Source organism: Pogona vitticeps, chromosome 1 (assembly GCF_051106095.1).
Source record: "Pogona vitticeps strain Pit_001003342236 chromosome 1, PviZW2.1, whole genome shotgun sequence".
Classification (NCBI taxonomy): domain Eukaryota; kingdom Metazoa; phylum Chordata; class Lepidosauria; order Squamata; family Agamidae; genus Pogona; species Pogona vitticeps.
This window is the reverse complement of record NC_135783.1, coordinates 303,745,007-304,033,364: the sequence shown is the minus strand read 5'-3', so window position 1 is coordinate 304,033,364 and position 288,358 is coordinate 303,745,007. Positions and strand designations below refer to the sequence as shown.

General features: G+C 41.8%; 5 protein-coding genes and 2 long non-coding RNA genes across 16 annotated transcripts in view; 4 read left to right on the top strand and 3 right to left on the bottom strand.

The window, feature by feature from the left end:
* Window positions 1-30,580: 30,580 nt before the first annotated feature.
* On the top strand, window positions 30,581-68,540 carry BUB1B (BUB1 mitotic checkpoint serine/threonine kinase B). 3 transcript variants are annotated; one of them, XM_020795778.3, is made up of 23 exons: window positions 30,581-31,223; window positions 31,625-31,803; window positions 33,223-33,282; window positions 33,378-33,522; window positions 36,841-37,037; window positions 38,002-38,180; window positions 38,264-38,463; window positions 41,377-41,471; window positions 43,371-43,597; window positions 44,622-44,734; window positions 44,908-45,038; window positions 45,557-45,606; window positions 46,913-46,997; window positions 47,319-47,421; window positions 48,449-48,723; window positions 51,853-52,010; window positions 52,330-52,464; window positions 54,463-54,572; window positions 56,189-56,350; window positions 58,936-59,078; window positions 61,114-61,285; window positions 61,755-61,861; window positions 68,000-68,540. In XM_020795778.3, exons 2-23 carry the CDS (start codon window positions 31,664-31,666, stop codon window positions 68,187-68,189), a joined length of 3,177 nt encoding a protein of 1,058 aa, XP_020651437.3. In that variant the 5' UTR covers window positions 30,581-31,223; window positions 31,625-31,663; the 3' UTR covers window positions 68,190-68,540. The 3 variants fall into 3 exon arrangements, with proteins under 3 accessions (XP_020651437.3, XP_020651439.3, XP_020651438.3); XM_020795780.3 differs by having other exon boundaries at window positions 30,747-30,834; XM_020795779.3 differs by having other exon boundaries at window positions 30,791-30,911.
* A 24,566-nt stretch (window positions 68,541-93,106) lies between these two features.
* PAK6 (p21 (RAC1) activated kinase 6) lies at window positions 93,107-163,262 on the top strand. 7 transcript variants are annotated; one of them, XM_078391664.1, is made up of 11 exons: window positions 93,359-93,409; window positions 109,729-109,821; window positions 111,610-111,676; window positions 131,738-131,946; window positions 137,294-137,920; window positions 151,556-152,041; window positions 153,812-153,945; window positions 155,243-155,369; window positions 156,352-156,477; window positions 158,315-158,449; window positions 161,217-163,262. In XM_078391664.1, exons 4-11 carry the CDS (start codon window positions 131,743-131,745, stop codon window positions 161,382-161,384), a joined length of 2,007 nt encoding a protein of 668 aa, XP_078247790.1. In that variant the 5' UTR covers window positions 93,359-93,409; window positions 109,729-109,821; window positions 111,610-111,676; window positions 131,738-131,742; the 3' UTR covers window positions 161,385-163,262. The 7 variants fall into 7 exon arrangements, with proteins under 7 accessions (XP_020651441.1, XP_078247790.1, XP_020651443.1 ...); XM_020795782.3 differs by lacking the exon at window positions 109,729-109,821 and having other exon boundaries at window positions 93,107-93,409; XM_020795784.3 differs by lacking the exons at window positions 93,359-93,409; window positions 109,729-109,821 and adding an exon at window positions 110,820-111,383.
* Window positions 163,263-170,373: 7,111 nt separating this feature from the next.
* ANKRD63 (ankyrin repeat domain 63) lies at window positions 170,374-171,379 on the bottom strand. The gene has a single exon (XM_078391648.1). It carries the CDS (start codon window positions 171,289-171,291, stop codon window positions 170,521-170,523), a length of 771 nt encoding a protein of 256 aa, XP_078247774.1. The 5' UTR covers window positions 171,292-171,379; the 3' UTR covers window positions 170,374-170,520.
* Window positions 171,380-177,096: 5,717 nt separating this feature from the next.
* Window positions 177,097-259,605, bottom strand: PLCB2 (phospholipase C beta 2). Of its 2 annotated transcripts, none has more exons than XM_020795775.3 (32): window positions 259,200-259,605; window positions 242,479-242,556; window positions 233,573-233,641; window positions 232,971-233,114; window positions 232,143-232,222; window positions 230,780-230,833; window positions 230,611-230,686; window positions 229,682-229,782; window positions 227,262-227,428; window positions 225,339-225,485; window positions 224,262-224,419; window positions 219,858-219,940; window positions 218,063-218,147; window positions 217,667-217,844; window positions 217,329-217,423; window positions 214,770-214,866; window positions 213,158-213,242; window positions 210,944-211,068; window positions 209,542-209,696; window positions 207,838-208,002; window positions 201,104-201,203; window positions 200,135-200,239; window positions 197,317-197,402; window positions 194,431-194,533; window positions 194,152-194,208; window positions 192,011-192,224; window positions 190,497-190,659; window positions 185,439-185,515; window positions 184,129-184,224; window positions 182,175-182,232; window positions 181,132-181,218; window positions 177,097-178,150 (listed from the first exon to the last, which is right to left on the bottom strand). In XM_020795775.3, the coding sequence occupies exons 1-32, from the start codon at window positions 259,281-259,283 to the stop codon at window positions 177,875-177,877; spliced, it is 3,648 nt and encodes a 1,215-aa protein (XP_020651434.3). In that variant the 5' UTR covers window positions 259,284-259,605; the 3' UTR covers window positions 177,097-177,874. The 2 variants fall into 2 exon arrangements, with proteins under 2 accessions (XP_020651434.3, XP_072842379.2); XM_072986278.2 differs by lacking the exon at window positions 177,097-178,150 and adding an exon at window positions 180,064-180,171.
* On the top strand, window positions 207,171-208,021 carry LOC140703190 (uncharacterized). The gene is made up of 2 exons (XR_012082563.2): window positions 207,171-207,298; window positions 207,873-208,021. It is a non-coding gene; the product is annotated as an uncharacterized LOC140703190 (long non-coding RNA).
* Window positions 259,606-282,857: 23,252 nt separating the features above from the next.
* On the bottom strand, window positions 282,858-285,741 carry LOC140703188 (uncharacterized). Its single transcript, XR_012082562.2, has 2 exons — window positions 284,576-285,741; window positions 282,858-283,629 (listed from the first exon to the last, which is right to left on the bottom strand). It is a non-coding gene; the product is annotated as an uncharacterized LOC140703188 (long non-coding RNA).
* An 8-nt stretch (window positions 285,742-285,749) lies between these two features.
* The window catches only part of INAFM2 (InaF motif containing 2), a gene marked incomplete at its 5' end in the record, with an annotated part of 3,834 nt that continues 1,225 nt past the window's right edge, over window positions 285,750-288,358 (top strand). The window contains one exon of the mRNA XM_072986277.2: window positions 285,750-288,358. This exon is cut by the window's right edge and continues 1,225 nt beyond it. Coding sequence (XP_072842378.2) covers window positions 285,750-286,742 — 993 coding nt within the window.

Sequence of the window (288,358 nt, the reverse complement as noted above, 5' to 3'; positions counted from 1 at the left end):
GTTGCTGATAAAATCAATCAACAAAACCACCACTGACTTTGTACTTTTTGCATACTGTAAATCATGGCCACATAGTGGCCTTACAGTAGGAACCCCGTATTTGTGGGGGACTGATTCAAAGCCCCCACCCACCCATGAAAAATGCAGATTATAACGAAAGCTATATGTATTCTATATAAAATGAATGCTATATAAAGGCCCCTTCGCTGGGCATCTTTAAAAATCAACTGAAAACTTGGATGTTTATGCAGGCCTTCCCTCCAGCTAATGCTTGGTTTCTTTTTTCTTTTTCTTCTTATATTTTTTCTTTTTCCCCTTTTTTCATCTTGAATAACTTGTCTATTGATGTTTAAAAATTTTGTTATACACTATTTTATATATGGTTATATAATGTTGGTAGCCGCCTAGAGTGGTCATTTGACTAGATAGGCGGGGTATAAATGCAATCAATCAATCAATCAATCAATCAATCAATCAATCAATCAATAGTATGGTCTCTGGCTTCCTCTAGTGGTCAGGTCTGGTAATTAAAACATGGAAATATATTTTGCTATAGTGACTGCCATACATAGCATGGTCTCTGGCTCCCACTAGTTGCCTGTTCTGGTAACATTAGCTATTCCAGCAGGGCTTTCGAACTGATTCATCAAGAGAACCCACAGAAACTATTAGCGATTAAAACTGATTACTTCCTTTTGAAATGTTTTATGTATTTTATAATGCTTTTAATCCGGTATTTTTATGTTTCTTTTGAAAGTTTAGTTATGTAGTAAATTACGTTCTATATTGATTGACTGTTGTTGTTTACATGTTGTAAACTGCCCAGAGAGGCCAGATGGGCAGCATAAAGAGTCAATCAATCAATCAACCAATCAATCAATCAATCAAGGATTTTTCTTTTAATATTTTTAATATTTTCAGACTGTGGACAAGTGAATCAGTGGATACAGATCCTGTGGATATGGGGGTCTTACTGCGCTGGGATATTTATATCCAAATACCCCCATCTCTAATAAAGAGTCATTCCAAACACGACCTGAAGATAGACTCACCTTGCTGATCTTAAGCAGAGCAAGCAGTGGTCAGATGGGAGATCATTTGCAAAAATGCAGAGATGGACTGACCAACCACCATGAACACCCTCACCTTCCTTCTTTCACCACTGTTGTCACAATTAACACTGTCTTCCTATTTCTTTGCCTACCTTGCAGAAAACACCTTCACTTTTCTTCAAGCTACACAACAGGTGGATTTTTAAGGCACACCAACAAGTCTCTGAAAAGACACACCAATGGCTGTGTGCAACAAAGATTACAGAGGAAACCTGGGTCTCTTTTCCATGTCAGTACAGGGACCATGTGAATCAACTAATAAGCAATGAATGGATGGTTTCAGAGTTATTGAAAGCCTTTTGTTTTTAAAGATGGCAATAGGTGGCCATTTGTTCCATATCCCTCAAAGTGAGATCTGATAACACCACACTTCAAGTTGGCCTTCCAGTTTGGGACTTAAGTAACTAAAGTTCCGCTAGATAAAACATCTAGCCAGATAAATATTGAACTCTTCTTCTTTTCCTCCCAGCTTGTAATGCCAAGCAGGAAAAATGCTTTTGAAGCACCTAAAAGTTCACTTTTGAAAATATTTCATTTCATTATTTATACCCCACCTTTCTCCTAAAGAAGACACAAGGCAACTTACAATATTAAAGCAAAAAAACATCAAACACTAAAAATACAATAAATTATGACCATATTAAAAAGCAGTTAAATGGGTTATGATATGAAAAACAGCTTAAACAATTCTAGAAACATATTAAAAAGATAAAGAAAAACATGCAAGCCTTGAGGCCGAAAATGATTTTATACAACCTTATTAAAATAAATATGGAAAGAGGAGGAAGAGACCGAACACTGTTTTATGCAGAAGATACAGGAGATAGGTGGACCCTAGGCAGGCAAGTAGTCATGGTGGCAGCGGCGATAGCAGCCAAAAAGCGAGGCATAAAGGGAGAGGGGAGAGGGTAAGCCATGGTGACATGGCCTCAATTCAGTCAGAACAGTGCAATCTGACACAGCTGATATCCCGGGTACCTGCGGCGGTTACTTCGCTCAGCATAATGATAGTGTCGGTTTTGAGAATATCGCCTTCAATTCCATCATCAAAGGAAGCTGCTGTTTTTATAATGGCCGAAGTCCTTTACTTTGTAGTAAATTGCACTAGAGTAGGCCCATTGACTCAGTGGGGCTTTGCTAAGTCGACTCCTCCATAAATTCTACTGATTCAATGGGCCTGTGATTTACTACATTCAGTTATAGTGTTTCAGTCAATACGTCAATGAAAATTTAGACATTTCCATCTTGTGGTCATTGGCTTCAGTGAGACTGCTCAGAGTGAGACACACCTCTCACACTAAGTAGTAAATATAGATTTCTGATTAGTGCAGTCATAAGCAATAAGGGATCTTCGCTTAGCAGTTTGTTTGTTTTCCAGAGAGACAAGGGAGGTTTTAATAAATGAACTCCGAGGGATTCCTGGAGGAAATTAGTCATTGTTAAGCAAAGGCTCTGGGTAAATAGAGCAAAACCAAGACAGAGACAGTATGTCTGGAGGAGAAAATTGTGAACTGAAGCAAGTTGGGTAGGAGTGATTTTGCTTCACTCTCCTAACAGTGCAGCCACAATAACAGAAGGAGACAAAGGGAAACAAACTACGACCAGGTGGTTTCCCTGCATGTGCAGGACCCATTTACGTGAATGGGGACGCCAAAAGAATACAGCTTTTGCACTGGCCCACTCATTCCTTTGGGATTAGCACAATAAACAAATGCATCTCTCTTTGCCATCACTCTACTGATAGTCACTGATCTTGGGGTGAGGGGTGTGTGGCAGGAGGGGATACATACGTAAGAGCCATGGAGGTGTATTCACAAAAGGAGAATACTGAGATCAATGTAGGATGCTTTAAAGAGATTCGTAGGGGCAAAAATTAACCAAATCTGATCCAGCTTCTAAGGCAGTTGTATTTCTTTGTCGTAGTTGATGGCCAGAATCCTATTGCCAGCAGTATAATTTTCAGCATCAAATTACTAAGAAGCCAGCATAGGCATTTCTTACGTCATCCAATTGGCGTGTTGATAAGAAATGCCTACACTGTCTTTTTAACTTGTAGCAATTCCCCATTGAGTTACACTACAGATACTTTGGTGGGCATAACTAGTAGGATTCCAGTCAATACCTTTGTGTGCCTCCTTTTCCATTGTGCAGTGTGCTCACAGCAGTTCACAAAAAAATAAATAAATACCGGATGTGTTATTTCAAGTAGAAATGTGAAATGTCTTTGGACAGATGTGTAAAAACAAACCAAATCAGGGCTGACTGTGAGCTTCTGCGACAGCACAGAGATGAGCAAAAAGCACAGGGTAACCCACAAGTCTGAGTAGCATCCCCACCAATTCTTCCTTTTAAATCTAGCATTCATGGGTTTAAGAAAAGAAAAAAAAGAGCTGTGAAGAAAAGGGAGTAGAAATTATTAATACTGTACCTTATAAGGAAGATGCCAAAGCAGTGGACAGGCAGCTTCACCTCCAAAAAAAAGCCCAAGACTTCTCCTGCACATGCTGACCTCTAAAGATCTCTCAGTAAAGTCACCTGCTCCAGTGGCCACCTCCACCCACTTTTAAAATCTGCAATTAAAATTTTGTGTGTGTATGTGTGTGTGCAGGTGCACATGTGCACTTGAATTCTCAATTATTTTCCCTTCCCCCCCCAAAAAAAAACCTTAATCATGCCATTTGAACCAAGTGTTGTGTGTGTGCAGATGAATGCCTGCTTTGATTTCTCTTTTCCTGTTGGCATGGTGGTGTCACTGCTAACGTTCATAGTAGTGGCTTCCTGCTTCTCTTTTATCCAGGCTAAAGATAGACAATAATTCTGCCAGAAATAATTCATCCTGCCCCCTACCCCCTTTCTACTGCCCTGTCACTTGCCTTGTCCTGCTGCCTCCTCCTCTGCTGGAAAGGAAACTAGGCTGCCAGAATGCCGGTGTCTGCTGTGTCAGCCTAGCTTCCATTCCATTGCAAATAAGCAGAGAGGAATAGACATAGGGATGAATATAAAAGGCTTATATTCATTGCTTTGTATTTGTTGGGGTTTCTCATGAATAAGAAGTGACAAATATCTGATGAATCAGCGATATTCGTTTAATATTGTGACTCATTTTTATGTTCATCCTCATATCTAATGCTTATGTATTTGGCTCTTTTTTTCCAGATAGTCTTCACATCATAGTGCATACCTATAGTATGGAATTTCATACAATGAAATATAGTGATGGTTTGCTACTGTACTTGAAAACGGACAAGACAAATGAAGAACGTGGCTAGTCAATGTAACACTTTCTCTTTCTCTTAAGCCCTGGTCACATGAGGAAAATCTTCTCTAGTTACTCCTTCAGTTAGATTGTTGCTTTTTCTTTCTGGTCACACGACTCACAGTCAAGATCGAAACACTTTCCCAGCCATGTTACATGGCTACATGGTGTAACTATGGTTTATTTTCCACTCCACTGGAGTGTTGTGTCATTTTGTACCTCTGCTGTATTGGTGCATTCCTTACCGGAATTGCCTGTGCGCACAACCTGCCCCACTTCTTTTCAGAATTGAAGTTAGGAAGGTGGTCACTGGAGATGAGGGTATTTGTATTCATCAATACATTGGTAAATTTTTTATTCATATACAAATACCCCCCACAGGTGGAAATAGTGAGGGTCCGGGCCCCTGGGCCCAGACCGTCCACTCACCGTTCCGTCACTGCCATGGGCTCCATGATCACTTCCTATTGCTCTAGAGTTTGTGGTGGATTAGCCACTCCTATCAGGAGGCGGGATGATGAGCCTGTCTGCCAGGTCAAAGAGTGGCTAATCTACCACAAGCTCCGGAGTGACAGGAAGGGATCGCAGAGCCCACAGCAGTGGCAGAACGGTGAGTCGACGGTTATCTCCACCTGTGGGGGGTATGCGTATTTGTTTATGAATATGAATACCCTCCTCTCTAGTGGTCACCATTATTGCGGAATGCATATTTATTTATTTTTCATGGCCAGTACATCAATATATTGGTAAAAGTATGTCACAGAGCAATTTGAGCTATTGCTGCAGTACGGGCATTTCAACATACCACTTTTCACCAGTCATTGTGAGGAGACAGCCATGGGGGGTTGCAGGGGTGGGAAGGAAAAGGCAAATTAAGCTGAAAGGCAAAAGAGATGGTGGGGGAAAGATGCACCAATGCAATTCTGCAGGAGCAGCCAGCACAACAGAGGACATATTCCCAAACAGAAACTCTTTCCTGATACAGAAAATAAACTGGTACCATGGTGTATCTGGCCTTAATGATTCAAACAGGAGGAAATAAATAATTACTGCTAAATGTTCTTGGGACAGTCACCCCAGTATATATACCACATGGCTGAGAATCAGAACAACAGAGGTATGGAAAGTATCGGAAGAACTAGAGAACATTTCCCTCATGTGGCATGACCTTACCTTCTGTAGCAGAGCTAGCATGACCCCTGAACAAGCTGCTAGAGAACACAGCCATGAATCTTATGTTTCCCTTTTGTCCTGATACAGGTTTTTCATTATGCTGAACTAAGTACTGAACTAAATGGGTATTGGGTCTGACCCTGCATAGGTCTTCTGATGTTTTAATACTCCAGAACAACTAGTCAGTCTACAATATTTTGGCTTACAATAAAGGAAGTTTACACAATCATAAATGAGTCCTATTAAAATGTGTATATGATTTTTCCCTAGTAAATGTAATTTGGTTTCACAGGACATAAATGTATTACTTACTATCAACTGCTCAATCAAGCAAAAGATGTGGGTGAAACTTCTGGAAAACAAGTTGCAAGAATTTGAAAGATACACAATGTAGTAGTAATGGGAGATTGCAATTATCCTGACATATGTTGGGAGGCAAATTCCACCAAATATGGACCTCCCAAGAAATTCCTGGCTTGTCGTGCTGATAATTTATTCCTACAAAAAGTGAAGTAAGAAACGAGTGGATTCATTATCCTTAACTTCATTCTAACCAATAAAGATGACTTGGTGGAAGAAGTGGCATGAAGGGTAACTCTGGGGAGGAAATGATCATGTTCTACTTCAGTTCTTGGTTTCAAAGGAAATCAAAGCAGAATGTATCTGCACATGTACATTAGATTCTAGAAAAGCCAATTTGAATAAACTCAGGACATTGATAAGCAAGGTCCAATGGCAGGTGATCTTAAAAGGAGTCCAAGATGCAATGGAGCTTGGTATTTTGAGTCTCCTTCCAATTCCACCCGGCATACTGATTTTCCCTAAATATTAGCTCAGTAACAGGGTGCATGCTTTACATTTTCCAAGCAGAACTGGAAAAAAAACCTGTGTCTGAAACCCTGAAGAGCCAGTTGCTGATTAATACAGTATAGGCAATCACTATAAAGCAGCTTACTATATTCTTGATAGATTATTTTTAATGGTCTTTGTTTTATTATGGCTTTTTTGTTGTTCTTCCCCCCCCCCCTTTTTCTTCTCTGGAAAATCTATTTTCACCTTTACAAATCCCTCCTCTTCTTTTTCTAATTCTCTCCCCACCCCATATATTTACATTTTTTTATATCTACAATCATTCCTTTCATGACTCCCACAGACTATTTCGTTCTGCTTACAGTTGTTGTTCTGCTGATTAGAATTGTACGACTTTGAAACTATTCTGGTTTGGGATGTGTAGTAATTTCTTTTTTGAAAATTACGTTATAGAAATGTGCTAACAATGGGTGTGACAGGAGGAACGGATTTATTTGCCTTCCTCCATATCACAGCAGATGCTGAATGAGCCAAGAAATATTCTAATTATTTTCTAGTGATTTTTCCAGGAAGCTGTGTCTTGCAGTAGTGTTAATATTAGCATGAAATACAGTATTTTTGCATTTGTACCAAACAGGCCACACTGGGGTTATAAATGATATAACAGCTAACAAGATTACTCCTCTAGCTGACCATAATATACCACAGTGCTTCCATTATCCATTTGGACAAGCAGTCATCTGATGCAGAATGTGTTGCTTATATTCTACCCCATAGTGATTAAAGCACTCTCTGGCTTTTACAATTTAATTGTGCAAGCTATATATTGCCCCCTGCCCTCAGTGAGCTGGATACTCAATCTACCGAACTCGGAAGGATGGAAGGTTGAGTCAATCTCGAACTGGCTACTGAGTTCATCAGGATCTAACTCAAGTTATGAGCAGAGTCTTAACTGCAATACTGCAGTTTAATCTTTGTACCACAAGCCTCCTATGAAGTTACTTTTACTGATTACAACACCCAGAATCACGGAGCCACCATGGCTAATTGAACTGCTGGCTGGGCATTCTAGGACTCATAGTCCAAAATATGAGGAAAGAAACAGCTAATTCAGGGGTTTTTGTTTTGTTTTGTTTTGTTTTGTTTTCAGTTCTGATCATGCTTCCAACCCACAAGCTATGTTGGGGAGGAGGGATAACATTTATTCTCTTTTTACACACACACACACACACACACACACACACACACACACACACACACACACACACACACACACACACACACACACACACACACACACACACACACACACACACACACACACACACACACACACACACACACACACACACACACACACTCCTAGTACTTTTATAGTTTGAAAACCCGGGGAAGGATCACTATCAGTAAGAATGGACTTAATGCCACATTATTATCATCATTAGTTTTTTTTAAAATTACTATTCTTATAAAGCTATCAGTACTGAAGACAATACTGACATCTTTATATAAGGGTATCACCTATTCTTGTATTTGTATCATAAGGATGCCTGTTCACTTGCAGCACATTCAGAATCAAAGCAATCAAAATGCTGCACACATGCACGGCACAATGTGCACAGATGCTATTTGGCTTATGAGCTGGTGCCTTTCCTTTGCCCTGGTGCAGATGGATAAATTAGATTCGTTCCATGTACCTGCTCTACAGACAATGCTATTAATGCACTGGCGTCCAATAGGCCCTATTCTGTACTTTTTTTAAAAAAAGGGGGGGTTAATTTGAAAGCAGAAGAGAGCTGTAGGTCTGCCCTCTCTGTTGCGGGAGTGGGGCGCTACTGTCTCTGAAATGGAAAACTTCTGCTGCAGGCAGACTCTCTCTCCCTTGCCCAAAAGGGAATCCAGAAAAATCTTGATACGTATATAATTATGTGGCAAGCCTCCACATTTAAAGGTTGTTTCCAGATGGCTGTGCTTCACAGGAAGAAAACAACACTTACAGGGCCATCCCCCATCTCGTTTGTAATGGAACCATGGCCGTCTAAAGTTTAGGCTGCTGTACTTGGATAACCTCTATATAGAGGCAACACTCGGAAAAAAAATCAAGGTTCTGCCCCATGTGAAGAGGTTGTCCAGGCACAGAAGCTTCCAGCTCTTTAAACTGTCTTGTTTCAGTCATTAAATTTACAGCAGAGCTCTCTGCAATGTGTGTGGTCTCTACACGCATTAAAGCATGTATGGATAAATTACTCTCGGATCACATTTTCAAATTAACTCTTTTAAAAAAACAGCTGAAGAGGGCTTATGAGCCTTTGAGTTGTGAAAGAAGGCTGAGAAATATAAAGAAAATAAAAGTAGTGGTGCTAGTAAACAGCAGAAAAACTGTTATGAGACCATAGGTATTTTATTGAGGGGAGCTGACACCCCAGTGAGCGCCCATTTGCATTGGATTAAGTGATCACATCAAGCAGAAAGTGGGGGGAAATGGTGTCAGCCGGACAGGAGCAAAATAAATCACTCCCTGCCAGCAGAACATCACTTGTTTTCAATCCAATTTCATCCATACTAAAACTGATGCAAACTAGGTAAATAGCCAATATGGTTGTCCCCTAAATTGGCTCATGGATGCAAATAGCTACACCCAATTCATAACATGTGTGGTGGCCCTATAGTCAGCAGATGGTGAAATTTATTTATTTATTTATTAGTTTTATTTTTATATACAACACATTTATTCCAATAAGGTCTAAGTGGTATGTAAGGCTCTGTTCTTCCCCTCTTTATTCCTTAAACAACCTAGTGAAGTAGATCAAATTGAGAGGAAGTGACCAGTTTAACAGCACTTTGGGTATCTGAACCTGAGTTTCTCAAGTCTCAGTCCAGAACTAAGCACTACATCACACTATCTTGTGCTACTGGCACAGCCACACATTGATCACTCTATCTTTTGAGAAAGCTCCAGTCTTTGCAATTCTGATCTCTTGTTTTTCATTAATGCACGCTGGTTTCATACTAACCTTCTACAACACAGTGGCTGATATCCTGTTGCTCAAAACAGTAAATTGCACTATAGTAGGCCCATTATTCAGTAGTATGGGCACCAAATGCTGATTTATGTTGGTTTGTCTTTTGGATGAACAGGTGTTCTGTGCTACCTAGTCCTGCCTTCTCTAGCAGGAGCCCACTCAGAGGCAGTGCACAGAGGAGGTGGGGCAGGGAAACTGGGGCACTGCCTCTGAGTGGACGCCTACCAGAGGAGGCAGAACTGGGAACCTTCGAACATCTGGAGGTTGTTCCCCTCCAAAGGACAAACTGGAGGTTCCTGTCAATTTCTAGAAGTGAGTTAACTCTTCTATAAGATCCATTAATTAAAATGGGCCTATTCTAGTTGCAATTTACTTTAGCATGGTAATGAGAATAGGCTCATTGTAATCAATGGAAGTTGTAGAGCAATTGACTAACCAAATCTCTACTAATTCAGTGGGCTTATTCTAACACAAATTACAACACTAAGCAACAGGATTTCAGCTAATATTCACAAGGTTTGTGTTTACCCATTTGCACCTATATGTCTACATAAAGCCTAATGGGAGTTTTTTCAGTATGTATCTAAGAAGCAGTGATATTCATAAGGGTACAAGAAGGATGGGGAGATCTTGGCTCTAATCCATTAGGCCTGGCCTTCTTAGAAGACCATTAAATTTGTATGATGTTTTTCCTCAGATGTCTCCTTGCTCTTTTGTTCAGCTCAAGCCATTACTGACCAAAGAGACTCCACGGCTAGTTGGAAAGGGACAAATGGGCTGTGGTAGGATTTCACCAGTCTTGCAATACCTAATGAGCTGTCAGTCAAAACCAGAGTGTAATTTGCTACAGCCAGAGCTGTACCATTGCACCGGCAACCCGTTCTGAAAACTAAGGCAAATGCATTTAAGCAGACTATGCCTTAAAACATCAAGACACAGTGGCATGTTTTTAAAGCAGATAATTCACTGTTTCCTAAGACTGTTCTCTTACCATATCTTTTCCAGCTTGATTTTTAGCCATGGTTTATTGTTGAATTTTCATTTTAAAATATAGGCTTTACCACAGATTGACATGACAAGCAACCTATACTTGTTGCCAATTGCTTTCTGGACTAAATTCAAGGTGTAGATTTTAACTTTTAAACTTCCAGATGGCTTGAGATCTGGCTATTTAAAGGACCAACTTTGGTTCACTGTGAACCTAGCTAGATCTCAGGAACCAGCCAATCGAGAAAGTAACGCCCACAGTGGCACTTGAAAGGGTTTTCTTAACTCTTTAATTTGCTGTAATTTGCTTTAACTTGGTTTTAATGATGTTTGTAAGCCACCCTGAGCTCTACTTTTCAGCAGAAATATAAACATATTTGGGTGTCTACTGTCATTGGACACATATGCCAAAATGGACCAGGTTGACTTCACGATGGAACAAAGAGTTGTTGACCCATGTATGTATGTGCTTATGTGCTTTGGTTGGCAGGGTCAAAATCAGCATATCTAGGTCTTCCTCTCAATTCTTCTCTTTTTCTTCTTTGTATAAGTGTAAATTTGACTGCTTGCTGGCACAATTACTAAGAGGGTGCCAGTTGGAAGAAGTAAAATCCTCCTGTCAACCACGTTTCCAAAATTGATGGTACTGTAGCTGTCAGCCCTATCCCAGAATTTGTGGAATGCAGTTCTTCATGGCGATCCAAAAACACACAAATACCACAATAAGCTGGACAAGGATCAAATTAAGAGTATCACTAAAAGGGCACGAAAGGGGTTGAACGCTATGTGTGTGCCCTTCCTTGGGCCCAGATCACGTCAAGAGGCATTGCAAACCCCTAAAATGTAATAAACAAAGTTCTTGATTCTCTGAAATCCCATGCCCTTCATCATGGATTAAGACCATTACATTTGACAGAATATATTTTTGCGTTCACAAGCACATGACCAAGCTTCTCAGCAGCTTTTGACATCATACGCTATTGGGTTTTATTAATGATGTTATGGTGTTCATAGAATAGCCTTGGAATAATTATTCTTTTCACTTCCAGGAAATGCTTAATTCTTGCTTTGTGTTTTAGTTACTTTCATCAAGTGCTTTATACTTAGGTTGTGCTTTCAGTGCTACAGTATTTATCTAAAGCTACTTTCATTTGTTGATTTCCCCAGTGTAGTCAAAAAAAGGTTCAGATTTTCCAAAATGAAGTTCTGGTTTGGAACTGAGCAGATGTGGATGCCTCAGAAGCTGAGGCAGGCTATCCATCCAAATGAAGTCTTCAGTTCTGTGCACACACCTCCTAAGAGATACATTTAGATACATTTGCATCTCTATTGTCTGTTCCCTAATATCTAGCAATCTTTGAATGAGGGACGGATGGGGGTCCCAAAATCTTAGGAGAAGGAAGACTTTTTTAAAATGAGTAACTCTTGCCAAAACTCTCTATCAGTTACAGGAAAGCACTGTAAACTGATTTTTAAGAGAGGCAGGAAACCAAAGCCTGCTCAGAATGACAACTGAGGATTGTTCTCTGTGTTTAGCACAGAGCATGTCTTATTTAAAAGAGATGCAAGAAAGAAAAGTGAGATAGAGACTATCTGAGTGAAAGATACTGAAGTACAATCCTAGTGTAAATAATTAAAGTGGAATCTGGAATGCACACCATGTTATCGGGGACTTCTGGAGACTACACATGATCAGAACAGACTGTTATCTGAGAGGTAATGGAGAAGCTGCTGGCCCAAGGCTTTGTAGTCTCAGCCTGTTTTAGAACAATGACACCAATGGGGGGGGGGAGTCACAGAGGGAATTCCTTGGAGGATAAGGCACCTTCATGCAGTACACAAAATGCAATGGATTTGAAAACCAGGCATCAGTCCAAAACCTAGAGGCAACCTCACCGAGCAATTGTTCAGGGATGCCAAGGGCGGCCAAGAGCTGGCTTCTGTGGAAAGGATGCCAGGATTTCGACAACAGAGATGATGAGAGACTCATGCATTCTCAGTTCCTTTTGCTATGAAGCATCCTTTCAACAGAAGTTGATCACAAGGCCTCTTGCACACATACAGCCTGTTAGACTACCGTTTGAAAGACAGTGCTGCTGTTACAATGCACTAATTATGATTCCCCCTCCTGTTATATTTAATAGATAAATTCCTCTAATTGTCTTAAGGCAGTAAACATGCCTTTTCCCCTCGTAGGTAGGTCAGGCTGAGAAAAAGACTGAGTCAAAGTTATCTAGCTTAACAGGGGTTTGATCCTTGGCTTCCAAAATCCCAATCCAACATTCTAACCACTACACAAGACTGAAGCTGTTAGTTACATATGTTATGTAATTAACCACAGAAGTGTCACAGGCACCTTAGATCCAGTTCATACCCAACCTAATTTTCAGATTATATATGTCATGAGAATGAGTTTTGAGCTCACAAGATACAGAACCTTTAAGGCAGCCAAAGGTGGCAGATGCTACTTTTTAGGACTACCGCTTCTAAAATCCCACACCCAGAATCCTGCAGTAGTCATGCTACCAGTTGGTTACTAGGAGGAGCAGTCCTAAAGAGGAGTGCCTGGCCTAACTTGCCAGTTTTGATACGTCATGATTTTTGTTGAAAATCAATGTTATTTGATTTGAAGAATTGATCTGTTATTGATTTCAAAAGTTGACCTGTGACAGTTAATAACCTACACTTGGATAGGCACATGAAATGGTCTTTAATCTTTGACAGCATTGTTACATAAGCGCACATCACATTTGTGCTCACTTTGATGTCACCATGGATCTGCATTGCATTTGCCACAAGAGACTATGTACAGTACACCACTCTGAGGTCCTCACAGAAATGTAATCAATGATTTTCATACCTAACATCTTTACTGTGATATCTATAACACACAGTTCGTGAATGAGCAAAGTAAACCCCGCCAGACGCAATTGGACTGCACCACCTTTCAGTCCTAGCCAAAATAGCCAATAGTAAGGAATGTTTAAAGTTGCAGTCTTAACATCTAGAGGACAGAGTCATTTGCAGTTGTCATGAAATATGTTGCATTAGTATTCAGCAGTACACCACAATCAGTTTGTGAAAGTTATGTGGCCTGATACTAACACTTTCATCTCTGGAACATGACAGTGTTACCTTGACTGACATGTCTATGCCAATTTCTTATTTCTAGCAGCAGCTTCTTAAATATAATTCATAATTTTAAAATGGCTACATATAGCAACCATTGCCTGGCTAATTGTCAAGCAACCATTTAAAATGTTTGATTCTCCATTAATATGAGTGATGCTGATGGCACGGTGTCATGTTGACCTAGGCCAGTGGTTCCCAACCTTATGTAACCGAGTTCCAGAAGCCTTCACCACTAACTGGCTGGGAATTGCAGTCCAAGAATATCTGGGCTGTCCAAGGTTGGGAATCACTGATAAAGGCAAAAGAAAAGTACAGACAGAAAGGACTGGTGTCAGGAGTGGGAATCAAAATTTTAGGGAGTGATGTTTTAGACATCAGCTCTCCAAATGCCAGATCATTGGCCATACTGGCTAAAGCTCCTGGGTACAGAAGTACAAATCATCTCAAGCATTCAGCAGTTGAGAACCACTGTATAATAGTTTCTAAACCTGGGGTGGACAGTGTTCAGCATTCCAGATGTTTTGCATTACAACTCCAACAAGCCCTTTCCATTGGCCATACAAAGTCAGCCTGATGGGATTTGTAAACCAAAACATCAGGAGAACTAGAGGTCCCCAACCCCTGACCTAAGCCATGGTCCTTCTACAAACTGCCACAAAAATGCTTCACTGCTTCGGTTAATTTATCATCAGTTGAACATCTTGACTCCACTGTATACTTTTGCATGAATGTGCCTCTTTGTACATTCACTCTGTACAGGCCTCCCCATTCAACTCTTTGCATGCTGAATTTTGCAAATTTTGGCATGGAGGGTCTTGATAAAAATAATGCTCACAAATAACATCCTGAGGCAGAACAGTTGCCTAGTAAACCAGTCTTGCATATCTCAATGTTCAAATCATTTCAGGGAGCAGCATAAAGGACAGTGTGGGCATATTCTTCCTCTCATAATGGTTACAAGAAAATTTGTTTAATGAGCATGGAACTAGAGAATTTATTTTATTACTCAAATGGTTGTGGGGACCCATGATATATAAAGAAGATGACAGCAAGTAGTGGGCCATTACCAGATCTTAAGAGAAAGGGATAACTGTAGCTAGAAATGTCAGTCAAAAGATGATAGCTGATATTTCAGCATCTGTAGTACACTGCTCTGTAAAGAGGAGATGGTTTATTCAGTGGCTTCTCAATGACAAATGCCAGTTGTAAACCTTTCTAAGGTGCACATCGTCCTCATATCTGAGCTCTGTTTCAGCTGTCTGGAAGCCAGTAACAGAAAACGGCCACTTGATCTTCGCTTTTAAAAAAAATCTAATCTCATCTCTCTTTCTCATGCTCTGCTGAGTGGTATGACCACCTTAACAGAAATTACACAAAGTCAACAACCTTCAGGCAAGAGGCTTTGTTTGTTAAAGTATTATTTACCTCACTGAATAATGTCGTCCTAATTAGAATTACAATAACTGCCCGTCTGCTTTGTTTGAAGAAAAGGAGATCCAGGGGGATATGTTTTGGTTCATCCTACACTTTCTTAGTGAATCACATAGAATCCAGCTCACCATGTAACATGAGTGTGTGCATGTCTCTATGTGGACCACGTTATGTCTACAGCACTAGTAATTTGTGACTGAGTAAATAAATGAGTATGGTTCTTACTGATACTAGTCAGCATGTGTTATCCACTTTGTAGGCATATCATTATTGTATTTAACTTCCCATTGATCACAGATATGTGCCCCATCTCCATGTTAAATGGAGAGCAAAGAGCTGGGCCTGCCTTGCATTTTAGGAAAGCTAAACATTAGCCTTGTGCTCTTTCTTTATGTGGAACATGCAGAAAGGAAATCCCCAGCAAGCAAGTAAATTTTAAAAAAATGAAATATAATCTCTGCCGAATGGGTTTGATGGGTAATAAAGATGGGAATGAATCACTGGTTTGGTGGCGGGGGACTTAGATATGTGGCTGTGGAGCCAAATGTTTCCCAGTAGGCCTGCTTGAGAGTGGCTGGACTCAGTGACCCATAGGGTCCCTTGTAGCTCTATACTTCTAAGATTAGTATTGTTTTATATATAACTGCAAGTGAAAAAAAGTAATCCTGAGGCAACATGGGAACCATGAACTGTGTGCAGCCCTCAGGAGCCCAGATGTAGCCCTGTAGTACTTTGCGGGTCTTCCAAAATGCCTTATCACACAAAAAAAATAACTGTTTGGCTTTAAAAGTCCCCTTGTGCCTTTTAGCGGTTTTAGGGGGAAATTTGCCATGTTTGCAAGGTCTCCAACCCCCTCTGAAGTTCCCACACCCAATATTTATTTTTATTTTTAAAAATGTTGGCCAATAAAAGGCTGCAAGGGGCTTTTCCAGCTAAAAATGACATTTGTACGCAAATGTTGGTGTCTGTGTGTCACGGGAGTGTCCTTCTGAAGTCCTAGGATGGACACATGCAGCCCCTAGACCAGCCATTCTCTGCAGGGGCCCCTGGCACATATGAAGGGCTCCCCAGATTGGAAACTGTCCACTTTATAAGGTCTGTTATGCAATTTATACAGTACTGATTCAGATTACTGTATATTTCTTTCATATTAGGTTTACAGCCATGGCAAAAAAAAAAAAGGGTTGAAAATGGCTGCCCTAGATCTTTGGAGATTTCACACTTTTGTTCTAAAATAAACCCTTTCCCCAAGCAAACTGCAACCCCCACCATATTTGCATAAAAGGCATTTTTAATGAGGTAAAGAAAACACATTAAAATAGATTTTTCAGAATATAATGTTAACCTAATATTTAATGCAATGGTTGTACTTGCATCACGGCAACGAGCTTCAAAATTCATGGCTTAATGTTTGTTGACAGTCCATTAACAGGCTCTGTGAAGTGGAGGTAAAAAAAGATAGGTTAAACTTGGGTTTTACTGGTGGAGTACAAGTTTTCCCTCAGGAAGGGAACTGTTGCCCCTTTCATCCCTCTTTCCAGTGGTGGCCCCCCCTTCCTCCTCCTCCTCCTCCTCAGCCATCCTCCCTAAGATGGTAGCAGCAGAGGCACAGTCAGAGGGCCCCAGGTGCCCAGGAGACACACAGCAGGGAATGAACTTGGCTTGAAGGGGGTATCAGCAAGGGGGGCCAGGGGCTTGAGGGTGAGTCAAAGGTCCCCCTCTTCCAAAAACCACAGCAACCCCCCTGAAAACACCTAGTGACACCCTTGGGAATCTAAAGCCTTAAACCAGGGGTCTCAAACATGCAGCCCGGGGGCCATTTGCAGCCCACTGGATGAGAGTTTGTGGCCCCCGCCTTGCCTGCCCCCCGAAGCGCCCATGCGTCCTCTGCTGTCAAGAGTGAAAAAAAAAGTCTCACCTTGCTGGCTGGCTCTCTCCCAAGACAGTGCCTCTTGCACCCTCCATCTGGTGCCGCCTGGCACGCTGCAGTTCCGGATGGAGGGTGCAAGAGGTGCTGTCTTGGGGAGAGCCAGCTAGCGAGGTGCGCTGCCAGCCCTTTTCCCTGAGTGCCCAAGCTGCCTCCAAGCAATGCCTGAGAGCAGAGCTCGCTCCTGGCCCGTCCTCGAAGAGCGCCTCCAACAGCACCGGCAACAGCAGCTGCCGCTGCCGCCTATTCCAGGGAAGCAGCTCTCTGGCTCTCTTTCTCTCTCGGCACACCGAGCACCAGCCCGGCCAGCAGCCACCTCAGCGCCCGGCAGTGCTTCCTCTTCCTCCTCCTCCTCCTCTTCGTCCTGCTTCAGCCGCCTCGGCTCTAGAGGCTGCCTGGGTTCACCTCACAAAGTTTGCTCCTCTGTCATGGTGGGGGTACTGCTGCTGCTGAGTGTGCCTTTTTTTGAGGGGGCCCCTCAGAGGAAGGTTGCCAGACCTCCGTGTGTGTGTGTTTGTGTGCGTGTGCACACACACCTGTGGGTGGCCCCACCCTGTTCTGTTTAATTTCGCGGGCACCAATGGGCGCTTTTCTCCTTTGGCAAGGCAAATTCTGTGAGGGGTTTTTAAAACTTTTTGTTGTGCCCTCCCCCCCGGCTAGGCGGTCACTGGCGTGCCCTCCCTTCTCCACTTCTTCATCCTGCTGCTGTTACTGGTAGTGGTAGTGAAGAAGCTGGAGAGGGTTGTGGCCGGCGATAAGGGCTCATGCGCCCCTCCTCCTCCTCCTCCTTGGAGCCCCAGCCGGGCTAAGGAAACTCCTGGGTGGCTTCCTCGGGCTCTTGCTCCGCTTGGCGGAAAAATCTGATGTGGCCCAGCCTCACCCAGACTCTGCCTCCAGTGGCCCCCAGGTAAATTGAGTTTGAGACCCCTGCCTTAAACAGTTGGAATCTAGGAGGCCTACAGACAATTAAACACCTACTTAGAAGTACATTCAATTAAATTCAATGAGATTTATGCCCAAAGAACTGTATGTATGTATGTATGTATGTATGTATGTATGTATGTATGTATGTATGTATGTATGTATGTATGTATGTATGTATGTATGTATGTATGTATGTATGTATTTATTTATTTATTTATTTATTTATTTATTTATTTATTTATTTATTTATTTATTTATTTATAAAATATTTTACCCCACCTTTCTCTTTAAAAGGACCTTGTTGCCTACAAGGACATTTTAACTTGCTACAGAGGCCCTGCTTCTGGTAATTTCTGCTCCTGCAGTTACAGGTATATGAATAACTATATACTTCTGAACTGTGGGCAATGAAGCAAGAGGGGAGAGGGCTGGAACGCAAGTGGAGGAAATCCTGCTGGGAGTCCGATCAAACACGGCTTAGAGCCCCTTATCGGGCCTTTTTCATGGCAAAACAGCTCGCAAAATGGCAACATTTCACCATACGTATTGCTTCCTCAGAATGTCGTCCAGCAGAGCTGTTTGGGGTGGTCCGGGGTCTTCTTCAACCTGGAAATCCGGTGGAGGTCCCGGACTGCTCATCAGCTCGCTGCGATGAGTTTGCTATTCATTTTGAGGGGGCAATCGCTCAGTTTCGCAGTGGGTTGGACTCCACCATTCCTGCAGAATCAGAGGATGTGTCCAGTATGCTGTGCTTAGGTCAAGTATTAATGGATGAGTTTCAATTGTTGAGACTTGAGGATGCGGACAGGATGATTGGATCTGTCCGTTCTACCACCATTCCACTTAACCCTTGGGGCTTTATCTTTTTATTATATTTTAATTGTTGTAAGCCACCCAGAGACCTTTGGGTAGAGTGGGTGGCATATAATTTAAATAAATAAATAAAAAAGTAGATATTGGGACTTTTCAGTTTTAGCAACCACAATGCAGCCTTCCCTTCCAGTACTTTCTTTAATGTGCTTGGGATGCCGCACAAAGTCTGTCATATTCTCTTGCTTAAAATCTTTCTTATTGCTTCCTGATAGTTGATGTATTTTACTGGCTTAACCAGCTGATTTTAGTTTATAATTAAAAGTATATTTTAATATTCGTAAATAACATTGAGGTTTGCTGTGAGAAGGTGAGAACTATATCTAATACATGACCAAATAGTACATTAACAAATTATAGTATTACAACCAAATTATAGATTTTGAGGCTTCTTCAGGTCATGGTTTGAAAAACTCTGATGTGAGGAAATAGACTTTGTGATGAGATGGGTTTTTGAGTTAAAATCTTTTAAAGGCATATGGGCTTTGTAATTATGAAATGAGCCAGAGAGGTTCCATTTTGTTTCTTTGTATATAGTATCTGTGCTATGCTGACAAGTTGTTTTCTAGGCGAGCAGAGAGAATGTTATTCTGAAGGCCTGAGAAAGGACTCTGTGTGATTAGATAGATGGGAATTGTTGTGACTCTTTGATAAACCACAGAAAACCCAAATAACATCTGGTGCGTATGGGAAGGAAGTCATGTGATGTAACAGGACTGTTTGCCTAGTAACGAACTCTGATTGGATGACATCGTGGGAAGGTGCGATGAGCCCTTGCCAGTTACTCTTGAAAAAGGAACTTTTTGCCTATGGACTTTGTCTTTCCAAGACCGACCTTTCAGTCATTCGTGACCTACTCTTCAGCCATTTGAGACTGGTGGCCTACCTACATGGACTAGTTCCTATGCTTTGCTGGATTACTTTTGGACTTATGGGATTTTTCCTAAGGACTGTGCATGGACTATTTTCTGTGGACTGTTCTATGGAATATTCTTTATGGACTTCTTTTCTTGGAATACTCCATATGGACTATGCTCTTGTAATGTTGTAAGGACTATGGTATATTCACTGGATTTTTCTTTTCTAAGGACTATGGGACATATAATGGATTTTTACTTTGGTTAAGGGATTTTTATTCTATAGTATCACTGAGGACTATAGCCTTGTTATGACCTACATGGATCATTTTGTTTTTACTAATGATTTCTTGTACTGGAACTGTTTTTATTCTTTTAATGGCTTTTTGGCTTTTTGAATACTTTTCTATTTTTCATGTTTTCTTTGCCTCACTACATCTGTGTAACTACATCTGTGTAACTAAACAGCACAATGCTAGATTATTTGTTTTGGTGTAATTCGGCTTTGATATTTAGTAACATGCTTTTTCTTTAATAAAATAAAGATTATAAAACTCATTTGGTTTCCTGAACAGTACACTTGTCATAGGGTCATTTGAGAGTGCTGCCTCGGCCTAGCTTACTTAGAGTCCTGTCAGTGGTGCAAGTTAAGTCTAAGGACTACAAAGCCCACTTGACCTTTTCACAATAATATCTGAGAGTACCAGGGTGTTCTTATGTGGGCAGACCTGCGAGAAGGAGTGTTGTATCATGGCTAGCTGAATTTGGACTCTTCAGCCCATTTTAGCATGTGCAAACTCCTGATTGCTCTCTGTCCAAGCTTACACGTGTGTTTTCGAACCCGTGTTTGCGACAGACTTCTTCTCAGTTTTTCTTCTGCAGAACCACCAAAGTTCAAACCACTAAAGCATTTTTTCTGCATTTGAGATACATTTGGTAACTAAAATTAAGTACAAGCTGGCTTATGGGAAAACTCAAAATATATTTACTGAGAAATATCCCAATGATTACTAGCCAATTAGCATATTCTAGTTGCCTAGAGAGGAGCCCACAGCTATATTATCTTGAGTCACACTATGCTTTCAGTGCCTGCAATTAACAGGGGATTGTATGCCTAACTCATATAAATAAATTAAATAGACAGAGAGTCGTCTTTCAGAAGCTTGCCACCTTTTAGGCACTCATGCATACTGTAAGTACACTGGGCCAACACAACAGTCTGGGAACAAAATGAGCAATTAATTAAACAAATGTATAGTGGGCAAGGTAACAGAATAACTATCTGCACAGGAATAAAGATTCCTGCAGCTGTACCACTTAACAGCTGATGGAGAAAGTTGTATTTCTGGACTACAGCTCTCAGAGTATGCTAGCCGGTATAGTTATTAGCCATGCCCATTGGGGTATTCTGGAAGTTACAGTTTAAAAAGATAATGTTTTCCATACTTGCACTTAGCTGGCTGCACTGCTGAAAAGAGAAAATGGGGACTGAGCATAATTATCCCCAGTGAGTTTAGACAAAGTTATAGTTGATGTGTTTCTATTATAAGACAGTTTTCGATTTCACTGGTGTCAACATCTGTAGGTACAGTTAGTAGGTCTCAGGGTGCCATCTGAATTGCTTTATTTCCACAGGTCTCTGGAAAGAAGACAAATATAAAAGGGAGCATTACTGGAAGAAAATGACGTTCAATATTTCTGTTTGAGGTAGCTGTCAAACTTAGGTGTCCATCCTACTTTGTTCCCAGCTGCCACCAGGGCCCACTGGCCAAAGGTATTTGCAATGTGTGTCACGACTGTGCCAAGTCAGTACATCACAAAGCCAGGAGTGAATAGAAGGGACTGGGGAGAGACAGTTGGTGACAGTATGTATGCTGGTTTTACTCAGATTTCTCCATATGCCTGTTCCTCAGTCAGTTAGCCCAGAGCAGTTCCAGCCTCCTCCCAGCCATTATTTGCCCCACTTCTGTAATATCACAAGAACTCAGCTTGTGTTTGTCACAAATACATGCTCCCTGGTCTCAGGTTTGACCCTGAAACATCATAAAATGGAGTGCTGCCAACTTTGCAACTCTATCTGCATATGTACTGGGCTTATTTGTAAGTATGTGCAAGTGATCTACATATAAAGCTTATCATGCCTGTCGGTTGTTATTTCCCCATCACTTAATATCTGCAGGTTATTATCATTTTCAGGTTATCAGAAAGGCTGTTTTATGCCACTACAGACTACACCTACTTCTTTTTCCAAATCTCTGCTTTGTACAATCATCTACTGCACTCGATAAGGGTCTATCACTTGTATAGGGACAGTCAAGTGAGATGAGATTTCAAGCCATCTAATGAATGACACAGTCAATTAATATAACAGCCTGTTTTAATCTGTGGGTTTTATGCTGTTGCAGCTTCTTGAGTTGCACCAATGTGAAATCCAAACTGGGGGAAGAGTGATTTCAGATAAGCTACAAGTATGTAAGTAGTACAATGCCAAAAACCCAATCAACTCTGAGCATAGATAGGTATTCTTCCAATATCTCCAGTTACTCCACATTTCCTTTAAGTAAAAGTCAGTGTCTGGGGTGACATTGTTCCTTGTTGTGATTACCAAATCTGCCATCTCTTTGGAAGAAATAAAAGCAAGAAAACTCTTGATAACTAAAAGGCTGCCTAAAAAGAAAACAAGGGCTCATCCTATGGGCCTACAAAATTCATTTTGCACAACTACATGGTTATGTGAAAAACAAAGTACGGCTCTTTGAAATCTATGATTTTGCATATCAGGATATAATAAACACCATCTGGTCCTTGGCAGGTCTGCAAATTAGTTAAATACAACTTCAGATTAACGACAACTTGATGAATTATACAGTATCATGATTTATTTAACAAAAATAAAGCCAAAATGGAGAACCATGTGTGAAAAACTAAGTACACCCTTACTGCTTCCATAAGAGGCTAAGTAGCAGCCAGATGCTGCTAACCCAAGGCCCTTGAGTAATTAATTGATCATCAGCAAATATTGGCACCTCTATAGAAGCCAAAGTTTTAGCAGTTCTCCGGACTCTTTGGCTGTGTTCTGAAGGTTGTTCTTCCTGATGTTTCGCCAGCCTCTGTGGCTGGCATCTTCAGAGGACTGGAGTAGGAACTCAGTCCATGCTCTGTTGCTGTTTGTTGGATAGTTGAGTATTTATAGCCTTCAAGAATACCTTTTAGCAGTTCGCTGGTCTGGAGCATTCAGGTGTGTGTTAATACAATGCCAAGGAATAAACACATCAGCAATGATCATAGAGAAGCAATTGTTGCTGCTCATCAATCTGGGAAGGGTTATAAGGCCATTTCCAAACAATTAAAACTCCATCATTCTACAGTGAGGAAGATTATTCATAAATGGGAAACATTAAAGATAGTTGCCAAACTTCCCAGGAGTGAACATCCAAGCAAATTTACCCCAGGGTCAGAATGTACAATGTTCAGAGAAATTGCAAGAGTTACATCTCAGACTCTACCGGCCTGGGTTAGCATATTATATGTTAAAGTCCATGAGAATTAGAAGAAGACTGAACATGTACAGTTTGTTTGAAAGGGTTGCCAGGAGAAAGCCTCTTCTGTCTAAAAAGAATATGGCAGCATGGCTTAGGTTTGCAAAGATGCATCTGAACAAACTCTCAGATGAGATCAAAGTGGTCATGTTTGACCATAATGCACAGTGTCATGTTTGGTGAAAACCAAACATAGCATATTAGCAAAAGCACCTCATACCAACTGTCAAGCATGGTGGTGGAGGGGTAATGATTTGGGCTTGTTTCCCACCCACAGAACCTGGGCATTTGCAGTTACTGTATTAACTGTGAACTCCTATGTATACCAAAGTATTCTAGCATCAAATGTGAGATCATCTTTCCAACAGATAAAGCTTGACCTAAATTGAGTCATGCAACTGGTCAATGATCCCAAGTATACCAGTAAATCTGCAACAGAATGACTGAAAAAAAGAAAAGAAAAGAAGGTGTAGCAATGGACCAGTCAAAGTCCCTAACCTCAACCTAATTGAAATACTGTGGCAGGACCTTAAGAGAGCTGTGCATAGACAAATGCCTGCAAACCTCAATGAACTGAACTAATGTTGTAAAGAAGAGTGGTCCAAAATTCCTCCACAACGATGTGAGAGACTGATAAAGTCATAAGAAAACAATTACAGTACTTCAAATTATTGTTGCTAAGGGTGGTTCTACAAGCTATTGACTCATAAGGTGTACTTACTTTTTCACACATGGATTCTCCATTTTGGCTTTATTTTTGCTAAACAAATCATGACATAGTGTAATACGTCATGTGTGAGGGCTGGTGAGGATAGGACCTTTTGGAGATTGTTCATTTATGGGGTCACCATAAATCAGAACCAACTTGACTGCACATAATAACAACAACAATCCCCAAGATACTTTTCAAATTTAGTGAAAGTCCATCTGGCCATTTAACCTTAGATAATCAACTTGACTCTGAAGTGATTTTTCTGTATGCTATATAGCCTGTTCTTTTTTTAAAGCCAGATGATCCCAACCCTAGGTAAAGGTAAAGGTAAAGGTTCCCCTTGACAATTTTTGTCCAGTCGTGTTCGACTCTAGGGAGCAGTGCTCATCCCCATTTCCAAGCCATAGAGCCAGCGTTTTTGTCCAAAGACAATCTTCCGTGGTCACATGGCCAGTGTGACTTAGACACGGAACGCTGTTACCTGCCCACCAAGGTGGTCCCTATTTATCTACTGTACTCGCATTTGCATGCTTTCAAACCGCTAGGTTGGCGGGAGCTGGGACAAGCGACGGGAGCTCACTCCGTTGTGTGGATTCGATCTTACAACTGCTTGGTCTTCTGACCCTGCAGCACAGGCTTCTGCAGTTTAGCCCACAGCGCCACCACGATCCCAACCCTACATTACTATAAATCTGATGTAAATCTGTCTACCCTTCTCTGTATGATGCAGTAACAAAGAGACAGAAACTTACTTTTAACTTATAGATTGGCTTCATTTGTACCCACAACTACCAGTTCATGTGAATACTGCAGGTCTGGCTCAAGACATTTTGCTGCTTGAAGTAGAGCAGGAACAGCCCCACCCCACTTAAAGGTAGAAGGTAGTTGCCTCCTGAAACAGAAATTCCCACAAATACTGTATTAGTTCTCAAATCTTGCCACTAAAAATATCATACCAGCAAGACATCATCTAGCACCTTAAAGATAAATGAGTGTCATTTAGTACTAACTGTAGCCTACTCTGCGGTTCTTGAAAGATTAAATGAAATAAAATCTGTTAGCATTTATGGTGCTACAGTACTTCTTGTTTTGGGGGGCAAGAAAAGTTTCTAAGGTGATTGCTTCAATCTGCCTAATGGTAAGGAGAATCCTGGAACATTATATAGTTTTCAAAAGAGCATTAAACCTTATACTGTATAGGAAAGGAAATCTGCAGCTTGGGGCAAAAGAAGGAGATATTAAAGCAGTAACTCTAGCCTCACAGCAGCACCTTGTGGCCAAAAAGAGAAACAACAAAAGGAAATGACACTTCCTCACTATGCCCACTGGCCAGATCAGCACATTGGTGCATTTCTCCTATGTGCTGTCAGTGAATAGGCATGGGGAAAAGGAAAAGATAATAATGTGTGCTTCATGTTTTTACTAATCAGCACTTTGTTATGTTAATATCTCATCCACTGGCCCAATTTGACTTGTAGCGCACATGACATTTTCAAAGAAAAGTTTGGAATGGTGGAGTGTGAATGAGTGGTGGGAAAAGTTAGTTCACCACCACCACCAATTTTGTTGGTCTACCACATTCATCCCCTTCACGGATTGCTGCCTTGTCGTGGTGAAGGGGCTTAAGTAACTCAGAGAAGCTATGGGCTATGCTGTGCAGAGACACCCAAGATGGACAGGTCATAGTGGAGAGTTCTGATTAAACACGATCCACCCCGAGCAGGAATTGGCAAGCCACTCCAGTATCTTTGCCAAGAAAACCCCATGAACAGAAACAAAAGGCTAAAAGATATGATGCTGGAAGATGAGCCCCTCAGGTCGGAAGGTGTCCAACATGCAACTGAGGAACAGTGGAGAAAAAGTACAAGTAGCTCCAGAGCTAATGAAGTGGTTGGGCCAAAGCCGAAAGGACGCTCAGCTGTAGACATGCCTGGAAGTGAAAGAAAAGTCTGATGCTGCAAAGAAAAATACTGCATAGGAACCTGGAGATCTATGAACCTTGGTAAGCTGGGTGTGGTCAAACAGAAGATGGGAAAAATAAATATTGACATCCTGGGCATCTGTGAACCAAAATGGATGGGAATGGGCGAATTCAATTCAGACGATTATCATATCTACTACTGTGGGCAAGAATCCCATAGAAGAATTGGAGTGGCCCTCATAGTCAACAAAGGAGTGTGAAAAGTTGTACTGGGGTACATTCTGAAAAATGATAGAATGATTTCAATATGAATCCAAGGCAGATCTTTCACCATCCCAGTAATCCAAGTTTATGCACCAACCACCCATGCTGAAGAGACTGAAATTGAACAATTTTATGAAGATTTACAACACCCTCTAGAACTGACACCAAAGAAATATGTTCTTCTCATTCTAGGGGACTGGAATGCTAAAGCAGGGAGTCAAGAGATAAAAGGAACAACAGGTAAGTTTGGCCTTGGAGTTCAAAACGAAGCAGGGCAAAGGTTAATAGAGTTTTGTCAAGAGAACAAGGTGGTCATCACAAACATTCTTTTCCAACAACACAAGATATGACTCTACACATGGACATCACCAGATGTTCTCTGCAGCCAAAGATGGAGAAGCTCTATACAGTCAGCAAAAACAAGACCTGGAGCTGATTGTGGCTCTGATCATCAGTGTCTTATAGCAAAACTCAAGCGTAAACTGAAGAAAGTAAAAAACACCACTGGGCTGTATAATCTAAACCAAATCCCTATGAATACACAGTGGAAGTGAAGAACAGATTTAAGGCACTAGATTTGGTGGACACGGTGCCTGAAAACCTATGGATGAAAGCTTGTAACATTGTACAGGAGGCAGCAATAAAAACCATCCCAAAGAAAAGGAAATGCAAGAAAGTAAAGTGGCTGTCCAACGAGGCCTTACAAACAGCAGAGAAGAGAAGGGAAACAAAATGCAAAGGAGAATGGGAAAGTTACAGAAAACTGAATGCAGACTTCCAAAGAATAGCAAGGAGAGACAAGAGGACCTTCTTAAATGAACAGTGCAAAGAAATAGAGGAAAAGAATAGAAAGGAAAAAACCAGAGATCTTTTCAAGAAAATTGGAGATATTAAAAGAACATTTTGTTGAAAGATGGACATGATAAAGGACAAAAATGGTAGGGACCTAACAGAAGCAGAAGGCATCAAGAAGATCAACAAGAATACACAGAGGAACTATATCAGAAAGATCTGGATGTCCCAGACAACCCAGAAACTGTGGTTGCTGATCTTGAGCCAGACATCCTGGAGAGTGAAGTCAAGTGGGCATTAGAAAGCATGGCTAACAACAAGGCCAGTGCAGGTGATGGCATTCCAGTTTAACTATTTAAAATCTTAAAAGATGACACTGTTAAGATGCTACACTCAATATGCCAGCAAGTTTGGAAAACTCAGCAGTGGCCAAAGGACTGATCAGTCTACATCTCAGTCCCAAGGAAGGGCAGTGCCAAAGAATTCTCCAACTACTGTACAATTGCACTCATTTCGCACGCTAGCAAGGTTATGCTCAAAATCCTCCAAGGTAGGCTTCAGCAGTATGTGGACCAAGAACTTCCAGAAGTACAAGCTGGATTCCGAAGGGGCAGAGGAACTAGAGACCAAATTGTTAACATGTACTGGATTATGGAGAAAGCCAGAGAGTTCCAAAAAACATATTCTGCTTCTTTGACTACGCAAAAGCCTTTGACTGTGTGGACCACAGCAAACTATGGCAAGTTCTTAAAGAAATGAGAGTACCTGATCACCTTATCTACCTCCTGAGAAATCTATATGTGGGACAGGAAGCAAGAGTTAGAATTGGATATGAAACTGATTGGTTCAAAATTGGGAAAGGAGTATAACAAAGCTGTATATTGTCCCCCGGCTTATTTAACTTATATGCAGAATACATCATGCGAAAGGCCGGATTGGAAGAATCCCAAACCAGAATTAAGATTGCTGGAAGAAATATCAGCAACCTCCAATATGCAGATGATACCACTCTGATGGCAGAAAGTGAGGAGGAATTAAGGAACCTCTTAATGAGGGTGAAAGAGGAGAGCACAAAAAATGATCTGAAGTTCAACATGAAAGAAACTAAGATCATGTCCACTGGTCCCATCACCTCCTGGCAAATAGAAGGGGAAGATATGGAGACAGGGACAGATTTTACTTTCTTGGGCTCCATGATCACTGCAGATGGTGACAGCAGCCACGAAATTAAAAGACGCCTGCTTTTTGGGAAGAAAGTGATCACAAACCTAGACAGCATCTTGAAAAGCAGACATCAGCTTGCCAACAAAGGTCCGCATAATCAAAGCTATGGTTTTTTCAGTAGTGATGTACGGAAGTGAGATCTGGACCATAAAGAAGGCTGCCCACTGTAGAATTGATGCTTTTGAATTGTGGTGCTCCACGAGAGTCTTGAGAGTCCCCTGGACTGCAAAGAGAACAAACGTATCCATTCTAAAGGAAATCAACCCTGTGTGCTCACTGGAAGGACAGATCCTGAAGCTGAGGCTCCAATACTTTGGCTATCTCGTGAGAAGAGAAGACCCCCCTGGAAAAGACCCTGGTGTTGGAAAAGTGTGACGGCAAGAGGAGAAGGGGACCACAGAGGACAAGATGGTTGGACAGGGTCATCGAAGCGACCAACATGAATTTGACCCAACTCCAGGAGGCAGTGGAAGACAGGAGGGCCTGGCGTGCTCTGGTCCATGGGGTCACTAAGAGTCAGACACGACTTAACAACTAAACAACAACAACCACATCCATGTTCCTAGGAGAGACCAGTGTGAGGGATGGTGGGAGAAGCCTCTATGCTGCAAGATCAGAAGACCTGCAGTCCTAAGATCTAATCCACGTAACAGAGAGAGCCCCTGTCTCTTGTCCCAGCTCCCGCCAACCTAGCAATTCAAAAGCATGCAAAATGCAAGTCCGTAGATAAATAGGTACCACCACAGTGGGAAGGTAAACGGTGTTCCGTGTCTAGTTGCGCTGGCCACGGAAGATTGTCTTCGTACAAACGCTAGGGTTGGAAACGGAGATGAGCACCGCCCCCTAGAGTCGGACACGACTGAACAAATTGTCAAGGGGAACTTTTACCTTTACTAAATATTCCCCATCTCTGGTCTAAGGCAGTGAAATGGCAGATCTGGCCCCTGACGGAGAAGAGACATCACAGCTCTGAAGGTTACATGTTAAAAGGAATTTATTGCATCGTTTATCACCAAATTCAATACCAAAAAACAATTATCAGAAAAGTTCAGAATTACATTCAAAGTGCCCCCCCCCCGGAATGTTTTGGATTGACAATAAAATACAGTGGGGTCTTGACTTGAGAACTTAATCCATATTGGAAGGCGGTTCTCAAGTCAAAAAGTCTGTAGGTCAAGTCTCCATTGACCTACAGTGTATTGAAAACCGATTAATCCCGTAACAGGCCATTTTTGTTCCATTTTGTTTTTTTTTCTGGTCTGTAAGTCAATTCTCAGGCTGCAAGTCAAACCTAAATTTTGCAGCCAGAGAAGTCTGTAACTCAAAAAGTCTGTAAGTCAAGCCGTCTGTAAGTCAAGGGTCCACTGTAACTGCATTAGGGTGAATGTTTAGGCTGTCACTGGGCTGCAGCGGTTTGGTAGCTGCTGCTATTGTAACATTGCTATTCCAGAAAGGAATAACATATCAATTAAAACTCAACGTTCTGGTTGAACTTATACTTCCAAAACAAAACAAAACAAAACAAATAAACTCTTCACTCAAAACATGGGCACACAGATGAGCCCCTTTTAGACCTTAATTTCCACCCCAAGTAAACACAAGAGGTGAGGTCCACTCTTTGATTGCCTAAAGAGAAGAAAGTTATGCTTACTTAATAAAGTAATGGCACCTGCCCCGATGTTGGGGCCTTTTGCTGAGTGGCTGGTGGTCTTCACTTTGCAACTGGAGATGCATGTTTGGGGTTTTTTGGTGTGTCTGCAGAAGTATACCCAAGGAACCTGACTATCTCTCTTTGAAATATGAAAATGTGGAGACATTAAATTGGAGGGCAAAGTCTGTTTTTATGGAGCCATTTTAGGCAAGTTTTAATCCATCTTATGGTTGTTTTAGGTTTTTTGGGCTGTTTGGCCACTAACCTTCAACACCCATCGGATCTGGGCTATGAAAGCCTTCGAGAACACATTAATCCATCTTATTTTTTGTTTTTCCTCCTTTCCTGCTGCTAACCATCACATTGTTGTTGTTTAGTCGTGCCCGACTCTTCGTGCCCCCATGGACCAGAGCATGCCAGACCCTCCTGTCTTCCACTGCTTCCCGGAGTTTGGTCAAATTCATGTTGATTGCTTCAATGACAAACCATCACAAAAATAATTCACTCTCAGAACACAACAGCCTTTCATTAAGCAGGCCCATCAATTTCAGGATTTTGTAGATGAAAAAAGCACTTAAAATGTGTTTGTGTTTTGCTGGAATTCAAATGGCTGTATTGGTGTATGAAGGGCTTAACATTCGCAGGTGATGATTTAACTAAGCATAGGGTTTTGGCGACTACATCTGAAAATAATACTGACAATACAAATAGGTTTGGTTGTTGTGGGTTTTTTGGGCTCTTTGGCCGTGTTCTGAAGGTTGTTTTTCCTAACATTTTGCCTGTCTCTGTGGCCGCCGGCATCTTCCTCCGAAGATAAGACTACAGTACTTCTGTGCATGTACAGAAAAGCTTCTTTCTGAGGGATAGGTACTTTTATTTCTCCAAATTCCTCTGCAAAAACCCCCTTTCCGTGAAGCATTTGGAAGAATCCCCTCATGACGAAATGTGAGTCCTATTGAGAGTCTGAGCACTCCTCGTCATATATTATCGTCCTGCCTATCCAACGCAACGGTAGCCCAGTATTTTTCTGCTCACGCCCTTCGAAACGCTGCAGCCAAGAAAACTACCGTTCCCATAATGCCCCGGAATCCAATCAGAGGCGGAAGAGCTAAAAGGAGTCCAATAAGGTGCAACGAGCCGTCGAGAGTTGGTGGCGGTTAAAATTTGAACATAGTGGCGGCGGAGGCTTAGCGGATGGACTGGGCTGAACTTCGGCTTCTCGCCGCATAGTGAGTAAACGAAAGGCTTTACGAGGACCCCTTCCTTCCACCCCCAGTTTTGTGCCCTCTGACGAGGTCTAAGAGAGGTGCGTGCGGATGATGGCGAGGTGTTCTTTTCGCAGTTGTGGTCCGTGCACAAGGCAGGGCAGCAAAATGCTGGGGACCCTCTAATTTCCACCTTTCAGTTTCTGGAAGGAGGTTTGGGCTCTTGGTCGCCTTTGTTCTGGAAACTCAGCGGTACCGGGTTCGTGAGGTTTGGACAAGAACATCGAACTCTCTACTGCCATAACTGCTATCCATTCACACGAACAAGCAGGCTGAAGGGAGTTCTTTTAAAAATAAGCATACACCTTTGCTCCTTCCAACTTTAATTCTTTCCAGTCGTGACGAGAAAATAGGTAATTGAAGCCAAAGAGGTTTTGTTGAATTGGAGTAATTGCGAATGTGTTGCTAATCTCTGTGCTGCTCAAGTGCGTGTGTTGATTGTTTACTTATTACTGTAGTTACATTCCTGCCCTTTGTCCAATGAGCTTGAAATGTTGTACTGTACAGGGCTTTTCTCGTTGTTTCCTTTTCACAACAACCCTGTGAGGTAGCCTAAGGTGTGAGAGAATGGCCCAGCATAACTCAGTGAATTTCATAGCACTGGGCGAACTGGTCTTCTAAATCCTAGTTTAGCAAGCTAATGGTTAGAACATGCTGTTACCTGTTCATTGATCCAACAAATTGGGTTATTCTAAATGTCTTCCTTGATTCCACACATATAACAGCAATTATCTTCATTTCTTCTCATCTCTAGGGTTTATAGACCTATCAAAAGTCTTAAATATAGACAATCATGTCCCTGGATGGGAATGAGTGGGAGCTGAGCAAAGAGAATGTGCAACCCCTTAGGCAAGGGAGGGTGATGGCTACCCTGCAAGAAGCTCTGGCCCAGCAGGATGTTTCCACCCACACAACCATCCAGCTGCAAAAGCGGTGAGTGTGTTGTTGTTTGTCTCTATGCAACCTGCTAAACTCTTGCTTTAGGAGAGCTACTATGCATGCCTTCCAGATGTTTTGGACTATAATTCCCATTAAACCCAGGCACCAAGCACAGATTCAGGAGGTTATGGTCCAAGGACTCTAGTTCTTTACAAGGAACACAGATAAATCTGTTTTATGCAAATACTAGATATTTCCTGCACCAAGGATGCAAGGCCCAAATGATGTACTTGTATCTTCAAACAGCTTTTAGCACATGAAAAGGTTAACTGGGCTAGTATACATCAGTCTTTGCACATGCATTTGAAAACATGTATGTTGTTAGACAAGGTTCGAACATTTTGCATTTCTAGCAATTTTATTTATCAAGGAGAGATGTTTTATGAAAACAGAGGTATATCAACTTCTTAAGAGGGACAAAATCAAATATAATTCTAGAGTAGGGCTACTTTAAAATGACTGTGCAGTTATGTTTGTATAAGTGAAACAAAAGCAAAGCATGCTGCTTATATACCACCCAATAGTGCTTAAATCAGTCTCTGGGCATTTTCAGTTTACCAGCCTCAGAAGGATGGGATGTTGAGACAACCTTGAGCCAGCTACCTGAGCCTGTCAGGATCAATCTTGGGTCATGAGCAGAGGCTTCACTGCACTGCTGCTATTTAACCACTGCACCATGAAGTTCTGTGGTCTTTAGTACCACCCCTTGGTCATTGGCTGCCTTATATTCAGTCAGTCAGAGAAGTGGTTAATTTAGTTTACTATTATTGTAACTAGTAGAGGCTTAACAAGATCTTGGACAAAGAAGTCCTGGCGAAGTCCTGGCAATTGACTTTGGATTCTCTTATATTCAAAGTGTTTGCCTTATCACTGAGCTGTGATCAGTCTTCCTTTTTTCCTGTTGGTAAAATGAGTGCACTTTTAAAATTCTGTATCAGTCAACCAAATATGCTTCCTTCTCATAGTTCCGTATTTTTCTGTCTATAAGATGCCCTATGTATAAGACCGCCATGTTTTTCTCCCCCCCCCCTTTCTAACCCCAAAATTAAGAAACCTTAACTTAGCTCTGAGTATTCAGCCTCTGGGCTCAGAATGCTCGGACATTACGAGTCCCTGTTGAATCTGAGCATTGCCTGTAGGTTCCACCTCCAATGAGGTGTGTTCCAATTGGTTTGTACAGCATCAGCTGACATCAGGTATATCAGGCTTGTGAGTGGAGAAAGCTAAATCTCCTGACTGTAGGAAGCTAAGCCTTGTGATTGGAGGCAGCCTGTTTGCAGAGGCAAGGTATGTGCTATTTTTTCTCTCCTCACCTCATTTCTGTGTATAATTTTAGACAAAATTTTAGACAAAATAACTAAACACATTTTTCAGATGTAGGTGCTTTACTTTGATGTTTGCCTCTAATTTCAGAGAGTTTGAATCTGAAATTCGCTTTTACAGTGGAGATGATCCTCTGGATGTCTGGGACAGGTGAGCTCTAATTTGATGAAATAAAATGTGAGTAGTTCTCAGTTTTAAATCTTGATGTCTCTTTCTTGTGTTCATAATTTTTTAAATATCTCTAGATATATCAAATGGACAGAGCAGACCTTTCCTCAAGGTGGTAAAGAGAGCAACCTCTCTGCTGTGTTGGAGAGAGCTGTTAAAGCACTGAATGAGCAGCAAAGATATTACCAAGACCCTCGCTACCTCAGCCTCTGGCTTAAATTTGTGAGTGTACTGCATGTGTTTTCTCACATATGCTATATTACAGTTTACTGAGTTATAAGCTGTTGTTCAGATAAGCTGTAACAGTTTGCTTAATGCTGTGAACACATTTTACAATAATTTGCCCACATCACACCTTACAAACACAAGTCAAATCAATAGACATTCACAGTTCCTGTTTCCCATATCTCAGTTTCTTGACAGCTGGCTAAAAACCTTTTAATTAACACAAAAGACCCAAAAAGAGATTATTTATCAGAGAGTGAAAATATTTCATTATGTGCAGAAAACATTTTCTTGATTAATGTGTATGTGTGTGTATGTATATATGTGTATATGTATATGTATATATATATATGTATAAAAAACAGCCAAGCAGTGATTCTTAACCTTTGTTACTCAGGTGTTTTTGAACTGCAACTCCCAAAAACCCCAGCCAGCAGAACTGATGGTGAAGGCTTCTGGGAGTTGCAGTCCAAAAACATCTGAGTAACAAAGGTTAAGAACCAGTGTCTTAAAGCAGTGGTCCCCAACCTTCGGCCTCCAGATGTTCTTGGGCTACAACTCCCAGAAACCTTCACCACCACCTCTGCTGGCCAGGATTTCTGGGAGTTGAAGTCCAAGAACATCTGGAGGCCCAAGGTTGGGGACCACTGTCTTAAAGCACAGTTCCCCAACCGGTGGCCCGGCGCCGGCCGCAGACATGAGTCTCCACCCACCCACCCGCGGGGCCTGTTGTGCTTGCGGGTGGGAAAGGCCGGGAGGAGCTGGCAGAGGCCCAAGAGAACCTGCAGAGGTGCCAAAGTAAATGTTTCTCTCCCCCCCCCCCACTTCCCACATGCTTTCTGCTAAGTAATTCCAGCTGGAGGGAGAGTCCCCTCCTGACTTTCTTATCAAGCAGGAGGAGGAGGGCAGGAAGGATGCCGCCCTCTCCTTTTGTGTCTCACCCCAAGTGGTGCATGCTTGTACGTGTGGAGAAAGAAGAGGGGAGTGAGAGGAATCAACCTCGTAAGTGACCTATGGTGCTATTTAGTGAGAAACCTAAACTTTGTGTCCTCTGGCACAACTTCATGACACGCCTCCCTCCGCAAGCATGACATGCCCACCTGTGAGGGTGACACACCCATACCTGAGCGCGGGGATGCCCCAGCTGTCCACACACAGAGCCCGTACCCCCCTCCCAAACAGTCCGTGGACTGAAAAAGGTTGGGGACTGCTGTCTTAAAACATTAATTAAATAATTTAGTTAATTGAGTAAAACTTGTACCGAGAACTGAATTCATGGTCTGTTTGATAATCTTTTTTTAAAAATGAATTCCATACAAGCATATGGACAAAATAACTCATTTGTTCATTTAATTTGGTCCTTATAATGATCCTTTATTTATTTGTATTGGACTGTTGCAGAATTTAAAATTATTTGTGCATATCAAATATAGGTACAGTTTAAAAACAAATGAAAATGTTATGATAATTAGACTAATTTTCACTAGAAGTAGGGTACTTCAATGGTATTATCCTGACCATTTGCTAGATCTTTTGTACACATTCGTGGGGCATATATTGCATGTACATACTGTATGTGCTGCGTTGGTTGAATTTCTTACAGGAAATTTGTCCTGTATCTAAGTTGCCACATTTTACTTGATTATTCTTTAATCTTTCTACTTCATTTTGAAGTCTATTAAGTGACTTCCATATGGTCCAGCAAGAATTTTGTCCTAGTGGGAGATACTCTTCAGCATTCACCCATTTGTCAAGGTGTGTCGTTCTGCCAACTCCTGCGACATTGCTGGAACCAGTTGTATTGGCTCTTGCCTTTCCATTGGACCATTTCAGCAATGTGGAGAGGGGGGGATCTGCTGCTTGGGTAACAGCCTATCCTCCATATTACCTTACCCGGGCTTCATGCTCTGGAGAGGACACTCCTCGATTCAGAGCATGTTACCATAGTCTCTCGAGACTGAAGGATGCCTTATGCTATGCTATTTCTGTTCCCCACAGACTTAGCCTGGCCTTCTCTGGTTTAGTATTTAGAGCTTGGGATATGTGCAGGAAGCATTTCCTTGATTGTAACCCACTGCAACGCGCTCTATGTGGGGCTGCCTTTGAGGTTGACGTGGAAACTTCAGATGGTGCAGAATGCAGTGGCCAGGCTCCTTACTGGAGTGAGAAAATTCCAGCACATTTCTCCTACCCTGGCCAGACCATTGGCTGCCCATTCGTTTCTGCATCAATTTCAAAGTTTTAATGCTTACTTATAAGGCCCTAAATGGTTTGGGATCTCGATACTTGGCGGAACGCCTGCTCCCACCAAGATCTACCTGGACCACCCGCGCGAGCCAGGAGGTGAGGCTGAGGAGCCTGACGCCGAGGCCTGGAGGGAAAAGACTCGAAACCAGGCCTTCTCGGCAGTGGCTCATCTTTGGAACAGTCTTCCTCCTGAGATTCGTGCGGCCCCTACGCTGGGTACAGTTAAAACCCAACTAAAAACATGGCTTTACATCCAGGCCTTCCCTCCTGCCAGCATTTAACTTCCTTTCTCTTGGCTATCTATCATTTATCATCTTTTGGAATGTTTTGTTACTATGATGTCAATGATTTATATTATTTAATTGTATATATGCTTGTTGTTAGCCGCCCAGAGTGGTAGAATATACTAGATGGGCGGGGTATAAATCAAATAAATAAATAAATAAACTGAGGGGTTTGTGTCCATGAAATGGATGTGATTGTTGCTCTGTTACCTTATTCACTAGTTGGTAGTAGCTCTCAACATACTTTTGGAAAGGCATTGCTAACCACATAATGGATTTTTCAATGGGGTTAGGTTTAGAGTAGCCGGTAATAATCCTATATGATTCTTTAAGAATTAGATCCACTTGTTTGATCCTGAGGGCTGAGAGAACTGGGATGGGAGTGGCAGAGGGATGCCTTACTTCAATTTATGTGCATAAAATCCTAGCCTTTCAAAGAAAAAAGGGGGGGGGGAAGGACCTTGAGCTAATTAATCAAACCTTAAGAACGGCTTATGTTTTAAGGAGGGAATGGCTTGGTTTGAGAGTGCAGATGATACTGTGTTTCACAAATCCTGTAGATACATGGTTTTCACTGACTGGATGGCTCACTGAACAATGTTTGAAATTACTTGAGCCCATAATGACTGGGAAACAAAAAGGAAGTGGAGATTCTTGTGGTTCTTTGTTTCAAAACAGCTATAGGGAGCTAGAAGCTGCTGAATTCTGTCTGATGTTGCTCCTTTAAAGAACATTTGCTTCTTTTTTTGGTATGAGAAAGCCTTCACTCCCTTATGTTCTTCAGGGGAACTGTTGCAGTGAACCTCTGGACCTGTATGGCTATCTTCACAGCCAAGGCATAGGCACATCACTGGCACAACTCTACATCACTTGGGCAGAGGAACTTGAGGCAAGAGGGAATTACAGGAAAGCAGACTTAATCTTCCAGGATGGGCTTCTGTGCAAAGCGGAGCCTATGGATAAACTACTCTGCCATCACAGGTAACCTGTCACAAGGACTGTAGGATTTGGACTTAAAGGATCTGCTTACAGGGTTTTGTTTTATTTTATTTTTTTTGCAGAGAGAGTGCCAACTGGAGCCTGGCAAGGAACAGAAGAATTCTGACCACATAAATTTGTTTTGAGTATCAAACTAATTTGAGTATCGTCACTGAAATTCGCTCACAACCTTTCATACACAAATCCATTCCATGATAACCCCATACTACTTCATTTAAGTGATACGATTTAGAGGGGAATGATTTTTACATTGCAATAAACAATAGGGAATCAGAAATATTTGCTAATCTGCTGCAAGCATCCAGAGACCTAACAGTCTTTTAAAACTATCTGTATCACTCCTGAAGCTGCATCTTGAGAGTGCTGTGTTCAGAAGCTAGTATTTTAGGATTAATCTGATTTTTTATTTCCTTTTTTTGCCTCAAAGTATTGCTTCTGGTTTAAGAGTGATATGCTAGTAGTATGTTGCCTTTTAACTTGTTCTTATATGAACACCCAAAGTGTGGATAGTTTACTTTTTGAACTATAGCCAGCATAGCCCTGGCCCATGCTGATTAGTGCATTAGTACTAGTTCTAAGGTGTAATCTCACCAAAAGATGCCAGTGAGAAAATGTCCAAATAACCCCCAAATGTGCATTCTAATATTTCAGAAGCAAGCAGTAAATATTACTTGTTATTCTGGAAAAGTAACGTTGCCAGTCATTTTGCTGTACTCCACACATGGTGGCCTTCTGTGCCTCTCCAAATATTGAGTAGACCCTCTGAAACAATGCGTGTGGGGGGGCGGTTTCTGCAGAGTGGGAAAATTTAACAAATTCAGCAAGGAATGTCTTGCAGAAGTAAAAGTGCTTTACCAATCATGCAGCATCTCTGCATCCAAGCCAGCCTATTAGTTCTGAAGCAGTAGTGTGTACACATCAAAGATTTTGCTGTTTCTGTGTTCAGACAGTTCCAGGCCCGTGTGTCTCGACAGGCTTTGGAAAACCTAGAGATAGACTGTGATGTGGAAGAGCCACTGGATAGTCTTCCTTCTGAACCTCAGAGAACCACATTGGCAGAACTTAAGGGAAGAGGAAAGAAAACAGTGAAAGCCCCAATCAGCCGAGTAGGAAATGCAGTGAAGTGTAAGTTGAGCCTGGCTAATTTTGTGCCATTATTAGTACGGCCTGAACTGTGGATGTTTAACTTCATAATCATGTTCTTCTAGTCCCAATCCAAGGACAAACACTTCAGATTCCATCATCTCAGCAAAGATCGAATTGTCCAGCCTTTGCTGTATTCGATGAAAACAGAGATGTGGCTTCTAGACCTGAGCTTCTACCACTTGTACCACAGTCATGGGTTGCACCTCCACCAGTAAAGTTTAAGGAGAATGAATTGCAGGCAGGACCATGGAACCTAGGCAGGGTAAGAAGAAATGGCAGACCTACTCATTTAAGTTGAGATATATGGGATGTTGCTATCTAAAAGCTCTTAATTCTTTCTGAAGTAAATGTTTCCCAAGATGATGGAGAATTAGATACTCTTCTGACATTGATGTTATTGAGGCTCATTCTGAATGGAATCTTCTCTCTTTACTATTCTTAAAGTGCAAAAGTTCAAACTGTTTGTTCTGAATGCTTATTGCTTTATTACTTGGTATTCAAATTGCTCTTGCACATGTCAACTGGCTAACATGTTGAACATTCAGATTAGAAGAAGTCTTCAGCAACATACTTCAGAATTGTGGAACCAGTACTGTTTCTTGCTATAATGAGAAGAAATAATTTTAGGCTGGAGTAGTTGTCAGAGAATTGGCTAATTAAATGAAATTGGTACTTTGTCTACACACTTAAAAAAAGCTAGACTTAGATTCGGGGATCTTGTTCTCACCAAATGTTTTTTTCAGTTCTGTCCATATTTTAGAATCTGGAGTACTCTCAACTCTTTTGAAACAGATTAAAGCGCAGGAGCTACCGTATTTTTTGCTCCATAAGACACACTTCTCCCCCCCAAAAAAAAAATGGAGGGAAAAGTGTGCGCATCTTATGGAGTGAATACTGTAAAAAATGGTGCAGACCCCCCAGAGCCCATGCCACTGTACTCCTCCTCTTTGGTCAACCCTCCGCTCCGGGTTTCTCTCATCTCTCTGCGTCTCCCTCACTAGGCCAGGACCTGAACATCAGAAGGGCATGTGCTGTTGCACCGCCATTACCAGGGGAATGCGATATAAGGGGAGACTCAATATGGGGGAGCACAATAAGTGTCTTCTCCTCCTCCCCCCTCCGTAGCTTTCCTCTCTTCTCATTTGTCTCAGCTTTCTTCTCACCCTTGCCTTGCTTTTCGCTCTGCCAGCCCTTTTGCTCACACAGTGGTGGTGGCTCCTCTTCACACTTTCCTCTTCCTTCCTCTCCCCTTCCCACCTCTCTCTCTTCTGTCTCTCAGGATGCCTGTCAGGGACTGGCTGAGGTGTCTCTTCTGCACTCCCCCAAAAATAAGGGTGTGTGTGGGGGAACCAGGTAACGATAAACGAGAGCAGGGAGCCCACGATTACTACTTGGGCTATGGTTCCCGCCACCGCCCAGACAGCCAGGCGTGACTGAAGTTTTTTTCCTGTTTTCCTCCCTCTAAAATTATGTGCATCTTATAGTCAGATGTGTCTTATGGAGCAAAAATTACGGTAATTGGAACCCAGGCTCTGTTTAAATTTTTCCATGGAATTAATTGGAACATTTCACATAGTAAATGGAGAGCCAGTCTGTTATGGTGGATAGAGTTATGGACTGTTCAACTGCCACTGAAAATCACTTGGAGGTGCAGGCGATGGGACTGAGAAAACCACTTCCTAAATGTCTTTTATTTAAAATATTTATTGTCTTTTTGCCTGCTAACAGATGTCGATGGTGGCTTACACTAAAAACATAAGTATTTAAAAATAAAAATAAGTCAGTGGTGGCTGGAAAATGTTTTGCACTTAATCTGTGGCACTCTTAAAGTTTGCACCCTGAGCTGCTCCAGTATGATTTTGCCCATGAGTGCAGCCTCTTTTCTTAGATGGTCAGAAGGAATGCTCCTCTAGCTTTCAACTCATCAAGCCTTAAATACAGAGAGCTCTCTTCCTGCTAAAATACTTGTCATTTGTTTTTTGTCAGTAAATATATTCTGAGCCTTATTTGTACAGTGGTGCCCTGCATGACGACAACCCCACAGAACGGCGAAATCACATGATGATGACTTTTTTTGTGATCGCTATAGCGATTGCAAAATGATGTTTCCTATGGGGGATTTTCATTTGACGATGATTAGGTCCTTGCTTCACAAACTATTTGTTTGCAAAACGACGATTTTTCTGGCTTCACAAAATGGCTGCCCTGTGTTTTCCGAACCCATGCTTTACAGGGCAGCCATTTTAACAGTTGATCGGCGCTCGGAAAATGGCTTCCCCTATGGCCGATCTTCGCTGGATGACAAGGTAATTTCCCCATTGGAATGCATTAAATGGGCTTCAATGCATTCCAATGGGGAATTGTTTTTCGCTGCAAGATGTTTTCGCTTAACAGCGATTTCAGGGGAACGGATTATCGTCGTGGTGCGGGGCACCACTGTATAGGGAAAATGTGGCATATTGTGGAAGGGAAAGCTGAGGTCTCTCTGGTGCTTAGGGTAGAATGGAGCAGAGTCCTAGTCTTTCTGTCTGTCCCATGCAACAGAGTGGCTCTCAATTTAACATTAGAGACTTTTCAGTTAATTCCATAGAACAATTTAAAAAGAGCTTTGGTTTTGTTTAGTTCCTTTTGTTTGGTCTCTTTCATTAGAGTTGAAAGAAAGCAGATTCTAAAATATGACCACAATAGAGATTTAAAAAAAAATACATTGTGAGTCTCAGTCTAGCTTTTCTTTTAAAAAAAGCAACTATACAAAATACCGAAGTGCAGTCTAAGAGAGGAAGTTGCCAGTTCTACACTGATCCTAAAAATGCTCTATTTCCTATACTTAACTTTGCTTTATCTTTCTGTAATTAATCAATCAAGAACAAAACTCTGGTAAAGTTGACAATTTTGTTAAAGAGCCTGAGGGTTACTAGCATTTATAGTGCAGTTTTTTGTGAGGCGGGATGGGCAATTTGTGATCCTCAGAAGGTGTTGAGTTGCAGCATCCCTAATCCCTATTCAGCATGACCAGTGCTGAAAACTAATGGGGGTTCTAATCCAGCAGTATCTGCAAGGGCACATGTTGGCACTCCTGATGTAAGGGACAGGATGATGCATGTTTTAAAAGGCCCTCAAAAGGCACACAGGTGTGATACGTCATGATACCAACAGTGGCTTTCTTTTCCTTCAGCGTCCCCGGAACAATATGGATTCTGCTAACGTAACTCCTGTTGTAGTCCCCAGTTTTACCCCATATGTTGAGGAGTCTGCACAGCAACAAGCCATGTAAGGTTTTTTTGCTTTCACTAATTAAACAGCAGCCAGAAGGATACGGGGGATGGGGTGTGAAGTTGCAAAACTCTGCTCTATGAGTGGGTATTGTAGTAAAACTGATATGTTTGGGGTTTCTTATGTATAAAACAATGCCCGTGAGGTCCCTTATTGTTTCTCTAGGAGTTTATTCAACAGTTTAAGACTAGAACAGTTGATAAAGAAAATTGCACTGCTCTGCTGGAACAAAAATCTTTTTTAAACTTTGTATAATAGCCTTATATTCCAAGGGACTGAGGTTTTAATAGCTCTTAGGCTAAGGAAGCAATTCCAGAGTGTTTTGTTTTTATATTACTAACAATCTGTAAAAGTGGCAGATAATCAAAGAACACAAACAAATGCTCAGATTTTGTTTCAGTTATAGAAACAGGAATCTTGCGTAAAATGCTATAGCCATACTTCAGTATAGTGGACCCTCGAATTACAAAGGTCCTTACTTGCGGAAATTTCAAGGTTTGAAAAGCTCCGGCCGCAAAATTTTAGTTTGACTTGTGGCCGGAGCTTCGACCTACAAAAGGCAGGTGGAAAGGGCATGAAATTCAAAGCTACCCCAGCTGCCCTCTTGTATCCTGTCCCCAGTGCCCTCTGCCTCCTGTCCATAGGAGGCAGAGGGCACTGGGGACAGGAGACAAGAGGGCAGCGGGTGCAGCTTTCATAGCCCCGAAAGCCGCCAGTGGGCGTGGAGTGGCTTTCGGCTTGCCAGGCTCCTGGCAAGCCAAAAACCACCCCAACCTCTGCACCTGCTGCCAGCTTTTGGCTTTTGGTGCTTCGAAAGCTGCACCCGCTGCCTTCTTGTCTCCTGTCCCCACGGGGACGGGAGGCAGAGGGCAGCAGGTGCAGCTTTAGAAGCCCGGGATTTTTTTTCCTTTGGTTGGAATGGATTCAATGGCTTTCAGTGCATTCCTATGGGAAATGGACCCTCGACTTACAGACTTTTCGACCTGCGGCCACTGCTTCAATACGGATTAATTCCGTAAGTCGAGGGTCCACTGTACATATTGAATATAGGTGGAACACTTTTCATATCTTTCTATGGTGCTCCTTAATTCTTGTAATTAGAGTCAGAGGCCTGTATGTTTTCAGAACAGAATATAGGTCTGGTAATAGAGCCATCACTTCTAAATACAAAAATCCAGACCCTGTTAAATACAAGGCTTGCAGCTGTAGCCTGTAAATTTATTTGTTTTATTTATTTATTGGATTTCTGTCCCGCCCATCTAGACCAAAGGTCTACTCTAAATATTCTCCTAAAAATAGAAGGGCTCATAATTTGTATTAAATGCAAAAGTCTGAATATATTGGGACATATTTGCTGCAGAGGATCTTGGTATACTTGCACAAAGCTCCATGGCTATTCATCTTCCATCCTTATAAGATGTTGTCAGCAGCAAAGACCTTCAATTTACTGTCCTCCTGTTATTTTGTGAGGCCAGAGTTTATGGCTGATTTCCTGTATGTTATTATATAACACAGTCCTTTTGGATAAATGAGTTTAACCACTTAAAAACCTGCCAGCTGAGGGGTAAGAAGGGACATCTCTATCTTGGGTGGTGTGAGCTGACAGGACTTTGGAAGTGGTAAATCTGCTACTTCATTCTCATCTTCCCTCAACCTTACTTGCTGTCATTTTTTTCTTATAACTTCTTACGTGATTTCTTTAACACGGATGTAGTCAAATTTACAAAGCCTGCAAAAATAGGTAGTCAAATTACATTTGTCTGTTGGACAAATTGCTCTTCTTTCCATGTCTCAAAATGATTTTTTAAAAAATCTTGTAGGAGGTGACTTCCTAATAATTTGATGAACAATTTATTGGTTTCTCTTTCCTTACGTCACCTGTTTGTTCTTCCCCAGGACTCCTTGTAAAATAGAGTCTAGCATGAATTGTGTGCTAAGTGTAAGAAAGCCTGGGAAAGACGAAGATCCACTACATCGCGTACAAAGCCATCAGCAAGATAGTCAGGAAAAAAAAGAACAACCAATGTATTGTAAAGATAAAGTATATGCTGGAGTGGAAGAGTTCTCCTTGGAAGAAATTAGGGCTGAAATCTACAGAAACAAAGCAAAGAAGAAAAGAGAAGGTAACTTCTGGAAATGGTTGGGAAAATTTTTTAAAAAACTCCATTACTTCTTAATGTCAGTCATTATTAGAAAAGTTTTAGGCAAGAAAGCATTCATAATTTACAAAGGTCACCATAGTCAATGTCATGTGATTTTTTTTAAAAAAAGCAGTTCAAAAGTACTTCTGGATTATATCTGTGAAGATTCTCAGTCATCTAGGTGAGGTTATCTGGAAGCTGAGTCATGACAACTGGACTTCTTTCTTATTAGGTTGAAATGTTTCTCTACTCATCCAAATACTGAAGAAGCTACTTGGATGAGTAGCGAAACATTTCAGCCTAATAAGAGCCCAGTTGCCAGGACTCAACTTCTGGATTATTCTGTAAACAATGCAGATTCCTTGCTTTCATCGTAAAGTAGCACATCTCTTCAAATAATTTTTTCCCTATAGAGGCTTTTTTTAGGCTGGGCAAGACATGTTGCAACTTACTTGCCAATAGGTACTTATGAATGTGTGAAATTTGCCTTCAGGTCTAAACAAGAACAAGACACAAAAAGTGAATAAACTGGGTTTTCAAGAAAAAGCATAGTGTGTAGTGTGAGATCCCACTCCCTTGCCTTTTAATCTAGATCCTAGGTTCCCAACCTTTGTTACTCGGATGTTTTTGAACTGCAACTTCCAGAAACCCCAGCCAGCACAGTTGGTGGTGAAGGCTTCTGGGAGTTGCAGTCCACAACTCCTGAGTAAGCCAAGGTTGAGAACTAGTGATCTAGATTATTCCTCTAGTGTACTTTGTAAGAGTTGGTTTAATGCAGCATCCCTGTGAATGTAGGAATTATTAGCTGATTCAACCATTTTCCATGATACCAATAACTATACAGGTGTAATATTCTTTTTCTGATGTTAGCATTATGTTTGTAATAAAATGTTATTCCTTCCTACTCCTGTCATCTAAAAGGTGACTTGGGTTTAGACTTGGTAATTCTAGTTACAGTTTCACTGAGAAGAATAAATGGTGCCTTTTTTACTTCTCGTTAATATAGAAGAGCTACAGAACATAGCTAAGAAAAAAGCTGAGCTACAGAAGAAGATTGAGGAGATAGAGAAAATGGTGAAAGAGCAGCAAGAAAATAATAAGCAGGGGCCATCTGCACAGGTAATATCCCATCATGACTTCAGAAAATGTATGTGCTTGTAGTAAATGCTGTATTTCCCATAGATTATAAGAGTTCCCATTCCAATATAGTAAGAAATTGCCTTTTTGATGCTCGTAGAATGAGATTTGGAACCTGCTTTGTGACCTCCCCCCCCCTTCTTCAATAATTGCAGCAAGCAGGAGAGCAGGAACCTGCAGCTATGTTAGAAGACATGGCAGAGGATCTGAAGCCTCCTGCAATCAAAAGACAGCAAGCCCTAACAGATTCTGAAGGATCTCTTTTGGATTGTTTTTCTTTGAAAAGGTAGTGTGGAAGTTAGTATGGGGAAAGGAAGATGACTTTTAAAATAATACTAATTTATTTGCTTAATAATAGAGTGGTTAAAATCTTGCTTTATAACTTACACCAACATAAAACTGTGAGATGGGAGTAGGAAATCTTCATTCACTAAAACTAACTGCAGGTGGAATGACTTCACTGGTGTGTCACTGAAGACTTCCTCCTCCCATCCTGTGGCTCCCACTGCTTCCTGAAAATGAAACAGATTATATGGGAGGCACGATTCTCAAGAGAGAAGTAAGAAATGTTTCATTTCCAAACAAATATCACACTTGCTGATATCATCAGCACCTTTTTACAGACATAAGCTATGGGCTATCATTTCAGCTGATATATGAACAAGAAAATATTTTAAGTGTTACATTGTTTCAGAAGACATTTAAGAATCAGAAGAAATGACTTCATATGTTGTTGGTTTTGGATTTGCTTCTCTGAGTTAGTAGAGTCCTCTTTAGAATAAATCCCTGCACTTCTGCTTGCAGCAATCTTGAGATTAATGAAAATGTTCAACACAAGAAGTCAAGTTCTAGCGGTAAGTTCTCTTCACACGCTCTTTAAATACCTTTCATGAAGCAGTGCATGCAAGGAGATAGTGATCAGACCCCCCCTCCCCCACTTAATTATAACACTGGAACCTGCAGTCATTCGGTGGTGAGACCCCCCCTCCCCCACTTAATTATAACACTGGAACCTGCAGTCATTCGGTGGTCTTGACATACAATAGATTATCATACCTGTCCTGAAATTACTATTTTGTGAAACACATACTTAAATTTGTTGAATTCTTCTCTTACATTATGTGGCAAGCCAGCCCTTTTGTGTTTCAAACAGCCCCCCGTTTGTGTAATAAATGTTCTTCTAGTAATTGCTATGAACAGAATAATTGAAAGAGAGCCTCTAAAACATAAATGACATATATGTGTACTCCCTTTCGTAAACACGTTTCATGTTTCTTTCATGATACTTTTTTCAGTGCACTCTCTCTCTCTTTGACAAATTGCCTGAAAAATGTTTTATCAAGTGATGTCATGAGTCAGCCAGCCAATCAGAATGTCCAAGTTTTGAATCTGTAAAAGGGTCTGGAACCTAGAGAACAGTGCTCTTTGCTCTCTGGTGTTTAAAAGATAAAACAAACAGCCATAGTTTTGTTCCTAGGTGCAAAAGCACCACGCTATAGAAACAGTGATAAAAGACAGTCCTACAGACAGATGGAGACTTTTGAGTCCAAATACAGGAACAGCCTATTATAAGAGACTTTAAAAAAAAAACTGGTCCATGATTTGGGCCTTTTGCTGCTTCACTCCAGAGCCTCACTCCTCAGGGAAGTGAGGCAAGAGAAAGTGAAAGCTCATCCAGAGTGCACTGAAGCTGTGTTGAATCCTGTTTGAACAGCCTATAATAGGCTGTTCAAAATATAGGAAAAACCTCCAGATAAGATTTTGTAGTAGACAAATTTAAATATGCAGTGGTCATAGGGGAAACAGAGACCCATGTCAAAGCAGTACCAGTTACCAAGTAATTCATAGTTTTCTGTGTTAGACATGCACTGAACACTGGTTTTACAGAAATTAGGTGCAAATTTGTTCTGAAACCATTCTAGATCAAGCTGCCGTCTTACTTGCCTTACAGCTTCTGTAATATGGATTCTTCAACATTCCCTACCTTTTCACTTCTTACAAAAAATTTTACGTAGCTAAAAATTTCCAGTGCAGCAGCATTAAGAGCTGTCCAACACCCACTGGTGTTCCACAGCAAATCTTTGTAATATGTTTAGTCACAAGCACTTTTGCTCCTTTTTTCCCCAAATGAGTATAACATTTATTGGCTTTCTCTTCCAGAGTCTGAGATTCTTCCTGCAGTGAATCCTTCTGTGCCTTTCTCTATTTTTGATGAGTCATCTGCTTTAGAAAGTGAGAGTGCCAGGTAAATATAGATGAAGCACCAGAGAGAGTGCGTTCAGTTTTATTTTCAAATATCTCATTATTGAGAATAATTTGCATTCAAACCAGTTTTTCAATCAAAAGCTGATGCCTAGTAACTCCAATTCTGGTAGCATTATTTCTTGTGTTTTTGATTTTTCCTTATGCACATACCACCTTTAATATGGATTAAAGTATTTCATAATTGCTGTAGGTGATATGTCCTCCAGTGTTGTTGGAGATGCAGAACCAAGCTGTGACATTCTTAAATGAAGTTAATTTGACATTAGAAATCAAAGTATGCATTTATTTATATTACATTTAGTCTTTCTACTGGCCCTTCCCTGGTACGTACCAGATGTCCTCTTGCTGATCGCAAACCTTCAGAAAGTATTGCTGCCAAGGAAAACATACCTCCTGAAAACTCTGTAAGTTTTTCACAGTGTTTTTGGAGACCTGTGCGTAGAATATTTATTTATTACATTAAAAAATGTACCTACCCTATCTTTCCACTAAAAATAGCATTCAGGCATATCCTTCTACCTTATGAATGGAGGCATAAGCATAAAAGCCAACTGTGTCCTCTTATCTCTAAAGACTGTGTTCACCAAAAAAGTATACACCGGGCATGTGTACACACCTTATTTCTGTAAATATGCACATTTTAATTTTTGTTGTGCAAAGAAGCTCTCAAGCTGAGGTGTAGCAAAAATCATTTGGAAAAGGAATGTTTCTAAAATTTGAGAAGGAATCAGTGCCTTTGGGACAAATTCTACATTTTAACATTAATGTTTCTGATTTGGATATGGTGCCCTGTTTAACCCCAAGATACTGCCTAATTGCTACATAATACCAATGTCTGAGTGGAAGCAAACTAGGTCCTTCTGCTGATGGAACTGCTTCTGTCAGTGGAATGGGAAGACAGCAGTTTCCTCTACCTGCTCTGGATTGAGGATCCCTCTAAAACAGACTTTTGAGGGGCTGTAGTATTGCTATCTGGACAATGGAGTGGCACCTGCTAATAAAATGAACACAGTATTTTATCTAGATTTATGGGTACTTTGGGGAAATCAAGAAGGGTCCCTCATTTTTGTACTATTTAGACTAATGTAGAATTTTGATGAACTTGGAAGCTTGCTGTTTTGTGATTGGTTGGTATAATAAAGCAATTGCCCACTTATGGATGTGATGTTTTCATTCTAACCTAATTTGTAGTTTATATGTGGAAGTAGACTTTTATCCTCCATAATAAAATGACCAAAACAAGTTATTTTCCTCCATGTTGTGAAACATAGCAGTAGTTTCATTTTCTTATGTGAGACAGAGAAATAGATATGCATGTGTATGTTTCTACCTACCTACCTCATGAATTTACTCAGAGGGAATTCCAAACAAGTTAAACTAAAAAAAATTTTTTTTGTGGTGGTTGTGCTAATCTTTGCTATGCTTCTCTAGGAAATTATCCATGAAATTGAACCTTTGAATGAAGATGCAATTCTCACAGGTTCATACAGGAACAAAGTCCTCTGTCCTAACCCTGAAGATACCTGTGACTTTGTTAGGGCTGCCCATCTGGCATCAACTCCATTTCACGGGGTGACAGAACAGAGAAATCAGCTTGATGAGAAGCCAAAGGGGAAGTGCTCAGAATCTAAGACTGCACAGCTGAATCAGCAAACAGTTGTTAGTGAAGATCCATATACTGAGGCCCTCTTTGTGAAAAAGCTAAGGTAACTTAAAAGATCAGAGTTCTGCAGACTTAAGTGTACAGTGGTGCCTCGCGCAACGGTCGCTCCGTAGAGCGACGAATCCGCGCAACGATGCCGTTTTTGCGATCTGCCGATCAGCTGTTCCGCGGCCGCTGGAACAGCCGAAAGGGCGGGGCACAGCGTTTTTGCGCCCTTGGTAAGCGAGGGGAGGGCGCGAAAACGCTGCCAGAACAGCCGAAAGGGCCGCGTGCAGCATTTTCGCGCCCTCCCCTCGCTTACCAAGGGCGCGAAAACGCTGCGCCCCGCCATTTCGGCTGTTCCGGCGGCCATTTTGGACCTGCCGGACAGCTGATTGCAGCGTTTTCGCGCCCTCGTTCAGCGAGGGGAGGGCGCGAAAATGGCTGCCGGCCATCCCGGAACATCGCACAACAGTGAGTATTCAGCCGAATTGGAACGCATTAAACCATGTTTAATGCGTTCCAATGGCTTTTTACTTTCCGTTGAGCGATGTTTCACACAGCGAGGGTTAATCCGGAACGGATTAACCTCGCTGTGCGAGGCACCACTGTATTTAATCTAGCAGAAAACATGCATCTGCCTTGCCTACATGAAGAGGATATTAAGTGGTGGTTTGGTGTTTTCGTGGTGTTCTCAAAACCTCTGCCACTATTCCTAGTAGCTTGAAACCTATGTGTCATGTTGACCAGTTTCCTGAAACTTGGCAGATTGAGAGGACACAGTACTCCCATCTCTCTGGTGATGGAATATATTGCCAAAATTTTGTTGGCCAGGGTCCACCTGCATAATGAATTGCTTCTGATTAAAGGCTTTCTTTTGTGATTTGGGGTGCATGCAAGTTCATCACATTGCATGCAAGCTATACATAGCCTAAAATCACAAAGGGAAGATCTAGACCAATCTCAGCCTGCTCTGCTAAGGACATCATCCCTGTTGTGTGCAAAATGATTTCAGCCCATGACTGAATGCTTTGTTCTGTTCATTGTGAAACAGTAATCTGACCAAATTGAGCACAATCAAGACAACACCCTGAAATGTAGAATTCAGTGGTGTGAGGTATCAGAGAGTCAAATAAGAACTGGGGGTTGTTAAATTAAAGTTTGCACTGTGCTGTGTAGTTCACTGGATGAGCTTGGGTCAGACATTGTGTTTGCTTTACATGGGAGTTGGGAGAGATTAAGTGAGGGCAAGAGTAAAAAATGTATTTAAAAATCAGAGCACGCAGCAGGTATATCATGTGATGCTATAGCAGTGTCAGAGATGGGGTTTTCTTTTTAAACTGCAACAGTTAGAATACTATAGTCAACGTGACTGGCAGGCTCCCTGACTGGGGTTTTCTTGGTGCTGTTCAAAAAGGTAACATTTTCTATTTCTGGCTGGTTTATAAGAACTTGGAATGAAAACTGAATCAAAGGATTTTTGGTTCCATTAGTCTACAGTAGTCTGATGCTTTACAGTCCAGTGCCATTCAAAATTAATTGTACTGTTGAACCAAATTCAGCTGTAGCAAGTGAGAGAGATCAGGCTGATTCTGTCTTAATCCTCAGGCAGTCCCTGGTTCTGGAATTCCACAAAGTTGTAGTTGCTTTGTTTGGCTCTCCTGACCCAGAAAGGCCAACAGAGTAAGATGGGGCCGGCCCATCCCTGCTGGTGGTTTGCAGGCGTTGACTGAAATATACAGTGGTGCCTCAAATTACAAATTTAGTTGGTTCCAGAATGATGGTCGTAACTCAAAATGGTTGTAAGTCGAAGCACCATTTCCCATAGAAATGCATTGAAATGCCATTAATCCATTCCGACTAAAGAAAAACATCACCAAAAAAACTTCACCAAACACTGTAAGACTCATCGGAAACACAATTAATCCACTCCAGCCGAAGGGGGGAAAAAGCCAGAAAAGCAAACAAACCCTGCAAGACCTACCAGAAACACAATTGATCTGTTTCGGCCAAAGGGAAAAAAACCCAAAAGCAAACAAACCCTGCAAGACCCATCGGAAATAGAAAAGAAAAGAAAACCAAAAGAGACTGCAAGACCCATTGGAGACGCAAAAAGAAAAACCCAAAAAATCAAGTGGAGACTGCAAGACCTATCGGAAATGCAAAAAGAAAAACCCAAAAAGCAAACAGAGACTGCAAGACCCATCGGAAATGCAAAGGGGGGGGCAGAGACTGCAAGACCCATCGAAAAAGCAAAAAGAAAAACCCAAAAAGCAAACAGAGACTGCAAGACCCTTCGGAAAAGCAAAAAAAAAAAAAAAAAAAAAAAAAAAATCACCAAAAAGCGAACAGAGACTGCAAGACCCATCGCAAATGGGGGTAGGGGAAACCAAAAAACAAATAAACCCTGCAAGACCCATCACAGCATAGAAACATAACCCCACCACCTAGCCCAAACCCATGCTGCAAAACCCACCCAGAACAGCCAGTTTTTAAAAAGTAGAAAGCAGCACCTTGCCAGGCAGTCTGAAGCCTCCTCCAAATGCATACTCTCTAACCGCTGGGGCGAAAGAGCTACAAAGAAGCAGCCTCTTCGCCACCAATGTTTAGCAATTTGTTTCCCCTGCCTTTTTTCTGGTTGTAACTCGAAGCTCAGCTCGCAAGTCAAAGCAAAATTTGCAGCCGGAGCTGGTCGTAGCTTGAAATGGTCGTAAGTCGAGGCACCACTGTAACAGGGACACGTTGCAGTACCAGCACACCACTTATTCTCCAGAAAGGCTGCAGTTCTAAGAGTATTATTAGTCCAAAGAAATTAGTGAAGGAAGTATTTGGGGTGTTACCAGAGTTTTGGATATTAAATTGTGATGAATTAGCTATCTCATTGTTACTTCGCTCTCAGACTTGTACATGCAGGGAGATAGAGAGCACAAGGCAAAAGTTTGAGGCCCCTTTTTTGTCTCCATGAGTAAAGATCCTGGGATGAATTTGTGTCTCAACAGATTCTAAATATAAGGATTTGGTGCTAATAATGTAACACTAGGTGTTCCATAAAAATATAATTTCTCTAACACAAAAAAGAAACTTCTCTGTTCACTAGAGAGATCTGATACAAAATAATTGACATGAATTTTCCAAAAATCTCTGAATAAATCTGTCATGTGCAAGTTAATCTGTCTTTCCCAACTATTTGTAGTCCAATCATGGAGGCAAGTCAAGAAGATACCAGGTCTTCTGCATCCTCAGCTTCACCAACACAAATTTCTACTATTAAGTTTCAACAAATCCCAGAGAAGCTAGTGTTGGCTCAAAGCTCCATTGATGAAATTGCCAGTGATGTTGAAAATGCCTCTGGTGAGTGTATAGCTGACAGCTTTACTTTTTTTTTTACTGATTATAAACCTGTCATTATCTTTCTGAAATGCAGTAAGGATTGCCAACAGCTGGTTCTGTTAGATTAGGTGAAGAGTAAGCCTTTTGCTTTCAAATGGAAGCAAAGGCTAGTTATCCTGGTAATGTAAAGAGAGAAGATGGCACAGTAGCAGTAATGTTAAATATTAAGGCAAGGTTTGCTATGTTGACACAAAACTGCTTGATTGTGGAAGGAATATCATGAAAACATTTTAACAATTATGAATTTTGCATCTGTCAGAATTGTTAATTTCTATTTTAGATTATTCTCCTGAAGGTGCTGAACAGCGCAAACAGCTCTTACAACCTCTTTCAGAGGTGTTGACAAAATCTCCAAACTTCGTTTTGGAGTCTCAGCCAATGCCTTGGATAGAAATAGAAAAAGAAGTGCATCTAGGTAAGGAAATAGGATCTTTTTTTACAAAAAAACCCCTCATGGTTTAAATTATATAGTATATTTCTGTTACAAAAGCTAGAATGTATTATTAAGACAGTATATATACTTAAGTGTTTCCTCCAGTTTGTCTCAATAGTATACAGTGGACCCTCGACTTACAGACAGCTCGACTTACAGACTTTTCGAGTTACAGACTTCTCTGGCTGCAAAATTTAGATTCGACTTGCAGCCAGAGAATCGACTTACAGACCAGAAAAAACCAAAATGGAATAAAAATAGAATAAAAACCACTGGTTATGGGATTAATCGGTTTTCAGTGCATTGTAGGTCAATGGAGATTCGACTTACAGACTTTTCGACTTGCAGCCACCATTCCAATACGGATTAATTCCTTATGTAGAGGGTCCACTGTACAGTAGTTGCAAATTCAGAAGTGCAGAGTCCCTCCATGAGACATGCACGTGCACATACACACACATTTTCCTTCCTGGGTGCATGCACACATACATTTCCAAGTTCCAAATTATGACGTAGTTACAACTATGAGGATGGAAGGCAGGAATCCATGAGGAGAGAAGGAAGAAACGGCCTTCCAGAGACCAGCTCTTCTGCCCCCTCCCTGTTTCTTCTTACATGACTTCTGAAATGTGGAGGTAGCGGCAGTTACCATGGCTTTCCTACTCCTCTCTCTCTCTTTTTTTTTTCTCCTCTTCACCCTTCTTTTACCTTCTCTTCTCTTCTACTTTGCGATGTTTTCCAAGCAGCATTGTGAGCACGTTGCAGGGTGGTTTATTTTGTGGGTTTCTATGTGCAGTGGCAGAGATTGAGGCATAGAAAGCCAAGCAGCACCCAAGCCATCCTAATCAGGCAAGCAGGAAGGCAAGGAGAGGGCAAGCTGGAACATGAGGTGGGACAAGATTCTTCCCCGTCCAAAAGAGAAAGCAGTCTGAATTGAGAAGGGAAAAACATATATCCCTATGAAATGTGAAGAGAAAATGGTTTTGAAGGAGGGCCCAGTCTGAAGAGACAGGAGCCAGCAGCTGCCTGAGGAGAAGGGATGGATGGAGTGATCTAACAGTCAAAACTGAGGGAACTGGGAGGGTTGTGGCTGCAGAAAAGGTGCCAACACCTCAGCCATCCATGGGGTTATGTGGCTAAGCCAGTGGTTTGTCCACCTTGAACTTGCTATAGCTGTTCTGTGGAAGAAAGAATGGTGTCAGTACTATGAATGTTTGTCCAAACAGCTGGTGACCTCATGAATTACTCCTCTTTCTCTTAAACCAGTGGTTCTTCACCTTGGGTTACTTAAGTGTTTTTGGACTGCAACTCCCAGAAGCCTTCAGCACCAGCTGTGCTGGCTGGGGTTTCTGGGAGTTGCAGTTCAAAAACACCTGAGTAACCCAAGGTTAAGAACCACTGTCTTAAACTAGCACTATATTATACAATGTGGCAAACAGAGTTGTTCTGTTGAAAATTATTAAAGGAGTTTGAATAGGAATGATGGAATGTCACCAGTAGATGAGTTCAAATGGATGCTTTGGTCCTAAAAATATTAGTCCAAGAAATACCTACAAGATTTTCATGTGGCTTTACTAAAGCAGATAGCAGCTGAGATTCTAGTCTGTTGATTTTGAGATATAGAGTTGTGTCTGACAACCAGCAGAATGGCATAACCTAATGGAATGGATCCTCTTCTGTACTTCCAAAGTCTTCTCGAAAGAGTTGTGGGACCATACAGAGGTGATGGGAGGAGAGAAAATGCTGTTACACAGCAGGACTTGTGTAACATTGGATTCCCCCCTAGTAGTTGACAGGGAACTGTATATAAGTGATTTTAGTGGCATATAATAATATATACAGTATATATAGAAAGGAATATACTTCAGCTTGAAACCTATAGCTCAACCTACAAGTTAAGCTTTTAACAGTGTGCTGTCTCTAGAGGCTGTTTTGACTGTGTTGCTAATGATTGCTGCAAACCTAATCTTATTTCAACAGGGAATGAGGTTTATTCTATTACTCGTGAATATTTGATCAGTGAGGATGACAAGGTGTTCTTTGCTGTACCAGCCAACTTTGCACATGTCTCAACTTCATTTTTAATAAAGGTATATACATCTTTCTAGTCCATTCCTTATTTTACTCTTTTCTCCTAATTTTTATTGCATCTATAACAATTTTACTGTCCTTTAATTGCATTGTGGCTTTCCAGCTGAGTGATTTCTGAACAGTAACAATCAAAATACCCAAGTGGTTTCCAAATTTAGAAAAAGAGTACACAATATTGCAATATCAACATTTAAAAATACAGCAGCAAAATGGCAAAGTTAGATTGATTTAAAATGTAAAAGAACTATTAAGCTAAAGTGCAGCAATGAAAAACCAGAACTGTGGTTCAGTTAGAAACATGGGGAATAAAATAGTTCTAATATGGCTCATAAAACTCTAGACCTGGCATTCAATGGTCCTTAGAAAGTAATCAGCAACTCGTTTAAATGAATAATATAGCTTAATGTTATTGTCAGGAGCACTTTTTGAGGATACCCTATAGCAGAAGTCCTAGAACTTGTTGCGGAAGAGAATCTTATTGTTATCCTAATTTTCTCTCTCTCTCTGTTTCCTGTTCCTAAGTCACCCTTACTAGAGGAGAACATTTTGCTAACTAAGCTCTTGTGAGACGTTACGGTGAAATGAGATTTTGCCTTGACATCGCACCTCTGTTACTTTGGTGGAAATATGGCTGGAATTCTAGTGTATATTTCCACTGACGTTATACCATTGGGTAACTTTTAAGATGTCAGGATAGGCATTTTCTGCTGTACAACAAATGGAATTGGTACAATAAGAAATGCCTATGCCAGCTTCTTGAATTGTAGCAATTTGCTGCTCAGAGTTACATAGACAACATTGTATTGGTGGGCATAACTAATAGGATTTTGGCCTATGTATTCTCACAGCCTTTATCTGCAGTAAATCAAGAATACAATGTGAGCAATGTGATTTTACAGGAAGCACATAACTCCCTTCTCACAACAGCTTCACTGCCTGATAATCCTATTCCCACGTCAATTCAAAGTGCTGGTCATGCCCTAATTAACTCCTCTACAGCTTGTATCCAGGTTATACTTTGCCATAAGAACCTTCCTGGCATTTAAGATCTTGGGGGAGGCCCCTCTCTTGTTGCATGAGGGACAAATTTTTCAACAGCTGCTCCCCAGGTTATGGAGTGCCCTCTCACACTAAAGGCTTGGTTTGTTCCCTCCTTTTTACCCTTCTGCCAATAGGCAGAAATCTTCATAGGCTTTTAGAACTGAGTAGACAACCAAAAAAAGATTTCTTTGTGGAATGTTATACATTTTTATTTATTTTTTTGTCTGTGTTTTTAAACTTTTTTAAACCACTGGCCCTTTTAATGTTACATGTTTTTAATATTCTAACTTACCATATATCTATCATGTAATTGTTTGTGAACCATCTTGGGCCTCTACACTGGGAGAGAGTTCACAGAAATGAAACTAAATACATCAGTATTGTCCTGGCACATTTCCAGTATAAGAGATCTCAACTGATCTTTTGAGATTGGTCATGTCAGCTCAAAAGAATGGTCTTCTTCATAAACACTGTCACCCAATGTTGGACAAATACCTGAATTTTATTTAAATGAACAATTTCACCTTGGGAAGCTGTATCTATAGGTCAGGGTTTTTCTTTTTCTTTTATGTAGGTACATTGTGAGCCTGTGCCGTGGGACTTCTATATATTGCTGCAGTTACAGGCACGCTTGGGTGCTGAGTTCGATCACAACTTTAGTGAAAACTGCACTTGTTTCTTATACCACAATGGCTGTGTGACTCTACATAAGCAGATAAATTGCATTACTCTCCAGGTGAGTGTGGATAAACGAAGTATGGAAGACAGAATGGGGGTTCATATCACAAGGGGTTCGTAAATGTTGGTGCCACTTATTTCATGTTGTGATCATGGGGGGGGGGATAAATGCCGCTGAGTTTTTCCTGCTGATTGATTTTGAGACTTTGTAGTCCTTTTCCCCGCTTGTAATTAAGCTGGAGTAACAGCAGACTTCATCCACTGTTTATCCTTATCTCCAGTTTCCTCTCTTCTCGTTGTCTCCCTTGTGTCTGTTTGGACATTAAAATCCCGTTTTCTTTTTAAAAGTAATGATATTGCAGAGTTCGCTCCATGCCATAAAGTAGTGGTTACCAGTCTTTGGTCTCCAGCTGTTCTTGGGCTGCAACTCCCAGAAATCCTGATTAATGGTGAAGCCTTCTGAGAGTTTTAGTCCAAGGAGGTCTGGGGACCTAAGAGTGGGAACCACTGCCATAAAGCATATGAATCTGCTATACAAAGCCAGCAAAATGTGTCTGGGTGCCATAGATCTCTGTAACTGTTGAAAATCCCAGGCTTGAAGTCATGTATATAAGATGTGTAGGCATCCTTCAATCTTGAGAGACTATGGTAACATGCTCTGAATGGGGGACTTGGAACAGCACCTAGTGTGGCTGAGAAGGCCAATTCGAGAGTGACAATCCCTTCCACACTGAAGAAAAACACAATCTGTCCCCTGTCCAGGTCCCTGATTTTGGTGGTTTCGGGACTGCCTCTTTGTCTCGGTCTGCTGAACAAGTGTCTCTTCAAATTGGGAGATGCCATGCTACACCGCCTGGCTCCAGATGTATATATAAGAATGCCCTAGTAACTTCCTGAAAGCAAAATTTAATTTGTATACTCTATATTAATATAGAGAGTGTAGGTACAGTGGTGCCTCGCTTAGCGATCACTCCATTTAGCAACGAGATCGCTTAGCGACGCTGTTTTTGCGATTGCAAAAGCGATCGCTTTGTGATGTTCTCTATGGGGTATTTTTGCTTTGCGATGATCGCAGGGAAGCGATCATCGCAAAGCCCCCATTTTCGTACAGCTGATCGGTGGTTTCAAAATGGCCACCGGGAAAAAACCATGGCCTCCCGCTGTGTTTAGGGACGGATTCCTTGCTTTAGAGGCACCGAAAATGGCGGCGCTATGGAGGATCTTCGCTCAACAGTGAGTTTTAAGCACATAGGAACGCATTGAAGGGGTTTCAATGCGTTTCTATGGGTTTTTTAATATCACATAGCGACGTTTTCATTCTGCAGCAATTTTTGCGGAACGAATTAACGTCGCTAAGCGAGGCACCACTGTACATACAAATTGCTATAGCCTTTGTTACCACTGTGTATATATCTTCATTTTTGCCCTTAAGATGTATGAAAGCTAGGTCTTGAAAATGAAAAGCCATGCATTTGTGTTGTAAAAGAGAGAGCACATAATATTTAGATGGATATCAGAGGATGCTCAGAACCAAAAACACTTATGTGGTCTTGTAATAAGACGAGCTCTACTGCACATGCACTAATTATTACTGTTGAATTCTGTAGAATATATCCTGTTACATGCTGGTGAGAGTCCTGTTGCTCATTTACTCTTGTAGCAGAAGCAAGGAGCTTTCTGGCATCTTAAACTCTAACACATTTTATTTGGCTTAAGCTTTTGTGGATTGCAAGTTACTACATCAGTGTCTTAAGTGTATAATAATATGGCAAGTGTAACTTTTTAGTCCTTAAGTTAGCACAAAACCTCTTACATTTGATGAAATTAGTTGTGTTACACTTAACAAGCTTTCAATTCATTCCTGTATTTCACAGAACATTTTCCCCATTGTTATCCCAAATATCATGTTTTTATTTTGGAAAAATTCAATATCTGCCTTATTCCTACTTATATTACAAATATATATCTTAATCTAATATTCATGGTGGGTAAATGCTTTAAAAGGGACTTGGTGGTGTTGCAGGTTAAACCACAGAAGCCTCTGTGCTGCAAGGTCAGAAGACCAGCAGCCATAAGATCGAATCCACACGATGGAGTGAGTTTCTGTCGCTTGTCCCAGCTCCTGCCAACCTATCAGTTCGAAAGCATGCAAATGCAAGTAGATAAATAGGTACCACCACAGTGGGAAAGTAACAGTGTTCCGTGTCTAGTCGCGCTGGCCACGTGACCATGGAAACTGTCTACAGACAAACTCTGGCTCTATGGCTTGGAAACGGGGATTAGCACTGCCCCCTAGAGTCGGACATGACTGGACATTTGTCAAGGGGAACCTTTAACCTTTACCTTTACCTAAATGCTTTAAAATAAGACCATGTTTTGCTGCTTTTCAAATAACCATTTTGTTCTGGTCATTTAAATGCCAAAAAGAACAAAAAAAGAGCGAGGGTTGCGTTCTAAGATATACTTTGGTCACAGAATTCTCTACATTTAATAGAAACCTCCCTTTCTTAAACTTTATTTTAATTAATTAAATTTATACCCCACCCATCTAGACTGAAGTTCACTCTATAAAACACTTCGTACAAACAGTTGTATTGATTTGATTCCTGGATGGTAAAATAATACTTTTTCTTTTCTTTTCAGGATATGCTTCAGTATTGTAAAGTTATTCCGCAAGAAGTGGTTATGCTGATCCTTGACAATCTCCTGGAAGTGGTGGAGAAACTGCACAAAATAAATATAGTTCATGGAAATCTGCATCCAGGGACACTGTTCTTGGGAGACAGGTTTGTAGCACTTTCAAAACCACCAGTGTTTTACTTTCTCATCTGCCTTTTATAAAATGTGTCCTAAATTGACGGAAGACATAATTTTGGAAACAGAGAATATAACAGTTAGGCATTCAAATGGGGAAATTAGATCTATAAGAGGTCTTCCTTGGAACACCTCTTCATAGTTATTTCTGTTCTAGAATTGAACACAGAATGTTTGGGATGGTAAATTCAAGCATTTTTCATTTCTTGTATTTATAGCTACTCTGGATGGGGTAATTCAACACATCTGGGGGGGGGGTAGGATGGGAAAGACTGGCTCCCATTAGAGCTGCACCAGACCCTTTCCTGCTCAGCTTTTAAGAGGATGCTCACAGAAGCCATGCTCTTTTGAGCCCTGTCATACTTATGCCACCTGTTTTGCCATTGTTTGGTTTAGCTTTAGTTTTATTTTTAATGCAGTGAATATATTTTGATTATTTTTCTAATTATTTGTTATCCTTTCATTGATGATTTGTTTTGCTATTGTTATATTGTTTTTGTTTCATCTAATTGTAAACCACCCAGAGCAGTGACTCTCGTTAATCAAGCAATATAAAAGTAAATAGAAAGAAATTTAGTTAGCCAGCCAGCTGCCTTGGTTCTTTTAAGGAGAAAGGTGGGGTAAAACTATTTTAAAGAAATAAATTAGTTAGTTTATATGCTTTTGAGCCACCAATTCAAATATCAAGACACTATTCATCCTGCCTAAGGCTCCCAGGAGAATAATAATGTGGGAGTGCTTTATAGAGCATTCATAATGCTTAGAGAATGTACATAAAACAGTGAACACTTAAATACCCTGTATAAATATTCTCTCTGCAATCTGCATATACAGTAGCATTAACCTATCTTGAACTTCCCTTTATCCATGCAAAATTCCAGGACTACTGCAGATACAACCCCCCCCCGAAAATGTCATGTTTGCCATTTTTTTATTCATAACAATTACTGCTAAAGTCTTTGGCTTTGAGAGCCTCTAAATTTAATTTATGGGTTCTCATACTTTTTTATTCAACAAAGTATCTATAGTGAAGTAACCTCCTGACCTTCTTGTGCTGTTTGTTTCTTATGAAGCTAAAGACCACAGTCTCCTCACATGACTTGAATTTAAATCTGAGAACAATATATAAAAACTTAAAACCTGTATGTATACAATGGTGCCTCGCTTGACGAGGATAATCAGTTGCAGCGAAATCGCTGTAGAGCAAAATCCTAGTCAAGCGAAATTTAAAAAGCCCATTGAAATGCACTGAAAACCTGTTCAGTGCGTTCCAGTGGATGAAATACCTCAGCGTCCAGCGAAGATCCTCCATAGGGCGGCCATTTTCCGATGCCTGTGCAGCGAAAAATCCATCCTGAACACTGCAGGCAGCCATTTTGAACAGCCAGCTGCCATTTTGAAAACCCGACGATCAGCTGTTTTGATCGTCGTAATGCGAAGAATCGCTTCCCAAAGCAGGGAACCGATCGTCGTAAAGCAGAGTTTGCCCATTAAAACTTCGTTTTGCGATCGCAATAGCGATTGCAAAAACATTGTCATGAAGCGGATTCGTCGTTAAGCGGGGCACCACTGTATTCACACTGCTTCAATGGGTAGTATTAATTTTGACAGTTATAATTTACAGTGTGGTAAATCAGTATATACACTACAAATAAATGTGCAGTAGTGTATAATTTCTCAGAAGGTGTGATATTTTGTGACATTTTCATCGACTTGCTTCTAGTTACTCATCCTCTGGTGTGGCAAAAACTATTATGACCATTGCAGCGTCTTTTGGGCTAACATATATACTATGGATTATTTCTGGGTTACTGGAATTTGGCATTCATGTAGTACAGTGGAGATCATAGGAAAGCAGTTCCTTTCTTGAGGTTAGCAGCTTGGTTTAAACACCGAAGCTGCTTTTAGCATGAGTTCTTAAGGCAGACACTAGAGGGAGGCAATAATGTACCTAAGTGCAAATACAATATGCCATTTAAAAAAAAACCTCTGGAAATCTTTCCTCAGAATTTGCAATCCTTTTGGAATGGCAGAGGCCAACAGTGCTCTGAAACTAGTGGATTTCTCTCACAGCCTTGACCTGCAGCTACAACCAGCAGTAAAGTCCCTGAAAAGATTTCCAGTAGCCCATACCCAGTATGGGCAGCAAATCTTGGATGAAAAGTCTCTTCCATATCAGGTGAAACATTACTACCTCTGCTGTAAGTAATATAGGTGACTCTTAAATAAAACTGTCCTTTTTTGCAGCTACCATGTGATTTGGTTAGCTGCCTATAAAAACTATGCAAGCAAATCTTCCACTTGGGAAAATCGTCTTCATCCAAGTCTGTGATTTCTACTGGCTGAAAGAAGCAAGCAGAATTCATTTCCAGATTTTTTTTTCTCGAGGGATCATTTGCCTTCATGCAAAATCAGTTGTATTACTATGAGCATAGAGTGCTAATGTCATTGCTACTTTTAACACCAGACAGGTATCTCCTAAAAATTTTATGCATAGATTAATAGAGAATTGCAGTAGATATATTTCTCGAGTGGACTGTATTTCTTAAAAAGAATTTAAAAGATTACAATGCAAATTAGATGATGAACACTGTGAAACTTCAAAGGATGACAACATCAAGACTAATTGAATGATTCTGTGTTTTCAGGTGGACTTGCTTGGCATTGCAGACACAGTCCATCTGATTTTGTTTGGGGAACATCTGCAAGTTCATCAGGAGGAATGCTACTGGAAAATTAACAGAGATTTATCCCAGTGAGTATTAGACATGCAAGCATGTTCTACATCTTCTTTGCTAACTTATTTAGATTTACAGCTTAGAGATGATACCATTAGTTGATAGAAGAGGCATTCATGTGTAAATTAGGACTATGTGTTTGAACAGTTAAATAGCAGGAACAAATTTTAATCTGTACAGCTCTGGGATTTAAGCGCACGTGATTCACTTGTTTTCTGGTCCTAGTGGGTATAAAGTGATTAGAGTGCTCTTTCTAACAAGCATACATAAAAATGTAAGTTATTTTAACACCAGTATCACAAAAATCAGCCATTATATTGAAATGTTAGTACCATGCATAACTATATAATTTTTTAGCAAGTGATTTCAATAAAAAGCAGAGACTAGTTATAGGAAACATCTATAATAGCTTTTGATAGCCGGAGCTACAACAGTGAAAAATGCCAAAGTGAGGAAATTTCATTTACTTAAGTTATCTTGTCTTGGGATTGTGAAATGTTGCCTGAATCCTTTCCCAGAAGGAAAAAACTAAGGGAGTGCATAATTAATCAATTAGTCTTTCTTCTCCCTGGCTCTTCACAGGGATATATTTGACATAATACACTAATCTTGATACTCTAATTTTTTTAAAGACAGTTCTAACAAACTGAGTGTTGGTGTAGGTATTATGAACACTTTCATAGTTCCTGCTTGCTTGTTCTGTTTTGCCAAGCGGTGGAGAATTACTCACAGTCTTTAAAGGAGGGGAAGGATCCCAGTGTGTATCTAAATTCAGATGCTTTATCTTTTTTGCCACAAATTGTAAATCAACAAACATCTACCCTAGCTATTTGTGGTAATAATCTATACCAGTGGTTCTTAATCTTTTTGAAAGAAACACCCCCTTCAGCTATTGAGGAAGTTATCATCACCCCCCTCCCCGCGGCAGCGGCGCAGTGGCAGCACCGGATCCGCTGCCAGCACCAGCTGCTCTGGATCCGCTGCCAGCACCGCGGCTGCAGCTGCCTTCTCAGGTTTGTCTCGCTCCATCGCCCCCTTCTGTTCCTTCGCCCCCACATCGTCCCTTTTCGTTCCATCGCCCCCCTGGAAAACAAAGTCGCCCCCTGGAGGGCGATATCGCCCAGGTTAAGAACCACTGGACTCTATAGCATAAATGTCCGATCTCTTTTGGGGGATTGAATCCTCCAAAACCAAGGTGTCCGTGGCTACACACCACCAGCCGCAATGCCACACTTCACACTTTCTCCATGTCTTAAGCCTTGGTCCAGGACAATGTGGTTCTCAGCAATGTGTATTATTTTTAGAGCTAAAAGAAAACACACAGTAATCTGCAGTAATCATAAGGCTGCAACAGTGGCCAGCGTGAAATCTTTGATCAAGCAAGTGCTTCTCTGTACATCCATCCTCCCAACTTGCTGGCATTTCTCACAATGCCAAAAAAGAAAATAGGTGCCTCTGAAGCTCTTGTTGGAGAAACCCTGTAGATATTCTTCCCTTATAGGGCTGAAAAGGCTGAGAGATGTCAGCCTGACTCAGAAACAGTGTGTTTGACTCAAAACAGGTCCTTGATGTTCAGGCTACTCTGTTCCTCAAGGATTTGCTGAAGAAGCAGTGCCTGTGAGCTGTTTGCTGTACCTGAGAGGCACTGTGATACAGTGGCCAATGTGTTGTATACAGACTAGAGAGGATGAAATCCCTGCTTAGCCACAAAGATTTCTATGTGGTCTCGAGCTGGCCACTGGTACATATAGGTGCACAGGCATGGAGAATCTCTCACTCTTTCACTCACTTAATACAACACATAGTGTAACTGACTTATCTTTTCAGGTTGGCTGTGAGGGTAAGGTGAATATCAAACATATCCTGCTCTGAGCTGATTGAGCTTCTTGGAGAAATGGTAGGATGGAAATAGTAATACAGTGGTGCCTCGCACAACGGGCGCCTCGTAGAGCGATGAATTCGCTCTACGAGGCCGTTTTAGCGATCGCAAATGCGATCGCAAAACGGTGCCCGTATAGGCGGGAAATCGCAGAACGAAGGGCGGTAAGCTGCTCGCTTACTGACCTTCGCTTTGCGACCCGCCGATCAGCTGTTCTGCAGCTTCAAAATGGCCGCCAGAACAGCCAAAAGGGGCCGGGGTGCAGCGTTTTTGCGCCCTTGGTAAGCAAGGGGAGCGCGCGAAAACGCTGTGGAAGCCCCGAAATGGCTGCGCGCAACCATTTCGGGGATTCCGGCAGCGTTTTCGCACGCTCCCCTTGCTTACCAAGGGCGCGAAAACGCTGCACCCCGGGCCCTTTCGGCTGTTCCGGCGGCCATTTTGGACCCGCCAGACAGCTGATGGCAGCCATTTTGGCGCCCTCGTTGTGCGAGGGGAGGGCGCGAAAATGGCTGCCGGCCCCTGGGAAACATCACACAACGGTAAGTATTTTATGGCATTGGAACGCATTAAACGCTGTTTAATGTGTTCCAATGCCTTTTTCTGTTCCGTAGTGCGATGTTTCCCACAGCGAAGGTTAATCCGGAACGGATTAACCTCGCTGTGCGGGGCACCACTGTACATGTTTATGTTCCCACAGCCTTCACAGTACTGAAGGAAAGTATATTAATCCAGTAGAATATTTTACAAGCTCTGTAGACAATCATGAACGTTTTAAAAACTACATAAACATCTGCTGTAAGGGGTGGTAAACTTCCAATAGCATGCAAGATAGGCACTTAATTTTTAACCTAAGTGGGTTCTGAGATCTGTATCATCACACTGTCTCATTTGTATTTGTCTTCATACTGCTTCTATATAACGTTGGGCAAAATCGTGGTGCACAACTACATGGCTGTAACTTGACGTTATGCCTGTGTTAACTACGATAGCACCAAGGCAGATCTGCTAGCTACAAAGCACTTCTGCTGGATCATTGAGCACCTAGTCATGCTGGGATGCATGATCAATTGTGGCACTGAATTGCACAATTCCTTGTTGCTGGATATAATGCTCAGCACATTTAATTAGATGAAACATGGATGAACAGAATTTTGCCCACTGAGCATGGCCTAAGTGAAAGCATCCCTTTCTGATGATGACTTTGTAAACAGAGAGAGACACTGAACATAAAAGACGAAATAAAGACTGGAATCATTTCACAGTCAAATAGCAGAGTGAGGTGAGGCTCAGGAGTCTTCAGAGAAAATTTTACAAAGCTTGTCTGTGTAAAATGAGAATTAGTATGTAGTTGTGAATAATCTGTGGGAAGAGCTTCATTAGGTGTCAAACCTTGCTTGGCTGTGGAGCTCATTCAAGACAGAAACAGCTGTAAGAGGTAGTTGTAATTAGAGTGGAAAGCACCTTAATGGTGTAGAGAGCTGATTTAAACAATTTTTCTGTATTATGACATCATGTTACAGAGGAATTTTGAAGACCAGTTGCCAAACAAAGCAATTCCAGAGTTGAGAGGTGCTCACAATGTGACACTGTGATCCTCATGTTAAGAATTTTTCTCTTCCAATTGTGGGCCATGTCTGTTTTTGGACTGACTGGTTGGTTTTCAACAATTTTTCAACTCTTAATTTCCCTCACTGTCCTTGAGGAGAATATGATGTATACCACCGACAGCTCTCTGGAGGAAGAGCAAGGGAATATGAAGTTACCTTTTTGTATCACAGGTTAAGATTTCCATTGACAAGTCAAGTTAGCTTCTGCTTCCCTTTGTTAAGGATTTAGACCAGATGCATAGAGCTTGGTGTATTTGCTAACACAGCTCTTCTTGCACATGCACTATAGCAGCAGCAACAGATCATTCAAAGATGCATCAAATTTACAGTGCACCAATCTTAAGAATACCCCTCAGATTTTCTTTGTAGCTCTCTGGAGGATGGTCAACCAGGTCATGTTTTCTTCATCTTTTAAGGAATAGTTGCTTTTAGACATCTGCCGTAGTAGAACCAGGGGTTGGGGAAGATATAGACAAGTATTTGATGTGGGTTGATGCATGCCGTTTTGCTGACAGCCATTCTGACAACTAATATTTCAGTGAGCTAAGCTTATTCCAATACAAAAGATTCAGTATAAGAGTGTTATTAACTTTTTTCTTTAAAAAAATTTAAGAGTAGGAATACCTTTTTAAGCCATTTGCTTTTATAGAAAACCTGAAAATAAATAACTGCATCAAGAGTTTATAGAGATGGCTCATGATATTAGTATGACAAGTTGTGAGGAACCGTATGTATATAATGATTAACACTGTGCAGAATACTGCAAAAGAGACACTTGCCAAAACATCTGTATGTGCAGGAATATTTTGTTCAAATTCTTCAAACTGATTGCTAAATAGCACAGATGGAAGATTTCCAGCTAGACAGATAAATTTGTTTAAGATGCTTCATCTGCCATTCTGCCTTCTGCCTAGGTAAGCCTGACTCACAACATGAGGGATATGATTGTTTCAACTTATTATATCTCTTGCCATCCCTTTAGGCTAGTTTACTTTTAGGGATGATGGACAAAATGCTGTAGGTGTACAGATTCTGTTGCTAACATAGCCTTTGTGTTCAGCACTTCACTTGGTATTTATAGATGACAAAGAGTTCTGTGATGTCAAGTAAGTGAGCTGGTAGAGAGACAACAAGTCCCTCATTCTCTGTCATTACCTTTTTGGTTGTCTATATGTTGGCCATAGAAGGTGTGAAACCTACCCATTCTCCACCAGTCTGCTTTCTAGAAGGTGTATTTAGGTAGCTCAGCCAAATATCTTATGCTGCCATTATGGCTATGAAGGATGGAGCTTCCTCTTTTCAAGTTGCACTATTAGCATGGGTAGTAGTCGCTTAGCAGGTTAGCAACAAAACTACAGACAACATTTTTGTGGGCTTATTTAGGCCATGCTATTATGTCCAGTGCTGCCCATACAGTCCCTGTGTGATCACAGAATGTGGAGCAGCTCCCCTGTGCAGAAAAATCTATAGGCTGAATAAGCAGAAAGTGACCAATGTCAATTCACTATTGGCTGTTTGTGAAGTTGTATTGGCACAATAGACCTTGAATAATTAATTAAGAACAAACCATTATGTTTCCTGTTTTAAAAGCGAATGCTCAATGTACTACTGGTCCTTGAAAATAGAAGAGTTTGTACTTGAAATAAAATACCTCTGATATAAAAGTAGAAATTAAGCTTGACTGCTGTTGACCTCTATTATAGTCTTCACTGGTTTCTAATGTATTCTTCTGACACTTTTGGAACATTAATGAGCAAAGTAAAAATTGTATTCTCAAAGGCTTTCATGGCCAGGATCCAATGGTTGTTGTAGGTTTTTCGGGCTGTTTGGTCGTGTTCTAGAGGTTTTTCTTCCTAACGTTTCGCCAGTCTCTGTGGCCGGCGTCTTCAGAGGACAGTAGTTATAAAGTAAAAAAAAAAATCAAATTAATTTAAAGAATACAGTAAAGGGCTTTTTCCTTATAAGTAAAGCACTTGAAGTACAATTGCAAGTACAATTTCCTTGAAATTGTCTAACTTTAGCTGAGCCTGCCCTTTGGGTAAACAAACCAAGAGGAAGGCATTACAATACAGTGAGTGTACAGTGGAGAATGAGCAAATTCTCCAGCATCTTGCTGTTTAGTCATCATAGATGATTAACCAGTTAACCTGCTTTTATACCTAGGTGATCTCCAGAGCTTTAACTCTAGCTTTAAAATAGGGTTTGTTTGCACAATTTGTATTTTCCTATAAGTTAGCAATTCTTTATTTGGAATCGGTAAACATAAAATTTAGCCAACATGACACATAATTTTTTGGGTAAACCCAGAACACATTCACACTTATAAATAAACATATAAATTTGTAATGTATACAGGCTGCTTACTTTTAGATAGCTTTCCTCCTAACAAATGAAATGGCATGAGAACTTCAAAGAAAACCTATTGTTGGTTTTTATTGCAGCAGGTTTCTTAGTAGCTGGAATTTATACTTCAGATCTTTCTGAGGCTTCCCTTTCATATCTGTGATTTTTCATGTTTCTGTTTTACTAGTTTTTCTACGAACATTTCTGCTAAATACTAAGAAATAAAGCTATACCTCACTAGGGACTCTTTGGAGAAAAAGATCCCAACTTAAACAGGAATCCTGAAGTACCCATTCACAATAAATTATGTTTCTATATGGTTTTAGGTCTGTTGACGATGATTTGTGGAATCACTTCTTTGAGAAAATTCTGAATGCAAATGGTGAGCCATCTGTGCCTCTACTGAGAGAGCTGAGGGAGAACTTGAGTAGTGGGTTTGACAGTTCTTTCCAAGAACGCCTCGGTGATTCCTTGACAAAGCTGGAAGACATACTTCATGTTGGAAATATTTTCTAACCTGCCAAAAATATTGCTCTAATGTCCCCCAGCTTTTCTGTTTTGGTGATCACCATCATCTTCCCAAGGCAAGTGAAAATTCATGGCATCTTCTCTCAGTTCCCTGTTAGATGTATAGAACTGCAACAACTTTCACAATAATTTTCTGATGACTTATTAAAAGAATGCTGCTGATGCCTTGATCTTATGTACAGTTTCTGTTCACTAGCAAACCTCTCTATGCCATTAAATTTTCCTGGTATGCTTCATGTTATCTTCAGTTTTTCATCCTTGTGTTTCTGTACATCTAGATCCTGTTCTGTCTTCTTTTTGTAATAACTGTTCAATAAATCTATTTTGTATTCACCTGTCTTTCAGAATCTGTCATATTTTTACTAATTTTGAGTGACTTACTATGTATGTAAAGTTTCCTATTTTGCTGATATTTTTGAGTAATTTGGATTGACAGTTTCATCTAATAGAAATGTTGCTTTAAAGTGTTATGAGCTCAAAAAAGAAAAAAAAACCAAACAGGTCTTGAGAACAAGGTAGATATGATGGTATTTTACACAATTTGCAGTGCTGTAGCTGCAGTTTAAACAGCAGTCAATGAGTTATACCTTTGCCATGGTCTTCATACAGACAGGATTGTACCAATGAGAGGATTCATTTTAGTGCAGAGCAGCTGCAGGACAATCTGAATAATTTACCCATCCTTCTTATCCAATATTTTGTGACTTAATAACAACCAACCAAATAATTGCAAATCCAGTCTAGTTTATGTGAACATCATACAAATCTATAACTTTAATATGGAATCAGGCTGTTTATGAATCTGTGTCAAATGAATCACAGAGATATTTCAGTCTAACAGACTGATTATGTGTGTGTTCACTCAGAACTTGTCCTCTAGATATGAAACCATTACCTTAATTTTTTTAACTTTCAGCACAAGCAAAAGAGATTGTAACCTGATTATGAGGAACATGCCAATCATATGCAGTTCTGGTTCAATGGCTTAAACTTTCCACCACACGAGTATGATGTCATCAGCCGCAGCTGTTTAGGGGCACTAAAAAACTTCCTAGGGTGCCCTCAAGATTTGAGGATCTCCTTCATCTCCAGACACCCTTCAGGAGCCGTGGCACAGGAGGGGGAATTATTTAAACTTGGAAAATTACTGCTGGCAAGAGAAGGACCAGCAGGGGCAACTTTCTAGCTTTAGATCATTCTGTGGCTCCTTGTGGCTGCCCCAGGATGAAGGGATCCCTGAAGTGGTGAAGAGGTGGCTATAAGAAGTTTTGTGTTGTTCTGAAATGGCCATGGCTGATAACATCCTTATTGCACAGCATAAAGTTGCACAACAGGATTTCAACCAGTATGATGATGTTCCCTTAATGCTCCTTTTTGCAACAGCATAAAGCTCTCTGAGTGGTGATGGGTTCATGTTGAAATGGATTTGTCATTAGACTTACCAGAGTTATTAATAACAAGCTAAGCTGCTGATGGTATGGGCTCAATTCTTCACAAATCAGAGCAGTTGACAGTCATAACCACAGGCTAAATTATGGTTCACATCTCGTTATGATTCTAAAACAGCATCCCTGGGAAGTCTGTTATCTTTGCTATGAGAAAAAGTTTTTACCCACACTCCCATTAATGAAAGAGACTAAAATAAAGCATAAACAGTGGACATTATTCTGCAAGAATAATTGCAGTAGAAAATTCCATTATAAAAGTAGATCCTATCTAATGAACATTTAGCCAGTAAAGTGTGCACACTGGCTATTATTTATGGTGATAGCTTCCAGCAGAAATCTAGTAACTACAGTGGTGACTTGCTTGACATCGTTAATTCATTCCAGCGAAATCGTTGTAGAGCGAAAACTTCGTCAAACGAAATTAAAAAACCCATTGAAACGCATTGAAAACCCCTCAATGCGTTCCAATGGACTGAAAACTCACCGTCCAGCAAAGATCCTCCATAGGGCGGCCATTTTTGGGTGCCTGTAAAGTGAAAAATGGCTCCTAAACACAGCGGGGAGCCATTTTGTACACCCGGTGGCCATTTTGAAAACCTGACAATCAGCTGTTTTGATCGTAGTAAAGCGAAAATCAGTTCCCGAAGTAGAGAACCGATCATCACAAAGTGGGGAAACCCCATTCAAGCCATCGTTTTGCAATCGCAAAAGCGATCACAAAAACCTTGCCGTCAAGCGGATTCGTCGTTAAATGCGGCAGTCGTAAAGCAGGGCACGACTATAACTTTGGTTGAAGAAAAAACTAGTTATAATTAGCACACTTTCTACTGAACCTATTAAACTATCAAAGCTACTTGATACTGTCCTTTTGTTTCTGTTCTTAATTCACACACCCTGAAGGCTTACCATTTGTAAAAAGATGGAATAAAAAACAAGTAAATCTAGGCATCACACATTGAGGTCTTTTTCATGGATTGCTGCTGCCACCCATCAAATGGGACTGGGTCTCATGATGTGGATACTACCCCTGCCCTCATAGTACCTCCTGGGACAGAGGATTCTAGTTCAGTTGAGGTGCAAGTCTGTTATGCAGTTGTACCTTATCATTAGATTAGGCATTCTTCAGTCTCGAGAGACTATGGTAATGTGCTCTGAATGGAGGACTTGGAACAGCGTCTAGTGTGGCTGAGAAGGCCTATTCGGGAGTGACAATCCCTTCCACACTGAAGACAAATACAGTCTGTCCCCTGTCCAGCTCCCTGATTTTGCAGCTTTTGGGACTGCCTCTTTGCCTCAGCCTGCTGGACAAGGGTCTCTTCAAAATGGGAGAGGCCATGATGCACCGCCTGCCTCCAGGCTGGACGCTCAGATGTCAAGGTTTCCCATCTGTTGAGGTCCATTCCTTAGGCCTTCAGATCCTGCTTGCAAACATCCTTGTATTGCAGCTGTGGTTTCCCTCTGGGTCGCTTTCCCTGCACTAATTCTCCATACAGGAGGTCTTTTGGAATCCAACCATCAGCCATTCTCACGACACGCCCAAGCCAACGTACTGTAGACCTTATAACAGTAGAATAAAAACTAATGGCAGAAGCTTTTTGTGCAGCACTTTAGTTTCCCATGTGTAATACAAACTGCTCTTATATTACACAGAAGCAACTTATACTGACCCTAATAGGGCTTTCAAGGTTAATGAGATATTTGAGTGGTTTTACCAGTTCCACACACCCAGTGAGTTTTAATGGCTGGGTAAGGATTCAAACCCAGGCTTCCTGAGTCCTAGTCTGTTATCTATCCACTACGCACTGTGTATCATAAGCTGATCTAAAAAGTCATAATACAAGAAGGCATGTATAAAAACATTGTTGCATGCAACAGACAAACGTGTGTATGTGGGTTGCATCCCCTTTTATGATCTTCCAATATAATTTTTTAGAAAATTGTTAAACCATATTCATTGGTTCAGACATATGAGAAAATGTTTGTAGCACCTGTAGCTTGTTTCATTGTACATGTGATTGTAATTGTATCAGGATTTAGAACACCTTGCATCTCTCTGGCTGAAGTGGTCTTGCTTTTTAGGGTTCTTTCACATTTTATGCGATACCAAGCTCAGGACTAGCACAATAAAAACACTTCAATAGGGCTTTATTGCCTAAGCCAGCGTACTGCTGAGTATTGCCAGAATGTCTGTTTCCCGGCTGGTAGCCATGTTAGTCTCTTGCAGCAAAAACAACAAAGTCTTGAAACTACTGTGTCATTTAGGACAGGGGTCCCTAACCTTTTCCAGTCCGCAGACCGGCTGGGGAAGGCAGGGCACTCCCCGCGCTTGTGCACATCCGCGAAAGAGTCCGCATCCGCGAACAGCGGCGCTTGTGCGGGCAGTTGTGCACACAAGTGCCACACCACCGTATGTGCATGTGTGTAGGCGCAAACACCTTTGCAGGGGTGAGTGCATGTCGTGGGTGAGTGGGGTGGGAGGTCTGTCTTCGCGGCCCGGGCCAGCTCAGGCCACGGACTGGCACAGGACCGCGGACTGGGGGTTGGGGACCTCTGTTTTAGGATGTATGTGCTCCAAGTATTTGCTGCGTTTGTACTGATGCTACAGTTGTCATTGTTGGAATGGTAGGCCAAGGTGGTACTTCTACACTGAACCATGAATTCATTTGTTTTAACATATGTAAATACACATCTAACTAGGCCTATTCTCTTAAAGTATCAGTACCTTCTCATACATGGAATGTGCAGTTCAAATATCTTGTTTCTACCATTCAGAATTCAAGAGACGCAAACATTATTTTGTTGCCTACTGCAACAAAATGGCAGATAACAAGACATCTAAGTGATCAATTTTCTCCTTTAGAAGCCCCAGCCCTGATCAAGAATACAATTTCTTCCTCTCAGCACTTGCCAAAGGTACTGCATGCAGATCTTCCTGCTACTCTCTGGCAGGTTTATCAATGTTTCCAAGAAAGAAGAAATCATTCTAGAATATAAATGGTGGTTTCCTCAGAACCAGAAGGTAAAGTTCAGAGCAGATCAGGCTGATTCCATGTTTGAAGCTCTCAGTATATTAAAAGAAGAAATGCCAGAACAGTGTTACAAAAACTGTGCTATATTTTAAATGTGAATTATCTATGAGTGTGAGGCCTGGACCAAATGGTCCTACTGCCACCCCATATTACATCATGACAGGCTGTGCTGACAAATCTTGCAAAACTGTCAACATTGTGATCAGTTTTGTTATGCCAAAAATACCCAGTGTATCAATACTATTTGTCAATCTGGGGGTTCTGCTTTCATTTTTGTAAGCCCCCACACATCTTATTTTATTTTATTTATTTATTAGATTTCTACCCCGCCCGCTCCCCCCCCCCCGACAGCATCTACTCGAGGAGGCTTACAAATATCATAAAATATAACAAAAACATCATGAACATGAAACAAGTAAATCAATAATATGGTGTGTTCAAGATGGGGAATGATAAAAACAAGAAGATAGAATTCAAGAATTGACAGAAGAGAAGGCCTGCCTAAAGAGCCAAGTCTTTAAATCTTCTACTCCAAATAAACCCTTGATAGAGTCATGGCTCTTTTTGTGTTCTGTGTTGACACTGCCAGTTCTACATTCTGGGAATTTTTGTCCCTTATTTTTGTGAACTTTCAAATGCCACCGAATGTACTGCTTAAGGCTCCAAGGACATATGTGCCTTTTACTTGGATGTGCACACATTATGCACTCAAACCACAGTGCTGCTTTCCTCCACCCTGAAAAAATCCTGCAGAGTATTGTTAAGAGTGCACTCCACTGCCTTCATAAGGGAGCTAGTTAACTTCATAAATAGCTGTGGTACATTATAGGTGGATTACAATATGACATAACTTCTGTTAATTGCTAAATTGCAGCCATTAGCTGCAATCCCATGTATGAGTTGTGTATTTGCTTACTACTGCTATGAATATTGATATGCAGTGTGGTGTAGATAAATTGATGGATTAGAACCCTGGAGACCAGGGTTCAAATCTCCACTTGGCCATGGAAAGTCATGGGATAGGGTGTGGTCTACCGGTAAAACCATTACTCACATATCTTATTTACCTTGAAATTTATATTAGAGTCACTATGAGTCAATTGTAACTTGACAGCACATAGTATGAATATACTATAGTATTCACATATGTAGCTACCATGGTTATAACATCAGCCACCTGGCTCAAGGGGAAAAGAAGGCTTTTAAGTCGGAGCTGCTTCTGGGGCCCTTTCAGACCAGCATTCCTGCACTTGGGGGAGCCGAATTTCATCTGCATTCCGCAGCTCACCGAGTGAGAGATGGTGGGTTTGTGGTTGGCCGGCTGCCAGCCTTTTGCCAAGGGAACTGGCTAAGTCACCCTTTGCTCTGCAGGATTGGGCCCTGTCGCTTCTTGGCTGCCTCCTCCCCTCCCTACATCAGCCACCTGGCTCAAGGGGAAAAGAAGGCTTTTAAGTCGGAGCTGCTTCTGGGGCCCTTTCAGACCAGCATTCCTGCACTCGGGGGAGCCGAATTTCATCTGCCTTCTGCAGCTCACCGAGTGAGAGACGGTGGTGTGACAAACCCAGACCTACTGGGATCTATCACACAGTTACTAAGCTGCCACCAACCATTCCCTATAATAAGTCACACAGACCAGGGATGGATTTTTAAACAATAAAAGAATAAGGTTTATTTTAAATACAAACAGGGTAAATAAAACAATCAGGTGAATAAAATAAAGTAACGTGGCTTATTCTCACACACACAAGCATACAGTTTGGTTCACCTAGAACCTTTAACTTAAAGCACAGACCCTGAACCCATCAGTTCTGGCTAACCAACAGACCCCTGAACCTTTCAGGCTGGTACTCTGACACACAGTAGTACCCTGTCAGACACCCAGACTCCCACAACAGCTTCTTCTCCCCAGCTGCTGCTTCGTCCCAACCCAGTGTCTCACAGTCTGTCTCAGCATCTCCTCTTCACCACACAGGCATCACATATTTATACAGTACAGCCCCTCCTCCTGATGTCCCGCCTTCCACTCCCCATAGGATGGAACTTTCCCTCCAAACCCATGACAGACAGGTAACATCAGTGCTGTTATGTAACACCTCCCCTCTTTAAAAGTTGTTTTGTAGGGGGAAAGCTAAAAGTGCTTTTCACCAAAAAAACAACCTGCATAAAATACACAACAACATTTATACATACCATATAATACTTACATATACTTACACTCCAAGTTAACCATAGCAAATATGCATTTAAACATTTTACCATATACAGTACATCAATTTACCTTTATTAATACCAACCAAATTCAAAACCAGGTACATTTTAACTTTTTGTTTTCATTATATACATATAGTCCATGTTCTTTCGCCGTCTTCAGTCTTCAGGTCTTCTTGATAAGGCGTCAGCAACACAGTTCACTGACCCTCTGACCACCTTCACTTCAAAGTCATAGTCCTGTAAGTTCAAAGCCCACCTCATAAGTTTGCTATTGTGGGTTTTCATTGTCTTTAACCATTGCAATGGTGAATGGTCAGTACACAGAACAAAATGTCTTCCCCAGATGTAAGGCTTGGCCTTCTGGATCGCGTAGACTATGGCCAAACACTCCTTCTCCACGGTTGCCAAATGTCTCTCACCTTTTTGAAGTTTCCTACTCAGGTAGGACACTGGATGCTGGTCACCATTCTCATCCTCTTGGCACAGAACTGCTCCTACCCCGCTGTTAGACGCATCGGTGTAGATGATAAACTCCCGGTCGAAGTCTGGAGCACGCAGGACAGGATAGTTGATTAACGCCTCCTTCAACCTCTGGAACGCCGCCTCACAGTCGCTGGTCCACGGGATGCGGTCATCAGCCTTCTTCCTCGTCAGATCGGTCAGCGGAGCCGCAATCTCGCTAAACCTCGGGATGAATTTTCTGTAGTAGCCCACCAACCCAAGAAATGATTTGACTTTTTTCTTGGTGCTGGGTCTAGGCCAATCACGAACAGCTTCTATTTTGGCCTCCAGGGGTTTTATCATTCCTCCCCCTACCATGTGACCCAAGTATTTTATTTCTGGGCTACCCAGCTGACACTTGCTGGCCTTTACTGTTAGCCCTGCTGCACTTAACCTCTGCAGCACTAACTCCAGGTGTATCAGGTGATCTTCCCAGGTATTACTGAAGATCCCTATGTCGTCAATGTAGGCCACTGTAAAGTCACTGAGCCCTGCCAAGGTCTGGTCCATCAGCCTTTGGAATGTGGCTGGTGCATTTCTGAGACCAAAGCTCAGGACTCGAAACTCATAGAGACCAAAAGGGCTGCAAAAGGCAGTTTTTTCTTGATCCCTGGGATCAATTCTTAATTGCCAATATCCCTTTACCAGGTCCAATGATGAGATGAACCGACAACCCCCTATGGTTTCAATCAGGTTGTCTAGCCTGGGCATTGGGTAGGCATCAGGAGTGGTTACACGGTTTAATTTCCTGTAATCAACACAAAACCTAATGCTCCCATCAGGCTTGTCCACAAGGACTATTGGAGAGGACCAAGGGCTAGAAGAGGGGACGATTATGTTCTCCCTCAGCATTTCGTCCAGCTCCTTCCGCACCTTGTCCCTATAGGGTCCCGTTACTCGGTATGGGGATACTGCCTGCGGGGGTGCATCCCCTGTGTGGATCCGATGCATCACTCCCTTCACTATCCCCGGCTTGTTGGAAAATACCTGTTGATATTTATTAAGCAGCATTTTTAATTCTTGCTGCTGGTCTTGGGTGAGTGCAGGACTGATCTTTACCTCCTCTGGGTTGTATTTTACTTCCCCTCTACCCTCCCAGAAGGGTAATTCCGCTTCCTCACTCTCAGCTGCTTTTATCGCGAATAAAACCCTCTGTTCCCCTCTGTAGTAGGGTTTTAGGGCATTCACATGAACCACCCTCCTTGCTTGGTTCTCCTCCTGCTCTATTAGGTAGTTCAGGTCTGACATCTTAGAAATGACCCTATATGGTCCTGCCCATTTGAGCTGCAGTTTATTCTCTCTGCAGGGCCTAAGCCAAAGCACTTCCTCCCCTGGGTCAAAGTGCCTCTCTCTAGCTTTGTGGTCATACCATGTTTTCTGTCTGACCTTCTGAGCTTGCAGGTTTTCTGCTGCCAGCTCTAGATTTCGCTTTAGGTCATTCATCAAGGTGTCTATGTATGTCACAACGTCTTGTGGGTCATCCTGGGTGATCTGCTCCCAATTTTGTTTGATCAAATCAAGGGGCCCTTTCACCCTTCTCCCAAATAGAAGTTCAAATGGACTAAACCCGGTACTGGCTTGTGGCACTGATCGATAAGCAAACAAAAGGGATTGCAGCTTCTGGTCCCAATTGTTTGGATTCTCTGCCAAGTAAGCCCTAATCATGCGCATTAGAGTCCCATTGAACTTCTCAGTTAACCCATTGCTTTCAGGATGATAAGCAGTGGTTTCCTTGTGCTTAATTCCACAGATCTGCCATAAGCGTTTCATGAGCTTTGATGTGAACGATGCTCCCAAATCTGTGATTATCTCTGAGGCAAATCCCATCCTGGACATATACCCCACCAAAGCATCGGCCACTGTGTTAGTTTCAATGTTAGTCAGGGGTATGGCTTCAGGATACCTTGTGGCATGGTCCACAATTGTTCCCCCTCTTTGTGGCCTTGGGCAAAGGTCCCACAATATCCACCCCTATGCATTTGAACGGAGTGTCAATCACAGGCAAAGGGCACAACTTTGCTTTAGTCCTGTCGCGGTTATTCCCCTGCCTTTGACACACATCACATTGTTTACAGAACTCCCTGATCTGCTTCCCTATGTCAGGCCAGTAGAAATTCTGTGTGATTCTCTGCTGTGTTTTGTTGACCCCTAAGTGTGCAGCAAACATGTCAGAGTGCCCCCTTTGTAAGATCATGGGGCGATACTTTTCAGGTACCACCAGTTGACTTCTGTTCCCATCTCCCCCTTTTGAGATATTCCTCAGGGTTTCTCTATATAAAATCCCCTTTTTCTCCAGAAATCTCACTGGGGTTTCAGGTGTTAGCTGGGCGTCAGTCACCTGTTCAAAACACTTTTGGAGAGTGGCGTCTGCCTTCTGCTCCTGTCCAAATCTGCTGTCTGTGGTTAAGGTTTCCACCACAGCTTCTGAACTCCCCTCTGCCTCCGTCTCTGGCTCATCATTACCCCCCTGAACTGTCTCCGTGGTGGCTTGTGAGCGTGTAATCACTAGCACCCTTTTCACATGTTCAGCCAGGTCATTTCCCACGAGCACGGCTGCTGGCAGAGTCGATGAAATCGCTAGCCGCCAATCTCCCCTCCAGCCTTGAAAGTTGACAGGTACCTCTGCTACTGGCAGAGAGATTATCTGCCCCTCAATCCCTGCCACCTTCATGCTCTCATTTGGGATTATAAACTCCCTAGGGATGATATCTGGATGGCACAGGGTTACCTGGGAACAAGTGTCCCGCAGCCCCCTATACTGACGGTCAAGTATTCCTACGTCCACCCCTGCCGTCTCAAACAACTGAGAATCTGTTTTTATCAGCAAGCAGCGCTTTACCTCCACAAGAGGACCATTTTCCTCAGCCTGTTCAGCAGAGGTAGCTGTCCCAGACTGAGTAGTCATGGCAACAGGCTCCCTCTGTGACACTGAGCCTTGCTCTTTCTGGACACAGAACACAGCTTTTGGCTTGGTCCCACTAGAATTCTGAGGCACCATCCCTTTTAGCTGCTTCAATTTCTCACACTCTGAGATCAGATGACCCTTTCCCTGACAGAAATAGCATTTTCTAGTGTATTTGGATTCTCTCTCCTCTTGTTTCGGTTTTCCCTCCAAATTCTGAGGGCTTGGTTTCATGCCTGAGGGCTTCCCTTCACCATGGGCCCCTCCCCCTTGCTGGCTTTTCCCTGGTCCCTGAGAGTACTTGCTGTAGGTTTCTTTGGGTTTACCTACAGATTTCCCCTCACCCAAGGGCTTTCTTATTTGGGAGATAAAATCCGCGATTTCTGCGGCTGCTGCCACAGATTTCGGTTTCCTTTCCCTCACCTGGAATTTCAATTCCCCATGCAGAACTGAATAGAACTGTTCCAGGGCTATCAAGTCTTTAAGCTGTTCATAGGTCTCTGTCCCCTCCTGCGATAGCCATTTCTCAAGCAGCCTCACCAATTGGGCCCCCACTTGGGTAAAAGTCTGTTCTGGCTTCTTGGTAAGGGACCTGAATCTTTGTCTCAGCTGCTCTGCATTTATCCCATGTCTGGCAAAAACCAGTTTTTTAAACTCTGCAAAATCTTTCATCAGTCCCTCAGGCATCTCGGCATAAACCTCAGCCAGGCTACCACTGATTAAAGATCGCATGATGGTCATCTTCTCAGTTTCCCTCACTGAGAAGTCCACAAACGCTCTTTCCACTAAGGAAAAGAACACCTCAGGACAATCTCCCTTGTGGTACACAGGGAATTTCTTCAGGTCAGCCTTAGACAGTTGGCCTCCCTCAGAATCCCTATTATTATTATTGTTCTGGTTCATCAGTTCCAGTTTTCTTAATTCAAACGCCATCTTCTCTCTCTCCATTCTTTCTTCTCTCTCCATTCTCTCTCTCTCTCGCTCTAATTCAAATGCCATTTTCTCTCTCTCTAATCTTTCCTCCATTTCCCTCACCCTCAGTTCATGCTGTTGGGCTAGGATCAATTTTCTAAGTTCTGGGTTCTGCTCTCCTGTGCTGTCACCTTGCACTGAGCCAAATTCATCCTCAGAACCTTGGTCAATCTGGGGGTCTTTCACTTCACTCATGTCTGCTACTTGGCTTCGAGTCAAGGGCATACCCCCCCTCAGAACAGGCTGCTTTAAAAAGTCAAGCCTCAAAATAAAACGACCACTTTTTTTCCTTCTTGCCTCAGAACCAGCTCTCCCTAGAGATTGCTGCTGTTCTTCAGCACTTAAATTGCAACAGTATCGAGTCAGAGCCTACCCCCCTCTGCTGGGCCTCTCAGCTGGCAAGCTAGCTCGCTGTTGCTACGCAGTTTTTCCTCAGCTTTTTCCCGCCAAAACTAGGCTGCCTCAGAGCACCTTAATCTAAGTCTCCCCAGTTGGCACGTTCTTCTACTAGCGCACCTCCCCGTGAGGTACACCTAGAAGATTACCTACGCGCCTCAGACTGTCCCTGACTAGACCCCCCTTGCTCTGGGCACACTTGCCAAGGCTTTGCTGGACCACTGGACAACTGGACCAGTCGTATCCCACACGCTGGACACCAATCAATGTGACAAACCCAGACCTACTGGGATCTATCACACAGTTACTAAGCTGCCACCAACCATTCCCTATAATAAGTCACACAGACCAGGGATGGATTTTTAAACAATAAAAGAATAAGGTTTATTTTAAATACAAACAGGGTAAATAAAACAATCAGGTGAATAAAATAAAGTAACGTGGCTTATTCTCACACACACAAGCATACAGTTTGGTTCACCTAGAACCTTTAACTTAAAGCACAGACCCTGAACCCATCAGTTCTGGCTAACCAACAGACCCCTGAACCTTTCAGGCTGGTACTCTGACACACAGTAGTACCCTGTCAGACACCCAGACTCCCACAACAGCTTCTTCTCCCCAGCTGCTGCTTCGTCCCAACCCAGTGTCTCACAGTCTGTCTCAGCATCTCCTCTTCACCACACAGGCATCACATATTTATACAGTACAGCCCCTCCTCCTGATGTCCCGCCTTCCACTCCCCATAGGATGGAACTTTCCCTCCAAACCCATGACAGACAGGTAACATCAGTGCTGTTATGTAACAGGTGGGTTTGTGGTTGGCCGGCTGCCAGCCTTTTGACAAGGGAACTGGCTAAGTCACCCTTTGCTCTGCAGGATTGGGCCCTGTCGCTTCTTGGCTGCCTCTCCCCTCCCTACATCAGCCACCTGGCTCAAGGGGAAAAGAAGGCTCTTAAGTTGGAACTGCTTCTAGGGCCCTTTCAGATCTGCACTCCTGCACTCGGGGGAGCCGAATTTCATCTGCCTTCCGCAGCTCACCGAGTGAGAGACGGTGGGACTATGGCTGGGCTCTCGCCGGCTGCCAGATTCCCTGAAGGAACCGGCTGGGGAACAAGCTGGGAAACAGGGGGGTCTGAGGGGTCTCTGGGGCAACCAATAGAGACAATATACGGCAGGGGAAGATATGGCGGTGGGAGTAGAGCATGCCCGAGTAGGAGAAAGGAGGTTAGATACCTTACACCTATCCCCCTTTCTAGCTCTACTCCTAGCCAAATGGTACCAGGTGACCATATCAGCCACCCCCCGGGCCACATGGTATTGTTGGTAAATGCCAGGTCGGCAAAAAACAAGACTGCCCTCATCCATGACTTAATTTTGGATGAGGGGGCCGACCTGGCATGCATTACTGAGACCTGGGTGGGAGAAGAAGGAGGAGTTCCTCTATCTCAGTTATGTCCCCCTGGGTACTTGGTCCAACACCAGGGTCGCCCGGAGGGGCGGGGAGGAGGTGTGGCAATAGTCTACAAGGATTCCTTCCATTTTTCCAGGCTCCCTGTCCCCTTGGGAAATGGTCTAGAGGGCCTGTATTGTGTGTTGGGCTTGCGAGACAGACTAGGGATTCTGCTGGTGTACCGCCCACCCTGCTGCTTACCAACAGTCTCCCTACCTGAGCTGACGGAGGTGATCTCAGATCTGGTGTTGAGGACCCCCAGACTTTTGGTACTGGGGGACCTCAATCTCCATGCCGAGGCCACTTTATCAGGGGCAGCTTAGGACTTCATGGCTGCCATGACAACCATGGGGCTGTCTCAACATGTCATCGGCCCGACTCATGAGAAAGGCCACACACTTGACCTAGTATTCTCTACGGGACAGGGGGATGGTGGTCCGGATGTGGTGGATTTATCTTTGACTCCGTTGTCATGGTCGGACCATTTCCTGGTAAAATTTAGACTCTCAGCCACTACTACCCTCTGCAGGGGTGGGGGATCAATTAAAATGATCCGCCCCCGGAGACTTATGGATCCTGAAGGATTCCTGAATGCTCTAGGGGAGTTTCCAGCTGATATGGTCGGCGCTCCTGTCGAAGCCCAGGTCGCCTTGTGGTACAAGGAGATGGCCCGGGCGGTTGACACGATCGCACCTAGGCGCCCTCTCCCTGCCCGCAGAGCCTATAAGGCTCCATGGTACACAGAGGAGCTTTTGGCCATGAAACGGTTGGGGAGACGGCTTGAGCGCAGATGGAGGAAATATCGCTGCGACTATGACCAAACACAGCTTAGAGCCCATTATCGGGCCTACTCTGTGGCAATACGGCTGGCGAAACGCCAGTATTTCTCCAGCCATATCGCTTCCTCGGTGTGTCGTCCAGCAGAGCTATTTCGAGTGGTCCGGGACCTTCTTCAGCCTAATGGTTCGGTGGAGGTCCTGGACTCCTCAGTGGCTCACTGTAACGAATTTGTTACACACTTTGAGGGGAAAATTGCTCAGATTCGCAAAGATTTGGACTCCACTGTTGATGCAGAGCCCATGGTTGTGTCCAGTGCTCCGGACTTATGTCATAATTTATTGGATGAGTTTCAGTTGTTGCGACCTGAGGATGTGGACAGGGTGCTTGGATCGGTTCGTGCCACCACTACACAACTCGACCCTTGCCCATCATGGCTAATAAAGAAATCTGCCAGGGGAGTTTGTACCTGGATCCTGGAGGTCATCAACTCCTCGTTAAGAGAGGGAGTGGTTCCTGCCCCATTAAAGGAGGCAGTGATTCGCCCACTCCTAAAAAAACCTAATCTGGATCCAGGTCTAGTGAACAACTATCGTCCAATAGCAAACCTCCCTTTTCTGGGCAAGGTGTTGGAACGTGTGGTGGCTGAGCAGCTCCAGGCTCTCCTGGATGAAACGGATTATCTAGATCCATTTCAATCGGGTTTCAGGCTGGGTTATGGGACGGAAACTGCCTTGGTCGCCCTGTATGACGACCTTTGCCAGGAGAAAGACAGGGGTAATGCATCCCTGTTGATTCTCCTGGACCTCTCAGCGGCTTTCGACACCATCGACCATGGTGTCCTTCTGGACAGACTGGCTGGGATGGGAATTGGAGGCACTGTTTTACAGTGGTTCCGTTCCTACCTGGCTGATCGAGTCCAGAAGGTGGTGCTGGGGGACAGTAGCTCTGACCCATGGCGGTTGCGTCATGGGGTTCCTCAGGGCTCTATACTGTCCCCCATGCTGTTCAATATCTACATGAAACCGCTGGGTGAGGTCGTTAGGAGGTTTGGGCTGAGGAGTCAGCAATATGCTGACGACACCCAGCTCTACCTCTCTTTTTCTACCAATCCAGGTGTGGCAGTCACCGTTCTGAACTCGTGCCTGGACTCGATAATGGTCTGGATGAGGGTCAATAAACTGAGGCTCAATCCAGACAAGTCTGAAGTGCTGCTGGTAGGTGCCCCGCCAGATAGGTTACAGGGCCATCTCCCTACCTTAGACGGGATCACACTCCCCCTAAAGGATAGGGTCCGCAGCTTGGGGGTGCTCCTTGACCCCAGTCTGACCTTGGAAGCCCAGGTGGACTCGGTGTCCAGGGGTGCCTTCTTACAGCTGCGGAGAATATATCAACTTCGCCCTTACCTGGATGAGCAGAGCCTGGCAGCAGTCACTCATGCACTGGTAACAACCAGACTGGATTACTGCAATGCGCTATACGTGGGGCAGCCTTTGAAGACGGTCCGACGACTGCAACTGGCACAGAACCGGGCTGCGCGGCTGGTAAGTGGTGCCGCCGCACAGACTCATATCACGCCGGTTCTGAAAAATTTACACTGGCTGCCGGTTGCTGCTCGGGCCCAATTCAAAGTGCTTACTTTGACATATAAAGCCCTAAACGGCTTAGGACCTGGTTACCTAAAGGACCGCCTTCTTCCATATGTGCCTGCCCGTCCTCTAAGATCAGGCCAGGAGGCCCTTCTGAAGGTGCCATCCCTGAAAGAGGTGAAGGGGATGGCATGTCGGAATAGGGCCTTCTCGGTTGTTGCCCCCCAACTTTGGAACACCCTCCCTAGAGAGATCCGCCTGGCTCCGACACTCTTGGCCTTTCGGCGCCAGGCAAAGACCTTTCTGTTCACCCAGCATTTTAATTAATTAATTTTAATGTTTTAATTGTTTTAAGAAATATGTTAATATATGGTATTTTATACTGTTTCTTAAAATGTTTTTAATGTTTTTGGGTTTTGATGTTGTGCGCCGCCCAGAAGCCACTGGCAATGGTGCGGCTAAAAATATTGTAAATAAATAAATAAATAAATAAATAAATAAATTTGCTTTTCATAACTGCCTGCAACTACAGCAGCATATCCACTATTAATGCACAAAATAAACTTGAGACTATATGGTTCTCAGGAACCAGTTTTTCTTATTTTGCCTCAGGTGCTTGTTATGTAGAAAGATGTTTCATACATTGTGAAGAAAATAAAATAAACACCGTATTATCCTGTCCAAAAGTAGAAACAGATACTTCACCTAAAACTATTTTACAATTAATTTGTCAGAAATTTTAAAAAAGTAAAATCACTGATTTATATTTGTTGGTAGCTGGAAGATTCCTGAAAAATCTAAATAAGTGTCCCAAAGCTAGTTAGCTAATGAATTCTACATTTCTCTCCCCCCCCCCCCCACATGTATATAATTTTCTGCCTCTCTGCAAAACCATGTTGTCCTTGCCTATGGTAAAAATCTGACATTTCTATATCTGTATCTAATCTTGTATCTGATTTCCCTAATAAATATTCCAAATAGCCTTGGGCTAAATTCTAGTGTTTGACATGCATGGCTGCATGCTAGAATGCTTGAAAAGTTCCCCAATGGTGTTAATCCAGCCAACATGGACTAATGTTCTGAGGGGTTTAACACAGTTGTTTTTCAGCTGATTTCCTAACCTGGGTTGTTAATTATTGAACGTTAAAACACCATTTAGCCCAAGGCAGAAAGTACTGGAGCACTGCACAGCACTGGATACACAAAGTCTCACAGCAGACTCGACTCAGCAAATGATGAACTGTGGAAAGCCTCCTGGAGACTGTATACCAAGATGACTACCATTTTCCCTTTAATGTCTCTTGCTATACGCTCAACTCTCTGCAATGGCCCTGAGACTGGATTTAGGGGTGTCCTGCTATGCAATCAGAGTGACATTTCTGTGTGTGTGTGTATATGTATATATATATAAATATATATAAATAAAATGGAGGAAAAGATAGCTAAAGGATTTATCTGTACATTTAGTTAAAACTGTCATCCCATTTTAATTTTTACAATAGTTCCAGCATCACTGGCGCACTGCATAGTCCCCTAATAGACAAGTTCCAATTGTCTTGTTGCTTGCATTGTATTATTCCATCTACATATTTCAGGAGCCTTATGGTGCATAGGTTAAACTGCACCCCTGCAGCCAAAACTCTGCTCATGACTCAGGTTCAATCCCAGGTAGTCAGCTTGAGGTTCACTCAGCCTTCTACCCTTCCAAGGTTGGCAAATTTATGTGCCTAACTTGCTGGGGATGCAATGCGTGCATAATTAAATTGTAAACCGCCCAAAGAGTGCTTTAAGTGCTATGGGGTGGTATATAAGCAGCACGCTTTGCTTTAGCTATTTAATTGTTTTCATATTTCATATGCATCCATGCAAAGAAAGATTCCATATTAGAAGAATCAACTAGCTCAGTGTGTTTGGTAATGTTTATGTGTGTGTGTGTGTTTAGTCGTTTAGTCGTGTCCGACTCTTCGTGACCCCATGGACCAGAGCACGCCAGGCCCTCCTGTCTTCTACTGCCTCCCGGAGTTGTGTCAGGTTCATGTTGGTTGCTTCGCTGACACTGTCCAGCCATCTCATCCTCGGTCGTCCCCTTCTCCTCTTGCCATCACACTTTCCCAACATCAGGGTCTTTTCCAGGGAGTCTTTTCTTCTCATTAGATGGCCAAAGTACTGGAGCCTCAGCTTCAGGATCTGTCCTTCCAGTGAGCACTCAGGGTTGATTTCCTTTAGAACTGATAGGTTTGTTCTCCTTGCAGTCCAGGGGATTCTCAAGAGCCTCCTCCAGCACCACAATTCAAAGGCATCAATTCTTCGGCGGTCTGCTTTCTTTATGGTCCAGCTCTCACTTCCATACATCACGACAGGAAAAACCATAGCTTTGACTATTCGGACTTTTGTTGGCAAGGTGATGTCTCTGCTTTTCAAGATGCTGTCCAGATTTGTCATCGCTTTCCTCCCAAGAAGAAGGCGCCTTTTAATTTCAGGGCTGCTGTCTCCATCTGCAGTGATCATGGAGCCCAGGAAGATAAAATTTGACACTGCCTCCATATCTTCCCCTTCTATTTCCCAGGAGGTGATGGGACCAGTGGCCATGATCTTAGTTTTTTTGATGTTGAGTTTCAGACCGTTTTTTGCACTCTCCTCTTTCACTCTCATTACAAGGTTCTTTAATTCCTCCTCACTTTCTGCCATCAGAGTGGTATCATCTGCATATCGGAGATTGTTGATATTTCTTCCGGCAATCTTAATTCCGGCTTGGGTTTCTTCCAGTCCAGCCTTCCGCATGATGTATTCTGCATATAAGTTAAATAAGCTGGGGGACAATATACAGCCTTGCCGTACTCCTTTCCCAATTTTGAACCACTCAGTTGTTCCATGACCAGTTCTAACTGTTGCTTCCTGTCCCACATATAGGTTTCTCAGGAGACAGATAAAGTGGTCAGGCACTCCCATTTCTTTAAGAACTTGCCATAGTTTGCTGTGGTCCACACAGTCAAAGGCTTTCGCATAGTCAATGAAGCAGAAGTAGATATTTTTCTGGAACTCTCTGGCTTTCTCCATAATCCAGCGCAAGTTAGCAATTTGGTCTCGAGTTCCTCTGCCTCTTCGGAATCCAGCTTGTACTTCTGGGAGTTCTCGGTCCACATACTGCTGAAGCCTACCTTGTAGGATTTTGAGCATAACCTTGCTAGTGTGTGAAATGAGTGCAATTGTACGGTAGTTGGAGCATTCTTTGGCACTGCCTTTCTTTGGGATTGGGATGTAGACTGATCTTTTCCAATCCTCTGGCCACTGTTGAGTTTTCCAAACTTGCTGGCATATTGAATGTAGCACCTTAACAGCATCATCTTTCAAGATTTTAAATAGTTCAACTGGAATGCCATCACCTCCACTGGCCTTGTTGTTAGCCAGGCTTTCTAAGGCCCACTTGACTTCGCTCTCCAGGATGTCTGGCTCAAGGTCAGCAACTACATTGTCTGGGTTGTCCGGGATATCCACATCTTTCTGATATAATTCCTCTGTGTATTCTTGCCACCTCTTCTTGACGTCTTCTGCTTCTGTTAGGTCCCTCCCATTTTTGTCTTTTATCATGTTCATCTTTGCGCAAAATGTTCCTCTAATATGTCCAATTTTCCTGAACAGATCTCTGGTCTTTCCTTTTCTGTTATCTTCCTCTATTTCTTTGCATTGTTCATTTAAGAAGGCCCTCTTGTCTCTCCTTGCTATTCTTTGGAAGTCTGAATTCAAGTTTCTGTAACTTTCCCTATCTCCCTTGCATTTTGCTTCCCTTCTCCTCTCTGCTATTTCTAAGGCCTCGTTGGACAGCCATGTTTATGAAGATATGCTAACTCTTCCTCTTGCATAAAGCAGGTGGAAAGACTGAGTATTTAGGCTGATGCCCAGCATGAATTGTACTTTGTTATTATGTACCATCAAATCAGTTTCAGTTTATGACATCCCAATGAATTAATGTTCCCTCAGAGGTTACATCATTAAACTCCATGCTCAGGTCTTGCAAATTTAAGACTGTTGTTTGCTTTACTTAGCCAGTCCATCTCATGTTCAGTTTTCCTCTGTTCTTACTACCTATTACTTTTCTTATGTTAATATCTATTCCAGTAAGTCTTGTCTTCTCATGATACATACAAAACACAAGAGTCATAGTATATTGTGTACAATTATAGAGTTCAAGCCTGGTTTGATCTAGAAGCTACTTATTTGTGTTTCTGGCAGTGGTATCATGATATCAGTACAGTTCTCCTCCGACACCACAATACAAATGAGCCAGTTTTTTTTTCCTATCAGCTTTCTTCATTGTCCAACTTCCACCTCAATGCGTAATAATCCTGAATATTTTAATATAAATTATCTTAACCCTGGTTTGCAGTGTCACATTCTGAGACCTTTAGGTCTTCTCCTGTTTGTTTGTAGCTCCCCTTCTGAGTCTCAGTCTTTTGATTCTTGATTGCAGTCTCCATTGGAATTCATGATTGAACTGGGATGTTAAAGAAGTTTAACAATCTCAATTTCTTCATTGCCAACATTAAAGTTATGTAATTCTTCTGGAATCATGATTTTTGTCTCCTATGTTCAGTTTTTTAAACATTCCTAGCAGTCATTTCAGGTCATTACTGCATTCAGCCAATAATATGGTATCATCATTGTATCCTAAATTATTGATGCTTCTTCCACCAATTTGCACTCCTCTTTGATCTGAAGCTAATCCAGCTTTTCTTGTACTATGTTCTGCATATACCTTAAGCAGATAGTTAGATAAAAATAGACCCTTGTCTGTACCATAGTAGCTGCTGGCAAATGTAGTTAAAGTCACTCTCAGCACATCCTGAGTATTTGTACATGTATTGGGAGAAACACAAAGGGAAAGCCTGATAAAGCAAATTTTAAAACCACAACAAAGAGAAATAGTACAGTATCACACAGAGAAACATGCCATTTTCCAGGGATATTTTAACCATGCACTAAAATATTTAAAAGTGTTTGTTTTTCCAACAGCAGTGCTCAATTTTTTTATTTTTATTTTTATTTTGCTAAATCCACTGAAAAACCAATAGTCTGGTTGTATGTCTCTCTCTCAGTGTTTCTCTGTGTGTCCGTTCAATGATACTCAGTTTGAAAGTTTGATGGGCCAAGATTAGCTGCTGGGAAAAATACTATGTACAGTATTTATCATGTCATTTTATGATGTAAAGTGGAAAGACAGTCAACGATAGATGAGGTATAATAAAGTGAATGAAGAAATGCTCATCATGTATGCCTTTACAGGTTTGGAGAACATTCACCATGATGTTCAGAGACTGGGATAGATGTGGAGTTATATTAAGAGCAATTGCTGTGGTATACCCCCCAAAAAATATTTTGCTGCCTCAGATTGGGACATCAAATCATGCATTCCTGTTTGCCTTATATATAAAATTGACTAAATTATTTTGGTTAATGAAGGTAAAAAATCCCACAAGATCCTCTCCCCATCTTGTGCAGTAAAAATAAAATGAAAGTAAAGTAAATCACAATTTCCTGCCCTGGATCTTCTGTCTTAGGCTGTGTCATCACTTTATTTTAAATAAAGGATGAATCCCATATTGTAGTAGTTATTTTATAACTCACAACAAAGAGCAAAAAGAAGTGAGAAGAGTAGGTGCTTCTGGGAAATAACCAAATGTAGTCTGAAATGTATGCAAGTATGCACACAGAAGAACCTTTCCTGCAGGAGTACGTCAGGTGTCTGTGAAATTAATTGCCATTAAGTATGTATATTATTTATTTATTTATTTATTTATTTATTTATTTATTTATTTTATTTTATTTTATTTATACCCCGCCCATCTGGCCTGTAAGACTACTCTAGGCCGCTATATATTTTATTTAGGAGCAAATCTATTCAAAAGTAGACTTCCAGCGTTGCTGTCATTCTTGTCTCATCTCTTTTGATCTTTCCGGATCTTATTTTCCCTAGCCTTGGTTCAGAGTTGGTGCTCCGTCATAAGGAAGGTTTGTCTCACTGAGTTCCCCCTAAAAGTCAAGATTTCTGTTTTGAACTGGAAGGTATTTGAGTAGTCTACAGCCTACCAAAACCCTCTTCTCCTTTATGTGGGGCTACCTGTATCACACACTTAATAGCCATTCCCTGCCCCAAAAAGGGGGGTGGGGAAGAAAAAAAGAAAGAGTCTGATAGTTTTACCTTTTCATTATCTTAATTAACCTATAATTCTCATGATAGTTGCAATAGAGGTATGATAAAAGCTAAACCGGGGAAAATTTGACATAGGCCCACAAACATCTTATCACAGACTTGGATATGTATTGCTGTTCATAGTTTATAAATTATGTATAAAGCATTGTAGTTTAGGATACAATAGGGTCCTTGGGTCCTTTTAAGGAGAAAGGGGTACTTTTTGGCATCATGATGCATTTTAGACTTCGGAAAAATCATCACACATCCCCAGCTCTACAATCATCTGTACCTCAACAACAACAAGAAGAAGACAGATCAACCTGTAATTTAAAATTAAACATAAATGCAAAAACTTAATAGAAATTCTAAGGACAAATTATCTGGGTCCAGTGACTTACTGATCTGCAATTTATCAATTAGGTCTAAAACATCCTCTCTTTTAACCTGTATCTGATTTAATTCACTAATCAGGAGGGGCAGTTCGGGCAGTGGAGTTTGCCCAAGGTCTTCTGTCGTGAGAACAGATGCAAAGAACTCACTTAATTTCTCTTCAACCTCCAAGTCCCCCTTTCCCTTTTGCTCACCATCCAGAGGGCCAGCCACTTCTCTGGCAGGTTTCCTGCTTCTAACATATTTATAGAAGTTTTTATTATTCCCCTTTATATTGCTGGCCATAAGTCTTTATTTGACTTCCATATCATCTTACATTTCTTTTGCCAGAGTTTGTGTTCCTTTTTATTTTCCTCATTTGGGAAGGATTTCTGTTTATGGAATGACCCCTCCTTGCCGTTTAAAACTTCTCTAACTCTGCTTGGTAACCATGCTGGCATCCTCTTGGACTTAGTTGAGCCCTTCTTTCTTTATGGTATACACTTTCGCTGGGCCTCTACTATTGCTGTTTTAAAGAGGCTCTATGCCCTTTGGAAATCAAGGATTTTTGTGTCAGATTTGCTTGACACTCTCCCCCCCCCCCGAACATGTATGACAAAAGAGGCTGCAGCATGGTCACTATTCCCTAGCGGCTCAGTGACATTCATATCCCTAAACCAGGTCCTGAGTACCGCACAATATTAAATCCAGAGTCTAACCTGTCCTCCCGTGGGCTCCATGACAAGTTGCTCCAATAAGTTGTGGCAACCCTGATTGCACTCATGGTGTACCTATGCAAAATATTATAACTATTTAGGAGAATCATTAGAAACCAGCCCTGAGCCCTGAAGCGAAGATCTGCCTGAATGTAACGGATGCTGTAACTTGACAGCATTTTAGGAGCTCAGAGCTTTCCTTGACAAGTTAGTAAAGTTCATCTCTGAGGCAGGTTTGACATGAAGCTCTGCCCGCCTGCTTGCCTTTCCCTTTATGCCAGCCCTGAAGGGTGGGGGGAGGGGGGAGAGAAAGGAGGTAGCTCTTTATAAATAGCTCTGTTCCTGTTGTATGTGTAAATCCAGCGCTTTTCGTGCTAATGACATCATCCTCTTCCCCATGGCAACTTCCTACGAGGTCATCATCACCAGGCAACATTGGGAAATTTTAATGCTCTAAAATCAACCCGGTTGATTCGTGATTTAATTGAGAAATAAGACAGCGGAGGGGGACAGGATGTGCGAACAACTGCCGGTGATGGGCTGCTGTCAGTTATGGAAAGGCTAGCTCTATTTTTATACTTTTTAGAAATTCTCTCCCCCACATCCCTGCACTCCCCCTCGCTCTCCCCATGTGTGTTTTTAATAATTACCCTTGTCAAAATGAGAGAGTGGGTGGGCATCAGCATTCACTTCAGCCTGCCTGGAGAGAAGAGGCACCGGTGATTAAGCAGAAGGCTCAAGAATGATTCACACTTTTCTTTCTTTCTTTCTTTCTTTCTTTCTTTCTTTCTTTCTTTCTTTCTTTCTTTCTTTCTTTCTTTCTTTCTTTCTTTCTTTCTTTCTTTCTTTCTTTCTTTCTTTCACCTGTAGTTTCACAAACACACACACACGCCACATACCTGACACCCTACTAAGGAGCAGCCTTTTAAAAAAAATTTTATCTCAAGTGTTCCCTAAAATATCCCCGCGCTGAAAACATTTAAGGAAAATGTAGCGGCATGAGCCATTCTCCTTTCCCGGGAGCGGACGTTGACCACCATTTTTCTCTTTTCGGTAGTGGCTGGTACCCGGAAGGGGTGATGGAACGGAAGGCAGAGGAGATAATCGGTGGGGATTGGGTGCCAGATATGTTTCTGTCAAAGGGCCGAGGGATTTTGATTACTAAAGTCTTAGAAAAATAACTTTTGCAAAAGTCTTAGAAAAGTAACTTTCCCAAACTTTGAAAAAGGGTCAGTTTGTGATACTTTGATGCAGGCGAGCCACATATGTATTTCGAAGGCAGCTCTGCTGCCCAGAATGATTGTGAAAGAGTTGCAAAAACTTAATAGAAATTGTAAGGACAAATTATCGCCACCACATAATTATTTAGTGACAAAGCAGACACACTATCGGCCTCGCCCGGAAGAATTGTACTCCCCGCGGAAAAACGTTCCGCAGCATTTAACCGCGACGAAGGCACTTCTTATGGTTAGGGAGGAGATTCACACCAGCCAAGGGAGCCCACAGAGTTTTTGCCCACACCAGGCAAACGTTTTGAGGAGCGTTTGCCTCTCGGATAGGCAAAGCAGATACCCTGATAATTTAAACTCCTAGTCACCTTGATTGAGTTGACTCGACCCTTTGTCACTGGGTGTATGTATGTGCAACTCTGCCAGTAACCTTGTCGGTTCCAGATTAAGAACTGGAGATACGCTAAAGATTACAGTAAGTGCTTCTGAAACACCCAACTTTGGATCACATCTCATCCCTCTCTGCTGTAATAATAACAATGTGCCGTCAAGTCAATTCTGACTTTCCATGGTTTTCCAGGTGGAGAGTACTCAGAAGTGGTTTACTATTCCTTTCTTCTGGGGATATCCTAGGACTGTGCAGCTCGCCCAAGGCCACACAGGCTGGCTCTACTCACAGGAGGCACAGTGGGGAATCGAGCTCCCAACGGCTGCCTCCACCTGTAGACTGCAAATAAAACAAGGGGTTGGTTTGCCTCCCGAGAGAACGTACAGCCTGTATAGCTCTTGGCAAGCTGCACGGTCCTAGAAGTGCCCCCAGAAGATGCCACCCCTGCGGCCTTTAGACTTGGGAAACCCCATGAAGGGCGGCTATTAAGTCGACTCGAGGGCAGGCAACCCTTGCCGGTGCTTTACCGGCGTGGTGGTGGGCGAGAGGGTTTCTTCATAACATAGTGCATAAGGGTGAGGAAATGTATCTGGCCCCTGTAGTGAGAGATCTGAAACGGGTGACGCTGACAGACTCAACCCTTCCCTTAATAATAAGGCACTTCGTTATAATTTTTTTTTAAAATTAGTTTCCCAACAACTGCCAAGGCGAGGGGGGCGTCTGGCATTTTATTGCGCTCTTTCCTCCCCGGCAGCCGACAAGTTGGCACAAGGGCCGCGCATGGTGAGGAAGCAGCTGCCAGGGAGAGGCTATGTCGGCGCGCATGTGTTCTCCCTTTCTCTGTGTGTATGTGTACGTAAGGCTGAACCAGGATCTTTCTGAGGCTCCAGAGACGACATTGCGGGGGAATTTTCGCCCGAAGCAAGGGATGTTTCCTCCTCCTCCTCTTCAGACAAGCAGCAGCCTGCCGTCAGAGAGGCAGCGGGGACTGCGCGGGATCTTCCGAAGGGGAACGGCTCGCAAGGGCGCGCCTTCAAGGTAGGAAGGCGCTCGCTCGCGGAGGAGGTGCGCTGAGGAGATTTTAGACGCCGGACTTTAGTGGCCTTCGGTCATTGTATGTGAGAGAGGGAGGGGGGGGAAGGCATGTTAATTCTTAATGTTAAAGTATGCTACTTTACTTACTCCAAAATGGGGTAAGCGCAATCTTGTACTTTGCGCTGCCCGCCCCTCTCTCCCCGGCCATTACTGCTGTGAGGGGCATGGGCTCAACGCCGCCAAGTCCTGCACTGAGAGCGCCACTCTTTTTGCTCCTCATGTTTTGAGTGGAACTTGTCCTCCATTTAACGAGGGCACCTGAAGAAATGCGTTGGAAATGAAAAGTGGGAAAGTTCAGGCAGGAGAGTTGTTCGCGCGACTACCGTGCGCCCCTTTCCGAGGCGAAGCCTTTTTAAACCGACCAATGGGAGCCATTACCACCATCGCCGCCGTCGCCGCCACCCCAAATCAGCCCAGGGTGAGTGGAAGGAAGAGGGCAGGTCTTTAACCCCACAAAGCCTGACCCTAGCTGGACCGGACCCCGAGGGACGTGATCGGATTGGCTCATTCATACGCTGACCGCAAATGCTTAGGAAGCTACAGTACTTTGATAAAGAGTGGGGAAACTGAGATTCAAAAATGTCAGGAACCCAACATAGCAACCTGTACGATTTGTAAATTGGGGGTGGGGGGGCTGCTGTATATTTCTATTGAATCAGCAAACGGGGCAGGCGCTGCTAGTCGCCCGAAATGTGAAAGGAAGATCGTCCCCAAAGAATCATTTTTGAACTCGATGCTTGGTGAAACTGTGGTTCGGTTTTATACAGAAACAACGGAATGGAAACCTGGAGCAAGTCACCTAAATAGATTCCTTTAGGCTATTTGGGAATATGAACTTTCACCACCAGGGTGTAAGGAATATTATAGAAGGTGCTACTTTTGGTATTCTATTTCTGGGTGCCTATCATATAAAATTGTACTTTGTGTATGTGTGTGAGTATTTTCCAAATAACTGAAATTAATCAGAAATGTCCCTAAATTGGCCAAGCAGTAAAATAAGCTGCTGAGAATGCACTGTAGCTTAATATATATTTTATGCAATTATGCTACATCAATAATGTTCCTGTTAATTAATGTCTCAGCTATTAGAATATATGTGTTTACGGCTCTCTGTAAAATAGATCAGAGATAAAACTAGTTTTGGATCCTTCTTTCTCACTTTACTTGCTCTTTGGACTTACTTGTACAACTTGCCAGTTCTTTAAAATGCATCAAATTTTTACTTTATCACAAGTATGGAAAAGGTGTTCTTTCATGCATAAGATTAATCATAGGCAAGGAAACTTGGGAAATTTGCCTGTTCAGTGCATATCCTGTTGCATATAATGCTACCTACATATCTTCCATATATTTATCTACTTCCAGGTTTTGATATAACCATTGTAAAGCCAAAAAAAAAAAAAAAAAAAAAAAAAAAAAAAAAAAAAAAAAAAAAACCCAAAACCTGCTGCTTATATACCGCCCCATAGTGCTTCAAGCACTCTCTGGGCGGTTTACAAGTTAATTATGCAGGCTACACATTGCCCTGTTTGGCTTGCAGAACAATCTGTTAGGATCTAGACAGAAATAATAGAACCATTTCCTTTTTCTTCTTCGCACCCTGAATTATGGAATCTGAAGGTGATGGTTGGGCAGTTACACCAACTGCCATCTCTTGTCAATCCAACAATTCGTATACTGTATACACTGTCTTAAAGGAAAAAAAGAAGGTAAAGAGCAGAAGTTCTCTCATATGAACTTCTGCTGCTCTTTACCTTGTTCCATAAAATGGAGAGAGAGAAAAATAAGGTCAAGGGTAGCAAGAGTTCTCTCTGTCTCTCTCTCTCTCATATGAACTTTTGCTTTCCTTGACCTTGTTTTTTTCCATGTTATATTTTCTTGAGATAAAAGAGTTATGCTTATTTCACCACTTGAAGTATGAGAGGATAGACTGTGCAAATAAGTATGTAGTTCATCTTTACTAGTTGTCATTTTGGTCAGATGAGGTTCAAAAAGAGGGATAGTGAACAGGAGGAGCATTTACTGATGCTACAAGCAAGGGGCATGATATTTGGTTTATAATGGGATGAACAAAGTAGAATTTCCTGTGTTCATGAAAACATTAGCTGTGGAGCTCAGTGCCTGTGCGCTCTCTCTCTCTCTCGCTCTGTGTGTGTGTGTGTGTGTGTGTGTGTGTGAGTGAGAGAGAGATGTAGTGCACTTCTCTTAATGCTGAACATCATGCAAAAGTCCTCTTGTACAAATGTCAAAGTAGTAGAGAATACCAGTGGAAGGTGCTCTGGAAAGTCTTCACCTATATTCTTTTAAAGATTTTGCACATTGTACAATATTAGTTATAATCAATCTAGGCTACATATATTACTACTATAATATTATCTACTTGATCTGATCCAATTAGGTTCATAACTGGAAACACCTTGGTACATTTTTTCTCTGACAGATGTATAGAAATAAATCCAGGAGACATAAAACAAAAAAAGATGCCTAGGGTTGTTTTAAACAACTGGAAAATAACAATAACAGAGCAGGAAAGAGAAGTATAGAGTTTTATTTCTACCCCTCAACACAATTGTGTGAAAGCAATTGCCATAAATTTTCAATCAGCCTTTATTTCCAGTAAATATACTCAGCCCACAGGTGCAAATGGTAATTGGACACAATGGCAAATTCATGATTAGAAGGAATAAGCCAGGGATAGGGAAAATTTAGCTCTCTAGATTTGTTCTGGCATTCTACTCCCAGATGTCAGGGACAGTAGGACCAGTGTTAAGATGTTGTGGAAGCTGCAATACAAAGCATATGATGGCCAGTTTCCTATCCTTTGCACAGGGAATAATACAAAGTAGCCTTCTACAACCTTCCAGATGTTTTGGACTACAGTTCTCAGCTAATATGGCCAATAATAGTGGGGGAGCATGGAAGTCAAAGGCAGTTCTGTGTGGTATTCAGCTGAAGAAGGATGGTCCAAGGTCACAGAGAATAAGGACAAGCAACTGCCATGTGAACAGTAGTGAGATCACAGGCCCTTGTACTTTTATTGAAGTACAATAAAAGTGTGGAATGGGAAACTTGGAGAGGGGCAGCTTGTTATGGGACAGGAAGATACACCTATTGAACTTCCTGATCTGTGGCATAAGCAGCCCTCTTGTCTTCCTTTAGCAGAGTTATTGGCAAAGATCAAAGAGACAGCAGTAAAATGTTAAAGGAGCAATAGCACTGGGTTAGTACACACACGATAAACTACCTCTTGCCATATTTCTTTCATTCCAGTGATTTCTATGATTTATTTTACTAATGTTGTATGGGGGAGGGAGTGGAATTACCTGAGAGAAGTGCAAGAGAAAACAGTATTTATATTCCTTGAGGGATTCTATGAAAAAAAAGAGGTGCTCTTAATTAATAGTGATAATTGCACTTGGTTAAAGAGAAAAGTGAAAACGTCTTTTGAATCAGTCATGCTAAACAGTACATTTCAGAGGGTTATGTGAAACAGTTATTTAAAGTAACAAAACTTTAACCCTCTTGTGTAGCTGTGTAACTTTCAGAGGCAAACTGCCACAATGTAAGAAATAACTGTAGACATTTTCATTTGCATGCTGAGTCATACAATCAATATGCAAGTGACAGTGTTTACGTTGATTTCTTAACTTGGGGCAATTTGCCTCCAAAACCTATGCTGTTTGCACAGACTATCATTCTGTGGTAACACTGTATATTCACAATAGTAAATTCAAATGTAGTGGAAACTGGAACTCACTCAATTAAATTCTGTTAATTCCAAATTTATTGTGGTCTCTAGTAATTTCCCATTGAAGTAATGGAAGTCTGTACAAAGGGCTGTAGCAAAGACAGGTTGACACTGGCTGAAATCCTGTTGCGCAGCTACCATGTTATATTAATTTTTGCTCCAAAAACACATTAGGGCTTATTTTCAGGGGATGTTTTATTTTTTTATGTACAACAATCTACATTTATTCATCTTTTTCTGGTTGCTGCACAATGGTGGAGGGCAGGGTTTCACTTAACTGAGGCTTATTTTGGGTGTAGGGCTTATATTACGAGCATCCTGAAAAAACATATTACGGCTTATTTTCAGGTTAGGTCTTATTTTTGGGGAAACAGAGTATATATATGAACAAAAATGTCAGCTGAATATAAATGTTGTGAACCACACAAATGCGACATGAACCATGTGATCAATGGCAAAATGTTAGCTACCTGGATGGAAGGCTGTGGTTGGGTTCATGTTCTGAATTGAGCAGTTCCTCTTCTTTAACGTGATAAACCACAGGAGACGAAATATCATTAACTGAATGTTTAATTTCTTTAGGAGGGGATGGGTGTGTTACAACTTCTGTCGGTCCAACGAGACCATCAACCATAGGTGGTCCAGTCCACATCTTAGGCAGTCCTGTCCACATCACATTGTCTTTTAGCACCGGGACATCCCAAACCTCTCCCGGTCTGTTGGCTTTCTCAGGGGGTTGTTCCTTACCATGCAAATCATCCTGCAACACGGGTGGTGTGCCCAATCTCCCTCGTGTGGTGTCTCCCCAGTAGAGATAGGGTCTGGTCGGACCGCTTTCTTCCAAGGACACTTCCACCTCTGGTAGACATAGACTGTCCATTACAGTGAGTCCAATTCTCCCAGTTGGACCTCTATCCCTCTTATTCCACGTCCGCATGTATGTCCGCCTTCTCTCTTTCTCCTCCTGCTCTTTTAGGAACTGAGAACACTTAACGGTTCCCCCTCTCTTTCTTGCTCCCAGCTACTCTTTTCTTTCTCCTCTCCTCCTGGAATGATCCACTCATCAGAACCCCAGCTTCTCTCTCTTCTCCCTTTTTTCTCTAACTCCATTGTCGCCATTAAAAAAAAACTTCCATTACTGGTTGGCCTGTTCCCGCCTTTTTCCCCTCTACCTTTCCTGTCGCCTGACTTTCCCGTAGAGTTAGGTCATGAACCATCGCGGGTAAAGTGCACAACATGGTGTCGCTTCCTTTTGCCAGAGATGATTGAGGGGACGGCTCACTTCCAGGATTAACAATTTTAACTGGTTCCACTTCACAAAGGCCCAGCACAATTCTGCAGTCATAATTTGCATTATGTGAAATTGAACAGGATTACAGCTACTGAATTCCATTCCTTTAGCTAGAAAACCAGACAAACCTTCCTTCTTTCCCTCTTGATCAACCTCTTTCCAGTTTTTTCTTTTCTTGTTTTCTGCCTCTGTCATGATGTGGGAGTAGAAACGGCCATTTAGTTATTGTGTGTTCCATGTATGCTTCCCAACTCTGATCATGTACCTGTCATGACACTAAAGATCTGGTACCAGGCAAATAATGGGATGCTAATCTTGGGAAGGACACTTTAGTCACTCCTCCTTTTGAAATAGTTTCTATCAGGAAAAGCACAGCTAGAATTTATTTTACTCCATTTTTTTCTTTGTAACAGTCTATTTTGATCAATTTAAAAGCAAGCCTTGGGGGGGGGGGGTATTTTTCTGGATTGCAAATCTCGGCCAAGATAGCATTCTGGGAGTTATAGTACCAAGAAGTATCTTTCCCAAAGTCTGATCAGAAACAGCAAGAAAGGATGCTGGCACCTTTAGCCACTGCCCATCTCCCTTCCCATTCTTTTGCCAATATCATTTTCCTACAACAGGCAGTATTCTACCTTTAACACAGAGCAGGTGAGAGAAGAGAGCAGGCAAAATGAGCAGCACCCAAAAACCATCTACTCTCCTTGAATAGTCTGAATGAGCAGTTTTAAAGTGACAGGAATAATTGTTGCAGAAGAAGCTCAGGCTCAAAGGTCTTATGTTCACAGGTTGTAGATCTGGAGCTCACTATCATGGGAGAAATCTTTTTCTGAGAACCAATTCATACAGCCTAGACAGCAGGAGTGTGAATATTGTGTTCTCATTTTCTTTACTCCTTTTGTAAAATAAGAATTAGGAAGCACCAGAATTTAGGAAAGTTACTTTTTTAAAACTACAACTTCCAGGAACTCCAACCTAGATCCCCCCTCCAGATTTTTAGTTCTACTGAATGTTCTGTAGTGTTCCCTAGTACCTTTCAGAACTGCAGATTTCTTGCAGTTGTAGCTGCCAAAAGTAGTATTTCCAAACTTTAGAAATGAAAGGATCCACTAGTGTCAAGATTTCTGATCTTTTTGTCCTAGAAGGATATTTTTTCACCTTTGTGAACCAGTTGATGGAAGGAGGCTTGGCTAGCTGGTCAATGCTGTGTGTCAACTGAATGTTGTCTGGCATCTGTTAGACTAGTGGTTCCCAACCTTGGATAACCCAAGTAGTCTTGGACTGAAATTCCCAGAAGCCTTAACTTCCAGCTGTGCAGGCCAGGCTTTCTGGGAGTTGCAGTCCAAGAACACGTGGGTTGCCCAAGTTTGGGAGCCACTGTATTAGACGTACTGAGGCACAGAAAACCATAATATCCTATTAATTTCAGGGCTACTGAGAAGGTGGTCAGATCTTCCCAGGGGTTCAAATGCTTATTTCAGATTCATTGTAAAGACATGGGTTTTGATACATACAAGCTTACAATACTTAAATAAATCTGGAAGTCTTAAAAATGTCCCAATATTTCATATTCTCCCCTTTAGTGTTACCAACGTTCTTCTACAATGTCTGTTAGAAGCTGGTGTGAGGCCCCCAAGATGGAGGCCCTGGTAGGAGTGCCGTCGCTCCCATTGAGGGCCCAACACACTCAAACATCTCCACCTCCTACACCGCCGCGTCGGGAAGAGAAAGGAGTGGAGACCCCTGATTGGGGGGAGGAAACCTCAGATTCCCCTAAGAAGAACAAAGGAGTAGATACTAGCAATCTGGAGTCAACCTTGAAAGAGTTAAACATTTCCCCTAGGTCTGGGGGAACTTTGGCGGGAAGAAAGGGGGAGGAGATCGAAGCGGTGGTAGGAGATATAAGGAAAAAGTGGGAAGAGATACCGGGCGGTTGGGAACGGATCTGGATGGAAGATCCATGGACGCACATGTGGGAACAGGTGCGGGTACCATGCGAGGAAGCGGAAAAGAGACGGCAACTAGGTCTCAAATCTCGCAACTAGGTCTCAAACCTCATCCCTCGTATTGGGGAGAGACAGAAGCAAAAGAGTGGCAGCAGAAGCAGAGGGAAGAGAGAGAAGCGGTGGCTCGTGAGTTGGAGCGGAAAAAGGCATGGCATATAGCCAAGTTACAGAAGTTGGGGGGGTTTCCCGGGCCACGGATGGCCGACGATGGAGAGGGGTCGTCCCGGGGGGCCTGGAGTGGGGATGAAGAAACAGTTCCCTTAATTGTTTTAGAAGAAGAATTGAACCCAGTTCCTGGTGCTGTGAAGCCCTTAACAGGACCATGGAACCTGGAGAATACTAATCCATTTATTAACAGTTTATGGACACCTTTGAAACCAAGTTTGGAATTGCAAGAGACTTTGAACCCCTTTTTGAACCCCCTCCCCCTTAATGTTGATGTAGTAATAAACACGGAACCATTTGATTTGTTACCACCATCTCGTCCTTTATTGGAAGTGCATACAGCCCCAGAAAACGAACCCTCACAGCTGGCCAATGCCCTTGCCTCATCATCCCACATTTATGCAGTGCAGATACATTTCTTACTGTCAAGGGCCATTCTGATATCTGGTTGCTGAATGTAATTCTTAAAGCACAAGGATTTTTTGCCCAGTCCATGCAGACTTGTTTCACTAGTTCCACGGCTTTTAAAAACCTCCATTGCTGTCTGTTTCCATGCTGTTTTAACTTTTGAGTAGCTTCTCCCTTGAAGTTTGATCTCTTCTGTTTCACATGAATTAATCTTCTACAGTCATTTCCTCCAAGGCCCAATAAAACTCTATCTTTTGAGCAGTGCTAAATATATGTTATGTAAAGCTCTGTTTTTTCTAAGCTGAGGAGAGGCCCCGGTCTCTGTCAACATCGTCTCTGGAGTCCTCAGATCAGATTGGATGCTGATTAGCACTGTCTTTAGTATGCAATATTTATGTCTGTATCTCTGTAAACATAAATTATACTGCAAATACTGGGAGCAAGGAAGGTAGATGCTGGCTTTTGTTTGCCCACAGAAATAACTAGTATTATCATTTTTGTTTATTTTTTGCTGAACTGTTTTTTTGACATGTATTAAAAGGTATCTTCAAGACTGTAAACCTGCATTCTTGCACCAGCACCTTAAAAGCTGCACTGGCTCTCTATCATTTCCCTCAGCATTATACTTTAAGACTTGTAGCAAAAATGGAGGCTGCCTCTTTTTACATGTCCTGTGACATTCTATGGGTATCTTCACACATTGCATGATTCAAATGTACAGCTAAAATTTAAGTAGGTCAGAATCTGTCAAACTGATAATTTAAAAAGTATCTGTCATACATATACATTTATCAGAGATTATAATTATTTATATTCTTTAGTTAAAATCTGTATACTTCACCATTCTCCTCAAGAGGACCTAAGGGGGCTCACAATAACAGAGAGAAAGCCTACCTGAAGAGAAAGGTCTTTGCCGGCCTGCATAAAAGAGGCCAATCTGACTTCCTGTGGGAGGGAGTTCCGGAGTTGGGGACTAGTGACTGAGAAGGCCTTGTCTCATGCTCTCACTGTGAGAGTGATGGGTTGGTGAGAAAGGCCTTCCTTAGTGATTAAAACCCAGTCAAGTTTATAAAGACAGATGCTGGATTTTATTTTGGGCAATATCATGTTCTTATTTTGTTACCTGCTGGCAAGATTTCTTTGATTTATGGTGACCCTATTAGTAATCTCCAAAATGTCTCTCCTCAAAAGCCCTGCTCAGCTCTTCTAAACTCCAGGCTGTAAGTTCCTTTAGGGAGTCAATCCACCTCATGTTTGGTCTTCCTTTTTGCCTGCTGTCTTCAACCTTTCATAGCATTATTGTCTTTTCCAGTGAATCATGCCTTCGCGCAATGTGCCCTAAAGTATGACAGCCTCAGTTTCATTATTTTTGCCTCCAGAGATAGCTGAAGCTTGATTTGCTCTAGGACTCTTTTTTTGTTGTTGTTCTTTCTGGAATTCCAGGGTATCTACAAAGCTCTTCTCCACCACCATATTTATATAATGTATGTATGTATGTATGTATGTATGTATGTATGTATGTATGTATGTATGTATTTATTTATTTGATTGATTGATTGATTGATTGATTGATTGATTGATTGATTGATTGATTGATTGATTGATTTATATACACTCATTTGGCAGCCAAGGCCACGCTGCGTGGTTTACAACAATAGACAGACGCAATACATTAACAAAATAATACAACATCAAAAATAAAATGCAAATCAAAATACCATAAATACATTGAAAGACATAATGAGATACAATACAGTACAGTGCATTACAGTAGTATAATTTAAAAGCATAGAACATGACGGTATGTTAATTAGTACGTTATCGGAGGCACTGGTGCATCAAGTTGTTATTACTGTACTCCAGAAAGGCCTGCCTAAACAGTCAGGTTTTTAATAGCTTTTTAAAGGTGCCTAGTGAGGGGGCCAGGTGAACTTCAGGTGGGAGGGCATTCCGCAATTGTGGGGCTACCACTGAGAAGTCCCAATTTCTGGTAGCTGTTTCCTGGGCCTCTCTCGGGGTCAAAACTCTCAACCGCCTTGCCTGTGACAATCTTATTGGATGGGTAGACCTAACCGGAAGGAGGTGCTCGGCCAGATATATACACTATAATCCCTCTGAGATTATCATGTATGTATAAAGGGATGTGGTGGCGCTGTGGGCTAAACCGCAGAAGCCTGTGGTTCAGGGTCAGAAGACCAGCAGTCGTAAGATAGAATCCATGCAACGGAGTGAGCTCCTGTCGCTTTGCCCCAGCTCCTCGCCAACCTAGCAGTTCGAAAGCCTGTAAATGCAAGTAGATAAATAGGTACCACCTCGGTGGGAAGGTAAAATGGCACTCCCTAGTCACACTGGGCACGTGACAATGGAAACTGTCTTCAGACAAGCGCTGGCTCTACGGTTTGAAAAACAGGATGAGTGCCGCCCCCTAGAGTCGGACACGACTGGACTAAAAAAAAAGTCAAATATATACAGTGGGGCAAGCAAAGTACTGTATTCAAAAGGACAAGTGGTTGTTTACTAATGTGAAAAAGTCCTCTGCTCTTGGAAAGCTGGTAAAGCATAAGGGACTGTTTCATACCTATATACTTAATTCTTTGACATTTAATGACTCTTAGTTGAAGATGTATGAGCTGTCTTTATCTAGCTATTTGTTTTTTAACTGACATTAGAAGATGAGAATGTTTTAGTAATACTGATTCATCTGATATCTGATATCTCGTTTACACATTACAAGTCATTTTTTTTCCTTAGGTCAACTAATGCTAGACTTAGGTCAATCATGCTCCAAGCATCTTTTAAAAGATTGTGAGATTAAGCCTCATGCATGAGTATTAAAAAAAACAACTTGGATTGAGTGAGATATTTATGAGCGATCTGAAAAGTCCAGTGTATTGATGACTAAAGTTGATAATGATCAATGGTAACAATTGTATTATTTAACTGCAATGGAAGAAATTTTAATTTCTCTTGAAATTTGCAACCTATTAGTGACCTGAACGTGCCATTTCTGCTTTACTGCATGGTTGTTTGAAAAAAGAAAAAAAAAAGAAAAAGAAAAAATGCATTGGACCTTTTTTGATACCAATATATCACATTGACTGGAACAAAAGCAAAAATAATGGTTATAGATTTGTTGGCCACCTTTTTATCCCCAAGTGTTGTTCTCAGCTTTGTTGAGGTAGGAGGAATCTGTACAAAACTAAAATATGGAGAAACTGTATATATAGTTGATAATGTTGATAATGTTACAGAATGTCAGCACTATATGTCTGTTTTTGGAACAAGTAAGAGTAATTCTACATGAATAAAATGCTTTCTTTTGATGCAAGGGGGTTAAACAAACATGATTTACTGAAAAGATAAGCACTTACATTTGGCTCAGTATTTAAATTTGTGGTTTAATTGTTATTTTAATGGGATATTTCATATTTGTTTTCTAATTTTATTATCTACTCAGACATTTGGGGATGAGGGTTTTATAGTATAAAATGAATACAGTATTTGTGATCTTTTATTTCTCCAGGTTGCTATTTTTAATTTTGTTTTATTAAGGGTGAATTGGAGGCAGATACCTCTGTGTTTTTATAAGTTAATAATGACAGCTTGATTAAGTAAGTTTTCCCCAGAGATTCTGAGTCATTAAATAAGATTTGTATAATCTTATTGGCAATCTTCTAGTGTTCATTATTTCCCATTAATATTTTATAAGAGCCAGGTTCTTGTTTTGTTTGCTGTATTTCCTCTTACTTCAAATAAAATTGAATTTTTAAAATTAAAATGCAATTTAATCTAGATACTAGATTACAAAGTACGGAATTAGAGATTTACAGACTAAAAATTACTCTTGCAATCTATATTCACAGTCTCTTGTAATACATCTAGATACTAATTCTAGAAAATGTGAATGGAGAAATTGTACACTTTCGGGGGGGGCAGATGTAACATTCTATGGACAGTCATAGCAGATTGTTCACCTATGGTGTGAATGCAACATTGCATCTTGTACGTATACAGAAGTATCAGTAAGTTAAATCTTTGAGTTCTTTCTCTCACCAAATTAACTGACCACTCAAACCTGTTTCATCCTTCATGCATCAGATAGGTTTTTCTTCTTTAGAAAAATATTTAAGACTATTCACATGTATATAATTTCATAAATAAAAGAAAAGAGAAGCATTAAAGTACAATATATAACCCATTTCTTTGTGTTTCTTAGAAAAAAACTGAAATCAAAAGGATGTACTTCAGAATACCATGTCTGGTGTTCTTTAAGTATCTACTGCTTTCCAGATAACTCAAATCTATTATGTTAAACTGGTAATTGATTAGGAGCAGTGGAGGCTGGTTCATTAAGGCAAATAGGACATCTTTCCAACCCTCCTTCTTAGCTCAAAAGGGTGGCTAGGGCAATGGTCCCAGAAGGGTATCCAGTTGTTCACTGGACAACTATAGGGCAATTGTATTTGGCTCAGATTTATATTAAATGTTGTACTAAATTATGATTGCAAAGAATGGGGGAAAGAACAAAATCTGAATTAATTGAAATCGCCTACAGTAATATTTCACTCCCCTTATTTATTTAATTATTTTTATTTGTTTCAAATATTTTTATCCTGCCTTTCTCCTTAAAAAGAACCCAAGGCCACCATTGACCAGCCAGTCACAATGGTCACCACTACCCATCATTGACTAGGGCCAAATTGGATCACCAAATAATTTAGTTGGGTAGAAATCAATGCAGCTACTTTGTTTGAAGAATGCCTTTTTTCTAGATAATGCCTCTGCTCACATGAGAGGGGAGGGGGCTATATTTTTTCATTTCTCATTTTCCATGCTGTTATGGAGGGCCCTACAACTCTCTTGAGTTGCTGTTGCTGTTCTGGAGGGTCCTTGAACTCTCAGTAGCAGAAAAGCAGCAATAGATCTCACTCTTTATGTAATGATTCCATATGAATCCCCTCCTTTTGTGATGTTTCAGCTTATTATGCTGGGTCATCTCATGAGGCTGGTGAACACTGTAAAGCTACCATTGTCCAACAGTAGATTTGATGGGCAAATGCAGGAATAGATATGAGTTTGGATTGATTCTATAGTATGTACCATGATTTGCTTGAACTGACAGATTTGTTTTGTTGAATGGATCCTCTGCACATTCCATACAATATCAACTTTCATAGTACAGTATTTGCTTTTCATGTACCTTCCTCTAATATTCTGGCTTGAGCTCTTAAAAGGTTATCTGTATGGAGAGTCATACTTCTTGTATGTGCTTGATCACTTCTCATTCTACAAGCTAGCAGCTTCAACATAATCTGTCCTTTCAGTATCTTGCCTGTAGAATTTGATGCACATCTTTGGCTAATTTATGGGAGCTTCTTGAAAAGTTTGTCAATGTGAAGCACATAAAAATCAAACATGAGTTTCCAACGGCAAGCAACCCTTTTGTAGCCTGTTGTCTGAAAAAATATCAGAGATGCATGTAAATTACCACTTGAAGCAGCAGTTCTAAACCAGTCACTTTCAGTCTTGTCAACCAACAAGACAAGGGAGTTGATTAGTGCAGAATGAAGGGCCACAATGTACCAGACTACAGCAACTGTAAGTGTTGCATTAGTAAACCCAATTAATAGAATTAGAATAATTTTCAACAAGCAGTGAATTATAAAGAAGAAGAGATACTGGATGGATTTAGCAGTCTGGGAACAATTATTGCAGACAAGGGCCTTTCTTCAGATTCCTTATTTAGAGGCCAGAGGTTGTCATAGCGAGTTCTTTCTGGTAAAGGGGAATGAAAATCTACATGCCATCAATCTGAGTGCACATCTTCCCAAACGTACTTTTGTAGAATAAAAAGCAGCTGTGTTGTCTCACCAAGGCTATCCTTGCCATAATACAAGTACTAGCACACAATGTTGCACCATGGGTGCAATAAGCATAGCTAGGAGAGGTGGCATGTTGTTTTTAATCATCTGGAAACATTCCACATTGTTCCAGGTTTCAAAGGGAAGTCTGAAGCCAGTAATGGGTTGAAAGAAATTGTTGATACCAGCTCCACTGGAGGATGGATTGCACCACTTGAAACATTTCTCTGAATCAGCTGTTGTTTCCTGTCTAATAACCTGAATGGGTTATTTATTTTGTTAACATATTGAAAGATAACATAGAATTGGTTTTCAGCCAAGGTTATCAGTAGAAAACATGACTAAATGTTTGGATAGTTACCACTGAAATGAAGGAATAGCTTTTGTTTTAGTTCCTCCCCAAAGTTAGGACACAAAGTTTTTTTCTCTGTGGTTTGCTTGCAAGATTTTCTAGTATAGGCAGGTATGTCTCAAGTATTTTGTGCTTCTGTATATTGTTGCATCCCTCCAATGACAATCCCAAATCCCATTATTAGTTTTTGAGCACCACCCGTTTAAATGAAATTCAAGTTTCTCAGCCTAAGAAATGCTGAATTGCAATTTCTTTGGGTTTTAAAAACAACTCCCAGACAAAACTGAAATAATCTTTTAGAGTAAGGGTAGAACAAGGAGCTATTATCTTGATGGTCATCTCTGTGACTGTTGCAGTACAGATAACAGGCATGGAAGATTGTTCTGCAAAGCCAATAAAACCAAAGACATAATAATAAATGGCCCTTCATTAAGTGGGCTCACACAGCTATTCATTCTACAATGTATGTTTCTTGGTATGGTGTACTGCTAGGAAAATGGATCAATGCCAGCCCAGTAATTCTGACTTTTGGGAATAGTTTCAGCTTGTGTTGGTTTATCAAAACCAGGCCAGCATAGTTAAATCCTTTTTTATGATTGCAAAGCAACAATAATTACAGAACTAAACTAATATTGGGAAATCTTATCTAATAAAGGCATAAATACAATATATTATAAATTAGCAAGGCTAAAGACACAAATAATATACAGTATTTCTCTGATTGTAATCCTTCAGACTGCACACTGGGAAACATGGTCCTCTGAACACATTAGGACTTACCCAGCTTATCCCTGAGTACACACACACATCCATGGGCTATCAGCCTCACTGAACTGACTTCAGAATACAGTAGTTTGTAGTACCATTTGCCTTAATGAATTTTGGTTTGCTGGCACAGAGTGTGATTGTGAAAGGCTGGGGTGAACTATATAGTACTAATGCAAAGTGTTTGTAGGTGCTTTAATTCAGTAGCTAGAGCCTGATACTTTCTTCAGTATCACAGTAATATTGTGTGGGAGATTAGATGGAGAGATAATGATTTGTCCAAGCCACTTATTGCACTCAGTGTGAGGTGACTATGTGCCTTGCTTTACAGAGGACTATTCTCTATTTGAAGTTATCTTCAGTCCAAGGTGAATTTAATTGTCAGGAACTATGGGAAGGGAGAGTAGGGATCTTTATGGTGAGCATGTGGGCAGGGGATTGAATAGTCATATGTCATATGGTCATAATCCTCCCATTGTGGTGAGTTGCACAGAATTTCTGGTTAATTTACATAACTTATTTCCAAATGTGGATCTATAGATATAAATTAGCATATATAAAATATATGCAAATAAGCATGATTTTTGGAGGTCAGTGATTCATAGGGCCACTGTCAGTTGAAAGGAACATGACAGAATAGCAGAAACATTTTATTTTTTGAGGTCAAACATAAGAGTCCCCCACCAAAACTGGCCTCCAAAACACTTGGTGGCTGAACAGGGATTTCCTACCTTGGAAATGCCCATATTCTAGTCATTATAGCATTCAGGCTTTTGCTTCTTACTGTTTTTCAAACAAACCAGGGAGAATGTTAGTGAACATTCCTTACTGTATCTGTGGTCCCCTAAGATTGAAAAAGGGGGAAAGAGATGCTTATTTGTACCACTTTGACAACTGACCACTATGTTTGACATGAGGTCTCGGGTGGGGTCATTCTTTCTTTTGTATTTTGAATTTTCCATTAAAAAAAAACTCCACTCCATAAAGCTCTTTCTGCTTCATGTATAATAGTTTGAGCAGGGGCAATTAGTGGGCTGACGTGACTTTCACAAGGTCATTTGTCAAAAAACAGAGACTGGAAAGATGTTAAGTCTTGGATTTTTTTAAAACAAGCCTATAGTTTGACCCTTTCCTTTTTTAAAAAAGTGGGATGACTTATTTCAACAGAGTGTTGTTTTTGCAAAAATGTAGATGGACAAATTACAATGTGTATATTGAAGTTTTTATCTTAGCTCTTTGGACCAAAGTGCTTTAGTGTTCAGCGTCTACTGTTTGCATCAAATCCTTAGCAAATAAACCAAGTTTTCTTTTATTTGCTGATGGCTTTGAAAGACATAAACTCTGATTTTAGTCTTGCCTCACACGTATTCTTGATAACAAATATCTCCCATGTCTGCTCACTCTTCTCCAGTTTGCTGGTAGGAAAATATACATTTCTAAGGCTTGGTATGCCATGAGCCTTAGCACAGTTTTAGCAATAGGACTTTGTCCCAATACGAAGATACGTTAATCTTTACTGCCCTGACTCACAAATTGATTATGAAGAAACAATAGCATTGGATCATGTGTTAACATTTATTTATTTATTTATTTATTTATTTATTTATTTATTTATTTATTTATTTATTTATTTATTTCCATTTTTTGATATATTTACTTTGATAAGGAGAAGTGCTTCTGCCTGGCATAAGGAGAAACTCAGTGCTGGTCCTGAAATGAGCAAGCAAAAAAAAAGAAGAAGAAGAAGAAAGAAAAAAGAGTAAAGTGTACTGTTTATATACTGCCCCATAGTGCTCAAGCGCTCTCTGGGCACTTTACAATTTAATTATGCAGGCTACACATTGCCTCCCGACCAGTAAGCTAGATACTAAATTTGCAAGCTCAGAAGGATGGAAGGTTGAGTTAACCTCAGTCCCACTATTGGGATTGAACCTGGGTTGTGAGCAGAGTTTTGGCTCCAGTACTGGAATTCAACCATTGTGCCATTGTGCAAGCTGGATGACACAGTGAAGAAATGTGTAGATTTTTTAGGAATAGCAATGGCTCTTGACCCCGAGGCTTTAGAAACTGGGAGAGGGCCATTCGTGATCTTAGCAAACGTTTAGTAGATCAATTAGTGAGGAAAGTCCACATTGCACTGGACATTCTGCAACCCTCAGCAGCACCTTAGTGAAATACTGAGCCTCTCCTAGTCTAGCAACTACTGATGTGGACAGAAGAGTGGATAACTGAGGCCCACAAAGCAGTGGTGTCAGCATTATCCCGTTGGTTGAAATTCAAATGTGTGCCTTCCCAGCGCGGGTGTTCTTGCGTATCTGCAGCGCCACACCCTGAAGTTAAACTCACAGCTAGGTGAACAGATCACTGTTCAAACATGTCAGGACAGCCTCCACCCCCTTTGTGCTTTCTCTGCATTCCCTTCCTGATATTTTCTCCTAAGTTTTCCTTTGGAGAGTCTGCAGCTTTGCATGAGTGTATTCCCTGTTCTTTCCGGAGTAGCAGTGGGATCAGTGGTAAGCAGCCGTAACACAGTAGGGCTGGGGAATATAGCCAGCTTAGCTTATTTTTTGAGACCATCTTCTGATTGCCGCTCTTGCATACCATTTGTTTGCTGCTTATAGAGTGCTGGATTTGTCAGTTTCAACTAACATCTTAGCTTTCCAGTTGCTTTGCTGCTGAGCATTAACTCTTTCCCTGAAGAGCTGCATTTAATACACACACACACACACATCGGCTATTGCCAAGGGTGAATATTTTGAAACTGATGTGCTCGCACAATGAGGGGGAGCCGTTTATGAGGGTTGTGCAGCTTTTTCCTCTTCAGGGATTATTTTGGGGGGGGGGGAGAAAAAGAAAACAGAAAACTGAACTCCTTTGGGAAGGCCTTTACTCCATCTTCACTCCTGTAACCCAGCAACAACCATCCACCAATCAGCTTTGCTCTATGGTAGAAGTAGAGTTTGCTTGCAATCCTTTCTTCCTTCTCTCTTGGAACTGGCCTTCCCCAGCATCATTACCGCAAGGCTGATCTCCTTTCTCCTCCTGTTATTTTCAAGTCCCTTAGGACATGGACCTGCAAGTATATGTGTTATGGGGTTGTGTGCTGTCTGTGTTTGTTGTAGGGGGTGGGGCAGGTACTCTGTAAATGATGCTGAATGTTAAATGAAAATTGCATGGTTGAGACTGACAAAGCAGGGAGGAAGGAGTTAAAGATGGCCAAACTGATGCTTCGGAGAGCAGGCGGTGTGTAAGAAACATGTCTGCCTGCTGCCTGTATGTTGCAAGATATACCCATCATGCCACAAAAGACCTGCCTCTGGGGTAAATCTCTTTTCATGTCTTTTGCAGATTTACTGACAAAAATCCTGGCCTATTCTCCTGAGAAGGATTCTTGTTACAGTGCATAGAATTTTGCACAACCCAGTTTTATGCTTAAAGATAATTGTTGTATGTTATGGTGCTTGTGTGTATATATATATGCATAATTACTTGTCCCCTATGGGAAGTGTCCCTAACATTTACTGACTGCTCTTATGTTCTTTTCCAGGCTCAATTAAGAATTTAGTGTACTAACCTGTGACCAGACAGTGAAGAGACAGCACACTATACAGTTGGTGAGTGAGATTTCTAAAGTGCAACAGAGCTGGGGAAGTTGTCCAGAATAAGGGGGCACAGAGAAGTTAAAACACAAAGGGCAGTTGTGCACTCACCTGGGCTGCCGGTTAGTTCTCTGTCTGTTGTAGAAGAGAAGTGGGGTGTGCACCTTCGACCATTGTACACAGAAGGTTAGATTTGGGGCAATAAGGTAGATCTGATTATTATAATTCTGTCTGTTATGGGCAGAGAGGGGAGGCGTTGTACATAACTGGGATGCACAAGGTTGTGGCCTTCTTTGTTCTCTGTTGTTCCCGAATGTGGCGTTAAAATTAATGGCTGGAAATAAGGAAGCAGAATTCCACTAAACTTTAGGTCAAATGTCATAATGGTTAGACTGTTTGACAGTGGAAGCAATTGCTTCGAAAGGCAGTAGGCACTCTTTTGTGATGGTGTTTAATCAGAGGCTGGATAACTGTCTGTCAGAGTTACAGTACTATGTTTGCAGGACTCCCGCACTGAGCACCTGGGATAGGTCTAGATACCTCTAACATAATTTCCACCTTAAAATTATATGACGATGTATATTAATGTTACTGTGCATCAGATATTATTTCACATGCATGGTGGGGAAGAAAGCACTGAGCAAAGGGGATTTCGAAGTCAGGATCTCTTTGCTCTTCCAGCGCAGTTCCAACATTCAGAGGGTTTTGAACCTCCTTGTCTCCTCCCCCCCCGCCACCCATTTTCTTCTCTGCTGACGGACTCTTGGTATTTGCTGTAAAATTCTTGTATGTTGCAAAGTATTTGGGCATGTGTTCAGAGCACACTTGCAGTATGTGGTGGCCACAGCCTGGCTGGTATAGTTGAAGTGTGTCTTAACACTTTTTCATACAAACGGGAAATATAGCTATACTTTGTAGAAGAAAATGAGTAATAACAAACAAGCTGCTGGGTGGGAGAGGAGGATTAGGTTTTTATTTCCAGTTCAAATATCTGTAAAAGTTTTGAGGAATAATGGGATTGTGCGGACACAGTTTGAGAACTACTACTATAGTCTGTGTAAAAATCTGAGATATTTTTCCCTTTGATCTGTTTAAAGGACATTTTTTTTAAAAAATGATCAAACGCTGGTGAATTATAGAATTTTTCCATGAACTAATATTCAGCAACTTAACCCCCAGTTTACATATATCATATGACCCTGAAAGGTGAAAGGGTCTCAAGGCTTGTCCATGTTGTTGTATTCATTCAGACTGGAAAGCAATATTGGTATTTTGTGGGGCTGCTTAAACAACAGGTAAATGCTGTAAGGTGGAAACACAGGATTGATTTGCATGGCTGTAGCCCTCCCTCAATGGTGAATAATTTTTAATGTCATGTGCATGTTGAGGTTTGTCCTGAATTGAGTTTTATAAAAGAACTCTATTATAAGAGGAAGGGTAAACCACTGGAAACTGGAATTTGTTTAATTCCTCGGTCCCTTCTCGTATGCTGAAATTTCCAGACTTTTGTTTCATGTGGATGTCACTCACCAGGAGATGGTATTGCAGGTCTGAAAGAAGGATCAGTCTAGAATTGCAATCAAGGCATTACGTGATCTCTTTATAATGAACTTACCACATGGTCAATAACTAATGTGTCTCCACACCTAAAAGGCTTCAGATTTTTGTCCCATATAGGTCATTACTCTGAAGTCCCACTACACTCAGTGGTCAACCCTATGGAGTTTTTGCAGATACAAAAGAGGAATCAGGAAGGTTGTTTAGGCTAATTGACTAGGAACCAGTTGCATATAATTTGTGCGCCCAGTTGCACACCTGATCTAATACCTGACATGTGCTTGACATGCACCAAGCATTTTATCAACGAACCATATTCAGCTACAGTAACTTGCACAATTCCTCTTGTGCATGTGTAATTATCAATAGGATTCAAGTCAGAGTGATTACTGCTAATTCAATATGTACAACAATGGTAGGGAATATGTGGCTCTGCCTTTCATCATCCTTTATAATGTACTTTGTGCTGGCTAGAACTGATGGGAGTTGCAGTCAAACAACATCTGAAGGGCTAAAAGTTCCCCAGCCAAATTGAATTCCAAATTGAATTCCTTTGTCTTGTGGTATCTTAATGAGTAACAAGTTCTACTGGATTAAATATTTGTTTTACTGTAGTAAAGATAAACATTGATTATAGTAAAAATAAGAGTGGTGGAACATTAGTTGCAGGCTTCTTAGGAATTGTGGAGTCCATGCCAAAGAGATAAAGTCATATAATAATATTGTAAGTAAATCATACTGTAAGTAAATACAGTGGTGCCTCGCAAGACAATGTTAATTCGTTCCGTGAAAATCATTGTCTTGCGAAAACATCATCTTGCAAAACGTGGTTCCCCATTGGAATGCACTGAAATCTATTTAATGGGTTCCAATGGAAAAATTGCTGTCTTGCAAAAATTGTCTATAGAAAACATTGTCTTGCGAAATGTGGTTCCCCACTGGAATGCATTGAAATCTATTTAATGCGTTCCAATGGGAAAAAATCGTCATCTTGTGAAAATCATCCATAGGAAACCATCGTCTTGCGAAGCGCAACAGCGATCGTGAAAACTAATAATCTTGCGGATTAATCATCCCGCGAGGCAATCGTCTAGCGAGGCACCACTGTACTGCTAATCGGCTTGCTCTATTATTTATTTATTCATTTTATTTTTATTAAACTTATATACCACCCATCTAGAACATGTCTACTCTGGGCGGCTTACACAAAATATAAAAAATAAACTATGAAAGTACTGTATAAATGTACTAAGAAAAAGACCCAAATTAGCAGCAGAATCCAAGATAGAAAAAGGAAAAAGGAAAAAAATAAAGATAGGCTAGGTCACTGGTTCTTAACCTTGGGTTACTCAGGAGTTTTGGACTGCAACTCCCGGAAGCCTTCACCACCAGCTGTCCTGACTGGGGTTTCTGGGAGCTGCAGTTCAAAAGCATCCGAGTAACAAAGGTTAAGAATCACTGGGCTAGGTGATGGCTGTAGGGAAGGCTGCCTGTATAGCCATGTCTTCAGATTGGTCTTAAAAGGCCTCAGTGAGGGGGCCAGGTGGATCACTACAGGTAAGTTGTTCCAGAGATGGGGGGGGACTGCCGAGAAGGCTCAATTTTTTGTTTTTTCCTTTGGACCTTTCTCGGCATTAGGCCCCTCAGCCGCCCAGGCTGACTGGAATGGTTGATGGGGCAGAACTAGACGGAAGAAGGCGCTCTGCCAAGTATCGAGGGCCTAAACCGTTTAGGGCTTTGTATGTAATAGTGAACACCTTGAAATCATTGCAGAAGTGAGTAGGCAGCTAGTGCAAGGCAGCCAGGTTGGGGGAAATATGGTGGAATGTTTTCACGCCAGTTAATAGCCTGGCCGCTGTATTCTGGACTATTTGAAACTTCTGCATCAGTCTCAGAGGAAGCCCCACATAGAGGGCATTACAGTAGTCTGTTCTTGAGACTACGAGCACATGGACCAGCGTGGTGAGCGTCCCCGCATCTAGATAGGGACACAGCTGGGCGTTCCACCGAAGATGTAAATAGGCAGACCGAACCACTAATGCTACCTGGGTTTCCATGGTAAGCACTGGGTCAAGATGGACCCCCAGACTGTGAACCACATACTTTGTGGTGAGAGTTCCCCCCCCCACAAAAAAGAGAGGGGGTTCTTCCAGACATCACTGCTCTATTAAATATGGGTCATGTGAGACTGGTGTATGTGGAGAGAGAAAGGGAATGGGGAAGAAAACCTGGATTTCTGAAGGCCGTATTTCCTCTGCATTGAGGCTGTATGTTTTATGTTTCCTTCTGCCTGAAGAGAAATAGTAAGAGTCTGTATACATACTCAAAGTGGATGAATTTACATATTTGCAGCATCAAATACTGAGTGTTAGGGATGCACCCTGCTTGCAGCAAATTTTTTAACCTTTTTAGTTTTGGCACGCCGAGTCAGACTGAGCTGCCCTGACGTATTTTTGTCTCTGACTATATTACCAATACATTTTTGGGAACTCCATTGTAAATGTATGGTAAGGTAAGACATTGGCCAAGCTTAGACATTAGTATTCCTCACAAGAGATCAGTCGTGTGTAGAGATAGTAAGGCCTGGAAAAATTGGGGGAAAAACAGTTTTTCCCCATTTTTTTCCAAAGCTTTTTTTTCCTCTGGAAAAATTGGAAAAAAAAGATGGAGTGTGGAATATGTTATTTTACAATGATGAATAATATGTTCTTGACATGGTATTCAAACTACATAACATGAACACATTAATGAATGACTTCTGAGACTTTATGTATGTAAGTTCTCTGTGGCTCGACTAACACATAAGTTCAGAGAACTACACTGCATCCTTATAGCAGTAAATATAGCATATAACAATATGGCACTATATTCTGGTTAGTCACTGCTGTGAATCTCTGTAGCCATATTTATTTGTATGTTGCTTTCTTCTTGTGGCAATGGTTATGGGTTACAGTGAAGCCATCACATATGTTTTCCATTGATATCAACCATTGATATCATGGTTGCCAAACCTCCAGCCACTCAACCTTCTCCATGCATAAATATACAATGAACTGACTGTGAGGCACATTGGAGACTACACAGATTAGTCCATGGTAACTGGATTGCTTACTCTAACAATCCCACTTCCTCCTATGAATGTCTTAGAATATGTTTTATTATGACCTCCTGAGAACAATTATGAAGCAAATGCATGCTGCAGGCATGTTACTACAGGAAGGAAATACTGTACCTTGTTGGACTATAATTCCTAAAATCTTTGGTTGGCCATTGTGGGAGTTGTAATTAAAACAGCCTAATAAACTTGCATGGCAATATCTGTTAAACATTTGAAGTGGAACTGCCTTCAGTGAATGAATTGATGATTTGAGGTAGTGTGTGAATATTCTGCATGTAATGTTTCATCTACAGTGTCTCTTTTGCAGATAGGAGGTATCATTGCAGTTATTAACTGATGGAACATCTCCTGGTGTAGTAGATGTGCAAATAGTGCATTAGCAATTAAATTATATATAATAGCTAATTTTAAAATGTATTATAAAGCATGTTGACATTCCACATCAGTTGAAGGCTTGTCTGTGTTTGTCTTCTGTTTGTTGTCCAGTTTCTACACATTACATGTGAAGTATAACAATGAGTGTAGGGACGTGGTGGTGCTGTGGGCCAAACCGCAGAAGACTGTGCTGCAGGGTCAGAAGACCAGCAGTCATAAGATTGAATCCACGTGACGGAGTGAGCTGTTGCTTGTCCCAGCTCCCTCCAACCTAGCGGTTCAAAAGCATGCAAATGCAAGTAGATAAATAGGGACCACCTCGGTGGGAAGGTAACAGCATTCCGTGTCTAAGTCGCACTGGCCATGTGACCATGGAAGATTGTCTTCAGACAAAACGCTGGCTTTATAGCTTGGAAACGGGGATGAGCACCACCCCTAAAGTCGAACACGACTGGACAAAAATTGTCAAGGGGAACCTTTACCTTTATCTTTATAACAATGAGTCTTGTGGTATATTAATGACTAACAGGATTATCCAGCATAGGCTTTCATGTACCACAACTCATTTCATTCAATGCATAAAGTATGTGAGTTGCTCTCCCAATGTTTTTAAAGAAGGCACCAGAGTCTCCTGGGAGGTGGAATCGAGAGGGTAAAAATAAGGTTCAGGAAGAATATTGAAGGTTTTTTTACTATAAAAAAGGGAATGGGAGCAAAATGAAGCTCACATCTCCAGACCAATTGCTCCAGCCCATTTGCTTGTTTACAAGTGATGCAATCATCCCATCAATGGCTATGCTGACAAGAGAATTCTGGGAATTGTTTAAAAGAAAGTTTCCTGTCTCTGGCAGTTGCACAGGGCATTTACTGTAAAACACTTTAGCCATCTCTTCTTCAGGGTTTATATTATGGAATGATTTAATACCAAGCCTTTGGATTGCCCTGTTTTGATTTGGTATGAGGATGATGGTTGTGCCACTAAGATATGTTTATGAAGAGGCTGGAATTGTTATTGTTGTATGCTAATGTTTTTATGTTTTTTAATTGTTTTGATATTCTGTAAGCCGCCCAAAGTGGTAGAATATACCAGATGGGCGGGATATAAATCGAACAAATGAATGAATGAATGAATAAATGAATGGAAAAATTGCTTTTGTTGGACTACAATTCCCTCAATGCCAAACCAGCGTGGCCACAAAAAATTATTCCAAGCTCTTTTTTATATCTAGTTAAATAGCTGGGAAGAAGCCCCACTGAATTAATTGGGATTTGTGAATTTTTAATTGTTCTGACACTCACACTGGAGTTGAAGGTGGGAGAGGGATTGTCTCCCAACTACTGCCAACCACTTTTACTTACATCCTGCCCCTCTGGCAGGGATAGGATCCAAGGTGCCTTGTAATGAGATTAAAAACAGGTGATAGCAGATGAAACAGATATAAACAAGAAAGGGTATAAAATGGTTAAAATATTATAATCTTGAAACACAATTAAAGAATTATTAATATTAGAAACATGATTTAATTAAAGGCAATTAATATGCTTCATTTTAAAGGGGGAAATGCAACACATATTTGCTGAAATCCTTTTTGGAGCAGCCTCACAATTGCTGAAAGGCTACCTGAACAGAAAGCTCTTTGGCTGGATAAAGGGCGAGGGAGGGGCGGGGGTTAGTGTGACCTTCCTTGTCAGGGAGGCCACCTGGGAGAGGCCTCTGAGAAGGTTCTCCATAAACACAATACAGTACAGTAATTCAACTAAGAACCATTCAAATCAATATAATATATTAAAACCAAGAGTCAGATACATTCCTTCAGTACAAAGATGAGGTGGCATGGTTTTAATTTACATTTCAAATTCAGCAATGTGAAAAAGTCTGAACTGCTCCTCTGAAGCTTTGAAACAGCACCAACCAAACCTTCCTAGGGAAGAAGCTACTGATCCAAATGACACCATGGAAGAGGTTGTGTTTCTCACCCCCAATTAATTCTGAATGTGAAGAAGCAAATAGCAGAATCTCTAATGTTGAATGCAGTAGGCTGACAGGATTGCCCAGTTGGAGGCAGATCTTCATATATCGTGGTCCAAAATTTGATTCCTAGTCTTCAGAAATTGTCCAGTTGTCCCACAGTTCCAGGTACAGTCCTGCTGGAGCTGCTGTTTCTCATACATATGCTTCCTGGTAACAGAGCTACTTTCTACCCAACATATGGCTTGTTGGGAATATGCTCACCGAAATACAGCTGCAGAAAATCAGTTTGAATACTTAGTTTCTCTCTCATACTGGTGAATAGAGATACTGCTTAATATAGCTAAGTAGGCTTAAACCACTGGCCGCAGTGCAGAAGGCCTTCTTTTGACAATATTGCCTAAAGAATATAAATACATAAGAACTGGTTCCAGATTTTTCCCCTCCTATGGAGTAATGTTACAGGTGTGAGACAATGAGTTCTATGTACAGCTGCCTGTGAGGGTTTGTTGTTTGGCTCCACATTTGCTCCAAATAAATCACCAGGTTTTCTCAGTTTTGAAACAAGGGTGACATTTATTTGGTCGTTTAACAATAGTCCCATGTCAACAAACATGTTCCAAGCTTTCTTCCCATTAGACAACAAGTCAACTGTGGTTTTTGCATTCTTCCAACTTGAAAGGGTTCCCACTTTGAACGTTCCAAGGACCGGGCCACTCAGGTGGGGTATCCGGGTTTAATAATAATCCTTTCTCTTCTTCTAATAAGGGGATGATGTCCTCCTCTCGAACGTCCACCCAGTCAGACTCCCTGGAGGGTTCCCCCATCTGCCATGGGGTTCCCGGAATCCCCTCCGTTGTGTCTCCCACGTCCTCCATTCTAATCTCTCTCTTCATTCTCTTTCAACCTTCTCTCTCTCTTCCCTTAACTTCTTCCTCCACTCTTTGGTCTCTTTCTCACCCCAGTATGACAGCTTGGGGGTGAGTTCTCTCCTTCTCCAAGCGTCCGCCTCTTCCTTTGGGATTCTTAATTTCTCCACCTTCCCCGTCCAAGGGTCTTCAACCCATATCCATTCTCAACTCCCTGGTAACTCCCCTTCCCCTCCTTTTATATCTACTAACCCCACCTCCACCACTTCCCGCTTTTTTTCTCCCGTGCCCACCATAAAGTCCCGGTCTCTTTAGTTCATTTAAATCTTTCTCTAGGCTCCCCGGGTCTGGTCCAGGTGGTCTTGTCTTCCTGGGTGGGGGAACTGGCGGGGTCTGACTTTCTTTCTCAGAGGTTGGCGGGAGGGACGGCTCTCCCGTGAGAGGGGTCTCCCTCTCTCACTTCTGGTCTTACCCTGCCTTCTGCTGCAAACTTGTAAAACTGTTCACCACCACCACCCAAACCTGATCCTGGAGAAAAGGTGGTTTTTAAACAGTTTTTGGAGGAACTTAGATTGGCATACATCGAGAAGTGCATTTTGGGGTCTCTCATTGGCTTGGGGAGGCGATTTGTTTTCTAATTAGTTTGAGCAAATCTCATGTAATTTCTCTTCCTCAGTTGGAAGCATTAACTGATTTTCAAGTATCCATTCTCAGGTCACAAGGGGAAGACTCAATTTCAACTATTTCTTTGGGAATATGGGTATATGTCTTAAAATATTCCATGGCTTACACAAACAAACAGGGGTGACAGCAGTTGCCCTGCCCTTTTGTTTTTTCCAGTTGTTCCACTTCCGCAGGAACAACAGAGCTGCAGCTGGTGGCCCCTTCCCTTCTATTCTCATAGTGCCTCAGTTGAAACAATGGTACATCACTGCATCATTATAGCTTTGGTGCAAATGCATTGTTGGGGAGGGGGGGGAGATTGTAGCTCCCACTGGCTGGAGGGGGTCCCCACCTTTCCCAACCCAGTAATACTTCTAGAGCAATGCAAAGCATGATGTGGCATCATTGCATTGCTACGGAACACGATGGCCTGCTGGGCCACTGATTACATTTCTATCACTCCTGCGGCAGTGGAGAAATTGAGGATTAAAAAAGAGGGATGTCATCCCAGTGTTGCTTCACTTTGTATCTCTCACCTCTGTACAAAGGATAAATTCTCTCCGTTCGCCTCCCTTTTCTTTCACCCTCCCAAAGAAAATAGCTGTTACAAAATTTTTGTCGTCGTTCTGTTCTAAGCTAAGCTAACATAAATTTCCATGTCTCTAGACCACATTGAGTTTACATTTATTTTTTTACTACTGTATGTTGTTTGTTTGTTTGCTGATATTTAATTTAAGTGAGAAAAGAAAAAAAAAGAGAGACTTGCCTGCGGAATTAGCTTTGCACAAAATACTGGGATCTTGCAGTGTAACAGTCCCTCCCCACTCTCTCTCCCTCCCCCTCTCCCTCTCTCCCCCTCCCATCTCTCACAACCTTGTTTCTAATGGAATGATAATCTGTGTTATTAGAGCATCACATCAGTCTGTTATGCTGTTAGTGATGTTGAAATACTCATCTTGCCAGTAGCAGAACTTTATTATCAGGAAGAAAACAAGGACCTGGCATACTGAAAGTGACAGTTCAATTGGGCAGAGGGAATTATCCCTCCCCATAATGAAGCAAATTTTTTTCCCAGTGCTAGGGTTCTGTGATAGAGTAAGGGGCGGAACTGCCTCAAAAGTCACCATGTGCTTTCCTAATCTCCTTCTAATATCAAGGCATATCTCCCAGTTCCCCCAGTTTAGAACCACAGATCTGGAAGGGATCCTATGGATCATCAAGTCCAGCCTTTCTCTGGAAGCACAGTAGGGAATCAAACCACCAACCTCTGGCTCCACAGCTAGCTATTTAAACCACTGGTTCTTAACCTTGGGTTACTCAGGAGTTTTGGACTGCAACTCCCAGAAGCCTTCACCACCAGCTGTCCTGACTGGGGTTTCTGGGAGTTGCAGTTCAAAAGCATCTGAGTAACAAAGGTTAAGAACCACTGATTTAAACCAGTGAGCTGTGTAGCAGTTTGTCCCTAGTTTTTTACCTCAAGTCCATCTTAGGTAAATTTTGATCCAGGTTATTTTTTGTTTTTGTTTTTGTTTTGGTTATTTTTTTAAGCAAAGTGCTATGGACCTCTTTTTACTGTTATACTGTAAATAATGAAAGTGACAAAGAAATACATTCTGCCTTTCTAGAGGTTTTAGCATGGCAAGCAAACAAATGGAGATGGTGTGGGGGAATATAAGGCTTGCCTGATGTTGTGGAATCTGACTCATATTGGCCCCAAAAAGCACAGCTAATTGTCAAGGATCATGGGAGTTATAGTCCAAAACCCCTGATCCTGACATACAATTCTGCATACTAGGTATACAACAATTTGCAAACAAGTGAAACAACAATTATAAGTTTTCTGTGTAGGAATTCTCAACTGAAGTGTCTTACGTGGTAGTGTTGTAATGGGAACCATTTGTTTCATCTGGTTTATTACCGTATTTTTCACTCTATAAGACGCCCTCCCCCCCAAAAGTGGGGGGAAGTCTGTGCATCTTATGGAGCGAAGCTGCCAATTTCACCCCACTGGCCCCATGGGGGGTGGGTGGCAGCCTTCCAAGGGTCCGAGTCTGCCTTCCAGAACCCTTGGGAGGCTCCCCCCACACCCCATGGGGCCAGCGGGGGCGAAATCGCCAGCTTCCGGGATCCTTTTGAGGCTTTCCAAGCCTCAAAGGGTCCTGGAAGCTGGCAATTTCACCCCACTGGCCCCGTGGGGGGTGGGCGGAGCCTCCCAAGGGTCTGAGTCTGCCTTCCAGGGCCCTTGGGAGGCTCCCCCCCATGAGGCAAGCGGGGGCGAAATCGCCACCTTCTGGGACCCTTTTGAGGCTTGGGAAGCTTCAGAAAAGTCCCTGAAGGTGGCAATTTCACCCCTTATGGCCCCCGGGTGGGCTGGGTGAACCTCCAAAGGGTCTTAGGGTCTGTTCCATAAGACAGACCTCTCCATAAGGCTGACCAAATTTTTAGGAGAAGAAAACAGATTATTTTTTCCCTGCTTTCTTCTCCTAAAAATTTGGTATGTCTTATGGAGAGGTGCGTCTTATGGAACGAAAAATGCGGTATATGGAAATCTGGGAATCTATACAGCAATGATGATCACGTTCTACAGATATTCTCTTTCTTTCTCTCTCTCTCCCCCCCAAGCTTGCTGTGCAAGTGAGTGCCAGTCTGCAGTATTTCTATTTTGTGTGTGCAACATGACACATTGGGAATTCAGCTGTTGTGCTACCCATCCTATCACCTAGCAGTCTCTGAGCCAATGAACTCGATCTTGAACCTGGTATAGTGGCTCCCCAATATAATTATCCTGGGATACATCAAGATTCAAGCTGATACCACTGCTCAGTGTGATGACACCTATGAGGCTGCCCAATATGTAATCAGCCCAACACAGAGAGCAGGACACATCTTAGATTTGCTGTTCTGTGCTGGGCAGGAGGCGGGGCCTTCTGGTGGTCATGGGTTACTGTAGTCTTGATAAAATAATTCTCCATTTAGATTTAGACTCAGTGTTTCTTTCTACAAGGACAGTAGACCGATGAGGATGCTTTTGCCTCAGAGGCTGATGGATTCCGGGTTTTCCCCCCTGACTGGTATGCCTTTCTGTTGAAGCCTTGATCAACCTGTGAAACACAGAGACCACCCAGGCAGTTGACATAATAATTCCTGAGTGACCCAGAAGCTCAACTCCCTGGCAGGCTTCTGAGCTGAATCAAGCAGTGAAGCAAGTTGGCAGATGTCTAGAGCATCATTGGAGGAGAACTTAGTGTGAATATAATCAAATACGGTAAGAATTCATAGTAAGAGTATTGCTGTCGTCACTGTGGCAGTGATGATGGTAAAGAAGCCATGGTATCTTTTAAAGTCAGCCAACAGAAACCTTCAAGGTAGTTGGGGCCTGTCAAAACCTGGCTTTCATTATCATCTATTGGAACCCTGGTGGCCCACTGCATCATGTTTATTTTGACAGCAAAGACCAGCATGCATCACAACCTGGAAGCTAAATTACGATACATGGAGTGCTATCTGATCCTATATTGTTGAATGAATTTTAGCTTGTGGGACCCAAGAAGGTGGTTAAAGAGTCTGATAAGATTCAGTGGACTACATATTAATTAATCCCTTGCCCCTAGTGGCTGATCGCATCTGATAATGATGTTCTGAGTATGTTTCAGTTGGTCCTGCCACATGACCTTGACCCTCCACCAGTTAATGAAGTGTAATTGTTTTTCTTTGACCATTTCCAGCTTTCAATATGACCATCCATAGTGCAGCAGCTCTAGTTTGAAACTTTTTAAAAAAATCTGGTACTTTCAAGTATTCTTATTCCTACTCGTCTCCAATCTGTAAGAAAGAAAATGGATCTGAGAATTTCACGTTCTGTTAAAAGAAGGAGAGTATTTTTTTTAATTCTGTCAACACACACAGCAGTCTGGAGAATGAAAAAAAAGAGAAGAGTCCCTGTCTCATGGAGCCTCTAATCAAAATTTTGAAAGTGAAATAGGCAGTAAGAAGAAAGAAAGAAAAAAGATATATTAGCCAACGCAGTGAGGACTAGCTACTTAAGCTTTCTTTTACGTTCACTATGAGAACTGATTGAATAAACAGGACTTGACTGAAATAAACTGCATTGGATAACTACATGAAGCCTAAAAATGAAACAGCAGTGAGATGTGTGCTAGAAATATAAATTTTAACGTTACTGTATCAATATTCTAATTGCAAATTCTTTTGGAAAAAGCCTAATGAATTGCAAGTACTGAATTCTAGTTACTTATATAATGGCATGGATTCTTAAGGCAGTAATCCTGTCCTATATACTTGCTTGGGAATAAGAAAGTGTAATTTAACTGAGTGAATGTTTTTTGTTTTAGAAGACATGTCTGGGATTTTTTTATGCATTTCAAGATTGCCCTTACAGCACTAGAATGTTAAAGCAATTTAGTTTTTTCTTGTCTGATTTTTTTACTCATTTCAGAGTACAGTAAAAGCTCATGCAACCAACAGTGCTATACATTTCATCAAAAGTTAGTTCTAAATGGGCAGAGGATTATAGACCCTATCAAACTGAAGAGCAAATACTGTATGGTGTTTTCGGTTGGAAATAGAATTCTTTTTCCCACCCACAAAACTGATTAAGGGTCATTAACTCCCAATATATTAACTTGTTTGTGGATGAGAAAAAGGACTCTATTCCCAATAGAAAACACCATATTCTCCCTTCAGATTGACTGGGTCTATAATCCTATGCACATTTAGAACTAACTTTTCTAAACCAGTTGATTTGTCCACTCATTTTTGTTATGTCCTTGTTTAATAACATATAATACAAATATATGAATTGCTTCCTTTGTGAAGCATTTTGTCATCACATGGCATAGAAGCTCTGAAGAGCTATGAGGTTAAATCTTTGATTTCTTTTTCACAAGCACAAATCCACTCACTTTATATTCTTATTTTAAACTTCAAATCATTATTATATTTGTCACTTGATGCTTTCCCTTTTTCTTTGTCTTTTTTGTTTTCTCTGCTTGTCATCAGGACTGTGAACTCCTTGGGGCAGAAACCCAAATTTGTGTTTAGGCTTATGGTATTCGCATACATACATTGATAGTAATGTTTAACAATGCTTCCTCCTCCTCCTCCTCCTCTTCTTCTTGGTAATATTTGAAATAGAAATTTTGCAGTAATCACTATTAGAGGAACAGGAAGAAACCTATCATGTTTGTCAGTACTATTGCTGGTTATGTTGCTCCTGTTGAATATAACAGCATCATGACTGCTGTGCTTTCTTGGGCTCACATTGTCCCTGTGTCTGGCTTTTAAAGGATTGTTTGACACTAACACACCTTTCTATCCTGATGATAGATAAAAAAAGAGACGACTGTGCCGACTGTGCCGGTACGCCTTTAATAGCTGGTGTAGAAGAGGGAATTCCAGACGCTTACATAGCAAGACACACCTACTGCAATTCTCTTTCTTTCAATTGTTAAAGGTGCAGAAGCTTGGTCTCTTTTATTCAGTGTGGCTGCAGATTTTGCTTAATACTGGAAACATAAAGTAAGTTCAAAGGCAGTTCTTTGTTGCCATCTCCATGTCATATTTTTGTGCAAGACTGGCCCTTCTCTGCAGTCCTCTTGCTGCACTGGGGTCATACTCTGACAGCTCCCCCACCCCAGCACCTGACTTGTTCCCTTTTCCAACTCTCTCCTCCTCTCCTCCTTGCGAATAATCAGATCACATTTTTCCCTCCTCATTTACTGTGTCTGACCCTTTTTCTTGTCTCACTCCTGCTTCCCAGCTGATCCCTCCCCTTGCTCTGGATCTGCTGGCTGTGGTTTTTTTTTTTTCATACTCTCTGGGAGATGTGACAGACTATGGAATTGTATTATCTATGAAAAAGCTATATCCGGAGTTGAAAAATCTGACGTGGCTCCCCAGGCAGCAGGGACTGATCGTGGAGAGAATTTCAGTTTCCAACGGCTTTTCCTTTATGGCAGTGACTGATTATTTATGCTTGTGGCATTTCTCCCAGTGCAGATGTGAGCACTGAACTGAAAAGACTAAAGACTAGTAGGTTACTGAAATTTCACTGTCTTGGGGTTCAGGCTATATGCTAAAGAAGGGATCTTCTCTAATTGCATAAGCTTCAGGTATGCATTTTACATTTACTTGCCAAGTCCAAATCCCATTATGAATTAAAATTGTTCTCATGTATTTTTTTTTTTTTTTTGCAATAGAGTGTCTTCGATTCAGGCTTTTTGTAAAGAAGGGAAAGGAAAAATGCAAATATATTCCAACAGAATTGAAACCTGATACTTAGTGCATAGTAATTTCAAGGTATAATTGTGCAGTTTACTGCTGTTGAATTTTAGATGCAAAATATAAGGTAGTTATTAAAGCTAAAATAGGATTTAAAAAAACAACAATGTGCCCTTTTAAAATCTGGCCATTCTTCCTCAGACAGCATCCACCTGTCCTACATTGTACTCTGGTCTAAGCTTGCTCATGGAAATGCAAACCAAATGCCACCTCTGAACAAGGCATTCTGAATGCATTTGTAATATCATTTCTACATGTGAACAAACACAGGGCTGTTATGGATGACTTATAAGATTTCACTAGTGAATCTGTATATAAGCACATGTGAAATGTGGATATGTTGATCTCCCTGAGACAGGTAACTACTGTGTCTTGCAGGTGTAATTGAAGTCATTTTTGGGATTTCCCAAATTTGTGATTTGCTTCTAGCAATCTTTGTGGATGCAAATATAACAAGCCAAAACGTCCAGCCTGCAACTTACATGTGCAAAGGTTCAGTTTCTAATGCAATAAAACTTTAAATTATAGGGAAATGTTGCTAATTATTAATGATAGCAATAGTGTTGGCTCCATTAATTTATTTTCAAAGGATGCAAAATTGTGCAGGCATTCTTTCTGATTGGGGGTGGGTGGGGGTAAGACAGAAAGGAACGGGCCAGGGTCTAAAGAGCCATGAAACTTTACATGAGCCCAGGGGAGCCTTAGACTTTAAGAAGCTGTCCAAGCAGCACTGGTCCCTGTTATGCTGCCTGCCAAAAGTCTATTTGAGGGATGTTATTAAATTCATGTACTCTGAACTATAATAGTTCTTTGTATTATAGCTGTGGCTCCTTATCTTAAAAAGCTGAAGCTTGTACCTTGGATGCCCAATATGGCATTCAACATAGATGCCCGACTTGTAGGAAACTGTAGGACAATTAAAAGAAGTGAATTTTACAAGAGGCCTTTTCCTGATGGAAATAAAGCCTCTAGAATTTATTTGTTTGTCTGGATTGATCCAACTGCTTAGACTGATCCATAGACTTCCTTTGACTCTATTTCATAAGAGATCTTTTTCTGGTGGGTCTGTGGGATAGAGATAAGAGCTTGCTATGAGGATTGTCTTGGTGAGCACATGCACTTAAAAATTTATCATTGCACTATTGTGTACATGCAAAATAGCTGTATGTGCATTTCTCACTCGTGCCTAATTGATATGTGTTCTTCACATTTCCCTCACCTGTATAGAAAACATCACCATGTGTGAAGAGCTCGTCAGGATGGGAGTAGTTTAGCCTTGAAAGGGAACAAATGGTCAGAAGAGAAACGAGGGCAATTTCTGAAGCAACTGAATTGTTGGGTCTGTTAGAGAGGTCATTATTTTTCTTTTGCCCCTTCCTGAAGTAGGGATTCTCAACATTGGTTGAAGGATCATGAGTCTGTTGCTTTGTGTATGATGTCTAAGATCTTGAAGGTAATTATGCCTTATATTCAAGGCAGCTTTGGGGACCATGATTAACTAATCTTTGGGAAAGTGTGGATGACAGTCCCTTTCAGTATATACTGGATCACACAGTTTCTCAAGATTAAGATGTGTGCAGTGACAAAATCTCTACAATTGCCACATTTGTTCTACGCTAAAATCATGACTTCCTGAGCACTTCCAATAAATTCTGGCTGACATTTTTATAGCAGTTTGGTCAGAACAGTGTCGCTAACATGCTGTTTTTTAAAATGTTGCAACTAGTGATGTCACTTTACATATTGACTATCCTGGCTGGATATGACGGGTATTGTGGATGTTTGTGAGGCTTTCCATGCAAAGCAAATCCATTTGCTAGTTTTTGTTCATATGTCAGCTGTTGAGTGTAATAAAAATTACTCTCAGAGAAATGCCTGTTTCATGGATTTGCCTCACTAGCTGCAAATATGTCTCAGAAGCCACATTGTTTGTTTAAAGATTCATATCCCTGATCACTTTATTAATTAGAATGATGTCAGAGAGAACTTATCCAAGATGTATATGAAACTTATGCAGGCACTCCACGTCTATTGGAGCCATGAAGTCTGCTAATTGCAGCAATTGAGAATTACCTGTTGTGATTCATTGTTGTTGTATTATTAGGATCCTAGGGCTAGGTCAGCACCTGTGGATTTGTCTCAGAAGAACCACATCCTGTACCACAATAGAATATATGTGGTACAGGATGTAGTCTAGTAAGGGTAACTGCAGTGAGGACAAAAATTGTTCAGTTCAAATTTTAATATTAATTTTGAAATGTGATTTTAATTCATCACATTTTAGGGTGACATTTAACTCAAGTTTTTCAAGCCAGCACATGAAGAGAAGCACGGTTATAACTTGCTTGATATTTGCACTTTCCCTCATTTCACAATGGGATATTCCAAACAAAAGTGAATCTAAATGTGTATATTGGGGATATGGTTCACAGAACACCTGTATTACTGAAGGTAACATACAAACATGCATTTTTCAATGAGAAAATAAGTTTAAAATATAGTATGTTAGGTAATATTACATGCCAGGACATATGAATTTTCATGTAGGCGTTGGAAAACATCACAAATGTGGAAATCAGACTTTTAAAAGTTTTGAAAGATAGTGTGAGTGAAAATGGAACTTAAAATAAAATTGTCTGCCCTTATTCAATTTATGCTTTCTCACCCTATGGAATGTGGGTGGATTTATACTTGAGCAGGTGCATGCCATAGTACAGATTTTATGAACATTCGGCAGGTGCACAGATTAACTAGGACAGCCTCTCCTAATGGGGTGCCCTCCAGATATTTTGAACTACATCTCTGATCAGCACCAGTGATGTTGCGACTACTCAGAGACTATGAGAGTTCAAATTTGTTCTTTCAGCCAGCATTTCACCTTTAAAAATGGCCTCAATAGCCTTTGCCACTTGGATACTCGTGTCGCAGGTTCCTCTGCCTTTAAAGTAGTAATGTTCTATAACACTTCTAAATGACAGCTGAATCTTATTCATCTTTTTTTTCCCCCCTTTTCAACTGTACTGATTATTTGTAGGCTCCCTTTTGGTAGCAGTGGTGGTGGTGGAATTACTATTTGTTTCTAACCTAGGAATCGGGAGTAATGTGGTGAAGAATGCCATTCAGTGTATCTGATATATTTTGCCTGAAGTGACAATACTAGCTGTCTGTGACCACATGAACAATATAGAATATTATTGTATTAGGAAGTGTGATATGTATTGCAGATACTGCTAGAGAAGGCTCTAGCTGCTGCAGTACAAATTATTCTTACTACAGTAAATTCACACCCTGCCTCTGACCCAAAAATATAGAGCAAAAATATCCAGACTGTGGTAGCAAGCAGACTCAAGAGAGTTCCTTGTGAAGTTGAAAAGCTATACAGGAAAGAGATATCTGCTGAATTCAGGGGTGGGGGGACTGTCCAAAAAGCAGAGGCTGTCCATTATGGAGGATAAACTGGCAAGTATTTTTAAACCATCATGTTGACCTAAGGCTGTGTTCTCTGTCGACGTCTATATATTCTAGCCACTATGTCATTAACCAAGAGTGAGGTTTACCTACACAGCAATCAGTGTGAGGTTTCTTACATGATATGTGTTATCCAGATATCTTCCATCAAGGAAGCAATTCTACTTCCCCAATATTTTCCCAGAATGCAATATGTTGTCACTGAGGAAATGTGAGCAGGGTATGGCTATAAACTTCAGTGTGGACTGTCATCCCTATGACTATCAAGCACTGCAAGTGAACATAAATATGTAAAAAGAAACATGCTGGGTGCCTCCAAGTATCTATCTAGCCTAGCACTTTGTTCATAAGTTAAGTAGCTAACCACATTTCTGTGAGGAGACTACAACCAAGACACAAAATGAATGTCAGAGCAGCAGTATTTCCAGCAGCAGATAGCATTCAGAACCATATTGTCTCTAGATCTGGAGGTGATATACCGCCACCATAACTAGTAACCATCGATAGCCTTATGCTCTATGAATATGCCCCCCTTTAATCCCCCTTTGAAGTTATCCAAGCAGATGATCAATGGCTACATCTTGTGGTAGTGAGTTCATTTCTTTATTTTCAGTGGGTAAATGACACACAAGAAACCACACCTTAGGACTGGTAGTACGTATGTATATTAAGATTCAGGCCAGAGAAGTATTTGGGGGTATATTTTTCATCTTTTACTTAAAGGGAATGTTATGAGACCTTAATCATATTTATGAGTCTGAAAACATGGATCATGAGAGAGTCACCACTTCCTAATATTTGATTTCTCTGTTTTAATACTCATAGGGAATGATTATTGTGTGATTCTCTTTTTGTGTAAAGACTGTCACATTCAGTAGGTATACGAATATTTTATAATTAAGTCAATGTGGACAGGCTTTAAAAGAACCCACAGTCCTTTGCTTGAATAATCTTTGACTGTTTTACCTTCCAAGATTAGACTCAGATAAGGACAATAATTACTTCTACGGCAAACCTTTTCAGTTTCACCTACTTTCGACCCGCTTTGACAAATAAAAAAAGATTTATCCCTTTAATATAAAAGAATTCCTACTGGATACTGAAGTTCCTGAGATAGCTTTCAAAAAACAGACCGGATATTTGTGTCCTGGATAGGGTGGAGCTTCATCTCTTCATATGTCAATAAAGATGCAAAAGGAAGGGTGGGGAAGGATTAAGGATGTTGCAAATCTCCATCTAGTCTTCAGATTTTTCTTTACTGATAGTGAAACTGGCTTAGGGAAATTCAGGTTAAAGTGAATTGTGTGTCCAGTGAACTGAGAAAGATAGTGTAAACCAGCAGGAAGTGAGTATAAATTTAGTTACATTGTGCACTATCCGTCTACTCCTGAAAATCTCCATTATGAAAACCATTGATTTGATCCAGCAAAGGACAGCCACTTATGATAGTCTTCCTTGTTTATAACCTATGAGGGTATCAATACACATCTGAATGTACCTCTCCACCTGAACTGCAAAGCATATGCTTCCCAGTGAATTGTGGTATCTTTCTTTTTAGTGGGCATGGGCAAAATTTAGGAAAGTTGCCCTTCTGGACTACAAGTGCCAGAACTCTCCAGCCAGCATAGTTGATAGATCATGTTTGCTCTGGGTATGGTCAAACTGAGGCAAAGAGTGGCCACGACTGACTAATAACTTGCATCTACAGCTGGATCACAGCTTTTTCAGATCCAGTGCCTTTGATCTTTCTCATCCAGGCACAATGTTCCGTAAGAAGAAGAAGAAACGCCCTGAGATCTCTGCCCCACAGAACTTTGAGCATCGAGTACACACTTCATTTGACCCAAAGGAGGGGAAATTTATTGGCCTGCCTCCACAATGGCAAAATATTTTGGACACTCTGAAACGGCCCAAACCTGTTGTAGACCCTTCAAGGATTACCAGGGTGCAACTCCAGCCTATGAAGGTAAGAAGGAGATATCCCTAAATTCTCCCTAGTCAACTGGCACTTGAAGGAAGCAAACCTTCCTATTTACCTTCTAGTCTGACAACATTCTGTTCATTGTGAATATGGGGAAGGTGGAAATGAGGCATTCTTAAAAGCTAATAAATGGATTATGGCGTCAGCATTTTGTAGACTAGAGTCCATTTCATTAGATGAAAAAGATGTAATTTACTTTCCTTATTGATTCTTCTCCATGATCTCCAGGAGTAGATTTACAAGAGAAAAAAGGGAAATCAAGAAACAGTTCTCAGGAAATGGTGGCATTTTGTGGTGCAGAATTTTTCCCTTTTACATTACAGCTGGAAAAAAGAACAGGGAGTACAAGTATTATGTTGCTGCAGTCCGAGGAAGCCATTTGGGTGCTTCCAGATGGCTTCTTCCTCCAGTAACACTGCTACTGAACAGGAAACAGAGGGGTGATCGAAATCATGGAAATGGTGTTCTCTAGCTTGGGAGCTTGACACCACAACTGACGCTCCTATACTGTACTTTCTTTTTCTTTCTGGTTTCTTTCTGTATAAGAGCATTTTCTGCTGCTCTTCTTGTTTTACCCCTCCATGCCACATGGAGTAAGCAGCAGAAAAAATGTCCATAAGAAAATGTCATTAAATGACACATATCCACAAAGTGTGTGTGTGGATCTGTACACAGCAATGCAGTGCTAGAGTTTATGTGAGCATATTATGAACTGGAGCAGATTGGAGCCCAGCAGAACAAAAACACATCACTGGCTTGCAGCACTGTTAAAAAATGCCAGAAAATAATTCTTTGTGTTCTGCTTTGACTCCATCAACTCTGCATTGTATCAACACTGGTATGCAGTACTGGCATCGAGGGGAAAAAGCAAAAACTCCAAAAATCTGGCCAGTTTTAGTGACTATTGTTGACCTATAACAGGAGGCAAACAGGAAGCATGTAGGTGAGACAGACCTGATAGTAAATTATTTTCTTTTTGTGCAAATCTTTATTTTTCCTACTGGACTATCTGCACGATTGAGAGAGAGCCTATGAACAACTAAAAGCTTTTTCAGTCAATCTTGGCTTCCAGGCTGAAATTTTATTAATGATTCAAGGTAAATCATTATGATTCAACATACATCATTAATAAAACCTTGGTTTAGAAGCTTTGGACTGACAGAATATGCTTTTACTTGCCCAAAGGCTTTGTCTCACCTATGGGCTTGCCAGAACCAGCATAATAAAGTGAGAAAAATTAGGAATTTCATAAAAAGAAAATAAACAGCAATTTGTGGTTAATACATGGATGTAGTTCCCAATTAAGGTCAGCACCTGCATACAACACAAAATGCTGGTACATACAGACATGCCCACGGTTCCTATGGAAACTGAAGAGAGCAAGCAGTGATCCTCAAGGTTAAGAGACAGAAAGGCCTGATCAAATTTTTCCCTTTAATTGTTCCAGGGTTATCACTTACACCACCCAGGCAGATCATATCTGAAAATGGGGTTCCTATTACCTCAGTGGGTAGGGGGGCATAACTAGAAATGATACTAGGCCACTTGCAGATATAATTAATGGAAAGATTTGTTTAAATCACAGTAGATAAATGGAATAAGATTCATGGAATGAAGACACAATATAAAAGAAATCAAAAGAAAATCAATGAATTTCTAACAATACAATGATTAAATGAAAAGCATAGAGCAATCAGTATTAAAATATCAGATGAAATTACAATTATGAAAAATCAGCCAGTTAGCCTTCTATGAAGCACTATATTTGCCCCTGATTTTCCACCAGCTCCCTAGTTGAAGCTCACTATGTTCCAGCTGTTTGACCTAAAGATTGAGAAAGAAAAACATACTGTATAGCTGCCTATTACAAGGAACAGGTTCCTGAAGATTGTAAAAACTGGTGCTTCTCCCAATATTAAGCCAAGTTAAGGCCTTAGAGCAGCTAAAATCTGCAAGAATAAAAATTGTGTGAGGAAAAGTGACCTGAGAAACATCTGCATGTGAGTGAATGTGAGTTTGAATTAACGTGACTCTGAGTCTCAAGCAACAATTGTTTCTTACTTCACTGATACCCCTAATTTTCCAGCATTCTGGATGGCTTCTTTTTACCCCTAAAATTCAGTTTTGTGTTAGTAGATAGCAAGCTGAGAGTAAAAGTGCATTACAGCACTTTTCTTTATTCCCAGAAAGTAAATCATCCTTTTGTCTTATAGCACATGATGTGACCATAACGTCTTATCAGTGTACACTCTAAGCCTGGCATTCGACCTTGTAGCCTGTCTATGGAACAGTATGCTATTCCATTATCTTCCAGCTCATCCAGAGCCTTGTTGCTACAGCAATCATGTATCTGTCTTTATTTGCTCATTCCATCATGCAAAGTCCAGGCTGGAACAAATTCTCAGCCCTTTTTGCCAAAAGGAAACAATCAGTTGTGCTGTGTATGAAACAAACCAAAGATTTATAGGCAGACCATTCCACATGTCAGTAATCCAGTCCATAGGCCATATATCTGCAGGCCAGGTCAGTGTGTATATCCATAGGCCTTTTGTCTAGTGCACTGGTTCTTAACCTTGGGTTACTCAGGAGTTTTGGACTGCAACCCCCAGAAGCCTTCACCACCAGCTGTGCTGACTGGGGTTTCTGGGAGTTGCAGTTCAAAAGCATCTGAGTAACAAAGGTTAAGAACCACTGGTCTAGTGTACCCTTGTACCATAAATGTAGGACCTGATTAACAAGATCCCGAGATCAATCTAATATATATGCAGGATGACAGTGTTTGATGTCTTTCTGAGGCTACGGAAGTAGCTTCAGAGTGTGCAAACTTGAGGGGATTCCCCTCTTTCCTTTTTGCTAGATGATTATTGTGTGTATTAAAGTTGCTACCAAGAGTAGCAACTTCAGCAGGTTCAGGTACATAACCTCTCCCCCGTGAGAAGCTGTGTTGCCAAATTTGACCACCAATATTTCATGATATAACAGCAGCAAAAGCATGCATTTCCTGGTTAAACCAAGGTGTGTGGGGAGCACCAAGTTTGTTGTAAAGGATAATCACACTTCCGGGTGGATTTTGTGGGTGTGATTCACTGTTCAAACATGGGGCAGAAATTCAGCTTTGGTGCTGCTATTGTGTCACGAAATCTTACTTTCTGTCTCATATCTTAACAGTGAATCACACCCACAAAAGTATTTTGAAATACGGTGTGAAGGGAATGGTAAACTACTTCTGTGTATTCTGTATTTAGAAAAGAGTTGTCGTAAGTAAGAACTGACTTGATGGCTCATCCTCATCCTCGTTGTTGTTGTGCCACCAGATTTGGGAATGATGGTGATGAGGGGGCACAGGGTCATATTTAGCCAGAAGGCTGTGGGTTGCACACTTTGATTTTGACAATGATCAAAACTACATACCTTGACCATTTTTGTTGTTACAGAAGGAGTCTGATAGACATAAAAAATTTGCAAGAAAGAGTGTTGCCATTTTGCTTTTGTCACAACGTCCATTTAAATATTAGACAGTGATACATTACCCACTTTAAATGCGGTTTAATGGGTTCAGTGCCACATTATGAACTCATGTACAGTATAATTATAATTTAGGTGCTATCAAGTCAATTCCAACTTATGATGACTCTTTCCTGGTTTTCTAGGTATAGAATACTCAGAAGTGGTTTACCATTCCCTTCTTCTAGGGGTGCTCTGGAACCATGTAACGTGCCCAAGACCCACACAGCCTGCTTTTTCTTCCACAACACACAGTAGGGAATTGAATTTCTGATCTAGTATTTCAGCTCACTGAGCCTAGCTAGCTAGCTAGGCTAGCCAAATAAATGGATCCTATGTGCTTGTACCAATTTCCAGTACACACCTAGAAGCATTTTGGGGTACACTGGCAAAAATTACATTCCAGTGATCCAAGTGGAATGTTCACTCAAAGTTTGCAGTATTGAACAATGTTTTACAGAGTTTAAATTTCAGTAGGATCTGTAATGCTACTCATCAAATGACCGAGCAAAGGCTTCCTGCCATGTTAACATGCATGTGTGACACTACCCTGGCAGCAGCTTATCAAAAATTAGTTTCAGTGAGTTGCATCCTTAAAGTGTCTGCTGATGTAGCTAATTTAGCATGTCTTTCGGGAAGGTATGGAGTTGCCAGCATTCTCCCTTGCCAGGGGAAAATCTTTTTCCATTCTGATTGGGAATGGAGCTGGGGGAAGTCACGGGTATTGTACTGTGCCTCCATGTGGATAAATAGATAATGTTACTTAATGGATTCTTCCGTTTCTAATTTTCTATTACATTGTTATTGTTTTGACTTATATACCACCTCACAGAGCTTGAGCACCCTTTGGGCAGTTTATGACATAAATTGTGCTGGGAACATTTTGCCCCCCCCCCCCCGGGAGCTGGGTACTTATTTTTCCAACCTTGGAAGGTTGAGTCAACCTTGAGCCAGCTACCTGAACCTGTCGGGATCAAACTCAGGTTGTGAGCAGAGACTTGGCTGCAGTTTAGCCACTGAGCCACAGGGCTTAAAACAGAATGTACATTATTTTCCCATGTCCCAAATATGATCTACCCCAGAATGGCGCCAGTTCCCTGCTCTTTCTGATGAGCTCACATTATATCATAAAGCTATCATTTTTACAGAATTAGTATTTCAGATTATTTCCACATCAGCAGTTCATTATATCAGTCAAGTAAGGAGTACCAATCAGCTTGAAGAAGATGGTGGACTACATCAAATAGCCATATGAACATGTAAGCAGATTTTACCACACTTAAGAATAACTGTTTTCAGACAATATCGAATCTTTTGCAGTTCAACTAAGACAGATTTCCCCAACCTGGTGCCCTCCAGGTATTTGAAACTACAATTCCCATCAGCTCAGTCAGCAGGCCACTGGCAGTGCTGGCTGCAAATTGTGGAAGTTGTAGCAGAACACATGTGGAGGGTGCCAGGTCGAGGGAGGATAAGTTAAACATTGCAAATTACATGTAAAGTAAAATGTCGTTCTTCTCTTAAATCTGTAATCACAGTGAGATGCAGGAATAAATACTCAGTATTTCACTATTGTGCATATATGTGACATTTTACTTTAAATGTAATTTGCAATGCTTAACTTATCCTTCTTCAGTCTGGCACCCTCTACATTTTGGACTGTAAATAATTCTCAGCCAGTATAGCCAGTGACCTGCTACCTGGGCTAAGGGGAGTGGCAATCTCATATCTCCTGGTCTACCCAGAGAACTCCCCTCTTAACAAAGGTTTGAACGAAGGACTCTTAAACTCTAACTTGGCTTTTTAAATTTTTTTTTTAATCCTTTAGACTGTTGTGAGAGCAAGCACATTTGAAGTAGAAGGCTATATCTCTGGGATACTCAATGATATCCAGAAGCTTTCCCTCATCAGTTCCAATACCCTGAGGGGGAAGAGCCCCACTAACCGGAGAAGAGCCCAGTCACTGGGACTTCTGGGTGAAGATGGACCCACTGACATGTACCTACAAAGCACTGAACCAGACTGGGCAGACCAATATGCAAACTACCTCAACTGCAATGGTGGAAACAAATCATCTCGAAGGCAAACCTTGTGGCCAGATTATAAACCCATGTTGGACAGCCAAGTTCATTCCAATGGTCTTGTGATGAAAGCTCAGTCCCTTGGCCCATCGGAATTCCAGGGTGGAAACAGCCGCTTCATCCCACTCTCTTCAGGTTTTCAGCACCAGCAATACATCCCAATTCCTGCAGTAGACAAAGAAAACGCTGGAAGAAGGAGCTCAGAAGAGCGCTACCTGCAACCTTGCCAAGGGGCCTTCACTAATTCAAGACCACCAGGAGAAGGCAGCCCTGGATCCAAGTCAAGGGAAAACAGCTTGAAGCGAAGACTGTTGAGAAGTATGTTCCCTGTATCCGGCACCTCAAACAAGACCGGAAATAACCAGCAGATAAAGGTATGTGCCTGAGAGCTAAATAGCTTGGTACCTTTCCAGCTTTACAGTTTGCTTCCAAATTCAGTAACAGTTCCAAAGGTAAATATGAAAGCGGCTTCTGACAGATTAAGACTAATATCGGGAGATTAAACTTGCATTATGAATATGAAGGAACTGTTTGCCTGTACAGGCCTTGGTGTTAGAACATGAACACAAATCATGTGTATATCATGGTAATATCCTTTGCTATGTCTATATTTCCTTTTGTTTCCTATAAGAAAAGTGCCAAGAGAGCCAAAGGAAACAAGCAAGCAAATAATCCATGTCTACCATCATAGTAATCATTGTCAACATCATTTGCCTTGTCTATATCAGTTTTTTAAATTCAAAATACAGTAGATGCTTCTAACCCTCATGATTCTGCAGAAATGCAAAGACAGGGTGATTTAAAGGCTCAGATGGGGCTGGAACCCCAAGAGGGTTTTGCAGTACCTATTTTCTTTCTCTCTTCAGATTGTATAAGTATTTCACCTTTTCTCGTGGGGACAAAAGTGTAATCGGGGAAGGGTTTTGATTTGGGAAAATAATAGGTGTGAAAAGGTTAAAGCAACTCAATGCCCGCCCGCCCCGTTATTCTCTCATACAAACTCCCAGCCTCCTAAGGTTGCTGTTCATTAAGAAGACACAGGTAATAGTGTACTGATCCAGCTAGGCTCTCATGTGGTTCCCTGGCCTTCTGCCTTCTGGGTGTCTCCTACCGCATGTATATACTAGAACATAGGTTCCCTCTAAGTTTCTCCCCTGTGGCACAGCAGCCTTGCTCTGTTTGTACAGGGGTGGGTGGAGCTTCAGGGAACATTGTTCTCAACCTGTGGGTTGTGACCCCCAAGGGGATCACAAAGTGTTTTCTGGGGAGTCGCCATGAATTTTGGAAGAGACAGAAATGTAAACCTTGACTTCCACTCCTTCACCCTGGTTCTGTTCTGCATGTCCCCCTTTCCTCACTTGTATCCCAACCCACCCACCCCGCCTTCTTGCCTCAGGTGTGTGCCATCACCACCACCTTAGGGAGAATGGCTGATGGGGAGCCACTGCATGAAGGGAGGATGAAAAGAGTGACAATTCCCTTCCTGAGGGAAAACTCACCCTCCCTCAGTAAAACCCAATTTTAACCCACCCTTTTTACCTCCACTTTCTGGAGACCATTAAAGGACTATTGGAGTGGGATAGTGGCTTCAATAAACCCTCAGCTGTGAATTTTGAAGGTGTGTTCTCTTTACCCCATTAAATGCTTTTTCATGTAAATGTGATGGTGGGGTCACAGGTTACTTGGCACTGAGGCTTGAGAGAACATCCTGCATCCTTAACAAAGTAAATCCCATCCAGTACTAAATGAAGGTAAATCCCTTGTCCAGCATGCATCTGAAACTTACTCACATTCAGAAAAAAGGGCCTTCCTATTAACTACAAACTCTAGTTACTGAAATCTAATGTCTATATGTTCACATGGAGTATAACCACACATGCAGAGAAGCTTTTAGTTGATACTAGTGTGACAAGTGGCCTAACTACCAAGGGGACAAGCTACTGATAAGTTAGAAGAAAATGGTGTCACTAATATATACACCAAATGAAGCTTGTGACTTCGCACTCACTGACGGCAATACTTAGTTAACCTGCAGGGCATATAAAGCCATAACCTCTAGTGAGAATATTCATATCAGTATCTTCTAATAGGTTTGAAACAGTTCTCCTACCCTTCCATGTCTCAATCTGATTCTTCTGCTTTCAGAGAGTCATTATCAAAGCTTGTTGGTTTATGCTTTTAATTACTGTATTATTATATTGGTCGGATACCAAAAGAACTCCTGTATGGAGAATTAGTACAGGGAAATTGCCCCAGAAGGAGACCACAGCTGCGATACAAGGATATCTGCAAGGGGGATCTGAAGGCCTTTAGAATGGACCTCAACAGATGGGAAACCCTGACATATGAGCCTTCAGCATGGAGGCAGGCAGTGCATCATGGCCTTTCCCAGTTTGAAGAGACCCTTGTCCAGCAGGCTGAGGCAAAGAGGCAGTCCCGAAAGCAGCAAAGTCAGGGAGCTGGACAGGGGATAGACTGTATTTGTCTTTAGTGTGGAATGGATTGTCACTCTTGAATTGGCCTCAGCCACACTAGACACTGTTCCTCCATTCAGAGCACGTTACCATAATCTCTCAAGAGTGAAGGATGCCTACACACATTATTATATTACTTGTAGTTTATATGTATTGGTTGTTTTGAGTGCGCAAAGAGTGTACATTGCACTACTGGGTGGTATCTAAGCTAAATAAATAAAAGCACAAAGCAAGATTACTCCTAAGTGGTCCTACAGCATTCTTGCAGTATTAGTGGGTTGCTAAATGACTAACCAGGTTTGTTCTGGGCTGACTGAGACAGGAAAACCTATTTAGTGGATTGAGCCTGAGCTTATTGGAATTCATTCATAAAAGCATGGGGCAACATTTTGTTGGAACTGTGAAGAATACATTATGAGCAGTGAGCAACACAGGCTGTATCCCATGTCAATCTGACCTAAATCCCAGTGTTATCAATGGTGTCCTCTCCTGCCACCTGAAAATCTGCAAAGAACCACAGAATCTGCTGGTAGCTAAAGTAGACGATACCATTAACACACCATTCAAAACAGAGTTTTCTAAAGAGGAAAGACTGTGTATTCTAACACAAGGTTGCCCCAATTAGCCTGCCTTTTTTTTGTAACTGGTCAGTGGGGAGATAGCACAGCCTGGTACGTCTGAGTCCCAAATCTGCAACACAGAAACATTTGCATTGCTGAAAGGATAAAATTGTAAGCATGCCCTTCCACTGACTGGGTGAGAATAAAAGTGCCACCCGACCCTGCTGCCACACTCAGTGCCACGATGCCACACTCACGGGGAGGAGGAAGGGGAGGGGAGTGGTGGCAGTGGCAATGGCAGCACATTCACTGCCACCTCATGTGCCAGGCACATTTTGTTTGCTTCTCTCTCCCAAAATCTCTCAAGGACCCATGGAGCCTATCGTTATGCCTATACATAACCCATGAAATCAGCTGCACTCTGCAGGTGGGATGGCAGTGGTGGAGAGGCAGAGGCAGTTCCATAGCCACCTCCAGCACAACATTGCCAGCTGTGGTGGCCACCTTCCCTGGCTAATGGCCAGGACAGCTCTGCTTATAGGAGAGAAAAAAAATAACCATTTGTTATAATTTGTGATATGATCCTCCTTGTATATTCAGCATGAAAGTAGAAACAAAATCAGAACAATAGGAATCAGAAATCAACTTGTCTTGAGAAGACAGAACTTGGGGAAGTTTCATTTTTTAGACTACAGGTCCCTGAATCCTGGCCGTTCTGGCTGGGGATTCTGGAGATTGTGTGTGTGTGTGGGGGAGGGGGAAATCAGAGAGAACATTTCCAAGCTAAGCAAAGTTATGAGTGTTTACATTACTTGATGATTTGGCCTTTGTTTCTCTACAAACAACAATACCTTGAAGAAGAAAAAGGAAAGGGAAGCAGTTTTGGAAGAGAAAATTGCAGAGCTATGAATAAATAGGCCAGGGAACAAGTACAGTAACTGTACGGAACATCCATATTCAGTCTAACCATGTATGTGTTCGCTAGTTTTGAAAAGAAAGCTTGGCATATAGAAAACGTGTTGAATATAGTGTCATATTCACACAAACAGTCCTGTGTGAGCAGAAATGTTTTATGAGGACTTTAAAAAAGATCCTTTAGGTTACATGACACAGGTTTGTAAAACAAAAGCTAGAGGATTGAAAATACCATTCTGCCTGGAACATGTTTGAACTAGAACAGGAGGGTGGAGCAGGCGGAAGATGCAGAAGTTAGTTCGAACAGGCAGCTACTTGTGACTCTTTGTACATGTATGTTCTATTCATAATGTCTTAAGCAAAATAAATTTACAGTACCCCACATGTGTGCAAAGAGGTCAATAAGGTAAAAAATATGTTTATTCAAGATAATGTACTGTGCATAGCCAAGTGATAGGAGAACAGAAAACTTTCCCTTTCCTTTATCAGCTTTTCAAAACCACACCTTCTTATATGTACACTAAATTCCAGTTGTTTAATAGGGACATGATGGCTTAAATCCAGTAGTAAGTTGCAACTAAAGTAGCCTCATTAATTAAAAAAAACCTTACACATGTACTGGTTCACTATATCCCTACTGATCCAGTGGGCCTATTCTAGTTGTGACATATACTACTGGGTTTCAGCCAATAACTGTGAACTTAGAAAGAGGAATTATAGCGTATCCATGGCCCCACTAGCGACACGCTTTTAATTGTCTAACCACTGAGGCAATCCCTTCCAACCTCAGTTAACTAGGATTGCTTTCTGGACTCTTGATAGCACTGTACGTATTAGAAACCGAATCCCATTAGTATTCCAGAGACTTGCTTTCAGCAGGCCTTTGCGTTTGGGTAATCATACTTGCAAACAAAGCTTGTTTTTACCTCTCAGTTACCAAGTGCAAAACAAAGCAAGCTAGTTTTGCAAGGTATAGAACTATAGAACTGTTTTCTTTATATTATATGTATTTTTGGAGGGAAAAGGTTATAGGCCAGCAGAAGAATCAATATATTTTTGTAGAGGAATGGGGTAAAAAGTTGTAAAATGATATTATTAGTTACATAGTACTGAGGATGAAGGTGGCACAGGTGGGGAAGGTTACTTTGTATTGTGTATAGTTAGAACTGAATTTGTTGTTTAATTTAGTTTTGTTATTTGTTATTTTCCTTTAATAATTTTTTTTTAAAAAATAACTATTTTTCTAACTTTAGTTTTGCATAGAAGGTATTGAAAGCTTATGCGGTGATTATTAGGTGTCTTTCAGCATCTAATATACTGCTTCTTCCATTGATATGGTATTTATAATATATAATTTGACCTGGGTATTTACTCCAACTGCTACAGGGTCTAAGTGATGCTAATGTCAAGAAAGATATGATAAAAAGCTGTAGTTCCTGAATCAGCTCATTCATTGATTTTCCTAGATAGCTTGCCTAACTTTACTAATAAATCCAACTGTTCATTGGATTCATTTAAGAACAATTTTATGAACTTTTTTTCTGGAATACTTTTAAGCGCTTCGGGCAATAGATAATTGTTTTCCTTCTGTTTTAGTCAAATTGTTTTTAAAGGCTCTCATTCCCTCTTATTTAATGGGACATTAAGCCAGCTCCATCATTTGCTTTAACATGAGATCATCCAATGCATTCCTTCAATTCTTTCCTACTAAAAACAGCTGGCTTCCCTGTGGCAATGATGTCATAGCAAGATTACTTGCAAAGTTATTTAAACTTATCTCTTCTGTGACTCCTCTACTGTTGACAGACTAGTCTGAGTTGAGAGTTGCCAGGGGGAGAGGATGGACGGAGGTCTAAAGTGATGATAATGCATGTACTACATAGGAAACACCCATGTGGTGTGATGATGATTTAGTTGAATTTAAGATTGAGGGAAGGAACTGAATCTCTTTCCCCTTCACACCAATGAAGCTTACATATCTCACTTAAATCTACCTCACAAGGTGGCTGTGATAATAAAAAAGGGTAATGCCAACTCTATGTACACTATCCTGGGTTAGTTGGAAAAAGCATGAGAGAGTAAGTGAGTAAGTGAGTAAGTGAGTAAGAGAGTAAGTAATAATAATTATGGCCAGCAACAAAACCAGCATCCATTTTATGCCACCAACACGCCTTCAGGCATTTTAATCCATACTGTAGTAAACTGTTAGGAAAGAGTTTATACTGTAAACTGTTTTTAAAAGACATGCAGCCATTCCAGTTCTTATGATGAACCTGTATTAGATCTGTTCTGATGTGAACTGGGAGAGTTCTAAGTTCTTTAAGAAAAATTCTGGTTCCTTCTTTAAAAAAAACTACAGTACTGATTCTTAGCTACTAGAAGCGACTGTACCACTGACCCTAGCATTACAGTACTTACGTTTATTGAAACTTTTAGGCATCTGTCCCAAGACAGCCACTGGTATTATAGCCAACATTCCAATTAAATAATTATATTTTCTCTTGCGCAAATCTTTCACTGCATCCATAGTTGAATTCTGAAAATAGCACTTTTTTGATCCATCAGTCTTATGCCTGCATGCACCATAGACAGAAATATCGATTCCCTATTCGTTTGTTGTGATCTTCCTTGACCAGTCCCCTCCAGTTGTGTTAAATTACAGCTCCTATCACTTCCCTGACAGGATGGTCACTGCCTGCACTGTTTGGATATGATGGGAATTCACAATTGCAGGTACTGGTTGGGGAACTCTGGTATTACTCAGTAATACCAGCTGGTGGGCAGCTGCTCTTCAGGTTGCCATGCAAAAACTTTTCTTTTTACTTGTTATGTGTGTCATATGCCATTATGTCAGAGTACATCTACAGTGGCCCTTTTGGTGTGCACTGGTGTGGTCTAAATAAGGTTACATGAGGTTGGGAAGAGGAATTATGTGCCATTTGGTGTAATCCTTGTATCTAAATGATATTTCAAACTCAATGCGAGTCTCTGCTTCCTTCCGCAGTAAGTTGCCCACTTCCTGTGCTTATCTGTGGAGGGGCAGGGGAAGTAAAATCATTATTTTCAGCTGTGCTAGCCCATTGCTAAGGTACTAAATAATTTAGATTGATTTTTTTCTTTGCCTTGTGTGTAGAATAGATTGAGAAACTGCCCACAGTCACATACCAATTGGCACATCACACAAAGGTGAAGATTTTTTAAAAAAATCAGCACATCAACAGTGGTCTAGCACAGGGGTCCCCAACCCCCTGTCTGCGGCCCGGTGTAGGTCCATGGGATTCTCAAGACTGGGCTGCAGAGACGGATCTCCGCCCCACGCACACACCCGCGAGCGCGGCATGCCCACCCGCGAGCGCAAGATGCCTGCCTGCGAGTGCAGAAGTGCCCCTGCCCCCCCATGGAGTCTGCCCCTCCAACTGGTCCGTGGTTCCAAAAAGGTTGGGGACCTCTTGTCTAGCAGAGACGAATAAATTAATAATTTCACTTTCCCTGCCCCACTGCAGAGGAGCAGGGAAAGTGTTCAATTTGCTGATATCCTGAAGCATCTCACTTATTAAGCCACTTCACAATGGCAGAAAAACAAACCAGAAGGAGTTTTGGCAACTTTAACAGCTGCAAGGATGATTTTTAATCCATTCCCAGAGATTGCACATGCTGGGAATAGACTAAACTACAGTGCACCAACCTACACTAAAAAAATAGAAGCAGCTGACAGTGGCTTAGAAAAGTATGGATTGGGCTGTTCTGGGAACAAATTGGTCCACTCTATCATGGGGTTACTGAAAAAAGGGTGAACCAATACATCCCTGCAATGCACCAAACAGTGGGACAAATACTCATCTGAGCGAGCCCTCACATCTGATGGTTGTTGTAGGTTTTTCAGGCTGTTTGGGCATATTCTGAAGGTTTTTCTTCCTAACGTTTCTCCAATCTCTGTGGCTGGCATCTTCAGAGGACAGGACTTAGTACTCTGTCTGTGTTCTGGTGCAGTGTGTGCGATAGTTGAATATTTGTAGCTGTGAGACCAGCTTTTTTGTCCTTTTTCGGAGATTGGGTGATTATGGTGATCAGGGTGTTTTTTGTTATGGGTGTATTCTTGTGATAAGGGGGGGAGATGATCTGTCACTATGATTGATGGGTGTTAGCTAGTCTTTTGTGTGCAGTGATCACTGTTCTTTGTGGTTGGGTAGAGTTCATTGACCTTTTGCAGGCTGTTTTTTTCAGTGCTGGGAGCCAGGCTTTGTTGAGTTTTAGACTTTATTTTTTTTTGTTGAAGCTCTGCTGGTGTTTGTGAATTTCAGTGGCTTCCCTGTGTAGAAGTCTAACAAAATGATTGTGGGTGTTGTCCAGTACTTCTGTGTTTTGAAATAGAATTTCATGTCCAGCTTGTTTCATGGCATGTTCAGCTACTGCTGATTTTTCTGGTTGTTTTAGTCTGCAGTATCTCTCATGTTCTTTGATTCTGGTGTGGATGCTGCATTTTGTGGTCCCAATATATACCTGGCCACAACTGCAAGGTAACCGGTATACTCCTGCAGTGGTGAGGGGGTCCCTTTTGTTCTTTTTTGACCATAACATTTGTTGTATTTTTGTGGTGGGCTTGAATACTGTTTGTAGGTTGTGTTTTTTTTAAAGTTTCCCCATGCAGTCCGTGACCCCTTTGATGTATGGCAGAAATACTTTATTTGTGGGTGGCTGTTTTTCTTCTTCAGTTTGGTATTGTTTTCATAGTTTGATGGCTCTTGTGATTTCATTTTTGCAATAGCCATTTGCCTGTAGGGCCCAATTCAGATGGTTGAGTTCTGAGAAATTGTGCTTCACAGTTCCAATTTGTACAGTCTACCAGTGTTTTGGTTATGCCTCTTTTTTGTCGTGGGTGGTGGTTGGAGTTTTTGTGGGTACTGGTCTGTGTGGGTGGGTTTTCTGTAGACCTTGTGTCCCAATAGGAAGTCAGGTTTGCATATGACCATGACATATAAGAAAGGGCACTGGCCCTCTATTTCTTTTTCCATGGTGAATTGTATATTTGGGTAGATTCTTTTTCACCATGTAAAAAGCTGATTCCACAGCTACAATCACTTAACTATCCCACACACCACACCAGAACACAGAATTCTAACTCCTGTCCTCTGAAGATGCCAGCCACAGAGACTGGCGAAACGTTAGGAAGAAAATACCTTCAGAACACGGCCAAACAGCCCGAAAAACCTACAACAACATCAGATACTGGTTGTTAAAGCCTTCGAGAATACCTCACATCTGACTTACAGCAACCCTAAATGGCTGTTTGAGACAGAGTGGTTTTACCAGTGCCACCCTCCCCTCCAATACGTTTCCATGGCTGAGCAGGGAAACTTGCTGGAGGAGGATAGCATTGCAAGTTCTACACACACATACACTAATACATATCCCCATCCACCCACCCACCAGACAGACATCATTTGTAGGCAGTCGTCAGGCTCACTTGATTGACTGTTGCTTTATTTGAATTTCAAGATCCCTGCATGCTTATACCTGGTCTAGTAAGTTTGCCAGTGGAAGAAGAAGCTTATTTATTATAGTAATCACAATAGGGATGTGGTAGCGCTGCGGGTTAAACCACAGAAGCCTCTGTGCTGCAGGGTCAGAAGACCAGCAGTCGTAAGATTGAATCCATGTGACGGAGCAGAGAAGAGAAGGGAAACAAAATGCAAAGGAGACAGGGAAAGTTACAGAAAATTGAATGCAGACTTCCAAAGAATAACAAGGAGAGACAAGAGGGCCTTCTTAAATGAACAATGCAAAGAAATAGAGGAAAATAATAGAAAGTGAAAAACCAGAGATCTGTTCGAGAAAATTGGAGATATTAAAGGAACATTTTGTGCAAAGCTGGACATGATAAAGCAGTGGTTCTTAACCTTTGTTACTCGGATGCTTTTGAACTGCAACTCCCAGAAACCCCAGCCAGCACAGCTTGTGGTGAAGGCTTCTGGGAGTTGCAGTCCAAAACTCCTGAGTAACCCAAGGTTAAGAACCAGTGTGATAAAGGACAAAAATGGTAGGAACCTAACAGAAGCAGAAGACATCAAAAAGAGGTGGCAAGAATACACAGAAGAATTATACCAGAAAAATCTGGATGTCCCGGACAATGCAGATAGTGTGGTTCCTGACCTTGAGCCAGACATCCTGGAGAGTGAAGTCAAGTGGGCCTTAGAAAGCATGGCTAACAACAAGGTTAGTGGAGGTGATGGCATTCCAGTTGACCTATTTAAAATCTTTAAAAATGATGCTGTTAAGATGCTACACTCAATATGCCAGCGAGTTTGGAAAACTCAACAGTGGCCAAAGGATTGGAAAAGATCAGTCTACATCCCACTCCCAAAGAAGGGCAGTGCCAAAGAATGCTCCAACTACCATACAATTGCACTGAGTTCACATGCTAGCAAGGTTATGCCCAAAATCCTACAAGGTAGGCTTCAGCAGTATGTGGACCGAGAACTCCCAGAAGTACAAGCTGGATTCCAAAGAGGCAGAGGCACTCGAGACCAGATTGCTAACTTGCGCTGGATTATGGAGAAAGCCAGAGAGTTCCAGAAAAACATCTACTTCTGCTTCATTGACTACGCAAAAGCCTTTGACTGTGTGGACCACAGCAAACTATGGCAAGTTCTTAAAGAAATGGGAGTGCCTCACCACCTTATCTATCTCCTGAGAAACCTATATGTGGGACAGGAAGCAACAGTTAGAACTGGATATGGAACAACTGGTTGGTTCAAAATCGGGAAAGGAGTACGACAAGGCTGTATATTGTCCCCCAGCTTATTTAACTTATATGCAGAATACATCATGTGAAAGTCTGGACTGGAGGAATCCCAAGCCGGAATTCAGATTGCTGGAAGAAATGTAAACAACCTCCGATATGCAGATGATACCACTCTGATGGCAGAAAGTGAGGAGGAATTAAAGAACCTCTTAATGAGTTGAAAGAGGAGAGCGCAAAAATGATCTGAAGCTCAGCATCAAAAAAACTAAGATCATGGCCACTGGTCCCATCACCTCCTGGCAAATAGAAGGCAAAGATATAGAGGCAGGGACATATTTTACCTTCTTGGGCTCCATGATCACTGCAGATGGTGACAGCACCCATGAAATTAAAAGATACCTGCTTCTTGGGAGGAAAGCGATGACAAACCCAGACAACATTTTAAAAAGCGGAGACATCACCTTGCAAACAAAGGTCTGCATAGTCAAACTTATGGTTTTTCCTGTAACGATGTATGGAAGTGAGAGCTGGACCATAAAGAAGGCTGACCGCCAAAGAACTGATGCTTTTGAATTGTGGTGCTGGAGGCGACTCTTTGAGAGTCACCTGGACTGCAAAGAGAATAAACCTATCCACTTTGAAGAAAATCAACCCTGAGTGCTCACTGGAAGGACAGATCCTGAAGCTGAGGCTCCAATACTTTGGCCATCTCATGAGAAGAGAAGACTTCCTGGAAATGACCCTGATGTTGGGAAAGTGTGAATGCAAGAGGAGAAGGGGACGACAGAGGATGAGATGGTTGGACAGTGTCATCTAAGTTACCAACATGAATTTGACCCAACTCCAGGAGGGCGTGGAAGACAGGAGGGCCTGGCATGCTCTGGTCCATGGGGTCACAATGAGTCGGACATGACTTAACGACTAAACAACAACAAAAGTTAACTTATGGATGGGTGCATGTTGCATGTTTTAGCTACTCTAAATTGATATACAGTTATGCCCTACTGGACGACTACCCTGCTCTACAACGAATCTGCTTTATGTTGCCGTTTTTGCGATCACTTTTACGATCGCAAAATGATGTTTTAAATGGTTTTTTTTCGCTGTGCGATGATCGGTTCCCTGCTTCGGGAACCGATTTTCGCTTTATGATGATCAGCAAACAGCTGATTGTTGGGTTTCAAAATAGCCGCTGCCTGAAGAAAATGGACCCCCGCTGTTTTCTAGGACAGATTCCTCGCTTTACAGGCACTGAAAATGGCCGCCGTATGGAGGATCTTCGCTGGACGAGCAGGTATTCAGCCCATTGGAATGCATTGAACGGTTTTCAATGCGTTTCAATGGGTTTTTAAATTTTGTTTGATGACGTTTTCGCTCTACAGCGATTTCGCTGGAACGAATTAACGTCGTCAAGCAAGGCACCACTGTATGTGGCATTGCAAACTGTAAAGAGAAACAATTTCATCCCACGTTTTCTGACTTTTTAAATATACAGGACAAAATCCAATTTTTAGTTCCAACTAAAGTAGAAGTTAATATTTATGTAAATCTGATGGATTGAGTAGGTATACTCTGATCTAATTGGGACTCACTATTGGTTTGAATCTAGAAATACAACAGTTTCATATTGCCTCATATTTATTTTTAGTGTGCTGTGTTGTTTAGAACATTTAGAGATCTGGGGGATGGGTTCATGTCCCTACTCTGTCCTGAATCTCACTGGGAGATTTTGGAACAGATACACTCTCTTTTAGGCTGTCCCACCTTATAAAGTTATTGTGAGGATGAAGTGAGTAGAAAGTGTATTGAAAAAAAGAAGGAAACATTGTAACTATATAAATATAAATATAAGCTCAACTTTTCTCTGCAGTAATGGCCTAGGAATAGCTTATTTATTTTACAAAAGGAAAGTGAGCAAGTTCATGTTCCTTAATCCCTTTCACTGCAGCAATCCATTACTTAGACTGTAATTAAATTACTGGTGCACGATTAGGGTTAGCCCAAATTGTAGTATGTTTGTGTTTGGGGGAGGGATTTGTCCTGTCTTCTGGCTCCTTAAAATAATAGACTTCTAAGTCATGAATGTTCCCTTGAGACTTTTTAGAACAACAAGTGATTGTGGTTAACGCATGATAGGAAGCGGAAGAGGGACATTCTTAAATCGAGTGTACATTTATAACTAATGTGGTTTTATGTTCTCATTAAAGATGCAAGAGCCTATGTCAGCCTTTAAAAAAAAAACTCAGTTGTATGCATTTGTTCTTGAAGCAGTTCTGTGCATAGGGATGAAGAAAATCCCAGTTTAGAGATCATGGGAGTTAGGGATTTTGGCTTCCCAATGGTCACCATGTAAGTACCAGGAAAAGAATCTGTGCTCAAATGTTGTCAGTACAATATTTGTCATAATATAATTTTCTGTTAGAGTGCTAAACACAAAATATTAACGCCTGGTTTGCTGCCTTCCACTTAAAACTAATACTGATGTCTGCAGTTTTGAACCATTTGCGCAAATTAATGCATCAAAGCTGTATTCAAAATAATGTGAAGAGATATCCCTGATTAATCAAGCACAAAACTTTAAAAAATTGAATATATGTACATATAAGAATTACAGATTAGAATTAGGCCTTTGAAAGAAACATAGCCTTTTAATTTACACAGAAAGGCATCCTCCAAGACGGCTGGCAGCTGCTGGAAGATATGTCTGCTGCACCATCTGACTGCCCTAAAAACAAACAAACAAACAAACAAACAAACAAAACACCAGCGCTTTTCCACCTTCAAAACAATTGCTGTAGTCCTGTGCTAATTTGTACAGATGGGGAAAGCAATCTACAGTTCAGGAGGAGCTACCCAAAGCCTTCTGGGTTTCTGTCGGCTGGGGAGGGAGCTGTGTTTGCTGCTCTTTCTCTCCCCCCTCCAAACTATTCCTCTCTAGATGTTTGCAATGGAGGAGACATTGTTTTAAACCAGTGCCAAGGCTGATTAAAATATTCTCCTCTCCCAGTGTGGATTGAGTGTGGAGAGGTCTTTGGAGTCTGTGGATCCCCAAGGTTCACCCACTCTGCCCACCTTGAGACTTTTTAGAACAACAAGTGACTGTGGTTAATGCATGATAGGAAGTGGAAGAGGATCCACTTCCCTTCCTCCCTCTGGATGTTTCCAGGGCAACAAGGAGAGAGAGTTCTTGCTCAGGTTTGCTCCCAGGGCATGCAGATTTGCATTTTTTAATCCATTAGTTTACTGATCAAATTCAGTAAGACTTTCTTTAATCAGGTAGACAGCCTAATAATGTCATTTTCTTCTCTTCTTTTCAAGCCTAACCCTTTCTTCAGGCCACCACAACACTGGGGTTCACCACACAGCCCTGCTGCCAAATCCCAGTCGCTTCCCTCTGACCAGCCAGCACCTGATTATGCTAGGATTTCAGAAGCCAGCACCCCTCAGAGGTCTCCGACAAGTGAGCATACGGCAGCCCTGCCTCAAGGAAGGCCATCTCCAGCAGGGTCTCCCCGGAACAGGCACACCCAAACCAGCTCTAGCAACCTCCACCTTCCCTTGGACTGTAAAGTTCAGCCAGCCAGTGAGGATCCAGCAGTTGTAACCCATGAGCAGTTCAAAGCCGCATTGAGGATGGTAGTAGACCAAGGTGATCCCAGAACTATGCTGGAGAACTACGTTAAGATTGGCGAGGGGTCTACGGGTATTGTCTGCATTGCTCGTGAGAAACATTCTGGGCGGCAGGTGGCCGTGAAGATGATGGACCTACGAAAGCAGCAGCGGCGAGAACTCCTTTTTAATGAGGTGTCTATATAGAAAGAGATTAATGTTATATTGTCAAAAACTACAGGTCTGCAATCAACTGCAGCAAAGCTTTTCACTGCTGGTTATCTACAAACAGGCATGAACCCACTTGGAGCATATGTCCTGCTCTAATGCAGTTCCTCGGGTTAAAGCAGGATGTGCAGTTCCAGTCACCTGACCAGCGCCGGGAGACTTTCCGGCTTTGACAGGGCCAGGCTAGGGGCACCAGAGTCCTTAACCACTCAGCATGGCAAAAACAGAGTTGCTGGAACTGTCCTCAAGAAAAGAGTTACTATTGTGGGAAAGACAGTGCCAAGGTAGCCAGTTAGCCTCCTAGCACTGATTGGACAGCAACACAGTTTTTGTTCGGGGAAGAGGGAGCTCCAGCAACTCCCTTTTCCCCCTACTTTGATTAGAACTCTGCTGCTGTGACCCCTGTGATCTCAGTAACAGGAGGCAACCCAGCACTGCCTAGCAGAGATGGAAGCCCTAATTTGGTGTTTAAAAGTGTGGATTGGCACAATTTTTAAACCTCAATAGGGCTTACGTCTTTTGCAGTGACAGTACTTGCTGTGAATGCTACCTGTGTCTTCCCCTGGGTGTAGTTTCAGTCATTGTTTGGAGAGAAGGACATGACAAGCACAGCTGGATGGTGGCTGTGATATCTGTGGGCCTCAGGCAGCTGTAGCCCCCCCCCCCCAAAAGAAATTTCTGCAGCTTCTAATTGGAAGAAATACTGCAGGTTGGATCAAGATTACATGGACCATGCTTTGGTCCCACTGAAATCATAACTAACCTGTCTGATTGATTTTAGTGTTATCAAAGTGCGCTTAAATTAATCTGGATCTAACAATATGTTTCTGAACAGAATGCAAAGACAGCTATAGAAGAAAAAGAGGTAATGATCCAGAAGGTGGTGGAGACTGGGGTGCGTTGTAGAAATTTTATTTGACTTAAGCCAGGGTGGGCAAAATGTGTCCCAAGGACTGAATGCAGCCCCTAGAGCCCCAAATGTGGTGCCCTAGTACTCCTGCCCCCTCTTCAGTTAAAAGAAACATTGTGCTCAAAAAGTCCCCTTTTGCTCCCTGAGAAGTGTATGGGACAACTTTGGAGAAAGAAAATGCAACTAGAGGACATAAGGTTTTTTCCCCCTCACACAAAACCTCTCTGAAAAAAAAAGAAACATATTTTGGAGGGGCAACAGCATGAGAGCTCTTTCCAAAGTCTGGGGTGGTCATGGGCAGTTCCAGACTTCTGGAAGTCACCTGCTCATAGCATAAGCTTTTGTGAACTGCACCCTACTTCATCAGATGCATTGCAGAAAAGAGCTGCTTGTTTGGTTGTTGTGGGTTTTTCGGGCTCTTTGGCCGTGTTCTGAAGGTTGTGCTGTCCTCTGAAGATGCCGGTCACAGAGACTGGCAAAACGTTAGGAAGGACAACCTTCAGAACACGGCCAAAGAGCCCGAAAAACCCACAACAACCATTAGATCCCAGCCGTGAAAGCCTTCGCGAATACAGCTGATTGTTTGTCTGAATAGCCCAACGGCTGAAGCTTTTGAGGCTGATTCATATCACCCTGAAGGCTTGCTGATGGAGGGAGGGAGGGAGGGAGCGAGGGAGGGATGGCATATGCTCGTTCAACCAGTGTCCTAGTCAGTACAATTTGGGTAAGGATATTGTGAATTAGGGATGTATCAGCACGAGAAATTTCTGTGCATTGTTGTCATTTTTTAACATGTCTGATTTTTCTTCCTGTGTTGTGTTATGTAGGTTGTGATAATGAGAGACTATCAGCATGACAATGTGGTGGAGATGTATAAAAGTTATCTTGTGGGCGATGAACTCTGGGTGTTGATGGAATTTCTGCAGGGAGGAGCTCTCACTGATATTCTATCTCAAATCAGGTAGGAAGAAGAATGCCATAGCAAAAGTCTGACTTTTGGAAGGTGTAACTCCCAGAATCTCTTTCATCTGATCCAAGGCAATGGCCTGCTTCTGGTCTCTGTCTCTTGAGGGTTTGTTGTGGTGATGGTTAGAGATGGGGGTATTCATATTCACATTCACCATCTCTAGTGATGATAATTATACAAACTCATTAACTGATCAATGAACCTTTGTATGGACAGCCTGTGACCTATATGTTGCATATGGGCTTGGACATAATAATTGTATTAAGAATCACAACTCATTTATATCGGTCAAGGACTGTATATTCAGGCCAGTTTTTTTTTAACTATAAGGAGTGCATGATGGATCTGAATGGTGGGGGGTTCTGAACAGATAAACGGAAGTACTTTACATAGCATATGTTTTAAACTATGGGATTTAGTGGCACAAAATCTGATGGCAGCTGACAACTTAGATGGCTTCAGAAAGTAGACAAGATGAGACAGCTTCATGGAAGGCAGTGCTTATAGGTTTGGTGACTCTCCTGCCTTCAGAAGCTGAGGCAGCTGTTTAACAACAAAAGTGACTGGGAGAGGCCTCTTGTTCTCATGTCTATTTGTGGACATCTCACAGGAATCTGTTTAACCACTTTGGAAAACAGGATGGTAGATTAGATAGGCATTTGGTCTAATCCAGTAGAAGTCTTTGCAAATTTAGGCAGATAAACAGGCTCAGCATGGATATAATCCATTGTCCAGCATAGCAACTGGTACTCAGTAGGCATAGCAGGACCAATAGCGTAAAGACCATAAGAGGCAGTTATTTTCTCTAGTAATTTATCACAGAGTTTAGAAATTTGATATTTTGGACCAGAATTCCCTGTAGCCCTGGTCTGGGGGTTCTGGGACTTGTAACCCCCAAGAGTCACAGTTCCAAGCTCTGCCAGCCACTCCCAAGACTTGCTAAGACCATGTTGAGCAATGTCAGACGTTTTAACAAATGCTAATTTGGCAGCTTGCTGGTGGGGCAAGGCAGGAGATTGTGCCTGGTTGTTTTCTGTATGATGCTCCTATATAGTGCAGTTTGATCTAGCTATCCTAGCCAGTGATAAACCCTTGTGGCCTCCACAAATTTATCTAATCCCTTTCTACAAACATCTATGGTAGCAGCTGCCAGTGTCACTCCATTATTCTGAATAGAACAGGATCAGGAGATAACCTAAAATGCCATACTGTATAGAAGTGCATGTTTAATTGTTTGTGGCAAGAGAACAACAATTATTCCAGCTGACAATTTCTTGCTGCTGTATTTCAGGCTGAACGAAGAGCAAATTGCTACTGTGTGTGAATCCGTCTTGCAGGCACTGGCCTACCTGCATTCCCAAGGTGTCATTCACAGGGACATTAAGAGTGATTCCATTCTCCTGACACTTGATGGAAGGGTAAATCCTTTCACTACGTTTGTTTTCCCACTTCTCATAATTTCTCCATTTCCACGTGCCATCATAGCTCAGCACTGAGTACGTATGCTGCAGTTTAGAGACTCATGTTAAATAAATGAGACTGAGATATTTCTTTTGTCTTGCTTGCATTCCCAGTTCTCTCTCTCTCTCTCTCTCTCTCTCTCTCTCTCTCTCTCTCTCTCTCTCTCTCTCTCTGTGTGTGTGTGTGTGTGTGTGTGTGTGTGTGTTTGTGCGTGTGCGCGCGCGTGTATGTATCCCATTGTTTTCTTCTATAATCAGTAGTAATGTCAGGAATTCTGCTGTCTTTCTCAACTAGGAAGGTGAAAGGGCTCAGGGAATAATAATAATAATAATAATAATAATAATAATAATAATAATAATAATAATAATAATAATAATAATAATAATAATAACAACAACAACAACAACAACAACAACAACAACAACAACAACAACACAACAACAACACAACAACAACACAACAACAACAACAACAACAACAACAACAACAACAACAACAACAACAACAGAACTGCAGAACCAATCATCAAGGCCAGTTGCTTTCAAGCAGGCACAGTGGGGAATAGAATTCCCAATTTCCGGCTCTGCAGCCACATACTTAAATCACCAAGTTATCTAGCATTTCCCTGTACTCTATGTGCCTTCTCAGTTGGAAGCTGTGCAAGAGTTTTCTTTATTGTAGGGAGTGGGGCATCAGGAATGGAATGCCCAGGAACTTCTGTGGGCGATACTGAGACCATTGATGGGCTTAGTTGGGCCTCTTGGTCAAAGGTTCTCTCTCCTGAGCTCCATAGACCTCAGTATAAAGCAGTTTCAGTTTAACTTGAACTTTAATTCTGTGTTTTCCTACAACCAGTTTTGTGTGTCCCTTTCATCCATTTCCCTCATCTTGCCTTTTGTTTTGGACTTCCAATAATAATTCTTTTTGCCTTTTGCATAGGTGAAACTGTCTGACTTTGGCTTCTGTGCTCAGATCAGTAAAGATGTGCCAAAAAGGAAGTCTTTAGTAGGAACACCCTATTGGATGGCTCCAGAGGTTATTTCAAGGTCACCCTACACAACTGAGGTAACTATGGTACCTGGAGTGTAGAAGAGGCAGTCAGAGCAAAGCATGTCTGTTTAAATCCTGTTCAAGATGTTCAGCAACCTGGGATGAGCAAAGGGCAGTTCTCAAGGTGATGTTGGACTACAGCTCCCATGATCCCTCAGCAATCCCTATGCTATCTGCAGCTTTGTTGTTGTTTAGTAATTAAGTCGTGTCCGACTCTTCGTGACCCCATGGACCAAAGCACACCAGGCCCTCCTGTCTTCCACTGCCTCCCGGAGTTTGGTCAAATTCATGTTGGTAGTTTCGATGACACTGTCCAGCCATCTCGTCCTCTGTCGTCCCCTTCTCCTCTTGCCTTCACACCTTCCCAACATCAGGGGCTGCAGCTTATGGGGTTGTAATTCAACAACAATGGACGGCAGTATTGAAGGGTCACAAATTGCCCATTCTTTGATGTATAAGATGCAAGAGACAGGATTGTGTGATTTTCACATCAATTTCTGGGGCACTTTTTCTATTCTGCTCCAGTAAAGGATTAGCATGAATAAAAGCTACAATTACAGCTTTGACAGTCTAAAAATATCTTCAGCAGATGAAGTCAAGCACATAAATCTGGAACTTGGAAGAACATCATGGAATAGAGCATGAAGACAAACATATTTTACAGAACTCACAGACAGAGTTCCGACTCTTGTCCTCTGAAGATGCCGGCCACAGAGACTGGCGAAGCATTAGGAAGAACAACCTTCAGAACATGGCCAAAGAGCCCAAAAGACCCACAACAACCATCAGATCCTGGCTGTGAAAGCCTTCAAGAATACATTAAATTTTACATTAATTTTATTCCAATACACTGCAAGAACAACATATGACTTTCGTTTTACAGAACTGTATAGTTTTGGATGGGTGTTTGTGTGAATGAGTAAGGAGGGTAAATGACAGAATGAGAAAAAGGTGAAGACATGCTAACAGTTATATTATGATACTTTAGAAAGAGAGAAGAGTCCCTTGCATAATCCTTTATTAGCCAGTAAGTACAATAACTCCCACTAAGTTCAGTATAGTTTATTTCAAGAGTACATTTTTGAGCCTAGGGGCTGAATGCCAAATTGAGAAAGGACTTAGGGCCTGCATTCTACCAGAGGGTGGCTCTAAGAGCACAGAGTGGGGCCAAGGGCAGAGCAGATGGGATCGGAGTAAAAAGACTGTCAGATGTGATTCTTATCACTTTGGAGATATTTCCATCAAGCATACAAAGTACATTTCAGTTCTGTGCAATTCAATTGAATATTCAGGGATCAGCTCCACTGTGCAACAACTTTCATGCCTGCAAAGCACAGCTGAATTCCCTGTGTAGTATTTAAACATTAAATGCCCTTAAATATCCTCTCATCTCTCTGATCAGTAACTGGGGGATACTGGCAAAATAGAGGCCTCTCCCTGGTGCACAGGGTGGCTTTCAGCTTCCTTCTTAAACCTTCATGAATAATGCCTTGCCGTTACTTCTTTCCTCTTCTGTTTCTTTGTTGCAAAGTTCCATTACCGCATTTCCCTGAAAATAAGACAGGGTCTTATATTAATTTTTTGCTACAAAAAACTCATTCGGGGGATGTTTTTTTTTTCATATACAACGACCTACGTTTATTCAAATACAGTCATATCATCTTCTTCTGGTTGCTGCACAATGGTGGTGGGTGGAGTTTCACTTAATTGGGGCTTATTTTGGGGTAGGGCTTATATTGCAAGCATCCTGAAAAATCATACTAAAGCTTATTTTCAGGTTAGGTCTTATTTTCGGGGAACCAGGGTAGTTTTACAGAAGCATCCATGCTAATGACATATCTTGATCTTGCAGGTAGACATCTGGTCTTTGGGAATCATGGTGATAGAGATGGTGGATGGAGAACCCCCTTACTTCAGTGACTCTCCAGTCCAAGCAATGAAGAGACTCCGTGACAGCCCTCCTCCTAAAATAAAGAATTGTCATAAGGTCATTATATTTTTAAGGAATTCCACAAACATTTTGTTGCAGCTGAATAATGTTACAAATGCAGTAGGCAGAAAACATTTGCTGGGGGGTAACTTCTGACGATTTCACATAGTGTGTGCATGCACTACTAGGAAAATTAGCTTGGCCACAGTGAACTGTAGGTGTACTGCATGCCCACATGATGAAACAAATAGATCAGCACACAAAGCAATATAAATGCAATGTTCACCCCCCCCTTTTTTTTTAAATGCATGAAAATGCTTTCCATTAGGGAGATATTCAGTATTTGAAGCAGACCTGTGAGTCCATTTTAATTACAACACCTGGCCATTTACAACTGGGATGTTGCTGCATGACAGCTACCACCTTTGTCAGTCTTTAGCCCACTAGTTAGTACATAATAAATCGGAGACCTGTTCAGAATCTAGAAATTGCAGCACTAAGGGCTGATCATGCAGGCTGTTGCTGGCCTCTAGTGGTGAGTGGAAAAAATGAAATCTTCCAATAAAAGCTTTAATTTGAAACAAAAACCTGGACCTGGCAAGACCAATGGTAAACTTAGTTGATTTAGTTCCATATTTTTCCTTTCATAATGTTTCCATGAACTATTTTGGTGATGCAACAGGGAAGTGAAAAGTTTTACACACTCACCAGAAACAAAGATATTTTGCTTCTTGACTATTAACATGAAGCATAATGTCACTCATGGCAGGTCTGGGTTTTTTTCCTCCCTCATATAACTGCAGAGATTCATTTGTCACACCTGCAGTCTGATAGTTATGCATAGGTCTCTAAAGAACAGTGCCAAGTAATTCTTCCCCCATCATTCAATGTAGAGACAATACTGTTAGCATCAATCACAGTGACAGATAATCTCTCCTCCTTATCACAACAATACACCCACAACAAGACACGCTAATCACCCATCCCCTGAATAGGACAAAAGCCTATCTCACAGCCATAAATACTCCACTCCCAAGCAAACTACACCAGAGCACAAAGTGCTGTCCTCTGAAGATGCCGGCCACAGAGACTGGTGAAACGTTAGGAAGAACAACCTTCAGAACACGGCCAAAGAGCCCGAAAAACCCACAACAACCAATACTGTTAGCACTTTAGCACACCACAAGCAAGAGATGTTGGTTTGATTGGGGCAATGTTAGCAGCTCTCCCAGCCATTCAACTTGAGCGTTCCAGACAAATACTCTCTAGGAACATAGAGCTACATTTCATGCCCCTTGTCTCCTAAAATAATCTGATGCTTTTGTGTACTCTGCAAAATGTGGTCCAGGTTGCCACAATGGAAGTTCCAACTATTAGCCCACTTGCATTCTGTGCCTGAAATTGGGAGGTAGGAACATTTTTTTCTTTCCCCCAGATAGCAAAATATTTGGGGCCCACACTGGGACTTTGATAAATAATCTGTACATAGCCTCATGCCATACCAAATGCATAAAATCTGGAGAGAATTCTTGCTTTTAAATAATTTAAACCTCAATTTACAAAATATGTAATTGTAAAACTAAATCCACCACCCATCTGTTAGAGACAGTGACCAGAATCTTACTGAGGTTTATACCAGCATAAGTGCAATTGCATAAAGTGAAACAATGAAATGACACTGATTAATAAGTTGTAGGTTCTCCTTCCTGGTTGCATTCATGCAACCAGGAATGGGAAAGGTAACTCATTCATTAGTGGCAATGTGCCACCACAGTGTGTGCAGTTAGACTTATGCCAGCATACATTCTGAATAGGATTCTGGCCAGTAATTTGCAGCCTCTCTCATTTCCCTCGTTCTTTTCTCATCCACATAAATGGTTGTGGGCTGGGAGAAAAAAAAACTTTATGAACTGTGATCATGTCCTTATCTTGTTCTGTTGCCTGTAGTGTCATTGTTTTCAGACTTCAAGCCAGCTTTACAATACATCCAAATAATATTGAACTTAAGAGTTGTTTCTTGGACTGCTTTTGCTTTATGGCTTCATCCTTGTATTGCAGCTGATACACTTTTTGTGTAGCTGAAAAATCCTAACATATTCTCTGCACCAGCAAATAGCTAGATACATTTGCCTTAGTATTACAAGGCTTGATAAATGAAACACATTTATCTCCCTCATTTATTCTTCACAGTAATTCTATCAGATCAAATAAACTTAAAGACAATGAAAGGGAAAGCAATCCAGTGTAAAAAGGAGGAGGCATATCTGCATGACTCTGAAATGCACACATAGACTCATATAATCATGGAGTTGGAAGGGGCCTATAAGGCCATCATGTCCAACCCTCAGCTCAGTGCAGGAATACAGATCAAAGTAGATCTGACAGAAGATTGTCCAATTTTTCCTTGAATGCCTCTAAACATCCTCTTTCAATTTTCTGTGCCTTCTGCTACATTGCATCTGTAAGCAAATATGCAATAAATGGCAGGTGAAATACACTACAGTGTATTTCAGCCTGGATCTGCCTGTGCCCCAAGCAGAGTGTTCTGTGCATTAGCATCCATTGCTTTCAGCTTACAATTCAGAATTAAAATGAACATAAACAAAACTATTATTTCAACGGCTTGCTGTGTGGTGTCACAATTGCTGCAAGCTTAACCGTGTTGATCTATATGAAGTTATCTCTATTGTTTATATCTTAGAAAGTTGGATTGCATCCAGCAGCGGTCCTTTTCAAAAATCTGATTTTAAGACTACTTAGTGCTAGATTGGTGCCCCACCCAGACCATGAAAATATATTTATCTGATGGATTCTATTTCTGCAGACCTCTCCAGTTTTAAGAGACTTCTTGGAACGGATGTTAACACGAGATCCCTTGGAGCGAGCAACAGCGAAAGAACTCCTGGATCACCCTTTTCTGCTTCAGACTGGACTTCCAGAGTGCCTGGTGCCACTTATCCAGCGGTACAGGAAACGCACCTCCACCTGCTGAGCCTAACCTAATGGAATACCAAGTATCATAACATTACATGTCAACATTTCTCCAGGAAATACTAATTGAGTTTGTGTTGTTATTTAAATTATTTATATTATATATTTTCTGCCAGCGGGCTCTCAGACTCATGTACAGTAAAATCCCAACATAAAACAAAGAATTTTTTTTTAAAAAAAACCCACTGTTCTTTATAATCAGGCCAAAAAAAACAATTACAAAAGCCAAAAGGCCTGTTGAGACAATACAGTTTTTATTGCCTATCAAAAACTTCCCGGCTCCTCTTGGGAGGAAATTCCACAAAGGAAGTGCTGCTACAGAAAAAAAGCTCTGTCTTGCTGGTAGGACAGACAACAGGACCTCTGATGGGAGATCAGATCATGGACAGGCTCTTCCAGGTGGAGGCTGTCTTTCATATATTCTAGCCTCAGAAACAAGGGCAACTCAGCCCTGGGGACATTACTTGGATTTGTCAGTGTTCTTTTCCAAGATGTGAATGTGAGAGGGACTTTTTATCATCTTTAGCTGCTTTTTAATGTTTACCTTTTTTTTCTTGGCTGAAGACAATCAAAAGCTGGATTCCTACAAATCCCAACTGTAATGTAGATACTGTCAAGCTCCTGGATCTTTTTCCCCCCCCAAGGATGTACAGACAGTGTTAACTAAGACAGTTCTAAACTGTATCTTCACATCTCTAGAGGCATTAGCTAATGACTGAACTGTAACATCATTCCAGTTGTTCCACGATCTTTGTTCTGTAATCTTTCTTCTATAATATTGACTGTATGGTACACATCCTCACTCTGTATCCCCAAATAGTATCGCATCCAATCCCTGTTACAAAGGAACCTTGTATGTTAATTCCTTCAAAATAATTTATACAGTACTTTTATTTCTTCCTGCAAGATTGAATAATATTAGTTGATGTATGGCTCTGCAAGGATGGTCTGTCATTTTGCAATCTTGCCCATCACCACCTGGAGAGCAGCACTTTATTTGACAGACACTTTTTCAGAGACACTGGAACCTTATGCTTGGAATTCCACAACCTGTAAACACAGTGCCTTCTCTAGCAGTGACTGAAATAGGAGGCATAATAGGCATTGTCCAAATAAGAACTTACTACATTTGCTAGTATCAGATGGATGCACAAAGTTCACTGACAGGTGCCGCTCCAAGGCTGCTATTAGGTGGTGTTTCTACCGGCTTTGAATCCTGTAGCAAGATCAATAAAAGCATTTATGCTTTCCCCCCACTGAAAGTTGGTTGTTTTACTGTAAGAACATTTAGTCTCTACCTCCCATGTTTGTAAGAGTGGGGAAATGCATGGAATGTGCTCATGATTCTAGAAAAACCAGATGTAGGATAGCTACTTTTAATATTCTTTTCTAAAGGTGACACAGAAGTTTTGTACAAAAAGTCTCATCAGTGTCAAGGTTATCAGGCTGAGGTCATTTGACATATAGTTTAGGTTGTATTTTGTGCATTACTGTATGGAATAGAATTGTGGCATATCTGGAATTCAGTCTTGTGATGCAGATGTTTTGCATTTGTGGACAAAAGGGTTATAGAAAGTGGGGAGGGGGGTTGGGAACGGGTCTCGTTTTATGTGTACTCTCTCAAAATCTGCCCTACACAATAGGCTCCCATCTGCCCAGTTGTAGACAAGTGATAACAATAAGAGAAAGTGAAAATGACAACAACCTGAAATGTTGGGGAAATGTTTGTTGTAAAATATTTCTGTATGTTCCAGGATATTGTGCAAAAAAAGTTTTCTTTTTTTAAAAAATATCTAATTATCTTGAAACAAATATTCCACCTTTTTGTGAATTGTTTACATTTGTTTTAAATTAAAATGATTTTTTGATTATTCATAAATTTACTGCCACAAAGTTTTCCTTTTTAAAATTGTGGGTATTCTGATATAATGAAAAAGTGCACAATTCTGTAAAGAGTTAATGTCTGATCATAGTTTCATACTTTTAAACCTGGAAGAAACTGAGGTTGGATGGAACTATCATATATTCAACTGCATATGATCAAAGCAGTTATATTTAAGAATGTAGCCCATCACTTTCAGTGACCGGCCCATTCGTTTTTTATATAGAGACTGAACATGTTGAACAGGGATTAGGTCAGAGGGTGCAATATTGACTCCAAAATCTGATATGAACCATACTCTTCTGCCACCAAATTTCACATGTAAACTGTGCTAAACCTCATCAGGGGCTGGACTCAATGATCCATGGGTGCCCTCCCAGCTCTGCAGTTCTCCTAAGATCTCCTTGGGTTACATGTTTGGTCTGCTTAATGTTACGACAATCCACAGCAGTAAAAACGGTTTAGAAAACAAAGCAACTTTTCAAAAATACAGTAGGAAAAACTCCAGTACAAACCTGGGAAGAATTTACTGTAACAACTCTTCAACTGATGAACATTCCAGATCTGTTTGGCACTGAGTATGAAGAGATCTGTTATTTAATTTTTTTTTTGAAGCACAGAAATATGAGTATGCTTGCAGAAGCAACAATGTGCCAACAAAGACAGACAGTTCAGAGGTCCCTAAAATGTTCCCTGTTTGCTCTGTCTATTCTAGTGTTTCCTCATAAATTGACTGATGTCCCAGTTATTGATGGGAAAATCATGCATGAATCTCCTTTAATACTAGGTGACTTTGAGAAACAATTTGAGCATCTGCTACGAAATAAAGAGTTTGGTTCTTTGAGACTACGCCTATAGACAGTATGACTGAGTTAGATATTTGGTTGTACAAAGAATTCACTAAGGACAGAGCAGCCATGGCGGCAGTTTTGTGCCACCATTCATAGACCTCATCATGCAGCCCTCCTTTATGAGTAATCTTCCTACTCTGCTAGTGAAAAAGGAAGTCAACTACACCCAATAGCCGTTCAGCTTATCTTTCAGGGAGCACAGCACCTCTTTAGTTGTGGAAACACACCATTAATTTTATACATAACTAACATGCTGATGTCCAGAGCACAGAAACATTATTTTTGGACCATTCATAGAATTTTCTCGAAGAATTCTGAGAGTTAAAGCTGAAAATCGAAGGATGTAATTAAATCAACAGTTTACTAAGAAGAAATCCCCACTCCAATAGCACATGAGTGTGTCATCTTCTGAAGGTTAACAAATTAGATCTATGCAGACTGGTGGAAACAGACATTCCAAAATGTGTATCTTCTTATGACTAATACCCTGCACTTGAACCCATAAAATGGAAAATAGAGTGGTTGTGGTGTTACTTTTCAAGTCATACCCATGGAAAAATGGTCACGCAAGAACAGATTAATTAGAAGAGCCACACAATTAGCAAGAAAATCACAATATGGAAGCCAATTTTATTGCACTATATTGAGAGAAACATTTGTAAGTTATAAAACGCATTCCCATAGAAGAATAAAATTCACAGCCTGGTATGAAGACGATGCATTCTTAAGAAAAATCAAAACAGATCACATCTAACCACGGTTTGTGAATGCCTTACTTTGTAAACAATTCAAGTCCAAAAACTAAATGAACAGCTATTATAACAATACAGTACAAAAAAGCAAAGGGGAAATATGTAGTAATCATGTTGATAGTGAGCATGGATTTAACAACACATTATTGCTCCATAATGCATTTCTACATTTCTTTATTTGTTAGATCAAAATACAAATATGGAGATATCAAGGCCCCAGGTGTAATTTTGGATCTAGAAGATGCATGAACAAAGCTGTGAACAGCCACAGACTCGTTGGCTTTCCACAACCTCTGGGTAGAGTGGGCGGCCTATAAATTAATTAATTAATTAATTAAATAAATAAATAAATAAATAAATAAATAAATAAATAAATAAATAAATAAATGCAGCACCTACTCCCTGTTTCTAAAGTGGAAATACTATTCTAATTTATAAAGTTGTCACAAGGAAGAATGAAACAGAATTATAAATTTCTTGGTCTGCTAGAAATAAACAAGTTTAAAAACTTCTTTTCCATCTTTTCTTTCCTGTACCTTTCCTGATTTCAGATTTATATGGAATCTAAACAGTTAAGAAAGATCTGAGAACAAAATTTTAAAAAGCACATTCCCTGAATGCTGACCAAAGTCCAGGATACAGACAACCCATCAGCATCCTGCCATAAAAAATGGGGAAGGGTACTGGATGTTGTCTGTGTTTAAACTATTTAGGAAGAGGCAGTAGCTCTGAGGGAAAAGGGTTGATTTACATTGGGTTATTCCGGCCACACTACATTGTTATATCTTGACATACATAAAAGGAAATAATATACAGAGCTAATGCTTTCCTCCCCTTGCACTATAGGTTTGTTAAGTTGGAATATGTAAATGTTAAGGGGGGAAAAGGAAAAGGTGTATTTTGTATCCAATTGACATTAGGTTAAGAGTTCAGAAACGCGTAGTATGTACTAGTTAATTCTTAATGTTGTTAGTTTGGGAGAGAGGAAAAAAAATCATGTCAACAAAGATTATGACCCTGTTACTTAATGCTAGTCTTTAAACATTTTCCCCCTTTTCTTCCCTTTCCTTCCTTTTTCTTCCTCTTCTTCTCTCCCTTTCCCTTTGAGGATTTCAGTTGATAGTGAGTCTTGGTTTCCCAAAACAACCCTGGTCAAACTATTCCAATTCTTTTCTCAGGCACTCAGACTGCAGATCAGGTCTTAAAGATAAACTCCAACACAAACAATATTCTAGAGGTCCAGCAATTAACAACAATCTCAAAGTTTTTCTGTGGTGCATATCCCTATCTGTATTCACAGCAGCTGGGGATATTAGTCCTCAGTCTGGGATTGTTTTCCAAAAAATAAAAAAATAAAAAAAATCTTTCACAGACTTCTGTCCTTATTAGGCGTACTTTTCTTCTCCAAATACAGTATTCTCCAATAATATTCCTCTCCCAACTGTCTCAACATTTGCAACTATTTTTCAGGGTTCTCTGAATATTTGGTAAATAACAGCACAAGAGTCAGAATTGTCAAGCTGATTAACAGTCATATTTCCAAGTTGTAAATATTAACAAACAGATAGGCAGTCTTTCCAATTATAAATATCACTGTAGAGAAAGTCTAAACTAAGAATTTTTGTTTTGTTCATCTGTTATCTGCATCCCTGAAACAACTAATCAAAGTTCATAAAAAGAAAGAGAGACGTAAATAGAAAACAGAATGATGGCAGCAGGCCAGCTGAGCTTATGAATTCTTTCCCAGGGGAGTACTGTATAGCTGATAAAAATCAGCATGGGAAGACAAGACAAAATAATATCCTCCTCCCTCTGACACTTCTGAAGAACTCCAAATCTGGAGAGTGGTAAAAAAGAAAAAAAACTACCTGCATTTATAAAATAAATGTCTCAAAGTGGGAGAGAGCAGCAAGCTGCTGCATTCAGCTTGGCAACCAGCCTGGAAGTCCTCGGATTAAACAGATGTTAATTCTCATAATAAGAGCAATATTAAAAAGAAATAATACAACAGTATACAATAATCCCTTTTAAAAATCCCCTTGGTCAACCAGTCATTTAAAGGAAAGCATGCTGAAGAGAAAGGTCTCAATTTACTTGTGGAAGAGCAGAAAGATGCTAGTCTGGCCTTCTGTGGGAGGAAGTTCCATAGTCTGCAAGCAATGACAGAGAAGGATCTCTCCTGGGTCCCCACTAGAGGAAATTCATTGGTGTGGCACTAGACTGACGACAACATTCATTGGTGCAGTACCACAGCTATCAAGCATCCACGCACCCCAACCCCCAGACTGGCTGGGCCACTTACCTTGTGTCTTCGGTGGCACTAATTCAGGCAGGAGCTCAGGCTGCCTGTCCCCACCTCCTCCAACAGCTGACCACTCCAACAAGGAGGCGGGAGAGGGATTCTACCCATGCAGCCAATGAGTGGGTAGCTGCCAGGGGAGGCAGGGATGGGCAGCCTGAACTCTTGCCCAGATTGGAGCGCTGCCAGAGAAGGAGGACCCTGGTGCTGCAAGACACAAGGTAAGAGGCCCAGCCAGTCCAGGGAGGTGGGGCAAATGGATGTGCAGCAGCAATGATGCCATGCTGGTGAATTTTGCTGTCAGAGACCAAATTAATTCATTCCCTGCTCTAGTTTCCATCGTTTTTGCTGCCCAGAGTAGACCTTTGGTCTAGATGAGCGGGGTAGAACTCTAACAAAATAAAATAAATAAAATAATAAATTTTTATTCAGTTAAGAGCTCTTCAACATCACATTTCAAATGAATCACTCCCTCTCCTCCAACAAACCCCATCACCTTTCTTCATTGTAAAACAAAACATGACACAAGAGATCTGCAATTGGCCTTCCCAGTTTCCTTTGCCTTGTTTAAAAGCTATATTTGGTGTGAGAATTTTGGTCAGGACACGAACATTTTGGGGATCACTCATGTGTAAGGTTGTTAAAAGTAGGAGGTGACTTAACGGCACATAACAACACCACATATATGGGAAAGTTGGTTAATTTCCCCTCCCCAGTGCCATTTCCTTGACTTAAATCATCTCCCTGCTATCAGCCACAAAAAAGTTAAAATATACGGTAAGTATAATACGGACAGCTCCCCTCCAGTGATGCTAAATATCAGAATATCAGGTGCAAGGGAGTTGAGTAAACAACACATAAGTGTGAATGTCACTTATCCAAGAACAGTAACCCAAATCCAACCCTCCACTAGCAAATTCCCCTACACAGAGGTTTTAAACCAAATAAAAATACTTCAGACAATCTGACCATACATGTTCCAACTAGTGTAAACTCTCCATGATAGCTTTTGTCTCCATATATGATCTACTTTGAGAGCCAAATGAAGAAAAAAAACCCTGAAAGTTAACTGCAGCAAGTTAAAAACCACACACATCAAAAGTTTCTTAGCACAACAGGTACACAACCATTTCTGGCAAAGCAATCAGATGACTGCCATGCTTGTGACATTTATTTTGAAAAAAACATCCTGCTCAAACAATTCTGGACAAATTAGTGTTAAGGGAGAAACAACTTATAAACTATGCCCATTTAGGCTGATTTGTCTGTGCAATTCAAGGATTATTTACATGGTTTTACATCATTTTGTTCAATAAGCTTACACAGATAAAAATCAGACTTGAAGTTAGTCCCCCAAGAATTAAATTGCTCTTCAATTTTAATGCTGTTTCCAATTTTTACCTGTTTTTGTGTTTGTTCCCGTATTTCCTCTCATTTGGATTTTTTACCCCATGGAGTCTTAATCTGTATATCATAGTGTCCAAGATCATTCTGAATATACAAAATATAAACAAACAAACAAATAAACAGAAACAAATAAGCAAAAATAGCACCAGCATATCTGAACAATGTAAAGTCTTCATTGCCTTTATAGGTATGTGCCAATTCAGTCATCAGAAGCATTTACTTTTTTTATCAGAACAGAATGATGAACATGGAAAATAAATATGCAATGCATATAGAAGTTGAATGAATGAATGAATGAATGAATGAATGAATGAATGAATGAATGAATAAATAAATAAATAAATAATCCTCATTGTGACCCACAGCTATTATTCCAGAGTAAGTAAACTGAGGATTGTGTTTACAGCCTCACACTATTTCACCAGTTAAAAAAGGTAACATTCTCTGAAACAGAAAACATAATTCTGGCTACGGATAAGATTAACCAATTTCCAGTGTTTTTACTTGTTTCATTGTTTTAACATGAGACAAATAAAGCCCTGATGCGTCACACTGAGGAATCACTCCTGTCCTGTTTTCACTTCCATAATGGAATTGAGAGGCATCTGGTGTCAGAGGAAAATATGTAGCCATTATGATTAATAGTCATTGATAGTTACAGTTATCTTATTTTGACTAATTTTCTATTTCTGTTGTCTTTGTACTGGCAAGTTATTGGTACATAATAAACAATGGGGGGGGAGAGAATTGTTGGGGGGGGGTTGGCAAGCAAAAACAAGGCAGAAAGAAATCAAAGGCCAGCAATTTAACTAGGCTTTCCCCCAATCTTATACTACCATTAATCTTCAGCTTCACAACTTCCCAAGAGGGTATTTTTACCTCCCCAATTTGCACTGACTGCGAAGCAAGACTGTCCCTGGGATGGGAGAAGATAGTTCTGCCAAGAATTCTCTTGGGTCAGCCAGTAGAAACTGAAGGCTAAGTGACCGTGGGTACAGTTCAAACAAAGTTAGCCACTTCTGGGCCCTGTTAATTCAAAGAAAGGTGTATTTCAACTCTCAGGAAGCCTCTGTACCTGGTGGGACTGTTTTTCATGCTTATCCAATATCAATTTGCTATTTTCAGTCTGTTCATATCAGAGTGGATAAAAAACCATTTATTCCTTTAAAAAAATCTATTTAAATCACTTTTTAAATTGTTTATTTTAACACAGTGGTTATAATAATACAGTATAATCTTGACTCTATGACTTTGTCACAGCATTCATATCCATAACAAATGCTGTATTATCTGCTCATACTTGTTTCTGGGCCCAATCATAAAACATTTTCCAGCTTTCTTTAACATATCCTCCCTAATGCCTCCAGAGGCTATCTATTTCTGCAATGTCCAGTAATTTTTAAAATCCACTCCACAACCTTAGGATTTTCCCGATTTTTCCACTTAGGGGCCCAAGTCAACCTTGCAGATGTAAATACAGTACGTGTATTGGCATGTATTTAATGTTTTAAAATCGTGATTTAAATTGATTTGATTTAAATCAGATCCACTCTGCTCCATATGCGTGCGTATAAGCGGAAATAGTCCTGATACAAAAGCTCGTGTCAAGTGGTTGTCCTTGTTCTACTGCCCTTAGCTGCTATCTGCCGAATAACGTAACAAACAGAATAAATCACCCTAAAATCGGCCTTTCTAGGATGCTATTAAATAAAACAGTCTTCCGCACAAGTCTGTGTCCGTCAGAGGCTTCCAGCTGGCCCGACAGCAACGAGGCCACCATCCAACAGCAGAGGAACGAGAACACCGGGAAGGGGCGAGGAAGCGGGAGCGCGCCTTGGGACGCGGCCGGGGCGGGATCCGGCAGCCCAGGGGAGGGAAACCGCGGCGCCTCCGAGGGGAGCCCGGCCTCGACCCGGTTCCTCCGCCGACCGCCCCCCGCCGCCCCCCTAGCAACCGATCAGGCTCTGGCAGTCGGGCGCCGTGGCCCGTCGGACGAGCGGACGGCCTCGCCTCGGGGCGGACCCCCTTCCCGCTTCGGCGCCAGCCTGGTCCACGTTCGCGTCGGAGCCTCGCCGCTCTTGCTCGGGCAACGCGGGAGGGGGGACGGCGGCGGCGGCGGCAGGAGGCTCGGGGCCGTCGCTGGGGGCCGGGGGGTCCGGCTCCGGGAGGGCGAGGCGCAAGGCCCCGGCGGCTCGCAGCGCTCGCACGCACTGGCCGTGGCCGCGGCTGGCGGCCAGCTGGTGGGCGGTGCGCCCGGCGCGGTCGGCGCGCTCCAGGCGCAGCTGCCCGAGCCGGCGGAAGGCGCGCAGCAGCCACTCGACGACGCCCGCGCGGCCCTCCCAGGCGGCGTACATGAGCGGGCTCCAGCCTCGCGCGTCTACCGCGTCCGGGTCGGCGCCGAACTGGACCAGCAGCTGGGTCACCTCCAGGTAGCCGCGCTCGCAGGCCAAGCTGAGGGCGCTGCGCCCGGCGTCGTCGCGCAGGTTGGGCGCCGCGCCGCGCTCCAGCAGCAGCCGCGCGAAGGCCACGCGCCAGGCCGGGTCCCTGAGCAGCACGGCGAACATGAGCGGCGTGCGGCCCCGCTCGGCCCGGCAGTCCACGATGGCCCGGTCCACGGCGTCCAGCACGAAGCGCGCCAGGTGGAGGCGGCCCGCGTGCATGGCCTCCAGGAAGGTCCGCGTGGACGCGCCCGGGCCCAGGTCCCGCGGCTTCAGCATGGCCCGCTGTTGCTCCAGGGCTCCCCGCGGTTCGGCGCCCGGTGGCGACTCGAGGCGGCGACTCCCCAAAGCCGCTTTATCACTTCGCCTCGAGTCTCCATGGTGATGGATCTCAACCGAGAGCGTGGCGGCGGGGGGTGGGTCGGTCGGTGGGGGGGGGGGAGAGAAAGCGAGAGCGGGAGGGAGTCTCGCCTCCCGTTGTAGATGCTGAGGTGGCAGGCTGGGCGAAGAAGGGTCATCTTCACGACCCCTAAACCCGGGAGGTCTCAGGCCATGCAGGACATCGCTGGACCTGGAATGAACAAGACCGGCCACCGCGATACATGACCCCAGAGGTGGCAGAGTGTGAATTTGGGTGGTGGCTCATGATGTCCTTTGGGCTGTGATTTTTTTTGGAGGTGGGGGAGGCATCTTTGATCAGACATTTGGCTTTAGGACTAGTAAGGAACTGTGAATTGTAGGCTGGGGGAGAGAACAGAGTTCCCGAGTTCCTAACTTGGTTCCCTCCAGACGCATCAGATGATCAGGAAGACCTGGACTTCCTGCGGTGATAGGAAAATTTTCGATACTTAAGAGCTCATGATGGCTGTCTTCCTGTTCCCCAGTAATAATACCTGGTGGTGTGTATTTATTCTCTCCTTTAGGAGAGGATCAGGTAGCTTATTCTGTGCAACACATTCAGTTTCTGTAGCTTTAAAACTTGTGACTGTTCTCCCCCCCCCCCCCAATTATTATATGGTGACAATAGCAGTGCAGCGGTGTGCTCCCTCCGAAACTTCGTGCTTGTCTGTAATTGTGCTGGCTGGCTGGCTGCATTACACCTCCTCCTTCCACACCTGACAGGGACTCCTGAGTATCCCATAATTCCTCAGAGTTTAGGAGGATCCTAGCAATGTCTTGTATGTGTGAATAAAACCATTGCAGATGTTCTTTTTCCTGACTCGGTTTGAGTGGAACACATTCAGACATTCATTTGTTGTGAATAAAGTGATTGAACTGAGAAATAATGCATTCCTGTGGGGACCAGCCCCACATACCATTCATTCTTTTGGGAGCTGACAGCAACCCTTTCTCTTCCGAACTTTAGCATGCACACACAATGAAGGGGGTGATGGGTAACATTTAGCCTGAGCTGTACAGCCCACTGATCTGCACCAACTTCAGATGAGGCCTGGATTATTCACAGAATGAGCATGATTCAGAATGAGGCCTGGATTGAAGCAAGCTGGCCAGACTCAATTCTAGGAGGAGTCATGGCTAATTTAAAAACAGTTCAAATGTGTTGCAACTATTGCCTCTGTTGCCCAGTCCACTAGGAAGAGGATGACGATAAGTCTGCTAGTGCCTACTAGTCATCATAATGACTATATGGTACTTTCAGTGACTAGATGTTGCTTCCAATTTTGGAGCCGATATATCTTTGAATACTAGTTGCCAGAATCTCTGAATAGAAATGGGTTATGGTACACAGGTCCTTCCAGTGGGGCTTTCCATGAGCATCCAAGTTGGCCACTGGGAGAACAGAATGCTGGGCCAGGTTATTAGCTCTTATCCTGATGATCCAGCCTGGCTTTTCTTAATTTTTTTTGTGATGTCTCACTGCAGCAGAGCACACTGATGGGGCCATGTGATTCCCATTGGCACATGCTTAGCGCCATGAACTTGCAGCACTTTACTACCAACAGGTGTGAGTAGGGCTTTTATGATCATGTGCTAATGGTATCTAAAAATAATGGGCACTATCATGTCACTTCCTGATTACCTTTGTGTGTCCATTTTTGGAGTGCTGTGAGTCCACTCTGGGTTTTTGTCTGCACTCTATAATAGATGGTACTGAACCTATTTTGGGGACAGATCTCAGCAGCTTGGATAGGTCCTATAAAGTGTGGACTGAATCCTGAATCAATAGCATCCTCGAATTCAGAGTCACCAGCCATCACTGCTGTTTATTGATGGGAACAGTAATGAATGTGGCAGGCTGTTTTCTGGTGGCAGTAGTCATTTGCTGGCAGATTGATATGACTCAGACCAATATGCTGGAGAGTTCAGCCTTTTAAAAAGAGTTCTAGGCTCTCGGTTATTAGGTGCTGAGAGTGCCATTCCACATCGATTTCAGTGGTACTCTTGAGTATCTTTATGATTGACATTTGGTTGATTGACAGCTCAGTGTCTCAGTGCTTTAAATTCTGTCATCACTGTGATGATAGTTCTGAAAATATCTGCTCCTGGCTTTTTACCGACATTCATAAAGCTCTAAGAAAATGTGTTGTGGAAATAATCAGAATGTAATAATCATCCAGGAAATCAAGCATTGCCAGGGGTCTCTGAGCTGCTGTCAGCTTTTTGGGTTGCTGTTTTCCAGTCAGTCTACTAGAAATCTTTCTTTCTGTATGCAAACATGGAGAGAGAAAAGCTGATTTTAAAAAGCTGAACTTCCAGATTTTTTCTGCATGTATTGATCTGATATGTTTGAACATTCAAATCCAAGGGATTATGAACATGCAATGCAAGTCGTGATTTTCACACTTTTGGAGGTTAAATGATGGGCTAGGTGTTGTTGGTTGTTTTGTTTTAATTCCATAAATTCCCTAATTAAGCGGACAAACATTTATTTAAATATTTTGGACTTTTGCATAGAAAATTATCTGGTCTTGCATTATTGCAACACGTACAGAAACTTCTTATAGAGATGTTCATGAAACTGATACATGTTAATCGGCAGCAACACCAAAATTAAAGAGGGAGAGGTATCAGTTCATCATATGATTACTCTCTAGGAATACAGAAATAGGTGTTTACACAGTTGTATAGGTAGATATTGATAGGTGGGGGGCAGTTTTCCTGAATTTTCCACAAGCTGCCCTGAACCTCTGACATGGCTAACTTAAATGTCAGTTAACCTTAAATTGCAGTAAATATCCCCGCACAGGTGGAAATAACGAGGGTCCAGCCCCATGGGGCTGGACTGTCCACTCACAATTTTGCTGCTGTCACTGGCTCCGCAGAGGCTTCCTATTGCATCATTCTCCACAATGGATTAGCCACTCTCTGACCTAACAGAGAGTCTTGCCATCCTACCTCCTGCCAGGACTGGGTAATTGATTGCAGACAGTGGTGCAATAGGAAGCCTTCGCGGAGCTGGCGGCAGCGGTGTAATTGTGAATGGACAGTCCGGCCCCTTGGGGCTGGACCCTCGTTATCTCCACCTGTGTGGGGATATTCGTATACAAATACCCCCATATCTAGTTGTAACTCTTAACATCTAATAAAGTTCAGTTCCTTCTCAGGTATAATGCAGCCTGTCCCAAACCTGTCTCAAGCCCGTCTGCTTAATTCATGCACCAGTAGGTTCCCTGTTAGGGAGAGAGAAACCAGGCTCTCTCTCTTGTTTACCTTTGTTTATTGCCTTTCCCAGACCTAGGGAAAGGGACAGACCCCATGACAGAAATCTTCCCATTGATTGGCTAAGCAGAGGTTTTCTTCATCTTGAATGGATGAAGGAGATATAGGTGGGAGCTCCTAATTCGACATGATACACCGCCCCTGGCTTTTCACGAGGCTGGCTGGGAAGAAGCTTTACTGACTTTTTGAGAAAATGTGGAAACTTGTTTTCGTGTGAAAGAGATGCCTGGTAATAATTCCTGGTGCACTTTTCAGAAAGCCCTTGCCCTGCTCAACACTGGTGAGCAACATTCAGAGCTGTGGCCCTCCCAACACTGAGATGATTGTTCTTCTAGCTGTGGTTGTTATTGCATGTCCCATTCTGGTGAAGTTAGCTTCCCTCTGGTGACTTTCCATGTGGCCCAGGAGTCCCCAGATACCAGTAGCAAAGGAACAATTAACAGCCTGTCTTTAATTTCAGAGCAGCTAATACCCAGTGGTGCTGCTGATTATTTGTTCAAGTGGAAAAAGTGTACTTTTAGAAACGACTGCTACAGGCTTTTGAGCAACAGGTTGTAGGCCTGGTGCCAGAGGAAAATGGTCAAAGCAAAAGGATTGGCCAATCTGGAAAATTATGTGAATGCATCTCTTTTGTTGGAAGTGGGATAATTTGAAGGAAATTCCTGCCCAACTACTTCAGAGGGAGTGTGAAAGGAAGGCAGAACAGTAATGCAAGGAGGGCAACTTCCAGAAGGTCGGGAGCACATGCTCTGGTATCCCTCCCCAAAGTTTTCCTTTTTTCTTCTTCTTCTTCTGAATTTTTTGTTGAAAACGGAAAAAAGCTCACTTGCACCTTCTAGTGACTGTAGGAAAAATTTCACATTTTTGTCTGCTTCTAAACTGCTCTCAGTTACTGCTATGATTGAAAAATCCTCCCTCTCCAGCCTAAAACATCTGAGAGGGCCCAAAACATGGCAGAATTGTCCCTAATATCCTCAGAGAAAAAAAAAACCCTTTAAAATAAAACTTAAATGGGGGTGTCTAAGGGCTGTCATGTGGCCTGTGAGCTCCACTCACCTCTGCAGCAGTGCAATACTAACAAAACATTCAATATTAGAGGTACCGCCGAGTATTTTCTTGACCATTTTGAAGTGTGTGTGTATGGCGGGTTAGGCTTCAGGCAAGGCAGTAAAGATAAGAATGCAAACTGAGGATTGGGATGGCAGAAAAACAAGATACAAATAAAGAACAGTAAAATAAATTGTGACCACTACATACCCTACTTATATCGTACAAGTAGCCAGAGAGGCATATAAGCCAGTACTAGCTGAAATCAGCAAAAATGACTAAGGTGACACGGTCATAATTTGGGCACATCATGACAACCCGAGACTCAGTGGAAAAGACAGTGGTGCTAGGAAAAGTGGATAGCAGTTGGGGTGTGTGTGGGGAGGAAGACTGAGCATGGGGTGGCTTGACTCAGTGAAGGAAGCTTGAGTCGGAAGGCCTCAGCAGGACTATTCATGACATGCCCCTTTGGAGGCAAATGGCATAACTTGCAGTGGCTTCTTGCTGGCAGTTAACACATCCCAGCTTGGATTTCCAGGTATGTGCCTGCCTGCTAGCTTGGTGCACACCCAAAAATCCAAGCAGAGATTTGCTACATAACTTTTTTTACATGGCTTTTAGCCATAGGGCCCTCATAAGTCATAAGATTTGGTGACCCTGTGAGGCTGGGAGTACCTCCAAAGGCACTCCGCAGAGTGTGCTGTCCATCTCTTCCAGCGAAAAGTCCAAGGAAGACCTATCAACCATTGTGGGAGAGTTACAGGAGTTACATTTAAAGGTAGAAACATAGGAGGGAGCTGTTTCGGCGGGAGAAAGGAGGAATATAAAAGGGGAGAAGGAGGTAGAGGGGGAGGCTTGTTGGGCATAAGAGGAGAGAGTGGAAAATAAGGAGGATTTAGTGGAAATAGTACAGGAAGAGCCTTGGACAGGGGAATGGGTGGAATTCAAGGTGCCAAGAGAATATGCAGAAAGGGAATGGAAAAGACAGAAAACCACCTTACTGGGGGGAGACAGAAGAGAGAAAAAGACGAAAGGAATATAAGGCTTGGCAACAGAGGGAGGCTCAGAGAACAGAACAGCAAAGGTGCTCAGAGACTCCTGGGAGACCCTATGGGACCAATCCTTTCCGAAGAAGGAGTGGGAGCCACGGGTGGGATGGGTTTTCTGTCCACCACAGTGATGTTGACTGACCAAGCGCTTGATGGATCAGGCCTGACGCTCAAGTGGGGTTGTAGGGTGATAAGTTCTTCTCCCTTGTCTTTAAAAGGGGAGTTGGTGCAGTTTGAGAATGGGAAGAGTGATGATTTGTTGTTGAAACCAGAGACTGAAAGTGTTGATATAAATGAAGCAGAATAATTGTTAGTTAATAAACCAGTTTTATTAGAAGATTTTGGCATACAAGACTCTTCTTTAAGGCGAAAGGCATCTGAGGAAGGGACATTGCACAGGATCACAGACCCGTAACAAGAAAACAGTAATATCTAGCACTCATTCACACAAACATCTGTATTTTTAAAATAGAAATTTGTTTTGATGTTTGAGAATAAATAAAAGTATACAGGCAATTCTAGTACTGTATTGATAAACTGAGTTTGCTACAAACGGAGTCTTTTTCCAGGCATCTCTGCAGTTACTCCTGGGTAACATGACAAAAACATGTTTCTGCTGCCTGGCCATTTTTATGGGTTTCCCCTTTCCCCAGCCTGTGTAAAGACAGTTCCCTCGGTGTTTGGAATCTGTATCAGATTTCTAAGGCTGAAGATGGAATCTACATTCTTGGATCATTGGTGAGGTGGCATGAGGAATGTCCAAATAATTCTCCAAACCTGGAAACATTTTCATTTTTCATAGTTGAAAATTTGGGGAGTCATATTTCTTGGATGGCAGCATACCACATTATTAGTCTGTTTCAGAACTGTATCTTTGTTAAATATCTTGTTAATCTTCCTGAGCAGAATCTTCTTGGCAAGTGCAAAATAACCTGGATAATGAGATTGGAATTTCCCAACATTCAGGGAGAGTGGAACGGCAGTAAGAGAAGGCCCATTAAATTCCACGGAGGTGCAATGCCTAAAACAGAATGAGACTCATTTTTTAAAAAAAGTTATCATTAAAATGCGAGCCCAGTGGAACATCACAGTCTGCTGTCCTGAACATCTGTAGATTTGTCTCCGTCTCCTTCTGTGGCATTCTCAGTTTCATGCCTTACATTCTTGGGTGCCAGGTTTTGTTCTTGTGGGTGTTCGTGCGGTGCCTGGTCTCCATCAGCAGCAGCATTTAAGACCTCTTCCTTTGCACTATCAGCTTCCAGAGGGAAGCGGACTTTCGCACAGTTTTTCACCAAATCTTGCACTTCAGCAGCGAGAGCTTTCAACTTCTCTTCATATTCTGCAAATGCTTCCTGCTGGAGCTGCAGAAAGAGACATAGCAAGTTGACACCCAAGGAATGCATCTTTGTGGGATGCTCAGAATAAGCAGTTTTGGGGGAATATGTAGGACTAGCCACACCTGACAGTTTTTTTAAAAAACAAAAACAAATTCAGTCTTAAGTGCAGGAAGGTGGGTGAGCCTCATCAGAACCACAACATGTGATTAGGGGAGAGGCAACCTTTAACTTCTCAGCAATAATCTTGATTGAAAAGAGGGGGGGGACACCCTACCTTCCTGCTGCAATTAGCAGTAGGAAAAAATCCACCACCCTTGCCACTGGGCAGTTCCCCCACAACTAACTGCACTGGGAGAGAATTTTGTTAGGCTTATAGCAAGGGATGGAAGGATTAAACCTACTCTTTCCATGCTTTATGGGGTGTGATATAAATTGTCTCCTCTGCATAAGAATACATTTTTTAAAATGCCAGGCGTGGCTGCAAGACACGCAATGAATATAACACGTAGTTATATATCTTAATGTCATAAACTGATCTGAAACTGAGGAAAAAAAGGCTAGAATTTTAAAGTGCCAAACCTGACCAGAAGTTAGTAGTTCTGCTGAACCTAATTTCTTGCTCAAGAAACAAATGCCCCTTTGCAAGGAGGGGAATGGGTGTGCCAGTTCTCCCACACAAGGGGCACCTACCTCTTTTCTCCCTCTGTGGCTAATGAAAGCTTTAGGATGGAGGAGGGGTATTATTTGTATAATGGAACCCTAGGTGGCAAAGGGTTGATTTGCTTTTATCACAGCCCCAATCCACACTGTACTGTGTTCCTCAGCACTTTGGGGACAAGTTTTGTTGCCCTCGGATTAACTCGAATCACTTCTCCAATTCTGCCTTTGCTTTTTCCTGGTGGCACAAAACAAGCAGGATGACCTGACTGGTGTCAAAGCACACATAAAGAAAAATGCATATTACTATATAGTTAATAACAGGATTTCTGCCCTGAACATTTGTTGAACTTTTCTTGCATCCGCAATATCAGCACTGCATCTTGCTGTCTTCACAGTGCGAGGCTGAAAGTAGGATCAACACAGCCAAAGCAGGAGGGGAAAAAAATACTTTCTGGTTTTTTTGGGTTTTTTTGCACCACTGTCACCAATCATTGGTGCGTTTTTTTTGCTCCGATTTTGCTCCGGTGCAGGAGCTGCTTGTGTGGGTTCTAGTTCTGCATTGTTCTCTGCTGATCTGCCTACTTTATGGGTGTATGTCATTTGATAAAGATTCCTTATGGGTGTTTTTTTGATGGTCAGTCTCCATCCCAAAAACCAGAACAACAAGAGACAACCCCAATGCATTGACAAGCTCAGAGGTAAGTACTTCAGCAGTCAAACTTACAAATTGAGTTGGACCAATCACCAGTGGGCAGAATCATGTGCTGTGACAAGCAGATGTCTTTCCCAGCTAGAGGAAGCACCCCTTCTCAAAACATTCTACATGCACCGCCTAGTTTGACTCTTAAAATACAGGGAAGTTATGAATGTGATGTGTGTGGTGTGGATTCTGCTTATCCACAGAGTACTACCTTGGGGCTTAGGGTTAGACTGAATAATCTTTTAGTCCATTATAGCATTTTGATAGTCATCTTGCATTATGAGCCACTATATAAACATGAAGGCATTGGGTGTGAATTTGTCATAAGATACTGTGTTTCTCCAAAAATAAGACAGGGTCGTATATTTTTGCTCCAAAAATGCATTAGGGCTAAATTTCCAGGGTTTGTTTTATTTTTTCTTCATGTACAACCATCTACATTTATTCAAATACAGTCATATCATCTTCTGGTTGCTGCACAATGGTGGAGGGTGGGGTTTCACTTAACTGGGGCTTTATTTTTGGAGTAGGGCTTATATTACAAGCATCCTGAAAAATCATACTAGGGCTGCAAAACTTTTAAGATACCAAGATTTATTTTAAAAGGATGGTGAATTAAGGTCTAAAGAAGAGCTAGAGTCACACAATATCTATATAGACTGGTGGTCCAGAGCACAGCTGGAATCTAGATATACAAAAGACGTAATAGAAGGTTTCTACTCAGAACAAACGATGTTTGATAAGCTTTTATTAGGTTCAAAAGATAAAATAGTTAAGAAAATGTATAACTATCTGTTTGAAATTAAAATGCAAGATGAAATGGTTAAAGAATGTATGATTAAGTGGGCACAAAACATAGGGCATAATATTGATATTGATCAATGGTTGAAAATATGGCAAAATAATATAAAGCTTACAAGATCGGTAAATTTTAAAGAGAATATATACAAGATGTTCTACAGGTGGCATATGACCCCAGAGAAATTGTCGAAGATGTACACAGATGTATCGAATATGTGCTGGAAATGTGAAGCACATGTGGGAAGCTATTATCATATGTGGTGGTCATGTAGAGTAGCGAAACAGTATTGGAAAAGAGTACATGCTGTGTTGCAACAAATATTTCTTTGTAAGGTGCCATTAACCTCAGAACTGTTCTTATTGAGTATGATACCTGACAACATAGATAAGTCAAAAGAACATATAGTTATATATATGGTCACTGCAGCAAGAATCCTCTATGCCAAAAATGGGAAAAGTCCAACGATACCAAAACAAGAAGATCTTATTGAGAAGATACGGGAAATAGCGGAAATGGACATTTTATCAGAAGTAATGAAGGACTGTCCTTTACAAAAGGCAACAGAAAGATGGGACTTATTCTACAAGTGGACTGAATCAGCAGGCAACGAATGAATAGCATATATTGAAATAAGAACTTAAACCTAGAAGGCAGAAAAGAGTAAATAGAGTAACTTGGAATCTTGATATGGCAATAGGTATAGAATGGATGTTAGTATGTGATTGTTTCTCCTTTTCCCCATTAACCTCAACTCCCCTTTTCCTTTCTGTCACCCCTCTTGTTAAAAAATAAAAATAAAATAAAAAAATCATACTAGGGCTTATTTTCAGGGAAACAGGGTACCTCATTTTCTTTTTCTTTGATCTTTTCCAGAGAGGCTGTCTGTTTTGCTTCCAGTAGTTGCTGATACCTGGTCTGCTTTTCATTCATCTTGAAGGGGAGAAATGAGATGTATGTTAAAAAACATCTTCAATAAAATTATATAAATCCAACATAATAAATACCTTACTCACCAACCCAATTTGCCTGCCAGAACTAGTACGGTCAAGAATAAATTAAATGAATTGATTGACTGCTTACCAGGCGTCCAAAGGTATGTAGCCAGAGTACCAAAAAAAGGGCAAGAAGTAGTAGTCTAACATACTGATACGGCACCAGGCTCCTCTATTCTATTTTCTGGCTGCAGATTGATATCAAGAGGAGGCCCACTGAGGATGAGCTTACTTACATTGACAACCTTACTCAGTATCTCTTTATGGCTAGGAGTGCATTTTTAACCTACCAATGGTTGGGGAAGGTTGAAAGGATATACTGGAGGGTCAGCCTGCTGGCTAGGGTGAGTTCTGCTTGCTAGAGCTCATCCTTGGCAGGGTGGGAAAGGAACATGATGCTAGAAAACAACACTGCTGTGGCCTGGTTTGCCAGGTGTGACAATTTTTTTCTTTCTCTTTTTGTCCTTCTTTAGGACTAGAGAAATGCCATAGGGAATCCCTGCCAATTGGAACCCGATACTCTGCATAAGAGCTTGTTGATATTTTTTTAGTAGTCTTTAATAAATTAGTGAGTGCAGTCTTCATTCCAGTCAGAGAGGCAGTGTAGTGGAGTGGTTAGAGTGCTGGCTCAAAATGCAGGAGATGCAGGTTCTAGTCCCCACTGAGCCACAAGATTCCCAGGGGGGTCTTGAGTCAATCACAGATGCTCTTAGCATGATCAACACAGGGTTGTTATGAGCATAAAGGGGAGAGAAGGAGAGCTGCACCTTAAGGTTGTTGAGGGAATGGGAAGATGCAGTTCTAAGTAATAAATGATAAATAATAGTTGTGTGGTGGACATGCCTAGTGAATCTATGTTTAGGAACTATATAAAGATTGTAGAAAGATACTTACTTGTTTCACTGCCTGTACTACTTCTTGAATGTGTGCATTATTAATTTCTCTCTTCAGTCTTCAAAACAAACAAACAAAACAGCAGTACCACATTAGGAATGAAACTTCATAGATTTGACATCTTCAATGGAATGTTTTCCATTAGTCAAGATTAGCAAGTGGATCAGCATAGGTGGCCACTAGAGTTTGTGCTGGTTTGTTTATTGCCCCAACAGGTGTTTGGTGCTTCAAACCCTGCCTCCTCCGGCGGGCGCCCACTCAGAGGCAGTGTCCAGAGGAGGCAGGGCAGGGAAGCCAGGCCACTGCCTCCGAGTGGGCACCCATCAGAAGAGGAGGGACTTTGAAGTGCCAAATACCTGTTTGGCTAATAAATGAACTGGCGTGAGCTGCCAGACAGGTGGTTTGTGCCCATCTCTAGTGGCCACTTAACATTTAAAATGGCAGGATTTCCATATAGTAAAGGAAAGGCACATCTGTGGCTTGCAAAAGGCATTGTGCTGAATCACAACACCCTTCGGATGAATGAAACAGTTCCTGCTCAAGAGGCAGCTAAATCATGGTGGCCTCTAAAGTACTTTCAGGCATCAGGGCACTTAACATAAGCTAGGGCTGGGAAATCGTGGCAGAGTGGCATCTGTCCTCAAAATTTTATGGGCACCTCATCCTGTTTCTGTTCCTTATCCACCTAATGGAACTGTGCAAGGATGGGAGGCCAGATTCCGCCCCCCCCCCCCCAAGCAGCCCTTTGCAGGGCAGATGACTTGGGCAGGTGCACTGCCTGAGGGCTTAATCTGTCCTACTTGAATATAAATTCTTCCTCCTTTGTCTTCTGGCATCACTGGGCAAAGAGGTTCATAAGCTTTCATTTCATTTCCCACTAACAGGTCTGAACCCTAAAATTTGGTTAATATTTACTATGGTTTATTTCCACAAGCTTTCTTCATAATCTGCAGTGTAAACCCAAATTGTTTCAAACAAAGCATAGTTAACATGACAGTTGATTGTTCTCCAGAACAGGACAGGCAAAAGCAGAAATAGTAGCATCCAAACACAACCTGTCCTATAGGACAAGAGAGAAGGAAGAACGACGAAAAGCCGAGTTTTGCTCTTTGTGTTTCTTGTCATGCAGAACGATGGCTTAATGCAGGGATAGGCAAAATACATGAACAAAGCTGTGAACAGCCACAGACTCGTTGGCTTTCCACAACCTCTGGTAGAGTGGGTGGCATATAAAATAAATAAATAAATAAATAAATAAATAAATAAATAAATAAATAAATAAATAAATAAATAAATAAATAAATAAATGCAGCACCAACTCCCTGTTTCTAAAGTGGAAATACTATTCTAATTTATAAAGTTGTCACAAGGAAGAATGAAACAGAATTATTAACTTCTTGGTCTGCTAGAAATAAACAAGTTTAAAAACTTTTCTATCTTTTCTTTCCTGTACTTTTCCTGATTTCAAGTTTATATGGAATCTGAACAGTTAAGAAAGTTCTGAGAACAAAATTTTAAAAATCACGTTCCCTGAATGCTGATCAAAGTCCAGGATACAGACAACCCATCAGCATCCTGCCATAAAAAATGGGGAAGGGTACTGGATGTTGTCTGTGTTTAAACTACAGTATTTAGGAAGAGACAGTAGCTCTGTGGGAAAAGGGTTGGTTTACATTGGGTGATTCCAGCCCTCTGGAGGTTGTTGGACTCCAGGTCCCATCAGCCTGATCCAGTACAGGCAATGGAAGAATGTTGGGGGTCGCAGTCCAGTGATACCTGGAGGACCCACTTCATCTGCCCCTGGTGGACATCCATTCATAACCTCCAAAGACTCCCAGTCTCTCAAACTTCAAGATCTTCTCAAGTGAAGACGTTGGCACTTGGTTAATGTAGAGCCATGAAAAAGAGTTAGTCAGTGCAGACAAATTCTGAAGTGATCTATCTCTCCAAGTACCTTTCCTGGGCACTCTTATCAGTGGTGTTCTTGGCCATCATCTGAATTTTGTCCACCCTCTTTGCCTCTAGTATTTTTTTCATTTCTTTAGTGTCACTGCAGAGAAAGAATACCATCAGACAGAGTTTATGAATTTCAGTAATAACATTTTAGTCAAGGTGCAATGTCTTGAAGAGTTTCAGTCATGAAAATACAACAGAGCAGACAAGTCATGACATGAAACTGTTTACAGGACCAAAAATGTTCCTTGCCTGAGGTGAATGATCCCAGTGGGTAAAATAAAATACATATGTATTATTTGCCGGTTACATCATGCAAATCCCTTAGGACAATATTAGCCTATCACTTAATATTTTGAAATTTCTGTGAGTATTGATTGAACATACAGCTGTTGCCATCTTCACTCAGACAGATAAAACATTGTCTGAGGACGTGGACTTGTCCATGAAAGCTCACAACATTTTTGTCTTCTTTATGTTTTATTTTTAATTTGTTTTTCACAGATAAAAGAGTTAAGCAAGATGCCACATTAGAATGTGAAGCATTCAGTTGAAAGACAAGGTGTGACTAAATGGACATTTAGACTGCCGTTTGGTCCATTGTGGGGATGGGTTGGTTTGGAAGTGTATTTTTAACACTATTTTTTAACACTATAAAAGTGTATTTTTAACACTATTAGGAAGCACAGATTATATATAATATATATAAAATCTGTGCTCCCTAATAGTGTATCATTTCTGCCCCTCCACAAAGCAGAGGAAGTGTTTCATTTGCAATATTCTTAAATGGCTGTCAATTAAGAAGAACAAAAATAGAATGAGACTGATTGTTAAAGTTGCAAACGTCTCCATGGATTAAAAGTGATACTGTTCCTAGATCAGTTGGCCTTGCTGCAAATGGTTTAGAATTTCATTGCAAAGATGCACTCCAAAAATCCTTGGATCTTGCATGGATCTTACAGTTTACTGAGTCAATCAATTCTGCACATTAAAACACATTCTTCTTTTGCCTTTTGCATACAGCAAACTGTACACATCAGTTGATCTCCCCCCTCCGCCCAAAATGCAAGAGGTGGTGCATGTCTGTGGAGCAGTTCTGGTCTGAACATTTTTAGAAGGTATTGACAAGCAAGAGGAGAAGATGGGAGGAAGGCATGTGTAATACTGCACTTTAAAAAGTCAAGGAGAAAAGTAGACAAATTAATTATAATGATTCATAAAATATAGGTGCAAGAAACACTGGACAATTAGGGTGTGCAAAGTTAGAAGATGAAATACTGTGAGAATGATATCAGTTATTTCATTTTTTACCTTTCTGAGGACTCCTTTAGTGCTTTCAGTTCAGATGCTTGCTTTTCTCTGGCAAGTTCTATTATTTTAGCAATTTGCTGTTGAACAAAATGAAAATGCAGGATACGTTAGGATTGAATTTAATGAGATATGTATAGCTGAACTTCATGTTGAAAGAAGGGGTGGTGGAGGAGGAATATGCTTTGATTGTATTCCTGCATTGAGTAGGGGGTTGGACTTGATGGCTATATATAGGCCCCTTCCAACTTCACCTTTCTATGATTCTATGAATTGTTTTCACCAATTTTTCCTTCCTTGCATGCCCCCCTCCCCATTGTTCTAAAGGGTTCCTAAACCCCCAGGAACCTATGGGTGGGGTCAAGGGGCTGCAGAAACACTATTTTTAAATTGATAAGAAGCTTGTTCATGACAAGCTTGAATCTAAACATATACCTGCTATCCAGGAACCTTGCAAGAGTTACTTTTTAGACAGTTTTACAGTTTTTACAGTTTTAAAGAAGAAAGGTTATCTACTTGTAACCATGGTTCTTCGAGTAGTCCTCTGTGAATCCACACAAATGGGTTGTTCTGCACCTGTGCAGGAAGGACGTCTTGGAAGACTCTAAGCAGCGATCGTGACTGTCGGATAAGGGGTTTTATTTGTGCAGAGCACACACCACTTGAATGATGCTGGAGGGGCCGGGAAAGGGGGGGGGAGTAGGGAAAACCGGTAGAACAGTATGGACAAAGAAAGATATAACTCACGGGAGAATGTCAAAAACTCAAAAGGAGGAAGAAAGGCTATAAGTAGAAGTATGATGTACCAATTTCGAAAAATGTTCTCTAGCGGTCTGAGAGAGGGCTAACCCATGCAGCGGCTAAAAGGAACTGAGAGGACCTTGGGTGGGCGGAGCATGCACTCCACGGGGGAATGTCCTACTAATCACATGTCTTTAAGCTCTAGAAACCTCTGAGGCATCCTGCGCAGGCGCAGGACAACCCATTTTTGTGCATTCACAGAGGCCACAAAAAAGAAGGGGGGATTTTGGAAGATACAGTACAAGAAAGTAACTTTCTAGAATTCTGTGAAATGTGCCTCCCAAGGTGGCCTTGCCATTTGCACACCAAAAGACAACAACAGTTAATTACTGCAGTGTGTTGTTCTCACAGAGGAGGAGATATGGCAAGCTTTTTCTCCATAGGGTGAGTTATTCACACTGTGCTTATCAACTCAGTTATTTTTGTGCAAATTAAAAACTTGTGCAAATAGTGAAATTTACACAAATTGCATAGACTACAATTTTGAATGGGCTGTTTGTTTAAAAAAAGATGTGAACAGCCACTCATTCTATGCTCGCTCTCTCTGTGTGTATCTTTGCTTCATACAGAACTGCTTCAACATCATGATATGCACACTATAGAGAATGTGATGAGGGGTGCAGCTTGCCTTTTCCTGGCTTTGCTCAAGGCAAGGAATCTTAGCAGGCCTTGTCAAGGTGTGGCATCATATCAAGACAACATAAATAGATGAGAACAAGAAATTTAACAAATATTCTTCATCTCCCTACATTGGCTACATTTGACACTATGTCTATGATACATAGAATTTCTGACACCATGGTAGGTATGAGTGGGGCCTGTGACAAAGGTTTCCGCTAAGCTGGGTGTGCACGCACACATGACTCCGCTTCCCTCCATGCAGCTCTCTTCCTTCTCTGTGCAGTGATCACGTTAGGTTCCAGTCACGACAAAACCAGTGTGTGTGTGTGGGGGGGAAAGCCACATGTGCGTGAGACGGAGCCCCGCCCAGCGGGGCTGAAAATTAGCCTGTGACATGTGTTCATACAAATCTACAAAATACTTTTATGGACAGCATGTGAGATGTCTGATCATTTGTTCTCATATGTAAGTTTTTCTGTAAAAGTGCCACAATGTGGTCAGATTTAGATTTCCTTCCGTTCTGAACTACTTCTGCAAGTGCAGAAAAATGTGATGCAATATAAATGTGGTCACAAGGAGGAGCCATATTCAAGCATGACAGCCTTTCCCTTCAGAAATTATAATATCAGCTCTCATTGAATATTGAGTTTTGGACTTACTAAAGCTGTGAAAGTTGATAGTTTACAGGTTTAAAGTCAATGGACAAGTCTACAGATATATATTATCTAAAGCACTTCCAATTAATTAGACCAGGGTTTCAATAGTGAAGAAGATCCCATCACGACAATTCAGAATTATCTAGTCAACCATGGGCAAGCGCATGAAAGTTACTGTGCTGGTTAGTGTGCCTAGCTATAGTGTGCCTAGGGATTGCTGAATTAAAAGTCTACCTTCTAATTTATTTAGGAATGGTCTTCCAGCAGTTGGCAGCACTAAGGACACAGGAGGCAGCACCAAAGGCAGAATAGGCAGGATCAAAGCAAAGGGAGCAGAACCAAATGTAATTAATACCAATGTGGATATTTCCTCAGCAAGATTAAAGAGCTCAGTTCAGTTCTATGCAGATTCCCTTAAGGTAAGACACAGAAATGAACTTTTCAAATAGAAGCCTTCCCTCCTTACAGAAGGTATCCTAAATGCCTCAATCTTTAAACACCTATACAATTTATTTTTAATATATAACGGGATTTTAAAAATGGTGTATTTAAAGTTTACTTTCCTGAAATCCCCATTTATCTCTGTACTGGATGGTAAATAATGCACATTTAATACACATGTATACACTATTTTATGGATTTTATGCATCCAGATGGGTGGGAGCCATGAGCACAAACTTGTTATACAAGCAGTTTATCAAGATGATAACAGAGAAGAGTTTGTTCCCCATGGTGTGTAGCACCTCCCCTTCCCCAGAGATGGGTAGCACGGCGATTGACTTCCCTGCCTCCTTGCTTGTCTCAGACTATGGTTTATTTATTAATTATTTTATTTAAAATATTTTTATCCCACCTTTCTCCTTAAAAGGGACCTGAGGCAGCTTACATAATGAAAAAGACAATATTTAAAAGCTCGAAACAATAGCTAAACAAATATTTTTAAAAATCAACAATGTTATATTAAAACTGGTAAATAAAATCAATAGTGAAACTCATTTAAAACCACAGAGCACAATAATGTATTTAAAAACCCGTTTAGACCACTGATAACTAGGAAAAAGCCTGCCTTCTTGTGGTAGGACAGCAAAGATGGGGCTAGTTTTGCCTCCTGTGGGAAGGAGTTCCAGAGTCTAAAAGCAGCAACAGAGAAGGCCCAGGTCATGGTAGCCCTTTTCTGTGGGAGGAAGGGCTGGCCATGCTGTGACTCCAGGCCTCCAAGAGTTGTGTCCGGTTTGGCCTTGGGGGGGTTCTCCAGCATGTAAGAGCATCCGTATGTACCCCTTTGCTATATTATATCATGCTGCTATCACTGTTGAGCATCTGCACAACAAATCATCTGGGGAACCAGTATCTTTGTGTTTTCCTCAGGACTTAAATTGGGGTCCTAGCTGTGCCAAGGGAACAATTAATACAGTCCCCAATCACTGTTTGGAAAGGAGCAGGGTTTTTCTGCATTGTGCTGAAGAAAATTTGTCTTCCTTTAGCTGTGAACCAGATAATCTAAGATCTTATCTCCAATCAGTAGTAAAAAATAGCAGTGGGGATTTTCCACACAGAGGTGGGAGGAGAAAGACAAGACACATGGGAGGGAGACACTTGGCAGGCTAAAAGGGGAACCTCTGCAGCTTGGATCTGGCCAATGGAATGGGATATTCCTCATCTGAGCCATGAGGGCATGTGGAGCACTGTCTTAGTTCAGTCCCAGTTCAAATTTTTCATCTCATTTTCCATATCCTGCCTTCTTACTAGGATTGGCAGCCTGTGTTTTCCTCCTTAATATTGATTTTTCCCCTCCTGCAAAACTCCCAGCCTTATCACAACGTGTGAGTGTGTAATGGAGAGAGAAAGGAGATGGAAAATGAAAAGAAAAATGTGAGTGAATAAGTCAGCCATCTAGATTTAAAACCAGGCACTGAGAAAAGCAGCATCAGAAGGCAAGGACATTTCTAATTTGGAGACAGACATGTTTTCCTTCTCCCTAGTAGAGTTGTGGAATGAATGAATAAGACAGTGTCTGAATGAGCACCTTTCTGTCTCTCTGTGTGTAAGTGTGAATACTTGTTTGCCCACTTGCCTGTTGCTGGGATCTGCTTGCTACCATCCAACATTATCCATCCTACCAACCACAGTGAGTACCAGCTGCTACTGGTGACCCTCACATCTGCTACATTTGCCTGAACAAAGAGATACTGCTAAACTCTGTAAAAACTTTTCTTAACCTTTCCTGTGCCTCTTTGTCAGGTGCCTTCACCTGTTTCTAGAAGGACAAAAAATAAAAACAAGGTGATGACAATTCTTATCTCTGATTCTTGCACCTGTGGTACTGTATGCAAAAAATAAAAATCTCCATACCTATCTCTCCTGTCAGATACATGATCCACAGTTACAGAAATGATGAATTTCAGTGTGAAAGAGTGGTGTCTGTTTCCCTTTGTTGATGCATAAGATGTGGAAGTGGGAGCTACTGGCAGTAGTGCAGCCAGTTTTGGCCAAACTTTTCCTTGTGGCCAAAGGAATCCATTAGTTTGTCAATCAATCCATTTTTATTTCACAACAAGACAACTGCTTTATCTCATAGGCACTCCGGTTTGTTTAAGACTGCATTCCATCGTGATGACATTTGGGTACATCTGACAGCTTCCCTCACAAGTTATTTGGAACATGGTTGTTTCGGGAACTTTTTGACTTTACCTTCTGAGAGTGGTGTGGCAGGAGGCTGCACAAGAGAGAGAGAGAGCTTCTCACCTGGCATCGACTTGGGTATGACTTTAGAGGTCAGCAAAAAGGCCTTTCATTTAAAGAATTAAATCTTTGTATATGTTTTAGTTTTAAACTGTCCTTCACCCTCTGCATTTTTATGCTGTATTATATTTCATTATAATTCTGATTTTTAAAAATTTCATGTGAGATGCCGCCTGGATAATTTTTTTTTATAAACTCTGTAAGCCATTTTTGAAAACAATAGCATGCACACAATCCGTACCTCAGAAACATGCTGCTCTTTCTTCCTCCGAATACCATCATACTGTTCTTCTCCAAGCTGGATGAGTTCTTCCTCCAGCTTCTCTTTCAACTCCAGGACTCTGTTGTCAGGACTCTCTGCCACCTCCCCAGAACTTCTACCTTCATCCATTGGGAATCTGCAACTTCAGACACAGAGGAAGAGTTCTCGCTGCCTATCAGGGAATTTCATGGGAAGTGTTGGTGGCGGCAACAATGGTCCCCTGCCACCTCTTTCCCCTGCCCGTTATAAATTTTTCTGGGAGCGGAGAACAACTCAAGAGCAGAGGAGAGGCATTTTCCCCCCTTTATTCATTGTCTTCCTCTGCCTTTCCTTTCTTCCTTTCCTTGCCTTATTTATACCCACTCTTCTTCTCCATGTAGCCTTTCAGGGAATAAAGTTTTAAATGGGCAGAGAGAACACAGGGAAAATCAGCAGAGTTTGGGAAATCAGGCAGCTGACAGCAACTCCTAAATGTTACCTCACTCTGTATCCGTGCATGAGAGAAAGCATGAGAAAGCACCTGTCCAATCTTGAGGGAGGGAAATGGGAAGACCTGAGGTGCAGGGCTGGCAGAGCAAAGAGTTGTCTTTGAGGGAAAAAAGGATTTGAGGCACATATCCTCATGGATCCACATGGTTTTTATGTAGCATCATTCCCAAACCACTTTCAGTTTGCTTGGGGCAGATCCCATGTTAAAATCATGTGGATTCAGGAGTATCCATCCTTGGATCAGTGTTTTTGCACCACTGAAAAGCCAGGCATCCTTCACTTCTGTGGTGTATTCTGTGGGTACAAATAGGACTTACGATTTGACAGTGTTGGGGACAGATCCTATGCTAAAATCATGTGCATTCATGAGGATCAATGCTTGGATCCCTCTTTCCCTCCTGCCTCTCCTCACCACCGCAGCAGGGGCAAGTGGTCAGCATGAGGGCAGGGGAAGCAGGCACAGGACAAAGGCTCAAATGCAAAAGTTTTCCCATGGGGACACACACCCTGACACAAATAGCATGTGATTACCCCTTGATTCAGGCTGAGGCAAAGAGGCAGTCCCGAAAGCAGCAAAATCAGGGAGCTGGACAGGGGACAGACTGTATTTGTCTTCAGTGTGGAAGGGATTGTCACTCTCGAATTGGCCTCCTCAGCCACACTAGACGCTGTTCTGAGACCTCTATTCAGAGCACGTTACCATAGTCTCTTGAGACTGAAGGGTGCATACTACCTACCCCTTGATTTCTAAATCGATTCTATTTAGAACAAAGCTTATTGCAAGGCAAATGTAAAATGTAAGCAAGCCCTATGTAAAATGTCAAGTTGTTTTGATTGCTAGTAGGGATTTCACTATTGCACTCATGCCACACAAAACTGTAAAGATAACTGGCTTAAACACCAGCCACTGTAACGACAGTTGGCATAAACACCACCAAAGCCATTGGCTTTGATTACTGTCAAGGCCATCACTTTGGTTCAGGTTGTGGCTTAGCATTCCTTACCTTTTCTTTCTGGAGGCTTTTGAAGGACAGGGCACTTTCTTTTTCCCAGGCTGAGCAACCAGTTCTGTGAAAAGGATGGCATATTTCTGCAACAGCTCTTCTCTGCGCTTGAGTCCCTTTCGCTCCAACTCCTTCAGTTCTTTCTCTTGCTTCTTCAACAGCTTCCCAAATGCCTTCATCTGCTGCAGCTCCTCAATGCTGACTGTCTGTGGCTCTGGAACATAGCAGGAAAAAAAAGAGGAAGAACGGAAACCCATCTCATCGAGGTGCTCGGCTTTCTTTCGTCATCCACTGAAGGGGCGATTTTGCACAATCCATTTCGTCTCTCATAGTAGCTCTCCTGTTGCACAAATCTAGCTATCTGGCTTTTTTTCTCGCTCTCAAGTCACAGTACTCAATACATAGAAAAAAGGAACCACTTGGCTACTAAAAAGTGTTCAGTGGGATGTGATTGTGCAAGCAATACAAATATCTGTGGACATTGTGAGGACCAAAGTAGTCCTAGCTTTTCAGCTACAAGATGATAACACGTCTTCTTCCAAACACAGAACTCTTTCAAAGTCCCATGACTGAGACTTGATTATGCCTCTTCTTGCACAGGTGGAAGTAGTTCCCTGTTTGCACTTTGAATTCTGGGCACTATTCTTTATGAACAAAACAGGTATCTTCTTATCCTATTTTTGAATGTTTTTAATGTGGTGGTGAGGGATGGAGAAACCTCTATATTCTAATGTAGTCCAGCAGTGGCCCTAGAGTTGACTAAAGAAGCCATTTTAAAAATTTGTTGTCCAGTAAACACTACCTACTAACTTATTTTTATAACACCCAATAATTTTGGGTTTTGTGATATAATTCTAGAGCTGGGCTAATCTGTGGAGTAAATTTCTGATTTGCTGGCCAGAGCACTAATAGTAGAAATGGACAAAAGAATGTGACTCTATTAGACAAAAGAAAATTCTCTGCTACGGGGCTGGCTTGACAAATTTCAGGTTCTTCTAATGAAGGGACCTTAATGCCAGGCTGAGTCTTCTGAAGAGCTTCTCATCGGGAAGCAAAATATGCTTCCTCTCTCTCTCCTCTGCATCAAAGGACTCTAAGTTCTGAAACCCAAGAAATTCATGAAAAGGTCCACATACAAATAACTAATTTAGATTATCTCTGGTGAATTTTATTTCAAATGTGGTGTATGTGTGACTGTTGCTTTTCTTTGCTCTTGATGTGTTTTTTCCCTTTCCCAAAGATAACAGGACAATTGGCTCCATTTTAAAAAATATATTTTTCACTAAAGCTTTTCAATATGTGTCCCAATATGTTTTTACAAGTTTTACATAGTTTTGTTGAGTTTTGCCTTCCCAGAGTTTGGACATCCAAGTACCTTTCCTTTTGTAGCTTGGCAACAAGGCCCAGATGCTCTTTCAGAAGCTGTGCAGACCAGGATTTCCCAATGAAGATCAGCCAGCAGTGGCAGCCTGTCATTAATTTTTTTTTGTGTGTGGAAAACCTTTAAAGAAAGATACCCCTTCTCTGTGATCTGTAACAGGTGGTATAAATGCCAGCCTATTAAGCTGGCTGGATAGATCAGTGGCTTATGTATCTGGCTGCAGAGCCAGAGGTTGGGAGGTCCATTCTCTACTGCGCCTCTGGGGAGAAGAGCCAGCCTGTGTGGCCTTGGGCAAGTTGAGCAGTCCCAGGTTGACCCCAGACGAAAGGGAATAGTAAACAACTTCTGTGTATTCTATACCTGGAAAACCCTGGAAAAAGTTACCATAAGTCAAAAGTGACTTAATGGCATACGATTATTAATGTAAGAAAATGCTCTTTTATTTATTTATTTATTTATTTATTTATTTATTTATTTATTTATTTATTTATTTATTTATTTATTTATTTATTAGATTTTTACCCCGCCCCTCTAGACCATGTCTACTCTTTTGTGGTCTGTTTTTCAGAATACTGTGAGTAAGGCCAGAGACCGTTGTTAAGTCTGTATTGGGGCAAATACGGACAAAAATGAATTTGTTTCCACCACTAACTCATCTCACATTTCTAATGAGTTCAGTTCCTGCACTGAGCTGCAATATCAGTGTGGAAGTGATTTCCATTCACATTCAGATCACTAAAGTGACCAGGATTAGAAGTACCTGTATTTCTTTTCATTGGCTCTTGCTTAGTTTCTTCTTTCCCTGTAGTCAGTGTTCCTGAATAGGAAAAAAAAACATACAGCATATAACTGGGCCTGTTCTGCTCATGGAACGTAAGAATAAATCATATTAACCATTCCCAGAATACTAGCTTAGTCTTAATGAACTTCTTCTCCTGCATCCTGTCTTCTGGAACAATGCCACCTCCCTTCAGAATCTGAGCATGTATTCCCATACTTTTGTACTCCAGGCAACCCTCAACCATGTCTGACATATTACCTGCAGGCCCATTTGAAGGAGGAGTGCTGTAGGTTCCTGTGGCACTAGGCAGTCCGTTAGTAGTGAGCGAAGCAGCTGGAAGACTTGCTTGCAGATCTGGTTGCTATGAAACAAAGACCAAAGGTGTGTCAAGGATTTATGAGGGAACTAACTAGTTACTTTTTCATGTTTTTAAGCTTCAGCAGCTACAAAGAAGCAAGAGAAAATTCAAGGTAGAGCATTGTGCCCACAAGGGCATTTTAAACATCTGGTCTAGAAGGAAATCCTCACCATTCAGCCATCATAAATTCTACACCAATAAAATCAAACTGTACCCTCAGAGTGCCCCCTCAAATAGCTCTTTTTATCGTCCAGCACTAAAATCTGTTTCTCAGAGCTGAGGTTGGATAATTTACTTTTTTGGAGTAGAAGTCCTGGAATCTCCCAGCCGACATGGCCAAGTGGCCATTCTGGCTGTGGGATTCTGGGAGCTGTAGTTCAGAACGGTAGCTTTGCTGAGCTGCGGTACTGAACACCACGCAGACTCTTTCCTGTTATCAGAATAAGTTTTGCTCTCTTGCCAATGCGATACCAACAGATAATATTAGCTGGCCCTCTGATAACATAGTAGTTCTCAACCTTGGGTCCTCAGATGTTCTTGAACTGAAACACCCTGAAACTTTCTCCACTAGTTGTGTTGGCCAGGATTTCTAGGAGCTGTAGTCCAAGAACAAGGCTGGGAACCAAATGTTCAATAGACCACCGAAAAGAAAAGAAAAAGCCAAGTGGCAATTAAACTATTATTTTGTTCCCTCATGATTCCAGCTTTTTGTAACATTCAATCTATGCTTGCTCAAGCATAATGGGAGGGAAAAATCTAACTCTGCCTGGCTGAATATTAAGCAAAACAGAACAAGCTGTAGATCAAATGAAAGAGGAAAAAAATGACTCAGGTTGCTTTCATCTCATCGACAAATGTGTATCTCTCCTGGAATCCTTTGGCAGCCCCTGCTTTCCCCTAATCTGCAGATTATGAGTCAGTCTTGTAATGTATGTAACCCCACAAGTTCCTGTGATCAGGTGTCTTTACTCTGCACCTTTAATAAACAGGCAGCCCTGAAATCCCATTGGCAGTATCTACTAGAATGTGAGGCCAGTGAGAACACATATAAGCAGCTATATGCCCACTCTCCCTTTATATGAGAGGCAGGAAGGCCTAAACTGGAGTCTGAATATGAGATTTCCTGGTTGTAGTATTGGGACAGAAACTGACAATCTGGATGGAATTCCCCCATGGGAATCTGATCTGAACACTCTGGCGGATAGTGCCTCAGCATTGCACCACTTGATTATCATCATCATAGGCATCCTTCAGTCTCAAGAGACTATGGTAACATGCTCTGTATCGAGAAGTGTCCTCTCCAGAGCATGAAGCATGAGTAAAGGAATATGGAGGATAGGCTGTTACCCAAGCAGCACATTCCCCCTCTCCATGTTGCTGAAATGGTCCAATGGAAAGGCAAGAGCCAATACAACTGGTTCCAGCAACATCGCAGGAGTTGAAGTCAAATTGTTCCTTAATTTAAAATTTCTAACACCTATGGACATATAAAGCAGCCTATAGATATGGTTAATGCAGAATTTATTTTATTTATTTACTTAATTTATATACCATTACCATTAGTTCAATGCACTATCCTGGGTGGTTTACATTAGTAGTTCTTAACCTTTGTTACTCAGATGCTTTTGAACTGCAACTCCCAGAAACCCCAGCCAGCACAGCTGGTGGTGAAGCCTTCTGGGAGTTGCAGTCCAAAACTCCTGAGTAACCCAAGGTTAAGAACCAGTGGTTTACATTACAACATATTAAGAAACACAACAGCTCTAAAATTAAAAATAAAGGCAATCAAACAATGCAAAAACACTAGAGGCAGAGTCTCAAGAGAAAACGTAAAAGATGGCACAGGAGGCAAAATCAGGCAAGAGTACTATGAAAGGCTTCTCTAAAGAGTAACAGGTACTAATATGCCTCCATCTGCCCAACACCATCTTGGGGGCAAAAACCCCATGTAATATTTGAGACAACTGGTGTTACTTTACTTATAGCCATTGTTATATATTCCTGGGTATAGTCATGTTGCTCTTATTAGGCAGAGGCATTTTAAATGGTTTTGTATTTTTTTTTATCATTTTGCCAGGCCTGAGCAGGACTGTTAATGACAGGACCTTTTAGAAGGCATTAATTCATAGGGCTAACATAAGTTGGGAACCAGTTGGTTGTACATGATAATGTGCAAGTCTATTTATATAAATAAATAAATATAGCACCGAGGACTATGATCCTTTCCCTCTTGAAAATGGGTGTGATAGTTCAGCCTGAAAGTAAGCCAAGAGTTTGTGAAAGCTGCCATGTTCAAGAGACATTTTAGTTAATTACACCCTCTTTTGTTACTGCTGTTCCTTGTAGTCCTTTTGCCCAGCTCTGGAACACTCAAGTGTTACAGGCAGAAATTTGCAACCTAATTTAGAGGTTTTCTTATGCACTGAAGCTTAGCAAGAAACACTATTATTATGATACTAGAACTAGAGGAAACTTTTGATCCTCTAAGGAAAGAAAATCCTTAAAAGAATTGATTGACACCCACCCTCCCCTGCTGTAGCCCAGCGCTTCTTGCCAATGAAGCAGAGCAACCACAGACAATACCCACTTCCTTCCTAGCCACCATTTTGGCCTAGCCATGCAGAATGTTCGTTTAACCACACTTGTTTGTATGTTTTATGATTGATACTCCCAACCACTTTGAATTCTGCAAGCGAAAATTGGCTGCAAATATTTTAGGTAAATAAATAAATAAATAAATAAATAAATAAATAAATAAATAAATAAATACTATTTGTAGGACTCACCTCTGCATTAGCCTCTTGGTTCTTCAATAATTTTTTGTCATGTGCATTGAAAAACTTTATTGGATTGGAGAGGGCCATGGTAAGATCTAGAAAAATAACCCCAAGATTTTCAACAAAACATTTCATTTCCCTCTTCTTATTCCTAGCTCCTCTGGTTATTATTGCTATAATGAAACTCACATAGCCTGTATTTTAGTTTTTCTCAGTTCTATATATTTCCTGTGTAAGGGTCCAGATACACTAGTATCTTTTTGTCAGCACAGGGTGCATTAAATAACAAAGAGGCAGCAGTCTTTCAACTCAAATCACATTTGCTGTCATGGAACTTTAGAATTTTTGTGGTCAGAGAAATATGAAGCGCATGTAGCTGTAAAGCTACATTGCAAATGTGTAGAATTCATGCAAGCAACAACATCTGATTCCCTTTCTTTCTTTTCTTTTTTTAAATGCAGAATTGAATTTAAGTTTTTTTAAAGCCCAGAGCTGAGAGCACTGATTATATTTTTATGCTGGTGAAAACATGCACAACCTCTTCCAGCATCTGCATTTAAGGTGTGCAGATATACAGCAGAGCTTGGAATATTACTTTTAAAAAGGAACTCTTTTTCTGACTCTACTTCAGATGAGTAATAGATTTCTATTGTAGCTACCCTCCTGCCTTCAAAAGTAGCTTGTTCTACTGCTTCTTACCGATGTGTTGCCATTAGCATTGCTTATTCAGCCATTGGAAAAGACATGAAATTGCTTGTTGGTTCTCTCAAGTGGCAAATCCTGTTTACTGCACATACTGTGAAAATGTGACAAACACATTGCAAAACAAAAGTTCCCTTGGCACTTCCTTCTCAGAAGCCTTGAACTACAATTCCCTTGTGCACTCTCACAGTCCAGTTAAAGATGGGGTGGGATTTGTAGCACAGTACCTCAAGCAAATGTCAGGTTGGCTGGAATTCTATATAGAGACATTTGTTATGAGTACTAATTAAGTGAACAAATTAAACTGTCATAACAAAATGCCTTTCAACAGAAAACCATGAATTTGGCAGTTCCCTTAGTATATCCAGTGCACTGCTTGAGTGTCAGATTTTCTGGAGGAATTTTACCAGGCCTTCCTAAATGAAGCTTCCATGTTCAAAGGCAGTATACCTTGAATAAAACCAGATACTTTGACCAACCAATGTGGAGTGTCTTGCTCATGCATCCTTCTAATGAGCTACTAAGCCATTGCGAGCCTGTTATAACTCTAGACATTGATATTTTTGTGGGCTTTGCAGATTTCATGTATCCCAAAGATGGCATTCCCATTTTGGCCTTTTGTGTGAGAAACCAAATCCAGACTTAATAAGTGGCACTGGCTCTTTGGCAATTCATTTCAACTAGGTCTACGTGCATTAGCAGTCCAGTAAGCTGCCTGCCTAAACCACAGATACTAAGGATTCTCCCTCACTCCCTGTCTCTCTCTCTCTACTCAGCCCTGCTGCACTTGCCCAAGAAGGATTAAGAGCAAATGGTTGGGGAGATGGAGAATGAGGAGTGGGGCAAGGAAGAGCACCTGTTTCAGGAGAGAATCTGCAGTCTGAAGGCCTAAAGTAGCACTTAATCCAGCTCAAAGCAGTGCATCTGTGTTCGCATTTTCTGGCTATCTCTCCCCCCCCCCCCGCTTTTATGTCTCCCCATTTCCCATCATTGCACAAAGCCTCTACTAGAAACAAAGGCAGTGAGAAGCAAAAGTACACAGTGAGCCCACATGTGAGCCTTTGTCTGCTCAGGTAAGCAACAGTAACAGGCAGGTAAAAAGGTAAAGGTGAAGGTTCCCCTTGACGTTTAGTCCTGTGGTGTCCGACTCTAGGGGCGGTGCTCATTCCCATTTCCAAGCCATAGAGCCTGCGTTTGTCCAAAGACAGTTTCCGTGGTCACGTGGCCAGCGCAACTAGACACGGAACGCCGTTACCTTCCCACCGTAGTGGTACCTATTTATCTACTCACATTTTTACATGCTTTCAAACTGCTAGGTTGGCAAGATCTGGGACAAGCGACGGGAGCTCACTCCGTTGCGTAGATTCGATCTTATGACTGCTGGTCTTCCAACCTTGCAGCACAGAGGCTTCTAGTTATTTGTCCCTGTTTCTATGAAAAGTAGTAAATGGCAGCCATGGCTGTTACGGGAGTGGGGTGGGGGATGACTTTGTTCCAGAATGTAACCCACTTAACAACAATCTATTAGCTCTGATATGATATATGTGTGTCAATGAACCTTTTAACAGGCCCTATAAGAAGCCAGGAATGGAGCATGTGGAGGCCCTCTAGATGTGATTCAACTACAACTCCCATCAGCCCCAGGCAGTGTAACCAATATTGAGGGATGATGGGAGTTATAGTCCAACAGTCTTAGAAGGGCCACACGTTTCCTTCAACAAGCAGTTACAGCTATAAATGGGGTTAGTTTTAGTCTTAGCTGCCCTTTGTCCATTCTACCCAATAGTTGTTTGGTACAATTGCTAATTATCTGAAAGTGACATGCGCACACAGCTGTGACTGATGCAAGTATGTATGTCAAATTAGATGGGTGCTACAAAATGAATTATCACTGACATACCTCAAGCAGCTTTTGAGAACAACTTTAACAAAAAATACTGTTAGTATATTAAATGACAGCTATCCATCATTGTCACATCTGACTCATAAAGCTTCATGCAGTGTTTGGTTTAAATCACTTCACATTTATGCTTCAGTGGATTATCCTTACTTCACCTAGAATGAGATGCCCACCCTTACACCCTCCTGCAACAGAAGCATAGATGCATTCATCTTTCAGGCCTACCTGCCCATGAATCAGGAACGTAGTCTTTCATCTCCACATAGACAAAGAGCGAGGGCATCGTAAGTGGCATGTTGCTCTCGCTACGAAGGCAAACGTGGTGATAACCTAAAATAGAAAGTATGTGTGTCCCAGTAGAAAAATGTATTGCAAACAGGTGGCAGATATAAGCATACCGCGGAACTGTTTTGGAAAATGGTGAAGTTGATCTAAAACAGCCCTAGCATGACACAAGGTGTAGCAAAACTCACTGCTTAGTAATAACCAAGACCTAAGTGGAAATGTCCGTTGCCATTTGTGCTATTGGCTGCTAACCCAGCTGCATACTTCTCCCATGGTTCATTCTTTGAGACCAAATATGTTTAATGGGTCCTAATATGCAGCCTGGTGCATTAATCCATGCTGTCATCATGCTGTACCCACTGCCAGTCTGTACTGCATATGCAGAGAAGTGTCGGTGTCGACACAGAATGTACCGTCTACTTGCACCAAAAGAATAACACAGGTGGAGGTTCTTTAGTATCCCATTCTCACCTATTTTGTAAAACTATCAATTTTATGTAAAAGCAGTGTGGGAAATCAACTTTGATGAGACGTCACTAAGCGTTTGGACACTGAAAAATGCCAGTGAGTTGGAAGTTATAATGCTTGGGTTTTATTATTATTTAACTCTGCAGTTAAATAATTATGTAAAATCATTAGTCAAGCGAATCATCAGTGTTCATTTGTGTGCTGCCTTTCTGTGGAAAAACCATGCTCAAAGTGACTTGCAGCAACGTATAAAAGATGCATAATAAATAGCAATAATGATTTCAGAGAACTCAGTAGTTACAATTTGAAATAAATAATTATACAATGGATTAAATAATTCTACACCAAGTCCAGGACATTTACATATAATTTACACAAATGATTTAGTGTACAAAGTCAATCAGTCACTTTTCAGTAGCTACAAATAAGGTTGATTCTCACCAGTGCATACAGCTGTGATGGGAATTACACGGTGACCAATGAATTTTCCTCCTTCTTCTAAAGCTACAATTCTGAGCGAAGCCAGTTCTGGCATCAAAATCTGCCACGAAAAATCAGATGATGGAAAATTCAGAGGTCTTAGCTTGAATTACTACATAAATAAATAAACCTCACACACTTCTATTACATATTCTATTAGAATATGAACAAAAACGAAGAAAAGACTTGTGTCAGTGTTTGAAATTTTGTTTGTATAGTCAAAATAATTAAGGAGGGGTGTAGAAAAAGTAGCTCTGAGAATGAAAGTGGTTTTAAAATTGAAGATTGAGCAATAGTTTGCTATAATAATTCCAAAACTATTAGTCAGCTCTCTAACAAGCAAGGTCACTGAAAATTAACATCCTCACAGCTGAGGCGGGGCTTTGTTGCGGTGCTGCCAGCAACTCCAGAGAGGAGCTCTCTGGAAAAAGCTGGAACCCTTCGGTCCGGGATCCCCCTTTTGAAATGGGGATCAAAGGAGAGTCTAGAAGAAGTCTCTCTGAAGCAGATGGTGAGCAGCAGAAGGAGAAGAAAGGGAGGCAGACCCAGACTTTTTTCTTCTGAAGAAATCACCGTGCACGGACTGGAGCGGGCGCCATTTTTTGGCACTGAGCCGCGAGGAACCCTTTACCGGGGGAGAGGAGAGCAATCAATATAAACTAAAAATATATAACAAGTAAGTAAGCCGAAGCCTCTGATTTATGAAACAGCCTCATTAAGCTGAAATAAGAATGAAAATATTTGGCTGAAAGAATAAATGCAGCGGCGAGTTTATCTTATCAGTCTGACTCAAAAGCGAAACTAAGCTTCTCCAAGTGAACTATTAAAACACCAGGCTGATTCTAAAGCTGAGAGTCTGAGATGGAAAAATAAATCTTATGTTTCTGGAGAAGAATCCCAGACAGCAATACCGTCTGACTGGATTTAAGAGACTTCGGTGGATGCAGTGTGGCTAGGATACGTTACTCTTTGCCTTCTCTGGACTTTGTGAACTATAAATAATAGAATCTGGTGGTTTTCGGGAGAAGGAGCTGACGTGGCCGACTGGACTAAGGAGCATTAAGGGGTTAATGAAGATCACAAGACGAGCTCCAAGGACAATCTACTGGACAGTTTGAGACTCTGTGACTGTTGTTTTGTTTGTGACCGCGTGTGAGTTTAATAATAGAAGCTTGCTGAACTCAGGAGAAGAAGAAATAACTGCGTCACGGTTCTAATTGATATTGTATTTGCTGGGCTAAAAGTTGATTTTTATACTACAATATTTGGACAAAGATTGGAGGGAGATCTAAGGGGAGGTTTATGATGAGGGGTTTGAATTGTTGATAAAATTGTGGAAACTGTGGAAGGATTTCTAGGGGGTGATTATTGTGGTATTTATACAAACCCCAAAGCCTGAGATGGACCCCAAAAATTCAAAAGAACAAATGGAGACTTGGTCTGTTCAATCCCAAAGTTCTGGAATAGTGGTGCAAGAAATAGAAAAGGAATGGCAGATTAATATACAAAGGCTAATATTATCAGGGTTCCAGCAAGTGAATGCAGGTCTTAGCAAAATAGAAGATTTGATGAAAGGGACGAAAGAGGGGACAGTAGATGCCAAACAAAACTTAAATGAAGTTGTACAGACTTTAGAATCGTCTGTATTAGACATGACACCAGGTAATATGAATGCAGTAGAGAGTTATCCAGTGACCCATGCAGCTTCCAAAATTAAAAAGCATTATGACAAAAATCTTAAGGAGGCAGAGATACTGAAACCAGATAATTTTATGGTGAAAATATGGGAAGTGAAAAAAATGGATATTCTGTCAGATGGGCTGAAAGACTGTTCAATTCAAAAAGAAACTGAACGATGGGATGTATTGTATAAATGGCAGCAGCTACCAGACAATGTTGGAATAACATAGAATAAAATTAAAATTAAATGATAAGATAAAAGCAGGAGGGTAATCAAACTGTGAAAAAGAAAAAAAGTTGATATGTATTAGTAATATGAATTGATTGGATGATGTTATACTTTATGCTCTCCTATCCCCCAAAACCTTTTTTCCTTTCCTATCCCCTCTTTCTTTTTGTACCCTCTATCCCTGTTCCTAAATAATAAAAAAAAAGATCCAAAAAAAAAAAATTAACATCCTCACAGCTGAATGTGTTTCTGCTACTATATAATGTTTTATATTACAGAATCATAGAGATGTGAAGTTGGAAGGGGCCTGCTAGGCCTCGAAGTCCAATCCCCTGCTCAATGCAGGAATACACTATAGCATAATAGAAAAGGAACATGTTTATATTACAGTGGGTAAACATGAACCAGCATTTGTAAGTCCTATAATGCACCCTTTCAGTGATTGTAGTTTTTAAAGTTCACAATCGTCTAGTGTTTCAGGATTTTAGGGTGACCAGATCCCAACACATCAAATGCTTAATAATATAGAACATTGTATTCTCGACGGCTTTCATGGCCAGGATCTGATGGTTGTTGTGGGTTTTTCGGGCTCTTTGGCCGTGTTCTGAAGGTTGTTCTTCCTAATGTTTCACCAGTCTCTGTGGCTGGCATCTTCAGAGGACAAATGCTCTATTTAATTTTATTTATTTACAGTATTTAAAATACTTCTATCCGAGATTTCTTGCCAAAAGGGACCGAAGGCAGTTCTAAGCTCTGTGAAAACTAGTCATAACAATAACAGTACTAGCATAAGGGTAGCTTGCCAAATATTAAGTTACAGACTTCTGAAATTACAAAGGCTGCAGGAACAATCAATTAATGGTGCTAACTATATGGAAATTTACATACAGTTGCTTCTGTCATTATTTGGCAGGCCCACCATCATTTTAAAATGATCAGATCATCAAGAGAGTTCTGTGGTATCAGAACAAATAGCCATGGAGAACAAAGATGTACCTGCTACCAGTAGATAAATGTTTAATTGTTTTAATATAGTTTCTAGAGCATTTTTAAATGATCATCATACAGTTTTAATTGTTGTGAGCTATTTCAGGTTTCCAATGAGGAGAAAGATGCCATATATTCTCTCTCTCTTACTACTGGAGTTGAGACATCGCTGGAGTTTTGGATATCAGGAGCAGCTGAACTGGGAAAATAACTGTCTAGCATGGATGTATTAATTTTTTATTTTTATTTATTTATTGTATTTATACCCCGCCTATCTAGTCATTTCAACCACTCTAGGCGGCTATGTACCTTTAGCCTGCCTGAACTGCCAAGTGCCTTTGCTTTTACACACTCCAGAAATAAATTGCTAAGATCTCATTCCAATCAGTTAGCCGAGGAATGGTTACTTGGAGGAAGAACATCTGCTCTGTGTGTAGGTCATTGGTTCAATTCCCAGCATTTCCAGATAGGGCTGGGAAATGCTTCAGCCTGAAAGCACAGAGAGCTGATTCTGGTTGTTGGAAATAACCAACAAAATGTCTAATGATATACAGCATTTTCCTGTAATCCGAATTTTGGGAAGGATGTTTCTCCACAATACTAGCTAAACACTGGACCTGTAAATACTATGTAAATACTTTCAAATTCTTATATAGAACAATGAAGCTACGACTAGTCCCACTGTTAATCCTACCTAAAGCAGACTTTACTAGAATGAATGCAGGTGAATGGATGCAGCCCACTTTCACTATTTAGTGCTGATTTATCCAAAGTCTATATAGGTATTATGATCTTCAGTCTCCAATAGATGCGGAACAAAATGAAGAAATTAGTACTGCTGTTAATGTTAATAAGATCTGATTTGTGTGAAGCACTGAAAATTGATTGCTTCATTCCTTTGCACAAGCTGTTTGCCTTTTACTGGCAATTATAAGCAAGAACATGTGATTTTTTTTACTTTCAGCCTCTGAGCAAAGATGGTGAACGATCGGAATCTTTGTTAAAAAGTTCAGCTGCAGCTGCTAGAACATTTTGACAAGGAGTTATCCTTTAGGCCCATTGGCAGAGAAAGCATACAATGTCCCTTACTAGCCCCAGTAGAACAAATAGAAATACTGTATGGTTCTTCTGCTCATTGTGGTAGGATAATCATTTTGCATATGTTTTGGAAATTATCCTAGTAAGCTCCTCTTTGATGACACGTCAAAATAAATATGCATGTTTCTAGTATTGATGCCACTTGGATGCTTAGTACCTGGGCAATAGGCTGAAGATGTTTGGGAGTACTAAAATGTTTAATTTTTAGGTACAGAACAACAGCAATTGGTTAAAAAAATAATATAAATACACACAAAACAAATATTATGGATGGTACTGATTATAAAATTGTATGCAAGTAGCTAAATTAGACAAAGAATGGTATAGGAGAGAAAGAGAAAAAACAACGTGGACAACAAAGTATTTATGCTGAGTGGTTTAATTCTTTTGGGCAGAACTTTGCTTTCGTATCTTTGCTGTTTGTCGGTGTTACAACTACTTAAGGCTATTAATTTTATTCTTTGTATCTTAGAATGACTAAAATGCCCTTTTCTCACTTATTTATTTTTGATAATCACAAGTTTTTATATTTTTGGAGTGATTGTTTTATTGTATATGAAATATAGTACATAAAAACAATCAGCTTGGCAGATTTGACATTCTATTCAGAAATGGAAGGATAAAAACAAACATCTTTGTAATATATAATGTAGGTCTTGCTCAGACGGGGGTTAAATAATTTAGAAAACGATATCCAGATGAATTTTAATTTTAAAGTGCACCTACGTGGAGAGGAATGTCAGGTGTGGGGAGGCTGCATAGCCTTTTCTTATCCCTTAAAGTTTGTCTTTCAACAGGCTGTGTGTGAAAGCTGCAGATGAGTGTTAGAACCTCTAATCTGACACTACTGAGGTCCACTGATTTCCGTGGGTCTGCTTTAAGGGGACTAACTTTGGATTTAGCCCTCATAATGCAGTTAAAGAAGTACAAGCTGGCTTTCGAAGGGGCAGAGGAACTCGAGACCAAATTGCTAACATGCGCTGGATTATGGAGAAAACCAGAGAGTTCCAGAAAAATATCTACTTCTGCTTCATTGACTATGCAAAAGCCTTTGACTGTGTGGACCACAACAAACTATGGCAAGTCCTTAAAGAAATGGGAGTGCCTGACCACCTTGTCTATCTCCTGAGAAACCTATATGTGGGACAGGAAGCAACAGTTAGAACTGGATATGCAACAACAGATTGGTTCAAAATTGGGAAAGGAGTGTGACAAGGCTGTATATTGTCCCCCAGCTTATTTAACTTATATGCAGAATACATCATGCGGAAGGCTGGACTGGAGGAATCCCAAGCTGGAATCAAGATTGCCGGAAGAAATATCAACAACCTCCAATATGCAGATGATACCACTCTGATGGCAGAAAGTGAGGAGGAATTAAAGAACCTTGTAATGAGGGTGAAAGAGAAGAGTGCAAAAAAAGGCCTGAAACTCAACATCAAAAAAACTAGGAACATGGCCACTGGTCCCATCACCTCCTGGGAAATAGAAGAGGAAGATATGGAGGCAGTGACAGATTTTACTTTCTTGGGCTCGATGATCACTGCAGATGGAGACAGCAGCCACAAAATTAAAAGACGCCTGCTTCTTGGGAGGAAAGCAATGGCAAACCTTGACAGCATCTTAAAGAGCAGAGACATCACCTTGCCAACCAAAGTCCGAATAGCCAAAGCTATGGTTTTTCCTGTTGTGACATATGGAAGTGAGAGCTGGACCATAAAGAAAGCAGACCGCCAAATAATTGATGCCTCTGAACTGTGGTGCTGGAGGAGGCTCTTGAGAGTCCCCTGGACTGCAAGGAGAACAAACCTATCAATTCTAAAGGAAATCAAGCCTGAGTGCTCACTGGAAGGACAGATCCTGAAGCTGAGGCTCCAGTACTTTGGCCATCTGATGAGAAGAGAAGACTCCTTGGAAAAGACCTTGATGTTAGGAAAGTGTGACGGCAAGAGGAGAAGGGGACGACAGAGGATGAGATGGCTGGACAGTGTCATCGAAACAACCAACATGAAATTGACACAACTACGGGAGGCAGTGGAGGATAGGAGGGCTTGGCGTGCTCTGGTTCATGGGGTTACGAAGAGTCGGACACGACTAAATGACTAAACGAACAAACGAATGCAGTTAAACAGTATATGCCTATAAACCATGTGATTTACAAGGTGAGTGTTCTGGAAAAACGTAAAATAAAACATCTTGAGATTAATCAAAATAAAAACAATGAACTTCATTTCCAGATATTAATGTTTTAAAAATCATGCTTGGATTAATTAGTAAGTGATTTTTAGATAAACATCACCCTCTCAGCTTCCATTCCCCTCTTCAAATTAAATGGTTAGTAGGAACAAGGAAAGGAGTAGAGGGTTGTAAAACAATCAGTGTATTAAATATGCCTTAGAAACTGACAAAAAAGGCTTATGGTTCCTTGAAGACTCCTGCTTTATCTCTCTCTCTCTCTCTCTCTCTCTCTCTCTCTCTCACACACACACACACACACACACACACACACACACGCACGCGCACGCACACACACACACACACACACACACACACACACAAAAATCACACTTACCCATGTACAAAGAGTAATATGTTACTGGTGATTTGCAGAGGAAATTAATCTCAGTTGCTAGCTGCATGGAATGAATAGAGGTATTACTGTTGGCAGAGACATGCAGTACTTTAGGTTAAGTGCTAGTACCTTTTCAAATACAAAAGCATCCTCCTTCCATACAGGGTTGATTGAGTTGGCATTTGGAGTCAGCTTGGTTCTGTACCTGCGTTTGGGATCACCTGGCAGCCCAAATAACTCCACTTCTACATAGGACCTCACACTACGTTCTGAGAGGAACTGGCCAGAAATGATCTATGAATAAAGGAAGCAAGGTCAGTACAACATGTAATTGATAGTTTCACCTAATTTATTTAGCTTCTAGTTCTTTTTCGGCCAATGGACAAAATTCTGTTGTGTTTGTTACACTTATGGAAGGGTAATGTCACTGGAATGAGGAGATTTTCCATAATTAAAGGCTTCTTCCATCCTTCCTGGACCTCCCAGAGTTTGCATACAAGGTATGAGATCCGGGATGGTATGAGGTTTCCTGTCTTGGGCAGGGGGTTGGACCAGAAGACCTCCAAGGCCCCTTCCAACCCTATAACGATTCTATGATGTCATATGAGGATCAGAACAGAAGTAGGAAGTCTCTAATTACCCAAAATCTATCCCTCACCCCGTGAGAGCCCTTCCACAGGCATAATCTCTGCAACAGGATTTTGGCCAATATGTTTTCTTCCTTCAGATGCGTTCCTTATTATTTAATGCATGCTTGCTATATACCCCTTGCTTCTTTTTGGCAGTTCTGGGAATATGTAGTCCTCCAGATGTTGTGAGATGTGGAATGATACTGGAACACTGATCATCTCTCTCCATTGGCAATACTGGCTAGGAATTAAGTGAGCTGCAGACAACATCCAAGTGGCCACGTGTTTCCATCCTGCTTTATGGATCACTAAGGTTCTTTGTCTGCTGAAAGCTTTTTATCAATATGCCAGACAGTTAAGTGCAATGAGGTGTCACTATTACTGGGCAAGGGTGGCTCATGACTAAGGCAGAGAGGCACTCGCTCTTTGGATCCATGAAGCCCCCTTCATGGGGATGGAGAAAACGATGCCTTTTGCGATCACTTTTGCCCACTCTAGCAGGCACCCTCCCTTTTGAGGGGCATAATGACAAAAAAGGACACAAAATAGTTTGTATGTTCATATTGAGTTTAATGTGACCAAGAAACTACTGCCTTCACTCTGAATTGGCTTCGAATAGTTACATAATCATATAGCCAAATCAGACTGGCAATGTGGTAATGTTACTACTATCTAGAAAGAAGGCAGGCAAGCAGGCAGGCAGACGGGCGGGCAGGCAGGCAGGCAGATGATGGGGGTCTGAAGCAATCATTAATTGTGGTGATAAGAAGGAATTGAGAAAAGAGTGAGGTACAGTGGACAGTTTTAATTTACATGTAAGCTAAGCACCGTATTTGCACTAAAAATGAACATATAAACATTTTATTCCGTTTTTACACTGCACAGCTTTCAAATGTGTGTTTCCCATCAGTAAATAAAGTGATAAAGTTTTCTTTCTTTCTTTCTTGGCTGAAGACACAATGACTCAGTGAAGCAGATGTTAATTTCCCGTTTTCGAGTGATTCACTCACCACATTTAATCACTGAAAGAACTCGAATTTCCGCGAATACCACCCTGTAGCAGGGCACTATGAATTCATTTTGTTACAAAGATCCCTACCAAGAGCTTCAGTAAAAATGCACTTGCAGGGGTGTGTGCGTTCATAGTGTTACATCCTTGTGAAAGAGCTGCAAGTATGGAAAGCACTGGGTGGCCCTTACTTACTGTAATTGAGAGTGTGCTTGCCACAACCACATCAATGCGATCTACAGAGAAAGGATCAAATTGTTTATCTGGGCGACGCATGAAGGCATGTTTGAGGAGATAGCCACTCTGCCCGTTGAATTCAAAGAGGGCCATGTTCTGCTGCATGGGGACATCTGTGAGGGAACAGCCCAACAAAGGGAGGAGAGTCTGTTACCAAGAATATATACGTAAATAACAGATGCAAGTGTAATCTAAGTCCTCACTGCACTCTAGCAAGAGATATCTGTGTCTTAGCACCTGTGTATGCATGCATATGAAAGAATGGGGGGGGGAGTCCCATTAAGGCAAAGCAGCCATCTTTCCCCCTGTTCCTAATCTGAGTGATTTGGTTCTCTCTATGATCCTTCTATCTGAACTTCTATTGCCAGAGATACAAAGCACTTCTTGGGGGATCCCAATGTGATGTGGGTGTGCACAGATATGTTCATTTCAAAGCTCCCTTAGTGGGAGATTTGAAATCATGCCCCAATTGCTTATGTCATTGAAAACACCACTTACAGACACATGCCCCCCCCCCCCCATTTACAGGAATGTCCATGGGGGGAAAGCCTCATTGAATCCTTCCAGTTTGAAAAAGTAGAAGTCTGCTAGAAGCAAAAAGAGCTGGAAAGAGTCCAATCAGCCTTTGCATCATGCAGACAGTAAAAATACTTTGAATTCACGCGTTTTATAAGTGAAGCAAGTCTTGTGATATTGAACCATGTCGTTGGTCCCTTAGAGTCAAACTAGATGTTATGTATAACTTCTGTGGTTTTCCTACCCATAGGGGGGATCACTTAAGACATAAATATTTAACAATCAGACTTGTGAATTAAACCCAGTGCTAACCTTCTGATGGCCAATCACAAAACAAAGCATGCTGAATGCAAGATATGTAGGTGATGACAATAATATATCACTCAGTATGACACCGAAATTCCTATTACAGCACTCCCAATGGTAGTACCAGAATGACATTGCTATGAGTCCCCCAGCTAACCATCCGGGCTCTGAGATAAAACAAGTAGGTAGTCCTCTGTGTCTCTGGGACAGCAGATTTTGCAATCCTGCATATTACCTTCTGGATAATACACAAAACAGAAGTAAAGAAAGAGTCCGCATTAACAGTAATGTGTTTCGATAACTCCCATTTTGGGGTGGGACAGGAAAATATTTACTACAGAAAAAAAAAATACAAAATAAAATTATTAAAGGAAACAAACGATTAAAGGCTGCAAAAGAAGAAAGGTCAGGAGGAAGAAAAGTGCAGCCAGACAGGAAAGCAGCAAAATGTATACAAAGTGTACAAGAGTCAGAACATTAATGAAAATTTTGAGCACAAACCCAGAATTTAAAAGACAGTGCATAGCGTATAACTTACCTGTTGTCTGGAAATTTAACGCCACCATTTGGCAGCCAACATTCCAAAACATCTGAGGCATGTAGTTGGAAGAGTCCATCCTGGTGCCCTTGGGATAAATTCGGCTCATTTGTCTCTTGTTGTAGCTGAGTTTTCTTAATAAGGAAACCAAAGATTATTTGTGTATGTGTGACTGGGGAGCACTCGGGATCAGTTTTGCTGGAAAGCAATAACTGCATTTCATCTAATGAGAGCAATGGTTACAGGTGACAGAAGAAATGCTCTTCCTTAATATGCTACCTGCATTTAATTCAGTCTGTAGCAAATGAAGGAATTATGTATTCAATACAGAAGAACTAAGAGCATCTGGGGATGCTCCACATGCTGCAGGTACCTGTATGGAAGTCACTTCTTTGGGGGACATGACATTAAGATCACCATCGCACACGTTATGTATTTAGTTTGCTGCAGAGATCAGAAAGGTTATCTTTTTGGGACTGCAAATCCCAGAATCCGACAACCCAGCACGGCTACCAGCTATGCTAGCTATGGAATTCTGGGAGTTGTAGTCCAAAACCACAGTGGTCAAAATCCTATTAAACATTTCTCTGCACGCAAGAGAAATTGTGGAACTTGCCATGACAAGGGGTTGGGCACGTACCAACTGCATGCTAGGTGTGCAACCAGAGCATGTGATCAGGCGTGCAGCTGACATGTGATCAGAACCTCATCAGTTAGCCACAGCAATTCCTGCAATTCCTCTTGCATACATTTAAATATCCAGTAGGATCTCTGGCCAGTATTTTGTGATTCTGTGCATGTGACTTCAAAACATGTATATACCTCTTATCCAGATTCCTGCCTGTCTTAAAGTTCTTTATTCATCAGGTCCCCAGCCCTATTATAAAGTGCAGTCCAGGCCTCAATGCACCCCAAAGAGACAGTGTGTACTCCACACTTCAAAGGTCTACAGAGAAAGAGGCCCATATAACACAAAATAGGCATATCCAAGGGCAAGGAAGATGCGATTCCTGTAAATAATAATAATAAAAGCTCTCCCAAATACATGCAAATCGCAAAGTCTGATCCCTTCCACAAAGTCTTTCCACTTCTTTGTTTTAAATGGGGCAAAAATCCCCACTAAAAAAATTTAGATGCAATAATAAACCAGAATTGTTATTTCACATACTTTTGTTGTTTCTTTGCCCTTATCATCAGCAGACAGACGTATTTTGACAACAGAATAAACAAGGAAAGGAAGGCCCAACTATTTTGTGCAGGAACAATTGTGCACCATGGATTAGTCCCCATCTTATCTGTCCAGCTATCATTGCAGCTGAACATTGTCCCATCTCCTGCTGTCAGGCTTCAGAATTCCCAAGAATGTTGTAATGGGATATTGGCAAAAGCTGCAGTATTTCAAGGAAGGAGAAGACAAATATCCATAGCGGCGAGTCTAAGGCTCAAATGATGCCTTAGGAGTCTTTCCTGTACTGAAAGCTGTTTTCTGGTCTCAGGAGAGAAAGGAATGAGAAAAATACAGGACTCTAAATATATTTTTTTCCTAGTGGAGAGAAAAAAACAATTTAGGGAGAATGTCTCTGAGCTACAGAAAGACTGAAAGGGACAATGCTAAAGAGTCTTCTGTTGATCCACTGATCTTACTTTGAGTGAAACGAAAAGTGAGGGGAAAAGATGTGAGCTCCACAGACTGCATTACTGAGCTTGAGCGATAGAAATAAAGATTAATGGCATCCCAATACAGTATCAAGATGTGTGTCTTGATTCAGCAGATTACAGCACTATACAGAGAACCAAGGCCATTGATCTGCATCAAAGTATGAAACTGGAGTTTAAGTAATTTTGTTAATGATGCTTGTTTTGCTTAAAAACAAAAAAAGGAAAAGCTTTTGCTGGGACAGATGCTTGTCTAATCCTAACATTGCCAAATAAAGAGAACTTTCATTTACCTGGGCCATTGCTGAACTGTTTCTCACTATTTTCCTAAATATTTTCAGCACACTGCTGTGCAGTGACATTTTCTACCACAATTCTCATAATGCCTTAGCCAGCAAGGTCATTGGCTATTATATATGTAAGCAAGTAGCTTTTCCATATTTTTGTGGCCATTCTGTGAACCGAGCTTAATTCTAATTGACTCTTCATGACCAAAGAAGAATGAACATCTGGATGTACAAGTATCCTTAGGATCAGCATGATCTGAAAAAAGGATACTCTACAAACTGGATGGGGGATTTGGTCAACAGCTCATAAGCCTTCATTTCGGTGAAGGAGGAAACAACATAGCTTCGGTTCTTTTCTGGAAAAAGCATGGAAAACAGGCTTGTGCTCAGTAATCAAGATAGTTCAAGGCATTCTGCTTCCTGAAGGTGAGGATAAACACCATTTCTCACCCACCCAAGTCCAACCACCTAATAGCCAAAGCCAAATACATTTTAGTACCTGAAGCAGAAGATGTCACAAGTATCTCTTCCCTTTTCCCGCATTAAAAAAATATAATAGTAACTAATTTTATAATGAACAGTTTGCTGTGCTTTCAGAATACCCACATTCTGCTGCTTTAGGTGGCTGGTGCACTTTACCTGAGGGCAATGCCAGCCCTCCTCCATCACCAATCCCTCCATTTGTTTTTCAGTACCAATCCATTTCTATTGGTCATTTAAAAAAAAATACAAAAATTGCCTATATATTTCCATGACACCAAATGAAAAGATGGCAGCAGCACTGAACAGAACCCTAGCAAGTCTTTTTGTTGTGGCAGAACATGGCAATCATCTGCTCAACAAAGTTGTCATTACACTGAATGTTGTGCCCTTGCAGGTATAACCATCACATGCTGTTTGCCTTAATGGGTGGTACCAAGCATTGCTTTGTGCCTGTCCATGCCATTTCCTCTCTTCCTTCTGCAGAGCCCATGCACTTAGCCTGCTCATCTATCGGTGCTTATTCTGGATGCCCAAAACCATCAGTCAAGAGCTTGCTGCCTGTATTGTTGGAATACCTGCTAGCAAGTCCACATTTATGAACAAAAAGATTGCTGGAGCTTCTGGAACCCACTGGGTTGGTTTGAGGCTACAGCTGGGGCTCTAAGAGAGGATGAGGAAGCCTTGGAGGTCACTGAAATTTAGAATCTGGATCCACTGGACGTTCTTGTTTTGGCTGAGATTTTTCTCATTTTTAATATTTTTAGAACCACTTTTTTAGTAGTGCCTTTTATCTTAATTAACTCTTCTTCTATTTTCTAGACTGTAGCATTATTATTTCTAATCCATTATTAAAACTAATCCACTTGGGAGTTGAAATTTGGAGGAGCAGGTTCTGCAATTTTGGATGGAGCGGGTGGTTTCAGTTCAGAAATCCTCTCATGGCTAATCAATATTCAACCTGAATTCATGATTCTTTTGATTTCAGTTGATAAAAACATGAACCATGATGCAGGGTTTAAAACTACACATTCTTCCTCCTCTCAGATCTCAGGCACCCCAGAGTAATGTCCGTTGGGAGATACATTGTGCAGGGTCTACTGAAGAAAAGAAGTCTATATCCACATGCTTCATTTTGCCTAATGGCAGGGTTGTCCCTCAAGTTTTCAGATAACTGAAGCTTTCTCTAGCTGCGGCTTATCTGGTTCACATTATGGTTGTGCATTGCTTTCCCCCTCTGTACAGTTCTAAAAGCATGCTGTGGGTAACATTAAGCCTTTAGAAAAGAACAGGCGGGCGACATCCCAATGGTAGCAAAAGCAGACGCAGCTTCTCTGAGGTTGGCTGGAATTATGTGAAAACAATTCATTTAATGGGAGGGTTTGAAAAACAGTTTTCCTTACGTGCTGAGATTTCAAACGACTCAAATTTGATGGGCTGGATATAGTTAACCAGGCTGGACATTTCTTCATAAGCTGTCACTTCCAGACCTGCTGTACCCTAAGCAACATAAGGACAATTAGAGAACAAGGCATTATAGAAATGTGTTTATATCTGTATCACCTATATCTATGTATGAACATACCTCTAAAGAACAATTAAAAAGTACTGGGTAGCCTTCAAAGGAGCACTTAGTCAGGATTATATATACTGTAATTGTCTTTGAATATAGCCGATTTTGCCTTCCTGTAATGACTTTTGGTACAGGATGCAGCTGAAAACCTTTACTGGGCCCATGTGCACATTCCTAGTTGAATGAGGACCACGTTACAGAGACGTGTGCACTGTGCACAATTCTAGCCCAGGCAAAGCTGCTGGAGGGCTATGTATTTCCATAGGCCTCCTTGGGTCAGATTAAGACATTATAGGAAGTGAGTTTTGTATCTGGCTGTGGAGTTACAGATTGAAAGTTTGATTCCTCATTGTGTCTCTTGGTGGCAATCAAATCTATAAGTTAAGCTGTACTATTTCTTCCAGTGATCAATCATAAAGCAAAACAGACTACCTGGTGTTTCTGTTCCCTTTGAACTGTGGTCTCTATCCAGCAATGAATATACACATAAACTCAGAGTGTATAAGTAAAGCAGATTATGTGCTATGCCAAACAGATGTTTTCCCCATGTGGGGGAGCACCCATGCAAATAATAGCTGTATTACAATACTGAAGGGGACACGTCAATCCTTGCCCCGTTATCTTACCAGAAAGGACTGCAGACTGCATACTTAGATTAAGAATATAAAACAAACTGTGCTGGATCAATCAAAAAGTTGTATTGGTAGTATTCTTTCCCATGGTGGCCAGTCAGGTGAGAAGCCCATTGGTAAGACATGAGTGTTTCTGTAAGCATCCTTCAGTCTCAAGAGACTGTGGTAACGTGCTCTGAATAGAGGTCTTGGAACAGCGTCTAGTGTGGCTGAGAAGGCCAATTCGAGAGTGACAGTCCCTTCCACACTGAAGACAAATACAATCTGTACCCCATCCAGCTCCCTGACTTTGCTACTTTTGGGACTGCCTCTTTGCCTCGGCCTGCTGGACAAGGGACTCTTAAATTGGGAGAGGCTATGCTGCATCGCCTGCCTCCAGATGTCAGGGTTTCCCATCTGTTGAGGTCCATTCCCAAGGCTGTCAGATACCACTTGCAGATATCCTTGTATCACAACTGTGGTCTTCTTCTTTCCCTGCACTAGTTCTCCCTACAGGAGATCTTTTGGAATCCGACCATCAGCCATTCTAATGACACATGAGTGCTATGGTATCCTTTTAGGTATTTTTCCCAGCAACTGGTATTTAAGGCACAAGACTTCTGAGACTGAAAGTGATATGCAACCATGACAACTAATAGCCAACCTTATGCTTCATGAATTTATCTAATTGTCTTTTTAAAAGCCATCTAAGTTGGCAGCTATCACTATATCTTGTGGAAGCACATTTTATTTAACCTTACACAGTGCAAAGAAGTATTTCCTTTTATTCATTCAAGACCTCCTGTTATTCAGATTTACTGGATGAAATCTGAATTCATGTCCTACCAATGAGCTTAGCATCTGTCTGGCCACCACAGGGACATTCCTGGATCAACTCTCTTCCCATCTTGCTGGCCACCTGGGAACAAGAGATGAAATCCTATAAGGGGGTGGGGGAAACCTCTCTCCATTCACTTTCTCCTCTCCGGGCATAATTTTTCTCTGCACCTCTACTCTGCTCTTCTCATATGGCTCAATCACACCTGCCAAAAGAATCCCAGTTATACTGTTTGCACCATTATTTGGATTTTCAAAATTTTCCATTCACAATACGCACATTGATTTGTCCCGGCAATTGGTTTATTTCCTCCTCATTAGGAGAAGGTTAGTTTTAAATTGTATTGATGATGTATCACTCCCTTCCTTATCATTTCAGAGTGTGTGAACATTGATGCTGATTTATTTCCTTTGCAAAGGAGTCAGGTTTTTGGGCACTGTGGCCACTTCATGGCCACTGTGCTTATACCCTTATTATTATTTTTTAAGAGATATTGGTAAATCACTAGTAGCAGCTGCCGCCTGCTATAATGGTTCAAATAGAAAGAAATGAATTGATACAGTTAAAAATAATGTGCACTCCTGCCACTATATATACATGTCAGCTGGGAAAAATGTATTGGTAGAACAGAGAGATGAAAAGGATCGGTATAACTGTGGTTCTTTTCTCACTTGTGATTGAGCTCTTAGTCAGCTTTCTTCCAAAATGAAAAGCCCCACATTTTATAACCTTTCTTTGCAGGGGACTTGTTCCATTCCCTTAGTTATTTGGCTGGTCCGTTTCTACCCCTCTCTCAGCTTGACAATATGCATTTTCAGCTGCCATGAAAGAACTATACACAACATCCCAAGGTTGGACAATGACTTTCTATAAAGATATTACAATACTGGCAGTTTTCTTTTCATTTCCTCATCTAGTAACACAGGAACCATAATCATACCTCATCAGACTGCAGCTTTTTAATCTCTTCTTCATCCAGGTTTCCCAAGTCTTCCTCTACTTCAGGCACCTCTTCAGTTGCTTCACATGCCATGGCTGCTCATCCAAAACACAAATCAATGTGTGGTTAGTTATAATACCTTCGTGTGAAGACAGGGGGCATGTCTCTAGGTGGTGTTTTGGTAACATAAGCAGTTGGGGTATGATGTTCAAGACTGAGGGGACATGCTCCTGAATTCTTTCCTCTTCCCTGATCACCCTCTGATTTATTTAATGTTTAAAATTTCTTACACATCTGAGATTAGTGCTAGGTTGCCACCCTTGCTAACAAGAGGATACCTGTGCTCTCCCTATCAATTGGTGTTGGCTGGTCAGATCCAGACACTTCCTCCTCTGGATTCTTCCCTTTCTTCTGAGTATCCTGATTCTCTCCAGGTATAAACTGATTCTTCTTGTTCTTAATCAAGATTTTCCCCATGAGATCCTGAGGGCTTGGCAGAGGCACTCCTGGTTTTAGCTATCACAAACAAAAAGAAAAATCAATGCTGAGACAAGATTTATGCTTTCATAGGACTTCTTGCACCAAGATACAGCAGACATTGCCAAGGCAATGACATCCCAAACTCCTATTTGACTGTATTGTTACTTCACACCATGCACCAATTTAGCGGAGCCTAGAAATGTTATCTTTTTAGACTACAGTTCCCAGAATCCTCAGACAGCAAGGCCACTTACTGGAAAGTTTTCCAGTGGTTCTGTCAGCAGCATGTCCCCAAATATGGTTCTGCAGTACTCGGCCATCTTAGCCTGCTGCTTCGGTCTGTTGGAAATACAGGAATCAGACAGACAAGTTGAGCCTGGATATTGGTTGTAAAGATTGACATCATCAGCGGTTTTGACCCGAAGTCCCTTTTTATCCTAGAGATCAAATCAAGTGAGCCCTAGATCAAATCAGACTTGAACGATCTCTGGAGGCAAAAAATGTTGAAACTAAGGTGGTTGTCCTAGTTTGGAAAAGACAATAATGTTGAAAAAGACTGAAGGCAGCAAGAAAAGAGAAAGATCAAATACGAGATGGATTGACCCACTAAAGAAAGCAACGGGCTTAAGTTTCCAAGAGTTGAGCAGGGCTGTTGATGAGAGGACATTTTGGAGATTGTTCATTCATGGGGTCACCATAAGTTCAGGGTGACGTGACATGTCTTAGTTTATGCAAGATTGATCCTGGATTGGCTCATGTTTGCTGCGAGTTTAGATTTTGTCCTGATTTCCATTGTATGCTAAGCAGATTAATTATAGACACTATTGAGAGTTTAGATGCGATCCTATCATCACTGTCAGGTTTCCATAAATCAATTATCATATTATTCTGCTTTGCACTAATTCATCTGGACTGAATAATTTCCTTGAGGCTGAACTCATCTCAGGTTCATCTATAGGTATGCATAGAAAAAGAGGGTATTCAATGAAACAGCACCTTCCAGGGGTAAAATAATAGCCACAGGTGGGAGAATTTTTGGCTGTAAATCAGCATAACAGTAAAGGGCAAAAGAGAAAGTTCCCCTTCGCCACTTGGCTGCAATTTCTTGAAAAAAGGAAATGGTCTTCTCTCCTCCTGAATTCGAAAACAACTGTCACTCAGATATTGGCAGGAACACTGGCAAGTCTCGAGTCCCAAGCTTTGAGTCTAAGTTTCTAGTCCCTATAGAATTTTTTTTTCAGAAAAAAAGAAGGGTGTGGGTGGGGAGGTCTGAGGCTTGTGAACCACAGAGAACAGTTTGCTGTTGAAGCCTGAGCCCATCCCCTGGCCTAACTATCCCAGCTGATGATGAAAGTGCAGGAAAAACCCAGAGTAGTCATATATATTCCTTCTCTCTGCCCTCCTCCCCTTGCCCAGACCCACCTGTGCTCAGAGTTGTGGCCAATAGGAAAAAAAAAAGCTGAGGCTGCCTCACTTTCCCTCACCCCTCCACCCCCACCCTCTTGAAAACCCTCCCTCCCCATCACGACCTCCTCCTCTACTGCCATTTGCCACCTTTGCCTGCCTCTCTCCTGCAGGTGCCCACATTAAAAGAATAGGGACTCAAAAATGCAACTTGGAAAAATGGATCTGAGTCGTGTGTTGAATCTGAGTCTTTGTGGGGGGGTAGCTAAGTTGAGTCTAAGTCAAGTTGCTGGTGCGACTTAAGTTGGACTTGACAGCGAGTTGCAAGTGTCCATCCCTGGATAGTGGCCAGTCTATATCTTACACAAAGGTTCCTTGCCTTAAAGCACCCTGAATGCTAACCCTTTGCTAATCGACTAAAAAAGCGCCAAGATTAAGCATACAGTACTTCTAAAAAAAAAAACTAGCAGTCATTCTTCAGAGGAAGCCTGAAATTCAGGCTTCAGTTTTCCTACCAAAAGTCACAAATGTTTGCCACAAGAAGCTATTTGAAAACAAAATACATTCCATGTCCCGCCTCCACTCTCCAAATTTTCTCAAGTGCCCCTGCAGCCTTCTCCCTGTCAGCAAATACTTAATGCTCACGAGTCCACGTGGTTCTCAAAGGACAGGATGACTGGATAAGGAGAAGTTTTGAAAGCACTTTCTGCGATTGCTTCAATTGCGTCCTGAGGGGAAAGGGAGAGAGAGAGAGATTTTTAGACAGTGTGCCAAAAAATCCACAAAACCCTCATTCTCAGCAGATAATCCTGCGTTTCAAATATGCACTTCACATTTCTTTGGGAAATCCATGATGATGCAGGGAGTCTCAACAACATGGTGCATATGTAACTTACAGGTTTTTTTGAATTGTTTTAAACTTAATTTTTTAAATTTTAATACATGTCTAATTGTTTTTAAATACAATATTTATACAGTGCTTTTTAAATCTGTTGCTTTTTCTGTTGTGAGCCACTCTGGCCCTCCTATGAGGAGAATGGCAGCATATAAATAATGTAAATTAATAAATCAATAACTACATTCCCGTGTTACATTTGTTGTCAACAGCTCAAAGATGTTGGGGGGTGGGATGGTGTTCATATCCTTGCCCTCTGCAGTGTTAAAGTTGTGTTAAAGCTTTTGCAAGGGTTTTTGATCTTCCTATAGCATCTAGTTCTTGATGTTATCTTCTACTGTGATGTTACATTCGGCCTTACATGCACATTCTGCATAGAGATTTCTGATCAACCACAGCTCTGGGAAATGCCATATGTGTTGGCAAAAAAGAAAAAAATCTTCCCATCTTCGGCCACATGCCCGTGTAAAATCCATACTTTGTTTCTTAATGCATACTTTTAAAATTATCTGGTGGTGAACCTCTACCCAGAGACATGCAGGATCTGTAAGCCACTAACACTCCTTAAAAGGAACTCTAGCACACCCTTTCATCAGAAACTATATTTTTGTAAGACTCCTTATACATCTTATTTTTTTTATTATTATTTCCTTCTTTTCTGACATGGGTAACTAGCAGCCTACAGTACTGCAGCTTTCTCTATAATTACCTGCCTTTCCCTTTTCTTTCTCTGTTCACTCAGTGGCATCATACAATTGTACACCATGTCATTTATAATGCCATCTAACTTTGCTGTAGCAAGTTGAGCCCTGGTATGCAGCATCAGAGAAGCTTTGAAACTGGGAGGCTTCTGCATTTGATCTACATTTCAAAGGGGCCTGGTGTAGGTTCCATGCAGGAGAGGGTTACCGCCTCCACCCACAGCTCTTTTGGAGGAGACAGCCAAAGGAAGAAACAGAGAAGGGAGGCCCCAGGTGTTATGTAAGCTATAGTGAACCCTGGCACATGCTGTGCTAATGCACTGTAATTTCTTTACTAAGTTCATTGTTGTGGTGCAGAACAACTGTTTCATGCCATTATGGCTCCAGGAAAGTACAATGGCCTCTATGCACGCCACAGATTGTGTGGTGCTGTGTAAAGGTATCTGTGATGTCATGTAATCTAGAAGGCAAAACTGCTAACAAAAAAATTGCAAGCATATTAGACTGGTTGCTAAAGAGGGAAGAGGGGATATGATTCCTGTCCCATGCTCTGCTCCTGCAGCTATACTTAAGACACTAATAGCTTGGCTTACTTTTGGACCACCAAAACACACACACACACATGCGCGTGCACACACACACACACATTCTCTCTCTGTCTTGCTCTCACCTTTTATCTCACTTTTTATCATTTCCTCCTATCCACCATCTGTTTCTTGTCCTCCTTTCTCAGGTTGTTGGTTCTGTCACACAGATCCAAAACCTTTTGGTGCCTGACAACAGAGCTGAACTCGTTAGAAAGTCCACCTCACTTCCTCCTTAAGCCTAGATTTCTCTGGTTTACTTTAAACCTCACAACTCCTATTCTACTCAGCAGGGCTCCATGTAGAGGTGAGCGGAATTCTACCATAACATTTCCTGTGAAGTCATTTTGGCAGTAGATGGAAAATTTGTTCCTCAGCCCTTCTAATTCAACTGTGTCATCTTATATTTTTAAGTGGTTCCTACTGGTAGAGGTGACTCTACACATGGACATCACCAGATGGGCAATACCGAAATCAGATTGATTTTATTCACTGCAGCCAAAGATGGAGAAGTTCTATACAGTCAGCAAAAACAAGACCTGGAGCTGATTGTGGCTCTGATCATCAGCTTCTTAAAGCTAAACTTATGCTTAAACTGAAGAAAGTAGGAACAACCACTGGGGTATAATCTAAACCAAATCCTTTATGAATACACAGTGGAAGTGAAGAAGAGATTTAAGGAACTAGATTTGGTGGACAGAGTACCTGAAGAACTATGGATGGAGGCTCGTAATGTTGTACAGGAGGCAGCAACAAAAACCATCCCAAAGAAGAGGAAATGCAAGAAAGCAAAGTGGCTGTCCAGTGAGGCCTTACAAATAGCAGAGAAGAGAAACCAAATGCAAGGGAAATGGGAAAAGTTACAGAAAATGGAATGCTGACTTCCAAAGAATAGCAAGGAGAGACAAGAGGGCCTTCTTAAATGAACAATGCAAAGATATAGAGGAAAATAATAGAAAGGGAAAAACCAGAGATATGTTCAAGAAAACTGGAGATATCAAAGGAACATTTTGTGCAAAGATGGACATGATAAAGGTCAAAAATGGTAGGGACCTAACAGAAGCAGAAGACATCAAAAAGAGGTGGCAGGAATACACAGAAGAGTTAGACCAGAAAGATCTGGATGTCCTGGACAACCCAGATAGTGTGGTTGCTGACCTTGAGCCAGACATCCTAGAGGGTGAAGTCAAGTGGGCCTTAGAAAGCATGGCAAACAACAAGGCCAGGGGAGGTGATGGCATTCCAGTTTAACTATTTAAAATCTTAAAAGATGATGCTGTTAAACTGCTACACTCAATATGCCAGCAAGTTTGTAAAACTAAGCAGTGGCCAGAGGACTGGAAAAGATGAGTCTACATCCCAATCCCAAAGAGGGGCAGTGCCAAAGAATGCTCCAACTACCATACAATTGCACTCATTTCACACACTAGCAAGGTTATGCTCAAAATCCTACAAGGTAGGCTTCAGCAGTATGTGGATCGAGAACTCCCAGAAGTACAAACTGGATTTCGAAGGGGCAGAGGAACTAGAGACTGAATTGCTAACATGCGCTGGATTATGGAGAAAGCCAGAGAGTTCCAGAAAAACATCTACTTCTGCTTCATTGACTATGCAAAAGCCTTTGACTGTGTGTACCACAGCAAACTATGGCAAGTTCTTAAAGAAATAGGAGTGCCTGACCACCTTATCTATCTCCTGAGAAATCTATATGTGGGACAGGAAGCAAGAGCTAGAACTGGATATGGAACAACTGATTGGTTCAAAATTGAGAACGGAGTAAAACAAGGGTGTATATTGTCTCCCTGCTTATTTAACTTATATGCAGAATACATCATGCAAAAGGCTGGGCTGGAGGAATCCCAAACCGGAATTAAGATTGTGGGAAGAAATACCAACAACCTCAGATATGCAGATGATGATGGCAGATATGCTGATGGCAGATATGCTGATGGCAGAAAGTGAGGAGGAATTAAGGAACTTCTTAATGATGGTGAAAGAGAAGAGTGCAAAAAATGGTCTGAAGCTCAACATCAAAAAAAGAAAAAAAAACAAATAAGATCATGGCCACTGGCCCCATCACCTCCTGGCAAATAGAAGGGGAAGTTATGGAGGCAGGGACAGATTTTACTTTCTCCATGATCACTGCAGATGGTGACAGCAGCCACAAAATTAAAAGATGCCTGGTTCTTGTGAGGAAAGCGATGACAAACCTAGACAGCATCTTAAAAATCGGAGATATCACCTTGCCGACAAAGGTCCACATAGTCAAAGCTATGGTTTTTCTAGTAGCGATGTATGGAAATGAAAGCTGGACCATAAAGAAGGCTGAGCACCGAAGAATTGCTGCTTTCAAATTGTGGTGCTGGAGGAGACTCTTGAGTATCCCCTGGACTGCAAGGAGATCAAACGTATCCATTCTGAAGGAAATCAACCCTGAGTGCTCACTGGAAGGACAGATCCTAAAGCTGAGGCTCCAATACTTTGGCCATCTCATGAGAAGAGAAGACTCCTTGGAAGAGACCCTGATGTTGGGAAAATGTGAAGGCAAGAGGAGAAGGGGGACGACAGAGGACAAGATAGCTGGACAGTGTCATTGAAGCTACCAACATGAATTTGACACAACTCCGGGAGGCAGTGGAAGACAGGAGGGCCTGGCGTGCTCTGGTCCATGGGGTCACGAAGAGTCGGACCCAATTTAACGACTAAACAACAACACTGGTTTTTCATTTTCAGTATGTAATTTTTGCCATTCTATGTATTTTTCATTTGTATATTTTTTAATTTATATTTTGAAATTTCATACCACCCTTGGAATCCCTAAGTAAAACAAACCAAACTATGGGAAAATGACCTTCAAAGAACTCTGTACCTTGAATAATATTTCAGTTGTCATGGTAAACCCATGAGTGATGATGGGCTCTTCATCTGGAGGACGTCCCTTCCAGCAATCAAGCTCCACACAACGGCAACCTGCCAAAAGGCTTTGGCGATACATTTCAGGGGATGAAATTCCAGAAAACTGACCAGCTTTTAAAAAAACAAAATAAAAAAAAACAGGGAGAGAGGCAAGTCTGTGATCATACAGGCAAGTCAGAGGTTTTGAATGAGTACAGTGGTACCTCGACTTGAGAAAGTCCCTACATACGAACGATTCAAGTTAAGAGCGGCTCTGTTAGCAAAAAATTGCTTTGACTTGAGAACAGAGCCTCGACGTAAGAACCAAAAGAAAAAAGAAAAAACCTTTCCTGCCCTTATTTTGACCTAAGTTCACCTTAGGTCAAAAGAAGAAGAAAAAAATTACAAAAATTCACCCCCTAGTGGTAGATATGGATTAACCGGCTTTGCATTAGTTCCTATGGGAACTAATGATTCGACTTAAGAACAGTGCCTCGACTGAAGAACGAAAAACAGCAGATATGGATTAAATAGTTTTCAATGCATTCCTATGGGAAATGGTGCTTTGACTTAAGAACATTTTGACTTAAGAACGCAGTCCCAATACGGATTACATTCCTAAATTGAGATACCACTGTAATATTAGAGGGGGAAATGATCTGAATTTACTTAAATGTTTTAGAACTAGAGCATGGAGAAAGTACCTTTTTGAACTACAACTTCCAAAAATCCTTTCCCACCATCAACAGTGGCACGGTGGCTAAAGGGTTCTAAGAACTGTTAAATAGAGTGATATTTCCAATTTCTGCTTAGATCAGCCTTGCTAGTGCTTTATCCTCTAATTAATACTAATTTTTTCATCGGTACATTTTGGAGGAGGAGTATCAGCTGATTCAAGTGCATCATGGTTCAGTGGTAGCACAAGAAACCCAACCAACTATATTTTCCACCTTGTGTTTTTGACAGAGAACACTTGATCAAAAAACTTTTCCTAGAATACAGCAGTTGTTTGAACTCATAGTGTTTCCATAGGGAAAGAGACATACTGTACCTGTTAGGTAGGTATTATGAGATGAATTGATGAAGTAGTGAGAGAGCGGCTGATTCATATCCTGGTATAGCAACAGTTTTTCCTGTGACACTATACTGTTTTCAGGACCACAAAGGAACCAGACCATTCCCTCTGGCGATAGTTGACCTACACAATAAAACATTGTTATTATCACTGGCAGTGCAACACCAAGGCCTGAAGGAACCAACCTTGGACCGTCCTTCTATGGTGTTCACTGACTTCTGAAATCAAAATCCACAAAACTGTGGCGGTGAGAATCACTGAGGCCCTTCTTACCACAAGCTCAGGGTTTATGGGGGGGGGAATTACATTTTTTCCTGCATTCTGTTTAAGAATATTTTCTTCCTCTCTGTCACAACATATTTAGGTGTTTACTGGCTGTGGTGGGCAGCTGCCTTATTTGTCTGGATGCCACATTCGTTTCTTCCTTCGATGGTTTCCTTAGGATTTATGTGTTTTACCCAAAATTTCTTTAGGATTTAGCATTACAGTGCTAAACTAGGAGAATTTTTTTTCAAGATATAATTTACAAATTGCACTGCTGTTGATCTCTACCTGTGCAAGCAGAAGGCAGGCAAAAAGAACTGCTTGCCATTAACACATACAGTGGTGCCTCGCACAGCGAGGTTAATCCGTTCCGGATCAACCCTCGCTGTGTGAAACATCGCTGTACGGAAGTTAAAAAGCCATTGAAACGCATTAAACTACGTTTAATGCATTCCAGTCGGCACGTTTACTTACCGTACAGCGATGCAGAACGAGGGCGCGAAAATGGCTGCGATCAGCTGTCCGGCAGGTCCAAAATGGCCGCCGGAACAGCCGAAAGGGGCCAGGGCGCAGCGTTTTCGCGCCCTTGGTAAGCAAGGGGAGGGCGCGAAAACACTGCCGGAAGCCCCGAAATGGCTGCTGTTAGGAACATGTGATGTTAGGAACATGTGAAGGCAAGAGGAGAAAGGGACGACACAGGATGAGATGGTTGGACATTGTCATTGAAACAGCCAACATGAATTTGACCCAACTCTGGGATGCAGTGGAAGATAGGAGGCCCTGGCGTGCTCTGGTCCATGGGGCCATGAAGAGCTGGACACGACTAAATGAATAAACAACAACAGCAGTTCTCATCCAAATGGAGCATTTATTCCTTCCTCCTTGTGATACTTAGTGCTGTTTGGTGACAAATGAGTGCAAATCTTACCTTGGTTTCTGACCTCACTTCTTTCTAAAACTCGATTTCCTTACTCTTGAAGAAATCAGTGTTTTTGAAATAAATTATTCCACCAAAAAATTGAAGAAAGCTTGAAGAAAGTTTTTAAAATTATCTTATACGTTGGATTTTGTTTTTTTGTTTTTTTTAGTAGATCAGTACTAACATTGAAGGATTCTGATCTGAGCCCTTTGCAGCAGGGACCTATTGCCAATCTGTTCTGTTTATCAGAGTCTTTTTTAAAAACCTTTCAAAAATATTGAGGAAACTCTTTAAAAATTATCTTCTGTGCTATTCAGGGGATGAATATATTTGTTTGTTTTAGCAAATTAGCATTTACACTAAAAGTGTCCAGCTGAAGAGGAGCTTGCTGCCTGACTTGTGCCCTTTATATTAAATGAAGCAAATAAAACACAGGTTGTAGGTATTTTTAGAAAGTGCTTGACCATACAGATGTTTGCCCCCAGCTAATGTGGACTTCTCTATACTTTGCACTCGGATTTAAGCTGCTTCCACACTTCACACAGAAATATAGATGTATATTTTATTTTATCTAAAATATTTATATATCATCTGGAATTATCCTGGAAAGGGATGTTCCAAATGGGAACATATTTTATTTGTCTCCCACCCTTCTTCCAGAACAGGTACTCTAGGAGACTTGCAAGATAATTAAAAACACAAACAATGATACTCACCTCTCTGAATATTCATCCCGCTAGGCTCATATTTGTCAATGAGGCCTTGAACTTGCTGTGGCTTGGCAGGAGGGAAAAGCGTGTCATTGAGGTGGGAATCCCGTTGCTTTTTGTTGATAAATTTTGTCAAATGATCTTTGGTCATGTACGGCTTGGCTTTTGAGTGGCTAAGAGAAACAAGATATTAACCTTTGTTATCTCTGAAAAAAACACCCTTTTAGAAGTGAAGTAATTTTTCCTGAACTTTTTTGTGCTGTTTTGATCTGGGCAATTCTCTTGAGTTGGCTGGAGAGAGAACAGACCTTGTCCAACACACTGTTAGCACCACAAGTTGGGGAATGAAACAAGAGGAGGAAAAAGCCCAGAGTGTTTCCTTCATCACCCCAACCCCAATATTAGACCTAAAACTATGTCCAATAATTTATTTATTTTTTAATTTATTTTATTTATATCCCGCCTATCTAATCAATTAAGACTACTCTAGGCGGCTTACACCAGCATAAACAACAACAATATGATTAAAAGCAATTTACATAAGGAGGACTTTCAGAAGATGGGACAAACACTGGGAGAAGAAGGAAGAGGGGGTCAGGAGCTGACAAAGGGGAAGGCCTGCCGAAACATCAATGTTTTTAGTTGTTTTTTGAAAATGCCCAGCGAGGGAGGCGCGCGAATGTTAGGAGGGAGGTTATTGCAGAGGCGAGGAGCCACCGCCGAGAAGGCCCGATTTCTTGTCTTTTCTTTCCGGGCCTCCCTTGGCGTTAGGCTCCTCAGCCTCACCTCCTGGCTCGCACGGGTGACACGGGTAGATCTTGGTGGGGGTAGGCGTTCCGCCAAGTATCGAGGCCCTAAACCGTTTAGGGCTTTATATGTAAGCATCAACACTTTGAAGTCGATGCGGAAGTGGATGGGCAGCCAATGCAATGCGGCCAGAGTGGGTGAGATGTGTTGGTATTTTTTCACACCACTAAGAAGTCTGGCCGCCGCATTCTGCACCACCTGTAGAAGAATGTCCTTCTCAGAAAAGATGCAATACAAAGACAGATGTTAAAACATTCTGAAACTATTTAGCTTAGGTAGCCAGATTCAATTAGCAAAGGTAGTTGCTGTAGTCCTCTATTCTATTCACAAACTGATCTAAAAGTTAAACAATAGTATTTGGGCTACAGATTCTCCCCCCCCCCCCCCGAAAATTTTCTTTCAGTGACAACAGTATGAAACATCTAGACACATCTCTCTCTCTCTCTCTCTCTCTCTCTCTCACACACACACACACACACACACACACACACACACACAGAGAGAGAGAGAGAGAGAGAGAGAGAGAGAGAGGGATTGAGAGAGAGAGAGAGAGAGAGAGAGAGAGAGAGTATCAAAGATAGAAAATACAACATGTTTCTGTCTACCTCTGTTTTTGTAAACACGGTCAAGAGAGAAAGCAACCTCACAACTTCCAAACAATAAAATATAAAAGGCTTCACTCCAAAATAGAGTTAAACTAGTATTCAGTCCATATGGTATAACTGAAGAATCAGGAGATCTGGGTTACAATCTCTGTTCAGCCATGAGGTTCAGAATGGTCACTGTCTCATAGTCTAACCTACCTCGCAGGGCTGTTGTGAGGATACAGATTATGTTGTGTTGAGCTACTTAAAGGAATGGTGCATTTTAAAAGGTGTGAAATTTCCATGGCCTTAAATTTCAAACTAGATATTACAGTTAATCTTCACCCCACAATCCTGTGTCAATCAGTAGCATGAAGTGGGGGGCTGAGGAAATAAAAAAAGCAATGCCTTCCTTGGTAGATGTTGCAGAGTGAAGAGGAGGAAGAACAGCAAATTCTACATTTATTATTCCATTTAGTTTGAACTTGAGCACATTTGACTATACTGGATTGTGGCCAAACTCAAGAAAATAGTCACTAGCAGTGGACATAGCCCTGCAACTCATCACCAAGATATATATTATTGAGGGTAGATCTTGGCCTTACATGGAATATGGATTCCCTGTGACTAACAATTTTTCCCTGTGCTCAGCTAGATCGCCTCAAAGATACATACCTCAACAATCAGACCTGGAAATTAAGTTTTTCTTCTAGTGACCAACAATACATGCTAAATGCTATATATGTAGGTAAGGAAAATCACCTGCTATGACAAACAAATGTCTTTCATGAAAATGAGAATCACATCTGCAAAAACAAACCATTTAAACTCATTTACCTCTCGGTGAGCAAGCTCATATTTGATTTTCATACTCTACACAGACTCCAAAGAAGCTAGTCTAAAGCTAGCCTCATAGTGACAGCAAGGTGTGCTAAGGTAAAAAGAAGAGTATGCACTCTATAATATTTTGCTCAAAAACTGTCTTTGTCCATACAATTATCTCCACATCCTACCCGCTACACAATGGAGGCTTACTGTGAGGTAAAAATCTCATCAATCTCTGTTCGAGGACACAGGTTCATCAGGAATGTTTTGTATACTGACTCGGGGAAGTCTTCTGGATTGATGCCATCATTCTGAAAATAAAAAAGCAACTCAAGATGAGAAAATGAAATGGACTCCCTGGAAGTTGTGCCGTCTAATTCACATCCCTCTTCTAGGCTAATATATACACCTGATGACTGCAGTTCAGTGAAGAGAAATAATATTCTGTTGACTGCCCTAAGATTAACACACTCTGAGATTCATTTTTTTGCTTTTATCCTTTCTTCCTGTGACCAAGGACTGAGACCTTATACTGAGCACAAAATCTTTCTCAGACCAAATGCTGACATTCTGGAGCTGAGTTGAGTGATCTAATGATTTGGATACTGGAACCAGTTACGCATCACCAACAGAACGACACACATCACTCAGAGGAGGGCAAAATAGAACAGAGTGGCATAAAATTTAGGTGTGCTAATTGGCATGTACAGATGCATACTTGGAAATAATTACTATGATTCAGATAGAAATACAATACATCTCATCACAGCAAGGAAAACAGTAAAGAGATAATCCATGTATTTATCCAGTGTGGAATCCAGGTATCTGTGTGCTATCAAGATCGTCAGGGGAAGCCTTCCTCACCACCTTCACTGGTTGAGGACACAGGAGAAGGCTTTCTCTGTTGCTGCTCCCAAAGTCTGGAACTTCCTGTTTCTTTGCTTAGTACCTACTCATGACAATTAACTGATGTGTAACAAGCTATTCCTTCTGCCCAGGAAAACATGAATGACATCATTTTATAAACTGGATATAATAGAAATTGCTCAATTCCCTAGATTTTTTTTTGAATATATTACATGGCGATGGTGATGACAGAGTAAAAGATGTGTGCTATGTACAGCTGAGAAAATACTCACCTTCCCTGTAGGGAGATGGCAGGCATTTAATGCTGCCTCTACCCTTTTTCGGTCTGCAGGAAACATTTGAAAAATACTGAGAGATAGAAAAAATACAGGTTAGAAGCAGAGTTATTGAAGATGGATTCTTAGTATATCATTGGTCCAAACAGTCATGGATGTCACTCACTTCCTGACAGGAATTTTCCCCTGATTATTCAACTGCATCTTTAACTTCACCAGTCTGTGGAAAAGATAAGAACAAAGAAGCCTTCGTTAGCTTTCCTACTCACAAAGCTAGAGAAGGGGAAAGGAATGGAAGAAATATGTCAGTCAGAACAAGAGGAAAATGAGAAATAGCCATTAAAGTATATGCAAACTTATTCATAGTCTAGATATTTTTGGAAGGCCAAAGGTGAACTATTGTATTTAGATGGAGGGCTTAAATTAAATTTCAGGCTGAATGCAAGAATTATTACATTCTATACAACCCCAGCATTTGCAATGAATAGAAATCATGAAGGGAATGAAGCTGCTTCATGAAATGTAGGCATCCTGCTGGTTTATTGATACTCCCACCTGACCTTAAAGCTATCAGGACTGTGCTGCTTAATGCAAGCCAGTAGATAAATAACTTGCCCATTAGCACAATTATATACTGTATAACAGTATCTTAGCATAGCAGGGTTTCTGCATTTCATTGCTTACATGTAGACTGCTCATCGCAGTACCCTTTTGTTTCCAAAGTACTTGGCATTTGGAAGGACACACACTTCTGGTTGACCTAAGACCTATGAAAACCTTTGATATTTAAAAATATTTGGCCTGTTGTTATCATCCTTGACCTCTCGTTCCAAGGATTTTACTTGCCATTATAAAATAGAGATGGGAAAAAGAAGTGGGGCATGCAACAAAATAATGCTGCATGGCATCACTGCCCTGTAACAGGAGTGCTCAAGTTCAGGGTTCGATCAGCCGATCATGCCCTTCTACAAGAATGGAGCTGCTTCCCTCCAGATGCTGTTGGACTGTGACTTCCATCGTCTTTCACCATGGACTTTACTGTTTGAGGCTGATGGGAAATGCAGCTGAACAGCTTCTGGAGGCCACAGGACACCACCCACACTGCTGCTATAAAGCATAAAGAGTAAAGCAGAGCATTATGGGCCCCTGCCCATACTTTTCCATTTCCAGCTGATATGCAACACCTCTGTTTTATGAGTATATCCAGTTCTTTTTCACACTGTGTTTCCCACTTCCTTAGGGAAAAAAAAAGAAACAATTCTTACTTATTCTTTATGTTCTTATGCCAAGCCTGGATTTCTCCTAACCGTGTTGATAAACCCTTCTTTTTTTCTGTGCATTTGTTTATGCTCACAACAGCACAACAGGAGCCTCTTACTAGAAAGTGAAAAGGACAGGCTTGGAAGCAGAACTATGAAAAGTTACTTTTTTGGGCTGTAGCTGAGAACTCTGGAAGTTGTAGCCCGTTCAAGAAACGTCTCCCAGCTCTGCCTGGAATTATAAACTTAACCACTGATTACAGTACTTACATTTTCTCCAAGAAGGTGTAGCGGCAAGCGTTGTATGTAAAGGGGTTCCTAACAATGGCCATAATATCATTTGCCCAATCCTGAAAGAAGCAAGACAAGGAAAGATGTTGAAAGACTGGGAAAGGTTTACTATGCAAACTTTTTCTTTGGGCCCCACTGTACCAGTGTACCATAGTCAACTTCCACATGGTGCAAATGTTCCTTCCTTAACCTTGTTATCCTTTCTGAAGACAGGATCAAGGATGTGGCTACTTTCTAGTAAATGTGTTTAGAATTAGGTTGTAAGTAGAACAAATTATCATTGTCACCATTTCACTCATGCGCCCAGAATTAAAAGACAGTTCAGTACATTTCACAGATATCTGCCTACACTAAGCACAGGGTAGGTAAATGTAAAAATAAAATATCAATAGTACCCTGATCAGAGATAAGAGAAGTTACTCTTTGGGACTACAGCTCCAATCATCCCTCAATCAATATGACCAAAATATTTTGGGGGGGGGGAATTTTGGAAGCAGAAGTCTCCCCCCCCCCCAACCCCTGCAACACAAACAACCTTTTCCAATGTCTGCTTTAGACATAATCCCATGCTGGTTCTCTCACAATTATTCTATATGATTTCTTAGATAATTTTCTTGCTTCCAGTAAATTCTAGAGTTAAATCAACAACAGAGCAAAACAAATTATATCAGTTGTAGCTGAGGTGTGACCGTATGTGAAAAAAACATGACATATGATGCCCATTTTCCCTTGCCTTCTGTTTTAGTTGAGTTCTAAGACTTCTTGTCACTCAACTCCCAACATGGGTGCCATCTAATTTTGCCATACCTTTCCAACATTTTCTTTGTAGGAAACAAAATTGTGAAAAGTGAGGTCCACCATATCAGGACCAGAAACTACTGTCAATGTCTTGAGAAAGAAGTTGTTGTTGTCTGGAAAATCCAGCTTGAAAACCTCTCGGAGCTTCTGATTCTGCAAAGGGAAAGCAAATGTAAGCAATGAGAAAGAGAAGAGGGCAAGTTACATCTAATGAATAAGATGACATCTGCCTGTCTATAGATATATAGCACAGCACAGTTTATCCAACATCTTCAAGCAACACTGAGGAAAAACACTATTATAACACACACACACACACACACACACGCACACACACACGCACACATGCACACATGCTCACACACACACACGTGTGTGTGTGCACATACACACACATGCATGCATGCACACATGCACACAACGCACCTCTGTGTTTCCATCCCTGCATCTTGCAAATTGTTTATGCTTATGGTGGAAAAGAGAAGAGGAATTAACTACAGGTACTTGCTGCCTTGCTTTTGCTAAAACAGCCTTAGTGCCATGTTGGATTGTGTGAAAGACCAGTCTTAAATTCAGCATAAAAAGGTGCTGCACATTCTGCCACAACTCACCTTAGGAATCTTGGCAAATTTCCCTACTCTAGTGTCTCGAATACTTGTGATATCCAAAAATTCAATTTCCTGTAAAATAAGAAAAGTTAGCATTCAAGACTGGAGGAATCTGAAAGGAAAGCAGAGCACTTGCAATAGCAAACATAGTACTCTCAACAGCCTAATTACATTGGGGAATTTCTAATGGCACAAAGAACATGCTCAAAGAGAATGCATTTGCATCACCAATCTTTCTGTGTGAAAGAATCAAAATCTATGTATTCGCAAAGGCTTTCACAGCTGGGATCTAATGGTTGTTGTGGGTTTTTCGGGCTCTTTGGCCGTGTTCTGAAGGTTGTTCTTCCTAATGTTTCGCCAGTCTCTGCGGCCCGCATTTTCAGAGGATAGCACTCTGTGCTCTAGTGTAGTTGGCTTGGGAGTGCGGTATTTATGGCTGTGAGATAGGTTTTTGTCTTTTTCTGTAGATGGGTGATTAGTGTGTCTTGTTGTGGGTGTCTTGTTGTGCTTAGGAGAAGAGATTATCTGTCACGGTGGTTGATGGGTGTCAGTAGCTGGTCTTTTGTGTGTAGTGATCCTTTGTCCTTGTAGCTGGGTAGAGTTCGTTGACCTTTTGCGCTCTGTATTTTGAGAGCTGACAGCCAAGTTTTGTTGAGCTTCACACTTTCCTCTTTTTTTGTTGTTGTTGAAGTTCTACTGGTGCTAAATCTATTCAATCTATTCAATTAAAACAGACCCAAAACATTATGTATGAGACTACAACAGGACAGTATTTTGCAGTGCTCAAAGACATCAGTTTGATGCTTGGAGGTTTTGCTATATGTGCAATATAAAACATCCATGTATTCAAGGTATAAGTGTGGAGGCAAAGACTACAGATGCTCCCACATTAACATTATGCTGAATGAATGAATGAATGAATGAATGAATGAATGAATGAATGAATGAATGAATGAATGAATAGGCGACAAAAGGAGTTACCCAATATTTCTGCATAAATCTAAATGATAACTCTCTTTTTGGGGATGGAGACTTATTTTGGACATTATGAATTTTTGTAAAAAACTTATTTTAGACAACTTAACACTATTGCTCAGAATATTGCACATAAAAACATAAGGAAACCTTTTCTTTAAAGGATACACATACAAAACCTTGTGAGGTGATCAAATTTCAACATTGGTGGGATAAGTGACAGTGTGAAACTCTCCATTCTCCCCTTTTGACGATGATTTGCATTAATGCAATCATTAAAACATGGAGCCAAGTTTACCAGATTTTAGTTTAGTGGCCCACTGCACTTGGAAGAGTCTCAAAGGGGAGAAACTGGAATCTTTTCTACTTATATTTGCAGATGTTGCCAAGTATATTTATAAGTGCAACATTGCAGCTCTTTAGCTTGGTGAGGCTAGCTATTCCAGAGAGAAAATGAATATGAAATGCAAATATACATGCAAAGAAGTCCCAACACATTTGTTAGTTTTTTACATTAAAGATACTTCAGTTTTGAGGAGACAAGGGGTGTGTACATGTGCATGTGCACACTGTGCCTATGTGCATGTGCACACATCATTGTAAGCATGTGTGCACACATGCATGCCACCCTTAATGCTTTCTCTGCTATCCAATTTTCCACTTCACACTGCACATTTCATGACTTGCTATTACAAGCACATGGAAACCAGCAGGAAACAAACAATTTTCATCTGGAGCAGGAAAATGCTTGTTCAAGGCTGGGAGCTGACAAATAAATCTGAGAGCAGACTGGTTGTTTGTTTAATGTCAACATGGGAGAGGGTGCCGGCAAACAGGCTTCCAACTCTTGTTGTGAGAAAAAGTGATCAATAGCATTTATGGTCGTTTTTTTCTCACCACTGTTCATCAAAAGTTGGAAGCCCACCTGCAGGGAGTCTCTCCCATGTTAAGATTAGACAGACAACCAGGCTGTTTTCAGATTTGTTTGTTTTGCTTAATATTCTAATCAAGGATTATTGCATTTCCTAGGCAAATGAGAAAACTTAAAACATGGAGCTGCAGGTACTCTTGGAAAAAGCTATCACTGTCTTCGGCAAGAGGTCTCAGCTGAAGCAGATGCTTTACTTCCTAGAAAATGCATCTCTGCTCTAACTCAAGAGATCCTTTCTACTAGATGTGTTAACTAAAGTTACTGCTTCATCTGTTTGCAGAAACAGACCTGTCTGTGTGTCTTCTGTTGCTGCTTTTTTTTAGTCAATGTGACAAAGAGAAACGGGCACATTTCTTCTGTGCCAAGATGGATGAGTTCTCTGTGTGTGAAGAGCTGTCCTGTCTAAAAGTATACCTGCACAGCACAGTTATGGCCTTTCAGTGTCTGAAATCCTGTTTGCAGAGCTACACTGCATAAGGCTGATGACATCACCAGCCATGGCAATTTTCCAGAAAAAAAATGATCCTCCACTACAACCACCACAAGAAGATCCCAAAGTTCCCATGAAATCCCCTTCATCGTGGGCAAAGCCAGTGGGGATCATGGGACTTGGAGGGTGGAGGAATCTTTAATTTCCGAAAATCACCACCATTCAGATGATTTGATTCTGCCTGATCAATGTATGAGCATGCATGTGCCCAAGGTACGCCCTGGTAATTCAACAAAATGTTTAGCCGTTGCTAATGACCACTCTACCAGTATTGTCTACACTGACTGGCAGCAGCTCCCCAGACACAATAAGAGATGCCACTCCCATATACTGAGCTACAGAACTTCTCTTAAGTGCAAGCTGGAAAATCTACAGCAGTTGTTCCAGCCAGTCTAACATGTTATTGATGCAACCTGTTAACGATGTTGACTTGCCACTCATGACCTGATGATGTGGTTCCCAGTTATGTGACCGTCTAGTGTGATAGGTTCTTATCACTGTGTAATTATAAATTCACTGTTATGAGGACAGTGCCAATACCACCATAATTCCACATAATCAGATTCGAAAATGTAGGCAAGTGGACTGGTCCATATGAATCACTGAGAAGTGAAGCATTGTTCCATATGAAACATTGAGAAACAGTTCTTAATTTCCCCATTCTCGAACAAGGGTACCTTCAAATACTTTGTATTACAACCAGGTTATCTTGCAACAATATTTGTCTCATAGCCAGGAAAGCTCTGGAAAATGGAGGATGTCATAGTCCTTGCTATCCAGAAAGTCGCAGGGCTTGACCCCCTACAAGCTCTTGCTCCACTAACAACTAGCTTTTATAGACAAATTCCTGGAAACACCTCTGTGAAAGGCTAGGGTACAGTACCTACACGAAGCCTTCAGGTTTGAGAGGGCCGTCTGCCTCTGATTACTTTGAGAACAAGAGCAATTCCCAACTGCCCAGATAGAAATAATATACTCTCCCCAGAGCTTAGAAGAGTAATTTTTTTATTTTTCAAATCAAGTGCAAGTTTATTTGTGTGGCCTTAGCCGTTACAAACAGACATTACAAATAAATTAAAACAGAACCATTAATCATCTAAATACAAGTCAAGACTAATATTAAAAGTAAGCTAGATCCAGTTAATCAATCAGGTCTTTATCACTACAGTGTTCCTTTCTTAAAATTGGTGCTCTGAAGGCGAAGCAGACTACTTTTTCTGTTATACGTGGTACTCTATCCCCCAACAAAAAATTATCAGATAAGCATCTGGTATGTTGGTTATGAGGCCTATCTCTCTCAACACGTTTGCTCTTAGGTCTTTGTATATGGGGCAATTAATTAAGTAGTGAATTAGATCTTCTACCTCCATGCTGCCGCATGGGCACGTTCTCTCTTCCCAGGGAATCTGATGGTATCATCCTTCAGCCACTGCCGAGACCATATTGACATCTTAGAGCTGACAGAGCATTTCTCCATTTAAAGTTTGTTATGTTGCTAAGATATTGTGGGTACGGTGTTTGGATGGGTAGCTTTGCATACCAAAGGGCAGTTTTTGATGAGCAGACAGAAATACGGTCAGCTCTAAGGCCTTGTTTTAAGATATGGGTCTGCCTCCTCAAAATCTAAAGAGTTCAAAAGATCCCTTGAGAGACAATACGTATTAATAATCTGGAGAATTTTTTGATTCCAGGATAGGGCTGTTCTGTGGTTAAAGTTCAACCTATCTCTGAAAGGTATCAGCACTAATGCCAAACGAATTCCCTTTTTCAAATTCAGCCAGTGCTTAATTGCATGTATATGTACTAGGGCTTTCATTGACCGGCCAGCTTCCAACCGGGGAATGGAGATCTCTGTTCCATTAGGGAGGCCTAGAGTGGTCCATAGATATTTGTTCTGGGGTGTTTCTAAATATGGTTTTTGATCTGGGCCCCATATTTTGGCACCATATCGAATTTGAGAGATGACTTTAGCCTCAAAAACTTCTAGGGCAGGAGGGATCGGTCTGCCACCTCTGCCCCAGTAAAACCTTAGCAGGGAGTTGACTGTGTTAGTAGCAATTGTTTTCATATTTTCATTATGAATTTTCCAGGAGCCAGACGAAGAAAAATTTAGGCCTATATATTTGAAGGATTTAACTTGATCTATAGAATGTCCATCAATTTGCCAAGAATGTTTTTTAAATCTATTAGAGAATACTAATACTGTATTTTAGTCTTTTGATAATTAATTTTAAGCTTTTCTTGAGTTGCCAAATGATTAAAAGCTTTTAGTAATATCCTGAACCTTGTGTTGTTGTGTTTGTGATAGAAGAATGGTATCATCAGCATACATGAGTACTGACAGTTTCGTAGCGCCCAACATAGGGGGCACATAATTGTCATTTAAGTCAGTTATTAGTGAGTTAACATAAATGTTAAACAATGCTGGTGCTAACAGACATCCTTGACGTACACCACATGTACAGTGGGGTCTCTACTTAAGAACGTCCCTACTTAAGAACAATTCCACTTAAGAACAGCTCCATTTGCTAAATTTTGCTTCTGCTTGAGAACAAAAATCCAGATAAGAACAGGAAAAAAAACCTTTCCTGCTCTTTTTTTAACCTTAGGTCATCTTAGGTTAAAAAAAAGTTCTCCCCCTAGTGGTAGAGTATGTATTAACAGATTTGCATTAGTTCCTATGGGAACTAATGCTTCAATGTACGAACGCAGCTCTACACAACAAAAAAACAGCCAGAACAGATTAATTGGTTTTCAGTCCATTGCTTCAAAATTAGCTTTGTCAGAAGTGCTTTTAACACTGTTCCCTGACCTAAGGGGGAAAAAAAGAAAAAATCCCCCTCTAGTGGTAGAAGGCGGAATAGCAGCTTCCCATTAGTTTCTATGGACGGAAAAGAGCAGATACGATTTAAATGGTTTTCAATGCATTCCTATGGGAAATGCAGATTCTACATAAGAACTTTTCCACTTGAGAACCACCTTCCAATACGGATTAAGTTCTTAAGTAGAGACCCCACTGTAGTTGGTATTGGATTAGAAAAGTTGTTTATCTAACGACAACTTCCAGAATCACCAAGTCACCTTATATTTTGCTTAATCACTTAAAAGCATGGTGGACCAGACCAATGTTCCTACTTCCTCACAGGGAAAAATTCAAAGCTTGGAAACATTACCTTTTTTCACTACAGTTCTCAGAATTCCCAAACCATGGAATTGTAGTCCAAAAACAGAGGCATTTCCAAGCTCTACCTTTGCTTTTGGCCTGGTGGTTTTTAAGGTACAACCCTCCGAAGACCTAGCCAGCACAACCAGCGGTCGCAGCATCTGTGAAAGTTACCCCAAGAGCACTTGTGGCTCCCAGTTTGGGAACCACTGTTCTACTTAGAGATGTAAATATTTCAGTCTCCATTTCACTTTCTTCATATCTCCCTTTTCTTCTTGTTTTCCCCAGAGGTTGTGTGTACTATACACACTTAATGTTATAGTCTTCTTGTGTTGTCTTATTCTCAAGCTTCTGTTACTGTTTTGTTTGGACAGAGAAGGGGAAGCAATCCCGAACCACACTTCTTGACTTAAATGAAAAGCAGAACTAAGCAAACAAACTGCAGTTTTTCTATGCAGTGTTCCTCCCACTTATGCATGGATGGGACCAGAAATCCTTCTTTTTCCTGATCATTCTTGTTAGTTTGGCACTGAATTGTCCACATATAGAGCATCCATCATTTTCTAATCTAATAATCATAGTACTGCAGAGCTCGAAGACCACTGAGTCCAGCCTCTGTCAAGGAGGCAGAGTGTGGAACCAAACTCCCAACCTCTGGCACCACAACTAGAAACTAAAACCACTGAGCTACCCAGATGTTTTCTCCATCCACATAACAAAGCCAATCCCACTCTCTCCCAAATTTTTGCTTCCTCTTGCTTCTAGAAGTCCAACTTCAATGCAAGTGACAGTGACATCAAATATAGAAATGAGGCACCTGCCCAAGACGTGCTTTGTTCAGTTGATGATGGGAAGTGGCTCCAAGGCGAAGAGGAATTGGCAGTAAGAGGGAGGCTAAAGGATATGACAAAAATGCAGGCTTGTCCCCTTCCAAGACACGGTGCAAAAGACCTTTGTCTTTACTCCCAAATTCCATATAAAGAGATAAGTTGGACTGCCAAGTGAATTCTGCTTCAACACGAGTGAAAGGATAATGTCCTAGTGTGAGGGGAAGAGTGATAAAGCACAAGAGAGTTGGCCAAGAGTCTGCCATCGTGGCCCTCAGCATCTGCTCCTAGAGATAGTTGCTTCACTCAGCCTAAAGGTCTTGCAAAGATATGGTGGGGAAATTGGGTGCACCATGGCCTCGTATTTTCTTCTGCCTGTCTCACAAGAATTCTCTCTCATATATAGAAAGATTAACATTATCATAAAAGAAATGAGCTTAATCAATCAAAGTTCAGGAGGGCCCTTCTTGGGGAGGAAATACACAGCTCCAAGGCTGGCTCAAGATATTTTGCTGCCAAAGGACAAGATGATTCTCCCTCCCCCCCCCCCGATTCCATTCCATATACAGAAACCAACTAGTCTGACAGTCGAACTTTGCATCCTTCAGCACTGGCAATGGGGCAAGCAAGCATTCACCACCTCTCTTGAAGACAGGAGCAGACTAGCTTAAGGGGTGCATGGTGGCCTCTGTGGAGCATGGGGAAAGGAGACTCGGGATGAATGAGAGGAAGGGAGCTACCAATGACACTCTAGCATCAGCCACCTGAGGTCTTGCTGTTGCCATGCTGCGCCTAATGATGGAGCCTACCCTGTACAGCTCAGTGACATAATTCCTCTTTTGCACATAAAAATTCCCAGGTCTGATCTGTAAAATTTCCAAGTTATAAGGAATGACAGTTATCGATGGAAATGGCTTCTCTCTTTATGAGACTTTGAAACACCAGCAGCTATCAGGTTAGACAAATCAGAATATAGGGGATACAGAGTCTATCTGAAAGCTGCTGCTTCCTGCATTCCTTCTTGAGGTAAGTTTCATAGCAGAGATGATTCATAGAGCTCTAAGTCAGGACAAGTTTTATGGCTGCTCATGATAGAAATCAGAGGCCGGTGGTCACAGCTTTATTCACTGTTCATGCATTGGAAACAATGCCTGGGAAAGTTACTTTTTTTAGCATACACCTCCAAGAATCTCCCAGCCTGAAGGTGTTCAGAGTTGGAGCTCCAAAAGTAATTTTTCCAAGTTTTGATCTGAAAGTGCCTTTTAAAATTAGCGACTAAAATACTTAACAATGTTACTGTGAGGGATAAAAGCGCACACGCAGATACAGAACACACTGCAGTTTCCATTCCTTCTGACTTGTTCCAGAATTCTTCAGTTGCACATGGTCCTCTAGTCACAGGACATAATCAAACATTACTACAACTCAGGTCAGGGAGAAGGCCAGAGCACAGAAGAGTAGCGCACATCAGGGAATGTGTGGTGCTCCCGATGTTGGACTGCAACTCCCATCAGCTCTCACTAATGTTGCCAATGCTGAGAGTTGATGGGAATTGCAAGCAGAAGGTCCTAGATTGCTAGCATCCCTCTCTACTAACTGTAATTTCAAAGATCTTATTCAGCAAAGGTGGAGGACAAACCTCTTCCTAATGCTCCCATTTAATGTTACACAAAGAATGTATGTTGTGTGATCCCAGCATGGTAGGCACTTAGGGATCATTCATATGTACACTGTGGGAAATTTAAAATGATAGACATTTGCATAAAATCTGGTTGTACTGATTTATGTCTGAATGCATATTTTTAGATACATTTTTCTGCAACTGACACAGAAACACACAATGTCCAAGCCTGATAAAGGCAGGATGTGACCAGGTACATGGGTACCTGCACAGACCACTGTTCAGGTGCTGACGGAGCCCCTCAAGGCTCCTGCTCAAATATCGTAGGGTTCTTTATCTGTGACTTGCACTTCGAACAAAGGAGGCCCCTGGACAGAGGACTGTCGTCTGAAGAATAGGATATACAGCCACCCTGAGACCCAGTGGCTACTTTTTTCAATAGGAAAGAAACTCGAAAATGAACAAAAAAACGATGAGGAAAGGAGAAGAACCCTATATTTCCTCACTTATCCCTCCATCCTAGAGTGCTTGGGCTCTTGAGGAGAAGAAGAGAGTATGAGTGGGTGGCAGCTCTGGAACGGAGAAACGGATGATGTGAGGAAGATTAGGTATCTCTGTTGCCTCTCCATTCACAGAGGGTTCTTGCCAAAGCACCTTTTCTTCAGAATATGCATAAACCATTGAGGTTGTCTCTATATTTGCAGGTAGCATGTAATTTGTCCCAAGACTTTGGGCACTCACTACTATCCAGAGCAGGTAGTACTGGACTAGCTCAAGCAGCATTTTGACTTCGGATATATGAGCTCCATTGTGAAGTTTACTGGTCCAAGTGATGCAGCCTTCAAAAATTCAGACATCTTTGTTCCAACATCATCAACCAAACACCAAAGATCAAGACTTACCTTATTTTGGAAGGTCCAGTATAGGTAAAAGCCCTTTGAATCTACACGTAGAATAACAGGAGAAGCATTTGTGGAATCCTGAGAAAACATAAAAATGAACAGATCAGAAATGTTTAAAAAGCTTAAACAGGAATGGGCAAAAACTGTTTTGTTTACCAGTTGCACAGCTGATCTGTAGTTCTGTGCCCTGCCCCCTCTGGTGGGCGACCCCTCGGAGGCAGCGCCCAGAGGAGGCAAGCCATGGAAGCTAAGGTGATGCCTCCAAGTGAGCACTTCCTGGAGGGGGGCAGGGCACCAAGCCACAGATCTGCTGTGCAGCTGGTAAACAAACTATTGGTTCGTGCCCATCTGTAATTATGAATGAGGAATAACATCTCAGAATGCTGATGGCAATATAAAAGGAAATGCTGTATTTTTTTGTTCCATTCTCCCTTGTGGATGTGCACCTTAACATGATGGGGGGGGGGCATTTCAGTGTGTTGAGAAAGATGACCACAAGACTGTCAGGAGGCTACCAAGGTGGAGTGGTCAAGACTAAGACATCAGATTCAGATGTCTTGTGGCACAGCCAAAACTGTGCTCACGACCTGGGGTTCAATCCCAGGTAGCCAGCTCAAGGTTGACTCAGCCTTCTGTCCTTCTGAGGTTGGTAAAATGAGTACCCAGCTTGCTGGGGGGGGGCAATGTGTAGCCTGCATAATTAACTTGCAAACCACCCAGAGAGTGCTTTAATCACTATGGGTGGTATATAAACAGCAATACTTGGGTTTTTTTTTTATCACCAGTCGAAAAGAAGGGGGAAAATGGATAGTTCTGCATAGTTACACCTTGCAAGCCCTAAGGTGAAATAATCCAAAATGAAACAAGGGAGGGTAATGGAGGATGAGACGGCCAGGTCAGAAAGTACACAGACTGCAACTACAGTACATAGTCAAATACTGCGGGATTTGCTCTGCATATAAAATAGGTGAGTTTAAAGTATTTTTTACCTATCACATGATGCAGAGGTTCACTCAAATTGGTCTAGCCCTTTTAGCTCCCAAAGTGGCTTCCTTCCCCCTGCCCCCGCTGCTGGGGGGGCATTTAATTTTTCAAACTGGAATGATTTGAATGGGCTTTTCCCCATGTGGCTGGTTCATGGAATCATAGAAACAGTGAGTTGGAAGGGGCCTATAAGGCCATTGAGTCCAATGCAGGATCCACATCCAAGCTGATATGACAAATGGTTGTCTAATTTTCTCTTGACTGATCCCAGAATTTGAGTACTCACCACCTCCCCAGGTATCCTAAAATAGTATTTCACCTTTTTTTTTTTTTTGGAAGCCACATCACAATGTTGGCTGATATTCCACTTTTGATCTAGAACAATTCCAAGATCCTTCTCACTCGTAGTATTACTGAGTCAGGTATCCCCCATCTTGTAACTGTTCATTTGGTTTTTACCCCTAGATGTAGAACTTTGCTCTCACCTCTGTTAAATCTCATTCTGTGGCTTTTCAGTCCAGTGTTCAAATCTATCAAGGTATTTTTGAATTTCGTTCCTGTGGTAAATTCTTGGGAACGTGGGTGTGGGTGTCTTTGGGTGGTGTTTTGGTGACATAGGTGTTACATACAGCACTGATGTTACCTGTCTGTCATGGGTTTGGAGGGAAAGTTCCATCCTATGGGGAGTGGAAGGCGGGACATCAGGAGGAGGGGCTGTACTGTATATATATGTGATGCGTGTGTGGAGAAGTGGAGACGCTGGGATGTGACGAAGCAGCAGCTGGGAAGAAGAAGCTGGTGTGGGAGTCTGTGTGTCAGACAGGGTACTACTGTGTGTCAGAGTACCAGCCTGATAGGTTCAGGTGTCTGTTGGTTGGCCAGAACTGATAGGTTCAGGGTCTGTGCTTCAAGTTAAGGGTTCTGTGTGAACCAAACTGTATGCATGTATGAATGAGACTAAGCCACGTTACTAAATCTTATTCACCTGATCATTTTATTTTCCCTGTGTGTTGTTTTAAATAAACCTTATTCTTTTATTTGTTTGAAAATCCATCCCTGGTCTGTGTGACTTCTTACAGGGAATGGTTGGTGGCAGCTTAGTTAACGTGTGGCAGGTCCCAGTAGGTCTGGGTTTGTCACATTGATTGGTGTCCAGCGTGTGGGATACGACTGGTCCAGTTGTCCAGTGGTCCAGCAAAGCCTTGGCAAGTGTGCCCAGAGCAAGGGGGGTCTAGTCAGGGACAATCTGAGGCGCGTAGGTAATCTTCTAGGTGTACCTCACGGGGAGGTGCGCTAGTGGAAGAACGTGCCAACTGGGGAGACTAGATTAGGGTGCTCTGAGGCAGCCTGTTTTGGCGGGAAAAAGCTGAGGCAAAATTGTAAAGTAGCAGTGAGCTAGCCTGCCTGCTGAGAGGCCCAGCAGAGGGGGGTAGACTCTAACTCGCTACAGTTGCAAGTAGTGCTGAAGAACAGCAGCAATCTATAGAAAGCTGGTTCTGAGGCAAAAGAGAAAAAAAGTGGTCGTTTTATTTTGAGGCTTGACTTTTTAAAGCAGCCTGTTCTGAGGGGGGATTATGCCCTTGACTCGAAGCCAGATGGCAGAAATGGGTGAAGTGAAAGACCCCCAGGTTGACCAAGGTTCTGAGGATGAATTTGGCTCAGTGCAGGGTGACAGCACAGGAGAGCAGAACCCAGAACTCAGAAAATTACTCCTAGCCCAACAGCATGAACTGAGGGTGAGGGAAATGGAGGAAAGGGAAAGAGAGAAACAAAGGCAATTTGAGATAGAGAGGGAGAGAGAGAAAATTGCTCTGGAAAAAGAAAGGATGGCGTTTGAATTAAGAAAACTGGAACTGATGAACCAGAACAATAATAACAATAGGGATTCTGAGGGAGGCCAATTGTCTAAAGCTGACCTGAAGAAATTCCCTGTGTACCACAAGGGAGATTGTCCTGAGGTGTTCTTTTCCCTAGTGGAAAGAGCGTTTGTGGACTTCTCAGTGAGGGAAACTGAGAAGATGACCATCATGCGATCTTTAATCAGTGGTAGCCTGGCTGAGGTCTATGCCGAGATGCCTGAGGAACTGATGAAAGATTTTGCAGAGTTTAAAAAACTGGTGTTTGCAAGACATGGGATAAATGCGGAACAGCTGAGGCAAAGATTTAGGTCAATCACCAAGAAGCCAGAGCAGACTTTTACCCAAGTGGGGGCCCAATTGGTGAGGCTGCTTGAGAAATGGCTATCTCAGGAGGGGACAGAGACCTTTCAACAGCTTAAAGATTTGATAGCGCTGGAACAGTTCTATTCAGTCCTGCATGGGGAATTGAAATTCCAGGTGAGGGAAAGGAAACCAAAATCTGTGGTAGAAGCAGCCGAGATCGCAGATTTTATTTCGCAAATAAGAAAGCCCTTGGGTGAGGGGAAATCTGTAGGTAAACCCAAAGAAACCTACAGCAAGTACTCTCAGGGACCAGGGAAAAGCCAGCAAGGGGGAGGGGCCCATGGTGAAGGGAAGCCCTCAGACATGAAACTAAGACCTCAGATTTTGGAGGGAAAACCAAAACAAGATGAGAGAGAATCAAAATACACCAGAAAATGTTATTTCTGTCAGGGAAAGGGCCATCTAATCTCAGAGTGTGAGAAATTAAAGCAGCTAAAAGGAATTGTGCCTCAGGATTCTAGTGGAACCAAGCCAAAAGCTGTGTTCTGTGTCCAGAAAGAGCAAGGCTCATTGTCACTGAGGGAGCCTGCTGCCATGGCTACTCAATCTGGAACAGCTACATCTGCTGATCAGGCTAAGGAAAATGGTCCTCTTGTGGAGGTCAAGCGATGCTTGCTCGTGAGAACAGATTCTCAATTGTTTGAGACAGCAGGGGTGGATGTAGGAATACTTGACCGTCAGTATCGGGGGCTGCGGGACACTTGTTCTCAGGTGACCCTGTGCCATCCAGATATTATTCCTAGGGAATATGTAATCCCAAATGAGAGCATGAAAGTGGCAGGGATTGAGGGGCAGATAATCTCACTGCCAGTCGCGGAGGTACCTGTCAACTTTCAAGGCTGGAGGGGAGTTTGGCGGCTAGCGATTTCATCGACTCTGCCAGCAGCCGTGCTCGTGGGAAATGACCTGGCTGAACATGTGAAACGGGTGCTAGTGATTACACGCTCACAAGCCACCACGGGGACAGTTCAGGGGGGTAATGATGAGCCAGAGACGGAAGCAGGTGGGGGGAGTTCAGAAGCTGTGGTGGAAACCTTAACCACAGACAGCAGATTTGGACAAGAGCAAAAGGCAGACGCCACTCTCCAAAAGTGTTTTGAACAGGTGACTGACGCCCAGCTAACACCTGAAACCCCAGTGATATTTCTAGAGAAAAAGGGGATTTTGTATAGAGAGACCCTGAGGAATATCTCAAAAGGGGGAGATGGGATCAGAAGTCAGCTGGTGGTACCTGAAAAGTATCGCCCCATGATCTTACAAAGGGGGCACTCTGACATGTTTGCTGCACACTTAGGGGTGAACAAAACACAGCAGAGAATCACACAGAATTTCTACTGGCCTGACATAGGGAAGCAGATCAGGGAGTTCTGTAAACAATGTGATGTGTGTCAAAGGCAGGGGAATAACCGCGACAGGACCAAAGCAAAGTTGTGCCCTTTGCCTGTGATTGACACTCCGTTCAAATGCATAGGGGTGGATATTGTGGGACCTTTGCCCAAGGCCGCAAAGAGGGGGAACAGGTTCATTCTCACAATTGTGGACCATGCCACAAGGTACCCTGAAGCCATACCCTTGACTAACATTGAAACTAACACAGTGGCAGATGCCTTGGTGGGGTATATGTCCAGGATGGGATTTGCCTCAGAAATAATCACAGATTTGGGCGCATCGTTCACATCAAAGCTCATGAAACGCTTATGGCAAATCTGTGGAATTAAGCACAAGGAAACCACTGCCTATCATCCTGAAAGTAATGGGTTAACTGAGAAGTTCAATGGGACTCTAATGCGCATGATTAGGGCTTACTTGGCAGAGAATCCAAACAATTGGGACCAGAAGCTGCAATCCCTTTTGTTTGCTTATCGATCAGTGCCACAAGCCAGTACCGGGTTCAGTCCATTTGAACTTTTATTTGGGAGAAGGGTGAAAGGGCCCCTTGATTTGATCAAACAAAATTGGGAGCAGATCACCCAGGATGACCCACAAGACGTTGTGACATACATAGACACCTTAAGGAAGGACCTAAAGAGAAACCTAGAGCTAGCAGCAGAGACCCTGCAAGCTCAAAAGGTCAGAAAGAAAGCCTGGTGTGTCCAGAGAGCCGGGGAGAGGCACTTTAACCCAGGGGAGGAAGTGCTTTGGCCTAGGCCTTGCAAAGAGAACAAACTGCAGCTGGGTAGCCCAGAAATAAAAGACTTGGGTCAGATGGTAGGGGGAGGAGTGATAAAACCCCTAGAGGCCAAAATAGAAGCTGTTCGTGATTGGCCTAGACCCAACACCAAGAAAAAAATCAAATCATTTCTTGGGTTGGTGGGCTACTGCAGAGAGTTCGTCCCGAGGTTTAGCGAGATTGCGGCTCCGCTGACCGATCTGACGAGGAAGAAGACTGATGACTGCATCCCGTGGACCTGCGACTGTGAGGAGGCGTTCCAGAGGTTGAAGGAGGCGCTCGTCCAGTATCCAGTGCTGCGGGCTCCAGACTTCGACCGGGAGTTCATCATATACACCGATGCGTCTAACAGCGGGGTAGGAGCAGTTCTGTGCCAGGAGGATGAGAATGGTGACCAGCATCCAGTGTCCTACCTGAGTAGGAAACTTCAAAAAGGTGAGAGACATTTGGCAACCGTGGAGAAGGAGTGTTTGGCCATAGTCTACGCGATCCAGAAGGCCAAGCCTTACATCTGGGGAAGACATTTTATTCTGTGCACTGACCATTCACCATTGCAATGGTTAAAGACAATGAAAACCCACAATAGCAAACTTATGAGGTGGGCTTTAAACCTACAGGACTATGACTTTGAAGTGAAGGTGGTCAGAGGGTCAGTGAACTGTGTTGCTGACGCCTTGTCAAGAAGACCTGAAGATTGAAGACGGCGAAAGAAACATGGACTATGTATATATATTGATGACAAAAAGTTAAATGTACCTGTTTTTTGAACTTGGTTTGTATGAATAAAGGTAAATTGATGTAATGTATATGGTAAATGTTTAAATGCCTAATTGATATGGTTAACTTAGAGTGTAAGTATAAGTAAGTATGGTATTGTATGTTATTATATGACTGTTTTTGTATGTTTTGGGTCCAGGTTGTTTTTTGGTGAAAAGCACCTTAGCTTTCCCCCTACAAAACAACTTATAAAGAGGGGAGGTGTTACATACAGCACTGATGTTACCTGTCTGTCATGGGTTTGGAGGGAAAGTTCCATCCTATGGGGAGTGGAAGGCGGGACATCAGGAGGAGGGGCTGTACTGTATATATATGTGATGCGTGTGTGGAGAAGTGGAGACGCTGGGATGTGACGAAGCAGCAGCTGGGAAGAAGAAGCTGGTGTGGGAGTCTGTGTGTCAGACAGGGTACTACTGTGTGTCAGAGTACCAGCCTGATAGGTTCAGGTGTCTGTTGGTTGGCCAGAACTGATAGGTTCAGGGTCTGTGCTTCAAGTTAAGGGTTCTGTGTGAACCAAACTGTATGCATGTATGAATGAGACTAAGCCACGTTACTAAATCTTATTCACCTGATCATTTTATTTTCCCTGTGTGTTGTTTTAAATAAACCTTATTCTTTTATTTGTTTGAAAATCCATCCCTGGTCTGTGTGACTTCTTACAGGGAATGGTTGGTGGCAGCTTAGTTAACGTGTGGCAGGTCCCAGTAGGTCTGGGTTTGTCACAATAGGCACTTGAGGTGTGATGTTCAGGACCATGGGAACATACCCTCACATTCTTTCCCCTCCCCTGATCCCTCTGAATGTACATGAGATGCATGAGATTAGCACTAGATCCTCATATCATCTTATTGTTAGGTCCTCACTGTTATTATTTCCTGAATTTGTAGCCCATAAAAGGATTGGCAGAGGTGGTTGACAGAACCTGGCCTTAAGGAAGGAGAAGGAGGAAGAGGGGGGGAGCTCTTATCATCCACAACAGACTTGGAGAAGGAGAATTGGGTGGAATCGAGAACCAGCTATTACTGTGACAGGGCTCCTAGATGGGCAAATGGGTCTGCCTCTTTGAGAATAAAGGGCAAGGGCACTGGGGATCACCCAGCCTTGGCACCTACAGCAGATCCTCCAGAAACATGACAAACTTTTGGGACATGGGTACCTGCATCAGCTGGGCACTAAATAGTGTTAGTGAGCTGGGATAAGGTCTGCAAACAAGACCCCAGCCCCTGACTGGAAATGCTGGTGGCCCAGAAGATAAAACTTGGGTGCAGCTAAAAACTGAGAGCAACTTTGGACTGTCAAGATGAGAAGAACTGGATGCCCCACTTATCCTTGCACCTTCCCCATCTCTAATAGAAGCCTATACTAGCAGCAACAAGAGTCTGGAGTTCATTGAGCCTATGGCTGAGGAAACCCTCTCAGGCACCCTCACTTGGTCAGAGTGTGCCACAACATTTCATTGTTCTGACGTATCCTCTGGATAAGACACTACTGTTAAGGCAACGTTTGGAGAAACACAATGGTGTCCAAATGACAAGAGAGAACTTTGCCTCCTATTAAATTTATATGCAAAACATATAGACAACAAGAGAGTTCTAGATCAAACCAAAGATACCCGGTGTGCTGTAGTGGATAGAGTGACAGGCTAGAACTTTGGAGACCAGGGTTGAAATCCCCACTTGGCCATGGAAACCAGCAGGGTCGATGGAAATGATAAAACTATTCCTTAAATATCTCAAAACCCTATTAGGGTTGCTTTAAGTTGGTTCCAACTTGATGGCGCACAGCACAGTTCAAATGAACCCTGAGCTCTCACTAGAGACTAAAATAACTAAACTGAAACTATCATATATCATATCATATATATCATAAGAGGACAAGACTCAGTGGAAAAGACTGTAATGCTAGGAAGAATAAAAGCAATAAGGGAAAAAAAAGGAAGACGTAACATGAGGTCAAATGACTCAGTAAAGGAAGCTTCAGCCTTTTGTTTATAAGATCTGAGCAGGGTTGTTAATGCTAAGATTTCTGGGGCGTTATTTATTCATGGAGTCACCATAATTTGGAAATGACTGGATGGCAAATCACAATACAACATTGCTGCATTTTGGATAAAACCTAGGCTTGAATACAGATGTCCCTACAGCTGCCTTCGATGTCTCTTAGAGGCCAGCATGTAGGTATCTTCATCACTGGCCCTTCACTGGAGATGAAAAGGCAAGCAATAAGAGAACAAATAACAAAACTATTTTCTTTATGAAAGGAGAGATAAAATTCAGGTGGAAAGGATCAGCAGATAGCTGCTTGCACAGGCAGACAAAATACAGGTGCCCATGTGGTTGGCTGTCAGTCTAGCACACACACAACATTCATTACTTCATATGCTAAATTGCTGTTATCCCAATTGACCTTAGTTTAAGTTCTACATCAGTCGATTATTTTCTGGACCTGACTTATCTCCAGTATATGAACCTAGGTACAGCTTAGTAGGAAATATTTCTGTAATTAAAGAAGTACAAACATGCTGCAATTCGTCTCAAGAAAAGTCTTGCATTTTTCTTACTCTTGTCTACTATCCTGCCCTATTTCTTTCATTATCTGAATATCCTTTTTTAAAAAAAAAAAGGAAAGGAAACACCACTGCTTTACACTAGGGATGCACAATGTGTACAAAGTATAGAGAATTCCTCTGGGCCTGCAGGTACACAGACAAATCTCAGGTTGCATATCACTGAAGTCAAATGCTTAGTTTTTGTGAGCGAGATGTATTTATTTATTTATTTAACTTATATGCCACCCACTCTACCCAAAGGTCTCTGGGTGGCTTACAACAATTAAAATTCAATTAAAATACAATAAAAGATAAAATGATTAAAATACAATTAAAATCGATACTCTAAAAATAGCCTTCAGGACCCACAGTTGATGTTATTTCAATTAAAAGCCTTCTGGAACAGGAAGGTTTTGACCTGGCGCCGAAATGTCATCAACGTCGGCGCCAGACGAATCTCAGTTGGGAGGGTATTTAAATCCCAGGTACTCATTCTCAACAGGTACCAGCACTCATTGTTTGAGGAGAGGTGCCTGTATGAATATTGTGCTTCCTCCTTTACTGATCTTTCACCAGCTGCCTTGCTCTGTGGTTTCCTCAATTTGGCTGAGCCCCTTGAAAACCAAGTGAACACAATGCTAATTGACCTGGCAACCCTTGTATGCAAATCTGGACAGAGATAAGCCACCCACACCCTGAGGCACATTTGGATAAGGCTCTTTCAACTTCCCCTGCTGGATATCAGGATTTCTGGTTCCCTTCTGCTTGAAAAAAAAGCAGAGAAACACAGAGGGAACCCACACAGGCATCTTAAACCAGTTCCTCCTGTTGAATGGTGGCATTACTTTTTGCTGCTGCTTTGTACACATGGTGTACACAATCATTAGTCATCGCTTATCACAGGATCCATGACTACCCATGCTTTGGCCATCACTTTTCAAAGTGGAATTAAAGAAGCAAGAAAATGTGCCATTCATAAACTAACTTCAAAGTTGTGAATCCTTCATTGTGCCTTACTCAGTCTTAAGCAGTAAGTGGGAAGTGAGATGGGGCATCGGCATTTATTTATTTATTTATTTATTTATTTATTTATTTATTTATTTATTTATTTATTTATTTATTTATTTATTTATTTATTTATTTATTTACTTATTTACTTATTTATTTACTTATTTATTGTATTTATACCCCACCTATCTAGTCATTTCGACCACTCTAGGCTGCATGGTCACCATCATCAATGGCATTGGCATTGCAATATGCTTCTTCATCACTCAGAAAGATAAGTCATAATACATGACAAAAGGGTGTGTGTGATCCACTTAGCTAGGTGTGGAGTTTCCCTTAGAGGCCGCAGAAGCCAAGGAATGGGATTCCACACAGCTCAACAAGTCAGCTAGTTGGTGGGGATGGGAGAAATGTGATGGATCTTGTCAGCTTTGAAGGCTATATGAAGTTTCTGTATGCCTGCTTTACATTTGTGTAACTATTTGCTTTGCTCCTGGCTAGCAAAATATAGTGTTATCTTGTTGCAGTCAAAAAAAGGACTATATCACAATGTGGCAGATGAGTCAGGCAGCAAGCACTCTGGGTGGTTTGCAGCCAACTTGCAAAAACACACACACACACACACCCAAAATTTCAGGAATACAAACAAACATGTTCTTTTCTCCCCAGCACCTAAATTTAGCTGCTGAAATTGAAGAAATTGTGGGAAAATAGGAAAGTTGCCCTTTTTTGGACTATAACTCCCAACACCTGCCAGTCATCATAGACAGGGAAGATTCTGGGAGCTATAGTACAAAAGACATCAATTTTTCCAATACCTGGAAGAATTTTTCTTATGTTAGGATGCGTGCAGATTTCCGACATTGAAAACTAAATTAATTCAAAGGCAGTCCTGTTGTTTCATTTTAAAAATATGTCTCTTCCCCAAATATCTATGCACAATTTTGCATCTCACTTTAACTAGCTGGATCAGGCCTCTCATAAAACAAGCAAATGAAACAAAAAAGAAAAACAAAACAAAAACATCAAGGCATGTCCCACAAAGGAGATTGCACAAAGTAAATTCCTCCTGTCTTACAAAATGTTTTGGTACATAGTTCCATGTGTGAAAATTCTGTCCTATTAGACTCGGAACCTACAAATACACATAATGTACACCTGTTTTTAAAGTTAAGACAGTTTTCAGTGTTTACTCACCTTTAATTATTTAGTCATATTTTAATTAATATACAGTTTATTTGCTTTTCTAATGTTTAATTTATTATGATTTAAATTCTATTCTTTTAATATTGTAAACCACCTTGGACCTATAAGGCGGCCTATAAAACAAACAAACAAACAAACAAACAAACAAACAGTCTTTACTGGGGGCACATGAAGATTTTGTTTCTGTGGCAGTAGCAGACAAACCTATGCAATGTGAAGATCAAATATTAGCACAGATGTCACAGTGTCACCAAACTGTTGGTCACAGAACAATCACCCTCAGAACAATTATTCAAATGGATTGCCAGCATGTCTGCTGGATTTTACTGGGCATTTGCTTATTTGTGGGTTTTTTCCTTGTTTGTTTGCTACTGATATTTCAGTTTTTTTAAATTGATATCAAAGTGGTGCCTCCAGAGTAGAAGGATTTGCCAACAGGGCACTATAGTTGATTTTGTATTTTTGCAGTTATTTTTTTAAAAATACATTTCAGAAAACAATTTTGTCCCTTCTTTCAAACCAAACATGCTCTCAGGTTCAGAATGGCTTTCAGATGGATGAAAAACAACATCAAGGTAGTCCCCACCTTCTGCTTTACAATCTAAAGACATGACACAAAAGGAAAAACAGGAGGAAGGGCAGAGGAAAATGAGCAAAATCCAGCACCAGTTTTTGAAGAATCACAGTTCTTATTTATAGACATCCTTCAGTCTCAAGAGACTATGGTAGCGTGCTGTGTATGGAGGACTTCGACGCTGTATGCGAAGCTGGAGTGTTCTCTCCAAAGCACAAAGCCTGGGTAAAGTAATATGCAGGATAGGCTGTTACCCAAGCAGCAAATCTCCCCTCTCCACATCACTGAAATAGTCCAATGGAAAGGCAAGAGCCAATACAATTGGTTCCAGCGATGTAGCAGGAGTTGCCAGAATGACACGAACTGTCTCTGGGACTCTGGCTCCGGATTTTGCCTCAAGGTTAAGTCCAGAAGATGGAAACTATTCAGGGAGAGAGGGAGCCAGAAGGAGCTTCTCTTTCAGCAGAATTATTGGATACTCTCTGCTTTCCAACTCTGTCTGCAGACTTATGAAATGCTACCACAAAGTGAAAACTATTTAATGTACTGTATATGTTATTGAACAACATCCAGAGATTTCTGGTTTTAAAGGATACCTTATAAATTGCCTGAATTAATTAATAAACAACCAGACTTTCCAGCTTGCTAATTAGCAAGCAAACATATGCTGATGTTTGGAACTGGAGAAGGAAAGGGAGCGTATATGGAGCTGACCTCTGATCAGCCTCATTTGCTCTGAAATTACCTGTGACATTCAGAAGTACTGAACTGCACAGCACCATAAAGAAAGTGGAGCAGGCCATGGTGGAGTCTGCTTTACAGGGACCTTCTGTTTAACCATTTGTAGCCATATGGGAATAGTCTAGCCTTGAAGAGCAAAGGTGACCAATGCTAAAACCAACACTTGCTGCTGTTTTGTCAGTGGACAGCGACAACTTGATATGGCTATTTCCTCATTACAGAGATGGATCAATCTGTGAAGTTTTGTTTCTCTTAATTTCTGAATTTTTCTAGTAATAAGTGCCATCAATTGTGGAAGTTTTTTTCCAGTCTTCAGCCAGATTAATGCTGAACTTTGAGAATGTTAAAAAAAGTTTGCACGTATTTTTATATGCACTTTTGCCAGATTATATTCATTTTTTGCCAACAGCTTTCTGTCTGCAATACATTTTGACCGTTAGTAATATACATATTTTTGTGAGCATGGTTTCCTAACATATGCATCTCTATATATTTTTTTTAATTGAAACACTATGTTGCAACATTTGGAGAAGTCAAAACTTTGCAGGATAACTTGAGTTTTGATCCGTGTAGTGATTTGCAGAAAAAATTTGAAATAAGGTAAATTCACATGCAAATACAAACCAAATTAATTTCCTCCCTATTCTCAGAGCACATTCAGATAATGACTTGCTTGAAAGCTGATTCATTGCTTTCAGATTCTAATCAGAAGCTATTCAAAGACAAGATATTAACCAGTAGGGATATTTTGTGCCAGATTTCCTCTGCTTGACAATACCAGTCATGCTGAAACTGCTATTAGATTTAGGTGCTTTGGAGAGTTGAAAATAATCCTTCAATTTAAGAAGCAATAATAACCTCAGTATTCTCATGATTTTTTTTAAAAAAACATTATATAGCTAGCTATATATTCACATGTTCAATTGGTTCATTTGAAATGCAGTGTTGCAGGAGAATATTATGGATATGCCAGATCTCCTAAAAACACAAATAAGTGGCAAGAAACTGAAATCAAGCCTGAACTCTCTCTGGAAGCCAAAATAACTAAACCAATCTATCATACTTTGGGTACACCATGAGAAGACAAGACATACTAGAAAAGACCATGACACAGGGAAAGTTGAAGGCAGCAGGGAGAAAAGTAAGTCAGAACATGAGATGGGGTGACTCAATAAAGGAAACCAGTTTTGCATTTGCAAGACTTAAGCAGGGCTGTTAACAATGAGACCTTTTAGAGGTCATAGACTCATAGGATCACCATAAACAGGGAGTGACTTGAGGACATATGACAAAAACATCCCTAAATGGTTTTGTCATTTAAGAAACAGTAAGCTTTCTTTTTACCTTACAAGTACCAGAATCTAGAATAGTAAATCATATTCAGTAGTTACAAGCTCTCTGCTGTGTCCTATTAGAAACTGTAAAATAATTCTAATAGGGCTAGCCTCAATCAGTCTTTCACTTTTTACTGAATGTCTCCCAGGTTTAAAAGCCTACAAAGTCTTAAACTTACTATGTGACTTTAGGTCCGATGCTCTCTTTCAACCTCACAGAGTTGATGTTGTAATAAATGGGGAAGGAGAAAACATGTACACATTCTTGAATTAATGGGTGGAAAAGTGGGGTATAAAAAAAGGAAATGATCATCATGGTTGTTGTGGTTTTTTCGGGCTCTTTGGCCGTGTTCTGAAGGCTGTCCTTCCTAACATTTTGCCAGTCTCTGTGGCCGGCATCTTCAGAGGACAGCACTCTGTGCTCTGGTGTAATTGGCTTGGGAGTGCAGTATTTGCAGAAATGATCATCAATTGAAACGTTGATTAAGTTACAAAGTGCATTAGACACATACAACTTACAATGGCTCGCTTTAACCCACCCAGGCTCATTTTAACAACCAATTCAATGTAGCTGACACAAAACCCCTTCACAGCGCCAAAACTCACTTTTGTGGTCACTATGACCATAGCTGTAAACTGGCACATTTGTATCACCTACAAGGTGATATAACTTCCACAAGGAAGTGGAGATGAATGGAGAAGACAGAAAGAAGACTGTAGAGGTTAGAGGGAGACACCCCAAAAGTAATCTAAAAAGAAGAACTATGAAGGAGAAAACAATTGCAGCCAAATAAACAAAGCAAGCCCCAGCAAAAGAGATGGCAGGTGGGAGACAGGGGAAAAAAAGAAGCAAAATGTATTTTATAAGAGATGAGAATTCTTCAGGAACCATGACCTTTTAAAAATTGAGCCTAATGGGAAAATAGGGCTGGACTCACAACAGTTCCCTTTAAAACCATAATTAGGTGACCAATTAGATTGTAGGTGCATGTGAAGGGGATGGTCTATTGTGTTTAAAACCCTAGGTTTGCTTTGGGAGTTAATCTGTGAAAATTAGAAGCAAACTTGTGGCTGGAATTTTTCACTTTTATTCTGGTAAGGCATTCAGAGTAGGAATGTGCTGTAAATTTAAAAACCAAGTTAAATTAACTTATTTTTTATTTTAAAAAACACATTCAAAACAAACATAACTAAATTAGATTATTTCCTTTTTTTTAACAAGTTACTTAATGTGCTAACTCCTTTCCACTGATTTCTGCTTTTCTGGATATTACCAGTTGCTGCTGCAGTGCTAACATACCAGATCCCCTGATCAGAGCATTTGCTGCAAACCTAATTATTTATTTAAAACATTTTACACTGTTCCAGGGTTGGGGTGGGGGAAGCTCCTGGAGCAACAAAGCTACTGTGAGTAACACTCAGTCATTTCCTGCAGGTGCATAATTTTAAAAGATGAAGGGAAAAGGGAAAGGAAGGGAGAAAAGAGGGCAAAACTAAGGTTGCTGACATGGCCTTTCTTCGCACTTCATCTTCCTCTACTGTTCCCTACTATAATATTTTTAATTTTGGAAACTAAGCCCCGCTTCACACAAGCTGGCATGTTTTTTGAACCATAGGAAAAGTCCCTCTTCCACACCGACAGTGTTTCATATCTGAAACAGATATACAGAAATATACAGAGAGACCAGATAGAGTTTTGGACTAGTCTCAGGAGACCAGAGTTCAAATCTCTCTCTTTTTTTGGCCATGGAAATTCACGGAGGATTGCAATGGTAACCTACCCCATGAACATCTCATATACCACAAAAATGCTATAGGAGTCACCATTAGTCAGAAGCAACTTGATGGCACATAAGACAAATTCTCTGAAAAGATTCATATTAAATTAAACACACACACACACACACACACACACACACACACACACACACAGAGGTATCAGAGATCTAAAGAGAATTGGGGAAAGATGGTACTTTATATACATCTTTGATTTCTAAAAGAGAAATCATGGGATATTCAATGTTAACAGTCTCATATTTTCTGTGAAGGAAGTCCTAATGATTTTTGATGGTAAAATATAGACACTTTGCTTCACACCTTACTTTACTTGAAAGTTATATAACTTCTAGGGCTGCCATAGCATACACTCATAAAAATACATGAAACTTTCAGTATACCTCCTTCCAAAACCATGAAAAGTGTTTTTAATCAACTTGTTAAATTGATTCACCAGAGCACAGACAGAGTTCTGACTCCTGTCCTCTGAAGATGCTGGCCACAGAGACTGGCGAAATGTTAGGAAGAACAACCCTCAGAACATGGCCAAACAGCCTAAAAAACCTACAACAATCATCAGATTCTGGCCGTGAAAGCCTTTGAGAATACACATTGATTCACCTTCGTTTTTCTTAGGGCAGTCAAGCCTTATGTTTGCTTATGCTAACGATGGACGGCATGCTGCAGTATGTCTGGGGCTACCATCAGAACCTCTTTGATATACTGAATGGAAAGGCTCCATTCAGAGTTCATAGCTAACTAAGTAGTTAGATATCATTTCTTTCTCCACAGTCCATAAGGATACCTGCTACAGAATGACTGGAATAGCTGGAATGCACCACACAATCCAATGTTGCACAAACTGACTTGTAAGCCTAGCACAATTATAGAGTCATTGAATTTTTGTTTCTTTCCACTCTTGATTCCCTTCATCTATTGCCCTCCGATGTTGAAGGAGATGTTTATTAAGGCACACACTGGGAGAGAAGTTCCAGTCTTCCTTTCCTGCTTCTTGGAGCAGAGTTTAGCTAGAGGGATCCATTCTGCCTGAGGGAGCCTGAGAGTTTATCCCTCAAAAGGCTGAGCCATTATTTGCTCTTTTGGCACCTGGAGCGAGCACCATTGTCTCCCACCACCCACTCTGCTGTGAAGGTGGATGCAATCCCCCCCCCCAATGAAGGAAGTGGAGGAGAATGTGGCATGTCCCCCAACAAAACTGAAAGGCTTAAACAACAACAACAAATAAGGCTGAGTTTCCAAGACATGGCAGTAGATTCACCTCCAGATACCTCAGTGTCCCTGGAGCAAAGCTTGAGTTCTCCACCCTATTTATATAATTTAAAAAACCATGCAAAGTCAATGTGAAGGCTACAATACTTACATCGTCCCATTTAATAAAGCGTTCACCTTTCTTCATGTATTCCTTGACTTCAGGGGGAATCAGGATAGGGGAAAGCACAGACATTTTAGCTTTCAAGACTTTTCCGTGAAATGTGGAACTCTCTTGTCACTGGCTGCGTTCCTTCTGTCTTCTCAGCCTCCTCCTCCTCCTCCTCTCATGGGACTCTCTTGGCTACTTCAGGATACAAACATGCTTTACAGAGCAGAGAAAATGCTGGGAAGGCTCCAAAAGATGAATGCATGGGCCCTGATCTGCATAGCAAATGATGGCTTTATGAAACAAACCAGAGATTGTGGGGTGGGCAAATGCGAGCTGATTAATAGCCTGCTCTTCCTTAGAACGCTTCTGAAACCCCACGAACGGCTTCCTGTTATTAACTTCCTTGTAGATGCTTCTGCTTCTCCAATTTGCTGATTCATAAAGCATTTCAAAAGGGACCCAAAAAGAAAAAAAAAGAATGCCTACTTGTGTTTTGGCAACATTTCCCATCTTACAAATTATGTGAAAGGTATTATTTATGTGCCAGACACATTATTTTACACACACACACACACATGCATATATCTTCAGCAGAGAAAAGTCTGAGGTAAAACATCTTTTCACAAGGGTCACTAAGAGTAGTAGCTAAATATTTCATGTTCTTAAGTTGAATGAGAGCTTGTGCGAACTAGAATGCACCATGTAAACAAGGCTGTGTTTTGGCTTTTCCTATGATATACCAAAATCTAATACCTCCTGATAGTATCTTCTCGTAGAGCTTCTGACATATTTTCTTATGCTGGTTTTCCTTTTACTGATATATTGATAGTTTGTCAAATGAAGACTCCAGTGTTTTAACTCTGAAAAGCTGTGGTTTGCCACTATATTCACCTTGCCACACAGCACATGTCCACTGTGATGGTAATATTTTTTTCCTATATCATCACAGCACACAGACCATGACAGCTGGACAGTGATGAAATTCAGAAGTTTCCCAATTCCCACATATCATTTACTTGTTGATTGCCTAGCATGGGCAAAGGGAAAGGAGAACCTGAGGGTTAATTTTTCCTGAAAAATTTTAAGCAGTTAGTAAAGAAGGCTATTGGAAGGGTCAACTAGGATGCAGCTTGAGCATTAGCATGCACACGCACATAAACAAGAAACACAAAACAAAAGAAAAGCAAAAATAAAGACATTGTGGCACCTTAAAGACATACTGCTATATTTTCATATAAGTTTTCATTGAACATACCCACTTCAGAATACAGAGACTACAAGATAAACATCCACAAAAGGCTCTAAGATAAAGGGACAGTGGCTTTCGGTTGCATTTCATACCTAGTAATCATTACTAGGTGTAAAATGCAAGCAAAAACCATTGTCCTTTATTGATCTTACGAAGTGGACATGTTCCGCAAAAACTTGCATTAAAATATAACAGTTGTTAAAAGTGCCACAATGTCTTGTTTTTGTTTTACTCTCTCTCTCTCTCTCTCTCTCTCTCTGTGTGTGTGTGTGTGAGTAGTCTTGTGTGTGTGTTTCTTGTTGAAAGGCTTGCACAGATAAAGAACTTTGATAAACACTGAAAACTGAAGTTTGGAAACCTCCTATTTTGGGGGATGAAAAATGCAAGGGGAAATATGAAATGGGGGTTGAAGTATCTCTCCCTAGGTGTGGTAGTCCTGATCTAAGGTGGGATTGTACTTCCTTACTTTAAATCTTAAAAGAAAAATGAGACTAGGTTGCACTGTGAACATTTAACACGGCATGTATTTTACCTTTCAATTAAGACAATACTAGGCTAGGTAGAGCCAAGATCTGCCCTGGTCAAGTTTGGTATTTTTTTTAACCAATAAAGAAGCCCCAGAGGCTAGCAGTCCTGATGGTAGAGACACCTTGAATCTAACTAGAAAACAAATGATTCCATGGTACTATTTTTCAGTTATTCCCACTATTTTCCCACATTACAGTGAAAGGATCGACCTTGCAGTCAGTTTGATTCTTCGGCACAAGATTTAGATTTAAGAGGTTTTTCAGAGGTGAAATGGGGCTTTTAAAAACAACAACCACCTTCCTTTGAATACACCATACAACAAACTTGTTCAACCAGCCTATTTGCTCTCCAAGTACTGTACTGTAATTTCCATATAGACAAACTGAGGTTTCATAATAGTTCCCTCCTATGAAAATCTGGTGTTATTTTATCAGCTGACATTGTGTAAGATGATAACTTACAGCAAAATGGACTTCCATACCACTATTTAGTATGGAATTTCTACACTTAATTCACTTGCTTTTTATGGGACATGACATCATCTCAGCCAGTCGTCCTGTTGTTTCCCTGTGGTTCTTTCATGAAAAGTCTCTGACTGGTTTTGAAAGATGCTATTGCTGTTTGTTTTGCCCAGTATTTCTTCCATATTTTCAGGACACACTAGCCCTATTTACTTGTTGCCTAGAGAGTTCCTGATAGGTCCTATCCATCATCACTTTCTTCACATAGGAAGACAAAACAGGAGAAACTACTCCTGCCTTCATTTGGTTTTCAAATGTGACCAAGAACCCAAGACAGAAAAATCCAGAAGATGAATTTCATCTTTCATGTTCTGCACCAAATATTTCATCTTTTCACAGGACAGAACTACTACTAGGCCCCCAGAAGCAAGCTAGTTTTATCTTCACCTCTGCCAGCAAATATTTCCTACAATTTTGTAAAGAGACAGTACCACCACCCAGAGTGCTATAATGCTGCAAGTTTGGAAAGTGAATTACCGGTACAACTTTGCTCGTTGCTCATATTGAGAAGAGAAATAACGAAGCCACTCAAGAGGTCACTCTGTAGCAGTCATTTTGAATTCATGGTTTTTTTTTTTGTGGGGGGAGGGATATTATTTGAAAACAATACGAGTGTAGAGTAAAACATTGTCCTATTAACATTTGTGACAACTTCTTAAAGCAAGATCTAGCCAATTTTTCTACTTCCTACTAAACAAAAGCGAGAAATAAAGTGAGAGAGACTGGTTTCATTATTTATTTATTTACGAGATTTTTTTTTAACCGCACCGTTACCAGTGGCCTCTGAGCGGCATACAATAATATTAAAACTTTTAAAACATTTAAACCATTACAAATAGGCAATATTATAATAATACCCTATATTAAAAAGAGTCATGAAAACATTAATATTAATAAATTCTGCTGCTCATATGGCCAGCTAAAAAATACTATTTAATTAAAATGCTGGCTAAACAGAAAGGTCTTTGTTTGTTTGTTTGTTCAGTTGTTTAGTCGTGTCCGACTCTTCGTGACCCCATGGACCAGAGCACGCCAGACCCTCCTATCTTCCACCGCCTCCCGGAGTTGTGTCAAATTCATGTTGGTTGCTTCGATGACACTGTCCAACCATCTCATCCTCTGTCGTCCCCTTCTCCTCTTGCCTTCAGACTTTCCCAACATCAAAGTCTTTTCCAAGGAGTCTTCTCTTCTCATGAGATGGCCAAAGTACTGGAGCCTCAGCTTCAGGACCTGTCCTTCCAATGAGCACTCGGGGTTGATTTCCGTTAGAATTGATAGGTTTGTTCTCTTTGCAGTCCAGGGAACTCTCAAGAGTCTCCTCCAGCACCACAATTCAAAGGCATCAATTCTTCGGCGGTCAGCTTTCTTTATGGTCCAGCTCTCACTTCCATACAACACTACAGGAAAAACCATAGCTTTGACTATTCAGACTTTTGTTGGCAAGGTGATGTCTCTGCTTTTTAAGATGCTGTCAAGGTTTGTCATTGCTTTCCTCCCAAGAAGCAGGCATCTTTTAATTTCGGGGCTGCTGTCTCCATCTGCAGTGATCATGGAGCCCAAGAAAGTAAAATCTGTCACTGCCTCCATATCTTCCCCTTCTATTTCCCAGGAGGTGATTGCCTGGCACCAAAAAGCCAAAAGTGTTGGAGCCAGGCAGATCTTTGTAGGGAGGGCATTCCAAAGTTGTGGGGCAACAGCCGAGAAGGCCCTATTTCAGCATGCCATCCCCCTCGCCTCTTTCAGGGATGGCACTTTCAGAGGGCCTCTTGGCTTGATCTTAGAGGATAGGCAGGTTTGTATGGAAGAAGACAGTTCTTTAGGTAACCAGGTCCTAAGCCATTTAGGGCTTTATATGTCAAAGTAAGCACTTTGGATTGGGCCCGAGCAGCAACTGGTAGCCAGTGTAAATTTTTCAAAACTGGTGTGATATGAGTTTGTGCAGCGGCACCACTTACCAGCTGTGCAGCCCAGTTCTGTGCCAGTTGCAGTCGCCGGACCGTCTTCAAAGGCTGCCCCACGTATAGCACCTTGCAGTAGTCCAGTGTGGTTGTTACCAGTGCATGTGTGACTGTTGCCAGGCTCTGCTCATCCAGCTAAGGACAAAGTCAAGGACCTCCCCCAGTGGTTCCATATAGATATTGAATAGCATGGGGGACAGTATAGAGTCCTGAGGAACCCCATGATGCAACTGCCATGGATCAGAGCTACTGTCTCCCAGCACCACCTTCTGGACTCGATCAACCAGATAGGAGCAGAACCATCATAAAACAGTGCCTCCCATTCCCATCCCAGCCAATCTGTCCAGAAGGAAAGCCACTGAGAGGTCCAGCAGAATCAACAGGGATGCAATTCCCCCTGTCTTCCTCCTGGCAAAGGTCCTCAAACAGGGCAACCAAGGCAGTCTCCATCCCATAACCTGGCCTGAAACCCGATTGAAGTGGATCTAGATAATCAGTTTCATCCAGGAGAGCCTGGAGCTGCTCAGCCACCACACAAGCTAACGCCTTGCCCAGAAAAGGGAGGTTTGCCACTGGTCAATAGTTAATCACTAGGCCTGAGTCCAGATTAGGCTTTTTTAGGAGTGGGGGAATCACTGCCTCCTTTAATGGGGTGGGGACCACTCCCTCTCTTAACGAGGAATTGATGCCCTCCAGGATCCATTTGCGAACCTCCCTGGCAGATTCCTTTATTAGCCATGATGGGCCGGGGTCGAGTTGTGTAGTGGTGGCATGAACCAATTCAAGCACCCTCTTCACATCCTCAGGTCGTAACAACTGAAACTCATCCAGTAAATTATGATATACGTCCGGAGCAATTGACACACCATAGGCTCTGCATCAACAGTGGAGTCCAGCTCTTTGCAAATCTGAGCAATTTTTTTCCTCAAAGTGTGTAACAAATTTGTTACAGAAAGCCACTGAGCAGTCCGGGACCTCCATGGAACCATTAGGCTGAAGAAGGTCCCAGACCACTTGAAATAGCTCTGCTGGATGACACACCGAGGAAGCAATATGACTGAAAAAATGCTATCATTTCACTAGCTGTATCGCCACAGAGTAGGCCCGATAATTGGTTCTAAGCTGTGTTTGGTCATAGTTGCAGCGATATTTCCTCCATCTGTGCTCAAGCTGTCTCTCCAAACACTTCATAGCCAGAAGTTCATCTGTGTACCATGGAGCCATATAGGCTCTGTGGGCAGGGAGAGGGCCATCTCCTTGTACCACAAAGCAACCTGGGCTTTCACAGGTGGAAACTCCCCTAGAGCATTCAAGAATCCTTCAGGATTGATAAGTCTCCAGAGGTGGATCATTTTAATTGATCCCCCACCCCTGCAGAGGTGGGGGCAGAGTCTAAACTTTACCGGGAAATGTTCCGGCCATGACAGCGGGGTCAAAAATAAACCCACCACATCCGGATCACAATTCCTCTGTCCTGTTGAGAATACTAAGTCAAGTGTATGGCCTTTCTCATGAGTTGGGCCAATGACATCTTGAGACAGCCCCATTGTTGTCATGGCAGCCATGAAGTCCTGAGCCACCCCTGTTAAGGTGGCCTCAGCATGGAGGTTGAGGTCCCCCAGTACCAAAAGTCTGGAGGTCCTCAGCACCAGGTCCGAGATCACCTCCGTCAACTCAGATAGGGAGACTGTTGGTAAGCAGCAGGGTGGGCGGTACACCAACAGAATCCCTAGTCTGTTTCTTGAGCCCAACACACATTACAGACCCTCTAGACCATTTCCCAAGGGGACAGGGAGTCTGGAAAAGTGGACTATCACCACACCTCCTCTCCAACCCTCTGGGCAACCCTGGTGTTGGACCAAGTACCCAGGGGGACACAACGGAGATAGAGGAACTCCTCCTTCTCTTCCCACACAGGTCTCAGTAATACATGCCAGGTCTGCCCCCATCATCCAAAATTAAATCATGGATGAGGGCAGTCTCATTTTTTGTTGACCTGGCATTTACCAACAGTACCATGTGGCTCGGTGGTGGTGGTGGCCGATATGGTACCCACCTAGTACCATTTGGCTGGGAGTAGAGTTAGAAAGGGGATAGGTGTAAGATATCTATACTCCTTTCTCCTATGCAGGCATGCTCTACTCCCACCTCCATATCTTCCCCTGCCATATATCATCTCTACTGGTTCCCCGAGAGGCCCCTCAAACCCCCACCCACCCACCCCGTTTCCCAGCTTATTCCCCAGCCAGTTCCCTCAGGGAATCTGACAGCCAGCAGCAGCCCAGCCACAGTCCCACCGTCTCTCACACAGTGACCTGTAGATGGCAGATGTTATTTGGCTCCCCTGAGTGCAGGAATGCTGGTCCGGTAGGGCCCTGAAAGCAGCTCTGGTTTAAAAGCCTTTTCTCCCCCTGAGCCAGGTGGCTGATGTTGAGGAGGGGGTGGGGCAGCCAAGAATAGCAGGGCCCAGTCCTGCAAAGCAGAGGGAGACTGAGCCAGGCTCCATTGGAAAAAGCTGGCAGCCGGCTGGAGCCCAGCCACTGTCCCATTGTCTTATCCACTTATGGTCTGTGATCTAATATTTCTTCCACAAGTTCCAAAGGTTTCCCTAATATGGAGGACTCTGCTTGCCTTATGTGTACTTCTGGGCTGTTGTGAAGGAATAACTAAAGGTGTAACACAGTTCAGTCACCTTCCATTCAGTTGTCCTCCACTCACATTGTTCATGTGAGCTACGCGTTGCTTCACAATTGAGTCTAGTCACCATATAGATTTAGAAAAGTTGCTGTTTTGAGCTATAAATCGTGGAATACCTCATGCTGCCTGGGAGATTCGGAGAGCAGTAGTCTAAAACATCATCACCTCCAAGTTCTGCATGTGTTATACAGTTACATAGGCCAATGAAGGGAAAGTCCTAGCTGCATTATTTCCTTCAATATACTGTAGTTCTTTCATGAAGACTAGAGAGAAAAAAACACACACACAATCTATTATGTGGATCTAAGTGAGACTTTAGCTCTGTTCCAGCATTTACACTGAATGCTAGTAATACTCAAAGGGTGATAGGGAGCAGGGTGCCCATGTAAGCCCTACCTTCCACATCCTTCCCACCCTACGAGATTTTCAGAAAGCGTTTGACATGGTCCCATACCAAAGGCTGTTGAGAAATCTCCACAGTCAGAGGATAAGACGGCAGGTCCTTTTATGAACTGAGAATTGGTTAAGAACCAGGAAACAGAGAGTAGGTGTCAACGGGCAATTTTCACAATGCAGAGAGAGGGAAAGGCAGTGTGTCCCAAGGATCTGTCCTGGGACCGATGCTTTTCAACTTGTTCACCAATGACCTGGAGACAGGGATAAGCAGTTAGGTGGCCAGGTTTGCAGATGGCATCAAACTTTTCCGAGTGGTGAAAACCAGAAGGGATTGTGAAAAGCTCCAGAAGGATCTCTCCAAACTGGGAGAATGGGTGCCAAAATGGCAAATGTGTTTCAGTATAAGAAAATGTAAAGTAATGCACATTGGGGCAAAAAATCAAAACTTTATTTATCAGCTGATGGGTTCTGAGCTGTCCGTGGTGGATCAGGAAAGAGATCTTTGTGTGCTTGTGGACAGCTCGATGAAAGTGTCAACCCAGTGTGCGGTGGCAGTGAAGAAGGCCAGTTCAATGCCTTAAAAAGGGGATGGAAAATAAAACAGGCAACATTATAATGCCATTGTACAAAACGCTGGTAAGGCCATGCCTGGAGTATTTATTTATTTATTTATTTATTTATTTATTTATTTATTTATTTATTTATTTATTTATTTATACCCCACCTATCTGGTCATTTTGACCACTCTAGGCGGCTTACAACATAAAAGCATAACATATATATATAAAGAAAAAAAATATAATAATTAAGTTATTCTGCAAGATGGGGAAAAATACAACAATAAATCAAATAGAAAAAGAAGGGAAGAGGGTCAGGAATTGACCGGGGGGGAAGGCCTGCCTATACATCCACATTTTTAATTGATTTTTAAAAGTGCTCAGCGAGGGTGCAGCGCGAATCTTCGGAGGCAGATTGTTCCAGAAGCGAGGAGACACTGCCGAGAAGGCCCAGTTCCTTGTTTTTTCCTTCCGGGCCTTCCTCGGCATCAGGCTCCTCAGCCTCACCTCCTGGCTCGCATGAGTGACATGGGTAGAACTAGGTGGGAGTAAGCGTTCCGCCAAGTATCGAGGCCCTAAACCATTTAGGGCTTTACACGTAAGCATCAGGACTTTAAAGTCGACACGGAACCGAATGGGCAGCCAATGCAGTGCGGCCAAAAGAGGAGAAATGGGCAGCCAATGCAGTACGGCCAAAATAGGCGAAATATTATGTACAGTTCTGGTCACCGCACCTCAAAAAAGACATAGTGAAACTGAAAAAGGTGCAGAAGAGAGCGACTCAAATGATGATTGGGCTGGAGGACCTCCCTTATGAGGAAAGGCTACACTGTTTGAGGCTCTTTAGGCTAGAGAAAAGGCACATGAGGGGGGACATGATTGAGATATATAAAATTATGCAAGGGTGGGATAAAGTGGATAGAGGGAGGTTCTTTTCTCTCTCACACAATACCAGAACCAAGGGACATCCACTCAAATTGGAGAGTGAGAACAGACAAAAGAAAGTATTTCTTGACCCAGCATGATGTTAGTCTGTGGAGCTCCTTGGCATCTGGCCTAAATGCCTTTTAAAATGGAATTGGACAGATTCCTGGAGGAAAACTCCATCACAGATTACAAACCATGATAGGGATGTATAATCTCCAGGCTTAAAATGAAGGTATGTAAAAATGCCTGATGCAGAGGAGTGGTGTCAGGAGACAGGTATCTAGTTGTCTCATGTGCTCCCAGAGGCATCTGCTAGGGCCACTGTGAGATACAGGAAGCTGGACTAGATGTGCCCTTGGCCTGATCCAGCAGGGCTCTTCTTATGTTTTTATGTTAACTGGGTATGAAACAGTTCTGCTCCAGAAGAAAAAAAGTGTTTGTGGCAGTGCTGGTTGCCCAGAGTGTGCCTCAGATCCCCACATGTGTGAAAGTCAGGGGAATCTGGACCTCCTTCCTCTTTGCTTAAGCAAACTCTTAGTTTCAGGTCCCATTTTGTTGTGTGATAACTACTACCTTTTTAAATAGGAAGAGAAAGCAGAATATAGGCAACCATCACATAAAAGGCCTAGACATGTTTAATAAGTATGTACTTCGTGACCGTTCACATGATTTAGTGCAGGAGCTGAGCAAGATGGTACATTCTTCATATATTTGTTATTTTGAATACTTTGCACTCAAAAAAGAGGCATTTCTTCATTGCCCTGCTTTTCCTACCATGAGCTCAAGGTGTCACACTTGGCTCTCCACCTCCCCAATTTTATTTTCACAAAAGCCATATGAGATAGGCCAAGCTGAAAGAGAGGGAGTGTGGCCCACGATAACCCAATGAGCCTCATGGTTCCATGGTAACTAGAACATGGATCTCCCATGTCCTTGTCCAGCACTCTTAGCAGGCAAATGAGGCAGACCTTTGATATCACTACATGTTGGGCTTCCAGTTCACTGTTGTGTGTTTACGTTGTCTGTCTGTCTGTCTGTCACACAAACCTATTGCAACAGTTGCTGCAAGGAACAGGAAGCTGCTACCCAGATAATTCTACTAAACATACATATTAGGCCAAAAAAAAAGTTTCTACTTCATGTCAGTTCCTTTCCTTTCTTCCTACTCTTTTCTGTAGCATGTATAAATAACCTCAAGGGTCATCCATTCCAGCCTCCTGCTTTTATAGGAGATCCACAGCAAAAGTATCTCTGGCAGATGGCCATCTAAGGCCTATCTAAAAGCCTCCACTGAAAGGCGCTTCATCTTCCTTCTGAGGTAATTCGTCCCACTGAGTATGTTTAATAGAATCACCAAGTTAACAGCTTCCTGTCGCCCAAGATAACAGGTACAACAAGTATATGTGACAGACAATGTAAACACACAACAGTGAACTGAAAGCCCAACATGTAGTGATATCAAAGGGTGCTTGGAAAAAGACACTGCTTGAAGCGGGAAATGAGGACCTTGCTAAGAGGAACAGAAACACTGTTTTCTACACTGAAGGCTGGACAGAAGTAAATTTGGGTCTATCAGTAAAAGTCTCCATGATGTGTAATATCACCCAAAAATCCAGCAGTCTGTTCCCTGAGATTTTTGGATCAAAGCCTGAAACCAGGACAATAAACCCCAAAATCTGAGTCTCAGGGTCAAACCATGTGATTTGGCAACCTCAGTTAATAATCATGCTTTTGTCAAAAAGATTTTTATTTATCATTTGTTGTTTGTCACTTGTTACTGCCACTGTGCCCCCCCCGCAAACGATTGACCTTTTATCCCAGTTTCCTATCTCAGAATGCTACCTGATTCAGCTATGAAGCAACATGGGAAAAGATTGCAAACAAGGCTTCTGAGTTTTTACCATTATGCTAAAACTGCTGACTTTGAACAATCTTTCTTTAAATCTAGCTTATGATACTTTACTAATATATTAGCTAAAATATCCTAAGAGCTTGTTTTAAAAATAGCAATTGTATCGAACACTGACCTCTAGTGACCACACAAAGTACATACATGGTGAACATGCAATTTTGTTATTGTTCTGTAGTACTATCAAGCCAAACCGACTTATAACAACCCCGATACGGCTCTTAAGGTAAGTAATTTAAGGGACAGTAGACCAGTTCCACTCCCCCAGTGAGATTCCATGGCTCAACAGAGATTTGAACCCAGGCCTCCTGAGCCCTAGTCCGACACTCTGTTCACAACAACCCACTGGGTATTTGTGAACATGCCCATGATATTCCAACAATATTGGAACCCCAAGTACTTTTTCAGTAAATGCTTTTTTCATTCATTTACAAAATGCTTGTCAATACTTAGTCAGCATGCCCTGTCTTTCACTTCTCATTGGTGATCCCAACAATTCTGCTAAGTGCCTTTGCTAGTTCCACCCTATTGTTACAAACAGAAAATGTAATCCTGCAATCCATTCAGGAGACAGCTAATATACTGCATTGGACGGTGTCAGACAAGGACTCAAGAGACCTGGATTCAAACCCTTGCTCAGCCATGGAAACTCACAGAGGATGGTACTGGTAAAACCACTCTTTAAATATCTCACTTATCCTAGAAACCCTAGCAGGGCTGCTATAAGTCAGAATCAACTTGATCAGGGCTGCTATAAGTCAGATCAACTAGTGTACATAGCACACTACTCATCTATAGAGTCAAAGTTTGAGGTGTAACAGTGTCTTTACAGGATCACTAAAAAGTTTGCTTTTGAATCCCCTAAAACTCTTCATCAGACAAAGATGGTTTGTAGACCACGGGACAGCATTTGATGAGCATTCCATCTCCTCCAACCAATAGGTAGGACTATCAATCTATCAACAGGATCTCCTGCCTTGCTGACGTGAAGGCTGCTCCCTTGCTCCGTGTTTTTCACTGGTAAGCCTACAAAGCAGTCCATGGGCCAGGCCTCAGGGAATAGACAGATCTATGGGGTTGAAGCCAAGCTCTTGTGTGCAGAGAGAGGAGAAACATTACATTTTTAGTTTTGACACCTCTGTCTCTCCTGAAATCTGGAAAACTCCTTCTTGGCAACCTGGTTTCAACAGCAATGGCCACCACATCTGTCCCTACTTTGAGACTATTTGCCTTCCTCCCAGCTTTTTATACCATCTTTGTCTGATGAATAATTCTTCAGAATTCCAAAGCTCACCTTGTTTTTGATGTTTCATTAATTCTATAAAGGTATTACTCAACTCAGAATTCTGTATCTTTGTATCTAATCTTATGATGAGTCAAACAGGTACTAAACCAAATTGATAATGTAATTTCCTAACTACCACACTTCCCCTCAAAGATAGATTGTATCAGGCTCTCACCTCTGTGGGGTAAGGCACACAAAGATGTACAGTAACTGAACCGGATGCAATTAAGCCGGATCCCCAACTGTGCTGAGCTTCAGTGCTCTTTACCATCTTCAACTTCCATGCTTTTCCTCTCTTCCTGTTTGTGACAGGATGCTTCCCATCAATCAGTATGTCACAATCAGAATACACATTGTTCTGTATCTATGAAGAGCTGGCATACACTGTTAAAAAGCGTTATGGTGTTTTTCAGATTGGTGTGACTTTTTTCCAGTGAAAAAACATCCCTCCCTGCTCCTACTCTACTCTGTCTCTCTTGTGCTGCTTCATCTGCTGCTATAAGAAAATTCATGCCATAACAAACTCTAAGAACAAATTCTTTGACCGTCATTGTCACAGCCATGATCCAGGGTTTGGAAATGTTACTTTCTTAGACCACAATTCCATGAATTCCAGTGACCATGATGGCAGGGCGAGTCTGGGTGTTGCCATCCAGAGCTCAGTGGTCTGGCTTCCAGCAAGGGATGAAAACCCCTTCCATTCTGTTGTGTTTCCCCAAATACTACCCACATTTCCCCAAGTTCTCTTTTCATACTGGGTTGAGAGAATTTGTGAGGATTTTTTTATGGACATGTATGCATATTTTATTTACACATGTTCATGTTTATTCATATATTTTCCATAATGACCTAAAGTGAATTTGTATATAATTTTTGGTTTTGTGCATTTTAGTGTAGGATTTCTTCAAGGGCATTGTGCTTGGGATGTATAATCCAGGGGATCAACTCACAAGGGGAAATGGTAGGTTGGAACTCTCCATGGTGCTACCAATGGCCTTGCCTGTTGCCATGAGTGGGCGAGAACATGCACAGGCAGCTAACAGTGTAGAATATAAATACTGTAGTGCCAGTGCTATGCATGGCTTGTTCTTTATATAATTATACCAGCATTTCCTCAGTGTTAGAAACAGCACTGTACAGTATTTCTCTCTCTCTCTCTCTCTCTCTCTCTAGCAATCTGCATTTTCTGGTGAGAAACAAAGACGTATCTAAAGAGGGTCCTCTCCACCTCTCCATTTTATAGTATTATTAAAATTCAGCATTACTAAATAAGGAAGCATTCCCTGAATGAAGGAATCAGAGGGTACATTTAAAGAAGAGGATACATTTAAAGATTAATTAAACATGGTGTGTTTAAAGGCCTGGTTATTTCAACCAGCAACCCTGTCATTGGTATAAAACTTTACTAAGTTTTTGAGGTTTTTTTAAAAAAGATTTTGGTTTGGCATGATCTTGACTATAACAACCTGTTTAAAATAATATCTCTTTTCCTTGAAGAAGAAAATAGCCTTGAAATGAATTTAGTTTCTTATTATATAACATTGCTGAGCAGAACAAACACAGACAAAAAATCCCCAGCTATCCAGCAATGCTTGAGAGAAGAATAGCACCTCAGCAAAATAACAACTTGGTTGCATAAAACCATAATAGTCCCCTTAGGACTGCATTACACATTACCATTTAAAGGCACAATATGATTTTTCTGAGACAGTTCCAGTTCTGAAAAAACTATGCAAACAAATAAAGGAAAATACACACTATAGTCTTCAGACCAGATCTACTATGGCAAAATTTTCCTGTAGTTTGTTTGGCTTGTTCTGATAATGGATCTACAGAGCCTATTGCAGTCAACTTGAACTATTAGAAGAGAAGCATTATCTTTTCTTAGAAGGGGCCATTGCTCAATCTATAGAAAACATGCTTTGCCTACTAATACTTCCAGGTTCAATCCTCATAATCCTGAAATTAAGATATGGAGAATAATCACAATTTTTGCAATTCTCTGTGATTTTCCAAGTCCCATCATGACAAGATTCCCATCAAGACATCACCCTACAGTAGCAAAATATTTAGGTTTCTTGCAAAAAATAAAACCCCTGTTCTTTTGCACAAGGAACTGCCAAATTCTGCACAGCTCAATGTCTTCCCCAGAGAATCTTGCACAGGAAATATGCTGTTTGTGCAAGAATCGCAAAATTCTGTGAAGAGCAATGTTTCTTCTGGACAAAAACAAAAACAAAACGTGTGAAATTCCATGAAATTTCCTGAACATTTTTTTGCAGGGGAGGAAGAACTTGCACAGATAAATCTCACTGTGATGGAAAAAAAAGAGAGGCATTCTTGGCAAGGGGTGCTAGTTGCTACAGGTTGCAGGATTCACATTCCCATCGTGAAGAGTCAATGCATATCAATGTAGATGAAAAGTGGGAAACATGTATCGCTCCAGATGTAGTTGGACTGCAGCTTCCTTGAGCTGTAGTCTGCTTAGTTAGTGGTGAGGAATGCTGGGAGTTGCAGTCCAATAACAAATGGAAAGCTGCGCCTTGCCTACTATGATGTAGACCAGCGGCCCCCAACCTTGTGTTCCCAGATGTTCGTGGACTGCCACTGCCAGAAGCCCTTGCCAGCATCAACTTCTGGCAGTGGCAATCCAAGAATGTCTGGGAATCCAAGGTTGGGAACCACTGATGTAGACAATCTGAGCTGTAGATAATGCTGAATTAGATGGACCAGTTTTCCTGCTTCACAAAAAGATCACTTCATGTATATTCTGCTATATGTCTGCTAACCAGGTGATGCGCCAATCAACATGACATACTGTAAGGAAGCTATTTGTTTGGAGATTCCCTGACCATTAGCTATGCTAGCTAAGACTATTGGGAACTGCAGTACGAAACATCTGGAAAGTCACAGTTGGCCACCACTCTACAATGAGGAAGACCTACAGAATGAAGTTACTCTTTGAACCTAATGACAATTTCCCCAAATCATGTTCTCTTGTTTCCAATGGAATTATTTCTGAGTACGTATACTGAGGATTTTATAGAGTTCTCTTGCTCTTGGTGAAGCAACACTACTTTCCAAAATACAACAATGAATGCTAAAAGACAGAGGAATGAAAAAAAAATCAGAAGGGAAAAATCCACAGCTGAAGTAAATCCATTTCAAAATATTTACTGTGTCTGATGAGGTGAGCTGCAGTCCACAAGGGCTTATGCCACATAGAAGGAGTTAGTCTATAAGGTATCAATAAACTCCTTGCTATTTTTGCTATTATTTTCTGTCACTCAAGAAATATGTCACACTGTATTCACTGGGGCTTAACCCCAAGAAATTGTGTAAAGCTGAAGTGCAAAAATAATTTGAATTTAGCCACATGTCTTCCCAGTGCTAACACTTTGCAGATCTCGGGCAGTGTATGACTTTCTGCATATACTGTATTGGTGGGTGTGAAGTATATAGGTGCTAAAAGTCTGGAAAGCCCTTGGGACAGCAAAAAGCTTTTTTATTATTATTACACTGGGCAATGTGGTTGCTTTTCTCATGAAAGAGCCATTTCTGGACTTTTCTTTTGAGGAAACAAACTTTTGTCTCATTTTCCTATTAGACCATAGTTTCATGATCTATTGCATTCATACATTCATACTACTGAAGCATTTTTATATTGTTAACTTTTACTGATGGGTTATTTCTTGGTTTCTCATTATCTCTCCCCTCCCTGTGTACAGTGGGGTCTTGACTTGAGAACTTAATCCGTATTGGAAGGCGGTTCTCAAGTCAAAAAGTCTGTAAGTCAAGTCTCCATTGACCTACAGTGCATTGAAAACCGATCAATCCTGTAACAGGCCGTTTTTTGTTCCATTTTGGTTTTTTTTCTGGTCTGTAAGTCAAATCTCAGTCTGCAAGTCAAACCTAAATTTTGCAGCCAGAGAAGTCTGTAACTCAAAAAGTCTGTAAGTCAAGCCATCTGTAAGTCAAGGGTCCACTGTAGTACTATAAATGAAAGGCTTTTCTATAAATTCTAGTACTGTAAATTCAGTAAGTGTATCTGTGAAGATTCTCAGTCATCCAGGTGAGGTTATATGGAAGTTGAAGCCACTGGACTTCTTCCTTATTAAGCTGAAATGTTTCACTACACATCGAAGTAGCTTCTTCAGTCTGAGGACAGTTGGTAGGAGACCCCTCATATATCCTCCACGTTGGTTTCACTTCCCCCTGGGGAAGTGGGATTTTCACTCACCCCCTCCATCCTTTGTCCATCTAACAAGGATTTTCAGATGTGGAGGATATATCAGGGGGTCTCCTACCAACTCTCCGCAGACTGAAGAAACTCCTTGGATGAGTAGCAAAATGTTTCAACCTAAGAAAGCAAGAAGTCCAGGTGTTATTACTTATTTTCCAGATTCAGTAACTAGCTGTAGATTCTCCTAAAGCTAGATAGATAACTTAGTGAGTTGGTACCTAGTTGTAGTGCTAGAGGTTAGGAGTTCGATTCCCCATTGTGCTTCACAAGAGAAGAATCAACTTGGGCAAGCTGCAAAGGTCAAAGGAGGCTAGAAGAAGGGAATGGCAAACCACTCCTAACTATTTGCTCCAATGGAAAACCCTGGAAAGGGTTGCCAGAGATCAGGTGTGGAAAATAAGTTCAAAAGGGTGTTTATAAATATGAATGCCTACATTTTTGATAGTCCCAGTTGCTTCTGGAAACAGTGCCAAAATATCCTCTAGACAGAAGCATTGCTTCTTATATAACAGTAGGTACAACCTCATATGAATGAGCCTGGCCAGTTCATATTCCCACATGACACTTGGGGTGATTGGAATAGATGAGAAAACATTTCCTGCCAGAAGCAATTACAAAGCAACTAAACTAATCTGAAATATAATGAAGGGAAATTAGATGGCAAAATATGAATGGTGTGTGTGCATGTATGTATGTAGAGGGGGAGAATAAAAGCACTTATTGTGTACTTTGAAGTGCATTTCTTGACAGAGAAATCAGCAGCAATAGGGCAAATCTCTCAAAATGAGGCATTCAATTGTTGCCTTCTATTTTGCAGTTCATGAAAGAAGTGACTTTCAGGGAAGCAGGTGGGTTTCAAATGAGGAAGCCTACAGTGTGACATTTAAATCCCTTCACAATGTGAGAATGGAATGGAGCTGAGAAATGTAAAGGCAGTGGATTTACATAAAATTGAATGGTCTGTTGCTCAAAACTACAATTATCCCTCAGAAAGTACCCTGTCTTCTGGGGTCTGGTAAAATGAAACCTGGGGCTGGATTTCTGTGAAATCAGAATAATTTTACTGCAGTGTATAACCCACTTTAGTTCCAAAGACTTCCCATTCTTCAGAGTTGGATAACCCTGTGAACACTTTCTAATAATATGAAAGTCCAGAGAACTGTCTGAATTGAAGGTAGTGAGGAAAACAGATGTGAGGAGCAGGCAGTATCGAGAAGTCTGCTGTCTTCTAAAACAGGAGATCTTAAGAACTCTTCACAAATACAGTGGGGTCTTGACTTAAGAACGGCTTGAGTTAAGAACATTTTGACTTAAGAACCGCTCTCATAGGAAAATATTGACTTGACTTAAGTACTTAGATTTGAGTTAAGAACTGAAAAAAAACCCACGTGGGAGGCAGGGAAAGTGCAAAAAGTGAACTTTCAGCTAACTGTTGGCCAGTGAAGAGGGTGCCTGTCTGCTTCCTCGCTCCTCCCAGCGTTTAGAGTGTGGATTGGGAGTCTTCAGACTGCCTGGTACTGCCTGGACTGTATTTTCCCTGCCTTCCCTGAACCTTTCTTGACCTAAGAAAAAAAGAAACAAAATATCCCCCTCTAGTGGTCAAAGGCAGAATAGCAGCTTCTCATTAGTTTCTATGGACGGAAAAGAGCAGATACGGATCAAATGGTTTTCAATGCATTCCTATGGGAAATGCAGATTTGACTTGAGAACTTTTTGACTTGAGAACCGCCTTCCAATACGGATTAAGTTCTCAAGTCAATACCCAATGTATCAGACCTGGAATTTGCCTCAGTCAAAGAGTATGACGTAATGGTTAAAGCACTAGATCCATTCCTGCATAGTCTAAGTGTCAGGGTCCAGTTTCTGCACAGTTGCCTTCAACAGTGAGGGCGAGGGGACCAGGACCCAGCCAATAGCACAGAGGACCAAGCCCAAACTCACATATGGACCAACTAACCAGGATAGGAGCACAGGAGTGGAAACCAGGATTGGAACCAGATTGCAGGAGTGGGAGCACTGAGCCAGAGCAGAAATGTAGGGTCAGGAATACCAGAGTTCATAGCTCAAAAGAACAAAAACGCCACAACCAAAGGCCTATATTGCTGAGGCCTTCCCTCAGAACTCCCAGGTGGTCCTCATGAGAGCCTGGCAGCTGCTACCCTGGAAAGCCTTGATCCTCCAAATGCTGGGCTCTTCCTGGGACCAAGCTGGCCCGGATACTGCAGCTGACAGGGCGGTGGTGCAGGGGAAGCCCTGCTGCCACCCAAATCCTGACAATAAGAAAATGGTTTTGCAGATCTGTTGGAAATTATACCCCCAGGTCTTTCAACAGGTTGCCTTGTAGCCTTTAAATCAGAGACAATTTAAGTTTTGCGTCTTCTTTTGTTGGATTGCCAATTATCTACGCTAGCTGCCCAGAGACAGGAAATTTCTGCCCAGGAAATGCTGAACCTTGTTTGACTAGGGATCTGTAAATGTTTGTGCCATGGTAACCTAAGCTTTCTGCTTGGCTGTGAACTCCCAGGATCAATGCTAAGACAAAGTCCAGGTTACCCAGCTTATGACTGCAACCTTTTGGGGTTTTTTTTTTAAATCTTTGATTCTGCATGTATGTTCTGGTTTCCTGAATAATATGGTTGGTGATGTTGTCAGGGCAGGAGTTTGATGAGGGGGAAGTCAAGGGCCCTATGCTGGCCACAACACATGTTCCAGGCTGGATCTCTTAGTCAGATGGTTCAACTCCGTCCAACCAAACTCTGAGGTAAATAAAATTTTTAATTTTATTCAACAGACACCATCCTAAAATACTTAAGTAGAGAAGAAAGGGGTGGAAAGATGATGCTAAGTGGCTCAAAGGAATGGTAGATATGTACCATCAAGTCACTTCTCATTTATAATGCCCCTCGTATTGTTTTTTATGTTTGGGAGATGTTCAAGGAGAGGTCTGTCACCATCCACTGAAGTTTCTATGGTTGAACAGGGATTTGAACTCAGGCCTCCCAAGTGCCACTCTGACACTCTGTCTACCACATCACACTGGCTTTTACAGATGGAATAGGAATAAGATTAAAAGGCAATGAAAACAGCAGGTCCTCCAGAATATAGTCAGGTTCATGGCTAAGGAGAGCCAGAATGAGGTGATCTGCCAAGGATAACTAATCAAACATGCCAACCAGACTGCAGTCAAAACATGGGACTCGGGTAGGTGAAGAAAGATAATTCCTGTTCCTCCTTGTGCATGGTGCACTGGGCCTACTATTGAACAAAGCAAGCTGTTTAAAATGTGCATCCAGGAGCTGACAGCCTGCAGCCCTCCAGGTCTAGCTGGAATCCATCTCCCATCATCTCCACCATTTGGTCACTGGTGGGGGTGGGATAATATCACAAGGGTCATGATTTGCCCATTCCTATTTTGATTTTTTGGGAGTACAAAAGAAAAGAAAAGATGAAGCCTGACTAACATAGTCATCAGACACCATTTATGTATGTAATTTGATTCATAATACTTCAAAGATACACCTTTGAATAGGTCAAGTTGTCACTTTTTGTTCATTCCTCCCATGTAAATAAAGCATCCCCACTGTGACTTTTGGAGCACATGTGTGCAACACATCAAGACAATATGGATGTGTGCATTTCTAGAATCATGGGTGGGATGGTTTGTTTACCTGTAAGGAACAGGCTGAAAATTATGATTTCGTTTAGGCTAAGCAAAAAGATTCTGGCCATTGACAAGAACCTGTTTCTGTATTCTTTAAGAGAATGTGGGCAAGATTCTAGTTGGTAGGTGCAAAAGAACTTACCTCTCCCTTGGATCAATGGGGCTTGCATAGTGCTGCTACTAAAAATAAAAATACATGTGCAGCCAGGAATAACATCTGCAGGTCAATTCATTCAGAGTGTCAGTGGTATCTTGACAACCAGAAATATAGATTTGTTTTATACAAATTAACAAAAACTGTTCCCAGGATGTAGGGCCAGAGTAAAACTTTAGAGGCCCCAAGCACTGACAAGATTATGGTGCCCCCTCTGAATATAAAATATGGCAGACACCAAGAAAAAAAAACATGTATTGTGCACATTATCCGCATGAAAATATGGTAATTTAATTTTATAGCATGTAGGGAAAAATATTCTATGCAAAATCATACATACGACCAAGTTCTTGGCTTCCAGCCAAATCTTGTGCTTTCATGCTGTGATTAACGCACACAGGTTTTGTCAGAATTTGTAAATTGAAAAGCTCAAACAAGAGCGTAAAACTTCTTTGGGGACATTTTTAACAGCGGCTGTTGTTTCTTTGTCTTGCACATACAGTGCAGAGGCCATAGATCTAAAAGAACAGCAGCTCTTTTTATCGGTATTCCCCACCCAAACTCCCCAAATACAGAAGTTTTTCTTTTTAAGTCTTTATACTTTTTTGGGGTTTTACTGGTTCATACTCAATTGCTTAGGTAGGGAGGTGGTTTTCTTGGGACTCTTGAGGGAGGGAGGGAGGGAGGGAGAGAGCTGAGGGATTTGGATGGATGGATATGGTTTGTTAAGGAAGGCGCACCATTTGTACCAGGGTCCATGATAAAACCTCTATGGTGCCCGCTTCCTGTGTTGATGCCCTAAGCATGGGCTTATTTTTGCTGAATGGTTAATCTGGAGTTGCTCAGATGGAACCGATGTTTTGAATCCACCTCATCTTCCTGGTCTTAGCAGACAGATCTGGCTGTTGTATCGGTACTTCTTGTCTCTCCCTTTGTGGAAGTAAGAAATAGAAGGACAATTAAATAGTGCCCCCTGTTTCTATTGAGGTCGTGATGGGTTTCCTTTGCCTTTCAGTAGCTACAACCTTTGTGATCAAGGCAAGATGAATTACAAGGCAGTATGCATTCATCTCACCTTCAGTTGATGATAAAGGGATCACATGCCCCTGTATTTTTATTTCTTAATCCAATTTGGATGAATATTATGGCCAGATTGACCATTTGACAGAGTGAGGTAGTTGCCTTCGGTGGCAAAGGTTTAGTGTCCTAATAGAGCAGCAAGTAATTGGCTATTTACATTGTTATCATATTTACATTGCTAGGGATGGGGAGAAGTGTATAGAACCCCCACCTTCTTTTTGCATCATGTGTCCATATAACTGGACTGGCTTTGAGTACTATGAACTTGTGTGTTTGCAGGACACCATTTGGGGCTCTGCCTCAGACTCCAAAAGGTCTTGAGTGAGTCCTTTCTGATGTACCACTGCAAGGAGGAAGCCAGCAGAATGACACACACACTTGCATAATTCAGCATCATCTGCTTGATTATTACAGCTTTACCAGCAGAGCTACCACGAAACATCTTTAAGAGTGGCCTGACTTTGAAATGAGTAATTATATGTTCTACTGTCACTGGGAGTCCTATTAGCAGATATCAGCTTGCAAAACAGCTGTGTCTATAAATTTTTAAGAGGTAGATGTGTTAGTCTGTGCGAGTTTATCACATAAGAAACAAAACTAAGCAGAAGCAGAAATGGGGGGGGGGGAGATAAAGAAGACAAAAACATTGTGGCATTATAAAGAGTCATCATAGGCATCCTTCAGTCTCGAGAGACTATGGTAACATGCTCTGAATCAAGGAGTGTCCTCTCCAGAGCATGAAGCCCGGGTAAGGTAATATGGAGGATAGGCTGTTACCCAAGCAGCAGATCCCCCCTCTCCACATTGCTGAAATGGTTGAGTGGAAAGGCAAGAGCCAATATGACTGGTTCCAGCAATGTCGCAGGAGTTGGCAGAATGACACATGCTGCCTTCGGGACTCCAGCTCCGGATTTTGCCTCAAGGTTAACTCCTGAAGCCTTTTCCATGAGTGGATATAGCCACAAGGTAGTGGAGGTTTGAAATTGGAGTTTTCCTTCTCCTAGATGGGCTGCCTTCCATGGCTGACGAGCCCCACCTACCCGGCCTGCTCTTTAATAGTGCAAAAGTATGATCTGATCCTTAAAACTTTCCTGACTCCCCGGCTTGTGCAAATCTAATTGGCTTTCCTATTTACCATATTAAGGCCAGATACAAAATTTGAGAATTTCACGCAGCATTAGGCGCGCGGTCCTGGGACACGCTCTTTTAAAGCAGGAAGTCCCACCCCTAGGCCCCACCCCCAGGCCATGTGGTCAGGAGACAAAAAGAAAGCCCAGGGAAAAAAAAACTCAGCAAGGCATCCATGCAAACAGACCTGGCCTTCGCCCTCAGCCCAGCTTCCTAGGGAAAAGGGTCCAGGGTCCTGGGACATGCTCTTTTAAATCAGGAAGTCCCACCCCTAGGCCCCACCCCCAGGCCATGTGGTCAGGAGACAAAAAGAAAGCCCAGGGGAAAAAAACTCAGCAAACCACTATATATTAATGTGAGCTTTCATGAAAACCGTGCACTTCTTCAGACATAAGAGTGAGAGCACGTGGCAAATATTTATACATTTATTGTACATGGCTCCAAAATAAGGAGACAATATTTAGTTAATAGGTACAAGTTTCAGATTGTGTGAGTCAGTGTGGCATTTCACACCGCTGAATGACTTTAAGATGCCTGTATGATATTCAGAGAGACAGAGAGAGAGGGAGACCACTAAAATAAAATATATTCATATTCTTAGTACCTATCTTAATGGATTAAATGTTCTTTCCTACTAACCACAGCCACCTTACAGAACAAGCTTCTAAGGCAGTCAGAGATTCTCACCTCATTTACCCTATGTTGTTTCTGGTAAGTTATCAATAAAGGTAAAGGTAAAGGTTGCCCTTGACAATTGTCCAGTCGTGTTTGACTCTAGGGGGTGGTGCTCACCCCCATTTCCAAGCCATTGAGCCAGTGTTTGTGCTGGGACAAGCAATGGGAGCTCACTCTGTTGCATGGATTCGAACTGCTGATCTTTCAACCTTGCAGACTAGAGGCTTGCGGTTTAACCTGCAGTGCCACCACGTCCCATCTGAAATCATTACCTGCAAAGTGAAATGTCACATTGATTCATGTAATTGGCAACTCTTGCCTACTAACCCAACACCATCTCCTTATTTTGGAGCCATGTATGATAAATGTATAAATATTTGCCATGTATTCCCACTGTTACGTCTGAAGAAGTGGACTATGTCCATGAAAGCTCACATTAAAATACGGCAGTTACTGTATTCTCGAAGGCTTTCATGGCCAGGATCAGATGGTTATTGTGGGTTTTTCGGGCTATTTGGCCATGTTCTTAAGGTTTTTCTTCCTAACGTTTCGCCAGCCTCTGTGGCCGGCATCTTCAGAGGGCAGGAGTCAGAACTCTGTGCTCTGGTCCAGAGCACAGAGTTCTGACTCCTGTCCTCTGAAGATGCTGGCCACAGAGACTGGTGAAACATTAGGAAGAAAAATCTCAAGAACACAGCCAAACAGCCCGAAAAACCTACAGCAACTATAGCAGTTAGTCTTTACAAGGCCACAATGTTTTTGTCTCTTTTTTTGCTTCTGTTTTGTTTTGTTTTTTGTGTGATGTGTCTGTTTCTCCTGTCCGTCTCTATAGTATTGCCTATTTAAGACAGATTTGCTGCTCTCCTGGCAACCGGAAGACAAATCCCATTTTTAATAAGAATTTCCTTTCCTCAGTAGCCAGTCAAGACATAAGGTTGGGGAGGGGGGAAATCACCAAGCTTTATAAAAGAAAAAGGAAGGCTCTGAATGCGTGTGCAGTTATTATTAAGTCATTTATTAGAATCTTAATAGAAAAAAATATTCTAATATTCCGTTACATGTTCACACACATATTTTGCGAAACCTTTTATCTTCCCCTTTTGGTTCTATTTCTGCATCAATTTTAACATGAGATAAAATAGCATCACTGTAATGTAAATGATCTATTTTAGTCAGGCACCGTTTGGGAACCACAACTGTGAAAATCAACTTATCATCACTCCCCTATCTACATAGTGAGTGGCAGAAATCCACAGTGTCAGAAGACAGATGGCGCATGGCTGATAGCAGGCCCTGGACATGAGCGAAGCTTGTGCGATGCAGAAAACCACCTTGGAGGACAAGCTTATCTAAGAGTAAAGGTGCAAGCAGCATGACTGAAGTTGAATGAAGAAGCAGCCTTTTCAGTTTCTCTGGAATTCCTCGAGGCCTTTCATTTCTCTTCAGTGGGCAGGGACCCAAGCTTTAAAAAAATAGAAAAAAACATGAAGCGTGGACAAAAAGGCAGGGTAGTTGCAGCCTGTGTAGCCTTGGGCAAGCTGCATGTCCACATGTGTCCCCAGAAGGGTTCTCTATACCCAGAGGACCCTGGAAAGGGTTACCATAAATAGGAATTGACTTAATAGCAATTACTGTAATGTCACTCATGGCAAGAACTCTGAGACCGTAGTCATGGGAGTAATATTTGCTCCAACATACAGCACTGGGTACTGACATTTGACCCAATTGTGAGATGAAGGGTACTTCCATTTCTATTTGCACTCTTTCCCCCAGTATAAGCATAATAACCATTGATATAGCTCTTCATTTTCTCACCTTAAAAATTGTTTAAATGATAATGATTCCAGAATTACAATTGTTAAATTCAAAATAGGTTTTCTGTTTTATGGAGCCTTTAATGTAATATGGAGTTCATATATTCAGAAATATAGGGTAGTTCTTCACAGGAAGAGGGCAGAGGAAGCCGTGTAGAACCAAGGATGCTTATGTTCCGAAGGAAACTTTATTTTTCTCAAGATCTGGCAGAGTGAGTCTCCTAATTCACTGCATAATTTACGTAACTTGTAGTTAAAAGTACTGGAACCTGCAAGGATTTTCTAGCATTCCCTCCATAAACCTTTTGCTTCTACAGAGCAAAATACAACCTTTTAGATTTTTAATCTTGCCTGAACCCACATGCCCTTAAGAGAGTTGCTAATTGAGAGAGTGATTGCCATACATGCTCCCTGAAGTTTTCCATTCTTCTCAGCTACTGGTGGGAATTACAAATCTTCACCACCCACACACGAAGGAACACTCAGAAGGAGTGCAGATAAAAACAAAGCCACTCCTTCGAATGTTCTTTTAATCTCACAGAAAAATCTATAGTAAATTAATCTTCATGAGGGTGCACTTGCATACCCACGTACCTGGTGGAAAGGCCATTGAACTCAATGTGAGTTGCTTCTGACCTCTGAAGGGCATAGGGAAAAGGATTTCAAATTGACCAGGAGAAGTCATCTTTGTAATGTCTGAACGATCTCACGTTTCAGCAAACAATTAAGACTGAGGAATGGGCTTTTCAGGCTTTCTAAAATACGAAGGGCGCGAAATGCCAGTTTCCCCCCCCCCTCTACTCGCACCCCCGCGCCATGATTTCTTGAGTTCCTTATCCAGTCTGCCTCCCTCCGTAAGTGCCATTTAGGTCGTTAGGACATAAGCCCAGGAGGGAGGATGTAACGCGCACACTGACTTCCCCAGTGTGGGATCTGTCTTTGAGGGACCCCTCACTTTTTGACCGCTCGGAGGGTGTCCCTTTAGCCGTTGCTCCCGCGCGCCCACTCCCAAGCCGGCTTTTTAGACACGCATTCACAAATTTGACGTGTGAAGTCAACCCCTCTCAAGGGGTTTCAGTTAGGAATTGTAAGCGGCGCGCCGCACAATCGCAAGAGCACGTTTCTTCGTAGGTATGGGGTCCACCAACGCCCCCACCCCAAAATTATATCTAGGACCGGAACCGTATCGTGTCAACTGGGCTCCGGAGTCGGTCCTGCCACCTCGCCGTCTTGAGGGAACATCTCCCCTCGCCCGTCGGGGGCTGGAGCGCCTATGCCAGAAGAGAAGAGACAGAGCAGGAAGCAAGGGGGGGGGCGACACGGGGCAGGGAGGGGGAGTGTTTGGGTTCGAGGCGGAGAAGGCTGGGGCTTTGCCCGTTCAGGGCATCAGCCTTTAGAGGGCACCGAAATCCTGCGGTGACTGTAGCGATGATGAGTGTCAGGTAAATAACGGGCAACACCTCCGGGTCACATTCATGTAGCGCTTCATGAACACTCTTTTCCTTTGGGGGGGGCATCACCTTCCCCCCTACTTTTTCACAGGGTGCTCTCCCCCACGCCAGAATGGGTGGGAAATCGTCCCATTTGCCCCCTGCCTAAATGGCTGGCTAGGTACCTGACACGAATTGAGAGGGGTTGGTGGTGCTGTGAAGATTGGCGCTCAAGACGCAGAGAGAATCCGGATCCAGCACGGGTGGCCCTCCAGCTCCCCGTTGCCTTTTTAAGACACGGCAGCCTCCGCTTCTCTCTCTCCCCCCCCCCCGCCCTCCAAGCCTACACCATTTCTCTTCCATCACCAGGCCGACCCCCCCACCCGCCGCTGCATTGCCCCTTTAACAGCCGCCTGCCCTGCCAAGTCCGCTCCTTCCTCCGTGCCCGGCGCTCAGAGCCACGGAAACGCCGCGGCCGCTGCTGCCAAAAAGAGGGGAAAGGCGCGCGAAACCAGAGGCTTCGCCTCCCCCCCCCCCGCCCCGAAACAGCGCGCCAGGGACGCCGCCGCCGCCGGCCAGGCCCGACTGCTCTTTCAAGCCGCGCCGGCTGGCCTTCCTCCGCTTCGCCGCCTGCTGCCCTTGCCGGCGGGACCATCCATCACCGTCCGCCCTCCTCCGGCTGCTGCTTCCTCCCGAGGCCCGCCCGCTGCAGCATCAGCTCCGCGGCCGCCTTCGTCTTCTTGGTCTCCGGCTGCTTTTCCCTCGCCTGCAGCCCGGGGCGGGGCGGGGCGGAGCGGGGAGGGCAGGTCCGTGATGTGATCGGCTGCCGCGCGTCCCTCGGGGAGGGGGGGATTGCCATCCCCATCGGGAGCCTCAGCAAGACGGAGAGGGTGGTGGAGCAGCGGGCCAAGGGCCGCGCCCCCATGAAGGAGAAGGAGGCCGGGGCGGCGGCGGCGGCGGCGGCGGCGGGGGAACGGGGCAAGCCGGCCACTTACACGGGCGACAAGAAGGCGCGCATGGCGGCCAAGACCAACAAGAAGTGGGTGCGCCTGGCCACCGTGCTGGCCTACGTCCTCTCCGTCTCGCTGGCCGCCATCGTGCTGGCCGTCTACTACAGCCTCATCTGGCAACCGGTGCGAGGCGGCGGGCAGCCTCACCCCCCTCAGCCCCAGCCGCCCGGGCCGGCCCCCGGCACGGGCCCCGCCATGCCCGCTCCCAGCGCCGGGGACCCCGCGACGACGACGACGACGACGACGAGGACGACGTCGCCCGAAGAGGGACCCGCCGCCGCCGCGACCCCGAGGAAGCCGGACAGCGCGGCGTCGCCCTAGGGACTCGCTTTGGCCCGCCGGCTTGGACCGTCACCGCCACCACCGACCCACCCCCGGGCCGCTCCGGAGCCACGGATCGCGGCGGACGAGGCGAGACTCCGGTGGGCGCCCTTTCCCTCGGCCCGGCGGAACGGACTCGGGGAGCGCCGGGAACTCAAGAGAGACCTTTGTATTCTTTGGCTTGGCCCCTGGGCTTCCCCCTTCTCTCTCTCTGGGACACGAGCAGGGGAAACTGTAGCGCTGGTTTTGGTCGTAGCCAGTGCCCTTGATTAACCGGTAAATAGTGGGGGGAGCCACGTGGAATATGGAGCTCAGGTATGTCGGCCTATCTGAAATGTACCCCGATGCATTTCCTTTGTATCCTTGTGTATAAATCCTTTGTATACAGATGCACTTAGTCCATTCATAGAAAGGCGGTATACTGTATAATCTATATTCTGTACCTACACACAAGCAGAGCAGATGTCGAATGATGTTTCAAGGGCTATTTGAATGAGGTTGCTTGGAAAGCCACAACTAATCGGGGGACAAAAGGGGCTGCCTCTCTCCCTGATGCCTGGGTGAGCAGTGCCGGTCTGACTCTATAAACCTTCTGACTTTTTGCATGGCACATCTTTTGTTAAAGGTCAATTCCTAAACTGTAAGCAAGTTGTAAGAGAGGCTCTGGGTTCCATCTTGTGCTGGAAACATGTCAGAGAGGAATTTATTTCTGAGGTCTGACGCTCCAGCTTTATGAGGGCTTCGTTAGAGAGTTAAGCTTTGCAATATTTGTTCTTGACCTTTTCCTCAAGAGAACTACACTGCATCTGTCTCTCACCCAACGAGACTTCCTTGCTTTTTCAGCTGTATATCCGAATTGCTCTGACCATTTAATCTTAAGTCTTCGGAGCAAACCCTACTGATTTCACTGCTTTTAGGTTTGCCATCCTGAGGGCATCATTGTAATGTCTCTCCCTTCTCATGGCAAAACATTACCTTCTTTTCCTTCAGTGGTGAATAATGATGAGAAAAGAATGGAGGCCTCTTTGTTTTGGGCCTGTTTTTCTTGTCTGGAAATCCCGGACTGCCCCCCTCAGACCTTTTAATTCTCCTTGAATGCTTGGAATTTCCAGAGACAAGTGAATTCCCTTTTTCCAGACCACCATTACACCAAATGTGAAGCAAAAAATGGTACGACTGAGCAGCCCTGAAGAAGTACCGGCTTTAGATAGATGACAAAGCCATTACTTCAAGCCTTCACCAACCTGGTGTCTTCCAGGTGTGTTGGCCTACAATCCCCCAACATTCACAGCCAATATGCTTCTGGGTGGGCATGATGGTGGTTATAGTCCAGCCTCCCTGGAAGATACCAGCTTGGCAAAGGCTTTGTCAACACAGGCATCCTTATATGTGATAATAACAAAAAAGAAAGTGGGGGAGAGAGATTTGTGGTACCTTTAAGACAATGTGTAATGGTAGTTTGCTTAGCACCTAACCTTGGCTGGTCTCTTAAACCTCTGTGAGAAGCATAAACAGGCTTATGCTTCTCATGAGAAATTCGAAATACGTTGGTGCATGAGCTGATGCTCTTCATGGTTTTGCTGAAGAATCTGCCACAGAGAGCAAAATGCGGTTTA

Bases quoted from the DNA above. Each gene is read 5' to 3' on its own strand.
- PAK6 (XM_020795782.3), top strand. From the start codon at position 131,743: ATGTTCCGTAAGAAGAAGAAGAAACGCCCTGAGATCTCTGCCCCACAG. The intron at 152,042-153,811 runs GTGTCTATATAG...TGTGTTATGTAG, and splicing joins GAGAACTCCTTTTTAATGAG to GTTGTGATAATGAGAGACTA. The intron at 156,478-158,314 runs GTAACTATGGTA...TTGATCTTGCAG, and splicing joins GGTCACCCTACACAACTGAG to GTAGACATCTGGTCTTTGGG.
- BUB1B (XM_020795778.3), top strand. From the start codon at position 31,664: ATGTCCCTGGATGGGAATGAGTGGGAGCTGAGCAAAGAGAATGTGCAA. The intron at 54,573-56,188 runs GTATATACATCT...TCTTTTATGTAG, and splicing joins CAACTTCATTTTTAATAAAG to GTACATTGTGAGCCTGTGCC. The intron at 61,862-67,999 runs GTGAGTATTAGA...ATATGGTTTTAG, and splicing joins ATTAACAGAGATTTATCCCA to GTCTGTTGACGATGATTTGT.
- PLCB2 (XM_020795775.3), bottom strand. From the start codon at position 259,283: ATGTCTGTGCTTTCCCCTATCCTGATTCCCCCTGAAGTCAAGGAATAC. The intron at 224,420-225,338 runs GTACAGTATGTC...TTTTTTTAAAAG, and splicing joins TCATAATACCTACCTAACAG to CTGGTCAGTTTTCTGGAATT. The intron at 182,233-184,128 runs GTACTTGGAGAG...TTTGTTTTGAAG, and splicing joins GATAAGAGTGCCCAGGAAAG to ACTGAAGAGAGAAATTAATA.
- ANKRD63 (XM_078391648.1), bottom strand. From the start codon at position 171,291: ATGCTGAAGCCGCGGGACCTGGGCCCGGGCGCGTCCACGCGGACCTTC.